Source organism: Dasypus novemcinctus, chromosome 2 (genome assembly GCF_030445035.2).
Source record: "Dasypus novemcinctus isolate mDasNov1 chromosome 2, mDasNov1.1.hap2, whole genome shotgun sequence".
Lineage (NCBI taxonomy): Eukaryota > Metazoa > Chordata > Mammalia > Cingulata > Dasypodidae > Dasypus > Dasypus novemcinctus.
In genome coordinates, this window is record NC_080674.1 from 3,526,034 (window position 1) to 3,814,391 (window position 288,358).

Genomic DNA, 288,358 nt, shown 5'->3' on the forward strand with positions numbered 1-288,358 from the left:
TTCCATCTGAGAACTTTTGCTTCTTTGATTTTGAGAGGGAAAGGGGGATGGGGAAAAATACAACAGTTATGGAGATTGTCTATCCTAGAACTTTTGCTAAGCACTTTACTTTTACTTTTTATTGAACTTTCATTCTTTATCAAATGTCTACTTGATATTCAAAATTGCTTGACCTTGAGTGATGACAACCTGCTGTCATAGGGGAAACTAGTTTAACTGTCATTGTTCCAAGCCAAGGATCAGCACAATTGTTCTCAAATGACCAGATGGTAAATATTTTAGGTTCTGTAGGTTACCCAGTCTCCACTGCAACTACTCAGTTCTGCCAGCAGGAAAACAGCTAGACACAATCTGTAAAGAAATAGGTTTCGTTCCAGTAAAACCTGATTTACAAAAATAGGCAGCTGGCCAGATGTGATCAAGGGGTCTAGTTTTCTGACCTCTGCTCTGAACAAACAATAAAGTTACTTTCCTAAATTTTGAGCCCAAAGTTTAGAGTGCTAAGTTTTGGACAGGCGACAAATTGAAAGGACCCTCAGGATGGCTGTTTGTTTTGGCCCTTGCAAATTTGTCCTCAGGGTAATTTTGGTGAGACACTTTAAAATCGAGAGGCTTCCCATACAGACTTGGAGTTCCATCTTCCATTAGAAAATAGGGAGACCTGGGGCCCCGTTACTACAGGGGCCCTGGCTGGCACTGAGTAGCAGCCCTCTCTTTTAGGGGGACCCCAGTCCTCTCCCCTCCCTGAGATGGAGAAGCAGCTGTGAGGGATGCCCAGGTGCTCTGCAGCCTTTCTTACTCCCAGCTCAGCAGTTACGTTCATCACAGCCGCTGGCCCCGCAGGTGTGGAGTCGGCCTTCCCCCTGGGTTAAGTGGAAACATTCACGTTCCAGGATGACTGTGTAACCTTGTGCACAGTTTAAAGACCTGAAAAGCACTTATCACTGTAAAGGACATTGTTTCTTTCTCCACAATGGAAAGAGACGCATTATGCAGTGTTTGGGTTTTACTCTCTAAACAGAAGAGTGAATATTTGACTATCAGTTATTCCCTCACTTCATCTGTTGTACTTACAAAAAGAGAGCCCTGGGGTATCTTCATGTGATCCTAGTTAGGACGTGAAGTCTGGTGCCCTTTCTTTTTACACTGCACAGGATTAGAGATAATTAGAGCTCCCCGTTTATCATGCATGCATTGTCCTGTCTGCAGAGTAAAGTCAAAATTGGCTTCTTTTCCAAGACCTTCACGTGCTGCCTAAAATCCATTCCTAGGTGAGCACGAGTTCCCTGATGCTCACTGAGCAGGTGCTCCTCCGGAATTTGGGGGGAGGAGGACAGAGGTCAGATGTTTTGGCCATCCCCAAACCCAGGCTTTCACTCGATTTCACTCTATTCTTGTTTGCCTTTATTTAAAACTATTTGCACTTTTGAAAAGTGTTTTCAAATTAGCGGAAATAAGGACCCAAAAGAGAGAAGCACCTGAAGCCGGTGTCACTCATGCACAGCCAGGTGGCCCTGGGGTCGCTGCCCAGGATGCCTGGTGCTTTAGGTTGGCCAAAGGGACCTGCCCTGAGCTCCTCGTCCAGGGACACCTACAGATTCGCAGCTGCCTGTGCAAAGGAGACCAGAGGCCACTGCCCTCTCCCTCCTCCAACTCCCTCCACAAAATGGGCAGAACAGGAAAACCCAGCTAACCTGCAGAAGAGGGGCAGGAACCCCAGAAGCAGGAGGGCAGGCACCAGGACTTGCAGGAGTTAGGTGGGGAGGGGGAGAGCAGCCATCGGGGGCGGGGGAGGGAGGCGCCTGCGTGCACTCACGCGCACACACTAACGCGCACGCATGCACAAGTACAAGCGCACATCGCTGCAGGTGAGCGCGTGCACGCACACGTAGGCATCCACACTTACACGAGCGCAGGCTGGCGCACAAGAGCGCGCGCACAAGCACACAGTCGAGTGCACCATCTGGCCGCACACGCTCACGCTCTCGTTCTCACACAAACCATCCAGGATGCAGAGCCCGGCGGGGCCTGTCGCCCCGCGCGTGGCCGCACTCCTGCAGAGCCCTGGCTCCCGCGAAGGAGAGCCCGAGGTCCCAGGGGTGCGGGGCGAAGCCAGCCGGGGCCCGCGAGTTGTGTGCAGGCGACGAGTGACGCGGAAGCGGCTTCCCTCGGCCAGGTGTCCCATCACTTCACAGGCCCTGGAGCGACGCACAGTCCTCCAGGCTCAGCCCCGCGTATCCGGGTCGTCTCAGGACCCTTCCTCCGCCCGCGTCTCCCCCAGGGGGCGGAAACTGTAGGCGCGATCGGTGGCCGGCCCGCCCGCGGCAGGTGCCTGGGCGCCTTGGGCTGCGCAAGTCCCGGCATCGGGGAGCGCGGGGGAGCCTCGTTCCGAGTCCACAGCGGGACAGCAGGACCCCGGGCGCCCCCGCGGGCGGCCCAAGCGGCCCACCGCCCCCGGAGCCACCTTCTCCCCTGGCGGGCCCGCGGGAGGCCGGCCAGCAGGACCCAGGGCGGGCGTGCGCCCTGCTCCGTCCCCGCCCTCGCCCCCCTCTGGCACCCCTCCGGTCGCCTCTTTCTTCGGCCTCCTTTCCCCTCCCCCTTCTCTCTTCCTCCTGCCCCCGCCTTTCTCCCCTGCTCCCCAACTTCCCCCTAACCCCCTGCTGTCCTCCCCATCGGCCCTCTCCTCCCCTCCTTCCCGCTTTTCCTCTCCTGCCCCCTCTCCTCCCTCCTGCCCTCGCCCCTCTCCTCCTCCCTCCTGCCCTCCCTTCCTGGGCCCTCCGCACTCCCACGGCTCGGGCGGGTGCTCCGCCGCGCCCCCGCAGCCGCCACCCCGCCCCCGACGCGCGGAGCCGCTGTAATAACGCGGGCGCGGGCGCGCGTCAGCACGGGGACTTGTCCTTCTCCCTGGCCGGGGCCGGTCGTCCCGGCCGTCCTGCACCCTGTCCGGCTGGGGACGGTCGCGTGGTCCCGCGCCGCGGCCTCCGAGCGCCCCTGGATGCAGTCCCGCGCGCCCCCCGCGGGGACGCGGCGCGGGCGCCCGGCGCGAGGCGCGGGGGCTGCGCGGGGCGGCTGGGCCATGCGCGCCCGGGGCTGCGCGGCGCTCTGGGTGCTGCTCCTCGCCCAGGTGGGTGTGCGGGTGGGCCCGTGCGCGCCTCCGCCGGAGTCCCCGCCGTCTCAACCGGGTGTCGCTGCTGTTTCCGCAGGCACCTGCGAGCGCCGCGGGACCCGCCGCGGGAGCGCCTGCGAGCCGGAGCGCCCCGGACCCTCGTCCTCCCCCGGGGCCGCCGGGCTGGGCGGACTCTGGAGGTAGGTCCGCGACGGGGCGGGGGTGCGCGAGTCCTTGCGTTGTATCAGCTGCTAAGCCCCCCCAAGGCTGGTTCGTCAGGTGGGAATGTCCAGAGCTCCTCGGGCTCCCTTTTAAGAAGCTGCTGTGCCTTCTCCATATTCACACCTCTTGACAGGGTGAGCCAGAAAGACGCAAGGAAGTACATTTAAAAAGAAAACTGAGTTTAGCAGTAATATAGAGGATGTTTGAATGCACCCATCAAAGCAGTTAGAAAGAGGTTCTCCCGCCCCTGCTGAGAATAGACGGTCCCCCCTTGACTCTCAGAGCAGGAGACCACAGGTCATCTTTACCTGAGGCTTTCTATTTTGTCATCCAAGTTGATGCTGTGGAAGAATCGCAGAGTAATTGAAACCTAAGAGGGCGTAAAATGGACAATTAGGTATGACGACATTATAAGCAGTACGTATGTCCTGTGCTGTGATTTGGCATGAAAACAAATCTCACGTTCGGGTTTTGCCGTGTGTGGTTTTGCTTCCACTGCTCAAGAGGCGTTTGTACATGTGGCATTTCAGTGGAATGGGTCTGTGCCTCCTGCTACCACACTGGGGTAGGTGCAAAAGGAGTGGTCTAAAATTGGGTGCTCAGTGGTTTTGATCTAAACCTAATTGTTTGATGATTACTAAATATTAGCAACTGCACCATTTCCAAGGATACACTGGGGTCGCAAGTGTTAATGGTGGCTTTTAGTCAAGAATTAGTTATCCCAACATACTTTCAAAAATTCTAGAAAATTAAAGTTAATAATTTTTAAAACTCCCAAACATAGCTTCTTCATAGTCATTAAATAGCTTAAAGACAGTAATTTCATATATGCTTTAAATATTGACATTCTCCCCAGTGGAATATATGTATGTTCAATAGGCTTTAATAAAATAAGTAGTAGGTTAGCACTCAAACATGGGATCTTTTTGGGGACCACCAGGGGGCGCTAGTCGTAAGTCGTATGCAATGTTAAAAATTCACTTTTCACTGTGTGTTTGCAAGAGGAAATTAATCTTTTATTTAAAGTTCACTTTTTTGCGTGGTTGCCCTTTTCTCCGTTAAAGTTTATCTTACAATATAATCTACGATGCTTCAATCTTATCCACATTTGGTGTTTCAATTCACTTTTTTTAAATTAGAAATGTTATAGATTTATAGAAAAACATGCAAGAAGTAGAGTTCCCATATATCCCCCAACAGTTTTCCTTATTTTTAACATTTTGCATTAGTGTGGTAATATTAGTTGATAAAATAATATTATAGTGTTAACTTTTGTACACACCGTGTTGTACAGTTCTACAGTTTGTAAAAAAAATTTTATTCTGGTAGCATATATACAACCTAAAATTTCCCATTTTAACCACTTTCAGTGATACAATTCAGTAGTGGTAATTATATTTACAGTGTTGAGCTTCCATTACCATCATCAGTCACCGAAACTCTTCACATCACCCCAAACAGAAACTCTGTACCAACCTTTTACTTAAAAAAAAATTTTTTTAAGTAAAAAAAAATTATTTATTTTTGGATAAAAACTCTAGTTCTTTAACATCAGGAAATTTCTAGAGAGACTCAGAATTTTCAGCCTACGTTACTGATTTATAAAGTCTTATTTAAAGTTGGAAAGTTATAGACAGAGAACCACCTCCAGAAGAGGAGTCGAGCCTTCCTGCCAGGGCGGGGCTGTCCCCCAGGGAGGAGGGACTCCCCCGGCTCGCTGAGGGCAGCCTGCTGGCGCCGGCTGGCAGGGAGCCTCGCCTGAGACCTGGCAGCGTCAGGCTGCTGGGCACACTCTGAAATCACTGGGCACCTCGTGGCCATCTCAGGGACACCGTTTCCAGGACAACCTGGCTTGGTCGGAAGCTGGAGAGGAAGGCATGAGCCCATTGTCTCTGGAGATCTCTGGCTTAGTGCGCACTATTACCTTTCTGTGCTTTTATGCCTTAAAAATAAAAAGCTAAATCAAGAGGGTATCACAGAAAGGAGTTTTTGCTCAGCAGTGTCACCTGTTTTGACTGAAAATAGTAGCGCTTGACTATCCTTTGTGTGACACTAGTGTCAGCTTATTTTGAAGGTCTGGGATCCATTATTAAAGTTGGCTTTGGAATAAATATTCTAGCCTTAAGTTCTGTTTAAAGTAACACATAATTCAAGCTTTTAGTACAAACTTTGATGAGTGATATAATTACACAACAGGAAAGAAAACTCTATATATTCTTTGAGGCAATAATGAACAACTAAACTGAGAGGAATTCTATTTTCCTGTGTTGATTCCCTATCCCCTAATAGGAGAATTGAACACTTTGTCCTACAAATCTAAAAATCGTGGCTCCTGTTCAGTGCAGATACATCACAGATTAGTTAACTTTCAATTCCAGAGTAAATTAGCTCATAGGGCAAGATCTTTAGGACTGTGTTTCACTGGGCACGAGAGACATGGTGTTTGTGTGTCTCAAGTTCGTATTGATTCACATTCAAACATTTGCTCAACAGGAGACGGGGCTGCCCCCCTCCCAGATGGGCAGATGCGTGTTTGCGAATGTTTAACGACGGCCCTTGGGGTGGATTGGGAGGGCTGTGGGGCTGATTTGTAATATTTGCCAATTCCGTGGTGCATATACCCCCACTATGCCCCATTTCAAACTACCAACCTGACCACACAGAATGCAGAATTAGGAAGCAATATGCAAAATCAGCTCTCTGAAGCTGGGGCACACTGGCTCCAGCATATTCCTGAGTGGGTCTACACCCCATGCAATCTCTTTTTTGGAGGGGGGAGGCAACGGGGCTCGAACCTGCGGCCTTGTACATGTGAAGCAAGCGCTCAACCACTGAGCGACACCCACTCCTCCATACAGTTATTTTGAATCCAGAATCTTCCTCTCCTTGAGATCAAATAGTTCAGGGTACCCACTTGCGCAGCTGTGTGGGAATGTTTCCCCTTTAAAAAAAATCTATAAAGGACCAAGGTCTTATCTGAGGATTCACCAAAATCTTTTTGAAGCTACAAACCAAAACATTTGGGGATTATAATCTTAAAACAGCAACTCAAAAGTCAGTTTAAAATTGTGAATTTATTACAAGTACACACTGAGTTCTCTTCAAATAGTAATAAATGTGTGATGAGATGCAATACTTATTTTGTTCATTCTTTGACGCTTTGCCTGTTGACTTTCCACAATCATGTATGTGTAACTGAGAATTCATATTTCATACGAAGGACTACTTTTTGACCTCAGAACTACTGACCTTTTGTGGCGGGGGCCGTCGTGTGCGTTAGAGAAGGCTTAGCAGAGTCCACCCCCACTCCCATCCCCCCTTCCGCACGCATACACCACTTGCCATGACCGAAAGTGTCCCCAGGCACTGCCGAGTGTCACTCAGGGAAGTCACCGCTGTCTGAGGACCCCTTGAAAGGTGCTACTTCTTCCGTGGCAGGTTCTCAGGCCAGGGTAGCGTGAGAGCCCTGTGATGGCTGCGCGGGGTGCTCTCGAGAGCTGGTTGTGAAAACATGTTTAATTAAAATAGGTAGACTCACAATAAAATGTATCCTATTAATAACAGTGCTAAAAGCACCCCAAACTCAATCTTCATATTTACTTACCATTATCGATGCTCTGTGGCTATATGTGTCCATGTGCCCGAATAGCAGAAAGACTGCGGTGCGTCTCCCTCCAGCCCCGAGTTCAGGGACCCGCCTTGGCCCTTCCCATCAGCCACAGTGGGGGCACTTCCACCCCGGAAGTGGGCAGATGCTGTCAGCCAGGCCCTTTTCTATTTTCCTCCAGAGAGATGGTGGTTAAACGTTTATCAGCGCAGCCCTGTGGTATGTGTGCGTGTGTGTATAAAAGAGACGTATCAGTGATGATTTGTGTAAGGTAAGTATTTTACATCCCCCAAAATAAAGGATAAATTTTATATGCTCCCCAAATAAAGGCCATAGATGGCTTATAGCCTCTGGGAGCAACCCTAACTTTTAACACTGTAATTGCCTTTTAATGCGCGCTCCCTTGCTCCCTCACCGCTGTTTGGAACAATCCCTGGTGCATGTCCGGGCTCCTCACTGCTGCTGGGAAGCTGCCGGCCACGTGAGGGCAGCGCTGCCGCTTCCCCAGGCCCCTCAGACCAGGCCTTGCCGTCGAGGTGAGGTGGTCCAGGGGTGCGGCCCACACAGCACGCACCGCCCGGTTTTGTCTTGGGAGCAGCCGCGGCTCCACTCACACAGTGCAGTCCTGCCCGGTCCTGATTTACTTTCTGCTCTGCCGTCAGTACGTACGGTCGTTCGACGTTCTCATCTCTGAGTGAAACAGCTGCTCGGTGTATCTTGCCCTGGCCGCCACGACGCACCTGCTCGGACGAGCCTTTCGGCGGTGATGCCGTGCAGCTGTCTGCACAACCTGCAGCCTCTCTAATCCGCACGGCTCACCTCAGCCAGTTGTCCCCGGCCATCCCCATGCCACCCTGACAAATCACCCCAAACTGTGTGCATTCGAGCAACAGAATCACAGCCCTTCACTGCCCTGGAGGCCCACGGCCAAAGTCAAGGGCCGAGCTCCACCCAGTACCTCCGGGGGAGCCCACCCGGCCTCGTCCAGCTTCTGGGGTGGCCAGAGTTCCTGGGCCTGTGGCCGCAGCTCACGCGGCCTTCTCCCCTCTGTCCCTCTGTCCTCAGGCTCGGCTTGGCTCTGGGGTGAGAAGAGGACACCTCCAAGCTCCTGAGATGAGGGAGAGGGAGACTCGGGGTGCTAAGGCCACCCCCCCTTACTCTGCCTGCTCCTCCCTGCCCCCAGTTAAACTTCCGACCCCGCCATGTGGGGCGGCCACCTGCCTGGCCTGGCACCCTCGCCCTGAGCAAACACAGGGTGCTCTCGGGGCAGCATCTCGTGGCCTCTGCCACCTTTGATGCTCTGAACCCCAACTCAGGCCTTTCCAGAATGACTCTGATGCAGTGTAACCATGAAATTACCTTCCAGGACAGGGTGATAAAGTGCAGACAGCACCTGTTCTGAAAGGCTTGGGGTGGTGAAGCAACACTTCTTTTTCCAGAAAATATAGTTACTCAAGTTCTGTTCTCTTATGGTCAAATGCCATTTCTGTGCAATGCTGTTTCATTTTCTCTTCCGGCCTAAGTCTTTAGGCCGGAAGAGAAAATGATCCCGGCTTTAGGCATCCCACAGAACGCTCTCCCCTGCGTTCAGCAGTAATGAAAGGGGAAGAGAAACACATCCTAAGAATATTAGAATCAGGATGGGAGCGCTTGAACCAGGGGGTGTGCGGATTACTTTTATTACTGGGAAGATCTTGGGGGAAGCTGCCTTTTGAATCTTAGAGGACCGTCGCCCCAGTGTAGGGCCAGGACTCGTGAGCCTTTGGCGGTGACATCTGACGTCCAATCAGAGGGAACCTGGAGAAGGGCCTGATGCCGAGCTGGGGTCGCGGCGGTGCGGCAAGTGCTGACCCCGAGCGTGCTGGACACGGCCCCGCTTCTGTCCAAGTTCCATCTGCCCGGGCCGGAGGCGTCTCTGGTCAGGCGTTAGTGGAATACCGCTGAGAAGCCACCTGTGCCAGCACTGAGGGTGGGACACCCAGAGAAGGCGTTTCAGCAGGGGCCGTGAGTGAACGGAGCCTGGTGGAGACAGGGAGAAGTCAATGCTCCTTTTTAGGAGTGAAGCCACCGCTCTGGAGAACATAATCACCATATTTAAAGGCAGCTGAGGACCCAGCCCAGGGTTGTTGTTTTCTCAGGAGGTACTGGGATTGAACCCAGGACCTCGTACGTGGGAAGCAGGCACCCAACCACTGAGCTACATCCATTCCCCGGTGAGAGCTCGTTTTTTCATTTGCTTCCTAGTTGTGTTTTTTAGGAAGTACCAGGGATCAAACCCAGGACCTTGTATATAGGAAGCAGGCACTCAACCAGTGGAGCTACATCCGCTCCCCCCAGGATTTTTTTCTCTTTTTTGTCTCCATCATTGGTTTCCTTGTTGTCTGCCCGTCATTCTGCTCGTTGTCTGTATGTTTTTTTCTTTAGGAGGCACTGGGAACCGAACCTGGGACCTCCTGTGTGGGTACCCCATCTGCTCCCCCCGACCCAGGATTTTGATTGAACCAGAAAGTTTCTCTCTACACCTTTGACAAAGAGGGAATAATTCAACTGTACAAAAAATGCACTACTTGCTCTCACCTTTCCTTCCATGATATGCCCATAACCTGTGCCCGTAATCACCACATGCTCTCTGATGATATCCTCTTCACGGGCCCACCTGACCTTGAGATGGTTGTAGGATCCACCCGAAGGTGAACCCCGTGGTCCTGCATGGGTACCCCGAAATCTGAGAGCATCTTGGGGTTTTCTTGTTTGGAAGGAGTACCTAGTTGAGTACATTTTAAGGAACATACTATAAGTAACAACAAAGAGAGGACAGCCTAGGGCTCTGAAAGGCCCTAGGTGCCATCTAATCAAGTCCCAAGAATCCAGCCCAATGCAAGGGTCAGCAATGGCCAGGCCTGGGAGGAAATACATGCCATGGGCTCTCCAGAGGTTAACAGCTGGGCCGCCTGGAACGTGCATGCAGGCTGCCTTTTCTTCTGCATGTTTGAGACATGAATGATTATTTTTAAAAATTAAGTGGCAAAGAATGCCTACTGTATGTTTTTGTATTTATAACTGTTTTCTGAAAAAAATTATCTTAAGCTAAAATTTCTTATCCAGCGCAATGAAGATGCTTGTCAAAAGCAGAACATGATTGAAGGAATGTTTAGAACTATAAAAAGTATTAACATTAAAATGACTAAACCTCTATAAACAAAATTTATGACATAGGACCCTAAACGTCTGTTCTGGTCTTATTTATTCTGTAGTCCATTTTTGTTTTTAGTGTCACAGAATTTGCTGTTGTGGTTAAAACATTATAGGGACAGCAGTGGCGCATCTCAAGACCCCTTTTCAGACTTTCCCTTTGAACTCTGAACTTGTTCCACCGTTGGAGCTGGAGAACAGGGGTAGGCGGAACGTGCCCCCGTCATTTTTCACGGGGTGAGTGCGTCGTCTGGCAGTAAATCCCGTCCTGAGTGCCCCTGATGGTGGCCAGCGTTCTGAAGCGCTCTTTCCCTTTCAGAATACGACCTGGTGTCTGCCTACGAGGTTGACAGCCGCGGGAACTATGTGTCCCACGACATCTCGCACCATCAGCGGCGGCGCCGCGCCCTGGCCGGGCCAGGAGCCGCTTCGCTCCACCTTCGGCTCCGAGGCTTCGGGCAGGACTTCCAGCTGGACCTGACCTCGTCCAGCAGCCTGGTGGCCCCAGGCTTCCTCGTGCACACGCTGGGGAGGGGGGGCACCAAGGCCGTGCAGGCGTTTTCCCCGGAGGACTTCTGCTTCTATCAAGGCTCCTCGCGCTCCCACAAAGACTCCTCGGTGGCTCTCTCCACCTGCCAAGGTTTGGTGAGTACAGCCCCCGCCTCTCCCAGGAAGGCGTGATTTCAGATGCACTGTGAAGGGGAAGGAGAATGTGTGCAAAGGGGTGGGAGAAGCGGAGCTCACCCTCCAGACATTTTTGCGTCTTCTTTATAGCACTATAAGTTTTTGATCTGGAAATTGGGAAGAAAATTGACAAATAATACTTTCTTAATTATATTGTATTGCTTCCTTTGGCCCATTTGGAAATAGTGTGCATGCCTCCTGATACACATATATATCCATGTTTAGTCTAGAATAATCGCAGCAGAGCACTTCAGTTTGAAAATTATACGTAAGAACTAGATCTGAACATATTAACTTCTAGGACACACTTTTCCTCTGACTTACTGGTCCATTATTGCCAGTCTTAGACTAATACCTCGTTGGTACATTTCCCATTGTTAATAGTTGACTTAGACCTTAAACATCACTTAGATGCTTGAGGCGCTGCCCTTTGCAGGGTCCCCACACTGAGAAGCATCTGGCCACGTTGAGAGTTCACATGCATTCCTCAGGCCCAACGTCCACCCAAGCTGTGGTCTCAATGACTTGCTTTGGTTAAAATATTTCTGTATTTTTCGGGGGGGAAATGTGTAGCAGATTCTTAGAGTTTTGGCCAGAATTAATCATGTAGGCACAGATGTACAAACCGTGACCTCAACAGAAGCCTAAGGTAAAAAAAGTGATCTTTAAGTAAATGTTTAAGTAGTATAATGAAAATGTGTGGTCAAATCATTTTAAGGTCTTGAAGATGTTAAAGGTTTGGCAGACAGGTTTTTGAATATGTATTGCATTTATGCTTTAAGCTGGTGTCTCACATCTCTTTCTCTGTTTGGAAAAAGGGAATTCAGATGCTAAATCTCATAAGGTTGTCTCATGTGTGTGAATTGTAGATGCTGAAAGGGCTTTCATAAGCTATATCTTAAAATACTAAATATATGTTGTGATGGTTACGCTTATGTGTCAGCTTGGCTAGGTTCCTGTGTCTAGTTGTTTGGTCAAGGAAGCAGTGACCTGATTATTACTGTGAGGATATTTTGTGGCTTTAAATCATTAGTCAGTTGATGGCATCTTTAGCTGATTAGATCTGCAATCAACAAAGGCGATTGTTTTCAGCAATGAGTGCTGTCTCATCCCATCCGTTTAGAACTTAAAGGGAGAACTGCTCCTTTCAGCAGTCAGAAAGAAGAATTTCTCTCTCTACTTCAGCCAGCCAGCCTCTCCTGGGGAATTCCTTGAAGCCTTCGTTGGAGTTCCCAGCTTGCAGCCTGCCCTATGGAATTCACACTTGCCAATCCTCATGGCTGCCTGAGCCAATTCCTGTAATGAATCTCATAATATTTACATATGTATACTGTGGGCTCTGTTTCCCTGGAGAACGCTGACGAATTCATATGCAAATGCTAGTTCGTACAAAAAATATTTTTAAAAGATTCAATGTGTACCTTCTGTGGGAATTTGATACGGGTTGATCTCACGTCTACTTTTATTTGTAAAAGCGTTTTGGTTTGAGAGGAAACAATGCATTGTCAGGGACAGAGCTAGGGTTACTGGGGGTAGATAAGGTGGCCATTTGCCACATTTATTAGGCATGAAGACGATGTGGCTGATTTCTTTCACACTCTCCCAAGAATAATAGATCCTCCTAAACTAAAGGACTAGAACTCTTCATGTAAGGCACCAACTGAAGTTTCCTCATCCTCAGCTTCCTTCAACAAAGGCTCAAACCAGAAGTGGAGGCCATCTGTGTGGGAGGGAGGTGTGCCCTGCCCTTCAGGGCTTCGTGACCTTGGATTTGCTTGTAGAAAACAGGGGAGGTGCTTCACATTAGGTAGCAGGAGACCAAGGCTGTTGGCATCCACGGGCCTGAGGACCCAGGGCTCTCTCACGGTGGCTGGGCCGTGCCCCTGGAGTCTGTCCCTATGAAGAGATGGTGGTGGCTGCTTCAGATTTCTGGCTTTCCTTGAACTTCATGTGAGTTAACTGCAAAAGCTATAAATAAACAACTACATGAAAGAGAAAGAAGGACAAAGGAAAAAAAGACTCCCATGGGTAATAAACCCTGAATTCTCACATTGTGGTCACTGAGATAGAATTATATATGTCTTCACCATCAATCTCACCAATCCATAAATTCCAGCTTCACTGGTAGTTTGTCTAGAGATGGTCATTACAAATATGAGCTAGACTTACGATTGTGAGGTGGAAGGCCAGTAGTCATAAAATAGGACAAATCAAAGACATTTTAAAAAAGAGAAAGGAGGATAAAAAGCCCTCTGTTTAGCTATGTAATAAGATTGAGCAGGAATGTCCCTCAAGTAGCTGCCAGGTCTGTTATTTCTTCCCTGATTAATGGTGATCCCAATTCCTCGTTTTTCAAATTTGTTGACATATGTGAAAAACCAGCATGCCTTTTACATTAGGTGATGGCTGCTGCTGTTCTAGGTTCTTCCAGATTCCAAATAAAGGCCAAGTTAGAGCTCAGTGAAGCATTATGTAGGGCCCTTAGCAGGATTGGATTGACTCAGCTTTCTATTAGGAGTGAAACTCAGTAGAATTCTCTGTCTGCCACCTTCTCACCCATGCGCCTTTGCAGCGACTAGTGGAGAGCACTTTCGGCAGGCGAGATCTGCTACAGTGGGAAACTCTATTTCCTGTTCTGCCTATTCCATCCACAGCGTGAGAACATTGCTTTTAAGTTTAAAAATCTATTGCTTAAAAATTTTAATATATTTTATCATTCACGTAGAGAAAATGGTTTACGTTTGTGAGGTAATTCCATTTCCAAATTAGTATTTTTTCCCTTGTTCTCAGATTTTTGAGTTCTGTGCCAGTCCTCTAACTCCTGATTGGACAAACACTGAACAGTGAAGAGTTGATAGTGTAGCTCTCCTGTAGCAAATGTTCATGAAGAAAAAAGACAAAATGCAAACAGGTATCCACCTTTGGCCTGGAGTTCACCACTGTCAAGTGAGTGGCGGCCTTCCGAATTGTGCGTCTCCAGGCCTGTGGCACGTGGGGCCAGAGAGTGAACTGGCAGTTCCAGGATGATGGAACACAGGCAGATATGCGTGCTCAGAGAACCCAGAGGAGGACACCTTAACCAACTTTGGAGGGGTAGTATGGGGCATATGAAGGTGGTTTTGGGGGGAACTTTTGTCCAAGCCGAATCCACGTACTAGGGTCAGAATGTAATTCCGATAAAGGGTGGTCCTCGGAAGGACCACCGACCCCCACCAAGTTCATGGAATCCATGGTAACAACGTCTGTGAATGTAAGAGATCAATGTATGTATAGTTAAGTCCAAGCATAGTAAACCAACCAAATCTGTAAACTCTAAACATATTTTAACATTCATATTGGTATTGCCACCAAACATCTTGACTCAAATATTTCTTATTTAATTAAGTGGGTTTTTAATTAAAAAATGTTATCTTTCATACCTAATGTCTTAATAAGTTGATGGCATGGACCTTTTGTGACCACTATCCACAAGCACACTTGCAGCACACAGCAGTGACATTCCATAATGGACAGATGGACAGCAGCTGATGGAGAGGAGTGCTGGGCCAGTTACAGCCCAGGAGGTGGTGATGGCAACGGCCATAGCAAAATAAACAGTAGTAACTTACCGGATACTTTGGCACTTGCCTCATGTTTGTTAGCTCACATAGCCTGATGAAAATTCTAGGAGATCAATTTTTTTTAACTTTATTGAAATATAGTTCACATACAATAGGATTCACCCATTTAAAGTCCACATTTCAAGAGTTGGAAACCATCCCCACAGTCTGACTTAGGCCATTTTTTCATTGCCCGCATAATAAAATCCATTCCCGTTGGCGGTTAGTCCTCATCCCATAGCCCTAGGCAACCACTAATCTACTTTCTGTATAGATTTATATAACATGGCCATTTCATATAAATGGATATATATATATATAATATGTGGTCCTTTTTGGCTGGTTTCTTTCACTTAGTATAATATTTTCAAGTTTCATCCATCTTGTACGTATCATTACTTTATTTCTTGTTATGAATGAATACTATTCCATTGTATGGATATCGTATTTTGCTTATCCATTCATCTCTTGATGAGCATTTGGGTTGTTTCCACTTATCGGCAATTTTGAATCATGCTGCTGTGAACATTTGCATACAAGTTTTTACATGGACATATGTTTTTATTTCTCTTGGGTATATCTAGAAGGGCAATTGCCAGTTATATGGTAAATCTATGTTTAAATCTTGAGGAATTGCCAAACTATTTTCCAAAGTGCCTGCACCATTTTACATTTCCACCAGCAGTGTACAGGGATTCCAATTTCTCCACATCCTTGCCAATGCCTATTATTGCCAATCTTTTTTATTGTAACTATTCTAGTAGTTGTGAAGTGATATCTCATTGTGGTTTTGATTTGCATTTCCCTAATGACTAATTATGTCCAGCATCTTTTCATAGGCTCCTTGGCCAGATGTACATCTTCTTTGGAGAAATGTCAATTCAGATCTTTGCCCATTTTTAAATTGGGTTATTTTTTGAGGTATAAGATTTCTTTATATATTCTGGTTCCAAGTCTCTTATCAGCTGTATGGTTTACAAGTATTTTCTCTCATACAAGTATTTTCTTTCATTCTGTGGGCTGTGTTTTCACTTCCTTGATGGTGTCAATTCCAGCACAGAAGTTTTTTATTTTGATGAAGTCCAGTTTGTCTATATGTATACTTTTATTGCCACTTGTGCTTTTGGCATTGTATATAAGAATACACTGCCCAAAGATGATAAGATTTCCTACTATTCTTCCTTATAAGAGTTCTATTGTTTTTGTGCTTACTTTAGGTCGGTGATCCATTTGAATTTCTTTTTAAAATATATGGTTTGAGAAAGAGTCCAACATCATTCTCTGCCTGTGGACATCGAGTTGTCTCAACACCATTTGCTGAAAAGACTGTTCCTTTCCCATTGAATTATTTTGGCACTCTCATTGAAAATTGACCATAATGGTGAGAGTTTATTTCTAGACTCTCAATTATATTGTATTGACCTGTATTTCTATACTTATGCAAATACTGCACAGTTTTGAAAATTTTAACTGTCCTGTTTCTTTGCATATCTCTTAATTTTTTGTTAAACGTGGACATTATAGATAATATATTGTAGCAATTCTAGATGATGATCCTTCCCCAGTCCAGAATTGTTGTGTAATTGTTTGCTTTTTTGGCTTCCTTTATTTGTTTGTTGACTTGGCTGGACCAATTCACTGAAGTATGTTCTCCCCTCTCCTGGACTGTGCAGCATCTGATGCCCCTTCTCAGAGGGTGCAGCCTGGAGCATGCGCTAGTATTTTCTGAGAGCCTGTGCCAATCTGCCTCTATCGGTATCACACCCAGCTATTCACCTACACTTATGGCTAGCTGATTGTTCTATTGTTTTTGGCAATAAGCCCTGGAACATAAATTGTTCCACAGCCTGAGTCAATTAAAATAAGGCTGCTTTGTTGAGGCAGGGCATTGCATGTCTTTGAGGTTGCTCCAGTCCCCAAAAGGATCCTCATGGCTGTCCTTCCTCCAGGTGCCCTCTGCTAAGCTTATAGCCTGTCTATAGTGTTTGTTTGTTGTTTTGAGTGTCATGGGGATACCAGCCTCCTCTTGCTGCTCACAGTAGAACTTTCCATTATTTTCAACAATGCCATTAGGCTTGGAACTTCTCCACAATCACTTACAAATAAAGTCAGGCCTTTTAGTCTCATCTGTGGAGCTCCTTATTCTTACAGCCTTCTCACGTCCTGGGAAAAATAGCTCTGTGACACTGTACTGGAGCTTGGGACTGGGACAGGGACCTGCTCAGTGAACCCCCTGCTCTTTGAGTGGGGTTCTAAATGGCGACAAGAGCACCTGGTCTTCTCTGCTTGTACTTCCAGTCTTAAAATCATCACCAACCAGCCAGCTGCAGTAGAAACATTCAGGGCTCCAGTACTCTCTACCCACTGTGCCTGAAGGAGAGCGTCCACCTGGTATGAAGGGGCTGGTTAGGGGAAGGGATTCCCATCTTATTACCAGCAACTTCCTAGAATAGATCTTCTGCAAAACTGAATGAGGGGATAAGAGATGCTAGTAGCCTTCCCTTCCATGGTGAAACCATAGCCTTAGACTGGGAGCTGGGAGAGAGGGAGTCCCGATCCTCCTGGCTGCATGTACATGGCGTGTTGCCCGCCATCACTATCAGCCTTGGGGGGAGGGGCTGTGAGGGGATGGTGGCTGAAATGCTTAGGAATTTTGCCTTTCTTACTGTGATTTAGTAAGTTTTAATCTAAACTAATTCTGGTAGTTGTGAATTAGTTCCTTATGCTTCCTTATGCTTTTGGGCAATTTCCTTATGCTTTTGGGCAATTCCCAGAGACTTTAAATTTTGGATTTCTGAAAATAATTTTCAACAGTTAAACAGTTGTTTCATTGGGGAAGAGGGTACACCTTTCCCCTTATATCCTTTTGAAAATCAATCTCTAAAGTATACTGTCATTAACCATTTACAGATCATTGTTCAAGATAATCTGTTATCCCTGTTTTATAAATGATTCCTTGTCTAATTCTTAAAATGCTGGGATTTGGACCTAAGTAGTCTGACTACAAAACCAGTGTTTAAAGCCATAATGCCATTTGGCATCCTTTGGTCATATGGCCATCCCTGCAGTATAGGGACCTGTAATATCATTTATGAATTTCCATTGCATCATCCTTGAGCATTTTATAAATTGTAATGACTTTCTCATTTGGTCCCTCAGGGCATCCAGCTCTCTCTGTGCTTAGTGGCCACATTCATAGAATTATCAGGGATCTCTGTGCAAATATGTATGGCTTCATTCTATAATTATTTGTTTGTAATGTTTTTTAAAAATTCCAGACTCTGAGCTCTTCAAGGGCTGTGCTTCACTCATCTTTGTAGCCTCAAGTTCTGTTACTTACTAACTATAATTCTGTTTTTTCTTTCATTGAATGATTGTATTTCAAAATTGCAAACAAAAATATTGTATCTTTGTAACTTTCTACTTTAAGATATGAATAAATAACTCTGTTTATAATTCATTTCATCTGATATCTTTCAATATTATCTATCACCTTTAATTTTCTTTTGAAGCAAAGAACTTACATGAAATGGTTGATTTAATCAATAAAGTGTATGGAAGACTATTTTTTAAAACATTCATTAGTTAGTGCTTTTAAACCAGGTTTGTTTGGAAATATTTTCTTTTGCATATGACGGGATCAGATTTTCTTAAACTATTTCATTTAAATTCTGTACTTGGATTGGTTCTTTAGAAAAAATTAGTATTATGTCCATCAACTGTCTTTGGCAAAAATTCTCTATAAACTTTAGCTTCTCTTCAGTAAAGTGTGATGTTTATTGAGGCCTTGGTGCACAGGACTTTTGTTGCTTCTCCTCAAATCTCATTACTCACTTTTTTGCTGCAGTGCTGGGGAACTTGTAAATCCTTTAGTAACTTGGTTCTATTTAAGAATTCCCTTCCTTGGTTGGAGATGTACTCAGGGCCCGGTTTGAATTGTACTGGGTTTTATTTCCAACCACAAACTCCAGGGATTCTCTGGAAACTCTAGTCATTGAGAGATTTTTCTAAAGCACCCAATAAATCTAAGAAGCTGTCTGAAATACTGCCAAACTCAACTGACTTTGAAAAATGTGTTTGAGCCAGGAAAATGAAACAGGAGTAAGAAGGAAGAATCAACATGGAGAAATGGTTGGAAGAGACAATAACAGTTTTAAAAGAAAGATGTCACTATCTGAAGAAACCAGAAGAGGCATTGCCAGATGAAAATGTGGCAGCCTTGGGAGGCATGTGGGACAATTATACTGCAATAAGGTTTGTGAAGAATGTGAGCCCAACCTGTTGGTGATTAGGGAACTTAAAAGGCGGGTGTGAGAACAACTGAAAAGTAGTGTACATTTGCACAGAAGTCTCCTAATTTACATAAAAACTAATGGTAAAATTTTGAAACTGACAAATAAGTGCATTTAATCCAGAGAAGTAGTTCAAAATAACATTTTTAAGATAATCTTTTGTACTTGAAGTGACCAAAAATTTTTATGTTAGTTTACCATAAGTTGCAAACAACATTGAGTTGATAGATAAATTTAATTAGAAAATTTGTTCCACTTTCCTCATTTTTCAGGTGTTAAACCTGAGAATCAAAAGGGTGGAGTGACTTGACCCAAAGCCAGGTAGAGTTTACACAGATCTAGAATGCAAGTCAGTCTAGTGATATTGTCCCAGCAACACATTGGCTGCCATTTCTTTTTCATTATATAGAGGAACTAATTGAAGTGTTTAAATGTTGTATTATTCACCAGAGCTTTAAAAAATATATATGTTTTTAGGCTACAGGTATCCCCTTTCCTGATTCATATTCTATTTAACATTTATCAGTATTTTTATCAATCAGAGCCCAATCAGGAGACAGAAACCACACAAGTTATTTAAACAGAATGAGTTAATAGAAAGCATTGTTAAGTACTATTAGTGAACAATTTTAAGAGGAGACTAAGGCATCTGGAGGTCGCAAATGCAGGAAGTAGGCCCCAAACCTAGGGCTGAGAGAACTGAGGGGAACTGTAGGAAGAGTTTGGGATTATTGAAATGTAGAAGATTCTAACTGGGACTCAGACTCCTGAATGGTTGTTGTTAGGATTCTGAGGGGAATTGGTGAGGCTGGGTCTTTAAGTAAACTGTACAAGGAGAATAGCTGCTGCTACTGGAACAAACTACCACTGCGAGGGTGAAGCAAGGCTGACCATTAAAGAAAGCAGACAGGAAAACCAGGGTGGCAGACAGGAAGCAGGGAGACAGACAGGAAGTCCAGGGTGGTAGACAGGAAGTAGAGAGACAGACAGGAAGTCAAGGGTGGTGGACAGGAAGTGGGGAGACAGGAAGTCCAGGGTGCTGAACAGGAAGAGAGGGAACAAATAGTTAGTCCATGGGGCAGATAGGAATACCACAAAGGGCAGACAGGAAGAACTCAGGGAGCATACAGGAAGTTCACAAGGGGTAGACAGGATGTCCAGTGGGGCATACAGGAAGTCCTCAGGGGGGCAGAAAGGAAGTCCAGGGGGGCAGCCAGGAAGGAGAAGTTCCTCCCACTCTCCTCAGTTCATCCAATAACCTATTGTATGGGCTATGACAGAGCTGAACAGGAAGGAGTTGTCAAAATAGAAATGGGATTTGTAGAGTTCCAGGCTTGGCATCATAGAGCAGAATTTAAAGGGGGGAGTTTGGGGCTGAAGGATGATTTCTTAATCATAGGCAATCTATGTACCATGTCAAATATTGAAGGTAGAGAAGGGATTTTTGTCTAACTTTTTGTACTGCTCTATCCTCAGAACTTTCAGCAGTGCATGGCATATAGTAAAGCTCTCAGTACAACTTTTTTCCTGGTGGAGAAATAAGAATTCTGTTGCTTCACAAAAATCATTGGCACAACTAATGGTTTAAAAGGAAAATAAGGGGGAAGGGAAAAACTAAACATAGCGGGACCATCTCAGCCCTTCCCATGAGATGGGATGCCCATCTCAAGGACTTGGCCTCACTGAGCCTGGAGACAGGCTTATTGCAATGTGGAGATGGGGCTGGTGGGCCCCATTTGCCCAGACATTCCCCCCGCCCCAGTTGAGCTGCCCAGTGCCCTCTTTCACCGCCCTGACTGAAATGAAGCCTCTTGGGCAACTTGTCTGGAAGGAGAAGAAGCACGCTGTTCCCTCCGTAGGCTTTCTTGACTTATTGTTTGGGATGAATTGGCACTGAGGGATTGCATGTGTGTGTTTTCAGCATCTGTTAGTTTGGTTTCTCTTATTTAAGGACCATGGAAGGAGAAATTGGGTATCTATATCTGCAAGCCAGAGAATAGACTCTGGATCCCAGCAGATTTACGCAGTGAGTAGAGCTCTGTACTACCTTGTGGTGGACAATAGCTGGTGTCAGGAACCCCACTGCACCTCTCAGGTGCTCAGAGCTTCAAAGCTGAACCCTCAACCTCTAGTTGCATTGGCTCTTATGTTGGTAGTTCAGTCCCCTGTTATTTCAGGTATACATCTTTTTCAGTGATTTCGATTGTTTCATATAGTGACAGTATCTATCCTTTGTCATTTAATGCATGTATTTTTCACTGCCCAGGCATTTTTTTTACTTTGCAATTTTTAAATAAATAACAGCACATGCTTTAAAGGCATTGTATAGAGTGCATGATAGCATTTTAAATTATCAAAATAGGAGCTAATTTTATATTCTGTTTTCTATAATTTTTTTAAAAATATAGAAAGACTAAATAAAAATACAGTTGAAAAAATTGCAATCAAAAGAAATGTAGGCAGAATTCCTAGAAGTTTTCCTGTATGATTAATTGACATTAAATGGCTGTTAAAATGCCTGGTTGCCTTATATTTTAACTTATTATCAAAATAATAGAAAGCTTCAATAGACAATGATAGGATATGTCTGATTATTTCAGTTTTCTATTTTTGAATAATTCTATCTCCATCCCTTAAAACATATCCATTTAGAACAAAAAGTAAAATGAAATATAGTTTTAGCAGCTGGCGCACTCTTTCAGTATGCCAAGTGTCTGTGAAAATATGTTCTCCGCATAGTTTAGATTGAACCTCTTGAATCATGAGCAGGAGTGGGACAGAGGGCCTTGAAGTCTGCCATGTGAAAGCAAGGACAGCCTGCCCGCTTCCTGTCCTTCTCCTCCTTGCCTCCCAAGTGTAGCATCAGGGATATAGAGTGGCAGTTTTGGTCCCATCACTCCCCTACTCAATAGGCTCCCGCTGCACTCTGGGTAAGGCCAACCTGCTCAATATGGCTGAAAATTCTTGAAGATTCTGCTCTTGCTTGTATCTCTGTTCTTACTTGCTGTAAGTTTCAATATAGGGCTGAGCTCCTCCCCGCCTTAGGACCTTAGGAAAGGCTGTTGCTTCTGCTTGAAGCACAGTCCCCATCGCTCGTCCTCTGGTTACCTATTACTTATTCTTTTGGACTTAGTTGGAAAGTCATCTCCTTATGCAATATTTCTCTGATGCTCTAAGCCACAGTATGTCCTCTTCTGTACATTCATGCCACGCCTTATTTTCTTCTTCAAAGGTGTTGTCATAATTTGATGAATTCCTTAGTGTGACTTCTAAATGAGTATTTGACCCTCCTTCCCAGAAGACAGTGAGGCCTCTCAGTGTGGCCACATGCTAGTTTACCATCCCTAAGTGTTCCAGCACCCTAGCACTCTGGGGAAGGAACTGGACAGATGGGTGAGGGCAAGGGTGGGTGGATAGAACGGAGGAAGAGAGGGAGGGAGGGAGGCACTAGTTTCAGATGATTTATACTGCAGAGAGTCCCTGTATCCACAGGAGGGCTCAGGGACTGCAGAACACTGTCTAGAAGTGGACCTGCCTGAACAGGGCTTGGAAAGCAAGCATTCTCTAGACCGTCATCACACAGGTGCAAGGCTACCTGTTGAAGCCCTGGGAGCGTATTTCCAAAGCAAGGAAGAGAGCAGGGCATGTGCTGTTCATATTCAGATGATGGTGGGAAAGGTCGTTTGAAAGTGAGCACTTTTTCAGTCCTGTCTTCAAGAGTGAGGTTTTTAAAGACAGACAGAGAAAACTTCTAACCTGATTCTAAAAACAAATGCTGTAATACACTTTGCACAAGGTGATATAATTTATATAAAGAACAATGGAAGAAATTCCAGTGGCATTTGTTCAACTCTTAGCTTCCTATTTATTATGTCAACACAAAGAAATTATTATTCCTGTGCCCCAGGTTCTTAGACATACGCCTTCTTTAATTACTGAGCCGTTGAGAGGGTGGATTGGCTATTTTGTATTAAGATTTCTGCAAAGGGATATTCTTACCACCCTGATCCTCTACAAAAAGTGATGCAGCGTATTTGTTCTATACTAACACTCAGGATGACAACCTGGAACTTATTGTAAAATAAGAAAATTTTTCCATATTCACATTGATCACTTAATAAGGATAAAGTCATATAGTGAGTAACTGTTCTGTCAAAACGCAGAACCAAAAGAGTCACCTCGCAGTTTTGAGCATTTAAGAACTGTAGTTGTTGTCTTGGGAAATAAATGGACTGAAAATGATGAGCTCTCTGCATGGAAAGAAAGAAATCTATGTAGGGAGACAGTCAAATAAGAAACAGGGAGGTCAATAGCTCCTTAGGTAAGCAAATGGGCAGCTTAAGGAAGAGTGTCTTGGAGCGAGGCAGGGATTGCTCAGCTCTCACTTCTGTCACTTACTAGTCAAGTGGCTTGCTGGGCATCTATCTGCGCTTCAGATTCCTTAGTTTGCCGTGACACTGGCCTCGTGGGGTTGTGAGGATTAAATAAGACAGTGTACAGGAAGCACTTAGCAGAGGGTTTGGCACATAGTAGGAGCTGAGCAAATATTCTTTTTCCTCATCATTCCCCATTACTAAATTATGTAATGCAGTTAAAAACACAGTTAGGAAATAAGTACAAACACTTTTCTGCTGGCAAGTTCAAACCGAGTTAAAGGACCAAGAGAGGAAAGCACATCCACCTTCAGAGAAAAGCTGCATGTGGGATGGGAGTAGACCTAGAACATATTTTATTCTCCCTAAAGCCTTTTGTGTGATTTATTGAAAACAATTAGGATGATAGAAAGACATATTATTTCAGCAGGCAATTTAAAGTGTAGGAGTGTTGTTTATGCAATTTTGAGCACCATTGCTGACGCGCACACTTTAGATAGAAATGTGTCCTTTCCTGACACCTGGGAGATCGCTTTACGCTTAGCAAGGTATCATAAACCAGGAAAGTGTGTGGAATAGCTAACATTTTGATTTTGTATTCCCCCTGCACCCGCCAGAGGAGCCATAAACAATGTTTTTATTTGCAGAGATTATATAACTGAAGCTGGGGGATTGTGACTATTCCCTTTGCAGGTCATCATTAGGTAATAAAATGAAGGTGATGGATTGCAGAATGATAGGCCAAAATAGAAGCTAGGCTATTTTATAATACATTTCCATTTCTAGTTGAAATGTACAAGTGTGTGCAGAAGCCTTGTGAGCATGAGTAGTAAATATTTATATATGTAAGAGCTGTGCCACATGAGTTTGTCATGGGTAGAAACAAAAATCAATTTTTACTTAAGAAGCTCAATAGAAAAGTATTTGCCAGGATCCCTTAATCTTAATTATTAGGTTGAATCACATGAAATTACTAGTGTTCATCAATTTATGATAAAAATAGGGCATTTTCACATGTTTCAACCCAGTACAGGATTGGATGTAAATTAAAGTAAAAAGCTGATATATAAACCAATATATAATATTTTGCTCAGAGTAAACAAAAAATAGTTTTTAAACTTGCTAATTTTTATAGCATATATGTTATAGTATCTATTGCATAATATACTCTTTATGAAAAACTCAGATGTCTCAAAAAGTTTAGATGTATTCTGCTCATCATGTTCATATTCTACATGTCAATATATAGTAATTCACACTTATTATTGAGTTAAACATAACCTTCTTTCTTATTTCTCTAATAATATTTAGTAATAAAATGAGCTACTTAAATGAACTTTCAACTTTAATTTAGCTAATTGAAATTTAAATACTAAGATTAATTATTCATATTAGAATACCTACCTAACTAGGAATCTATTGGTGCCAGTTTAGAGTTCCTAAAAATCAAATAATACCTAATTGGGATACTTGAAATTTTTTTTCCTTTTTTTCATGGTTCAGTATCATTATTCTGATTTGTACTGTTGTTTGATAGTCTACATAATTAAATATTTGCTACTTAAAAATATTTTTGAAGCTAATACCAATCCCTATCTCTGCCTCCTGTAGTCCAATATATTGTCCCCTGGGAAATTATATACTCCTGGTAAAGAACAGTGCAGTTTAAATGTGAAAACATAAGGTCCATAAGGTACAAAAGATTGTACCTTAAAAATTTCATTGTTAAATGGCAACCCTCAGTTATGCACATACTAGTTTATTACATACCTTATTGTCCATGCACGCTATTATATATACTCTAATAAAATCAAGGCTAACATCCATTCCAAATTCTGAAGGTCAAGCATATTAACGGCATTTTGAAGTTGTATCGCATGCCATTGTATAGTTTGCAAATGAATCCTCTCATTTGGCAATTATTCACAGTTTAGATTTCATCTCTATCTCATGTACTCTAAAATGGATTAGATTTGGACACTTCCAAGAGATCATTTTTTCATTTGATCTTCCTTTCAAAGTCAGCCAGGACCAACTTCCCCTTTCTCTGGTTTCAGCCCTTTCATCTACCCTCTTCTCAAGGGTGTACACTACTCCAGGTTCTGTCATGGGATGGAGTGTTCCTGATGCAGCTGCAGTGGGTGTGATGCACATGTAGGTGAAGTAGGAGAGTTCATAAACTTAATAGTTCATTCTTATACTTGGCAAAATAGAGAGACATATATACATCTGAAGATTCTGGGTGGTGTTGCCATCCTGCATATGGTTATATAATTCTTTTATAATGAACTAAATTTTCAGAGTCCCATAATGTCCTTAACTCACCTATAGATTCATATATTGTTTCCATTATTCATTTTTTTCAGGTTAATAATGTTCTTGAAGCCCAAATTTATATTCTTTGACAAAAGTGTGGTGTAGTGCAATAAATAACATATTTATCTTTGGAAAAAGCAAAGACAACTTCTTAGACTATGGTCTGCTTTGGTTAATGGTGATTCTTTAGAAATGGTAGTTCTTAAACTTCTCAATTTAACCAGATAATGAGATGAACTGTGATGGTTTCTTGCCAAAGATCATTAATCTCAATTTCCTTCTCTTTTTTAACTCACCCATCCATTTTCTCCAATTTCCAGAGCTTTGGGAAAAAATCTGAACCTGCAAATTTTCTAATGCTCAGTGTAACGTAGAATCACTGTATCATCATTTTCGTAGAATCTAATACCCATGTTCACTTGTTATGGAGCATACATCATGAATTCTGCTTCATTGCTTCAGAGCATGTTTGGTAGAATAATTTGAATGGTTTCAAGTAAAATCTGAAAATGCACCTATTGTAAATAGGGTAGAGGATTGATATTTACGTGAGCACTGACAATATGCCAGGCATTTTTGCTAGGCAAATTCATTACATGGATTATCACTGCATATAATTATATTAATATTGTAAGAAAAGTTTCTATTCCTGCTTTATGTAAGGGGAAACTGAGGTTCAAAAATGTCATGTTACCTGCCAAAAGCCAACATCTAATAGGGGAGAGAGCCCAGATTCTGAGCCAGGTTCTGTCTGATTGCAGAACCTGTGATGAGCTTTCTACCCAGTAACCCTGTCTCCTGCCAGGAGGATTTTGTGCCAGTTTCCTTGCAGTCTCGCTGATTGGATGGGGAGCACTGGGTCCTGTCAGCCCAAGAACTTAGACGTACAAAATCTGTGCATTGAGTCACAGCATGATAATTACTTGAGAGAATTCCTGAGGCTGTGTGTGTCTTTTATAGCTCTAGTATATTGTGTAATTATGTGATTTAGTGACAAAGTGCACAGTGGGAGATGGACAAAAGTAAGAGAGAAGGGAGGGAGAGAGAGGGAGAGAAAGGGGAAGAGAGAGAGAGGGACAGGGAGAGGGAGGGGAGGGGAGAGGGAGGGGGAAGAGGAGGGGGAAGGGGAGAGAGGGAAAGGGAGAGAGACAGAGACAGAGAGAAAAGAAGGAAAAATGCTTGCTTTTAAAGCATTTTTTAAAGGGTATACATTTTTTTTAATACAAATTTTACTATAGAAGTTGTGATCTTTCAAAGCAATCATGAACATGTGTGGAATTCCCATACACCACTCCTTCACCAATGCACTACACCATTGTGGAAATTTGTTACGGATTATGAGATAATATCAGACTATTAACACTAACTATGGACCATAATGTACATTTGGCATATTTTTCCATAACCCCCTATTATCAACACAGTACATCATTGGCATTGATGCAGCAATATTACAGTATTGCTGTTAACTATAGTTCATAAGTTACATTAATTGTATTTTTCCCATGCTTCTCCTCATTCCTACCACCCTTCAGTAATGACGTACATCTGTTCTAGTTCACAGAAGGACATTCTTCCATTTGTACTATTAACCACAATTCTCATTCACATCTGGGCTCTGTTTCTTTCAATTGACATTTACATCCCTAGGCTATCTTTTTCAGCCACAATCCCATTTATAAACAAGCTGCTACCCACTATAATGTGCTACCATCAACTCTATCCATTTCCACACTTTAATAGTCAAGTTAATTAAAACTTCTACATATATTAAGCAACAGTACTCTCTGCAGCCCTTCTCTTATGTTTAATAACCTATACTCTACAATTTAACTCCTTCAGTTTATTCTTTGTATTTAATTCATATTAGTGAGACCATGTAATATTTTCCTTTTGTGTCTGGCTTATTTCACTTAGCATAATGTCTTCAATATTCATCCATGCTATATATGTATCCCAATTTCATGTCTTCTCACTGAAGCAGAGTATTCCATCATATGTATATACCACATTTTGTTTATCTATTCATTGATTGATGGACACTTGTGTTGTTTCCATCTTGTAGCAATTGTGAGTAGCTCTGCTATGAACATCTGTGTGCAGGTATCTGTGAGTGTCACAGTTTTCAGTTCTTCTGGATATATTCCTAGTACAGTAATTGTTGGATCATAGGTAGTTCTATATTTAGTTTTCTGAGGAACTGCCAAATTGTCTTCCACAGAGGATGCACCATTTCACAATCCCGCTGAAAGTGAAGGAATGTTCCTATTTCTCCATATCCTCTTCAGCACTTATTGTTTTCTTTTTTAAAAATAATGGCCATTCTTTCTGGTATGAGATGATATCTCATTGTCTTTTTGAGTTACATTTCCTTGATAGCTAGTGACATTGAACATTTTTTCATGTACTTTTTGTCCATTTGTATTTCCTCTTTGGAGAAATATCTATTTAAGTCTTTTGCCCATTTTTTAATTAGATCGCTTGATCTGTTATTGTTGAGTTGTACGATCTCTTTATATAGAATGGAAATCAAATTCTGATCGGGTATGTGGTTTCCAAATATTTTCTCCCATTGAGTGGGCTGCCTTTTCACCTTCTTGATGAAGTCCTTTGAATCATAAAAGTGTTTAAGTCTAAGGAGGTCCCATTTATCCATGTTTTCTTTTGTGGTTCATGCTTTTGGTGTAAGGTTTAAGAATGCACCACCTACCACCAGATCTTGAAGGTGTTTTCCTTCATTTTCTTCTAGGAGCTTTATGGTTCTTCCTTTTATATTTAGGTGTTTGATCCATTTTGAGTTAATGTTTGTATAAGGAGTGAGAAAGTACCCCTCTTTCTTGCTTTTGGATATGGATATCCAATTCTCAAAGCACTGTTGAATAGACTGTTCTCTCCCAGGCGGGTGAGTTTGACAGGCTTGTCAAAAATCACTTGAGGGGAAGCAGACTTGGCCCAGTGGTTAGGGCATCTGTCTACCACATGGGAGGTCCGTGGTTCAAACCCTGGGCCTCCTTGACCCGTGTGGAGCTGGCCCATGCGCAGTGCTGATGCGCGCAAGGAATGCTGTGCCACGCAGGGGTGTCCCCCATGTAGGGGAGCCGCCTAGTGCGAAAGAAAGTTCAGCCTGCCCAGGAATGGGGCTGCACACAAGGAGAGCTGACACAACAAGATGACAAAACCAAAAGAAACACAGATTCCTGTTCCGCTGACAACAGAAGCAGACAAAGAAGAAGATGCAGCAAATAGACACAGAGAACAGACAACCGGGGTGGGCAGGCGGAGGTGGGGGGGGAGGGAGAGAAATAAATAAAGATAAATAGATAAATAAATAAATAAATAAATAAATAAATAAATAAATCTTTAAAAAAAAGAACACTTGACCATGGATGTGAGGGCCTGTTTCGAAACCATCAATTCAGTTCCATTGATCTATGTGCCTATTTTTAAGCCAGTACCATGCTGGGTTTTTTTGTTTGTTTGTTTATTTTTTAACCACTCTAGTTAGATAATATGATTTAAAGTCTGGAAGTGAGAGTCCTCCAACTTTGCTTTTCCTTTTTAAAATATTTCTGTCTACTCAGGGCTATTTACACTTCCCAATATATTTGATAATTGTGTTTTCCATTTGAATGCTAGTGGAATTTTTGGGAGGAGTACATTGAATCTGTATAACAATTTGGGTAGAATTGACATCTTAATGATATTTAGTCTTCCAATCCATGACCATGGAATGTTCTTCTAATTATTTAGGTCTTTTTTGATATTTTTTTAATCAATGCATTGTAGTTTTCTTAATACAAGTGCTTTACAACCTTGGTTAAGTTTATTCCTAAATATTTGATTTTTTTGGTTGCCATTTTAAATGGGATGTTTTTCCTCAGATTGTACATTACTAGTATACAGAAACACTACTGATTTTTACATATTGATCTTGTATCCTGGCACTCTACAGAAATCGTTTATTAGCTCTAGCAGCTATGTTGTAGATTCATAAGGACTTTCTAGGTATAGGATCATATCTGCAAATATTGAAAGTTTTACTTCTTCCTTTCCAATTTGGATGCCTTTTATTTCTTTTTCTTACCTGATTGCATTAGCTAGAACTTCTAGCACTGTATTGGACAAGAGTGGTGTCAGTGGGCATCCTTGTCTTGCTCCTGATCTCAATGGGAAAGCTTTCAGTCTTTCACCATTGAATACAGTGTTAGCTGTGGATTTTTCACATATGGCTTTTATCATGTTGAAAAAGTTTCTTCAGTTCCTATATTTTGTAGTATTTTTTATCAAGAAAGCATGATCTATTTTGTCAAATGTCTTTTCTGCTTCAATCGGTAGAATCATGTGATTTTTCTTTTTTGATTTATTAATGTGGTATATTATACTGATTGATTTTTTTGTGTTAAACCACCCTTGCATGCCTGGTATAAAATCCACTTGATCATGATGAATAATTCTTTTAATGTATTATTGGATTCAAGTAGCAAGTATTTTGCTGATGATTTTTGCATCTGTATTCATTAGGGAAATATGTCTGTAATTTTCTATTTTTGTAATATCCTTATCTGGCTCTGATATTAGGATGATATTGGCCTCATAGAATGAGTTTGTTAGCATTCCTTCTTGTTCAATTATTTGGAAGAGCTTGAGTAAGATTTGTATTAAATCTTCTTTGAATGCTTGATAAAACTCACCCATGAAACCATCTGGTCCTGGGCTTTTTATTTTGGGGAGTTGTTTGTTGATGGTTTCAAACTCTTTATTTTGGATTCATTTGTTGAGGTCTTCTAATTCTTCTGGAGTTAGTGTAGGTTGTTTGTACATTCCTAGAAATTTTTCCATTTTGTCTACACTGTGTAGTTTGCTGGTATACAGTTGTTCATACTATCCTCCTATGATCTCTTTTATTTCTGAGGAGTCAGTAATAATGTCCCCATTTTCCATTTTTATTTTATTTGTTTTCATCTTCTCTCTTTTTTTTTTCTTTGTCAGCCGAAGAGTTTTTTAATCTTGTTAATCTTCTTGAGGAACCAACTTTTGGTCTTGTTAATTCACTCTATTGTTTCTTGTTCTCAATTTCAGTTATTGCTGCTCTGATCTTTGTTATTTCATTCCTTCTACTTGCTTTGGGATTAGTTTGCTGTTACTCTAGTTCCTAAACTGTGTAGTTAGGCCATTGATTTTAGCTCTTTTTTCTTTTTTAGCATAAGCATTGAGAGCTATAAATTTCCCTCCCAACATTGCCTTTGCTCTATCCCATAGGTTCTGATATCTTGTTTCTTATTGTTATTTGTTTTTAGATATTTATTGAGTTCTCTTGCAATTTCTTCTTTGACCCACTGATTTTTAGGAGTGTGTTGTTTAATCTCCATATATTTGTGAATGTTCCCTCTTTCAGCCTTTTGTTGACTTCTAATTTTATTCCATTATGATGGGAGAAAGTTGAATCTTGTTGAATTTATTGAGGTCTGCTTTGTGACCCAGCATATGGTCTATCCTGGAGAAAGATCTATGAGCACTTGAGAAGAATGTATATCCTGCTGTTTTGGGGTGCAATGTTCTGTATATGTCTATTAGGTTTAGTCCATTTGTCATATTATTCTATCTCTCTGTTTCTTTATTGACCCTCTGCCCAGATGTTCTATCTAATCCTGAGAGTGGTCTATTGCAGTCTCCAACTATTATTATACAGACATCTATTTCACCCTTCAGTTTTTGCCTCATGTAATTTGGGGCATCCTGGTTAGGTGCATATGTATTTATGATTGTTATTTCTTCTTAGTGAATTGTCTTTTTTGACCTTTTCTCTCTCTAATAGCATTTTGGCTTTTAAGGTCTATTTCATCCAAAATGCATATAGCTACACCAGTGTTTTTGTTTTGTTTTTTGGGTGTTTTTGTTTGTTTGGTTGGTTGGTTGGTTGGTTGGTTGGTTCTGCATGCATGGAGTATCTTTTTCCAGCCTTTCATTTTCAATCTGTTGGTATCCTTGGGTCTAAGGTGAGTCTTGTACAGACAGCATATAAATGACTATTATTTTCTTATCTGTTCTGGCACTCTGTGTCTTTTGATTGGGAAGTTTAATCTATTGACATTCAATGTTTTACTGTAAAGATAGTTCTTTTTTCATCCATTTTGACCTTCGGGTTTTATCTGTCATATTTTATTTTCACCACTCTTTTTATACTTTTATTTCCCTTTTTGATATAATCTTCATTTCTAGACTCTCTTTCAAGCCTCTCTCTCCTGTCTTTTCTTTTCAGGCTGTAGCACTTCCTTTAGTATTTCTTGCAAAGCTGGTCCCTTGGTTACAGACTCCCTCACTTGTTTCTCTGTGAATATTCTAAACTAGCTCTCATTTTGAAAGCCAGATAATTCTTCACTTGCAATTTTTCTTTTGCAGTATCTTAAATATATCACACCACTGTCTTCTTGCCTCCAGGGTTTCTGATGAAAAATTGGCACTTAGTCTTAATGGGTATCCCTTATATATTATGCATCACTTTTCTGTTGCTGTTCTCAGAATTCTTTGTCTTTGAATTTGATATTCTGATTAGTATGTGTCTCAGAGTTGGTCTGTTTGTGTTTATTTGGATGGGAGTACATTGTGCTTCTTAGATATGGTATCTATGTCCTTCAATAGGGTTGGGAAATTTTCTACCATTATTTCTTCAAATATTCCTTCTGCCCCTTTTCCCTTCTCTTCTCCTTCTGGGACACCCATGACATGTATGTTTATTTATCTCTTGCCATAATTTATTTCTCTGAGAACTTGTTCAGTTTTTTCCATTGTTTTCTTCATCTTTTCTTTTGTATGTTCATTTTCCAAGGACATGTCTTCACACTCGCCAGTCCTTGCTTATGCCTCCTTAAGTCTTCTGTTATATTGTTATATGCATCCATTGTATTTTTTATTTCATTTATTGTACCTTTAATTCTCACAAGATCTGCTATTGTTCTATGTATGCTTTCAATTCTTTGTGGTCACCCAGTGTCTTCTTAATATCCTTACTCTCATTACCATCTCATTGAATTTACTAAGGACATTTGTTTGAACATTTTTGATTAGTTGTCTCAACTCCTTTATGTCATCTGGAGGCTTCTCTTGTTTCTTTAACTGGGCCATATCTTCCTGTGTCTTGGTATGGATTGTAATTTTTTGTTGGTGTTTTGGCATCTGGCTTACTAGATGTTATTTATTCTGGGCAGAGTTTCTCTCTTTAGGGCTTTCTTGCCCTTTCTCTCTTGCTGGTTGTATAGTAGGAACTGAGGATGTATTTGGCTCCATAAGCTATGGATGCTGAAGCCACACACATTGCCCCAGGAACTGATGAATCTTCTCTGAAATGTATCCTCTGCCAGGGAGAGGGACAGAACCACAGCCCATGTGTAACAATCCAAGTCATCCTGTCCAAGACCATCTGTAGTTGCCTGGAGAGACCAATGAAGCTTCTTTCCCCTTCCTCCTCTGCCTGGGGTAGGGATGGAGCTGCATGTTTGGGCAGCAGTCTATTGCATGTGGGTTCAAAATGACCACAGTTGTCCAGGTAGACTGACGTAACACCTGCCAAGTGTATGCATGGAACCTCTAGAGTGCCCAACAATCTAATCCAGGTGGGTCGAATGTACCTACACTTTTCCCTGAGAGGCTGAGGGAGTACTGTCCTTTCTGCCTTTATGGGGTGGGGATGGAACCACAAGCACCCAGCAGTTCAGTCTACGTAGGCTGAAAGTGCCTGCTGTTGCCCAGAGAGGCTAAGGAAACACTAGCCCCCTTCTATCCTATTGGGGATTGAGTGTGGATCCACTGGTACCAACAGTCCAGGTCAAACAGGCCGAAAGTGACTTCCATTGCTTGAAATGGCTGAGGAAACACAGCTCCCCTCTTATCCTACTTGTGGGCAGAGATGGAGCTACAGGTGTCCAACTGTTCAGTCTGTGTGGGCCAGAAGTGCCTGCAGTTACCAGATAGGCTGGGGAAACACAGCTCCCCTCCTGTCCTATGGAGGGGTGGGGATGGATCTACAGGTAACCAAGTATCCAGTCTGTGTGGGTTGAAAGCACCTGTAGTTGCCCAGAGAGGCTGAAGAAACACTATCTGCTCTTATCCCATGGAGGTGGAGGGGTGGAGATGGAATTGAAGGCCCTCAACAAACCAGTTCATATAGGCCAAAATTGCCTACAGTCGCCCAGAGAGGCCAGGGAAACACAGTTCCTCTTCTATATGATTGGGTTGCAGGGATGGAGCCCCATGTGTCTGACTAGTCAATTGCTGGCTGAAAGTGCCTGCAATTGCCTGGAGATGCTGGTGCAAGTGCCCCCAGCTTCTTCCCTGCCAGAGGTTGGATTGGAGCCTCCAAAGCATTTTTAAATTCAAAACCAATCAAATAAGCCTAGAGGAATTCTACATTAAAGAAAGTGGCTGGTTCCCTTACTTCAGCCCAACTCATAGCTCTCTGGCTCTGTCCATCTCTTATGAACACAGTGACCTTGCTTTCAAATAGCAGTGCTTCCTTCTACTCTGGCACAGCTGGTAATTCACATGGAGAATTGGCAGACAAGCTCCATTGGAGAGCACCATGATAATACCCACCCTGCTGGTCTAAAAAAAAGGAAGGGATTGTCTGGAAATAGCTGAGGTAGAACTGGCCCTGGGATACCCTTTTTTATTTCTTTGGTGAAGGAAAATAAACTTGTAAGGAATCATCCTTGACAATGAAAGACACATACACGTGTATTTTTATATATTGGTTTTAATAAACTCCTGGCAGAAAATTATCATTCTGCTAAATCATTTCCTTGGGAAACTTGAGCATGAATAGCTTTGCTGGCACAGTAGTCACCCTATAAATACCAGGTCTGTGACCTGACCAGGGACATGGAGCTCTCTTATCTATTGATTATCTTATGTGTTTCAAGTTCTTGTGCATATTTTAATCATATTGGAGGGAAAAGAGTCCCTAGACTGGCAGTGGCTGACAGTGGGGGGGGGGGGGGGCTGCTGGGTTAGAAGGAAAGAAAGAAGAGAGGGAAGTTGGGTAGGTGGTGAATGAATGGGGGGTAGATGAGTGGTTGGGTGGGGTGAGGAATGGGGACATGCAAGAGAAGGAAATGGGAATTGTGTGGGGTCTGTGGCCATATCTGCAGTGGCTCAAAGAAAAGACACCCACATCCCCACTGACCATTAGAGAGGAGGGGGCATTAGAGCTGGGGGTGTCTGGTGTGGGTGAGACCCCACAGGAAGATTACCTGGGTAAAGAGGAATCTGTGGATGACAGAGGGTCCGAGGAGGTGCTGGAAAGAATGACCTGGGCAAAGAAGGCAGAGTTAGGGATGGCCCTGGAGCTCGAGTGGGGGACACAAGGAAACCAATCCACTGAAGGGCCCTGGGAGTTGAGGGCTGCAGGAGGGTTTCTGGGGAGGTCTTTGGGAAAGCATGTTCAGTCCAGTATGTTGTGGAGAGGCAGAACCTAGGCTGTAGTGGATAGAAAAATTATAATCATGACCTTAATCTAACTTGTGGAACACTGGGTAGTTGAGAGAGTTGAAATTAGTATAAATAATTGAGGAAGCTAAAGTAGTTACGTGATTCTTAATGGCATTGAGCACAGTTAGGACCAAACACTCAGCTTGCCTTGGCTGGGCCATTTTTCTGTCCATATAATGGGAGAAGGAAGCCATTCCCAACCTTAGAATACAGTAACCTTCTTTCTTTTTATGTTCTTTATTCTTTTGGTTTCCCTAGAAGTCATGGAGCTGCCCAAGTGTTCTAGTAGTGAACTGTGCATGATATAGTTCTGCAATATCCTAACGATGCTGTTTGGATGACCTATAGAGTTAGATCTTCAGTCCTTCTGGACTAACTTTCCATGGTGTTGTCAATGTTTTATTTCTAGAGAAAAAAAGATTTTACTTTCTTAGTAAATTCTTGTTCACAGCTAATTAGGAAGACATTCTAAAACAGACCATGTTGACTATGAGTTGCCACATAGTATAATGATTGTATAATTTGAGCTAACAGCCTGGAAATAGTATGGGCCATAATTTTTATAATCCCCTTGGGATACTGACATCTGTATGAACGTTTATGCAGTCATATATATAACCAAGGCTAGAATTTGTGCATGGTCAGATTGGGTGGCCATAGTAACAGATGTCTAAAATAACTGCCTGGAATGTTACATGTGGAAGACATGGCATATGGAGCATGAACTTTTTGTGCAAATGAACATTTCCGGGCCCCATGTGACAGAAGCCATTAGGCCATGATTCCAGTCTAGTTCAGTGATCTTAAGGAGAAGTCATCATACTTGTTACTGCTTTTGCTGTTCTTCAATTTACTGCCAGAAAATATTGGTATCTAAAGTCTACTTGCTTGAAAATCAGGAAACTTCAGTTATCATAGACTTCACTAAAAGTCAACTTGTATCATAGCAAATCCTACAATATATGGTAAACATCTACCAAAACCAAGCTTCCCCTTCGGGGAGCATCTGCCATGTCCCTGACTGTAGTGCTGGGAAAGTCAAAGACGACGAGGAGAATACAGAGTGCACGCACCTTGGACTTCAAGACCAGTGTTTCTCAGTATCGGTTTTGTGACTCTCACGTGTCAGAGAGTCTCCCATGTGCTTATTAAAAATGAAAGTCATCAAACCCCACCCGGAGTTGTTGGTCAGAATATCGGGGGAGGAGAAGGAGCAGTATGGGCTTTATTTTTATTGCAATTTTAGGTTTATGCTAAACTTGCTCAGAAAGTACAGAGTGCTTATATCCAGAGAGACCCCCCCACTTTCCCCTATAATTGACACCGTCCCTAGCATGGCACATTTAGTACAACTGAGAACCAATATTGATCCATTGTTAGTAGCTAAAGTTTATAGTATACATTAGAACTCGCTTTTTGTGTATAGTTTTGGACAAATGCCATACACTCACATGAGGAATCATGCAGAATCATTTCATTGCCCTAAAAATGCCCTCCAGAGATGCATGGAATTTAATGAACGTCTCAGCTGATTCTCATGAAGTTTTGAGAAACACCGATGGAGACACAGAAGGTAGCAATCTCTAGCAGAGACAGCCTCCACCTCTTGGTCCTTCTTCCATGAAAATAAATTCATATCCTGATGCATGCAGGAAGCTGAGGCCCCGCAGGTTGATCAACACTGTCCTTTTCTTATGGACTGCCCAGTGAGTAGCCATGGAGGACAGGAAAGACCAGAAACATCTGATTTCAGATCTTAATCGTCCTTCCAAGTGACACTGCTGAAAAAGATACCAGGCAGGTTACTTTTCCTCAGTGTGAGCAGATACCACATGGATGCTGGGATAGTTGCAGTCCCCTCAGCTTTATTGCTTGACATCTGCGGTTTGTGCACGAAACCTGGCTCTTGCGTGGCTTTCAAGTCTTTGTGCTGCGTTGGTGATGGGCTGATTGTTTTCCCAGGGGCCCTACTCCAGGCTATTTCAGCACTGCTGGGCTGGGAGCTCAGAAAGTTCCACTCTGTGGAAGAGTCCATACTCCCAGGCCCTTAGTTTGAGTTTCATTTTTAACTACTTTATGGAGGCATAATTTGCATACCACAAACCTCCCCACTTTCGGGTCACAATTCAGTGAATTTTGGTAAACTTACAGAGTTGTGCAACCATCTCCATGATCCAGTGTTTGACCATTTGCCTTATCCCAGAAGGTTTCCTCCTGCCATTAAGCCATCGGGCCCATTCCCTCCCCAGCCCTGGCAGTCACTAATCTGCCTTCTGTCTCTCTAGGTTTATCTTTTCTGCACATTTCATAGAGATAGAATCATATGAAACAGGGTCTTTGGCTCTACCTTCATGCACACTGATTCATCCATATTATAGTGGGGGTCAATATTTCATTAATTTTCTTTGTTGAATGGTGCCTCATTGTCTGCACATACATTTTGTTTATCCATTCACCAGCTGATGGACATTCAGATTGTTTGAGCCTCAGTTTCTTTATCTACAAAAAAATGTAGCTGCTGACCCTACCTGGCAGATGTGTTTGGAGGATTAGTGGTAAGAATATGGTAACTAGGACCTGGGACAGGGGTATTACAGGCTATCACTATTGAAAGCAATCAATATGAATGCAATTAAAATTATGATGCAACCAACTTGGAAAATGGGATATAAAGACGAGTATTGTGAGAACCTAGATATCAACACAAGACCGGTCTGGGAGAGAAATCTTTGGGGTGGCAGAATTAAATACAGAAAACAGCTGATTCATGAGCTAAGTGCAAACTTGATGAGCTCATGAGAGAATGCACCTCAAGCCAGCAGCCTGCGGTGGCCAGAGGCAGGATGGGTGCCATTGGATTGCACACTGTGGGGTGGATTGAGTGTGGATGGAAAAACATGGATGATTTCAGCAAGAGCTTGTAGGTCCTGGTGACAACACCCTCAGGACTCACAGCTCCTAATGAGAAACACGTGTGCTTCCACCTTCCTCCCAGCCCCTGCAAGGCTGCCCCAGCAGCTTCTCTGTCTCAGTGACACTGGAGCACTCAGCCACTGCCCTTGGCCCTCTGGGCTCCTTTTCCAGGCCTCATGGAGTACTGCATGTGCTTGATCTCCTCTCGCTGCGGGTCCCCACGCACCAACTTTACTTGGAATAAACATGGGCTATGAGCTTGAAGGTCATTTCTAAAATCTCATGCTTACCCTCTTTGAAGTGTGTCTGTTTAATCCTCAGTAACCTTGTGTGACAGGTGTAGATTTATCCTCTACTTACAAATAAAGAACCTGGGTCTCAGGGCACACACGCACACCGGGCTTAACCCTGAAGAGAGGCTGAGGAGGGCCTCAGAGGTAGCCCTTGTCATCGCCTTCGCAGCTGCTTGCAACACAAGGCTGGGGGCCCAAGAACAGCTCTGCACTAAGAGCCACAGGCGTCTCCAGGCAGAGAGAGGGGAAAGGTCCAGACTGGTGGAGATCTGGGGAAGGCAGAAGCAGGAGGGTGGGCACGCCTGAGGCCGGACGAGGCGCGGCCACAAGGCAGGAGTGCCGCGAGCACCAGGGGAGCCCAGCAAAGACGGCAGGGCCAGCACAGGCCAGCGGGTCGCGGGGGTCTTGCTCCAAGGCAGCGCGTTAACCTCAGAGGGCCAGGGGATGCAGCTGTCAGGAGGGGAGACACCTGGCTTACGCTTCGTAAAAAGCAGAGGAGAAAGGAAGGCGGGCAAGAGGGAAGCAATGGGGCGGCCTTAGCCAGTGGAGCCCTGGGGGGTGGCGGTGGGGGTGGCACGACTGCAGGGATAACCCACGAAGCTTGAACCGACCCCATCAAACTCAAGGGCAGGAAGAGAATTCTGCGGGGAGTTGCCTGGTTTGACCAAGGTCTGACTATCACCGCAGCGCTGCGGGGCGGCCAGGGAAGGTATCACGTGTTTGTGGCGGAGCCGCCCTCATTGGCTGGGGAGGCATCACATGATTGTGGGTAGCACCACCGTCATTGGCTGGGGAGGTACCACGTGATTGTGGGTAGCCCCACCGTCATTGGTCGGCAAGGCATCACGTGTTCCTGGGTGGCCTTTTGGAAAGGACGCAGGAAGGCCGGGGTTCCCTGCCTCTCCCGGGCCCTCCTCAGCCCTGCCTGGGTCACGGCCGACTCCTCGGGTCAGTTTTAGGCTTTGCTAAAATGCCACCTGCCCGTGAGGACTCCCTGACCACCGTATTTAAAATGGAAACGCCCCGTAACTGTAGTCCTGCCCTCCTTTATCATTGTGAATTGTTTTATTATTCTCTGTAGCACTCCTTACTTTTTAACTTCCTGTGATTTCTCTTTCGTTATGTCTGTTGTTTATCTGTCCTAATCCCCACTGGAATTTCTGCTCCGGGAGGGGTGTGATCGTCCTCTGTCCTGTTCGTGCATCTGTCTGGATTGCCTAGAGAGTGCCTGGCTCAAGTTAGGCTCTAATGAATATTCATCGGAAAAAACATTAATGAATAAATGAATGGATGAGGGTATTAATGCTCCTTGGAGGAGGGCTGTGAATTCCTTCCACAGTGTAGATTAAATTCGTATCGAAATTTGATGACTCTGTAAAACAATCTCTTGCAATATGTTCAGTCCTTGAAACTTTCTTTATGTGGCAATGATACAATCCATGTTTTGAGTAGATGACTGGTTAGGTATTTCTCTTTGTACAGATACAAGGATCTAAGTATGTATAGGAATTTTTAAGTATAAATTCTGTTCTTAATTCAGATCTTAGAATTTAAATTTCAGTTCTGTTTTTAATTCAGAATTCTCTGTGTGGACCAAAAGCAAGCTTACTAAACAGTCTGGGATAACTTGTTATAAAAACTTTAAACAGAGAGTATTTTATTCAGATGCTGGAAGATGTGATTTATAAGATGGTTCCTAAAATATTTGCCTGTGTGATATATATTTTTTATTGTAGAGAAATATTATAGCAAACCCGCACTTACTTAGCAAACTTGTCTCAAGAAAAATCAAGCTCCAAAAGATTTGTTACTTGTTCTAGATGAGCTCTCTCCAATTAAACTTTGTGCCATGAAGGAAATGTTCTTTGTCTGTTCTCTATAGTATAGTATCTACTAGCCACATGTGTCTACTGAGCAATTAAAGACTGAATTTTTTCATTTTATTTTAATTAATATGAATTTGAATAACGACACATTGCTGTTGGACTATTGGGGGACTCAATTTTGGGAATAACCATGTGAATCTGTTTCCCAGCATATTGGACATCTCAAATTTCTTCTAACAGAAACTTCGATCCCTTAATAGGTTGGCCTGAAAGATGACATACATTAAAAAGCACATAGAACAGCAAATTTAGTAATATAAAATAAGAATACACACTGCAATGACACTTCATCTCCAAGAGAAGTTTGATCTCCCATTAGTCATCTGTGGCATACTCTATTACGGTATCTGTTTCATTGATTATTTTCATTAAATTTTCATGAAGTATGCAGCCTTTGACTTCCTATGATTTCTACTCCCTTAAGCCATTTCCATTCAGAAGGCAGAGGGAAACTGATACATCATTGATTTCCAGTCCATCCTCTTCATCTTCAGTCAGAAGCTCCTCTCTTAACTGTGTGTCCAAAACCTGTAGCCACTTTTCTTCTATTTACATGTCTTCTATTTGCACATTTTTACTGGGAAATTGAGAAATCATTTACCAGAAATTCTAACAAATTACTGTATTTCCTAAATGTACAAACTGGAATTTAGGTGGAAAAATTATATGAATAGGTCTGGGGTTTCTTAGTTTCAAAACCATAGGTGGGGCAGACCCGCGGGTGGCGGGGCAGACCCGCGGGTGGCGGGGCAGACCCGCGGGTGGCGGGGCAGACCCGCGGGTGGCGGGGCACACCCAGGTGGCTAGGGTTGGAGCTCCCGTGGTTGTAGGGGCCACCGCCCGGGCCCTGGGCGTGCCCCACTCCACGCTGGGACGGGAAACCTGACAGCCATGGTGTGGCGCTGGCTTCTGCGCAAGAGGTGGGTGCTCAGCCTGGTCTTAGGGCTCTCCTGCAGCTCCTTCCTCACCAGCACCTTCAGGCAGGAGGAGAGCGCAGGGAGAGATTGCAGTCTTCTCCAGGTTTATGTCCATGATCAGCCCACTCCCTGGAAAGTGCAGTTTAATCTGTGCAGTAGCAGTCGACCGGGCCATCAGTGCTGTAACTCCATTCAGGGGAAGCACCTCATCACGGATGAACTAGGATTGTTTGTGAAAGGAAGGATTTGCTGGCGAAAAGCTGCCACGGCCACAGCACTAGCACGAAGCATTACTCCTGCAGTGGCTGCTTGTCCAACGGCTGCTGCAGCACCTGTGAGTATGGTGTCTCCGGGTGCCTGCAGCCCAGCAGCACCTTCTCCTGGAGCGCTTCCTCAGCTCCAGAACCTCTTCGTGGCAGTGGAGGATCACTTTGAATGGTGCCTGGCTAAAGGCAGGACCTCATCCTGGAGTGTGCAGCATGACAACACCTATAGGGATCCCAGAGCCAAGTATTGCTATGGCAAGAGTCCTCCCGAGCTCCTTCCTGCATGGTGGGTGCAGAAGACTTAAAGCAAGGGTGAGAAGATGCCCCCTGCTGAAGAACTACCAGCCTGGAGCCAGACTTCAGCATTCAAACTAGTGCAACGGTCAGAGGACAAAAGCCCCGTGGCAATCTACTTCTCACGTTGTACTCTGGCCTCACTCATTATCAGACCTTACCACTTGGAACTGTTCTGCAAAACAACATGGAAACTCCAGCCATTCACATTTGCAAAAGACAAAACTACAGACCACGCTTTGGGTGGTGTTGACATTCTTGGATGGCACAAACCAGTGTTACCTTGAGGGAGCTGTGACTTGTGTTTCCCAGACCTCAGGGTCAGGTTTTTACTTACTGCTCTGATCTGGGCCCTTCTGCCATAAAATTATTTATTGAATTTCTTTGGAGTAGTGAGAAAGTGATCGGGTTTTGAATTGGAAAATGTGTTGCTTCCCTAGTTAACAGTATTCAAGGAAGTTATTTTTGTTGTTGCCATTGTTCTTGTTTTCTTGTGTTCCTGAGTTTCATGAGTTAAATTATCCTTTTGCCCAAATGAAATGTATTGTCTTTTACAATGCGGATTTTCTCTTTAGGGAGCTATTTTATTTTGTTTTAACGGCATCTTCAGGAGTAGGCCGCAAATACCAAGAAATTAACCATATTCTTACACGTAAAATTACCTGAAAAGTTAAAAACTCTGTTCCATTCTGTGCAAAATTTCTAGCTGTTGCCATCAGGTGCACACAGGTTCTTTTCTAGCAGTACTCAAATATGCTTGTACTCTGTGTGAAGAACGGTCTACCCGGGAATTCTGGCTTACTGTCCTAGAGGACTCTGTTCTCATTTCCTTTGAAATCGCTATATTCTACTCAGCCACAGAACAAAGGGAGTCTCAGGAGAATCATGAGCTGCATTGTCCCCTTGCCTCATCTTGTCCTGTCAAAGAAACCCAGTGCTAAGTTAGTTCTTCAATGGAGATACGGTAGCAGCTTGCTGTATGTATTCATTCTTTATTGCTTTCAGCTTCCACAAATGTAACAGGTGCAAATAATTGGTTTCCCAGTGATTTGCAATTTAAATAGTTCATAGTTTACATTTTAAAAGAAGAAAAGAAAACCCAGTAGTGATGGCAAAGTTCATGTGTCAACTTCGGTAGTTTATGGTGTCCAGTTGTTTGGTCAAGGAAGCACTAGCCAGATTGTTACTGTGAGAGCATTTCATGGATTTGAGTCATCAATAAGTCAATTGCATCTAGGCTGACTACATCTACAATCAACTAAGGAAATTACCTTCACCAGTGGGAGAAGTGTTTCCCTCCAACAAGAGTCATCTTTCATTGTGGCAGGATCACTCTATAGCCAGGGATGCCACTAGAAGCTCACAAATATCTTTTTTTTTTCTCTCTGAGCTCTAATTGTAAGTTTTGTTGCTATTAAGCATAGATTGTAGGGTGGGACAAGAAATATTAGCAGTTTAGTTGATGTTCAAGTGAATTAGATTAGTATTAAATACTGAAACTATAAGAGTTTTTCACATTTTAAAGACAAGGGCTAAAAGGTTGATGCTCACAGTGCCACATTCTTGAAGATATCTAGAAATGAAATTTTAAGACAAAAAGAGCCTCTGCTTCTGACAGTGGATAAGAAATATGGAGTCAGGGATGGTTTTGAATAAATTTGCTCTCAATGCTTATTTGGAATAACTAGGAATAATCTCAGTGCCTTCTTAAATTGTTCTCTGAAATTACAGCCCCATTTCCTCTAGCAGTCCTACCATAAAATTCACCCAAAGCCCCATTGGTTAAAGGCTTGGGTGCTCACACCTGTGTGGGACCCACAGGAGACGGGACCTTCCTGTGTCAGTGTGTGTGGGCATGTAGAGTGTTGACACTTCACCAGAGCTGTACTTGTTCTGTTATGCTGATTATTACACTGACCCAGTTTGGGCAGGTGACAAGATCCAGATAGAACTTATCAAGCAAACATTTATCTAAGTCATGCAAATGGGAAGGGCACATGCCTTTTCTGTGGAGTTGGCCTCCACCTAACTCCTTTGCAGGTCTGCTTCTCTTGCCTTCAGCCCCACCTCAGTTTCCTCCTTCTCCTTCCCAGGCAACTGCAGTGAGTCCTTAGGTGCCACGAATATGTTGTGATGTCACTGTGGTAGGAACTAAAGTGTGGAAGAAACCAGGGCTGTGTCACCTTTTGTGGATTATGATGACATGAAAAATACCATAACTAATAAGATTCAACTTTAACCAGTACCTTACTGAAATATCTAGTGTCAAATTGTGAGCCCCTTCATCTATAGAATTTCAGTTCTACATAAAAGAAGAACATGGCCAGGGACCAGGCTGAGTGAATGCCTGAGTACTGCAGCATGGAGTTACTTGGATTTAAGATGATGGGTGAGCCATGTCACCAGTGCATCAGTTCTTTTGCATTAAAAGATAGGAGGGTTGAGGAAGCCTGGTGACCAAGCAAGGTGTGGGGGGAGAGGAGTAAAGAAAGAATCAGATGCACAAACCCTTCTGTGGCTGGTGGGAGCCCTTTGGTTTGTTTAGCATCCTTGAATTTTGATTGGATTTTGGCTTGCAAAGCATCACCAACAATCTTGTAGCAAGAAGCACTGTGGATTTTAGCATCAGTGGTGAGTGATGGGTTGGCCCTGCATCCAGTTCATGTTTGAGCCTAAGGAAATAAAAAACAGATTTTACATCCATAGAAGCTGAAATTGTCTAGTGTTTCTGAAATATCTCTAAGACCTAAAGTGAGCAGAATATTCCCAAAATAGTCTTACTTGTGGAAAAGATAAAGGAGGAGAGGAAAAATACAGTTAGTTGGGAACTTAAATACATGTTACTCTTATTAAGCTAGATCATCTTCTTCACCTTTGATTAGCAGCTAGCCCTCTTGAAAAGGTCACATGGTTTCCTGGAACTCATTTAGTGGGATCGCTTACACTGCATGAGAAACAGGCTCAAGGGTTGGGCACTTACCATGTCCTCCTAATTTTAATTTGATTTGTTGAATTATGATAGCTTAATGGATGAATCTCCATAGGTACGCATTACTTCTTCTGTAAAAACTTTTTATTGAGAATAAACAAATAAAATGCCTTCTACTTTCAAATTGAACATCTTCTTAACTTACATTGCTCAAAAACAGCATTTTCTCAGAATTGACATAATACATATTCTTTCCTTCCTTCATATGTAATCTGAGTGTTTGATGAGTTTGCCAGTATAAAATAATTTATAGAATGGGCCCCGAGAGAGAGCATCTTTGTGAAAGGACACTGGCTTTTTATAAAGCCTGATTAATCATCTACCCCAGCCGACAGCCCCCCATTACTGTCTTCAATACTGTCGGGTGTGAGTAGGTGTGCACTAGATACTTTATGAGTTCCCAAGTAAATATTCTTGATTCAGTAAAGAAAAACTTTGAGAATAAGGAAACATTTACCTAACTTTTGTAAGTTTGCAGACTAGGAATGCAGCAAGCTAATGGGGTAACATTTTTTTTGCATATTCCACTATCTAGATTATCAAGTGATATCAAAATATGAACTTTTTCAGTTATTTTGTTCCATAGATTTAATGAAATTGTTTGAAGTTCAGTTAAACATAGAATATCATTTCTCATACTAAATTATAAATGAAACAAGTGCAATTCCTTGACAAGTTTGTTAATGAAAGTTCAGTTTTCCACTTGTAAAATGTTAATTCTTGCCCAGGATCAGCTGCTCTCAGGCTTGAACCAAGAGGAAAGCAAGAGACAATTTGAGTCTGGGACAGCTGTCATAGGACTCAACTGTCTTATCTTAGGTGAGGGGGCCCAGAAAGAGAATAAAAAATAAGGCAGTAGGCCAGAAGGCAAGATGTTTGTGGGGACCTCAACTCTGTGTAGACTAAAACTGGGGTTTCTAAGAGAGCTCTTACTGTCCAGTGAATTCCCTCCAGGAACCAACTGAGTTATCAAAAGAGAATCAGGGTGTCTGGGTGGAGTATGACATTTCACATGGTTTGTTTCAATTCAGCAAATCTTTTTAGCATTACTGTAGACCATGTACTTTAAATACATTATTATTCATCATAAACTCATGACAGGTATTATTCTCAAATCTATGCTGTAGAACACAAAGTAGCACAAAGAGGCTGGGTAAATTGTCCAAAGTCACACAGATAATTAGTGTTAGAAATGAGTGGTACAGGTTGAGGTGTCTGATCGACTGGCACTTCATGAATCAGACTTGGATTTGCACAAAAGATGCCGAATAACATCTCCTCTAGGATCTTAGAGAGCTGATGGCCTTGAAATGGACTTCTTGAAAAGCAAGGAATTGTTTGCATATCAGAAAATGTTGGGTTTTTTTTTAAGTTAAAGCATGGATTTTTCTTTTCTAAGTTTAATATTTAAGCTGCCTACCTTCAGTAATGTGGGAAACTTCTGTGGGAAAGTGGGGTGCTATTATACAAGGTTGAACATTCCGGTTATGCCTTACACTATTCTTTGACTAGTTTCGGTGTGAGAAGGATGAAACTCAGGTATTATTCCATTCAACATATGCTATCCCCTGGGGGAAATGTAAGCTTTAAAGCTGTGTCTTTTCCTGGTTTAGCTGGTAGCATTCTAGAAGGCCCAAAAGGTTTCCCAGTCACTGAAGTGAGACCCATGTGAGAAACTGCCTCCGCCCCCATGGGCGGCATGGACTCCAAGTATTTCGCCTCTAGTTGGGTGGAATCTGGCTCCAGGGGGTCTGCCCCCCACCATGGTGCTGATGGCTTCCTTGATAGTTAACCAGGAAATTACTCTGGGTTCCTCTTCTCTCTTCCTGTGGCCAAAGCTCCACCCCCAACCCCACTCCTACTTGATGATAAGCCTGGTCTCCCTTTCTTTTATATCTCCACCCCAACTTTACCTCCCCTGGAGTTGTACTGGCCCTTTTCCAAGATCTAAGAAATGCTTCTCCATACCTGTCACCCCATGGGCACGAATATTCAGACTCCCGTGGGAAAGCCAAGCCCTTGGAGAGCATAGGACTCACTTGTGGGGTGGTGGCTCTCCCCTCCCCCTGGAGAGTCTGATTCAGGCACCCTAAATCAGAGACAAGCAAGGGCACCATGCAGGGGAGCCTTGAAGTACTGTGGGTCCAACCCAGAGGACTCCATGATGAAATGACCTAGAAAACCTTGGCTCACTAGTAAGGCTGGTGGAGAAGATAAAAGAGTGTTCAATGATGCTTTAACAGTTTTACAAGAGAAATTAACCGTGTTCTAAAGTTGTGGTGGGACTTAATAACATTTATAAGAGTTTCTGAAATATGCCCGCAATCCTATGACCTAGTGAGGCCATTGACTTTTTCTAACGTGTGCAAACACATTTAACAAGCCTGAATAGAGCAGAAAGATAAAAATGAAATTGGAAATCTCCCCTTGAAACTTCATATTCTGCATGCTCTTCCTGAAGACAACTACCTTCAACCATTTCTCACCAATCTTTCCAGGTAATGTTTTTCAGTATAGATACACAGCTTTTAAAATGGGCCCATTTGCAGCCATTGTGGAGGACAGTTTGGCAGTTTCTCAGGAAGCTAACTATAGAACTGCCATAGCGGGTATATCCCACTGCTGGGTATATGCCCAGAGGAACTGAAAGCAGGCGTGCAAACAGATACACGCACATCAGTGTTCATAGCGGCATTAACACTATTGCCGAAAGTTGGAAGTAACCCAAATGTCCATTAAAAGATGAATGGATAAGCAAACTGTGGCATATACATACAATGTAATATTACTCAGTGGTAAGAAGGAATACAGTATTAACACATGGGATAACATGGATGAATCTTGAAGAACTTATGTTGAGTGAAGTAAGCCAGGTACTGAAGGACAAATAATGGCTTGACCTCACTGATATAACTTAAGCAAATTGAGCAGACTAACAGAGTTAGCATCTGGAAGATAGGTTATCAGGAGACAGAAAGGGAGGAGAGAGTTCTAAGCCAATGCCCATATGGGCAAAATCTGTGATAAGGTGGAAGGGTGTGGATGGGCAGTGGATGGGCAAGAGATTGGTGCAGTGATGTGACTGGTTTTGGCGGTGCTGGTCTGTAAGGGGGTGTTAGGAGAGGGTTGGGGTTGGACTACCCATGGAACTGGGGGGAGGGTTGGAGGAAGGAGCAGGTGGGGAATTTAAGGTCTGTGGTTAAGACTACAAAGGTGGGAATGTTCTTTTGGCAAATAACGGCAAGGGAGGGTTACTGGTGTAGAGCATGGGTTATGGGGTGGTATGTGGCATAGGACACACCTGAGGCAGGCTTCTATGGAATATGAATGTGTTCATCATGTCATATTGTTTTATATCAGTGTGTGGAGACCCTCACAATAAACAAGAAAATATTAAACTCCCATCCTGCGGAGTCTGGCTATATTCTCAACACTCTCACGAAAACATAGGTAGTGCCTATTCAAAGAAAACAGACCAATACGTCAAACCCTCCATATTGCTGCAAATAACCCTGAATCTTATTCTTCAAAAATTGAAACTTAGTGGTGACCATAGGTTCCGAGGGGAAGGGGGAGGGAAGAATAGAATAGATGGAACATAGGGCAGTTTTAGGGCCTTAGAATGATCTACATGATCTTGCAATAATGGATAAAGGCCATTTTAAATTTCATCAAAACCTATAAAAGTATATAGTGCAAAATGTAAACCATGATATAAACCCATTGACCATGGTTAGTAGCAATGCTTTAATATTTGTATATCAAATGTAACAAATGTACCAGACTCATGTAAAATGTTAATAGGAGAGAGTGGAAAAGGGCAAGGGTGTTGTGTATATGGGAATTACCTATATTTTCTTTGTGACTTTTTTGTAACCTAAAGCTTCTTTGAAGATAAAATGAAAAAAATAAGACACTGGGGGAATATGTGGAAGAAATTGTCACTGTACTTATAAGATAACAGATCTTACCATGAAAGACACAATGTCTAAAAAGTTTTTATCTTCAAATTTTTTTTTTATATTTTACTTGCTGTTTTAAAAACTTATTATTTCACTTTCTTATTAATTTTATTTGGCTATTTTATTGGCTTCATTTTTGGAGAGGTTTTGGATCAGGAAAAGGTCACGGCTGTTGCAGGGGAGGATCACTGGTGTGGGGTGTCAGTGATGGGAGGATGTGTGGGGAGGGGTGCACTTGGGGCATGCCTCTGAGGCACGTGAATGTGTTCAAGTGGTCATGGGGTGTTGTCTCTGTGGGTGGAATCCTACAGAATAACCTAAAAAATATTTAATTCCCATCCTGGGGAGTCCTGCTACATTCCCTAATAGAATGGCAAGAATCCCCTGAGGTCAAGAGTGGCTAGTGAAGGAAGTCAGACCATTACACCAGGCCCTTGAAATTGATGATTTTACTTATGAACCTTTGCTTGTGAAATTGAAACTTAGCTTAAGAGTTCCCTCCTGAAAGCCTCCTTGTTGCTCAAATGTGACCTCTCTCTAAGTCAAACTCAGCATGTAAGTGTACTGCCTCCTCCCCAGTGTAAGATATGATTCCTGGGGATGAGCCTCCCTGGCAGCAAGGGATTATTTCCAAGTTCCAACTAGAGATGCATTTGGTAAAAGGCCTTGGCCAAACTGGGGAAATATTAAATACAAATGAGTTTTTATGGCTAAGAGATTTCACATGAGTCGGGAGGTCATTCCAGTGGTTAAGCTTATGCATATCTCAGCAGAATCTCACTGACTGACACAATAAACAGTGCCTCAAACAGCGGGGCTCCTGAGAGCTCTAGAGATATTTAGACTCTCTAGGCAGGCCAGACAAGCTCAGGAATTCGGCATCCTGTCAGTGGGCCTTACTTTGGAATTTATGCTTCCCAGTGCATCAGAGTTAGATTCATTTATAGTTTCCTCACACATGGCTCTTCTGCCTCTTTTATTTGACCCTATATTTACCACTATCCTTGTTAATTATATGTCCAAGGGCTTAAATCTTTTAGTCCGTTCATGTGCCAGCTGAGCCCTGAATCTCAGCAGAGTTGTAGAACCTCCTCTCCAGTTCATTATACTCATCCAGGACAACTAACAAGGAGATGGTGATGGACAATGGTCATCCCAAGGAAGAGAGAGTGTCTGCAGCTGCAAGCAAGATAGATCCATCCATCTGGCTCTTGAGATCTGTATTAGTAAGCCATCAGCCAAAAGAGGTGTTGATGCAAAGTATTAGAAATCTGTTGGCTCGTATAAAGGATATTTATTTGGGGTAGATGCTTACAGTCACAAGGCTCTAAAGAGTCCAACTCAAGGTACCATAAGAGGTACTTGCTCACCCAAAGTCATTTGCCATGTGTAGAAGTAAGATGGCGGGCATTGTCTCCAAGGGGTCAGCATCCCTCTTCCTTTTAATGCTCTATGGTCCCAGCTTCTTCCATTCTCAATTGTAGGCAGGCATAAGGTTCACCTCTCTTCCCAGGACTAGTTTCTTTCCCAGCTCTGCTGCTCTGTTTTCTTCACAAAGTCAGCAGTAGACTATCACGCTCATCTCTCCTCCTGGGACCTCTGCCATATCTAAGGGAGCCTTCTCTTTCTTCAGGTATCTCCTTCTCTGTGTTTGTCTTCTTGCATGTAAGAGTCTGTTTTATCAGTCCACCAAGTGGGGAGGGGACTCACCTTGCACATCCTAATGACGTGGTTGAATCAAAGCTCTAGTCTTAACATAATTTAAACAAAGACATCTCAGCTGAATCTAATACAGTCAAAGGGTATCATGCCTAGAGGAAGAAACCAGTTTACAAACATAATCAAATATCTTTTCTGGAATTCTTAAATATCAAACTGCCACACCACATCCTCTGAGTTCCAAAAAGATGTTACAGTATTCAAAAATACCTTATTTCAATAACAAGGCTAAGTACAAAATCACATCACAATCAGTTTACAGAAATACTGTTTGTCTTGTGGCAAAGTCCCATGGTCTGGCTGTAGATCTCTGAAACTTAAAAAATCAATTTATCTGCTTCCAATATACAAAGGGGCAGATAAAGGATAAAGGATTGTATTACTATAAGGAGAAATTAGAGGGAAACATGAGTCATGGGTCCCCTACAGTTCTATAAATGTGCAGGGTGTACTTCATTGGACTTCAAAGTCTGAGAGTTATTCTCAAGATGATGATTTCTTCTCCCTCGGGCCTCATAGAGACCCATCCTTTCCACAGGCTTGCCAATAGCCCATTTCTTGGTCCCCCCCTCATCAAGCATCTGGGTGGTAACTAGGCTCCAGATCTTACCCTCCAAGAACATTGGGGTGATGGCCACTCCTTCCCCGATCTCTGGGGTGCGGTCTCAGCCCCTGTAGCATGGTGAGGTGAGAGTTGCATGCTCCCTAATCTCTGGTCTACAAGCCCAATCCTCTCAGAGCAATGAGTTGGTGACTGGCCTTCCCTAATCCATGGGGGCAGGCCCACCCCTCTCAGACCTGTGGGGTGTTGGCCTTACTCTCCCCAACCCTTAGAGAATGTGCTCCACCTTCTCTGTATCCTGGGGTAGCAAAACTCTTCTTGAACAGCACGTTGACTCATCCATCCTCTTCAACTTCTGGAGCAAACTCACCCTCTCTGTGCATTGGTGGGGTTCCTTTCTTGGCCCAAGGAGATGTCTTCATTCCAGATGTCAGCTTTGATGGTAAAGCCATTTCCCTTCCATGCTCCTCTCCATGTCCCTTTTAGCCCAGGCTGGCAGTGGTTTTGTTCATATAGCACTCACAAAAAGCTTGTTGGTTTAGCATACAAGAAGCAGGGGTTCAAGCCATAAGACAGTAAGACTTTTTTTCTGAAGTCTTTCCTAGATAACTGCATTTTAAATTCTTACTTGCAAGTATTAGATTTAGTTAATTCCTCAAAAGGTGCAGTATCATCTTGGGGCTTGATTTCCAGAGGCTTGGAATTTCCAGAATCAGTTTTTGGTTTTATTATGCCCAACAATTCAGTTCTCATCTTCTCTCTCTTACCTAGGATTTTACTGTAAGCTGCAAGGAGAAGCCAAGCCACATTCTCTGCGTTTACTTTGCAAAGTTCTTAGCTAAATGCCTAGGCTTGCCATTTTAAAATTCTGCCTTCCATAAAACAAACTCTGCTCTCTCCACAAGATCAGCTGTAGACTATCAGTCTCGTCTCTCTTCCTAGGTCCTCTGCCATGTTTAATGGAGCCTTCTTCCTTTTCTCACACATCTGGTTCTTTGTGTGTTTCCACTTCCATGCGAGAGTCTGTTTTATCAGCCCACCAAGGGGGTGGGGCCTCAACCCTGCCTGCCCTAATGGTGTGGTCAGATCAAAGCCGTAGTCTTAGCATAATTTAATCAAAGACATTTCAGCTGAATCTAATACAGTCAAAGGGTGTCAATATTAAAAACTGGGCATATTTGGAATCATTACTATATACCATTATATTATATATAATATGATTTTATTATAAATTAATATATAAATTATAATTTATAGTTATCTTATAAATTTTTATTAACTTAATGCCTTTTGGAAACCCTGTATTATGTACTTTAAGCCTACAGATTCTGAACTATTCTGATTTTGTTCAAATCCCTATGTTCTACTTCTCCTGGCCAGGTGACCTTGGAAATGTTGCCTTGCCATACTATATCTCTATATCCCACCTTTAAAATGGGCATAATGATTATGCATATCTCAGAGAATTGCTGTGAATGTTAGATAAGGCTTTATGTAGAAAGTGCCAGGGCCCCTTGCTATGACCATGTGGGATCTAAGCCCCCTCTCGATATAGAGGTAGAGTGGGCATTGCCATCTCAAGGTCCACAGGATGGAGGAATAGAGTATGGATTAGAGTGAACTTATTGGTATTCTACTATGGAACTATTGTGATTAGTAGTGGAAGAAATTGTAGCAATGATGTGGAGACAGTGGCCATGGGAGTTGCTGAAGGCAGGGAGAGGAAAGAAGGGATGTGATGGGAGGGCATTTTCTGGATTTGCAGTTGCCCTAAATCATAATGCAGGGATAGATGCTGGTCATTATATATTCTGCCATAACCCACTGAATGGACTGGGGGAGAGTGTAAACTGCAATGTAAACTATTATCCATGAGGTGCAACAGTGCTCCAAAATGTATTCACCAAATGCAATGAATGTGCCACAATGATGAGAGAAGTTGTTTATGTGGGAGGAGTTGGGGGGGCTATATGGGAACCTCATATCTTTATTTACTTTTTTTTGTCTTTATTTTTTTAATGTTACATTCAAAAAATATGAGGTTCCCATATACCACCCACCCCCATCACCCCACTCCTACCCCCATAACAACAACCTCCTCTATCATCATGAGACATTCATTGAACTTGGTGAATACATCTCTGAGCACCGCTGCATCTCATGGTCAGTGGTCCACACCATAGCCCACACTCTCCCACAGTCCACCCAGTGGGCCATGGGAGGACATACAATGTCTGGTATCTGTCCCTGCAGTACCACCTAGGACAACGCCCCCACATCGCATCTCTTCCTCCCATATTCTGACCCCAGCAGCCACCATGGCCACTTTCTCCACACCAATGCCACATTTTCTTCGATTACTAATCACAATAGTTCATGAATAGATTATCAGTAAGTCCACTCTAATCCACACTCTATTCCTCCATCCTGTGGACCTTGGAATGGTTGTGTCCACTCCACATCTATATCAAGAGGGGGCTTAGATTCCACATGGATGCTGGGTGCAATCCTCCTGCTTTCAGTTGTAGGCACTCTTGGCTCCCTGGTGTGGTGGTTAACCTTTTTCACCTCCGTATTACCTGAATGGGGTAAGTCCAATAAACCAGAGTGTAGGAGTTGCAAGTCTGTTGAGGCTCAAGGGCTGGCTATCATGTGGCCAGTCCAGAGATTCATGTCCCCTGGGTATACACTAAACCCCAGCACCAACTACAGATCCGGTAAAAATAACAGGAGAGGCTTGTGGACAAAAATCACATCTGAGTCCAGCTCCATCACACAGAAACACAAACTCCAAAGTAGGGCCAACTGACATGGCACTGAACTCCATCTGCCATGACCATAGAACCTGTGGGTCTCTGTAACCCTCAAAAGAACCAGTATCTGGGGTTGTATCTACTTTATCTGTCTCTGGGACTCTGCTGAGGTGTGCATAAGGGCAACCCCTCTGAGAACCACCCAGCTCTTTTTGGAGACTCATAGCCATATAAACTCATTTGTCCTTTCCATTTCCCCCTTTTATTCAGGTCAAAAAGCATTTTTAACTCCTGGTATTATATGTAGACTGAGATATTCTGCTGGTCTGAGTTGACCATTTTATTCAAGGTCATTTTCTAGTTTCATCATCAGCTGGTACTTAGTAGTAATCCCTCGGCGCCAGGGAGGCTCATCCCTGGGAGTTATGTCCCACGCTGGGGGGGAAGGCAACACATTTACATGTTGAGTTTGGCTTCAAGACTGGCCACATATGAACAACATGGAGTCTCTCAGGGCACCCTGCCACTCTAGGCCTTGTTCTTATTTCAGGTACACAGGTTCACAAGCATAGTCATTAGTATCAAGGGCTCATTGTTGGACCTTCCTTCTTTTTTTGTCTTTGCCATTGCAGTTGGGTGATTGTTGCTATTCCTTTAGGGACTGTGGTAGAGCTCCCCTGGCTAGGAACTCAGCACTCCCTCAGTTTTTAATTGTAACCACTACAAAAATATCCAAACATTTTTATGTACCCTGGATATATACCTTGGAGAAATCCCTGCCAAACATGTGTCTCCTGTCAATAACATCCCACACCAGTATTCCTCCCCTGCCATTGTTGAACCTCTCTGTGATCCAAAACTTCTTCAAAAGTGAAGCCAAATATATTGCCAGGGCCCATTAATAGTAAAATGGAAAATAGTGATGAGTTTAAAGGTTAGATATAGAATACATATTAATTTAGAAACATTAAGGTAAAAATAAATTGGGGTATCAAAAAATTTAAAAATGCAAAAGTTTTGTTTTTGATGTTTTGCCTTCCATCACTGCAGTAAGTGTTGCCCTGTATGCAAATTAGCAAGGCACCTTCTCCTGTCTTTTCCTCAGTGTCTACGTCCTTTCTTTTTCTTTCTTTTTCCTAATTATTAAGCTTATCTTCACAAGAGTTTTAGATCACAGTAATTCATATATACAATATACAGTACTCCCACATATCCAACATAAAACCCTTTTCCCTTCCACAGCAATAATCTTTTCACATGTTGATACTTTATTTACTGAAACTGATGTACAGATACTGAGACAATAGCTTTCAAACAAGGTGACATTTGGGTTTACATTGTGGTTTATATTTTAGACTATACAATTTTCTAAATTTTTAGTTATCTTATGTTTTACATTATGATTTACATTTTCGCCTATCAGCCCCTATACATTTTTGGTGTAATTTAACTTGTCTTATATCCATCCTTGCATAATCTTGTGGAACACTTCTATTGCCCACACAGTTACATTGATTCCATCTATTCAATACCTCTTTCCCTCTCTCCTCAGGGCCCACAGTGACAGTCAGTCTTCATTGCTTGAAGGGCCATGTTCAGAGATACTTGCAAAGTGTTGAGGGCTTGACATGCTCAACTGCCCTAATGCCCTGGGAGCCACCATTTCTCTCGAGAGATACAATTCCCTCTATTTGAGAACATCAGTCCTCCCCAGGATGTGGGTATACCTTCACTCTCATTATATGAGTCTCTATTTAATGATATAACCCACTATGGCAAAATGAGCACTCACACACTCCCTAGAAGCCTGTCCTGCATCAGATTATCCCCTTTAAGCGTCTTAAACAGGTAACCTTCCTTATTATATTTTTGAAAAAATTTTCTCAGCATTATACTCTCAACCAAATACCTGACAAACTCCTATGTTCGTATGTTCCCCCACCTTCCCCCCAGTTTCTTGGGCAATATTACCCATCCTCATATCTTTAAATGTAACATTTTCTGTGATCTATGTATCTTCAAAAAATACAATTAAAAAAGTAATTAAAAATAAATTTTAAAAAAGAGGTTATGATTATCATCATTACACCATCAATTCCTTTTAATGGCTACATATTCTCCAATCACATGAATATACGTCTTCAAAAAATTACTATGAACTCACTGATATTTACATTTTTCATTGATTTTATTATTTTGGTTAAGCTTTGATACCAATACAAACAATGTTACAATATACATTCTTATATGTTTATCAGTATTGGAGAAGTTCTTATAAGAATTCTGAAAGGGTTAATTCTTAGAAATGAATTGTATGTTTTAATATTGATTGATATGGAGGATCAATATGGCACTTTTTAAAATGATTTTCTTAACATTTATTTTTCTTTCCCTCCCCCTCCCCCGCCCTGCTATTTTTGCTGTCTATGTCCATTTGCTGTATGATCTTCTGTATCTATTTCTCTTTTTGTCCTCTTTTCTTGTCTTTGTCCTCTAGGATTCACCAGGATTTGATCCTGGGGACCTCTGATATGAGCAAAGTTTCCCTGTCAATTGTGCTACCTCAGTTACTGATCTCTGCTGCATTTCACTTTGACTCATCCCTTCGTCTCTCTTTTGTTGAGTCATCATCTTGCCGTGTGAATCATTTGGGCAGGCAGTGACTCACTGTGCAGGCATTTGGCTTGCTGCATGGGCACTCGGCTCACCCGTGGACACTGGCTCAGCACATGGGCATCCACGTGGGCACTCGGCTCACCACATGGATACTGGCTCACTGCACAGATACTGGCTCACTGCGTGGGCACTGGCTCACCACATGGGCATCGCATGGGCACCCGGCTCACTGCATGGATACTGGCTCACTGCACAGATACCGACTCACTGTGTGGGCACTGGCTCACCATATGGGCATCGCATGGGCACCCGGCTCACTGCATGGATACTGGCTCACTGCACAGATACCGACTCACTGCGTGGGCACTGGCTCACCACGTGGGCACTCATGGGAGAATTTGGCTCACCATGCAGGCACTTGAGGGCACTTGGCTCATTGCGCAGGCTCACCGCATGGGCACTTGGTTCACCACATGGGCCCTTGGCTCATTGCATGGGCACTCGGCTCACCACACAGGCATTGCCTCACCACGCAGATGCATTTTCTCTTCTTTTTCACCAGGAGGCCCAGGGAACGAACCCAGATCATCCCGTATGGTAGGTGGAGGCCTTATCACTTGAGGCACATCCGCTTCCCGTAATATGGCATCTTAAAGATTGATTGATGGAGGATCATGTGGCCATTAGATAAAGTGGATACGTAAGGCAGATAGATGTTAAAATAGCTTCCCAAACATGGTACCAGTTTACACTTTCCCAGAGTATGAAATTGCCTCTTTGTTCAAAAATAGCAACAATTGCTATTAAACAGTGTTAAACAATTGCTATTAAGCTTCAAAACTTTTTGTCATTCCAAAAGGCACAATGTAGTCTCACAGCTTTGTCCCCATTAAAATACTTTGTCTTTGTTTATGCTACTTTCGTTGTCTGTTATGCTGTACAGACATTTATGCTGTACAGACATCTTGTTTTTAATCAAGATTTTTTTTTTTCTATTTCTGGTAACGTGCTTAGAAAGACTGTCTGGATTCCGTTAGTAAATTCTCTCTTGCTTTCTTCTGGATTAATTTTGTTAAGTTACATTTTTCTGGACATGTGTCCATTCTATTCAAGTTTAAAATTTAGTTGAACAGAGTTTTGCAGATTCCCCTGCTTACATCTCTTTATCTGAGGTCTCCCCAGTATTAATCTCTAAGTCGGTGTCCATGCGCCTTTTCCTCCAGTGGTTTTGTTTTAGATTAAATGTCTTTAGTATGTTTCTGAGCCCTCTCTTTTGTTCCCAGAATCACAAGTTACAGAACACCTTAACAAATCTCTCTGAAAAGATGCAGCTGTAGATTGTGTGCCTAAAGGCTTTTCCCATTCTTAATTCTTAGCTAAGGTTTCTGAATCCTTTCACCCTCTGGCCGCATGGAATGGAAGAGCATGTTTGTAAAAAAAAATCATTAAAGCATGATTTTTCTTTTACTGTTTGGAGGGCGGATTGTTTCTCCAATCTGAAAGCGTAATTGCGTTTTTATTTCATCGTCTTTATTTTTTCCAGTCAGGCATGATAAGAACACAAGAAGCAGATTACTTCTTGAAGCCACTTCCTTCGCACCTCGCCGGGAACCTCAGCGGCTCCCGCCAGGAGGGCCCTCGCTCCCACGTTCTGTACAAGAGAGCCGCGGAGCGCCGGTCCCCGCCGGGAAACGAGATCCTGGCCATCAAGAGGAGGCAGGAGCCGGAAAATCGCCGCAGCCCCTCCCACGAGAAGCAGCACCTCCACGGTGGCTTTCACCTCAGGCACAGGCAGAAGCAGCATTTCTGTGGAAGACGCAAGAAATGTACGTAAGGGCGAGTGTCTGCGTAGCTACGGGTTCAGACGTGCCTGCAGGCCAGTGCAGGGTTTCCCGTTTTCCTCAAATTGAGTCCGTTGATGGAGGGAAGCTCAGTTACCCTTGTTAAACTCACGCACTCATTCCAAAGAGGGCACGCGATCTGCACTCAGGAGAGAATGCCTCTCCCTGTCTGGACACTCTTAGATGAATTTTTTTAAAGAATTCTGTTGCTTCGAGAGATTGAATGACACATTGCTCAGAAGTGGGGAATTCGCTAGTCTTCAAAAGAACCCTGACGCTTAGATGTATTGAAGCCCACATAGTTTTCCTGCTGAGGTAATTCATATACATATATACTTGACCACATCAGTAGGACAGGTTATGCTTGACATAATGTGCCTTCAGTTTATCACTCGGGTTTTATCGACATTTTTTGTCATGGACTTTCAGGTGGTGCTGTATTATTTATGTGTTGTGTAGAACTCAGAGCTGTAATTTCCTTTAGATCTCCTCTCAAGTATCCCCTTTTTAGACCCTCCCCAGGGAGCCTCTGGAAGAGCCAGCTCTTCCCCACCCCATTATTCTCTGCTTCGTTGTTTCATCGACCATGGAACCCCACATCCCCATCCAGAGGTGGGCAGGTCGCAGGTGCTCGGGAGATCCCCCTGAGTAAAGGGGAAGAACGATAGCCAGGTGGCCCCTGCAGCGAAAGAGCAAGCAAGTTACTCTCCACCTTGGCGTCCCTGGACCCCAGGTGGGCCTGTGCATAAGTCATGTGCCACATGCAGATGTACTTGGAAACCCAGACTCATCTGCTGTGGGCTGGCTTGAGTCCCCAAAGGACATGGTCAGTTCCTCAGCAAAAGGCTCATGGCTATAGCCTTATTTAGAAAAAGGGCCTCAGCAGATGTTGGTTAAAATGAGGCCACACTGCACTGGGGTGGGCCCTAGGCCAGCAGGACTGGGGTTCTTTAAGAAGGGAACAACTGGACACAGACACAGCGGAGAAGGCCTTGTGGCGCCTGGGATGGACACCCAGGATTGCGCACAGTCCCCCCGGAGCCAGGACGGCAACAGCCTCCAGGTCTCAGACTTCTGGCCTCTGGAACCACAGGTCAGTGCCTTTCTCCTGCTTCAGGCCTCCCGGCATGGGGGACTTTGTTAGGGCAGCCCCCCGAGACTGAGACTCATCAGCTGTGTCCATCTAGCCCACGTGCTTGGTCTTGCCGAGGCAGCAGAAGAACCAGGGGGAGAACAAGTCGAAGTGGACAGGAGTTGGAAAGTCAAGGAAAGCTGAGGCTGAGTGAGGTTCAGAGCAGGCGTCCCTATCAGCAACCTCCGCCTGCGGACACGGTGGTAGGGGAAGCAGAGAAGGAGAGGAGGGGCCAGGCAGGGCTGGAGCGGGGGTGAGTCGCGCAGGACATGGGCTCATGCTAGGGACGGCACGCAGCCTCAAGCACCTAGCTCTGCTGGGGAGGAGCCGTGCAGTCCAAGCCTCATAGACCGCACCAAGGTCAGGAGCAAGTGTCGCGTGAGCCCTGAGACAACGAGGCTGACGGTTGTGAGGTGCACGCGCCATCGTACCTGAAGGTGGTACAGACACCCCGACAGGGAACACAGCCAGCTGGGAATACGTGGAAGATTCCAGAGAAATGCTGCTCAGTGTGGGGTGGGCAGGGGTGCGTGGATGTGCATGTCCGGGTGTGTGTATGTGTGTGTGTGTGTGTAAGCATAGGGGTGTGTTGTGTCGAGAGATTCCAGAATCTCAGTACCGGTTGGTGGGAGGTAATTATTAGAAAAGACTATGAAGCTGTATGAAATGTTTTATATTTGGATGATGCAAAAAGTAGCCATGTTTTCCCAACAGAAATAGAAAAGCAAGGCTCAGCAAAGCCCCTCTAGCCAGGTGAGAAGACACAGTAGTCGACAGGACACTGTTTGTGCTGGCCCCTCGCGGCTGGCGCGTGGCAGTTCTGTCCCCCTGGCCCCTGGGGTCGGGAGGGCCAGGTGACCGGGCACGGCAGAGGACCGTGAGCCTCGCCTCCAGGCTGGAGCATTTCATTCTCTGGACCTCTTATTTTCTGTCTCTGGATGTTTCAACATTGTGCACGAGGGTTTTGGGGTTTTTCCAGAAGAAGTCCTCATTTCTTTTGGCTCAGAGGGATCCACACATAAAAGGGTTCTGCCCTCGAGAGCCTCTGATTCAGAAAACGAGAGCCTTTCCGCGTGTTTACTGCAGTGTGCATCCGTCAGAGGGTCCAAGGCAGGCCCATTGGCTGAAAGGCACCCACGCGGCCATCCCTCCCACCCAGGACTCTGCAGGCTGCTTCAGGTGTCCCCCGAGGGTGTGTTCGTAGCTGGGACCCAGGCATTTGGAGGGCAACGTGGGAAGCACTACGTTTAGAGGCACAAAGCGTGCCCCAGGGAGCCTAACAGCAGCCTGGCCGGTGCGGCCACCACCCCGTGGCCTGTGCCTCTGCCTCCGCAGCCAGTACCGAGGGCTCCCCACCTTCTCCTGCACGTCTGGGCTAGTTCCTTCCACTCCTCATCCTCAGCGGCCACCACCCAGGCTGTGGTCGAGACTAAAGAGGTGCCACGTAGAGTGTCAGCACCGGGACGGGATGCCAGGGCATCGGAGCCCCAGAGTCAGCTGTCTTATTCTAAATCTGGGCAAAATTACATCACGGCAAATAAAGCCATGACTGCTGTGATGCCTCGTCCATACCAAATTCCTTTAGGAATAGTTGTTCTCCTTCTGTGCACATTTTGTACCACAGGGTATTAAAGGTCATATGACTTTTACCGCGGGTATTAGTTTTTAAGACCAAAGGTCACATATAATGAGTTCTACCAGTTGATTTTGTGCAGTGACCTTTGCTTTTAATTTGTCCTCTGTGTGTCCTTCCACAGACATGCCCAAGCCTCCCAGTGAAGACATTTTCATCTTACCTGATGAGTATAAGCCTTCCTTCCGGCACAAGCGCTCTCTTCTGAAATCCCACAGAAACAAAGAACTGAACGTGGAGACGTTGGTGGTAGTTGACAGAAAGATGATGCAAAACCACGGCCACGAAAACATCACCACTTACGTCTTGACAATACTCAATATGGTAGGACGGTCTCTGCTGAGGCCCCTGTGTGCTGACACCTGCTGGGATATGTGTGTGTGTGTGTGTATGTACACACCGTTGGTAGTTGGTGTTCTACAGTCTGTTTTGCTTGTAGGTTTATATATTGTATATAAAAAATATTTTATTGGTGTCAACTCCTTCAGTTTTTCTATGCCCCAATCAAAAGAACCATTTCTAGAACCTCAGAGAATATTATAAAGAGGAGAAATAATTTGGGCATCTGCGTATAAGCCTGTTTCATGTTTGCTGTATCTTCATTTTTGCCAGAAATCTGTAAAGAGGTGGCCGAGACTTGTTAGCAGATGGTGGAGAATCGGTTGGTCGGCATTATATGTGTGATCTTAGATGGCTGTATGGAAATACCCATCTTTTTAGAAATATTAGTACTTAAATATTGAATATAAATTATTTTATCTACACAAACAGAAAACACAACCTTTTAGATAATCATGTCACATAAAATATGCCTCTCTTAAATTGACAGCTGTGATAATTATTGAAGAAGGATGAGAGGCATGTTAAGTCCATTTTGTAAGTGAAATTTTATATTACAGGAGGGAAAACCCTGGACCAACAAAGTGTGTATTTTTTTTTAAGGAGATACCAGGGATTGAACCTGGAACTTTGTATATGCAAAGAGGGCACTCAACCACTGAGCTCCAGCCACTCCCCAAAGTCCGTTTTTTAATAGTTGTAATGACGGTATTTTAAAGCTGTGTTCTATGTCTTCTTGCTCAGTAGACAGAGCACCCTATGAGTGCTTCATCTTCCCTTGATCTGTGCTTGGTGCTGATGGCATCATTTTGGCCAGCTGGACCAGTGGCTAGTGGTGTCCCAGAAAACTGAGGGAGGGCGGTGCGTCCTTGCCGTGCCGGTGTGGCTGAGGACCGCAAGGCAGGCTGCTGCGATGTGGGGACACGTTTGTGGCTCCTCCGCAGAGCTTTTCCCGTGATCCACCACCTGGGAGCCAAACTGGCCCCTTGCTGCCTCCCTGCGGCTGTCCACCGTCCTTTACTCTGTGCCATATCTACGCGTTCATGTCCACCTCTGCACTGGGCACCTTAACCATTGGGTCTCCTGCCCTCCATCTTCCTTCCATACTGTTTCCTTCTCTTTCTCGTCTCTACTTGGTCCTTCCTCGAGCATTTCTCCTATGCCCCTGAATTCCTTGCTGGGAGAGCTTGGGGGGCACTTGGCTTGAGTAGTCGTCACGATGTGTGAAAAGGCCTTTCTTCCAACAAGGACACCGACCAATGTGGAGACCAATTTCTTGGTGTTTGAACAATAGACTGTCCCCTCACCAAATTTCATTTCTTTAGTTGCAGGCACCAGTGATAAAGTGGTTACACGTGTCCATACCCAACTGTCCACCACTGTAAGAAATACCATTTTCTTAGGAATATGAGGAGGACGGAGAGGGCCCTCAGCTGCAGGACACCAGACCGGCTGGTGGGCTGGGGGAAAGGCCGCCATGCGGGACTGATGATAGTTTCCTGTCTCTTCAGGTGTCTGCCTTATTCAAAGATGGAACAATAGGAGGAAACATCAACATTGCCATCGTTGGGCTGATCCTTCTAGAGGAAGAACAGGTATTGTACCTTGAAACCAGCAGCTCTTCTAGGAGAAAAAAATAAATGGAAACTTCCTTACTATACTTCTTCCATGAATTCTTTGCTTCTCTTTTTCTTGGGGCCAGTAAGTTTTTGATATTTTGTGTCTAGTGGAATGAGTTTCTTTTTTATCAGTTCCTTGAATGTTGTTTTTTTTTTGCTCTTTCACTTTATGAGAAAATGGGATGAAGAGCTGCCTGTGCTGTCTTCAGTTTTGGAAGGGAAGCACAGTGCAAAGTGTGTCTTAAGCCACCTGGAGACTTCAGGACACTTAGAGTCCTAGGGCTGCTGGACAAAGTGACCGCAAGCCTGGGCCCAGTTCAGAGGCCAGCAGTGTGACATCCAGGGTCACGGGCCATGCTGGCTCTGAGGCCCGGGGGGCAACTTGCCCCTTGCTCCTCCCAGCATCTGGTGTCTCGAGGTCACCCTTCCTTGTCTTCTAGCTGCGTCCTCCAATCTCTGCTCCGTCCCCCATGGCCCTCTGGCTTGTGTCCGAATCACCCTCTCCTTTCTCTATAAAGAGGCCAGCCTTGGACTTGGGGCCCTCCTTCATCTAGAATGGCCTCATTTTGCTGATTCCATCTGCAAAGACCCTATTTCCAGTTTCACAGGCACGGGGTTCAGGACTTGAACAAATCTTTTGTGGGGACACAATTCAACCCTCTCTAGATTCCAGCTGGAATTGACCATTTCTTCTTTTGCCAGAAGACTAAAATGTTTCCGTAGCCTGGAAGCTAAGTGTGGCATCCCGCAGTGTTTTTCTGTACTACTTCCCAGCTCCTAAGTTTGATTGCACCCTCACCACCTTCAGTCTTGGACTTTATTTTCCTAGAGGTTCTGGAATGCTGAGTGCATCTCTCTCCTTGGAAAAGCCTCTCCCTTGCTTTCTGTTTCAGAAGCCCTGTGTGACTGCAGAGAGCTGTGCTCCAGTGTGTAATGAAGAAGGCCCTGAGATTTTCCTGGTGTCTTTGTCATCAAAGTTTCTCACTTCAATTTTTCTCCAGCCAAGAGAGTGAGCAATGACCCCGAGTCAGGCACCCTGCACTCAAGTCCCCCCTTGCTGGTTTCTTGGCAGGGTCTCCTCTAAGCTACTGTTTTCTTGTTCATAAAATAAATACACAATTTTATCGATGAGCTCCAAGATCCCTTCAGACTTTATAGTTGTGGGATGCTGCCCTTTATCCATGGAGGGCTATACCTGGCCTAATGGGTCAGAAAAGATACAGCTTCATTGTCTCGTGAGTGAGTGTGTGTGTGTGTGTGTGTGTGGTTGCTGAAGCAGCAGGGCTTCTCAGGCGACAGGTTAATTATTCCTGTTATTAAAACGTTTTCATCTTGGAATGCATCCAAACTGCCAAGAATAGGCGAGGTTATCGTTTGATCATACACCTGTGTTGACTTAATGACCGCAGCGTTCCTGGAAATCGCCAGCTGAAGAATGCAAGGCACGTTGCAGTGTTGAGGGAGCGCATTTAGCTTAGGTATATTTGATTCTCTGGAGAGACGCATTCCACATGTCAGGAAGAAAAACAAATTCAGTGACCGAGAGACACGCGTCAGCACATCACTCTGGTCTTGAAAGCTTTAAAGGAACTGGTGTCTTGACATCGAGGTGTTTGCCCTGGTTTTCTCTGGCCATCCATAGAAAATGAGAGCACACCTGTAAGTCAGGCTCAGAGAAGGCCACCTGCTCCCGTGTCCTCCTGCTGTTCCTCCACACCTGGGGGCTCTGGCCCTCCTTGCTGATCCGCTGTGCTCTGTTTCAACTGGGCACACCTGATGGGGTCACGGCTCCTCTACAGTTTTCTTTCCATTCCAATCTATTCTCAACCCCTGATGTTTTGCTAATTGACCTGTCTCTTCTCAGGATCGTGTTGCCTCTGTGGGAAAATCATTTAATTTAATTCTCTGTAATAAATATTAAAACATTTATAAATTCATAACTCATAAACTTGGTTATGAAACAAACACAACAGGGTCTAGGTGGGCTTATGTGTAAGCATGTAAGTGATCCTGTCGTCTTATGTAATTTTGAAAGTACTTTTCCTCTGACAAATGTCTTAACTTTTCAGAGATTGTGAATGCAAAAAAAAAAAAAGCACAAATGTCATCTTTCTTGGGTCATTAAAAATGCATTCCAATATTTGCTGTGTTTCAGGAATGCAAAAGTATCCGGCTATGTTTCAGCCAGATAATTCCCAGTTGTTTTTGTACAGAGGTATAGACGTGACCTTAACATTAAATGTCTGTGTGGAATCTGTGGGTTTTATAATATACTCCCCTTTGGAGTTTAATATATGAATTGATATGTTGGCTTACTGGCCATTCAGAGCCATGGATGTGTGTGGAATTCAGGTTCGTGATGGCTTGCTTGGATGACGACGTGAATGCCAGTTGCTTTACAACCTGTTGTCTTTCCATTCTCGTGGCGGTTTGGGGCTCTGTCGCATAGCCGGGGCTCGTGATCAATCACCACGCAGACCACACCTTAAGCAGCTTCTGCCAGTGGCAGTCTGGACTGATGGGCAAGGACGGGACTCGCCACGACCACGCCATCTTACTCACCGGTCTGGATATATGCTCCTGGAAGAACGAGCCCTGTGACACACTGGGTAAGACCTCCCAGGAAAGGAGAGCGCGGAGGAGCGGTGTGTTCTGCGCCCTTCGCTGGAGGAGGGTCCAGGGCAGGGGCTCTTCACCTTTCTAGTTCCACGGACCCCTTTGCCAGGCAGGTGAAGAACACGGACCCCTGACTAAGTCCACACTATCCTGTGTATTATTTAATAAGTATATAAACCCGCACCAACACGTCCCCACAAGAATAATGGTTTTTTTTCAGTTTAAATTCAGGTTCACAGACCCCTTGTTAAGATCCCCTGGTCTAGAGTATTTTTACCCTCATTCCATACTCATAAGCAGGAGCCACTGCTGAATTCCGTTATAAAGAATGGACTCTTTTCACTGTATACACATTTGCCAAACATGAAAATATACATTTATTCATCACAAGTGCTCAATTAACAAGGAAAAACCCATACCGATTCAAGAGTTCCCATCTCTCCTAACTTGAGAAAATGCCTTCCATTTCTTCTTCCGTTTGGAGAATGGGGTCTGTAGATTCAAGGATGTATCATCGTGTTGTGGACATGGTACATTAATGAGTATTTGTAGAGCTGTTATGGCAATGTTGCACCCATTTTCCATTTCCCTAGAGATACCGCAATCTTAGTAGCATTTTAGATGTTTATAAGGCCAGGTATATCTTGGAGGCAGAACTCTGACATTTTTCTTCAAGATCAGCGTGCTACTGCACACTTTTTCCCACTCTCCATCGATTCCCAGGGCCTCAGTGTATGTTACATAAACTTTCAGATGGGGCCCAGTTGAACAGCGAAGAGTCCCGTTCTCTGCTGTATTTTTTACTTGACTTTTGACAACGCAGATGGCTATAGAAACTCCGTCTCTGTCTGCAGGAAACCCCTCCATTCTGTTTTGCCCCAGTTATAGCCCGTGAGAGTCCTGTGGGCTCCTGGGAATAGACCCCGTCTCTCAAATTACTATGGGTCCCATGTCACTGCTCACGGTTTCCTGTGGCCTCTTTCCCCAAATGAAGATGGGAGCGCAGTTTCTCTAAGGGGCTGGGGAATGATTCTGCCACACTCTCATCTTATTCCAACAACACTGCTCTCCGTCTTCTTGCTCTCGATGCCCCTCAGGGTTTGCGCCCATCAGCGGAATGTGCAGTAAATACCGCAGCTGCACGGTCAACGAAGACACAGGTCTCGGGCTGGCCTTCACCATCGCCCACGAGTCTGGACATAAGTAAGTGCATCTCCGAGGGGGGGTGGTTTCCTCCCTGCAGGACTGCACGGAGATATCGACTCCATCAAGTGTAAGAGGAATGCACATTGTTGTGGGGTTTTTTGCCTTAAAAAATGTATTTTATTTATTTTTATTTAATTGCCTTTTTAAAAAAGATACATAAATCACAAAAAATATTACCTTAGAAACATATAAGAGGTTCCCATATAGCCCACACCCCCCCACACACACCCCTCCCACATCAACCACTTCTTTCATTATTGTGGCACATTCATTGTATTTGGTGAATACATTTTGGAGCACTGCTGCACCACATGGATTAGAGTTTACATTGTCGTTTACACTCTCCACCAGTCCATTCAGTGGGTTATGGCAGGATATATAATGTCCAGCATCTGTCCCTGCAATATCATTTAGGACAACTTGGTTTTTAGGAATTTATTGAACAGCTGGCAGCATGTGACCCCTTCAGTCCTGCAGGCTCCGTGGTTTCGGCGTTCGTGCCTGTTGGTGCACATTTTAAAGCAGCAGAGATGCACGTGCCCTGCTTCTTCCACTCTTCTCTTGCTCACAGTCCTGCTCACACACGTGCAGAAGACGAGGGGAGCTGCCTGTGTCTGTCCCTCCGTCCAGTGTGGTCCAGGCACTGGCCTGTCCCCTGGTCAGCGCTGTCACTGGGCTCCAGTAGCTGAGGCTGGGCACAGTGAGCCCTCCCTCTTGACAGTGCTGCCCCTCTCGAGTGCGCGGGCACTGCAGGAGGTTGGGGCCTGTTTGTTTCCCAGCTTCACTTGCCTGTCTGGGCTCCAGGGTCGCTGGTTTTGAGACGGAGGCACCATCCCAGGACGAGCGGGCCTGGGGCTCGCAGAGATTGGCCCCGGTGCTGACCAGAAGGCCCAGATGACGAGCCCTTGGCGTCCTGCAGGTGGAAAGCTTGTGCTTCTTCCTGTAGCACGAGCACTTCCTAGCAGCGGTTCAGAGGCGCCGGAACTCTTAGGTAGCTTTCCTCACCCACCCTTCTGTAAACTCCTTCACTTTGAGGCACCTTTGATTGAACAAAAGAGGGACCTGCTGGCCAACAAGGCCACTGACCTGTCACTGCCCTGATTGGAGCGAGGGCTTCCACGGCTAGCCCAGCGGTGTTCCAGCTAAACTGCAGCTGGACTTGAAATTTCTCCTAGAAAACACACAACCAGGAAGTATAATATTGCTATTATTTTTAACTTCCAGTCCTGTTTACACTGGCAAAGGGAATCAAAGAAACCATTAGTGATTTCTGCTTTTTGGTAGAGTTGGGCCTCCCCACCCCTACTAGAAAATGGACTGAAGCCACAGTCTCGTGTCAGCCAGGCATGTTCAAAGTGTGTGTGCATAGGCGTGTGTGCCTGTGCATACATGTGCTTGTGTGTGCGTGAGTGTGTTTGTGCCTCTGTGTGTGCCTCTGGGCATGGGTGCTTGTATGTGAATGGGCGTGAGCTTGTGTTTATGCATGTGTGTGTTTGTGAGTGCGCCTGTGTGTGTATGCATGTGTGTGTGCATGAGTGTGGATGTACCCGTGTGTGTGAGCACGTGCATGTGTGTATTGGAATCCATCAGAGCCCCTGCAGGCCTTGTCTGTGTGTGAGTCGGTGACCTGAAAAGGAAAGCTTTCTCCCCCATTACAGGTAATGATTGACTGCCTGTGTCAGTGTCTAGAAAATTGTGCCGCCACTTTATGCGGCTTTCATTTACATCATAATTGTATTTTTAATAGTCTGCTAGAGTTAAAACTTCAAAAACATCCATTATTTTAACTGCACTGGGCTCTTGCTGTCCTATGAACCATACCTGAATTTAATTAAAGAATCGAGGTAAAGAATATTTAAATCACTGAAGCTGAGAAAATCAATGTTAGATAAGCATTTGAGATACAGGCATTGGCAAGCACTACCCAGTGCAGGTGGTAAATTTAACTAAAGTTAAACCTGCTACATCCAAAACCAGTCTCACAATTAATCTTCAATGTTAATAAATACCAGTGTTTGCTTTTATTTTTTCTTAGAAATATTTCCTTCCTTGACTTGGGCTGGGCCTAGATAGAAAAATAAGCTCTTCCAAACAAGAAAAAAAAAGTGCTTTTACATCCAAGTGGGAATCTCGAAGGGAATGAAGAAAGGAGCTTGAGAGGTAGCAGGAGGCAAGTCCCATTCCTAATAGAATTAACTTCCGTAAAGTTCTCAAATCCTCCTTGAGTGCGTAATGTAGAGGACATGGTGTAGGAGATACAGAAATTACCACCTGAGAGCTGTGAAGAGGCAATGTTTCCAACAAAATAGCTTCTGATCAAGTTGAGGAAATAGGAAATGCATGTACGAGCTGTGCAGCTCGAGAGCATGTGCTAACTGCCAGCAGAGCAGGGACAGTGACAACAGCAGTTTACCTGGGCAGCAGTTATGATAAGAGATGCAGGGAAACCACACCTGCATCTCAAAGCAGATAAGATAAACGGCTGGAGACAGTCACTTCTATTATTGCCTCTACTAGCTGAGGACGCAATAATGTGTATGAATAGACATCGCCATCCCAGGGTCCCCAGGATGGAGGAATAAAATATGGATTAGAGTGGACTTACTGGTTTTCTACTGTAGAACTATTGTGACTCTAGCGATGGAAGAAACTGTAGCATTGATGTGGAGACAGTGGCCACAGGAATTGCTGAGGGCAGGGAGAGGGAAGAAGAGGTGTGATGTGGGGACATTTTTGGAACTTGGAGTTGTCCTGAATGATATTGCAGGGACAGATGCAGGACATTATACATCCTGCCATAACCCACTGAATGGACTGGGAGAGAGTGTAAACTACAATGTAAACTATAACTGTGTAGCAGTGCTCCAAGATATATTCATCAAACACGATGAATGTACCACACTAATGAAAGAAGTTGTCCATGTGGGAGCAGTGGGGGGTGTGAGGAGTGGGCTATATGGGAACCTCTTATATTTCCTTATCCCCCCCTTTGTGGATTGCTTGCTGTCTGCTCTCTGTGTCCACTCTCTGCACGCTCTTTAGTGTTTTTACTTGTCTCCCCCTTTTTTTTTTTTTGTTTCACCTTGCTGAGCCAGCTCTCCATGGAGCTTGCCGGCCGGGCAGCAGTCCGCAGTGTGCAGGCGAGCCTGCCTTCACAACGAGGCCCCGGGACGTGAACCCAGGGCCTCACACGTGGTAGATGGGAGCCCAACTGATTGAACCACAGCCGCTTCTCCTCTTATATTTTTTAATGTAGCATATTATGTGATCTATGTATCTTAAAAAAATAATAACACTGAAAAAGGATTATAAGTGAAAAAAAAGAAATACAGAAAAAATACTCTCTATATAAAAGGAACTTTACGTTTATTGGGCCTTTTCTTAAGAGACTTGTACAGCCTTCTTCTGTCTCAAAGGTGAACTGAGGTCAGCTTTGTTAACCTTCAGAGGACATTCTTTGCGGTGAAGGAGTGTTTCTCCATGCCCTTCAGCCGTGGGTTTTCTAACGTTTAACTCAGAGACTCAGTAAATGTCCTCCCAGTATCTCCCACTAAGTTCAGTTATTTTCCTCTCAAAACCTCTTGCAGTTTAGGCTGGAAATGTAATCTAAAATTAGAACTGGTGTTGGGGTCTGTGTTGGGAAAGGGAGAAGAGCGGCAGGAACCGGCAGCACGCTGTGCCTCTTCCTGGAGGAGGAGGCAAGTTGGGACCCCGCTTCTGAGCAGGTGGCGTGGGGAGCGGCTCCCGGCTCTGCTCCACCACTCGACACACGTGTGATCGGCTCAGTGCAGGTGTTGGAGAATTGGCACAGCCTTGCTGAGGACTGAAGCACACGTTTTGGAGAATATGTCCATCTGGGCATGAATCCAATTGAGAAATTAACCAGTTGCTAAGGGAAGTCACGGTTTGATGGTCAGGCTCCGGGGACTAGGACTCCAGGTGTTCTGTGGCCCTCCACAGCCTGACAGTGCCAGGCAGTTCCACCTGCCGTACCTACATCTCCTGTCTGCAAAACCCAGGCATGCCTGTGCAGGTGTTCCCTAAATTGTATTATTTCAACCCCAAACTCCTATTATATAAAACATGCTTAAAGAGCAAGCTGCAAAATCGTTTCCGATGACTAATGTACTATTAAAACATATTTACTGTGCTCAGAATTGTTGGTGAGCCATCATTCTCTCTTCTGTCTTTTCCCACATAGTTGCACACATTCAATGGGCACAATTTGTATTCTCCCAGCAAGGCACTGTGTAGGGTCTGGTAAAATGGGGAAAGAGAAAATGAACATGGCACACGTGGCATCCCATCTGGGGGGATCAGGAAAGAAGCAGAACTGGCTTCCCTGCCACTTAGCTTGCTAGTGCCATCTGGCTCAGCTCCTCCACTGGCGATGTCAGCTGCCCATCCGGGTATCTGATGGTGACCTGTGTGCCTTCCAGTTGGTGGCTGTGCTCTGTGGTCCACCCGGGCACCTCCGGCTGGGCCAGGGAGGCACAGGGTGGTTTCAGAGCAAGCCAGCCCCTTGGAAATCATCTCATCTGGTAATGACCACACCGCCTCTGCGGACTCCAGGAGTTCAGAAGGTCTATTTGTATGCATTTTATTTATTGTCATTCCTTGTGAGACTTTTTTGTTTCTGTGTCCAAAAGTATTTGAAATTCCTTGACCTCTGTCCGAATCCCTGTGAACGTGGATATGCACACACAGGCACACACATGCACGCGTGCACACACGCTCGTGCACATACATCATCTGCGTATGGATGACATCTCGAGGTATTTAGATGTCATGTTATTGGCCAAGATCACATCTGACTTAGGGAAAGGGACGCAAGTTTTGACATTATCCCTTCTGCCGTGCACTGTGTCGGGAAATCTGCACAGCTTGTGAAGAAGGTTTTGTTATCCCCATTTTACAGGTGAGGAAGCTAAAGCTTGGGGGGATAAGTAATTTGCCCAATATCAGCCCTCCTGAGGGGCAGAGTCACGCCCTGGCCAACCTGCCCCCACAGCCCTGGGGTCTTCTGACCTCAGGTCCCCTGGTGACGTGTGAGTGCTGTCCCCACCAGATCCCCAGCCCAAGGGCGCTCCATCCTTCTCCAGAAGCTTCCATCAGGGCTCCCGACAGCTGGGTCTCCCCTGGGGTCACCATTACCACACCAAGGGTGTGATTTCCCGTCAGGTGTCACTGGCCCGGCTCACTGGGGGAGCTTCGTTCCTTGGCTGCAGCTGCCTAGCCAGCCTGAAACAATTGATAACAGCCCCTAGAAGCACCGGGCTGTTCGTCATTCTGGATGTATAATTAGTAATGAAGGAATTCCTTCTGATGCCCACGAATCACATAAGAAAGCACTGCGACGGCAATCAAAGTGTCAGACATCGAATGTAATTTTCAAATCCAGTTTAATCTGCAATTATATTTATATGCAGGTATTTGGGTCTGTGTTATACTTATTCATTCCACAAACATGGATGGAGAACTGTTATGGGCCGGTGAGTCTACCTGCTCCTGAGCTCAACGGAGGCCTAAGAACAATCTCTGTCCTTTAGAAGCTAAGGGGTAAACCAGAGAGTAAACGCATTAATTTTTTCATCATTTGGGGTGATAACCACTTTGAATAAAGTGTCTTGGTGCTTAGAAGCAGAACAAATATGAATGTGGAATATGTATATTGAATAGTAATTATAAAGTCGTATTTCTTAGCCGCCAAATCACAACCTTATCTTAAAAGTGTATTCTAGCCGTTCTCCCATGACTCTGTGATGCTAACCTCAGATGCAGTCCCTGCGCGGCACGGGCACCCTGACGTCCCGGCACCCGTTGCCCTACAAAATGCAGGCATGGCGCCAGGTGGATTTTCATGGGCATCAGACTCACCGGGGGAGCTTGAGCATGGGTGCCCGAGCCGGGTCCTGGGCCCATCCTGCTCGCTCAGAACCACCCAGGGGGGCTCTTGCTAGTCGCACACACCACGTCCTCCCCTACAGCAGCGTTTGCAAGTCAGAGCTGAAAAGAAAACCTGAAAATAACATGGATGAAGACGTTTCAAGATACACTGAATGGGCAGTGGACTTGGCCCAGTGGTGAGGGCGTCCGTCTACCACATGGGAGGTCCACGGTTCAAACCCCGGGCCTCCTTGACCCGTGTGGAGCTGGCCCACGCGCAGTGCTGATGCGCACAAGGAGTGCCCTGCCACGCAGGGGTGTCCCCGCATAGGGGAGCCCCACGCACAAGTAGTGCGCCCCGTAAGGAGAGCCGCCCAGCGGGAAAGAAAGTGCAGCCTGCCCAGGAATGGTGCCGCACACACAGAGAGGTGACACAAGACGACGCAACAAAGAGAAACACAGATTCCCATGCTGCTGACAACAACAGAAGCAAAGAAGACGCAGCAAAGGGATACAGAGAACAGACAACTGGGGTGGGGGGGAAGGGGAGAGAAATAAATCTTAAAAAAAAACAAAAAGATACACTGACCCATCAAGTTCACAGACATAGGCGCTGACTGTGAATTCCTCAGAGATGTGGGCGCTAGTGGCAGCAAACGTACCTCAGGCCAGGTGGGACCCAGTGTGTCTTGTTCCTGCTCAGGGCGCGGGCCAGCCAGGGGAGGGTCCCAGGGGAGGTCCTCTTGACCACTCTCCCCCAGGCAGCCTCCCAGACATCCTTTCAGCCTGAACCCTGCCACAGCATGACACACTTCCCTGCCATCTGGTAGCCCAGCCTTGATGAATTGCTTTTAATAGAACTGCTGAGAATGGGTGGAGGCTGAAATGACTAACTCCACGTCACCCTTGGTACTGATCAGGAATTTTGCAGAGATCGGTCCATGTTTGCATGCCACATTTCCTTGGATACACCCTCCAGGCTTTTCCTGGGTTCGTCCTGGGCTCTGGGGTCCCTGTCAGCTTCCATGCTGGCTCCGTGACCCTGGACCGGTGTCCTCCCTAATCCTCAGCCTCTTCTTCGTTGTATTAGACCGAGTTTGTAGGGTTTGCCTTAGCTTGCCACAGCTGCTGGAGCAACACCCCTGGATGAGTCGGCTTACATGAACAGAAAGGGATTGTCTCAGAGCCGTGGAGGCTGGAAGCCTGAAATCAAGGTGGTGGCAGGGCCGTGCTTCCTCTTCAATGGGAGAGAATGTTCCCTGCTTCTCCCCTGGCTCCTGGTGGGGGCCGGCAGTCGAGAATGTTCCTTGGCTTGTGGCAACTCAGGCTCTGCCTCCGTCCCATGGATGTGCCCCCGCCCCCTCCCTGTGTACAGAGTTCCTCTGCTTATAAAACTCCAGTCCTATTTGGTCCACAGCCCACCTCATCCACCTTGGCTTCATCCTGACTAATCACATCTTCAAAAAATTCCTTTTTACCAAGGTTCGCATTCATAGCACTGGTGGTGAGGGCTTGAGCATCTATTTGGGGGAGATACAATTCAGTCCCCAACAGGGTTGTAGTGAAGATTAAGTTAGAAAATATGGTAACATGCCGAATGGCATGTCTGTAAAGTAGCGAGTACACATAAATGTTAGTTCCTATGTTAATGATATTATTAACCCTAAGAAGATGAGCTAATTGGAAAAGGTGCCTTCAGCCTCAGCAGCAGATACCGGCTCCCCAGGCCCTTTGGCAGCCCACTCCCCCTGGTGGTGTCTTCCCTGTGCCCACGTCCCTCCTTCCACACACCCCTCGTGGGATTCTTCGCTGCAACATGGCCCCTGCAGTAACCACCTTATCCCACTTTGCCTTCTCATCTTTCCCTCTATGTCCCACCCACTGGACATCCTGCATCCAGGGAAGCCATGTCACTGGATGCCAGGCATGAATGGCCAATAGGAGCTTGGGTTGGTGGCAACACATTTACTTTTTAAGGGTGGTCTTCAGTGTCCAAGAAGGCTCCCAAGTTGCCCATATGTTCCTCCCAAGGCTGTGCGTTCTGCTCCTCTGGGATAGTAGAAGATGGCCATGCATTGTTCTCCTAATGGCTGAAGCTTTAGGAAGTTGAGGGGAAGAAGTGGACTTGGTGGAGGCAGGTGAGGTCAATGTGATTCACAACTCAGGTCCGTGTGGTCCTCATAGACGCAAGGCTAAAGATGTCCCCAAGTGTCAGTAGGGGGAGCTGGTGGACACTGGAACTGCTGTAAAGGAATCCAACTCCGAGTTGCTGTGGTCACTGTAACTTGAGATATCCCAGGTTCTAAGCCAGGGTGGGAGCTCTGAAGTGGGCTGGTTTTCATTCAAGACAAGCAGGTGCAATCTTCAAACAATGCCCAGAGGCAAAAACACCCATAACCATACAACTGGGAGGTCTGTGGAGCTATGTCCCCTGCCCCCGCAATGGGACTTAGGGCACGGGGTCAAGCACTGGGTCTCTGCCTCCAGCAGTGTAGACCTCGAGTGAGAAGGAGCACACCAGGGTGTGCGGGCACCGAATGTCAGCACCCCATGAGTTTCTGCCCAAGCAGCAGTGGTCAGTCACTCTCACAGTGTGGTGCGTGTCAACCTCAACTGGCGGGGCCTCTTAAAAGCTCAGATACCTATGTCTCTTTTTTCTGGGTCAGCAATCCCTCGCTTGGAGCCCGACATCCATATTTCTAATAAACATCCCTGGGAATTCTGACAATCCCTGGTGAACAGAAATGAATATGGAAAGAAGGAAGCAATTTAAAGGAGTATAAGCTTTATCAAGAAGATCACAAGTGAACTGCCCCTCTCCACCTACTGGAAATGCTTTTCTCAGACTAAAACGTCTACCCTAGCAGACACCTGGATATTGTCTGTGCTTTGATAGGCTTGTGCACTGTCAAGCACCTCACTGGTGAACACCCAGTGATTGTCCACATTTTGGCTGTTAACACATTTTTATTTCTACCCAGCTAACAATCTTGACATATGTTTGTTAGAGAGCATGAGATCTTTTAAGCTGGCCTCCAGTTTGAAAGAACCGTTTCTCTCTCTTTTAGCTTTGGCATGGTCCACGATGGAGAAGGAAATGTGTGCAAGAAGTCTGAGGGCAGCATAATGTCTCCTACGCTGGCAGGGCGCAATGGGGTCTTCTCTTGGTCACCGTGCAGTCGCCAGTACCTGCACAGATTCCTAAGGTATGGCCTCCTCGACCCGCCCTGTGCGCTCTCTGTGCCTTTGCAATCTCACTGCCTGGTCGTCCTGGCAGTCCAAGCAGCCGTAGGCCTGATGTGGCTTCCCAGAGGTGATTCCCATGTGATGGTGTCTGCCAGACACATTCTAAGAACATGGAGGCCTGCTGGCTTGCTCTGACATTGTTGGACTCTCTGACTCCATAGAAGCTGACAAAATTGAAATAGTTGGCACTAACACTTGATGTTTTTAAATTTTTCACTTCTACAATTAGACTTCAGTGAATAGAAAGATCTAACATACATGTTAGATCTATGTGTATGATGATAAGGCATGACTGTCATTTCAGTTATTTACAAAATACATTTTTATTAGTAGAAAAACTTGAGTATAAACTGTATATTTTTTAAGATTTATTTATTTATTTATTTCTCTCCCCTTCCTCTCTGCCCCAGTTGTCTGTTCTCTGTGTCCATTTGCTGTGTCGTCTTCTTTGTCCGCTTCTGTTGTTGTCAACAGCACGGGAATCTGTGTTTCTTTTTTGTTGTTGCGTCATCTTGTTGTGTCAGCTCTCCATGTGTGCAGCACCATTCCTGGGCAGGCTGCACTTTCTTTCGCACTGGGCGGCTCTCCTTATGGGGCACATTCCTTGCACGTGGGGCTCCCCTACATGGGGGACACCCCTGTGTTGCAAGGCACTCCTTGCGTGCATCAGCACTGTGCATGGGCCAGCTCCACATGGGTCGAGGAGGCCCAGGGTTTGAACTGTGGACCTCCCATGTGGTAGACGGATGCCCTAACCACTGGGCCAAGTCTGCTTCTAAGTGTAAACTTTAATGTGAGTGTAATATCCTATAATTTTAAGCATTATTTTTGGAAAGTTTTATTTTAAGAATAATTTGGGTGTATGGGAGTCCCCCATTTTGTATATGTGACTTTACTGTGATCTAAAACATTTTTGAAATCCTTCTTGTGTGTAGAGGCTATAGACACTGAGGAAGGAATGGAGGAGATTACCTTGCCACCATACATGCAGGGCAACACCTGTTACTGTGATGAAAGGCAAAACGCCTAAAACAAAGTTTTATGATTTTTTTCATTTTTTAATATCCCAGTTTATTTTTTACTTTTTATTTTAGTTTTTCTAAATTATTATGTATTCTTCTAATTTTAAATCTGTCAATAAAATCTATTTTAAAAAGAATAATTTATCTAGCGTCTAGCACATTGGAGAGGTGAGATTTGACCCCTCAGGAAGAGATAGTAGATTTCTTAATGTTTTGAGAAACAAGGGATTTGACAAAACACCCTCATAGGTGCTGGTCAGTTAGACTGTCGCCCAAATTTCAATGGCTTAAAGCTTAGCATTTGCTTCGAGCCTTAAACCAAAACTTCGTTTTGACACACATCACACTCAAGCGTGGAACTGTGGGAAACTCTGCTCCAGGCAGTCATTCAGAGACCCAGGTTCCTTGCATCCTCTGTCTCTTCCCTCACTAGGAGATCGTTCTCCTCTGTGGCCAGTTGTGGATGTTGAACAAGGGACCGCTGCAAGTGTGCAGGGCAGGGGGGGGCATTTCTGGAAGTGAGTGCTCAGTCGATGGCCCCCTAACATGCAAGGGGCTGACAAATGTTCTCTGTGTTTGCTCTGGAAGAAGAGGTCCCAAGAGTTGGTAAAGAGAGCCTTCATGGTAACCTCAAATCATAGCACAGCTGAAGGCACTGAAGCCTGGGAGGGCTGGCTCCAGGGGGACGCATGGAGAGTCAGACCCGGGCGACTCCAGACCCGGCCTCTGCCCACTGGTCCAGAGGGCGATGGAAACCAGCGGAGGAAAAGCAGTCCTGTGGCAAGCATAGCCATTGTTTTTACTTTTATCTGTGAACCCTGAACAAAAATACTTAGGTCACATACTAAAAAGACAGTCCTTATCTGTTTAAAGAGCAGCCTTTAACCTCTTTAAAGATGTCCAATCTGTGAGAATCGCCACAGACGCGGTCCACACATGCGCCCATGTGTGTGGGCACAAGGGCAGGCACAGTATCCTGGGCCCACTTGAACCCTTCCAATCAGATCACAATCTTCTGGGACCAAATGGAAGCACCTGGCCAACTGCACTCACAGAAGACACACCAGTGTCCACCTTTGCCATTTAGGGAACATTGTTTCTTTGGACCCAGGTGGGAAATCTGCTCTCACAGAGGTGAGGGACACATTTATTTATTGGACAAAAGGTATTTTGACAAGGCGGATGGGAGAATTGTGCTTTCCCTTTAACAAACATCCTCCCAATAATGGGTGGATTCATGAAGATTCAGAGAATGTGCTTTCTCACCTACAAAATCCACAAAGGCTAGCAGGACATAAAGGAGAGTGAGCTACTGTGATTAGTTCTCAATTCAATTCACTCAACATTTTTTCAAAAGCCCCCATTTCTGAGATTATCACATTCATCAAAGGAAGCATGGGAATTATTAATTCTATTTTAATTATATATTATTGGAAAATATTAGCAGGCAAAAACCATCTTATTTTCCGAATTTGGACCAGTTTGTCACAGAATATGCAAAACAATTAGAAATAAATAAAAGTTTGCTCAAGATGAAAAGCAAATCAATTTTAAAATATGAAGAACAGAGAAAGGACAATATTTACAGCACTTTATGAACTATTGATCCTGATACCGAAGCTTGAAACTTGGCTAGGAACTTTCTAAATACCAAAGCAAGAAAAGATAAAATTTGTTCATGTTAACTGAACATAGGACAGATACTGGTATTTCAAGGAAAGCAAAGCTTTTAGTAGCACGGAATTCTTTAGAAACAATAATATTGTATTTGTGTGTGTACAGAAATACAAAAATGTATTTTTATAAAAAATGTATGTATTTTATGCATTTCTTTACATTGACATAATTCTATAGATATATATTTGCTATATAAATACATATTTACATGCTGGATCCTCCTTTTCTTATTGTTTATAACAAAATAAACTGCATATTATGTCATGTAGAGAAGGTTTATAAACATTAACACAAAATTAAAAAAAGAAGATGATAGAAAGTACCACGGTATGTCCATGTGGGTGTATGATAACACGCATGTGCCCTCCCACTTCTGTCCCTGCAACTGCCTCTCTTTGGACCCAGAGCATCCTGGGGTGGTCCTACAGGCCCCAGGAGCCCTTGTTGCTTCTGCCATTGTGCGATGGTGGCAGGACCACGTGGAGACGCGGCTGTATACAGCGCATGGCAGACTCCGCGCGCCCAGCTTAGCAGGCCCAAGAGCTGCCTGCCACGTCTGGGCAGTTCTTATTCTATCATGGGGATCTGGCCAGAAGAGCGAGCCGGGTTATTAACAACAGTAAGAAGTAACAATGAGGTATTTCCTTCATCCCTCTTTGTCCTGAGATGCCCCTCGGTGCTAACTGACTTCTCTGGATTGGCCCACCGGGCTCTGCCTTATTTATTTTCTTTTATTGTTCAGCATAGATCCTCCCCTCCACCCCTTTGCACACATTAAGTTGTCTTGTTTCTAGAACACTCCTTGAGCGGGATCATGCTCGTATTTTTGTTGGGTTGCCTCCGTTTATCATTTGATATTTGGGCTCCCCCTTCCATGGTTAGCCGTGGCTGGTTTGCATTCCTTGCTGCCCCTTCCTAGAGTTCCCCAGAACATCCTGTAGCAGCTCCAGGGAGCCGGCATCTTCTCCACCGGCCTTGGGGGGCTCCACGCCTCTAGCTGTGGTCCTCCCTCATATTCTTGTGCTGGGGTATGATAACGCCGTCAAGTTACTTGACCACCTAGAGGAGGGCGGCCGTTTGCACAAGGCAGGCCTCTCCGGTTTTGTGGACATCTGTGTCCTGTATTCTAGGAATGCACGTTGGATTTGTCCTCATCATTTTTGTTACATACAAAGGCAACGCTAGTATTTTACGCCTCTCTGCGGCACAGTGGAGTACAGATACCATTTGCCATGCCCATGGGGGAGCCCCATAATGTCACAAGGGGGGGGTTGTTAGCATTGTTTTTAGCTGTTTCTTGCAGCTGTTGAAATCATTCACACGGGCAGAGGAATTCTGTTTTCTATATTAAAGAAGAGCATTCTCTTTAGGCTCACTGTACTCTTATTTATTTTAACAGGAAAAATTGGGAGTTTTCTATATACCAAATCTTTTTTAAAGTAATATTTTAGATTCTTTTTCAACTTGTATCTGGGTCTGATAATACAATAAACATTTTAATTGTTTGAAATATGCTCTCATTGGAAGATGACAGGATGCAAAGTTGAGTGTGGTGTGAGAATCAAGAAAGAGTACAAAAAATTTTTTTGAAACTGCCAAGAAATATAAGAAAATCCATGGAGAGAGATATTCAGAGAAGAGTCTATATTGAAGACATCGACTATGAACTGTCCTCTGCAAATCACAATATGGTCTTAAAACGATTCAGAGTATGAAATGAACACTCATTTTTCTTCTATGATACCTAACAGCCAAACTGTATACTGAGTCCTGCTCATTTTTATCAGAGAAATTGTGGATTTACAAAACAGTCATGCATAAATTACAAGATTCCCATATAACCTGTTATTAGCACCTTACACTGGTGTGGTACTGTTACAATTGTTGAAAGCACGTTTTAATAATTGTATTGTTAACTGTAGTCCATAGTTAAACTTAGGGTTTACTGTTTGTATAGTCAGGTTGACGTGCTTCTAAAATTTTTATTCCTTTACCATATATATAACCTAACATTTCCCTTTTATCCACATTGAGAAATAGAATTCAGTGCTATTAATTGCATTCATCCTGTCGTGCTACCATCACCACTGTCCTTAACCCAAAAATCCCCACCCTTCCAAACAGGAACTCTGTACATGTTAAGCCTTTAGGTTTCTCTACTAATCACTAAACCTTTCTGTAGCAATTCTGTAATAAAACTTCTTTAAAGATTTTACTCATGTTTGAGACCACATGGTAATAAATAAGGTTTCACATAGTCACAAGTTGGTTTCTTGGAAGAATAAATTCCCCACTAAAGTCTTTCACTGTCAAATTCTCTATCAAGATTTATTTTACTTGAGGTGACCAGTTGCAAATTGGACACTTCTACAAATAGTATGTTAATACTTATTTTTCCATGACTTAACGAACCCAAGTCTGTGTTCTTTGACATGTTTGCTGGATTTTCCTGATCTCTAAGTAATCAAAATACTGTTATATTCTCCACCAGCTAGGTGGCTATTTGGCTATGATCCCAACAATGAGTAAGGATAAATGGCCAACTTTTACAGATGAATCTGCCCTCCTTAATTAGCAAGCTGGCATTTGATTGCTACATGAGGGAAGAAAAGTTTAAGAAGCAAACTCAACTGGCCTGCAGCTGTCGGCACAACTTGTCTCCATTCTTCCTAGAGTCGTGAATGGCCAGTCTGTGGAGGATAAATTCCTCAACCTCGTCAATGAAATAATACATCATTTCCTATTAATAGGCTTAGACCTCATCATAATTACTCATGTCTGCATCTGAGAGGCCTATGATTTGGGGAAGTTTCAGCTCATGACTTTAAATTCAACGACAGCATGGGCTCATCTTCCATTTAACTTTCCAATATTTGCTTCATGGACTTCTGCTCGGTGAATATGTCCACATCGATGCCTGAGCGATGGGATCATCACAGGGAAATGGATGATTGCAAGCTGCCCAGATCCCCGCCGTAGCCCACACCACCTGTTATTATCCATGAGAAAAGTCGGATTGGACCTGAGAGGCCATTAAGCATCATTGTGTGGGTAATGGAAATGATACTTCTCCATTCAAACCTTGCTCTGCTGCATAACATTCATCTTAAGAAAGAAAGGAGTCCCAGCTGGCGTAGTTTCTGCATGGCCTGGATTGTATGTACAGCTGTAAGCCTCAGGATGGGCCTGCCGTGTGGTGGGAAGGAGCAGAGCACGTTGCACCTGCTGGGCTGGCGCGTCCTTACCACTCCCATGGCCGGAGACCTGGACCTTCCCAAGTGCTATAACCTTCCCCAAGGGCCCTGGTTTTCTTACTTAGAAAATGGATGGTACACATTAAAAAAGTCTCAGTACTTTAACATGTAACAGCCCATTAGAACAGAAGGGGGACTTTGAAATGAGCGTGGTCTACCATTTGTGCCAAGAAGTATAAAGAAAGAGTACCCCTTGGTGAATTTTCACATGGTGAACTTAGCCATGCACCTTGCACCTATATCAAGATGTCCACACAGTAAATATCCAGAAATGCCCTTCATCCCCACTTCTTCCTCCCTCTTACCCAAAGGCAGCCACTCTAGACCGCAAACGCCTAGTTCCTTGCTTTGGAACCACCTGCGAATGGTATCGCGTCTTATGTACTCACTGGGTCTGGTGTCTGCGGCTCAATATTGTGATTGTAAGATTGATTCTTGTTGCTGCAGGTGAATACAACAAAGTTTACTTATCTCCTTGCTGTCTAGTATTGTACCGCATGAATAAATCATTCTGTTAATGATAGACATTTGTGTTTCCAACTTTGGGATCTTATGAGGAAGGTTTCTTTGAATATTCTTTTGATGTATATCATGCATATGTCTGAGTATACCTAGGAGTGGACCCTCAGGGTCATAAATGTATATGGACAGCATCAGCAGACACTGCCGAAGAACTTTACAAAGAGGTCGTTCAAAGTTTCCCTCCACCGAGCCAATGTGGATATTCAGATGGTTCCAGGTCCTTGTCAACGCTTGGTCTTTCTCTCTTTTCCATTTTAGCCATTTGAAGGGCATGTAGTGGGATCTCATTTTGGTGACTAATGAGGGATTGAATACCTTTTTATATGCTTAATAGCCATTTGAATAACCCCTTTATTTGTGTGAATCTCTTAAAATTTGGTTTAATGTCTTTTTCTGAACTCTTCTTGGGTGTACTTTAAGGATTCTTAGTATAAGCACTTTGTCCGTGATGGCAAATGAGTGGCACGAATATCTTCTCTCATTCTGTGACTGGCTATTTACTCTTTTAATGGTGTCTTCTGACAAACAGATGTTTTCATTGTCAATGGAGTCCAAATTACATATATTTTTCCTTAGGATTGGCACTTTTTGTGCCCTGTTGAAAAAAAAGTTCTGCCTGTCCCAAAGTCATAACTGTATTCTCCCCCATCATCCCCTACAAGCTCGATTTTTATCTGTCGCATATAGACCACCTGATTTTTGTGTATGGTGTGCAACAGGTGAAGACTGGTTTTATCTGTATAGACATTTTGTAGTCTGTTTGCAGAGAGACCACAGGCATTTCCTTCTTGCACGCACACCCCTGGCCACGCCACCCACGCTGGTAGCAGCCGTGGCCAAACCGAGGCTCAGGTGCACACGGCGCTGCAGGCTGCCCTTTCCTGCTGTCCTCTGGGATCCTGAGGCTGCCATGGAGGAAGCCCGCACTTTGCTCATGGACAGCCTGAGACCGTGAGGAGCAAAGCTGAGCAGCCGAGCCGAGGGTCACGCCAGCCAGCCTGCCGGGCCCAGGCACCACCACCAGCCCCTGCCAAGCCGGCCCAAACCTGGAAAACCACCGCCCGCCCCAAAATCGTGAAAGTGATTTCTTCTTGTTTGGAACACAGAACGGAAAACAATATCCGTAGAGCCAACACCATTTATTGAAAACACTGTCCTTTCCTCGTTCTGAAGTCCTACCTTTGCCATAAGCCAAGTTGGTTGTGATCAGCCAAGTGACCCGAAATGAGGGGGCTGTTTCCAGGCGCTCTGATTCTCCCCTGGGTTTAGTTGTCTAAGCTTGTGTCAGTCATTCAGTGTTTATTATTGTCCTCTTTATAATAATGATTGATAGCGGGTGATCTAGTCTACCCACCTCCTCCTTCAAGATTTCCTTGGCTATTCTTGCCCCTTTGCATTTTCCTATACATTTTAGAGTTAATCTCTCAATTTCCTCCATCCCTTCCCCACCTAAAAAAAAAAAAAAAAGCCACCACTTCTGGGATTTTGTTTGGGATTTCCTTGAAGCCGTAGATGAATTTGGGGAGAACTGACATTTAAATATCGACTTTGTTAATCTATGTGTGCAGTATACCCATTCCTCCATTTGTTTACTTCTGTACTAGCTTCTCTCAATAAGTTCTCATACACTTTAACATAGAAAAAAATACTGTACATCTTTAAGTTTATTTTTGGGTATTTGGGTCTTGTTGATGCTGTTTCAAATGCTATTTTTTTAAATTTCATTTTCTATTTTTTTGATGCTGGTATCTGGAAATGCAATTGCTCTTATATGTTGAACTTGTATCCGACAACCTTGTTAAAATTATTTATTACTTTTAATAGTTTATAGCTTTAACTTATTCTGTATTTAATGCACAAAAATTTACATGCATATAATGACAATTCTCTTTCTTCCTTCAAATCCGCATTCCTTTTATTTCTTTTTTTTCTAACGTGCCAAGACTTCCAGCACTCTCTTGAAGAGACGCAGGGGTGGAGGCGCCTTTGTCGCACCTCCCTTCTCAGCGTGGGCACACTCGGCTTCTTCCCTAGCTTGTGAATTTGCTCTAGGTATACGGATACTTCAACAGGTTCAGATGTCCTCTTTTAGTTCTAGTTTGCTAAATGATTTCACTAGGAATAGCTGGTAATCTTTATAAAACGTGTTTTTATATATCTGTTAAAGTAATTTTGTGACTTTTTATCATTTATTCTAAGATCAGAAATTAATTTCTCTAATAAATACATTCTAGTCATGATGTATTATTCTTATATGTTACTGAATTTTATTTGCTAATTGTTTTAGTTTCAGAAATTATTTCAAACATTTACACTTTTCACTTTAAATTCAAACTTGTTGGTAAAAAGGAAAAAAAAACATTGAAAAACGTATTGTACTGACCCCATTGCCCCATATACAGACATCAGCCTTTGGTATTTCAGTAACTAAAAAACAACAACAACAAAACCAACAACAAAACCACAATAACAAAAACACAAAATCTTAAAACTATTATTTCTCTTCAAAAAAAAACCAATGTAGAGTTGAGATATTCCATTTAACAGATATGTGATTTCCATCCAAATAAGGTCTCTATATTAATTAACAGGCTTGCTGCATGCTGTTCCATTCCTGTCCTTCTAAAGTCGATCTTAGCTTGGGCATAAGTTTGTAAAACTGACAGTGTTTCTTAATAATCGTTAAGGTTGCCATAGAAACCCCTGGCCTTGGCACCCGGCCACCCAGGGACATGACATGGGACGGACATTTCAGGAGCATGTGTCAGAGAACTTGAGCCAGCTGGCCTGCCCTTCCAGCTGCTGACCGCTACATGGGAAAGGAGGCTGGGCATGGTGCCCGAGCTCCAGAGGACGTGGGCTGCCCTGCCCCTCCAGATTAAATGCCTTGTCACCTCTCCCTGGGAGCCGGGTTCCAGAGTCCTCCCTCACTGGGTCAGAGCTAAGGTCTGCGATGTGCCAATACAGCCCAGTTTATTCGGTAATGTTTAGTTTAGAATATTTGCATTCTGTGTTTATGGGATTGTCCTATAATTTTCATTTCTTGAAATGTCCTCATTAAATTTTAGTTTTAAGGCTATGCAGACCTGATAAAATGAAATGGAAAGTGGATTCTTTTCATTTGTCCTTTGTGTTCTGTTAATCTTGCTTTACATATTTTGAAGGTATGTCACTCTATGCATACTATTGTAATATAGCCATTTTTTTTATTTTCCCCTTTAGACCTTATGAAATATCCCTTATCTTCAGTTATACTTCTTGGCTTCAAACAAACTTTGGCATCATCATGGTGCTGCCAGATTTATTCATGCATATCTTTTTATTTTCAAATGATATATCCTTATATTTAACAAGGGTCTTTTATACACATGCTTATTTTTGTCTTTTATTTTGTTTTTTGTTCATTTTTATACTTTTTACCCTTTAGTTAGGATACTTAGTCTGTTTACATTTTAGGTAATTATTAATATATTTTGATTTAGATCTAACATTTTCTTAATTGTTTTATATTTGTCCTACCAGTTCCATGTTCCTTTCCCCTCATTTCTATCAATTTTTGAAATGACAAGTATCTTTATTATTCTACTTTCTCTTTATTAATTTGTTAGATAGGCATTTTAATGATCCTTTGATTACCCTACAAAAGTACAACTTGCCTCTTTTATTTATTAAACTTTAAAATAAATGAGTGGTTCCTTCTTGCTTTAAACTGTATCAGTCAAGATTTTTATATATTTTTATATATGGGTTTACTACAAGGAATTGACTTATGCTGCTGTAGGGACTGGCCAGCCAAGTGTGAAGACAAAGAGGCTCCCAGAGGGCTGGCCCCTCGTGGTCAGGGCTCAAGCTGACTGATGAAGGGGGAGGGGAGATAAGGGCAGAGCCAGTTACTGCCCAATTTGGAAAGCTCTCAGCTGTTTAAGTCAGGCCCACCCAGCATAATCTCCCTTTTCATTACCTTCAAGTCAGCTATTAGGGACTTCAGTTGCGTCTGCAGAATCTGTTCACAGCAGTGTGGAGGATAGCATTTGACTCATGAACCGGTGTGCATTTGCTACAGAAATGCCCTCACGAGAGACAGTCCTTGTAGCCCACTTTATCCAGAAGCACCCTGGAAAGAGGATCCTGGAGAACATAGTTCAGCCGAGTCAAGCTGACACAGTGTGAAGCCGTCACACTGTCAGAACTTGACAGTATTAAATCCTCTTACCATTCAACTCTTCCTGCCGTTTGTGGGCTGTGGTGGCGTGTCCTTCCCTTCTGTATATTTTTTAAATGTCCGAAGACATCATCGTTGTAGGTGACCCACATACTTGCCCTTTACATTGCTCTTTGCTCCCTTTCGTATTTCCTCTCTTAGGTCTGAAATCATCGTTTTCTGTAGGTCTGAATTACATCAAAGTTTTGGTGAGTTGTTCTGGGTTTCTGTTTTAGTGGGGCCTCCTGGGTACAGGCTCTGTTTTTATCCATCTAAAATGTCTTCCTTACTTTCTTCATGAAGGGTGTTTCTGTTTGGCAGGGAATTCTAGTTGCTGGGGGTCCCCTCTCTCAGTCCCTCGCCTTCTGCCTTCTGTCATTTTCTGACAAGCTTCTGTCCATTTTATTGTTGTTGTATGTCTCTTTCCTCAGATTGTTTTTATTTTTTTTTCTTTGATTTTAGGTTTCTACAGACTTACCCTGACATATCATGGTGTGTTTTCTGCATATTGTTCCTGCTGGAGGTTTTAGAGTTTCTTAAATCTGTGACTTGTTGTCCTACAATTTTGAAAATTCTCAGCCATTTTATTGATGAATCCTGAATCTGCCACATCTCTCTCTTTTCTCATTCTTGGACACCAATTCCAAAATTACGTTAGAACTTCTCACAATATCTCATGTGTGCGTCGATCAAAATCCCTTGATATTTACCAGAGGCTCTCCTTTAGAACAGGCCCTAAATTCTAATTTCTATCTCCCAAGCCCCACGAGATTGTCAAAAATCTGCTAAGTTGCTCAGGCTCTTAAGTACAGCTTTCAACTCTACCATGCAGCTTCTTGGCACCTGCTTGTGATTCATCAAATTCCTTGAGAATAAAAATACTTCCAAATGTTGAGCTCACTGCTGTGCTCCCCTTCTCCCTGGAAGTCTTAGTCCCTTGAGCCCTATCTGCTTCGATAGGTCGCTGCTGCCAGCTGGCCCACTGTCATTAGAAGTGGAAGTCCCCTCGGCATCGAGTTCGCAGGCTACATCATAAGCAGATTAATTTACACAATCTGGAGAAAATCCTGAACCTCTCAACCTTCTTCTACCTTTAATCCCTTGCTTAGGCCAATCAATTTGACTGACTCTTCCTAGTTTTCTGCCCATGGAATGGGAATGACATTGCCAGCCCTGCCTTAATCTTGGCGAGATGGTGGAGCACGATGATCTGGGGTCTAGAAATCATTTGCTATCAGAGGTACTGTGGACAACCAAAGTTGTCAGATCATCCTGGGGGACAACGAAGGTTCTTGTCTTCGAATGTCAGTGATGTATTAATTTGTATGTCTTTACTTATCAATGTAGCCTTGAGTCATGACCGTCGTAGCTATGCAGAGACACATCATTCATGGAACACCCACCACTGCGAGTCAGGCACTGCCCTTAGCCCTTACCAAACAGTTTGATTTAATCTAGGCTTCTTAAAGGGCGTCTGCCTCCCTTGCATGCGGGGTCAGTGTTTCATCTGCATTTCTGCCGCCCACAGGGAGGGGTGCCAGCCTCCTGCTTCGTGTATGTGGTCCTCGATTGGGTGCGTACCTCAGAATTACCTGTGGCAGAATTTTCACTCCTTGTTGTTTGTTGCTGTTTAAAGTTCAGACTTCTGGGCTCCAAAGATCTACATGAGCAGATTTCTCATTGATCGCTTTTCTATGATTACAATCTTTCTGGCTTACTAGAATTTCTATCTGCAAATATAAACATTATAAAATACTTCACCCAAAAAAAGCAAAAAAAAAAACAAACCACTTCCTGGTAAAACCCCTGGTAGGAAAGGGAACCCTCTATTTTGGGGGGGAGGGGACCATTAGCTGCTCTTTAACCATCTACCACTAAACTTCACAGGGTTATTCTACTTCTCCCCCTGTGGGTCGAAGCAGAAATTAGCCTGAGTATTGCATATTGCTGGTAGAAATGGTTATACTCTTCTGTGAAGAACTTCTAGAGTTGTAAGCTGTTGAGCAGGTGTCTCCCAACCCAGAAACAATAAAGAAAATTCCAGTCTTTGAGATAGTCTGGTTGTGTTTTGACTTTTAAAATGCCCATTTCCATCTTTCTATTGTTCCGGGCAGGGAGGGTGCATAAAAGGTATCAATCTGTAACTGGAGCTTCTCTCATCAAACATCTGGTGGTAATTATTCAATTTCACTTTTCCTCTGGATAAGTTTGAGATCACTAATGAAGAACAAATTGCTTTCCTGGAAAAGGTGAACTGTATTATGAATGATTTCAGAGAATGTGGCCTCTATATCTCAATGTAATTAAGATAAATGTTATATTGGACCCCAGGAGAAAATTTTTCCCTCTACTCTATACCGGATATATTGTAAAATTGCATGAGAATACGAAAGCATGATTGAATGGCCATCCTTCACTAAGTCTTGGCAATCACTAGAAGCCCATCTTCCCTTTGTTTCAGCACTGCTCAGGCGATATGCCTTGCTGATCAGCCAAAGCCAGGGAAGGAATACAAGTATCCCGAGAAGCTGCCGGGAGAGCTATACGACGCTAATACGCAGTGCAAGTGGCAATTCGGAGAGAAAGCCAAGCTCTGCATGCTGGACTTAAAAAAGGCAAGTGATTGTTGGCAAGCCCTCAATACAATATGATTCATAAAACTTTTATTCCCTAGAAGTGACATTGATGCATCTTCATTTATTGGGTTCCTACCAAATGTCAAATCCTGTGTGTTAGGGCTGGTCCTATATAACAGGAAACACATGTTTTACTGGCAGAGAAGCCCATAGATACTGCTATGGGTATCAGTTTTCTTTTGAGAACTGATTTGGCCTATTAGGTCAGATCACTTCTTTCTGATTTATTATGCAGGAGCCCAGCAATAACTTTTAGTTGGTGTGAGTTGGCAAATTAATGCTCTCAGTTTTTTCAAAGGGTTTTAAGAAAGCAGTGTATTCCCCTTTTTTATTTCCAATGTAAGTATAATTTACTATAAGGCAGCAGCCTATGTAGGTGTCTTCTAATTATTAAATTACCAATTAAAGTCTTAATAGAATAGTTTCTCATAGAAGGCAGTATCTTTTCCATTGACCCCTGGGATGTCACCAGAATGATTTCCTAATATAAATTCCTCATATAACCCAGAGACATAGATTCTTGCCAGATAGAGAATATCGTGAATTAGGAACCTGCTCTACTGAACCACAGAGGAATGCTACCCATAAATTAAATGAAAGTAACTATTTTTGAGGTTTCATTTATACTCGTTTATAATGAATCAAGAGAAAAGCAGGAAAAAAATATGTAGTCCTCTAGAAACCACACAATATTTCAGAATGCCCTGGGAGTACTCTCAATTTAAATTTAACATGATAATCTTCTTTCTTCTAAACTCAATTCAAGTTTCCCCAAAGATCCCTCACAGCCATGTGCCAGAACTGGACTCTTACCTTTTCAGCTGGAAACACGGAAAACACATCAGGCGGCATCAGCACATAGTCCCCATGTTGCCTGTTCTGTGACAGACCGTGGGAATTCCCAAAGATTTTCTCGAGTGCTACTCTTCTGTTTGTAAAGGGAAAGGAGCAGAAAACAGTTTTCTCTTTATTTCCAAATATGAGATTTTCTGGATACTACTTTTGGTTTCCACATTATTTTGCTTTGTGACCATGCACATTTATGATACACCAGCGCCATTTGGAAATGGCAGGCACTAACAAATGATCGTACAGCTTGTTTTATTATTATTATTACTGGGGAAATATTTACATGCAGTGAAAAGCCTTTGTCTTGGTAGACAACTTTAACTTTAACCTTGTATTCAACCATGTTATCCGCATCCCAGGCAAGGTATGGGTTATTTCTACAAAGCCAGAAAGTTCCCCGTTGCCGTCTTCCATTCAGTGTCTTCTCCACACCAATGGGCCACTACTGTCCTGTCTCTAGAGCTCTGGATTGTCTGCTCTTGAACTTCTCATCTGCCTACTTCCATATGATATGGGGACAGTGTTTAACATGTCCACATTACGTGTGATTTTCGCTGTTAGGTTTTACATAGATATCCTATGTAAGGGCGAGGAAGTTCCTTTTTACTCCTAATTTATTGAGAGATTTTTAATCCAGAAGTGTGTAGAATTCTTCAAATTTTTTCTGCATCTATTGATAGGGTTATATGCTTTTTTTCCTTTATTCTGTTAATGCATTGAGTAATATTGATTTGTTTTTAATTTTTTCATTGATTTTGAATTTTAACCCAACCTTCATCCCACTTTTGATATTAGGTGCTAATATTCTTTCTCATATTTAGATGATTATTTGTAAATATTCTGTTCAGGATCTTTGCCTCACTATTTTTGAGCAATTTTATTTAAGTGTTTCTAATTTCTTCTCAAGAATTGGTATGAGAGTTATTGTATAAAATAAGTTGAGAAGTGATCCCAACTCCTTTCTTTTCTTAAAGGATTTAAGACTGGTGTTGTTTTTCTCCTTAAATGTCTCTCATAATTCACCAGTAAAGCCTTCTGAGCCTGGATTTTGTCTGGAAAAGCTTTTGGTAATTAAAAATTAAGTTGTGTAAACAAATTTGGGCTATTGAGAATTTGTTTTTTTTCTTGTTTACATTTTGATAAGTTCTTTACTTTTTCCAGTGAATTTGTTCATTTTAGTTATGTTGATGAATTTATTACAAAAAATTGTTTATAATGTTCCTTTTTATCCTTTTAATGATTGTAAGATCTATCATGATATTTCCCATTTCATTTCTGATCATCATAATTTGTGTGTATGTTTCTCTTCTTCAATCTAGCTAGTTTATCAGTATAATTAGCCTTTTTTTTTTAAACCAACTTTTTGCTTTGTTCATTTTCCTTATGGTTTGTTGTATTCTTTTCTATTTCATTACTTTCTGCTTTGTCTTTATTATTTCCTGGGGCTTAATATACCCTTCTTTTTCTAGCTTTCATAAGGTAGAAACTTAGATCACTGGTTTTAAAACTTTCTTCTTTTTCTAATAAAATTATTTAAAGATTTTCAAAGCTATTAATTTCATTCTCTACACCATATTAGTGGAATCCTGTAAATTTCAATATGTGTTTGTAATATTCAGTATGAAATATTTTCTATTTTCCTTAATGATTTTCTCTTTAACCTATGCACTGTTTAGAAGTGTTACTTAATTTCCAAATTATTGGAGAATTCTATATAGCTTATTGATTTTGATTTCTAATTAAGCTCAGTTTTGTTCAGAAAATACATACAATTTCAGTCTTTTGAAATTTATTGAAACTTTATAGCCTAGTATATGGTCTGTCTTATTAAATTTTCCATGGGCACTTGAAATGAATGTGAATTCTGCAGTTGTTGGATGTAAAGTTCTAGAAATATCAATTTTGTTCATTGTTTCATAATCTTGTTTATATCTTCTATACCATCACTGCCATATGTAACTTATTCTATGAATTTCAGAGAGATGACTATTAAAATCTCTAACAGTGATGATGGATTTACTGATTTCTCTCCTTAGATTTATTATTTTTTGTTGTATGTATTTTGATGCTCTGTTATTAGTGCATAAACATTTAGATTGTTATGTCTTTCTGGATCTTTAATCATTATAAAATATCCTTTATTTTTGGTAATCTTATTTTTCTTGAATTCTTATTTGTCTGATATTAATATAATAATAACATTTTACTTAAGATATACTTTTCAAGATTTTTTTCATCTTTTTATTTTCAATTTATTTGTATCTTTACATATATATATATAATAAATATATATATATAAATATAATGCTTGTATTGTAAACATCCTATAATTTGTTATTGCTTTTCTTTCCAGTTGAAAAATCTCTGACTTTTTCATTGGAATGTTTAATCCATTTATATTTAGTTTAATTATTCGTACAGTAGACCTAAGTCTACCATTTTATTATTAGTTTTCTATTAGTTTCATGTCTTTTGTTTTACTCTTTCTTATTTTTCTGTCTTCTTTTGGATTAAACCAATTTTAATAACCTATATTTGCCTTCTTTTGTTATTTAGATATATTCCTACATATTTTTAGTGGTTGCTTTAAAGATTATAATACGCATTCTTTACTAATAGTCTACACAAAATAATATTATGCCACTTTAAGTAAAATCTAAGATCCTTACAACAAGTAAATCCTTGTGTCCATCTCCCATCCTTTGTTTGGATGCATTGTGTTTTACTTGTATATGTGTTGTAAGCCAAATGATACATTATGTATTTTTTGTTTTAGTCATTTGCTTTTAAATAAAAGAGGCAGGAAATAAGACCGTCATTTTTTATTTACCCACATATTATCATTTACACTTCTCTTCACTCTTTCCTATAGATATGCATTTCAAAATGGTATCATTTTCTCAGAGCCCAATGAACTTCTTTTAGCATTTCTTGTAGCACAGGTCTTCTTCCCACAAAGTAGGTCAGGTTCTGTTTATCTGAAAATGTCATTAATCCTTCCTCATTTGTAAAGGATATCTTTGCTGGATATCAAGTTCTGAAGTCACAGGATTTTTATTTTATTTTGTTTTTTCCTTTAGACACTTTAAAGATGTAATTTTAGTCTTTTCTAGACTCATTTGTTTCTGATAAAAAGTTATTATTTGTAACATTGTATATAAAATGTGTTTATTGTTTGTTTCCTTTTAATATTTCCTCTTTATTTTTGGTTTTCAGTAGTGTAATTCTGATAAAACTAGGTGTGAGCTTCTTTTTAATTGACCTGCTTTGGGTTCACTGAATTTTGTCGATCTCTAAGTCAGTGTATTTCTTTTAACAAATTTGGGTCATTATAGCCATTATTTATTCAATGTAATTTACAAGCATTCATCTTTCTCTCTCCTTTCCTATTTCCAGTTGCACATTTGTTGTAGTACTTGATGTTCTTTCATCAGGGCATGGATACTCACTTAGGTTTTTATCAATCTTTTCTTTAGATTGGATATCTCTATTGATCTTCAAGTTCATCAGCCCCTTCTACCATTTCTACTCTTCTGTTTAGAAATAATTTTGTTACCATATTTTTCAGTTCTAAAAGTGTCATTTGGTGTTTTTCTTTTAAAGTTTATATTACCTTCTGAAATCTACCTGCTGTGTGTTCGCCGTGCCCACTTTGACTTTTATGTCCTTGGATATATTGATAATAGCATTGTTAGAGTATCTGCTGTGTCTAATATCTAGGTCATCGTGAGGTCTCCTTATAGAGTTTATTTTATGGGCCACATGTTCCGGCTTATTTGCATTTCTAGTAATTTTTTAATCACAAGCAGCTAAAACACCGGGGTGTCCTTTTGATTCTCAGGCTTTGTTCCTCTTTGCTGGGGGTCATCCATCTCAGTTGAGCCTAGGGCTGAGCCTGTACTCTAGCATGGGTCCTGGCAGCCAGAGCTCCTGGCCCTCCTCAGCTTTCAGCCTGCAGCCACAGCCCTCTGCTGGTCTGCACTGCGTCCCGGTCCTCAGGCAGGCACCTGGGGTCCCTACTCAGTGCAGACGTTCCTTTCCGCTACTCTCTAGCTACCTCAGCAGCCTCACTGCCCATCTCTGCTCGTCCACCCAGTGCGACCGCCATCCTCTGGCTGGACAACCTCCCTCTCCAGGGCCTGGGAAGCGCTTCCTCGTGGAGGCTGGGGCAGCTGTGGCGCTCATCTCATGAGCGTCCTCCTCCCGGAGATCACAGGCTTGAGTGACCTGGTGGCAGAGGTCTGAGACAGTGGTCTCGTGTGATTTTTCCATTTAGTAGTTCTGATTTCCATAAAAGTTACTTCATCTTGGACATTAGAAGAAATAATCTGTTGAAATGTAAAAACATATCTATTAAAATAAGATAATGCCTGATCACTCCCTTCCACACAAATAAAAGCTATGTATTTTCTTTTTTAAGTTAAATTCTATTTGTGGGGCCATAATCTCTAATATACTGAATCTCAAAATTAGATAGGATACAGCAATTTTCCATGTAGATTGAAGCATCTGAGGTTATTTTCAACTTAAAAATTAATTTTGTTATGAATCTTACGGAAATTTTATGAAAAACTATTAGCATGAAATGTAAGGGTCAGGAACTTTTTGATGTGATAATGTGAAAGAATAAATAAATAATAAGCACATTCACCAGTGCCTTAACCAGCAATTGGTACTTAAGAGTCATTGAGTAAACATTTGCTAAGCAGAGAGATGGCTGGATAATATTTTTTAAAAGAATGGACTTCTTTAAAATTCCTTATGCTACTTAGTTTGAAAAGTTAGTAGATAATACAAATGCGTATACATCAATGCATATACATATATGTATTTGCTGTGTACATATATGTGTTCACATTCTTGTGTTTGCATTCACACACATATATGACAACAGATTTCTAAGCCCCCTGATGATTTATATAATGATAATAGGAATTAGTTAGTAAAAGGTAGACTCACTGCTTGCAAAGAAGTAACTACATTATATTATATTCCCATTACAATGACTTAATTTAAATTTCATTCCTAGTTGGTGTTTTTGGATGCAGAAGGGTTGAGGAAAATGAATCTTGTTGTAAACAATTCACAACACTGGAATGCTACTAATGCATTTCTAACCCAGTCATTTGAAAGTATTTATTTTTTATTTGAGGTTTTATGTTGTGATGTTAAACTTAACCAAGTCAGTATTACTGAAATGGGTCTGAAATTATGGGTTAGGATGGGGAATTTTAATTGACTCTTAACAACTGAGAGCCTTCATTAAATTTTATTGTAATATCTAACTGTCTAGAGGTACTAGGATTTTTTGTTTGTCCAGAGAACAGTGTCACATTTTTATTACATGGCAGATAGTTACACCACTGGATGGATCTTATGATATTTCAAGGTTCTTCTAACTCTATGGTTAATTCCTGCCTGTAAGAATGGATTGAGATTATGGAGCGAGGCCAAGACACATGGAAGGCTGGGTTAGGGAGCCGTGGGTTTTTGTGCTGAGCTGTCCATTGCCAGCATCTGTATCTGAAAGCCTTTTAGAGGTTGAAGACTACTGCCTTCAATGGTATCTTCTATCATATTTCTTTATTCTCCAAAAGGCTCCAAAAAGCTAAACAGTAAGAACATTTTGAAAATACTCTGAATGGTAGAGCTTGAATCTTGCATTCCCATGACATAGGGTGGGCCACTTTGGTCGTCTTGGACGTTTTATGATCATAATTCACTTTCATCTTACACTAAAAATATTCTTGCTCTTGTTACTGGCTTCCACAAGGACACACTGTCTGATGCTCCACCCACTGAGAAGCATTTGTTGAGAGCCATTAGGTCCCAATGACAGAGAACAATGACTAATATATTAAAATAATCTCACATTTTAAAACATCACTTACCTCCCATCATCTTGTGTGATCTTTGAATTAACCCTGTTACTGAGTCCCACCGGCTCCCCAAGGTCACAGTGACAACAGCCTGAGCCCAGGCTGTGATCTGGAACCTCCCCACGGCCCTTGACGTGAAGACAGACTCACAGGGGTTAGGTGCCGTTGGACGGCAGGTCCTGGGAGCAGCTCGAGACCTTCCCAGCTCCATGCCGTGCCCAGGCTGAGTCCACCATGAGGGTGTGGGCATGCTTCTCTGCCCAGCCCTGCCTGCCCACACCACACCTTCCTCCCCTGGATGCTCACACTCTCCACCCGAGCAGTGGTCGTGTCCCAGCGTCCCCAGCCACACAGGCAGCTGCCTCTGCATCCACGTGCTCTTTGCTCTTTCTTCCAGACCCCGCCCTGGGGTCTCTCCCGTAGGACCCTGAGGCTGGGTGCACAGAGGGCTTGTTTATACCTCGGTGTTCTGTCAAGTGCCATCCCTGGAAGCCACGGGAGCGCTACGACTGCATCCTCAGAGTGCTGCGCGCACTCAGGCCCCTGCTCTTAAGTCAGCTCCCTGAGGTTCGGATTCCTGGGCTTGATGCTAAATGCCATCCTGGTCCCCCAGTGCAACATGCCGATTAGCGTAGGGAAGGCCTTTCTGAAGGAAGGCAAGCCCCGGAGGAGAAGCACAAGCATCATGCTTGTTACACAGACAAAAACTCAAGCCAGGCAAAATGCTAGTCATCAGCATGCTGACCCATGTGCACAGCGTGTTTACCTTAATACTGCTTCACGGCCCTGGGAAACTGAGAAAAGTGAAATACAGTGACATAATTGGATGGTTAGTAGATGGATGGATGGATGGGTGGATGGATGGATGGTTAAAACAGGCAAGTTTCATGTTTAAAAACGAGGAATTAGAGTTGAAATCGGTAGTGAAAGGTAGAGTCAAGAAGAATAAATCTGAAATGTCAAGGTTTTCAGTTTTTTTAAATCCTTTGTGCTTTTCTGCAATTTCTAGATGAAGGATATTTCACTTTGTAATTTAGAAAATCTAATTTTGATAGAATCATGAGGAATAAATACAAATAAAGAAATTTTCAGGGATGGAATTATGTTAAGCCAAGTCTAGAACATGGGTCTCTGTCTCCCTACTAGACAGCAGACAACAGCTTTTAAATATGTATCATTTCTTTTTCCATTGAAATGTTCAGTGGTATTTTATCATGGACATGTGGGCCATTTGTGATACTAATGACTCCTTTGTCCTTTAGGACATCTGTAAAGCATTGTGGTGCCATCGAATTGGAAGGAAATGTGAGACTAAATTTATGCCAGCAGCAGAAGGCACTGTTTGTGGGCATGACATGGTAAGAAGCTAATCCTAGGCACCTGCATCATATTAAGATATTAAAGTTTTTCCATCCATGTATTTTTCCTCATCTTGCATTGGTACTTTAATAAACCCACCTCTCTTGTGTATTTGTGCATACCCATGCCCATGCCAAACTGTTGTATTCATTTTCTATTGATACTCTGAAGAAGATTCTTCGTTTTGTCACTTATCTGATTATATAATTGCTAGTGGAAATGAATAGACAAGGATGTCAGGTAGTATAGGTGATGACTCAGAATCTTTTCAACAAGGGAAAATATTAAGCCATTGACTACCAATTCACCATTGAGGTTGCTAGCATTAAATATGATGGTTGAAGCTTCAGAACATCGATCCACAGACTGGGGAGTAGACCATTTCATCATGGTCTGGAACTTGGCAGAGGGGAGGCAGGGCTGACTTAGACTGAATTCAGACAGCCAAGAAATTGAGTGAGGGATCTGGACCAGAAAGGGTGATGAATGTCCCAGAAGATGTGATGGATGGGCAAGACACGTCAAAGATGGTGCCAGGATACTTTAGCATGCTTTGGCTCTGTCGTTCCCACTTTGAATACCTAAACGGCATCAAAAAACAGCAAAAATGGTAGTCCTCTAGCTGGGACCAAAGGCAGTCTGTGTTTAAACTCAAGTAACAGTACTGAGCCAAAGTTTATTTTCTTCATAGCAGGGTGGCTCAAGCTCATGGAACTGCACGAAGATCCCATATTGAAATATTCCACAGTATTGTTGGAAGCTGAGTTCTAGGTGACTCATAATAACTGTCCTGCTGCTAGGCAAGTTTCTCCTTGATGGGAACATAAACTACATTCAGCACTCGTATTCTTACAGATAAGTTGGATTTCCCTTCTAAAACTATTATATATATTAGGATAAGGGAAATAGTGACTATGTTTATGTTGCTAAGAACCAAGATTTTTAGCATAAGAGAATAGAGATACAAATATAAAATAAAAGAAGCTAGGTCATATTTGTAATCCTGAATTTGATTTGGATGAACTGATGAGGTGATTTTTAAATCAAAACAAAAATAGTTTCCTAACATCATTCATTGACGGACTCAGTAGGAAATGAGTACTCTTTGAACAAATTGTTCCCTTCAATGCAATGTGCCCAGTACAAGGAGCCAGATTTCCTTGTCTAAAAAGAGGATTCTAGATCTAGAACAAGAAAGATACAAGATGGGCTTGGAATGCCTTGTTAAGTCAGAAAGCTAGCCTATCGAAGATTCCTGGGTCCTGCAAAAGGACCATGAGGCCAACTTTTCCAGGGGAAACATACAGCGTATTGCATGTATTTCTTTAACATATAAATAAAATATCAAGCATGTGTCCTGATTTTCCCATATGAACTCAAACTCAAGGTACCCAAACATTTGAAGAGGGATAGTTTCTCTTTAAAAAAGTATTCTAGCTAGTAATGAAAACAAAACAAAACAATAAGTCAAAAAGAAGTATCATCATATTTGCAATACCCAAAGACATAAAGCATTCAGGAAATCATTGTTAACGGTTGCTAAATCCTTAGGTAAGAAGCTGGTGGGGAACTTCACAGTCAGTGAATCAGGCCAGCGACTCCTGAACCACTAGTAAATCTTAGCATCACAATCCCGCCAGACACAGCAGGCACTATGTGTGCACATACACAAAGCCCTGCATGGTGCAGCCTGGCCAAACAGTCAACTCTGAACCTGCCGAGCTTCACGTAACTAACTGATGGCAGCCAACACAGAAACAAAGGGACATGGAGATGCAGCCAGCAAAAGCCACAATGTGGGAGTGTCTTCCAGACTCCTTCAATAAACCTTCCTTCAATAATGCCTTCCTTCAATAAACAAATGACTCAAAAGGGAAAAGAGTAGAGAGCAAAAGAACTTACACATTGAAGGCTTGCGAGGCACATCAATCAAATGTAAATGCAATAGGTGGACCTTATTTGGATTGTGATTCTAACAAATTCACTGTAAAAAATGTTGAGACAAATTGACGTTTTGAACACTGACTAGATATTTGATGATATTAAGGAATTATTGTAAGTTTCTAAGTGTAATAATGATATTGTGATTGTATTTTTTAAAGTTCTTAATTTTAGGGACATACAAGTGAAATGTTTTTAGAAGAAATGGTATAATTCTCAGAGTTCAGTGTTGAGGAGAGAAGTGGTTGGTATACAGGTAAAAGAAGATTGATATAGGTTGACACCTGTTGAATCTGGATGCTGATTTCAAGAGTTTCTATACTGTTTACTCTACTTTTATGTATTTTTGAAATTTTCCATTAAATAAAAAGGGAGAGGGAAAGCTATGAAACCATCACTACCCTTTCTAGATCTGTGAATCTATGGAACTGTCATGGTTAACTTCAAGTTTACTGACTGGTTCTTGGTAAAATGATTGGTTCATGTATAAATCCATATCCTTGCTTTCAAAGCTAGTCTCCTGGTATCAGTTTCTCATCTGCCTTCATTCTGGAGCCTCAGCTTCTTTTCATTTTCAAACCAAGACAGAGTTGGGCGAAAAATGTTTTCTGGATTGTTCAATTTGGTGATACTTGCTTTTCTGTCTACTAGCTCCTGTATTAGAATGCTCTCACCAGCTGATTTTAAAAACTAAGCAAAACATGGGAAGCAGATTTGGCCCAATGGATAGGGCACCCGCCTACCACATGCAAGGTCCAAGGGCCAAACCCCGTGTGGTGCTGGCCCATGGGCAGTGCTGATGCGCGCAAGGAGTGCCTTGCCATGCAGGGTTGTCCCCCGTATAGGGGAGTCCCATGCGCAAGGAGTGCGCCCTGTAAGGAGAGCCGCCTCACGCATAAAAAGCACAGCCTGCCCAGGAATGGTGCCGCACACACGGAGAGCTGACACAGCAAGATGACGCAACAAAAACGAGACACAGATTGCGGGTGCCGCTGACAAGAATACAAGTGGACACAGAAGAACACAAAGCGAATGGACACAGAGAACAGACAACAGGTGGATGGGGGGGAGGGGGAGAGAAATAAATAAATAATAAATCTTAAAAAAAACATCTGTGCAAAACAAACGGCTCCAGGTGCAGCTGTGGCAGCGACACAGGCGCCGACCTCCCCTCCTCGGTCCCTGTGCTCGCCTGCACCTGGAGAGACCTGGCCTGGCCGCTTCTCTGGGCCACGTGTCCTCTTTGCCCTGCGGGGCCGTCAGGCTTCAGGCCCCCATTCCCAGGTGCCAGGCCCGTGCAGGCTGAGCGGGAATGTGGGGCTTCGCTTTGTCATTTGGGGTGAGGACAGGGAGTAATGGAAGAGAGAGATGTTTTTTGCTTCTAGGGAAGAATTAAAGAAATGAATGAATGAGGCTTTAGTCTGCAAAATTACTTAGTTTTTAAATTCAGTTTCTCTTTGTTAAATGACGCTAAAATGAATCATTTGGGATTGCCATTTTGGAGGGTCCACACTGCTCAAATAGGCTTTATATGCTTTAACCTAATAAATACATCAGGCGATATTTGAAGTATTTTTATTTCCCTCTGATGAAAGAAAACTAGTGGCTCTAATCTTGGAACTAGAAAACTTGGCTCACTAGCCCCCACACAGCCCAGTGCAACCCCCGGGTTCTGCCGGCTCCAAGCAGGTCAGTGACCAGGGGCAAGCCCCCTCCTTCCCTCCTCTAAGCCAAGGACTGGGTCTTTAAGCTCCTCCAAGTCTGCCCCAGAGTTCAGGCAGAAAGTGTAGCACTATAAGGCATGGCATGGGGTAAGAGCCAGGGCTTCCTTCTTGTGTGATGCCTGAACACAGACACTGGATTTCACCGTGAACTAAATTTTTAAGCACTTCTCCAGAGAAAAACGGCCGTGGATGACATCTCCAGCCCTTTTGGGAACCGATGGGATTCCAGATAGATTGTTTCATCTCCTTGAAAAGCTGTGCCATCCTTGAGGGCCTTCGACACAGTGCACCTGGATGCTTTGGGATGAAAGCGTAGGGCATGGATGAGCAACGAGAAGATGTGGATGCACAGGGAACCTGCCGCTGGAGCCTCCTACCAAAGCCTCATCCCTTTCTGAAAGCAAAGTCTGAAATCACTTTATGTCCAGGAGCAGTCAGAGAGAGCTGAACCATCAGACAGTGTTGGTGGAGCACTACTTGATGAGACGGGTTCAACTCCAGTAGTTCAGACGTTGGAAATCAGTTTTCCTATTGATCTTAGCTTTATTTCGAATCAGGAGTTACAGAATGGTGCCAGGTTTGGGGAGAAGCAGCAGCAACATTAAGTTTACCTTTAGGATATCCTACTTGAGGACTATATAGTTTACAAAACTCCACGAGTCATGTTACCTTTTTTTTTTCCAGTGGTGCCGTGGAGGACAGTGTGTGAAATATGGGGACAGAGGCCCCCAGCCGACCCATGGCCATTGGTCCGCCTGGTCGCCCTGGTCCCCTTGCTCCAGGACCTGTGGAGGAGGAGTCTCTCACAGAGACCGTCTCTGCACAAACCCCAAGTACGTCCTGACCCTTTCCTCACGGACGAGCCATTTCTAAGCTGTGAGCCTGCCCCCCAGAGGCCCGTCCTAGGCTTGGTAATATGCATTCCGTGCTCCATGTGCTACTGCAAGAAATGCCAAGTAGGAAAGGTATTTTGCTCCAGCATTTATTAAATTATAGGTTTCTGATATAATTTAGGACGTTTATAACTACCTGTCCACAGCAAATAGATAAATAATGAGTGAATGAATGAATGAGTGAATGAACGATGAATGAATGAATGACAACTTGATGGTGATACTCAGGAACTGGAATTTGACCTAACCTGCCTGCTAAGGGCCTGCCTAAAGCAGGGTTCTTAACCAGAGGGCCACAGATCCGCACGGGGTCCATGGAAAGATTTCAGGGCTTCCATGAATTGAAAATTCAAAAAACCTCATTCTTGTGGGGACGTGTGGGTACGGGTATGTCATAAAACTGTCTGTCAGTATATTCTGAGAAGGGTTCCGTGGTTTTCACCTGACTGGCAAAGGGCTCGATGGAACAAAAATGGTTAAGAACCCCTGGCCTGGTAGAAGAATAAATCATGAGAAAGAGGAAGTAGAACAAAAATGAAAAAATCAGTAAGAGCAATCCTTTCACACACTAAAAATGCAAAATTTCGATGTCCATCAAGTTTATTTACCTTTAAAACGTGTTTGATTGGGGCCTTCTGTCAAAAAACAAGCACGTTCAAAGCAGTCGCCGGTGGGGTCGAGTGGAGGGGTTTTCCAGTCATCCTTCCCCACTAGAGTTCATGTCACCTGTTATGTTAGACCTGTCTCTAAAGTGCAAGGATGTTCCCGGGGGGTCAGCCCTGCCCCTCGCCTCATTTCAGGGCCTCCTTGGTCCCGGGTGTCATGTCAGTCCCCTTGGAGGCATTGAAGTGCTGTCTGACCTCAGCGCCAGCCAGGCAAAGGGGCCTGGTTCTCGGGCTCGGTCCTGGGGTTCTGGCCCTGTGGGCAAGGAGGCTGGCAGCGGGCGACTTCAGCCTCAGCTGTGCTTTCCTCTTAGTGGACGCCCCCTGTGAACTGTGGAGAGCGCGCTCCCATGGCCTCCGTGAGGAGTGCTGGTAGCAGCCATGGAGAAGGACCTGCCAACCCACTTTCCACACCCTGACTGATACACTCAATGGAAATAGAAGACATTACCCTAGCAGTGCTTCCTAACAGGGAAGTATCGGTGACTTCCTAGAAATGCACTTTAATGTGGCCACTCTAAGTGATCTCACGTTATCAACTCCCTTACTCTAGTAACTCTAAAATCTAAGGGTCCTAACTGCTAAAATTTCATTCCAGACCATCCCATGGAGGAAAGTTTTGTGAGGGCCCTACTCGCACTCTGAAGCTCTGCAATAATCAAAAGTGTCCTCGAAATAGTGTTGATTTCCGCTCCCTCCAGTGTGCAGAGTACAACAGTAAGCAGTTCAGAGGGTGGCACTACAAATGGAAGCCTTACACACATGTAGAAGGTAAATCTCAGATCCCACTTTCTACTAATAACTGTGTACCTCATTCGTTTTACCTTTCAAGGAATTGTGTTGATTGTGTGGTTTTAAAATATACTAAACATAATTCTAGAAAGTCAAAGTCACAAATTCTGTTCTGGGGTTAATTTGACTCTACCTGCCCCACCCATTGGCTTCTTATCTGCACTTGGTCATTTCTGTGGTGAGAAAATGGAAAGAATATACATGATACAATGCAGATTCATCAGGGAAATTATAAACAATTCAAAGAGGATAGTGTATTGATAATGGATCAATAGTTTTATGAAGAAAAGTAACAGTAGTTGATGATGATGTAGCTCTAAGTATGTCACCTCTTGAACACTGAAAGTTTTCAAAGGAAAGAAAAATTTTAGTAAATTTTGAAAAATCAGAAAGTTCTCAGAGATACCATATTTGGAAATTCTTGTTTGACAGCTATAAAATAAGAAATTATTTTGTAGCATATGTAAGATTTCACTCCCCGGTGAAAGAGAAATACATATTATGATGATGAGTAAAATAACTTGAACTAAGGATAAATTCAAAGAACACCTAATAATCTCATTTCCTGAAGATGGGAATACTCACCAAGAAGATTTTTTAACGCGAGAACATTTTTTAACACAAAAACGTAAGAAGTGTTTTTAGTTGTGCTTTTCCTCCTTCACCCAGTTAAAGTTAAGCCTGTGAGAAATAGAACATTAGGCATGAGATGAAAAGGGATTTGAATATGCAGTAAGAGAATGTGTGTGTGCTACTCCTTTCTTTGTTAGTCTTTGGTAAATAAATTCATTAATCATAGAAGAATATGCCAAATTTGACTCTTAGAATTATTTATTTGTGTCTCTTATTTGTACAATATGGAAAACATCTGTAGGTGAGTCTTGGGTCTATGATTCTGTGCTCTAAGGCAGCACAGAATTTTCATCACCAGCTGTTCCCTTCTTTACCAAGAAGAGAACAGCAGGAAAAAGTTTCATGCAAAAGTTCATATTAACTATATAAATATCATAAATCCTTGGGATGAATTATCACAGAGGAAGTGAAGTTGGCCTTCAGTCTTGAAAATATTATGATATCTATGTTCTCTATGTATCAGTATTTTTAAACAAACCATTGTATTTATAGAAAACATCATTCCCTGGGGATATTGTCTGAAACATTATTCCCTTTTTCAGTTTAAAATATTATGTATTTTATCAAATGCATTAGCTATTAAGAAATTCACTGATTATTTTCCTTCTTTTTTTACTTATAAAAATCTTGTAGTGTTACAAAATGGTAGTGACATTTTTTGCATCTCCACAAGAGAGTAGTTAATTTTAGTAGTAAAAGAGTAAGCCATCAATGTTATAGTGCAAGTCAACAAATATTTATTGAATGCCTACTATGTGCCAACCGTTTTTAATGAATAAGGTATAGTAAAGGACAGATTTGAGTGAAAATTAATAATGAAGATTTTAAAAATAGGAAAATAAGATAGATTAAAAGGAAAAACAGAACACCTACTGAGGTGACCATTAAAACTGTCTTTGCAATGCATTATTGTGTGGGACTTATTTTCTGGGTCTGGGCAAAAAAAAAGAGAAAAGAAATTAAAATAAGTATCTAAAATTCAGAGCAAAAATGATCAGAGCTTAAGTATTTTTCTTATTTGTGTTTGTGTGTGTATTTCTTTTTAAGATCAGGACTTATGCAAACTCTACTGTATCGCAGAAGGATTTGATTTCTTCTTTTCTTTGTCAAATAAAGTCAAAGATGGGACTCCATGCTCGGAGGATAGCCGTAATGTTTGTATAGATGGGATATGTGAGGTAATAACGATTGCTCATTCATTCGACAAACCCTTCCAGACAGTCTGCTTTGGGCAGGGCACTCCTCCAGGTCACACAGCACAGTGGGGAGAAAGCCACAGGAATGCACACTGAGACGCACAGTGGTCAGTTTCACTGGAGATATTTATTGAGGATGAGAAGGGAAATAGCTGATGTTCTTCAATGGGCTCCAGGGAGAAGGGAGCATCCCATTTAGTTCTGATGGTTGAGTAGAGGATTGTGGGAAAACACAGAGGGTTGTGGGAGAATGCAGAGGTTTATGGGAGAAGAACGCAGAGGGTCGTGGGAGAATGCAGAGGGTTGTGGGAGAAGAACACAGAGGGTTGTGGGAGAACATGAGGGCGGGACCACAGTGGGGCTAGAAAGCCTAGGTTGGGAGCAGCTGCTTCCATCGCCAGAGGAACCGGAAGACAGGCCAGGGCCAGGGGGTGGTTCAGGTGAGGGGAAAGAGGCAAGCAGGGCCTGGTGCTCAAAGGGCCATTCAAGCCAGGAGGAGGAGTTGGGCTTTTTGTCCTCTTGCCCATGTAGAAAAGGCACTGGGGTTGGGGATGGCAGAGGTGTAGGATCAGCTAGCGGTTGTGGGGCAGTAGCATGGAGAAGGGATGAAAGCAGGAGAGCTGCAAGCCCAGAAGCTGGCCGGCAGCTCTTGCAGTGCTGTCCAGGAGAAGCAGTAGTCTAAACCTCTGTGGGGACAGCTAGACGGGGAGGGACATAGGAGACGGGCTGGACAAGATGTGGTGGCTCAGTGAGCAAAAATGAGGCTGCCACCATGTACCGAGGGCAGGGGTCCAGAGAATTCTATGAGGAGCTCAGCTCAGACATCAGCTTATCAAATACATCACATGCACACAGGGGATTGAGATGAGGCGGTCACTCAGCTTATTGCTTACCGCATGGAGCCAGGAAGCCTCAGTTCTAGCTCTAAGCTTTTGTCTAATTATAGTTGATTTGTTAAATATTTCATTATTTGATATGCATTCTGGATATAGTGTCACAATCCCTTATTTGTAGCTCTCAAATCCAGAAAGCTCTGAAACAGAAAGTGTTTTGGAAACTCATTTGGCCACAAAATACAAACTGACCCAAATTTATTTGGCAAAAAGCCTGCCCTGAACTGATGGGAGACTTTTATTTATCCAGCTTGTGTGAATATGCATACATTTGCTATAGAAACATTAATGCATTTCATTACAGGACTGGGCCCCAGGCCTTGCTGGGACCCTCACATTGTATGCATTGTATGTGCAATGTGTACCACCTTTCTAAAATCCAAAATTACTCTGCATGGCATCTCACCCTAAGAATTTCAAACAAGGGACGTAATATGAAGTTATTTTATCACTGGATGGAATTTTTACATTTTATAGACTGTACTCTTTGTTAGGAAATGTATAAGATGCAAGCATCCTAGAAATTGCAAAAAGCTCCTAAAATTCTAAGACATTCAACAAATTGCCATTTCCCATTACCCACTTTCCTACTGGGAATGATTTCCGTGTGCCATTTTCTCCTTCTCTGTTCAAAAGCACAATGGCATATTTCTCATGGAACCTCATGTGGACACATTCCTTATCATTGGACTAAGCTCATTATTTCCCTCCAACATTTCCCCATGTCTCCAACATGCCAACCTGAGAGATTTAATCTAGGGCTCAAGACACTGCTACTGTGAAGCCATGCTAAGGAAGAAAGGCTCTGGTTCACTTTCAGAGGTTTCCTACTTTGGATCTGAAGAGTAGAAGTATAGTTTCACTGTGCACATACTGGGTATCCAATAAATATTTGTTAACTAATCAGTGAAATTTTCACTTAGAGTGGGGAGGAGGTTTCTTGCTTAAAGCTGGTGCCCTTACTGCTTGTGTTGTCTATTTTTTTATGAATGACACGTGACCTCGCCGTATCCTGCAGAGGGTTGGGTGTGACAACATCCTTGGATCGGATGCTGTGGAAGACTTGTGTGGTGTGTGTGGAGGAAATAATTCAGACTGTACAATCCACAGGGGGCTCTACACCAAGCAGCACCCCACAAACCGTGAGTACAGCGCATCTGCACACAAGATCGCAGCCAAGAGGGGTGACCTGGGGACCTTCCTTGTGGGGGTAACTGAGGAGACAGTGAATACAGCAGGTGCTCAGAGGGCCCAGCAGTCTTATGCCATTTCATTTCCTGTAGGTAGCGCTTTGCTGCTGAAGCGTTTTGCTTGATGAAAGTGGTTGAGTTAAAGTGGCTCTTAGATATTGTGAAAATTATGATAGCTATGCTCCAATTTAAAATATGTATGGTTTACAGGACTCCCATAATCGATGGCCAAAACAGATCTCCCTGTTGCACATGTGGACCCTGAAGTCTTAGTTGTGGAGGATTCATGTTGCTTTGGGCTTTGGCCTTGGCACTGATCGGCTTTTTCCTGTCCCCTTCCATCAAGAGTATTATCAGATGGTCACCATTCCTCCTGGAGCGCGAAGTATTCGTATCCATGAACTGAACTCATCTGCCTCCTACATCTCTGTGCGCAACTCCCTCAGAAGATACCACCTGAACGGGCACTGGACCGTGGACTGGCCGGGCCGGTACACGTTTTCTGGTGCTGCCTTTGACTACAAGCGATCCTACAACCAGCCGGAGAGTTTGACCTCCACGGGGCCCACCAATGAGACTCTGATTGTGGAGGTAGAGTCCAACTTTTTGGTTTCAGGACTTGGATTTGGGGAGTCTTCAGGCATAGGTTCTTGACTATTAGCAACCATTTTAAGTCCACAGAAGAATGTTTATAATTAGATCATGTATCACTGACAAGCACTAAACCTCAAACAAATATTTGCACATCAGTGTTCATAGCAGCCTTAGTCCCAGCAGCCTAATTCAGACCTAGGGTCCTTCAGCAGATAAATGGATAAATCAAACCTAGTCTAGCCATACAGTGGAATATAACTCAGCCATATAAAGAAATAATGTTCAGATACCTGAAACAACATGCATGAACCTTAAAGACATCACATAGAGTGAAATAAATCAGACATGAAAGGGTCAATAGTATGTGATTCCAATTACATGAAATAGCTAGAATGTGTGCATACATAAAAACAGAAAGTGGAATTATTCCTTAACAGAAACAGACTTTTGTTTGGGGCGATGGAAACGTTTGATGATGGATGGTGGACATGGTAGCACAACATTGTGAATGTGATTGATATCACTGGATGGTGTACTTGAAAATGGTAAAAATGGGAAACTTATTACTGTATATGTTTCCACAGTTACAAGTTTAAAAACAAGCAAAGTCAAGCACTAAGCCATCCATCTTGCAAGGGGCAATACACTCTTATTTGCATCATCTTTCATTTTTTGGTACATAACTAGGTTTTTATTTATGCACCTACTCATTAGGCAGTTCCATGCTTTGGGATCAGTAGCAGTCAGTTTCCACAGACATCCCCTTCTTCCCCACAATCCAGTGTCTGTGAGAGCCGCCATTCCCAGGGGTGCAGGCTGAGCCTCAGCTTTCAGTGGGATCAGGATTCCTCCACGTGCTGTGGAGACGGAGGCAAGGGGAGGACCCAGGTGGGTCCTGAATTCGTTCCTTGATGAATTTTCTCCTGCCATGTAAGATTTGAGGCTTTATTTTATATATAGATATAGATATAGCTCTCTCTATATATAATATAGATATAGATATGTAATTAAATTGTCTTTTTTTATGATTCTTAAATCACAAAAAAATGTTACATTAAAAAATATAAGAGGTTCCCACATACCCCATACCCTACCCTCCACTCCTCCCACATCGACAACCTCTTTCATCATTGTGGTACATTCATTGCATTTGGTGAATACATTTTGGAGCACTGCTGCACTGCATGGATAATAGTTTACATTGTAGTTTACACTCTCCCCCAGTACATTCAGTGGGCCATGGCAGGATATATAATGTCCAGCATCTGTCCCTGCAGTATCATTTAGGACAACTCCAAGTCCCGAAAATGCCCCCACATCTCATCTCTACTTGGGGCTTTAATAACCACGGAGAAAGATCTGTCAGGGTAGAAAATGAACGGGGCTTGTTAGGAAAATGTTCCTAATGGAAGAACGGCAAAGTATCGGGGTGTCAGGGCTGCAGTCCAGCTCCATCCAGTGTTGTGCCTGTCCCACCGCATCTTCACCCATGAAGGCTTGAGCTGCTTTATCAGGAAGGGCAGGAAGGTGCTGCGTTGGTCAAGGGAGGTAGAGTAAACATCTTTATTCATGGGAAAATCAGACCTGCTACCAGCACACTCCAAGACATGGAGACAGGATTTCTATCCATAAGTTAATGGGTAGGTTCCACAAAAGCCTCCTCTTTGAGATCGTGAGTCTGTGTTCCATACTCAGGGGAGAGGGTAACTTCTCCATGCGATCGTGTTGCCAGCGGGGCAGCGTAGGGTCCAGGCCCATGCCCAGCACTAAGCCACGGCTCTCAGGTATGCTCGGTGCAGGTGAGTGGTCAGCTTCCTTAAAGGACTCTCTTTTCCCCTGGCTTTAAAGGGCTTTAAAGGCAGCACGGCCCAGCTGCTCATCGCAGCAGAGGGGCTCTGCCTTAACCTACACCAGGGTGCAGGTGACACCTGCTTATGAATTCTGCGTTACCTGCAACTCACTAGAAGTCTTGGTGCTTTTAAGTTATGGCTCTCTGATTCACTCAGGTATGGGGGATTTGCAGGAGAGCCCAGAAAAACACAGAAGGAGGTACCCAAATGCTTTCATTACATTGCAGTCGCAATAATCTTTATTTAAAGGAAGAAAGTAAATTTAAGACAAGAGGGGGAGAATGGCTACACATTCTTCTAGATGTACTTAAGTCTAGGTGAGCACATTATTCCTGTTTGAAAACTTCATGCAAATTGTGGATGGTAAGGATTTTATCCTAATAACCAAATTTTTGTTATTAAGTTTAAAACAAATTAATTCATATTTAGTGATTTCGCTTTAATCATTTTCCCTTTCCCCTTTCTTATTTTGTAGCTTCTGCTTCAGGGAAGGAACCCCGGTGTTGCCTGGCAGTACTCCGTGCCTCGGGCGGCGAAGAAGCCCAGTCCCCAGCCCAGCTACACATGGGCCGTCATCCGCTCGGCCTGCTCCGTCTCCTGCGGAGGGGGTAGGTCCTGCCTCGCGTCTCCCTGGGAGGTGGGTGGCCAGATCACGCTTGGGGCACTCTTGGGTCCTAGCAAGTAGCCCACAGCCTCTCCCTAAGGTGGCAGGGGTCTTCCCAGGGCCAGAGAAGGGAGCAGTGGCCTTGCATCTAGCCTGAAAGCCGGAGCTACGTTCTCTTTTCTCCACATCAGTGTGTGGCTTGAGGGAAGTTGGCTTCTGCTTTCCATCTAACATACGATTTTTTCCAGAATAATTTTTTTTTAATTATTCAAATAAAACCACTTTATTATATGTGTTGGTGGAGAGACAGTGACAGAGTGACTGTCTTATCCAAAAACTTTACAGGAAATAAATTTTCATGAACTAGGAGTCTCAAATTCAACAGAAAATAAAATAATTTTGTGGAGGTTGCAGGGAAAATGCCAAGAAAGAACATGTCAAAAGGAAGGATTTTACATGACAGTAGATGACTATCATTTTAATACCACATTTAAAGTTATGTTTAAATTAATAGAGCTTTGTGTTTTTGAGGTTTTAATAATTAAGAAATTAATTTTGACATTAGACATCACAAGAGAAAATGATACACAAGTGAAAACTCATATAAAATTTCTAATATTAAATAAAGAAAAATTAAGAGTGAAGGCATACATTCTTAGTAGTTTTTCCACATAAATGAAATGAAGAAAATAAAGGAAAACTCAAAGATCAAGAGAAGGACATAGGAGTCTGAAAAGTTACACTATATGCATGAGATACTTTCGTTCTTCCTCATTATGAACTACAAAAAAAGGATAGAATAGTTAAATCATGGGTGCTAGCCAAACTAATGTTTCTGGCATTAAATGCTTTTTAAGGAAAATGTGACTCTTCTCCACATAGGAGATTGCAAGCAAAGGACTCAAATGGCAAATAGAATAGTGGAGATGTGTCCCAACTGAGCTGCCATTAAGGTCATTCACAAAGCAGTGGACTAAAACTATATTGTGTGGCCATCACTGTGTGTGAAATGGGAAAACAATAATTTCTACTCTTACTTGTTTTATTTTCCTGTCCGTTCTCCCATTCAAGCTGATCTTATAACCATCTTTCATGCATCAATGGATTATAATGGATGCAGTTGATTTTACCCACCCCTATTTGGGGTCATCGATCAATAGTGTTTAATCCAAATAATTGAATCATAAAGCCTTTTACTTGTCTAAGGCCATTATGACTTTTCAAACTCGTTTTCACATGTCTTCATTTGGTGAAAAATGTGTAATGAATTATACAGAAACATCTGTGGGAGATGGCCAGTTAAAGATTCTATTTCATTATAATAATTTCATTCCTGTCGTCCCTTCCAGTATCAAGAATTTAGAGGGATATTCAATATTCTCAGCAGTTAATAAATTATTTGTCTCAGAATGAACAGAATAGTACTTAACTGCATGATTGTTTACTTGCCAATTGCCTAATTATACCGCAGGTATAATTCTCACATTGAGCATTTCCTGGAGGAAATCAATCCATTTGCCTAAACCTTAATCATTCGCCTAAAGAATTACATTATGAAGTTAGAGAATTTGTTGTTTTCAATTCAGATTGAAAATCAAGGCTACTAAATTCAACAACTAGCTGGAGTGCTGGATGCCTGTACTTTTGTTTGTTTTTTCCATGATGGGTATAGGGGATACTGGGACTTGATATCTAGAGATCAAAGGTGCTACATGTCCTTCAAAGCACAGAATTGCCGCACACAGTGATAACTTGCCCTTCCCAAAAAGCTGATATTGCCTCTTACTCGTTTAACATGTTAAGAGACTCAGGTCCAGAGAGCTGAGATGCATCCTTACTTTTAGATCTTCTCTTGTCTTAAAATTGTATTAAGAATTTGTGTTGCTGTTTGGGGTCACAGTGGAGGCAGTGTTGGTTGTTCAGTCCGACCTTTGTCACCTCCCAATCATGGATCTGCCATTGCTACAGCTCTGGTCAATGAGATGTAAGCAGAACTCATGGAGGGGGACTTCTGGGAAAGCTTTTTCCAAAGTGCAGGTGAGGTTGACAAGTGTCTACCCCCTTTGCTCTGATCCCTTCTTCCTGCTTGGAACTTGGTTCAGCAGCCATCTTATAACCATGAACACAAAAGTCACATGTTCTCCATGGGCAACAGGTGGATAGAAAAGACCCTTTGTCCTTGACAACTTCCTAAGAGTGCCCCAGCCCTAAACTGCCTGCCTCCGGAGGTATCAAGTGAGAAAAGTAAACTGTTTGTTTATGCTCCTGTCAATTGGATGTTTCATTTATTGCAGCTGAATGCATTCCTACCTGGCCGAGTTATGGGGCCAGTTAGTAACACAGCTGTGGCTAAAACCCAGACTGTCTCTCACAGTCTAATGCCATTTCTCTGCAGCACTGGGTCTCAAGGAGCATCAGTATCACCTGAGAACTTTTTTAAAATGCAGCATTTCAGTCCCCACCCCAGACTCTCTAAATCAGGAACCCTGATTATTAGAGAATTTATATTCAGGCATAAAATACAGAGTTCCTACATAATCACTTGCCTCAAGAATTGCATTATGAAGTCAGTGAATGTGTTGTTTGTTTTCAATTTGAATGGAAAATCAAGGCTTAAAAATTCAGCCACAAATGGAGTGCAGGATGCCCGTACTTTTTCACCTCTGGAAATTGCAGCTCCTCTCTCATATCTTCCCCATGGAAATATGACCTGCTTTCGAGGTCCAAAGAGCTCTTCATCAAAGAACCAACTCACATGGAATCAATATCAACTTCAAGGAGATTGTCGAGGGTCAAGAAGACCGCAGTGTCTGGCTTTACACAAGGGCCATGAAAGGGCCATGTGTGAGTGATCAGGAAGGGACACAATTAAAGTGGGAATCTCACAGGACTGGGAGGACGCTAGGACCATCATCTGTATTCTTAGACACATAAAAGTGCAACTTCACTCTCACTCTCCTCGGATTTCTCTTACTCTCTCAGCATGCCCCAGGATTATCTTGTCTACAAAAAAATGTTAAAGATAAACACATAATTGCTGTTTCTTGAGCACCTACCTTTTTCCCACATATGCTATTTGCTTAAACCCCCCACAGGGTTTAGCAGTGGAGAGGTGGAACCAGCCAGGTTAGGTTCACATTTTGGCTTCCATAGGACACGTTCCACGAAATTCTTGAAACAGCCTTCCATGGCTGTGAATTTTAAAGATTCTATGGAAGTCAGTGCCTGGAAGTGATCAGCATTGAAGTCTAGGCAGTCTCAGTACTATCATCCCATTCTGTAGAAACCAGAGGCTCGAAAGTTTGGGTAACTGCCCAGGATATCCCAGCAGGGAACCTGGATTCAAACACGTCTACTGACTTCCATGTGATTTTCTTCCCACCACCGCAGAACTCCAGCTAACCACATGGGCTGGTGTCTGCTCACATCCTTTAACAAAGATCATTCTACTGGGAAATGCAATGTGTCCTTTAACTTGCTGTCTTCCTTTCATGATTAATGGGAACTGCTCTTCCTTGAATCTAAACCTGAACTGTCAGCAGCCTCACAGAGCAGGCAATGCTAAGTTCATGACCATCTAAAGGTACAGGCTGATCTTGTTCAATTTTAGAGTTTGATCTTTCTTGGTTCTACTTTTGATGGACTTGTGAAATCTCCCAGAAATCTTAAATTATGTATTGCTTGCTGTGTATTAACCCTGTGACTTCCCTTGTGACCAGCATTTTCCTTTCCTTAGCTTGAACCCCTTTGTAAGTGGTTATCTTGATTATATGGACTATCAGGACCCATTGTTGATATATTTCTGAACCTTGGACTTTCAGAATTTGCTGGTATCTGATGACACAAATCTTTTTTTTTATTGTATTTTTTGGAAGCTATATAGATCACAAAAAATGTTATGTTAAAAAAATGCAAGAGGTTCCCACATACCCCTCCACCCCCACCCCCGCATTCCTCCCATATCAACAACCTCTTTGATAACACTTCTTTAGGAATGAAAATCCTTAGTTTCTTCACGTTTATAAAGTACTCCATTAGTTCTATCCTATTGGAATCTTCCAAATTCTAAAAGCTTTGTCAGATTACTTAAACTCTTTACCTTAAAAATAGTGTATTTGACTGCGGGAATTATTTTAACATTCAGATGAAAATTAGTTGAAATTCCAAAATCTCAAATTATTTCAAAATATTATAGATAAAAATTAAACTTAGATAAATATTTCATTTTCTCAAATATGTAACAATATATCTAACTTCTGTAGTGAATCTACTAGCAATAGCGCTTGAGGACTCCTCATTTTTTAGTGACTTAGGTCAGTGTGTCATCTATTCTTTACATGATTCTAAAAAACAAGGAAATGCAGAGACACTCATTTTATTTTACCTTCATATTTATATATACTGGATTTGGCACTTTTCAAATATACTTTTTTTGGTATCCTTGTGAATCTGACATCTACAAGGGGCTTTTAAAGGAATGTGCTAGAGAATCGATGACTAGGAAAAGATACTTGGAAAAAACTCCCCCCCCATTCCTTGCTTTCTTTGACAAACATTATTTGGCACAGTAGTACAGGGATAATTTCTTCTTTAGTTAAAGACCTCATTGCTTTATTTGTTACAATGGCCCCATCTCTTTGCAGAAAATAAGTTTTTGGACAGATACAAGGTGTTTTCTTTTCTGACACACTTCTTCCATTCCTTTTTCTTTTTTCTCACACTGTTATGATAAAACTACATTTTTTATTTCAATATCTCTTCTTAATTATTCCCTCACTGGACTCTCAGTCAGTATCTAGGTTGTTGGAAAGGGCTTAAAAAGAAAGAAACACAAAATCAAGTCTATTATCAGAACAGACTTGGCTGAGGATGTCTGGCCCTAAGGTAAGATTCGGGGACTTTTTGTTAGGATGTAAATCATTAGTCATTTCTCAAAATTACATGTACTGTAATTTTTAAAAATCTTTGGCTCTCTTGGTTCAGTGAGTTTGAAATAACTAATCTTAAACCTGAATATGTTTATTAAGATTTGACTTACTGAGATGTTTTAAACTCTCCACTATGCATTGTACAATATCTAGCAATAATCCTTTTCTTTCCAATGAAAATAGTCACCTAATTCACAAAGTTCCTCACACACATCTTAAAACTAGTTTGTAAACCAGCCTCCCTTAGGCTTTTCCAATAATATTCTCTTCACCATCTACAAGTATTTTTAGGGCTTCACCATTAATTAGTGACTAACTTTGGGGAAAGGAATGAAACCATTAGCAACCTTGCCATTGTTTTGTTGATACCAGACCATTCATTCACTGATTGACTTGCTCATTGAGCAAATGGTGTGTGTGTGCATCTGAATCTTAACCTTCCTACAAGTACGTGGGGGACACGCAAGGGAGCTGTGCTGTCTTCTGTCCTGTCTCTGAATTGAATGATGAAATATCAGTGTTGCTGCTTTACATGAAAAGAATTAGGCGATGTTTTAACGCGAAAGCCAATTGAGGCATCCCTATATCTCCACATCCTCTCCAGCACTTGGAGCTACTTACCCTTCCAAATAAATTCGTTTTTTCTTTTGTTATGTTTTTAATAATGGCCATTCTGTAATTTATGAAATAATATTTATTTGTACTTTTGATCTGCATTTCCCTAATAGTGTTGTTGAACATCTTTTCATATGCTCTTTGCTCATTCTATCTCATTTTTGGAAAGGTATCTGTTCTGATCTTTTGCCCATTTTTTGATCGGGTTCCTTGTCTCTTTATCATTACATTGTATGATCTCTTTATATAACATGGAAAACAAATGCCCATTGGATATGTGTTCCAGATATTTTCTCCCATTGAGTGGACTGCCTTTTCATCTTCTTGACAAAGTCATTTAAAGCACAAAAGTGTTTAATTTTGGGGCACTCTCATTTATCTGTTTTTTCTTTTGTTGCTTGTGCTTTGGGTGTAAGGTTTAAGAAACCATCACCTATCATAGGATCTTGATGTTTCCCTACATTTTCTTTTAGGGGTTTTATGGTTCTAGCATTTACATTAAGGTCTTTGATACATTTTGAGTTAATTTTGTATAAGGTGTGAGGTAGGGATCTTTTTCTTTCTTTTGGCTATGAATACCCAGTTCTCCTAGCCTGTTGTGACACAGATGAGTGGGTTTGAAAGCCTTGTCAATAATCACTTGACCATAGATGTGAAAGTCTATTTCTGAACTCTTAATCTGATTCCTTTGGTCAATCTTTATACCAATATCATGGTGTTTTTACCTCTGTAGGTACATAATATGCTTTAAAGTCAGGAAGTGAAAGCCCTCCAAATTCGTTCTTCTTTTTAAAGATACTTTTGGCTATTTGGGGCTCCTTACCATTCTAAATAAATTTGAAAATTCACTTTTTCCATTTCTGAAAAAGAAAAAGACTGTTGGAAGTTTTATTGGGATTGTGTTGAAACTGTAAATCAATTTCTGTAGAATTGACATCTTAATGATATTTGGTCTTCCAATCCATGAACACAGACTGTCCTTCCATTTATTTAGATCTTCTTTGATTTCTTTTAGCACTGTTTGTAGTTTTTATGATACAGGTCCTTTATGTCTATGGTTAAGTGTTTTTCCTAAATATTTTACTCTTTTAGTCAATATTGGAAATGGAATTTTTTTTCCTGTCTTCCTCCTCAGGTAACTCATCAGTAGTATATAGAAATGCTACTGATTTTTGCATATTAATCTTGTATCTTGCCATTTTGCTGGACTCATGTATTAGTTATACTAACTTTGTTGTGGATTTTTTCAGAATTTTCTAGTAGAGGGTCATGTAAACAGCAAATAGCGAAGGTTTTACTCCTTCCTTTCTAATTTGGATGTCTTTTATTTCTTTTTCTTGCCCCAAATTGCTCTAGCTATAATGTCTAACAAAATATTGAATAACAGTGGTGACAGTGGACAGCTTTGTCTTGTTCCCAATCTCAGTGCGAAAGCTTTCAGTCTTTCACTGTTGAATGCAATGCTAGCTGTAGATTTTTCATACATGTACTTTACTGAGAAAGCTTCCTTCTATTTCTATCTTTTGGAGTGTTTTTATCAAGAAAGGAAACTATATTTTGTCAAGAGCCTTTTCTGCCTCAATTGAGATGATCATGTGATTTTTTCTTCTTTGATTTATTGATGTGGTGTATTACATGGCTTGATTTCTTGTGTTGAGCCACCCTTGCATACCTGGGATAGAACCCACTTGATCATGATGTATGATTATTTTTAATGTTCTTTTAGATTCGATTGGCAAGTATTTTGTTGAGGATTTTTATGTCTGTATTCATTGGAGAAATTGGTCTGTAATTTTATGTTTTCATTGTATCATTATCTGGCTTTAGTATTAAGGTGATGTTGGCTTCATAATATGGGTTTGGTATTGTTCCCTCCCATTCAAATTTTTGGAAAAGTTTGAGCAAGATGGGTATTAGATCTTCTTTGAATGATTGGTGGAATTCACCTGTGAAGCTATATGGTCCTGGGCTTTTCATTTTGGAGAGGTTTTTGATGACTCCTTCAATCTACTTGTCATTGGTTTTTGGGATCTTCTGTTTCTTCTAGGGCCAGTGTAGATAATTTGTCTATTTCATCTATGGCAGGTGTTCTTAATCTTTTTTGTTCCAGGGACCTCTTTGCCAGTCAGATGAAAAACATGGGCCCCTTACTAAATCTACACTATACAGTGTATTATTTAATAAATATATTTACCTGCACCAACAGGTTCACACAAGAATAATGGTTTATTTTAACTGATTTTCAATTCAAGATCACAGATCCCTTGTTAAGAACCCCTGATCTATGATATCCAGTTTTTTGGTGTACAGTGTTCATAGTATTTCTTTTATCTCTATGGGGTCAGTAGTAATATCCCCCTTCTTGTTCCTGATTTTGTTTCTTTTCATTTTCTCTCTTTTTTCTTTGTCAGTCTGTTTGTTTATTTTGTTGATCTTCTTGTTTTGTTGATTTTCTCTTTTTTTTTTTTTTTTTGGTTCTCAATTTCATTCATTTCTGCTCTGATCTTGTTATTTCTTTACTTTGCCTTGGTATGGTATTAGTTTGCTTTTCTTTTTCTAGTTCCTCTAGGTGTACAGTTAGGTCTTTGATTTTAGCTCTTTCTTTTTTAATGTACACATTGAGGGCTACTAATTTCCCTTTCAGGACAGCCTTCACTGCATCCCACAGGTTTGATATATTGTGTTCTTACTTTCATTTGTCTTGAGGTATTTACTGATTTCTCTTGCAATTTCTTCTTTGACCCAGTGATTATTTAATAGTGTGTCATTTAATCTCCATATATTTGTGAATTTTCCTCTTTTTTGCCTATAATTGATTTCCAGTTTCATCATTATCAGAGAAGGTGATTTGTATAATTTCAATCTTTCTAAATTTATTGAGACTTGTTGTATGATCCAACATATGGTCTATCCTAGAGAATTATCCTTGAGCACTTGAGAGTAATGTACATCCTGCTGTTTTGGCAATGCTCTAGATATGTCTGTTAGTTCCTAATTCATTTACCATATTACTCAAGTTCTCTGTTTCCTTGTTAATTTTCTATCTGGTTATTCTATTTAAGGATGATGGTGTATTAAAGTATCCACCTATTGTGATAGAGATGTCTCTCTCTCCCTTCAGTTTTATGAGTTTACCTCTTATATTTTGGGACACCTGGGTTAGGTATATAGACATTTATCATTGTTATTTCTTCTTGGTATACTGTGACTTTTATTATAATAATATAGAATGACCTTCTTTGTCCCTTATAACAGTTTTGCATATAAGACTATTTTGTCCATTATTAGTGTAGGTACTCCAGTACTTTTTTGGTTACTAATTATGTAGAATATCTTTTTCTGAACTTACTCTTACAGTTTATTAGTGTCCTTATTTCTAAGATGATTCTCTTATAGACAACATATAGATGGCTCATATTTTTTATCCATTCTGCTAGTCTGTGTCTTTTGATTGGGCAATTCATTAACATTCAGTGTTCTTACTATATAGGCATTACTTACTTCATCCATTTTGTCCTTTGGTTTTCCATTGTCATAATCTTACTATTGTCGGTCTTTTTACCCTTTTAGTTACTCTGACTAATAATCTTCATTTATGAACTCTTCTCTAAGCCTTTCTCTCCCTTTAGAATTTCTTGTAAATTAGTCACTTGGAGACAAACTCTCTCAGTTTCTCTTTATCTGTGAAGACTTTAAACTCACTCATTTTTGAAGGACACTTTTGCCAGATATTCCATGTTGGCAGTTTTTTTTCTCTCAGTGTCTTAACTATATCATAGTTTCTGAAGAGAAATTTGCACTTAGTATTATTGAGCTTCCTTTACATATGATGAATTACTTTTCTATTACCACTTTCAGAATTCTCTTTTATCTCTGGCATTTGACATTTTGGATAATAGATGCCTCAAAGGATGTCTATTTGGATTCATTCTGTTTAGAGTCCATTGTCCTTCTTGACTATTGACATTTATGTTTTTCATAAGAGTTGGAAAATTTTTGACCATTATTTCCTCAAATAATCTTTCTACCCCTTTTCTGTTCGCTTCTCTTTCTGGGACACCCATAATGCATATGTTTGTGTGTTTTGTGCAATCATTCAATCCCTGAGATTCTGTTCAGTTTTTTCCATTCTTTTCCGTTATATGCATCTAATGTATTTTTAAACTCATCCACTGTGTTGTTCATTCCCATAAGATCTGTTACTTTTCTTTACAAGCTTTCATATTTTTCCTTATGCTCATTCATTGTCTTCTTAATTTCCTTTATCTCTTTAGCCATATTTTCATTCAACTCCTTGAAGTGATTTAGTAGATTTGTGTGAACATCATTGATTAGTTGTTTTAAATCCTGAGTTTCATCAGAATTTTTAATTTGTTTCCTTAACTGGGCCATATCCTCCTGTTTTTTAGTATGGCTAGTAACTTTTTGCTGATGTCTAGGTATATTGTAATGCTGGCAAATTTACTATATTGCTCAATTTCTCTCTTGCCTAGTGGTTTTGTTTCATGGTTCTTCTTTGACTTTTGGTTCAGATTATTCTACATCTTAAGTTATCAAAACAGCCAGGGACCCATTAATGGTGCACAAACCAGAATCAAGGGGGCTTGGGGATAAGGACGTGAGAACTACAGAAAGCCTTTTTTTTCCATTTCCTGGCCTGCTGGCATATGGTGCACTTTTGCAAACCTTCCTCGGCAGTGGCTCATTCAACCTCTACTGGCTTGTGTTTCTGGGCCTGTTAGAGCTGGAATGCAGAGGGAGCCTCTGGTGACCAAACTCACTGAAAAGAAACCACACTCAGCTCTCCGCCACATCCTCCCTCTTCCAGGGAGGAAGCCGTCTGTCCCCCCGCATTTGGCTGCCATCGCTGAGGATTTTACCAAAGCTGTTCACCTTGGGGGTGGGTGGTGGGCACCATTCCGGCCATGGGAGCAAGTAGCTTATGGTTTGATTCGGCCTCTTCACATCTCTGTCTCTCTGACCCTCCATTGTTTTCGTAGGATGGTTGAGCCCTGCCAACCTGCTCCAGTGCCGTCTTCCTGGAGTCAATCTCCTAACTGCTTTAATGCCAGGTAAAGCACAGTGAGTGATGTCCCCTGGCTAAATCCCTGGCATGATTGCTGGTCTTAAAGACTGTAATTCAATTGGAGATGCAGAGCCAGGGAGTTTCCCAGTGTCCTCTTTGTGAAAGGCAGAACAACTCACAGCTTGGTCAGGGTGCTGGAACACCTACACCTCTTTAATGCCTGAGGGGCCCACCCTGGGATGGCAGCGGCTCCCCTGTGCTTCCAGAATTGCTGAATGGATGCCAAAGGTTCATGCAGGTAAAAAGGTGCCATTTCAGCTTATATGGTTTTGGATATGAGCATCACTGGTCCATCCATAGAGGACCTGGCATGTAATAATTTATTCATCTGTGTATGGGGGCCTAGCCTTGTGCGACCTAAGAAAAACTGGTCTGAGGGCTCACAGCATTTAGCTAGTTAGTATGCTGGGCCCATGCCCGCCTCTCACCCTAGCTTTGCTCTGCTCTTTTAATTCATAATCTGAAGTAATCCTCTGTAATCCCCATCAGATTGCAGTATTGGGGTACAGCTACCTTTTTGAAAATGAAGAAACAGAGGTAAATGGTTATTATATCATTGGAGAGGTATTTTTATCTGCATTCCCAAGTAAATCCACACAAAATGCCCAGGATCTGGGAACTTTCATCACATAAAAACGAAAAGGGAGCCCATGGATAAAAGAATTTGTGTTTTCCATCATTACATCTCATCATTTCACCAGCCTACTGTGCTTAGCATCTGCCTTGATTTTATGTTTCTTTTACTTTGATTCTTCTCTGAATTGGTTTCATATTTGTAAGCTTTCCTACTCTTTTTAATTCCTTCCTGTGTCTGGGGAAGGGGCTTTTGTAGTCTGGTGTTGTCTGTATCTTTACCTTGTCTCTGTTTGCTCGACTCACCAGTTCTGGACTCTAGGAAGCCCTCATCCCACAGGCTGCCCCTTGCCACTCTTGAACAGTGCCGCTCTTGCCCCACATATTTGTCTTCGCAGCACTTAAGGCACCTGACGTAAGCAGTAACTATGCTTGTTATTTGCTTGTACCTTGTGCTCTGTGCCAGCAGCCTCTCAGTCTTGTGTGGTGGCGGGGTGGTGATTCCTCTTGGTGCTGATCTGCGGTACCGGAGACCTAGCACAGTGCTCGGCATGGGCCACGCACCAAGCCTGCCCTGGTGAAATCAACTCATGCATGAGCTCAGCCACTTTCCTTATTTGTAAACGTGAAAATGGCGATGTTTGACAATGGTGACCTAGAGTCCACCTCCAGAGAGGTCCTTCCCTGAGGAGTCTGCCCCTTGCCTCTCCACTCTGAGGGAATGGCCCCATAGATTGAGTCCCGCTTCTTCTACTCATAGACTGAAATGCAGTCGAAGAAATTGTTCTCCAGTGTATGAAGCGTTCTGAAATAGAAAATGGTATAAATCTCTCTGCCGCTAATAGCCCTGCCTCTGACACACTTCTGACCTTGATGAGTCACTCAAGCCTTTTATTCCTTAAAACGTCCATCTGTAATATGATGGCAATAATGATCTCAGCTGTATAGGATGCCTTTAAATGCTAAGTTAGAGAGTGCTTCTGAAGCTCTTAGCACTTTGTCTCGCCAAATAAATGTCAGATTCTTCTGTTCTGGGTTAATGTTGTAGCTTTCCCTAAGAAATATGGATGGTTTGGATTGCTAAGCTTTTGAAGCAAGTAGAAATTGCAGATTGATCTGAAGATTCATCTGGCCCAAAGGCAGGGATGAAAGGGGTATATGTGTGTGTGCCTGTGTGTGAGTGTGCAGCCTTGTAGCTGGGTGTTCAAAGCAAGCAGGGCTCACCATGTTCTTACTGAAACATGGCCAGGGCCAATGGACAGGGCTCCAGACAGCCTAGGAGCGCTGGTGCTGGAGGGGGCAGGAGTGATGACGTGGAAGCTGCAGTTTGAAGCAAACTGTTTATTTGATGCTGCATGTTAATATGACAGAGAGAAGCCGTCCTGTAGAATATCTTAACTTTCTCAACTTCCATGGAGCTTGCCTTTCTCCTGCTGACTCAAGGTGATCATAAGGAATTCAAATATGGCAGCTCTTAATCCTGATGACACTGGCCATCCAGGCCTGTCGACATTGCAGAGCTATTTGTCTCCCTGCTCAACAGCCTTGGACGATCATTCTATTTGGCATTCCTAAACATGTATTTATGTAGATATAGATATAGATATAAATAAATAAATATAGATATGTATTCCTGTCTTCTCACAGGCTGACACCCTGCATTTGTCCTTGTTGATACGCCTGCTTTTAACACCTGCTCTTACTCGATAACTTGACACTTAAGGGTTAGGTAGACACAGGCAAGACTTGGGTATGCAAGTTGCACACATATTGTGAGCCAAGGCCTCTGATGAGAATGCAAGAATGACCACTAAAAAGCGCATGGACATTGTGTAAGAAGATGAGTCTGGTTTCTCTTACTTGAATTTTATACTTGCTCTTTCTTCTAAAAGGGAGGTTAATGGATGGTTGAAATATGGGTAAGTGCAGTATTATGAGTAGAAAACAGAAAAGCAGGCATTTGAGAGAGGGTTCAGAGGGAAATCCTAAGGGAGAATTCATCTGATAAGAGCTGCACAGGAATTACGGGCCACGTCTAGGGATGTGGAAGAAGCAAGTGGAGAAACTTGGCCCAGCCTGCGAGTGTTTCCAGGCCCTTGCACAAAGGCCAGACCTTCTGATGGCAAATGATTCTCCATAGCCTGGACCCCACTTCAGAAAGGGTTTCCTAAAGCACAGCTCCTGGCAGCCTGACCAGGTGACTATTGATGTCACCAGGTATGATGGTCGGGGCACAAGCACTCCATAGACCCACATAGCAGAACGGCGAGGTGGCAGGGAAGGCGCCATTTGGGAGTCTGAGGCCATCTCCCCCTGCCTTCTGCTGACATTGTTTAAACAGTTCCACAACCTTTCTGGTTCGTCACCGTGCAGACTATGTGAGTGAGTGTGTGCACACGTGTACAGGCACACAGATATGAATGCTGAGAGGGGGGCCCTGAGGTTCTTTCCAGTTCATTAATCTGTGGTTCTGTGGCACTCAACAATATATAAGAGAGAGAAAAAGGGAAACAAGAATGTCAGCTCTCCCCTTGCCTTCTGGCCCCTCCCTCCTTTCTTTTGTCCCTTTAGGGTTTGGATGCCCAGCATTTGGGGAGGGGGATGCAGGAGCAGGAAGGGAAAGGAGATGCCGGAGATGGATGGAATAGCCCACTGGCAAGCAGGGTGATGGGGGAAGGCTGCCTGGGAAGCCGCAGCTGCTCCCGCTCCCACCCCTCACTGCAGAGGCCACTGCCCACCAGCATGCCAGCGAGGCAGGTTATCTCTTCCCACGAAGGCCACGTTTATAAAAGCTGGGCTTGCTTCCCATTACGAAAGGAAGAATCAAATAGAAAATAGGAACTACGTCTCCAAAGCACCCTGCCCCACACAAAGGCACTGTAAGCATTTTAGCGTGTTCCATCCCACCTCTTCCCCACGTAGAGTTTCGCATGTGTGTGTCTTTTAGAATTATCCTCAGTAATCAGCTTTTCCATGTGAGGACATAATTTCCAGCATTTATTTGTGAACAGACCCCCCTTGTGTACTGTGTGAATAGCCCATTTTTATGTGTCCGTTTGTGTTCTTGAGCAGTTATACTGGAGCATTATTCACACTACCAAGGAACTGTAAACAATGCCTTCTTGTGTACATTTTCCTTCAAAATTACAGATTTGGGCTCCCTTTGTGTTTGGTGGGTTTCAAAGGGGCTGTTCCTTAGATTTTCAGCCCCTTTCTCTTGGGAAAACCCTGCCTACAACTATGTGTAGACACACGTTCACATGCACACGTACACACAGGCACACTCTCACGTACGAGGTCTGGGATACAGAGTTGTAACCTTTAGACTCTGATTTCACTTTCCTAAACCTCAGTCTCTCTGAGTTAAAGAGTACTTGATGCAAACTACTGCATTTGAGATTCCACTGGAATCCGACTGCTGGGACCAGCACCACCTGGGAGCTCCTGAGGAAAGCTGATTCTTGGGCCCCATCCCAGATTTGCTGAGTCAGAAACCTTGGGAGTGGATCCAACAGCCTGTGTTCCACGGAGCCCTCTTGGTTAAAGTTTGAGAACTACTGGTCTAGAGGGTCGCTTTCAAATGTGCTTTGCCACAGGGACTTCTCGTCAACACGTTGTCAGGCAGAGTTGCTTGCTGCATCTATCAAGTTACTGGGGGATGGCTAGGCCCCTGCTCTGTGCCCCAGCATCCCTCAGAGAGATTTCTGGAATCTTTGGTGTTCAAGACTTGCAATACGAAAACCACTGCCCTGGGAAAAACTGGTTATAAGAGAATAACAGTAAGTTCACTGAATGTAGCACATGATTTTAAAATTATAATAAGAAGATTGCCCCCCAGGGGTTGTGATACAGGAAGGCAAGACTCTTACATGAGTTGTGATGGTGGATGGGTAAAGAATTAAACACAAGATCTTCCTTGAGAAACACCCAGGAGGCAACTCGTGGGACTATGAGTATACCCACACTTGTGATTTTAATCATAATTATTTTGTAAAAGGAGGAAAGCAATTCCTGTTAAGAGAATCACAAATCCTCCTGATCTTTATGCACTATTGTATTAGGGTTGTCTAGGGAAACAGAATCAACAGGATATATGTAAATCATGAGATTTCCAAAAATTCTCTTACGCACTGTAGGGATGTGCAAGTTTCAAATTCTGCAGGGCAGGCTGCAAACCAGGGGCTCCAATGAAGTTCTTTGATGAGTTCCCAGGAGATGTTGACTGTCGAAGTGGAGCTGGGAATTCTCTCTGAATGCTGAAATGACTTCCCCCTTTTAAAGCCTTGAACTGATTGGCTAAGATATCACTCATTGTGAACGACAGTCTCCTTCGTTGATTATAAATGTAACCAGTCATCTACGCGATCAACTTACTGATGATTAAAGTCCATGGAATGTCCTTGTATTACAATTAGCCCAGTGCTTGCTTGACCAAACAACTGGACACCATTACCTGGCCAAGTTGACACATTAGCCTGACCATCAGAACTGTAGATTAAAGTCAATGCTTTCACTGCACTCAGAAGCAAATTGGAAGCCAGACCCATTATGGTGTTTGGCTACAATTGTTCCCACATGTTTTCCTTTACAGCAGCCAAAGTTTCTGTGAGTTCTCTAGGCAGCTTGCCTCCCTTGAGACAGGGGGCTTATGCTGAAGGGAAACATCACAAACCAACCAGCAGCCATGGAAACATCCTCTAGTCCCTCATCCTCTACTGGGTCTCCCTGCCTCATAGATGTTTCTCTTCTTTACTGAGTCGAAAACTCCCGGCACTCTTGATCCTCTTACCCCAGTTTCTTGCCACCACATGTACCCTTTCTGTCTCTCAGTGGCATTCACTCACCACCCCTTTATTTTGGCCCTAATGATTACTGATGTCTTCCAGCCTCCACAATCTTGAAGTGAACTCATCCTTCACTCCCCACTTTCTCCCTTTTCTCTTGCTTTTCATTGTGAAATTTTTCCTGAGAGTCACATCCACTTCCTGTTTCATTCCCAACTACAACCCACCTACTTAGCCATATGGCCTCACAGCTTAATTTCCATTCTCCTCATCTTTGAAAACTCTTCCACTCAAGACCATCTCCCAGCCACCAAACCCAAAGGCCCTCTCTCTGACCCCATTCTCCTCAGCTTCCCTGCAGAACTCCATATGTGATCACCCATTCACCCGTTCTTGAAATATTTTCTTCCTTTGATTTCCAAGATCATATTGCCCGTTTTGCCCCCTTTCTCTATAAGCACGTTGTTTCCTCTGGTCACAGCTCTGTGCTTACTTAAATGCAGGTGAAGAACAGAACCTGCAGCCCTTCTTCCCCATGTGCTGCTTCAGGCACTGTTTCACTCGTGCCTTTCAGCTTTATCACCACCCGTGAACGCTGTGGCCCACGTCTTTGGATACAGTCTCTGCCCCTCTCACTGTCCTTCTGTCAGTCCCACACCTGTAAGAGCCTGCAGAACACTTTCACATGGATTGCTCTTGTCATAGCAAATCCAGACCACCTCAGCCACAGGCAGCAGTTTCCCCAGAGCCAGCTTTGCTTTCCCCTTTGCCTCCAAGGCCTCTCTGGTCTTTCTCAATTCTTGTTGAGACCCATTGTATTACTCAGGGTTCTCTAGGGAAACCGAATCAACAAGAGACGTCTGCCAATAGTATACGATTCTATAAGAGTCTCTCAGGTGACCGTGGTGGTGCACAAGTCCAGGCTCCGCAGGCAGGTGCAGCCAGGGGCTGCAAGGAAAGTCCAATGAAGGTTCTTCACAAGTTTTGGGAGACGTTGGCTGTCCAAAGATGAACTGGGAAATTCTCACTCAGTGTTGGAATCACTTCCTCTTTTAAGGCATTCCACTGATTGGATAAAGCATCACTCATTGCTGATGGCAGTCTCCCTGATTGATGAATTGTAACCAGCTATGATTTACCACTGCAGTAAAGTCAATTGTGACTGAAGTCCATGAATGCCTTTGTATTACAGTTAGCCCAGTGCTTGCTTGACCAAACAACTGGGCACCATTACCTGGCCGAGTTGACACAATAGCTTAACCATCACACCCATGTGTTTTTTCTAGTTACCTAAGAATCTGTAATTATCTTGGCTGTGTGTGTTCTAGCCCTATCGTCTCCCCATTTCCAACAGTTAGTTCACAGATCCATCTTAATATCCATTCACTTGAGTGTTCTAGATATTAATCATACCATGTGAAATTCTCTCTCTTGTAATTTTCATATCCCTTCTTTTTTATCTTATCCAATTATATCCTCTTGGATCTCCAAAATAATTTTAACTAATGTGGTAATAATTTAAATCCTTTCCTTTTCCTGGCCTTAATGAGATGTTTCTATCATGCTCTGTCTGAGTTTAAATAAATATCTACCTATATAACTAGACAAAAAGGTATTAGTATACATGCATATACCACAAACCCACATAAACTCAGGCAAATATAAAAATATATTGATATGGGTAAATTGTCATTCACTATTTATTAAAATGGAGGCTGAATTTGTCACATTCTTAGCTTTATTACATTTATACAGTTGTTTGAGCCATTAAAAGTAACAGATTTTCATAGTATTGAACCTTACTTATGATCCTGATATGAATCAATATCTTGTGACATATTTTTTCAATGTGTTACTTGATTCTGCTTTCTCTTAATTTGTTTAGTATATTTGCATTAATATTCCTAAGTATCATCAAGCTGTAGTTTTCTTTCGTGTGGTGCAAAATACTGTATTTATTGTTAAAAGTTGGAATTGTATCTTATTTTTTAATGCTCTCGAATAATGTAAATAGCATCATTGTTCCCTGTTCCTTAGCAGCTGGTAAAATTTATTTGATGTACCTGAAACTTATGCTTTTTATGAGTTGGGTATTTGATATGTTTTTCTATTCTATAAAGCAATTAGATAACTAAGATTGTTTATCCCAGCTAGATTAGTTTTGTTAATTAAGAAAATCATCTTTTCTATAGGATTTTAAATTTTATTTTTATGTATTTGAACAAAGTACTGCCTTTAGGTTATTTTAGTTTCTTCTGCATGTGGACATTTTCTTGTTCACATTTCTTATCTTGTATATTTATGTTTTTCTCTTCTTTTCTTCATTAAGTTAGTCACACTTTGCTCGAGAAAGCAGATACTACTCTAGTTATTTCAAGCAGGAAGATATTTAATGGAGGAAATTGGTCACTTAAAAAATGATCAGAAGGCTGAAGGAGTAGAGGTCATAGAATGACATGTGTAGCTCTCAGAGTCACTCTGGCTTTTAAAGAACAAGGAAATTGTGGCAAATGCCAAAAATATCAGGGCTGTTTAGAACCAAGACAGCAATGCAGCAGGTGATTTCCAGGAAAATGCTTGGAGATTGCCAAAGCTATGCTTATGCCCACTGTTCCCAGACTAACTCTCATGCTGCTAACTCTCATCTGCCTTCCAAATCTTGTGCTGATGCCTCTCTTTGATGGGATGTAACTGAAAACCTCAGATGAGGTTTAGGAAATGCAGTGCCCAGACTCCTAGACCCTGTGCTGCAGGGGAGAGCAAGAAAGAGGATATGCTGGGTTGCATTTTACTGTTTGAGGACTCCCCAAAGAAAAATCAGCTCTTAGATTTGGTTCTCTTTTACCATTATCTCTTTTCTAACATACTGACTTCTGCTTCAAACTGTTGTCTCTTTCCTAATGTTTTGACTTCTGTTTCATTATCTAAAATATTGATTTCTGCTTTAATCTTTATCAATTCCTTCCTTTTGCTTCCTTGTACTACCCTATTTTCTGATGTCCTAATTAGATGTTTGGTTCACTTATTTTCATTCTTACATATTTATCAGTATAAATATTTAAGACATGAATTGTCCTCTAGATATTGCTTTAACTGCATCTCACAGATTCTGGTGATTTTCATAATTGTTATTTTCTTAAGGGAATTTTGTTTTGAACCTGCCAAGTCCCCTCCTTTCTGCTCTTTTCTTTAATTACTAAAATAAAAAAAAATCAAGGGAATACTTTATATTCCCCCTTTCTTTTACTCCTCACATACTTTTTTCCTTATCTGCTGATGTTCTATCAGTGTTTCTCAACCAAAAATTGTCCTGTACCCTGCAAGAGGCATTTGGAATGTGTGGAGGCATTTCAGTTGTTGCAATGATTGGGGGTGGGGAATGCTCTCAGCATTTAGTGGATAGGATCCAGGGATGCCAAAATCCTGCGATATGTGAACTGTGCTATTCATCACAGAAGGTTGTTGCTCTAAATATCAAGTGTCCCCACTAAGAAAGATGATAGCTCTCCAAAGTCACATGGCCAATAGTTGGCAGAGTCAGAATTTGCACAATCCCATATTTGTCTGTATTTAAACCACATTTTTATTAATCTGTGAAATGGTTTACAAAATTTGGACTTCTCTCTGAAGAAATTAGCAGGTGAAAATTTGGGGACTTGTATGTGGGATTTGATTGACCTTGAGGCAGCTCAAAAGTGGAGCTACATAAATATCTCCAATGCAAAAGAAAAATAAGCATGTTAATAATTCTGATATTCTGTCTAACCAAAAGGATTTATTTGCTTAATTGAGAGACTGTGCCTTCCTCAGAATCATCAGTGATCATTAAAGCATGATTCGTTGTGACAACGTCAGCAGAAAGTTTGATAATCACATCTTTAATTTCAAAATAGGGAACCAAACTGAAGGCATTATATATAGTGTAATACCTCCTAAAAAGCCAGAAGAGTTTGATTAGGGATTTTTTCTTCTTAATGAACTTTTTTTTTTGCAAAGCCAGATTAGATTTAATACAATCAATTATAATAATAGATAACACAGCAACAAACATTTATAAATGTAAATAATAATTCTAATATAATAGTAGTTAATTATAGCATAATTCTAATTTTTATATTACAGTTCTAACTATTGGACATAATAATCTCTAATAATGAAATAAATTATTGGCTTAGTTATTTAATTTCCATTTAGGCCATAATTCTTTCTTGATCATCTATTTGGGAATTATTCACATCTTATTGGAATGAATTACAGCACATACCAATTAGGCAGCTCATGATTTTATGGGGCAGAAAAACTCAACATCCTGTTCAACAGTAGGCATGCTAAATCATTATTTTTCCAGATAGATTATTTTAATTAAAGAGTATGAATAAGAAATGGTTAAAGAAAAATGAAGTATTCAAAAATATCTCTTCTCCATTTCTCCTCAATTAAAACCAAATGTTTCTTTTGTATGAAAAAAATTTCAGACTACTGATTACAGGAACAATTTGCCAGTTACACTGAGTAATTACTGTTCATATGCTATAGTATTATTATTTTGCATTTATCTGGTCTACTCCAGCTTATTTGGTCACTATTTGCATGAAATACCTTTTTCCAACCTTTCCCTTTTAGCCTGGTTGTGTCCTTATGTCTGAAGGGGGTCTCTTGTAGACAACATATAGATGGCCCATATTTTTATCCACTCTATCAGTCAATGTCTTTGATTGGGGAGTTCAATCCATTAACATTCAGTTACTATGGCATGGGAGGAACGCTGGTGTGGGGTGTTACTGATGGGGGCACATAGTTGGGAAGGAGTTCTTCAGGGCATGTATATAGAGTATATAAAAATGTTTGTATATTCGCTGGGTATTTTCATAGTAGTTACAGTTACAAACAACAACTGAGGGAGTGCTGAGTTCCTAGCCAGGGGAGCTCTGTCACATTCCCAAATGGAACAACGACAACCCCCCAAGTGCAAGGGCAAAGACCAGTGAAGAAGGATGTTCCAATGATGAGCCCTCAATATTAATGATTCTGCTTTTGAGACTGTGTGCCTGAAATTTGAACTAGGCCTACAACTGCAGGGTGCCTATGATTTACCTCATGAGAGCCTCAGTGTTGCTCAAATGCATCCACCCTCTAAGCCAAAGTCAGCATGTAAATGCATTACCTTCCACCCAGCATGGGACATGACTTCCAGGATGAGCCCCCCTGGCGCCGAGGGATTACTACCAATCACTAACTGGAGGTACAACTAGAAAAAGACCTTGAATGAAAGGGGGAAATGGTAAAGACAAATGAATTTATATGGCTAAAGATCTTCAAAAAAGACTCGGGAGGTCATCAGAGGGGTAGCACTTACACATACCTCAGCAGGATCCCAAAGACAGCCAAAGTAGATATAACACCAGGTACTGGTATGCCTGAGGGCTATATGGAAACACCCAGGTTCTACAGTCATGACAGATGACTCTGGAGTTCAGTGCCTTGTCAGAATTTGTGTTCCTGAGTGAGATGGGGTTGGACTCAGATGTGACCTTTCTACACATGCCTCTTCTATCACCTTTACTGAACCTGTGATTGGTGTTGGGGTTGGTGTATACCCAGTGTACTTGCATCTCTGGATTGGCCATGTGCCAGCTGGGCCCTGAGCCTCAGCAGAGTTACAACTCCTACTTTTTGGTTCATTGGACTTACCCAGGTCAGCTAATAGGGAGGTGAAGATGGTTAACCACCACACCAGAGAACCGATAGTGCCTACAACTCCAAGGAGGAGAATCACATCCATCAACCATGTGGGTCTAAGCCCCTTCACAATATAGAGGTGGAGTTGACATACTATCCCAGGGTTCACAGGATGGAGGAATAAAATATGAATTAGAGTGGACTTATTTTTATTCTACTATAGAACTATTGTGACTAATGGAAGAAACTAGCACTGATCTGGAGAAAGTGGCCATGGTAGTTGCTGAGGGCAGGGAGAGGGAAGAAGAGATGTGATGTGGGGGCATTTTTGGGACTTGGAGTTGTCCTAAATCATATTGCTGGGACAGATGCTGAACATTATATATCCTGCTATAACCCACTGAATGTATGGGGGAGAGTATAAACTATCATGTAAACTATAATCCATGAGGTGCAGCAGTGCTCTAAAATGTTTTCACCAAATGCAATGAAAGTGCCACAATGATGAAACAGGTTGATGTGGGAGGAGTGAGGGGAGTGGGGTGTGGGGTATGTGGGAACCTTTTATATTTTTTAATGTAACATTTTTTGTAATCTATGTATCTTCAAAAAAATACGATAAAATTTTTAAAAATTTAAAAATTTAAAAAAAGAAAATGCACCAGAATTGTTTTGTTTAAGGGGTAACTAAAGCAGGTGTTAGCTGTATATGTTATACTTGAATTATTAATTAATATTTGAATTATTATATAATAATTTGTAAATAAATGCTATTATTATTCAATATTTTTAAAAACATTTGGTGTTACTGTAAAGGCATTATTTACTTCATCCATTTTGTCCTTTAGTTCTCTGTTGTCTTATCATTCTATTGTCTCTTATTCCTTGTTAGTAAGTGATCCATAAAACATTGATTCAAATTTCATATCATCACTGATACTCAGGTGAGGTTTCCAAAGCATGCCCCAGTTCATTCTAAATCATAACTAAAGAAAAGAATATAGCACTGCTTTGCTGATTTTTAAACTAAGAGTTCGATAACCCACTAATAGCTTGCCTGAGCTTAGAAGTTACTGAATGTACAAAGTTGACTAATCGCTCAAAAAACACTGAGTGAGAGAACAAACCAATCCACACAAGGTCCTGAGATTACAGAAAAGGAGTAACGTGTTCGCTGCCCTCTAGAACCTCTTCATTAGGGTCACCACGTGCAGAGTGGCCCAAGCTGGCAGGCTGTTCAGAATGAAAGTGGTCACTCTGAATGGATTTGTTGGACAACGAGCATAACCTGGAGCTGTCTTGGCCAAACTGAGGCAGAAAGGCCGGAGCCTCTACTGCTGCCTGGAGCAGTGGTTCTCAAAGTGAGGTCCCTGGACCAGCAGCAGCAGCACCTGGGCATTTATACGAAATGGGGGGCCCACACCAGGCCCCACTCCGACCTGTGGAAACAGAAACTTCCAGGATGGGCCAGCAGTCTGTGTGTTAACAAGACTTCCTGCCAATTCTGATGCTCTCTACAGTTTGAGAACATTGACCAAAGTCCTTCAAAGAAGATATTTGGGTCTGATTTTAGAGGAATGAGCAGACATTTGCTAGGAAACCTGGGGGTGGACGGTGGAGGGCAGCATCCCAGGCAGAGGCAGCAGCGTGGGACCGGCCCGGGGCATCCGAGGCCAGGGAGAAGGTCAAGGCGACCAGTCATGGCATCAGGGAGGCAGGAGGTGCTACTGGAAGGGCATGATGTGGAGTTCAGCATTTAAAGAAAGAAAATAGGCTTGGAATCTAGGAGTGGTGTGAACGTGCGTGTCTCTGTGTGTTTTAAGAGGAGATGTCCTTGGAAGCAGTTAGGAAATCGGTGTGAACTGTTAGAAATCCTACCTCAGAGCAGGGCAGGATGGGCGAAGCCCGGCGTGGGGACCTGTCACACAGCCAGGTCTGTGTGTCCTGGAGGCCACGCGCAGGTTCTAGGGGGAGCACAGAGCGGGCGTTGGGGCAGGGGAGAACAGAGCCTGGCTTTTCCCTCACTGAGGAAATGAACCGCCGCTGCTGCCTGACGGTGAGGTGTGTGGGCTGCTGCAGTGCCCCTCAGCGTGTGGCTGTGTCGGGGCTGCCTGTCTGGTCCGTGGCACTCTCAGGGATACTGAAGGTGACTGACTTCTCGGCCTGTGCTCCCTGCCTTGGTGAAGTCAGGTGTGGGGCTTCATTGGATCCTCGTGCACCACACCTGTAGGTCCCACTGCATCTCTAGGTCCCACCGGGCTTGCATGTGCCCCTGCCCTCTGAGCCTCATTGAGAATGCACTAGAGGCAATCCTGGGACCCCTGGGGTCTGCACATTCGCCTTCTCTATGTCATCCACAGCGGGGACAGCCAAGTCCCTTGGTTTGGGACCCAGGGCTTCTGAGCTGTAATCCTCTACCCAGAGGTCACCTGTTGGACAATCCCTCCCAACAGAGCAGTCTTCTCCCCACTTCCACCATCCTGCAGAGCAAGAAGTCAGGCCTCCAAGGCCAGTCAGCAAACCCACCCTTGATTTTCCTACTTTTATATGTTGGAATGGACTTGCCAGAGTGATTGAAACACCCATTCTTGTTACCATTTGGTGCCTCCTGGGATTCATTTTCAGTGGATGCCAACTTGACCTTCCTAACATTAGTCTTTAGGGGCTTTATAATATATAGCGTTCAAATCTTATACTTACAAGGGCATATCATCCATTTAGGGACTCTATAAGACGTGGGGTTCAAAACTTATACTTACATGGACATATCATCTTAAGGGTTTTATAATACGTGGGATTTAAATCTTATACTTACACAGGCACATCATCTTTCAAGAGGCTCAAGATGCTTAAATAAATCCCCTTACATTTCTATGGACACATTTCATGACCTTTATCAAAGTCATTCTTAATAAGCCATTCCTGACCAAGGATTATTAAAAATGGAAAGAAATAATTGCAAAAATTTCCAGTAGGGAAGTGCCAAATAAAAACCACATAACTTGGTAAAAAGTATGATTTCTTGATGTTAGCAGACAGCTGAATAATTCTACAAACTGCAAGGCTTCTCTGTAAACTCTTCTCCTTCACCAATGGCCAAACTGCTCAAGCCCTCACATGGTCGGTTCAGGCGGAGACCCATCAACTTCCACCGTGCTTCCCTGCTTCCATCCTGGGGAGAGCGCTTGTCACCTTGCCCCTGTGGAAAACCTGCTCTCTAGTAGAATGTACCTTTCCCCATTGAATTTCCTTACTCCTTTTGACAAAGCAAAGCCAAAACGCAAACATCTTTCCAGTGTGTACTTTAGAGATGTCTAAATTAGTTTTCTTTAGATAAAGAAGTCTTTAACTTACTGTAGAACCTAGCAGTAGAGACGTTCGTGCCTGATGTCTACCTCCTGCTGTACTTCTCATCTGGAATCATCTCTTTCATCTGGACCCTTATGAGCCAATTCTGATGGTCCGTCTCAAGTTGGGAGGCTGGTGGGGTGGGAGCATTGCACGAAATCTGGCCTGTGCCTAGCTCAGGCTCAGGGCCCACATTCGGCATCATTTTTCCCAAGTATGGTGATGAAATTGTCTTTAGATCTTAATAGATTTTAATTGTGTACATTTCAAAACAACACTAATTTCATTCTTTGTATTTTCCTCTCTACTGAATGATCTCTTCAATAGCATCCTGCAAAATGGATACCTGGTGATACTCTTTTTGGGTAAAATTAATTGACATAATTAGCAAATTTAGGGATGTCTCACTAAGTCTTAAACCTCACTTGGGATGTAGATAGAGGCAGAGAATCAAACCAACTTTCATTTCCATTGGCCTCATTCAATGATACATGAGTCATTATTGCAGAAAGTTAGCTTACAGACTTGTGATGAAAGTGGGGCAGTAGTGCTCTGATTTCTCTCGTCATAAACTATTATCTTTGTGGTTTTATGTTTCTTTCTGGTGTATTCCAAATCTTCTTCTTCTGCATTTCTAGCTAGGAAGCCTGTCACCTCTCAAATGAAAATGTGGGCCTGCTATCTTCATTTCGTGTGGGTGTTTCTTTGGGAGATGGCTGGTGTTCCCAGCTATGAAAACAGTGGAAGAGAACTCGTGTGTGTCATCAGATGTGTGATAGCATTTATTTCCAGGTACATCCTGATTTAAAAGATGTAAAAATGTAGAGGAAACTATGTGCATCTTAGAAATGAGGAAATTCATGACGAGGAATTATGAAGATAGTGAGAAAGTAGAGCGTCAGTGGCAGGGCTTTGGTCAGTACCCAAGGACATGAGATGTGGGCACCATTTTTAAAAAGGTCCTTCATGAGCTGTCCACGTGCCCTTTACAACAGGGCATGCTGGTGAGTCTCCATTATCCATTTCCCCCCTCCCTGCAGGGCAGATGACCACAAGGGAAGGCTGCTACAGAGACCTGAGGTTTCCAGTGGACACTTCCTTCTGCAACCCCAGGACGCGGCCGGTCACGGGGGTGGTGGCTTGCCAGCTCGCCGCCTGCCCTCCCAGGTAAGAAGCACCGTGTCCCTCTCAGCGGGCCTCCCAGTGCTGCTGAGATGCTTGGCGGGTCCTTGGGCTCCTGAGCCCAGACACTGAGCAGTGCTAACTGCAGACATGCAGTTCACCAGCACAGAGGCAAAAGCGGCAATAACTTCCTGAAAAAGTAGCCTAAAAAAGTGTGCTGGGGTGAGTAGTAGCTTGGAAATTCTTATGGCTGCAAGTGGAAGTGCTTGTCATAGCATCCTCCTTGTTTTATTTTCACTTGAACCCATTACAGGCTGGTAGGAGTGATTAATAGACTATAGTGATAGCAACACTTTATCCAATAGACATTTGTCCCTTTCACTGTGGTTTACATTTCTTACTGAATGCATCCACATTAAAGAACCCAATTGCACCACCTGACAGAGCTGTGGGAGGGATCACGGGTTGCTGCGGCACCTACAGCTGTGCACGTGTGTGATGGAGCCAAGCCAGCAAGAGCCGTGGCCGTCCCCACTCTGTGGCCAGAGCGTCTGCCCTTAGCTGTTTCTAATTAAAAGCTCTCCGTGGTGAGAAGCACCTGGCCAGGGGCTTGGAAGGGCCGGAGGAGGTGCTGTGTCTGCTCTGACTGCATCAGCCATCACGTCCAGGGCACGGCCTCAGCCCGTGCTGACGTGGGGACACGTCTCTGAGGTTTGTGAAAGCCAGCTGAGGCGCCCTGTTGATGAGCCAAGTCCTGGCATGCTTGAGACACCCCGCGGCACTTAACACCTTCATTCCAGGTACCCCAGTGCGTCTTACCGATTTGAAAGGTCCATTGTATCTGGCAAATTGATCCCACATCAGCTCAACTGTGCCTCTGAAGCCCACGGCTGGGGACTTTGCGGAGACAGTCAAGTGCAGCCAGACTGGAGGTGCCGTTTCTCTCTGCCTGGCTTGTTTCTGGCCGCTGGTCTTGGGGCAGAGCTGGTGGCCCCTGGGCGCTCAGTCCCTTGGCAGCAGGGGAGAGCCCGCGACCTTCCCGCCCACCACAGCGCGGGGAGGGCTCGCCCTGAAGACCCTTTCTGCCCAGGACACCTGTCGCCTCGGGCTGGGAACCGGCTGTCCTATAAGGGCCCCTGGCCCCCTCTCAGCTAAGGCCCTTTAAACCCGCACCTCTCACCACCTGCGCAAAGGAGAGATGCTGGTGAAAACCTAGCGAGGATTTGGGCCGACAGCCCAGCACCCAGGGGTTGGATGCTCCTGAGGATTCTCCCTGGGAGCAGCTGAGGCTCTTAGATTAGCGCACGCCCTCCATCTCCATCAGCGAGCCCGCAGCCAGCCCTGTGCTCCCCGAGGGTCCCGGAGACCCCCGCTCCCGGCCCTGCGCCTCCCTGCCCTGCCCCCCACCATCCCCCAGAGCCAGTGACAGGAGCGTGGTGCCCCGTGGGCTCCTTCCCCCTGGAGCACTGAGGCGGGCAGCCCAGGCGGCCCAGGCGATGCACACATCCGCGGCTGCCTGCCAGAGCGAGCGGCAGGAATCCGGGGTCACCAGCCTCCCTCAGGGTGTCACCCCAGCTCAGCCCTGCTCCCTGGGCGCCTGCCCTGCCCGCGCCCCTGCTGGCAGGCCTCAGGATGGCCTCGGGGCCTCGCTGCCCTGCTGACATGGCTGCGGACGCTCCGGCCACTGCCCTTCTCTCGACACTGCGCTTAGAACGGGCTTCCCTCAGGCAGAACCTACCGCCCCTGGTACATCAAGGCGCCTGGTTAACCTTGTTGTAAAGTGGAAAAGCCTCCCTGGTTTAGAGTGCGGGGGACCGTGGCTGTGTCTGCGTGGGGGTGTGTGTCACTCAGGAGGAACCAGACCCCTCGTGAAGTGTGAGCCTCATCCAGGGAACGCTAAGAGAGGTGCTGCTGGCATGGGTGGCTCCCGCCAAACCTGGGCTGTGCCTCGCGGCCCCGGCGGCCCGGCCTGCTCTGGTCACGGGAGCCCGGGCAGGTGCACCCAGGCCACGCTGAGCCTGCAGCCCCATAGAACGTGGGCAGCAGGAGAGGCTGCAGCCCCAACAGAGCAGAGAGACGCAAGAGCGGCCACAGGATGGGGCAGCCGGGCGCTTCCCACCCTGCAGGGAGGGCTGGCAGCTGGACCGTGCCCTCGAGAAGAGAGCAAGTCATTCATCAGCACTGCAGTCCAGTTCTTTCTCCGCCACCCCAGCGTCTCAGAGAAGTCAACAAGGTCTATCGCGCGAGACCCGATGCTGGGAGTCGTCCTGGCAAGGGCTCTCCTCCTCCCCGGGCTGCCCCTTTGTGATGCTCCCCCGACCCTCTTCTCTCCCCAGCCTCAGGCAGAACATGCTCCAGAGAACACTGTGTCACTGCCTGTCCAGGGTTAGGTTTTATGGCTTCTACACTGTCTGCTCCCATTTTAAATACATCGAAATATCCTTTCCAACATGAAACGGTTCAGCTTCAATAACAGAAATCTAATCGCCCTCCATGGTCAGGCATCCTCATCAACCGTCATTGCATCTGGTGTCCATTCACAGCAAGCCTCCGTTCTGGTCATTGTAACGCATAGGACCTGGGAGGACCTCTGCAGGTCAGCGCTTTGTTGTGTCCACCGATAATATCCCAGGGAGCAGGGCTGTGCCTGCCTGGAGGCAATCACCGAATGCTTCTAGAACCAATGCATGAACCATTTGTCCCCACTGTGCCACATGCACAAGACTCCTAACTGAAGGTTTCTTCAGCTATAAAATGATAGAAAATATATGCAGTCACACGCCAGAAACGCTAGCATCCTGCTCTCTCGGGGAGGTTTTGTAGGTAAGCCTGAGAAATTCTGTTTGGTGAGACCATCTAGAAATAAGTCGCTACTCAGATATCATGAATTCTGCTGTATTAGCCGTTCCTTCTATTGCAACCCCGTTTGTATTTTTTCCACGTATCTCCCACATGAAGTGTCTGACTTAAACCACCTTTCTTCAGCAGCCCGCCCTGGAGGTCCACGGGGCACATGTGGCTGTGCCTACTGATCGTCCTATTTCTGTAGGCAACTCTCATCAGATGCCGGTCACCCCTGTGGCCCCTGCCCTGGCTAGTTGACACCCGTCTCCACAGGGGCATCCGCTGACCGGCCAGCCCGCCGTCCCTGGAGTCTCTCAGCAGCCCCCTCTGTGCCCTGCTCCTGCGTGCGCAGGGGATCAGTGTCCATTCTCATCATCTTCTCTTGGTTACGATAACCACCCCACCCACAGCCCAAGCCCACAGCCTCGTGGGTGCCGCTGGGGCTTGAATCTCGCCCATCACAAAAGGCATGTTCCGCTCCCAAGCCCTGGTCCTCTGGGGTGAGCCATTTGTAAATACATGAGATGTCATCAGGTAGGAAGGCGCCCAGGCCGAGGGAGGGGGCCTGCGCCACGGTGGACGAAGGCCTGACGAGCAGCGGAAATCGGACACAGGCTGCTGGCAGAAGCCGGAGTCAACGGACAAAGGAGAAGGTGCCCTGTGTGCAGTCATGTGACGGAGAAGCCAGGAGCCCTGAAGACTGCCAGCCAGCCAGAAGACCCCGACCCGGGGAGCCCGGCCAGACAGAAGACCCCGACCCGGGGAGGCCAGCCAGCCAGAAGACCCCGACCTGGGGAGGCCAGACAGAAGACCCCAACCCGGGGAGGCCAGCCAGACAGAAGACCCCGACCCGGGGAGGCCAGACAGAAGACCCCGACCCGGGGAGGCCGGCCAGCCAGAAGACCCCGACCCGGGGAGGCCGGCCAGCCAGAAGACCCCGACCCGGGGAGGCCGGCCAGCCAGAAGACCCCGACCCGGGGAGGCCGGCCAGCCAGAAGACCCCAACCCGGGGAGCCCGGCCAAACAGAAGACCCTGACCCGGGGAGCCCGGCCAGACAGAAGACCCCAACCTGGGGAGGCCGGCCAGCCAGAAGACCCCGACCTGGGGAGGCCAGACAGAAGACCCCAACCCGGGGAGGCCAGCCAGACAGAAGACCCCGACCCAGGGAGGCCAGACAGAAGACCCCGACCTGGGGAGGCCGGCCAGCCAGAAGACCCCGACCCGGGGAGGCCGGCCAGCCAGAAGACACCGACCCGGGGAGCCCGGCCAGACAGAAGACCCCAACCCGGGGAGGCCAGACAGAAGACCCCGACCCGGGGAGCCCGGCCAGACAGAAGACCCCAACCTGGGGAGGCCGGCCAGCCAGAAGACCCCGACCTGGGGAGGCCAGACAGAAGACCCCAACCCGGGGAGGCCAGCCAGACAGAAGACCCCAACCCGGGGAGGCCAGCCAGACAGAAGACCCCGACCCGGGGAGGCCAGACAGAAGACCCCGACCCGGGGAGGCCGGCCAGCCAGAAGACCCCGACCCGGGGAGGCCGGCCAGCCAGAAGACCCCGACCCGGGGAGCCCGGCCAGACAGAAGACCCCGACCCGGGGAGCCCGGCCAGACAGAAGACCCCGACCCAGGGAGGCCAGACAGAAGACCCCGACCTGGGGAGACCGGCCTTCCAGCCTTCCAGCCTCTGAACCCGAGGGCCAGGGGATTCCTGTTGTCAGGCCTCCCAATGTACAGCCCTTGCTGACGCCAGGAAACAGCGGCAGTGCCCAGCACAGCACCGCGGCCCCTCCCAGCCCGGCATCATGGCCAGCGAGACGCAGGAAGAAGGGCTGTGAAAAGCTGCTTGCTGCCTCCGCTTCTGCTGCCCCCTGCATGGCCGAGGCCTGCGGGCACAAAGCCCAGACCCTGGGGATGTGGAAGTACAAGCCAGAGGGCTCAGAGCCCCGGGCGACAGCTCAGGCTTTCCTGGGGGAGTGACACGGGCCTTCCTTGTCCAGGCCACTCCGCAGCCCCCCTCGCCTGGGACAGCCCTGTCCCCGGCACCCAACTCTGCCTTTCAGGCCCAGGATAGTGGTTTTTCACCCCTCCCTGTCCTGGACCCCTCGTCCAGGACAGCCCTGTAACCCTGCTCTCGCCAGCCCCGGAGCCACTCGTCCACTCCCACCTCCATTACACTGTCCCCCAGAAAACCCAGCTTATGCCCACCCCTCCACCCGCTCTACGCCTGGGCCTGAGCGGAGGGTGAAAACGTGTTTCTCTCTGCTAAGACCATGTCTCCCTGTGAGATCAGAGTTTTCTCCAAGCTTTAGATGTCCTGCTGTTTTGTTCCAAGCAGCCTCAGCTTCACAAAGTTGAAGCGATTGCACCCAGTGAAGACAAAGTGCTCTTCCTCCCTCATCGCTGCTGCCCTAGCTAATTGTAAATGGCGTGAAGAAGTAGGGGGCAATTTGGTGTTTCGTGTTCCACTTGTCAGATGGTCCCAAAAGGACTGGGGAGTGGAATCTTTAAAACATCTTAATCCACAGCCTTCTCACGTTCAACTTCGGTGGACTAGACAGTCGCGCACCCCTCCGCGGGGCCTGAGGTCTGGAGGCATGCACGGGCAGGGTCGGAGGCTCCCACCATTGGACGACCATCACAGCATGGGCCGTGGGCCAGGTGGCGTGCCACGGGACGCGTCCCGGACCTCAGGAGCCCCTCACTGGAGGAAGACGGTGATCAAGTGTCAGCGAGGCCCGGGCAGCAGCAGCACCCTGGCGGCAGGACAGGGCGTCAGCAGGCGCGGGCCGCCCCCCGGCTGGACAGAAGCCAGCCAGCAGCCCTGGGGTCCCCCCTCCCCTCCTGGGGCTCTGCTCCACCCAGCCTGGGAACAGAGAGGCAGCGAGCAGCCTTCCCGGCCCACCCCACATCCTTCTTCATTTTAGCACGAACCGGGCATTTTTATCACTTGCTTTCGAAACATAGACTGTAAATCACACGAATATTCGTTCCCTTTGTGTTCTCAGTTCTTGTAAATGGAGTGGCTCTTGGTGTAATTCATCCTGTCTCCTTTTCTAAACATAAGCACTAATAACGTATCTGCCCCAGTGATGTATTGAAGCTATCACAGAGGAAATGCCTTCCAGATGTTAAATGGATACTTTTCCTCTCTTTCTGATGCTCTTATGGAATTAAAAATGCTGGGATCAGATGCTTTGCTTTTCCCCTTCTAGAAATCCATGCAGATGTGGCCACTCTCTGCGATCCTCCCCCTTTTGTCTGGATGGCCATGGTATTTGCGTGTGTTCCTTGGTGATTGCTCACAGATCCATTAGCTGACCTTCTTTTAAAAACAAGATACAGGGGTCAATGATAGTGCTCATTTAGACAAATGCTGTAGAAACTAAAGAGAAGATTCAGCAGGATAATTTTATCACTAATGATATCCGGTAGCAATACTTCGACGGAGAGGAAGGGGGTCATTTTTTTTTGCCTCTTCTCTTTCAGATATAAGTCATTAAAATATCAACCACCCAGTAGCATAGACGCTACCAAGGGAATGAGAATTAGGTGGTGCCCGTGTGTGAAGAGCTTACTTCCCAGGAATGACGAGGGGCGCGTTTAATGGGCCTTCAATGAGGTCACTTCCTTACCTGCTGAACCGAGAATGGACTACAAGTAGGGAAGGCTCCGAGGCTGCGGGCCCTGTGCTGCGGGGACCCCGGCCGGGTCATACTCGGCTGGAGCCACCTTGAAATTCTTAACAAGGAACCCACCGTTTCGTTTTGCGCTGGGCCCCACAGGTTACCCAGCCTGTCCTCCCCAGCAGCCCCCACCTCAATTTCAACGTTGTTTTCTGGAATACTTGGGAATTATATTAGAATAATTATCGTTTCAGCAAATACATTCTGCGTGACACTTGAGTCCGGGACGCTTTCCTGCGGTGACATCAGGTCGTGGATTTGCCACGACACTGCAGCTGTGGTTGTGACAAACGCAGGGTGGTGGGAGGCCCTTCATGCCCCTGGTGCTCTTTGCTGAGGGAGGAGTGCGGCTTGTCTGAACTTTAGAAGCCTTGCCGGCGACGGAGGCTTCCGTGTTGGCTAAGATTTGTTCCGCGGCTTCTGGTGCTTTCAGAGGGAGCCCGCTGCGGAGCCCCAGAGCCTGTCACCCCGAGAGAAGCTGCCCCCGAGGCAGCGCTGCTTTCTCCAGGGCCAGGTCTCCACCCTTGTCTCCCGTGGAACGAGGCGCCGCCCTTCTCTGTGTAATCGGGAGGTTCTGAAGTGCCGGCTGTGTCTCTGGAAGTGACATTTGCTTTAGAGACGCGCAGCCAAGGCCCGACTCAGGCCCTCACCACCACGTGGTGGCCAAGGCACGACAGTCACAGCTCTGGCGGAAAGTCTACGGATGACCCCTTGCTGTGTGTCCCCAGGAAACAGGACGCTTGCCCCAAAGCAAGGGATTTAAAATACGTTCAAGCAGGAACAGATGTTTGTCTACGCAGATTTCTAGTGAAAGTCAAGTCACAGATATGGACAGACAAAATTTGCCATAAACCTAACCTGACTGACTTCCTAAGTCGCTGGAATATTCACCTAGAAACCATTGTGGGAGGAGTGGAAATGTAAAAATACATGCACGACTGTGTGGCTTAGCTCTAGATCTGAACCCAGGATTCCAGGCCCCACGCCTGACGTCGCTAGTTCTCTGAAGCGTTTTACACTTGCAGGGCTTTCCATTCCTTCGGTTTTGGCTTGTTTAGTTGGGGTTTGGTTTCAATGTGTGTGTGTTGTTTTACTTTATTTTTTTATTATTTTGAGGTACCAGGGCCTGGAATTGACCCTGGACCTCGTTTGTGGGAAGCCATTGCTCAACCATTGAGCCCCTTCGGCTTCCCTGAGCTGGTTCTATCATTGTTTTGCTCATTACTTGTTTTTGTTTTTTCAGGAGGCACTGGGAACTGAACCCGGGGGCCTCCCGCCTGGGAGGCAGGTGCTCAACTGCTTGAGCCACATCCACGCCCTGTTTTATTTTTGATGACTTTTTCATCTGCATACACTATCTTAATTTGTCAGGGATGGTGCACACTGGTTGGTCTATTGGCTTGCAGTTTAGAGGCTAGAAGTCCAAAGTCAAGCCGTGGGCAGGGCCGTGCTTTCTTCCGGAGTCCCCAGCGTTTGGGTGTTGAGTGGTCGCGGTCCTGGGGCTCCTCGGCTCTCTGCCCCGTCTCATGGGACGTGGGCGTCTCCCTCTCCTCGTGTCTTCCTCCTGCGTGTGGCCTTCTCCGAGTGCGTGCAGGTTTCAGAAGGTCCTTGTGCCCAAGGGTTCCCGCCCCCAGGCAGGTGCAGAGACGGGAGCATGTCTCCCGCGGGGTGGGACTCCATCCCAGCCCGAGCCAAGGCCGAAGGGGCCCCAGGAAGGCGCTGAGTCCTCAAGAACCTCCGCGGAGAGGTGGAACGTGACAGCTGCGCCTCTCAAGGCCTCGAGGCCGCAGCGCGAGCCGACTCAAAAACTCTTCCACCAAATCATCCCTTGCCTCCGTGTGGCCATCTCCTAGTAATTCCTACCACAGCAGACACTTGAGATATTTTGGAATAATTATACTAAAACATGCACATACATAATAAAATGCCATGTATCACTCTGTGTCTCTATCCACATCGATAGCCATTTATTCACGTCTATTAATAAGTACTTCTGGAAATGAGTGTTGAAAACTGAAAGCTTCACTGAAAATCACAGCTTCTTTGGAGGGAAACAATATCTTGTTTTTATGTACAGTTAGACCCCATTGCTTTATTCTCTGATCCATGAATTATATAGAATTGTGAATTTTCGTTTCCAAATTTATGGAAACTTGGGGGTAATTTTTTGTTATTTCAAATATTACATGGAAATAAAAGATAATTAGATCATTTTTGCATTTGTGAGCCCTCCATTATGGCTTAGAAATGGGTGTTCCTATAAATATTTCCTGTGGGAATCAAGGAATGCGTGTTCTGTACTGGTATCAGGTTATTTATGTGCCAGTTAGAACCAGCTTCTAAATTGTTTATTCAAATCTGTTAGGTCCTGATTTCTTTTTTTTTAATTCTTTTTGTCTACATTAGATATCGGTTTCTGAGAGAAGTGCATTGAAATCTTTATGAATGTTTATTATTCAATTTCCTCCTGTCAAATTTTACTTTATAATTGACTCTCAATTTTCATTTGATATTTTTAGATGTGATTAAGTTTCTTCATGAATTTTTCATTTTAGTATCAATTTAATAACCATCCTTATCTCTGTGATTCCTTTTCGACTTAAGATCTATTTCTTTCTGCTACTATCATTGCATCATCAGCTTTCGTTTCTTCTTTTTGGCTTAACTTACATTTGTTCATTCTCTTTATTTTACAAGTTTTCTGCACCTTCAGTGAATAATGCTTTGCTGGATTTTTACTTTATCTAGTCAAGAATGTCTTTTGCACAGCAACTTAATGTATTCACATTTATTGTGGTATTGCTGCTATATTTGGATTTTGGTCTACTAATTTATTGTGTTTTTTATTGACCATACCTTTTCTGCCTCTTAACATTTTATGTCTCTCCTAGCTTCTAATGAATTTTTCCTTTTATTCCCACTGCTCTTTGGAAGTCACATATCCTCCTTTGACATGGCTGCTTTCTGATGAAAAGTAAAAAAAAAAAATAGGCAGCATTACAAATTAATGTAAATTTTTAAATATGTAGCACTACTCACACATGATTATCACCTAGCTCTTAGAAATAAGTAATTCATGCAGTAAGCTAAATGAGTGCTGACAGAGCTTAAAGTAGAGTACATCTTCTTAGGAATCAGTTATTCAAGATCCCTCGGTTCTTAGGAACACATGCCTTGGGAAGCGCTGGGAAGCGTTGGGTCAGGAGTCAGACATTAGGCAGAAGAGACGCCACAGGAGAGGAGCTCCAGGCAGCTCTGCGCCATGGCCGGGGAGCCCCCGGGCAGCTCTTCGCCCACAGCAGGGGAGCTCCCGGGCAGCTCTTCGCCCACAGCAGGGGAGCTCCCGGGCAGCTTTCTGGCTCTCAGCCTTTGGGTCGAGGCCAGCTCCCCCGCGAGCCTCGGACAGGACCTGACCGCAGGCCCGGCCTGTGGAGGAGAGTGCTTCCACGCGTGACCAAGGCCGCTCATCTAAGTGTGCTGATGTCCTTCCCAAGGAAGAACAACACCGCTTCTTAACCCTGGGCTCGTGGGGTGCCCTGTCGGGGTTAGTGTCGCCTGTTTTTAGAGATACTCGTGTAGGCCTCATTTCAAAGAGCACTGAGCTCGGCCGAGGCGCGCACGGCGGCGTTCTGCAGGTGACGCTCTCAGCCCGAGAGCCCTGCGCCCGTGGCCATCGTGGGTGCGGCCTGCTGTCTGCCCAGTGCCCACGCTCGCTGCAGATGGCAAGGGCTTACGCGGGGAAGCCTCGACGGTCACTGCGCGGTGGCTTTCTAGGGCAGAGCCCTGTGCTGAAATCTGCCCTTGTTCCATCTCCAAATATGAGCCTTACTGGCTTAATAAACTACAGAAATCGAGGTCCACAGAAGGGTAAATACAGAACCTGCACCGCAGGGAAAGCCTCTCTTCCCGGGCGCTAGTGCAGCTTTTAGTTGAGAGACCGCACGCTGCGTTCGTTCAGTCACTCAGCAGCGCCTGTACAGGGCAACTGTACTGGACGGTGCAGGCAGTCCCCTACGGGTGGGGGACAAGGGGCAGACAACCAGTGGACAGACGGGCACAGTGTCATTCAAGGTGGCAGACCCAGGAGGTGGCAGGGTGGTTCCCTGCGCAGTTAGAGGGGGCGCCACCGGGAAATCGCGGCGCGCAAAGGTCACCATGGGGCAGGAGCCATGCGTGTGGAGGACAGCGACCCGGTCCTTGTGGCCGCGCCGGGGGCCCTGGACGGCAGGATGGGGGGCCTGGATGAGGGGGCCCTGGACGGCAGGATGGCGGGTGGGGGGGCCTGGATGGCTGGATGGGGGGGAGCCCTGGGCAGGGGGCAGCCCTGGATGGGAGGGAGCCCTGTACAGGGGGAAGCCTTGAACGGGGGAGAGGGGGAGCCCTGGACTGCAGGAGAGGGGGGAGTCCTGGATGGGGGAGGGAGCCCTGGATGGCAGCAGGGATGGGAGCCGGGTCAGGGGCCAGGTGCCAGGGTCCGAGCGCGCAGCCGCCACCGGGAGGGCGCCTGTCCCCCGCGTGTGGACACAGCCTGGGGCGTGCTGAGCAGGCCTGCTGCGCCGTGTCCCTGGGGACAAAGGCACTCAAGCGAGAAGGGAGCGGCGGGTGTGGCCCAGCGTGGCCCTCAGGAGTCTGCTGGAAAGGAGCGGGCGTGTGGCGCCCTGACTGTAGAGTGCGTGCGAGCACACTGTGCCTGCGGGGCCCTGGGCTCCCCCGCGGCAGGCTGAAGGCAGAGAGCAGGAGAGGTGCAGGGTTTCCCTGACGTGAAATCAGAGGCCTGCGCGGTGCCCTTAGTGTAAGGTGGGGCGTGTCAGGCCTGCGCCCTGCGCGGCTTGTGCGGGGACATCCTGCACTGTGGGGCAGACAGGGCCCGGGTCGGAAGGTATAGCCAGAGGGTGCAGGCGGGCGGGGGCAGGACTGGGGAGCGCTTTGTGTCCCCTTGTATCCCTCTTAACACCGCGTGTCTTTCTTAGCAGAGACTTGGTCTCCCTCCATCCAGCGCACATGATTGTATGGCGTCAGTATTCGTTGTTCCCATCATTCCTTGCTGTGCTAAGTAGAATACTCCGATTGAGTTTCTTTTTATATGTGAGATCTTGTTTTTCTAAAGTTAAGCTTGGCCTGACTTCGGGGTGCTTGCCTGTATTCACGTAGACTCCGAAGGAGCCTTCACATGCACGCGCGCATCTGCCACATAAACCCTGAGTACCAGCCACGGGCCAGGCGCTGCTGAGCCCTTGGGCAGGTGTCAGAGTCAGCACCTGGAGGGACGCTGGGCCAGGAGGAGGCCACGTGCACCTCCTTCCTCCGGCCAGCGCACCTCCTTCCAGCTCCCTCCACCTCTCCTTTCAACCTGGGCCTCAGCCTGGGCTACAGCGCTGAAAATGCTGTTTCTTGGCTGTCGCTCTTTCTTGGTTCATACCATCATATTTGGGAAGCACAGCTGTTTTACGCAGCTTGAGAAATTTTCAAGGGAGTTGAAATTCTCTGAGGCTACACTAGTGATGGATAGTTGGAGAATTGAATTCTGGAGTAGAATTCACTCTCCCTTGGGGTTTTATGAGCATGACATCATTATTTTCCATCTTCTCATGTAGCTGCTGATTGTTTCTGCAATTTTTCCCTTTTCTGGAAGCTTTTGGCATTTTATTCCTTCCTGAGTTTCAAGTGGTTAAGTGGATATTTATTTTCATTCATTGTGCTGAGTCCGTAATGGGCTCTTTCAATCTAGAGACACGTGTCTGTCAATTTTTCATGTTCTAGCTTTCTGAACTTTATTACATTACACTAATTCTTTAATGTTCTTAGCTTCCTTTTTAAATGCCCATGTCTTTCTCTTTTTGTTCTCAGAGATTCCTTTGATTCTTCTAGGTTTTCTGGTGCTTTTGTGTTATTTCTTTGATTTTTAATATCTGACTAGCCTCCTTTATATTTCAAAATCCTCTTCCTTTTCTTTTATGACCTTTGTTCTGTGACCTTTGTTCCCATTTTTATAGCAGTCTGCTCTGGTTGTTTTTTTGTTTGTTTTTTCCTTTGAAGATTCTGTAGTTGTTTCTTTGTTTCTTCTTCTACCCATAGCTGCTGGTCCTTCCATCTTCCTTGTTTTTTCATTTGTGCTTGGATTGTGGGTTTTGCTCTTGGTCTTTCGTGTTGATATTTTCTGGAACTTTCTAGTGATCCTGAATTGTCCAGGCATATCGGGACAGAGGCACAGAGAAGTCCAGCTGGGGAGCTTCCCTGTGGGACGGCGAGGCGGGGGCAGCTGAGATGGTTTTCCTCCCTGCTGTCAGAGGGGGAGGTCAGGGGAGGTCAGCAGCCCAAGTGCCCAGCACTCTGGGAGCACGGCAGGGAAGCCGCTGGGGGGCAGGAGGCCCCCTCCCAGGCTGCTGCCTCCTTCCTGTCCTTCAGCCAGGTAGGAGAAGGTAATGGGCACAAATGCACACGTCAGCCCACTTCTTTGTAAAAACCTCTGTTCATTTTACCTGTAGCAACAACTGAATAGCCATGAGATGCTGGAAATGTGGGCATTGCCAGGACATTCCTTGCAATAATTAGCAGTAAAAAAGAAAATAAATTGCCTTCGGGGTGATCAGTTTGTCCTAATTTTAAAACTGGATGTCTACGTCAAGGAAAACCCTTATTTCCAGGCAAACCAGAGCTGCTGAACTACCTACCCCCTTTCTCCAAGGAAAACACTGATTTTGTGGGATTTTCTCTCTCTCTCTTTCTCTTGTGCCCAGTGATACTTACATCAGATCCTAAAAAGGGCAGTAGAAACTGTCTGAGGGGTATCTGCATATGTGAGAGCTGTCATGTTAATAATTTGAAGGAGATTTACAGGAAGCCAGCGAGACTGAAGCTTGAAGGCTCCTTTAATTCAGAATTTGTAGTTTCAGTTTTACTTTTCTCAAAGGGCTTTGCCCTGAATTAGGGAGAGTTGACCAAACAAAACCTGGCTCCATCCCTAATGATGGTGATGATGAAATGAGAGCAGTCAGTATTAATCTAATCCTCGCCAAAATTAGAGGTTAACTTATTTAATACAATTAACCGCATTAAGTAGATCCTACTATTATCTCCATTGCCTAGATGAGGAAACTGAAGCAGATGGATACTGGAGATCATATAGTGAATTTTGAAAGTATTAATATTTAAGGAAATGCTTAAACCACCATATTAGACAGTTGTTTTGGGTGTAAATGGAATGAAAGCATATTTCACAGCTCCTTATTTTTGCTTATTTTTTCATATGTGCATATATATATTAGGAATATGTACATACATATGTATATATATCCTTATACATGTACACATACAAAAAACACACACAAGTATATAATAAAAATGAACAATATATGTTAACTGAAATGTGTTCATATGTGTATGTGTCTGTCTCTGTGTAAATAGAGGAAAAAATGAAAGCTCCTAATCTGATTAATCATATATCTTGACTTGCTCAGAACAGTTCCAGTTTAATAATACCTGTTATAGTAATTGTTACTAGTTCTCTAACCCCTGCCAAAAAGTGTCTGAGTTTAGATTTAAACTATTAATATTTGGTTACTCAACTCATAGCTCTTCCTTACTGAATAATCATTCATATATGTTTGCTGTAGCATCTTATCAGGTACATTTTTTATTGTCATATAATATTTTTAAATTATGTTTATTTATATTTTCCTTTCATGATTCTTGTTTTTTATGACATGCTTAAAAAGTTTTTACCCCCTGATATGAGACATTCACTTGTAGTCTCTTCAACATTTTGATTATTTAAAATATGTGACTTTGGACATATTTATATATTTTTTAATTATTTATTTTTAATTGTGGTAAAAGATACAGAGCAGAAAAAGTCATCCTAACTATTTTAGGACAATTCCTGGACATTAAGAGAATAAAGTGTAGGGTCCACCCACTTTGCTTCCTGTGCCAAGCAAGCTGTCCCTTGTTTATTGAAAAGTTCACCCTCTCCCTCCTGATTTGAAATGCCATGCTCATCATAGTTTCAATCCCAATTTGCAAACACTGAACTGTCCCTCGGCTCTGCTCAGTCGCACTGATGTATCCTCCCAAGCCACTGCCCCCCAGTTTTATTACAGGAGAACTTTGCAAAGTTTTCAGACTGGCAAACATTAAAATAGCGCATGTGTATGATGGAAATGAACGCTATATGTTTATATATGTTAACTGAAATATGTTTATGTGTGTGTTTAGATAGAAAAAAAAATCAAAGCCCTTAATTGAAAAAATCATAATCCTGGCTTGCTCAGAATAGTTCCTGTTTCTTTATACCTGTTATGTCATAGTAGTTGTTACTACCAAAGAGGGAAAGCCCTCCTTTTGCCATTCATCTTTCTTAGAATTTACCTGGCTCTTGAATGCTTTTTGCAGCTAAATGTTATGTTCATGTTGTAATGTTTTTTTTTTTAAAAAAAAAGAGTACTTTTAAAATTTTGTTTGGGATTTCATTACATTTTTTAAATTAATTTTAGCAAAATAGAAATTTTTAAAATATGGAAGTTACCTATCAGAAATGATTTTTTTCCTTCATTATGCCATTTGACTGCTGTGTTTATCAGGAACAATTTATAGATTTACTCATGTAAGTACTGTAAGATTCTGTTTATATTTTTCCCTGAATATTCCATAATTTTGTTACTATGAACAAAATCCTTATACCATTAAATTTAATTAAATGATATTTTTGTAGAGTAAAACTATCTATTTTAAAGTTTTAATTTTACCAATATTTTATATTTTTCAGTATCTTTTTTAATGTTATAAAAGAATAATGATCATTTTGGCTTCTTTTCCAATGTTAGTATCTCTTGTCACCCCCATACTTCCCTGCCTACCCACAAGTTTAACTACAATGGTTTAAACTTCTAGAACAATACTAAATTGTATCCTCCCTTGTTCGCAATCCCAATTGGAATGCTTCTACATTATCACAGTTAGTCAAGATACTGGCTTCATGTGATATGTAATGTCCATTATATTTTGGTTTTATGTAATTACAGAAACATGCACTTATTTCTGTTTTCTCAAGAGTTACTGAATTTTAGCTAATGCATTTTCTTCCTGACATAACCATTTTAGGACAAAGGTGGAGAAATTTTTTTTTTTTAAAGGAAGCTGATAAATCCGTTAAAGGAATTTTGTGAGATTCTACACATAGCACAGGGTAGAGAAAGCCAGGTACCCCACCGCACACCCCACACATAGAAGGCCCACTGTTTTCCTAAAGTACCTAAAGGTAAAGAACTGGGAATATGGTCCTTTGATCAAGAACGTCAGTCTTCTCTAGACTACTCTACTTTATAGAACACTGGACTATACAGGCAAAAGATACAAACTAATGGAACCCAAGGAGAAAGCTCGGTTCATGTCTGGTATTGAGCCATGTTCTGAGCATTTATGTAAGGGAGGTTATGGTAGGCCCCAAATTACTGGAGAACACTTGAATCAGGACATATTTCTATCATTCAAGCATGTAGGTACTCATGACATTGACTTTTATGAAGAAAAGCACATCCTTATTCTACACTTTTAGATGATGGAAACCTGGAATGCATGTTAAATCACACCATCCTTGTATTCTTGTTATGAACCCAATTGATGTTTATTTTTTCATTAATGTTCTATTGCCTTTAATTTGGTACTATTTTCCTTATTATGTTGCATAGATTTCCATAAGACTGAAGTTTGACTTGATTGGTTTATGCACTGTTTTTCAATAATTAACTCATACTAATTCTTTCATCTAAGCTTGCTTCCTAATTGTTTGCTTGTTTCTCTACCATTACTTTTATAACTTTTGCCTTGTGGCCTTCTTTTTTTATTCACTATGGTTATTCAGAAAACACACAGAATATATTTCTAATTCTATTGTAGTTACCTCTACAATTTAAAATAATATGTTTAAGCTACTATTTCTTGATTTACCAATTTCACAAATTAAACTGAATCTATAAAGGTACTCTTAGGCAAAATAAAGCAATTAGCACATTTCTACTTACCTCATTCTCTACTCTTCCCAATCTTGGTTATATTTCCTCACAGCTTCTCATTTCTCTTTATTTTCATACTGTATATCTCTACCACTCAATAATTTTAACATATTAACTCTGATGTATAATGTGGACTTTGTGTATTTCAATGGATCCAGTGATCCTGACAGTCCTCTCACACTATGACTTTCCTGCTCTTGAGTCCTGTGGTTAAAGTCATTTCTTAGTCAGCTGGAGCTTGTCACAAGAAGATGTCTCAAGGAGAATAATTAAAAGTCATGGATTTCCTAACTTCTTGCATTTCTAAGAGTGACCTTGTGTTACTTCTCTTCTAGCTCATTTTGATCTCATTCTGTCTTCTTATTTCTTTCTTAATATCTTCTTTCATGGAATCCTTACTCCCTTTTAAATTTCCTCATAGTATAATCCAATAATTTTGTCAAAGTTCTTCCAGAATATTTTTTCTTAACTTTTTTAACGTGATTTATCTCTTTTGTATGCGTGCTTTGTAGGGATGGATTCTGCTATATAATTTCCACACACATTCCATGTAAGGTTCCTTTTTCCCTACTCATTTCTGACCAGGAGCATTTCCATATGAGTCTTTTACAGACCAAAAATGGAGTTGATCACCTTTCTGCTGGCCTTGTTCCTTGGGTGTACTTTTCCTAAGGTGCTTTCCAGAGCAAATTTTGTTAGTTTCTATTTTGAGTAGATTTTTTTGGTTCTTTTTTTGTGTTTTCACACCGCTTAGTAATTTCTTTGGCTTTTGGGAAAAGGACTCTCTGTAATGGCTCATTTGCACCATCTTTCCCAAAATCCGTATCATGATTTTTAAGTTTAAAAAAAAATTAAAAAGAGGTTCATTTTCTTTATAGGGATATCAGCAAGAGCTCTACATCTAGCAACTAGCTCTGTGGTTGCTTTAGACTACCAAAGATATTAAGGCACAGTCTGGTTTGTTGTTGAACAGCAGCATTATTTATCTGTGAAAACAATATCCTCTCCATGCTGCAGTGAAGGATGCTTCTGAATGTGTTCCCCAGAATTGGCTGTTGGCCACACAATGTGCCTCCACTCAGCCTCTGCAAGGAGGTCCCCCTATGGTCTCGAGTTCAAGTGCTGGCATCACAGCAGCACATGCTCCTCACGTGCTCCCCACACAACCTTGAGCATGTCAGTTGGTATTTCTGCACCTCAGTGCCCCATCTCTGAAACGGGTTTAATCATTGTATCTACCATGTAAATTTGACATGAGCATTGAAGAGTTAATACAGATAAAGTACCTCATTAAATATTAGCTGTCATTACTAGTATTATTTGGGTTCAATAAGCTAGAGAAAGTTTGGCATTGGAATCATCAGCGTGACTCATCTGATGGTCTCGTTTAAAGACATGGAATATATATTGGTTTCTTTAGGACAATGAGATTTTTCATACCCAATTGATATCATTTAATACCTACTAAGCCATAAAACACAGTGAGCCATCCTATAGACCTCTGCGTTTGGCCCTCTACTACTTTTAGCGTTTTCAGACACCTTCATGTCTTCTTCAGAAGAACCCTCTATATGGTTCAAAGAATTGAATTTCCCACAAGTTTCCTTCCCATGCTGTGAAGGCTAATACATTTCTCTCTCTCATGGCCACTCGTGCATATGTAGACCTTACATCATCTGGGCAGATAAAGAAAGACATTATAGAACTGTCTAAACTACCCAGACAGCATTTCTATGTTCCACACATGAGATTGTAGAGTGAATTACCATAAATGCTTTACTAGTTGGCTACTGTCCCAATTTGCATCATTTAAGCCAGCCCATCCAGAGCCTCAGGGCTTCCCTCTATCCCAACTTGTTGTAAGAATATCGAGCATGTGTGAAATCATTTAAATCTAAAATAGCATATTTTCTTATATCTATATACCTAATGCAAATACCATTTACATAGTTCTTCTGCAACACAGACTAAGCAATTATAGCAATATGGTAAATATCATAATGGGACGCCGATACAGTATGTTCTTTGTCATTCTCATAGTCTCCTTGCATTGATGATGTTAAGAACAGATCAGATAAATACGACATTTACAACCTGACTCCTCTGGTAAGTTTTGTGGTATAATTACTGAAGCATTACATTAGAAAGTAATGTAATGTAACAGTAAATATTTCAGATGTTGCTCATTACCCTTCAATATCTACTAATATATACACCCCACCAGATGGCAACAATTCAGCCCAAAGAAAATAAGATATAACTAATCTGCAGGTGTCTTAAAGAAGAATGAATACATTTGAAAAGGTAGTTTCCCAGGGACTAGAGCCAGAAGGTTACATAAATATTGTTCTACGTGCTCTGCATTCATTTCCTGCATCAGATTCCTCTCCTCAGTGTGCCACAGTGAGAACGTCTTCCTGCAGAGAATGGAACTGTTCCAGCATTATCAAGAAAGACATTCCTTCATCAAATGTTAACCGTCTATTCTCAGCAGGCTCCCAGCTTAGTGTGCCAGAAAAGTCGTCTATAGGACGCGGTGCCTTAACACCTGCACCTAAAAGACGAAGCAGATGGAACCTTGGAAATCATTGTAAAAATCAAACCCCACTGTTCTTTTGTGGAAACTCTGCCACCTAGTCACCATTCTCCCATCTTTTCTTTTAAAAGTGCTTTACATTTACATTCTCTACCTAGCCCCACCTCTTTGGTTTTCTACCCCATATACTTCATCATTCAGCTGCCACAGACTCCTTTCACAACTTAAAAAAAAAAAAAGCAGGGGAATGAGGTAACCAATTTTGTTTTGGTTTTAGCCTGCTAACCACTCAGAAGGCAGAGTGGCGAGCCCCGGGACCCTGGTGCCATCTGCTTGATTACCTGACAGTGACGGGTGTGACTACGGCTGCGCAGAATTTTAGCAATGATTTCATCCACGGGGTCAGTGTGCCTGCACCGGGTCTGTGTAAACTGTGGACTCAGCCTGCTGCTTCAGTCTCTCCGAAAGCCCGCTGGATTTATGCCGTTCCTGGCGAGCCTCTCACCACTGCTCTGTGACACCTGGCGTCGATGGCCCTCCCTCTGCAATCCCCTTCCTCCTCGGCCGACCCTGCGGCCCCGCTGGTCCAGCCCATCAGCCTCAGGAACCACCTGGCTGCAGGCAGGCCAAGTGCCGCCAGACAGCGACACCTGGAAAGCATTGAGTCTGGAGAAGATGGTTTCAAAGTGCTTGTCTTGGCCTGGACGCCCGGGAAACCTTGAAGAGAAGAGGCCAGCAAGAGCGATGCCGCCATTTCAACAGTTACCACAAGAGGAGGGTTCCAGCGTCTGGGAACAGTTACCACAAGAGGAGGGTTCCAATGTCCGACATCCCCCAAAAATGAAGAGACAAAGGGGTGAGACGTGGGTGCGGTTGGGATGCATCCCCCGTGATTGAGGCATGAATTAAACCATTTTCGGGGGGAGGACACTCCTTTTAAAAGAAAGAAAGAGAGCCTGAGCCCACCGTGAAATGTCTGCCTTCAGGTCCAACCCTGGGACCATCCCCAGAAGTGCTGCGTAACACGCTGTCTTGAGAGGCAGGAGAAGCATCCAGAAATTATAGAAGATCTGGAAGTTTGTGATGAGGGGGAAGCCGTCTGGAAAGAGCAGGGTCCTAACTAAGTATTTTGACATCAATTAAACTCTCAATCATCAAGGAACTTCCGGAACACTGCTGGGCATGGTAATCAGCCACTAAGCAGAAATAGACAACTTCTACTACAGTGATGAATCCCACACTTATGAGTGCATAAAATAGATGTGCGTAACAAAATTTACGGCCACCTAATTAATATATTTAATGTTCCACCATTCGTTAATATGTGCCTTTTTCCAAGGACATTTTAGAGCTCTGGAGCACTAAATTGCTAACTTACAATTAGATATTTCTCCAGCTGAGAAGCCAGGCTTTTGGTCTTACTTGCTGAGAGGAGGGAGCAGAGAGGCAAGAACGCACTGGTTGCCTCCCGGCCCCGAGCCTACCAGCCGCGGGGGCTCTACCATCAGGAGCCCGAGCGGCCGCCGCCAAGGCTCTCACTGGCTCTGGACCTCAGTTGCCTCAACTGTGAAATGGGGTGCTAACAGCCCACGGCTCCCCCCCCCCCCCGGGATGTGAGGGGCCCAGAGCCGGTGCCAAAGGGAAGGCAGCTGGAGGTTCAAGCCCCACCCACCCGCTCACCCAACCTCTCAGTGCTTCCATTTTTCTCCTCTGTGAAACGGGGTAAATAATAGCGCCTGCCCTAATGGTTTGTGGGGGGAGTTAGGAGAGGTGAAGATCTTGGGCCCCACCTGTTCGGAGGCAGCTGCCAGGACTGGCCCTTCCCCCACCCCCATTCCCTTCAGTCCACAGCCTGCGCCGGGGCCGCTGGTGTCCTCCTCACCGCGGTGTGTGAGGCGGCCGCCTTAGGCCCCATTTGGTCCCTTTAAGACTCGCGGGCCCTTCCCTGGAGCATCAGGGCTGGGCACACAGGCTTCGCTGAGTGCGCTGTCCACTGTCCCCGTGTCCCGCACAGGGCGGGAGTCTGTCCTGTTCCGCCCAATGCGCTGCTTGCGCTACACTCCTGGTAGCTACAGAACTCCAGCGCCCCCGTCGTGTTCACTCTAAAGAAAGGGGAGGGAAACTTAGGACCAAGTTCTGAAAATGAGGGGAGAGGAATTGAAGAGTACGGAAGGCCGTGCCCCCCAAAAGGTCGCCTGATGCATTTCCTGGAAGCAGAAGAAACAGTGGCCTGACAGCTGTGCAGGAAGTACCGATGGCCTCCGGGCTTCTGCAGGAGGTTTGTCCTTTATCTGTGGATGGAGTTGGTGAGACCAGGGGTCAGCAAACCATGCCAGGGCCAAGTCCAGCCCTCCGCCTGACGTTGTAAGTAAAGTTTTATTGACACCCAGCCCTGACAATTCATTTACATATCTTCTGTGGCTGCTTTGGCAATCCTGGGCCAGTCCCATTAGCTGGGACAGAAACCTGTGACCCACAAAGCCTAAAACACTGTCTGGCCCTTTAATAAAATGTCACCAACTCCAGGTGAGTGGAAGCATTTTCCCAGCAAAATGGGTGCTTTGATCCAAAGCATTGTCTCTATTATCTATCACCTTTTCTCCAGGCAAAATATCTATGTTGTGTTCTTGCAGCAGTAGCAGGTTCAGGAACCCTGGATCTAGTTCAAGTCAACTCTTTTAGAGTGGTTTAGATGATGTCTTAGTTAATTTATCTTTTCAGCAGTTTGGGCACCATGTGTAATTATCTTTCTTCAATAGGTTAGACTGGGAGTCATCAGCCTCTGTAACATACAAGCGCACGTGCACACTGTTGGTCTGTCCTTGAACTGCGCAGGTCAGGCACTTCCTCGCCAGTTCCTGGCGGCAGTCTCACGGTCTGTTCTCTGACGGAGAACCCTAGGATGAGATGTGGGCCCAAAGCAGCTCGAGAGGCTCTACGATTTCCACACTCGCACGACTTGATGAGCTTCTGACGCTTCTTTCAGGAGTTAATAATTCAATATTTACTCTTTCTCTTTGAAAGGAAGGATTTCTAAGACCACTAGCGGTGGTTCTCCTTCTGTAACCTGACACCCCCACTCTTCTGCGGGCACCCCTGGCTGTTGCTCTGCCTTAGGTGCGATGGGAGCACCTGGCCAGGGCACCTCTGGCATCTCGGGTTGGGTTTAGTGTCACTGAGAGGGTGTCCACTTTCCTTTCTATACACTGAGGTGAATGCATCAGCTCATCTTTTCTTGGGGTTGTTATTTTCCATATTCTTTCATTCTTCACCCCCCACACACACACACCTGCATTTTTAGAAACTCGTTCTAAATTTTCTCAATATTCTCTTCAGACTGAACATCCTAAAACTGCACACCTTCAATGTAATGACCCCTTTATAACATTTTTACCCCAGTCAAAGAATCCCTAAGAGGTAATAATACAATGATACAAAGGGCCATGTCTCTGAAATTTTTAGCCTTTTAAAAATTCATCATATTACTCACCCTTGACTATTCAGGAGTGGAAGTGAGTTCCTCTGGGCTGAGCGCCTCTGTTTTCTCCACAAGGTCAGCTGTAGACTATCAGGCAAACGGCTCCGTCTCTCTCCCTGGGGTCCAGTTTAAGACTCCAGCATCAAAATTCCAACACTGAAAGCCCCCAACTCTGTCCTGTGCTATGCCTTTTACCTGTGACTCCCCACCCACCAAGGGGTGGGACTCAATGTCCTAATGACGTGGCCCAGTCCAAGCCCTAATCATAACTTAATCATGCCCAAGTGCAGACCAGATTAGAAACACTGTCCAGTATCTATTTATGGAATTCATAACCATATCAAACTGCTAGTCAATTATAAAGTTTTTAAAAAATCATTTAAAACACACACACCCTGAGCATTTATTTTACTTAAAATACATAAATGTGCTTTCACTTACTAAGTCTTTTAATTACGGCCAGAGCCTTTTCTTTGGTGTATGGATTTACTTATTGATGGTCTAAGTGGTTTATTTGCATGAAACATGCCCGCATTTTCCAGTTTGAGTTTCTTTAAAGAAGGACGAAACCAGTCCCACTCCTCTGAGTGTAAAATCATTTTACATTTTAATTTTTTCTCAAGATTTTTCTGTTCTCAGCCACACCTCATTTGACAGCGATTTTGTTTCATGACTGTTCTCTACTGAGTCTTTCCAAAGCATTCAGCTTAGTTTTCATTGAAACAACCTTCTTTTTTCATGCTTATATTCATCAAGTGGCTCCAAATTTAATTATATAATTCCAGTAGCAGCTCAGCTGGCATAAGCAGGTTTGAGCACAAAGCAACTGGGTCTGTGTGAGCCTGTGTGTCACTGGGTGGCAGCAGGAGGATGTTGACACCAAGGGCAAGGCTGGCACATCCCCGCAGATGCTCAGCATGGCGTGGGCGCAGCCAAGGTGTTTGCAAAGGCAATAGAGCAGCTCAAGGAGCCTAGCACGTTGGTTCAGAGTGAGTGAAGAAGAGGGCTTCAGACAAGGCTGGAGATGAGCCAGCGGGCAGGGATGAGCCCACCCAGGCTGAGTGTGTGGTGTCCAGAGAAGAGCTGGCTGTGGATGGCGTTAGGGGGGAACCAGGACAGCAACGGTCTGGAAAATAGTCCACTGCTGTGTCCCTGTTAGAGTAGAAAAGGGAGGCATCTTCCCTCGGCTGTGACAGAGGGAAACCAGTTGTCTGCTTGTGTCTGCTCTGCACTCAGGGTGGCCCCGTTAGGACACAACCATTACCACAACCTTCCCTGACCAAACAAAATGGAGGTTTGTGGAAGCCTTGCACCACAGACCCATCCTCCAGGCCTCAAGGTGGATCGTTTGGGAGGCTTGGAAGATGACGGGAGAGTGCATGTTGTGTAAATATTGGACAGGTGTACCTTGATTTCCCAGATAGCTCCATGCCAATATGGGAAGGGTCAGGGCACAAGGAAGCAGCTCTGGCCCTTTGCACCTCTTAAGCCATCTTGATTCTGAAACGGTCTTTCTTTGGGAAGGAACTTAAGCTAAAATGATCTTGCATTCCTAGAAATTAAATTGCTGAATCTGGGACTGGGAGCCTGCTGCAGAGAACAGCCTTTATGACCAAGAGGGCAGCACAGAGGTAGAGCAGCTGGTTCATCTGCTGATGGCAGGGAGTGTGGCTGGCTGGCTTCCTCTGGAAGAAGAGCCTTGTCACCGCATTAATCAAAAAGTAAAATAGGTGCAGCTGGGATGCAAGGGATTGAAGCCCAAAAGGAGGTTGGATCTCAAAACACAGACCCAGCCTGAAGAGTGAGTTGGGTGTTGGTTTTCAGAGGAGCCCCCCAAACCTATAGCCCTGAGAAAAGGGGACACTCTGTAAAATTCCAGGCTCCTGGCCCCCAGCCCTCGAAAGCCAGGGCCTTGGATCTCTGGCCCATGAGGCCTGGAGTGAAGACCGTGGGTGAGAAGGTCGTTGGGCACCCGTACCACCCAGCTGTGGTCTGGGAAACACGGTCTTAGCCCCAGGTCAGGTCACAGGCTAGTAAAGGGCCAGGCCCTCTCAGCTCCTGCGTGTCAGAATTGGGGTGTTTCACCTGGGAAAGTAGAGGGAGGGTACCTCCTGAGCAGTCAGTACTCACTCTCAGTTCCCTACTGGTATAGTTTGCTCTTTCCCTGCCTGTCTGTAGTTTCTACCCCGGTAGTTCTACTCATAGTAGCACTACTACTACACCGTAGCAAAGATGGTAACATAAGCAGTTGGCTCAACATTAGCGTTTGCCAGGGCTGCTATGACAAATACATACAGTGGGCTGGCTTAAACAAAGCCAATTTATTTTCTCTTGGGTTTGGAAGCTGGGGGTCCAAAATCAGTATGTCAGCCAGGCCGTGCTTCCTCCCACATGGGTAGCCTCCATCACCTGGCCATCTCTCTCTTTGCATCTCCTTCTGGTGTCCACTGGCTTCTGGTCTCTTCTGGTGACTTTCTCCAACTGCCTGTGTCTGAAGGTCCTCTTTTCCTAAGGCCTCCAGGCATGGAGAAGGCCCCCCCTCATCCCACGGGGCCACACCTTAGCTGACCATGACATCCTCAGGGCCCTACTTTCGATCTGGTTTGAAGGTATCCCTGTAGAGGGGACACATTGCTATCCCCAGCAGATGGGTATTGAAAGGACACTGGAGAGGGGCAAGAGGCAGCTGGCCAAGGTTGAAGCCCAGAAGCGGAGAAGGCCCTGCTCTCTCCACTGGAGCAGGATGCATTGCGAGGACACCGTGGTGTAGGGGGTGGGCTCCAAGAGTTCTGGCACCTCCTTTTTGAATCTTGAGCTCACTTGGTGACAGTCCTTGCTGTCTGGGGCCCAGGGTCCCCTAGTCAAGGCTGGTGAAATATTTATAGATTGTCTGAAGTCCTGCTCAGCTCTAATGCCCAGGGTTCTCTTTTCCAGTTTTCCTTGGAAACTGGGTGGAGGGGCAAACTCACAAAAAAATAGAGTTTAATCTTCTTTTTGGATCTAAGGCTCTCTTACATTTATGGGCTGAAGGTTTTCATTTTAGGTAATGGGAGCAAACACCTTCAGTGTTCTGTGGAGAGAAAACCCTCGAATGAAGGCCTTTTGCTGAAACGGAATTGTTAAGGCCATTTGCAGAACACTGAGGTCAGTTTCTTTCCTCTCTGTGCCTCTCATAATTCCATTTTCCCTGTCTTCCCTGTGCAAATAAAAGCTTGATGGCTCTCACTGATTCTTTGTCAGATAAGCTCTGATGACAGGAGAGAGACAGACAAACCTGGTAAAAATAGCTCGTTGGCCCCTGAACAGTAGAAAGTCACATACCTTTGCCTTCTCACAGTTCATAAAATTAACACCCACAGTGCCTCATTTTGGGTGAGCTTTGATGTGCTCCAGCTTGGCTTTGTGTGCCTCAGCAAAGAAAACCAGCATTTAAAGATGAAAACAATCAGGGCCTCTGTCTGGCTCCTTATAAATCTCTCCTTCAGTTTCCCAAGTCCAACAAAGTGGTCTGACTCGTGAGGCTGAACAAAATGAAGTAACTGTCGAGTTGCAGACCCCGGAGTGCTGACGGCAAGGGCCTGGCCTCCTGACCCCGCTCTCCTGGTTTCTGCCTGGCCCCTGTTTCTGGCCAACCAGTTGTCAATAAAGGCCTCTGAGCTCTGCGGTGAGCAGTCACCTCGGTCCCGCCGCTGGCCCCTAGGACAGGCCCCAGCCAGTGCTGGCCGCGTGAGAACATCTGTGCCTGTGGCGGTCAGAGAGGAGAGGAGGGTGAGTGTGAGACAGATTGCTCTCGATTTCCCACTACCACGGGGCTTCAGAAGGCTTTGGAAACTTCTTCTTAAATGCATTGCTCCAGATTTGTGAGCAGAGAGCAGTCTTGTCTAAAACCTCTTGTTATGGCTGCCACATTCACTTAACGTAGTTGATGACTAAAATTATTTGGTCTTTAGGAGCTGCGCTTCTGCCTTGTAACTTGCTTGGTATCTACCTGGCAGCATTTGGTGCTGATGAAAAGTCCTTTGACGTAGGTCACAGTTCCTTCCCGTGTCAGCTGTCCTACAGCTGGCTGGGGACGTCGTCCTCCCCTCGCTGTCCCCCGAGACCTGCTGCCCTCTCGTGCCACACTCGGCTGATGGGCTGCCCACATCCTAAGTCGCCTTGTTCATTTTATTCCCATGTGGAAAAGGCAAAATTTTTCAAACTGGTACCTGTTTGTTGTTGGTTGTACACTCTTACCTTTCAGTCATCTCATTTAAGAGCCAAGTGTGGTAGATTTCAAATGGTTTGCAGCTTCATATCGAGTCCAAGTCCTTCCGACGCTGCCGCTACCCGTCCCATCTGGCTGCAGTGGGGGCCATCTGAGCCCCTGGGCCGCTGAGAACCAAGTGTGAGCGCGCTCATGGTTGAGAGACTGTGAAAGACCATTTAAGAACGCGATAGAGGTGATTTCATCAGCAGTGGCGCATCCGAAAGTTCTGACTAAAGATGAGCCTGCAACGTCGAGGAAGCACCTGGTAAGCGCAGATGTCTCTAAGCGCAGCCTTCGCTGCCTGGCGCTCACTTCTCTTGGACGAAACCCGACTGAGAACCGCTCGTCGGCCGTGGCCTTCTTCTCCGCCCGGTCATCATTCCACATGTTTATTGAGTCTAAAGATACTTCATGGAAGGCAAGAGTTGGTTATTCCTGCAAGTGGAACAGCAGATTGCTTAGTCTTGCAGCGCCAAGAAGAATAATCAGAAAAAAAGAAAACATGCAAAATCATGAAACAGAGCTAGCGGTTATATGCTGAGATACTTGCCGCTCCCCAGTTACCAAGCCCTTCGTGGCTCCCTGCTGAGCCCAGCCCGAGCTGAGGGCCCAGACCATACCTGCCGGCCCCCGGGCCTCAGCTGCAGTTCTGGCCTAGTGACTCTTGTGGGGCTCACGATAAAGTGTTTCACTAGAGCCAGCTACCCTTGCGGGACTGCACATGGCTACCACCAAAAGGTTATTTTTATTTTTAAAAAATGACCCCCAAAGGCCATTGTATTGACACCCAACCAGTGGCTGTTGGCAGTTTGGATATTAAAGATGGAACACACAGATGCCAGGAGCTCCTACCTAAACTGTGGCGTGAAAACCCTAAATCCCAAACGCCGGCCCCAGCAGCCCTGAGAGCGGCCAAGACGTGCCTCCTGCAGCAGCGCTGGGCGGACGGTCCTGCCGCCGCGGCTGAGCCCTGTGCGCCCCCTCGGGAGCGGACTGCGGGTTGTGCCCAGGGAAGCCCACGGAGCTGGGCGAGGTGTGGCGGGTCAGCCGCAGATCACACCCAGCGTCTGACCCCCGCGCCCTCGGCGCCACCGCAGAGGCTTGTCTGGATGTGCCTCTCCTGAGCTCGAGTTCCCCCGAGTTCTGCTCCTGAAACAAAACAGACTCTTGGCATTCCCAGAAGCGGCCTGAAGGCTCTTTGTTCAGGAGGATTTCTTCTTGACAGGCCCTGGAGAGAAGGACAGTGAAAGGACCGCGCATTTGGAAAGGCCTGAGACGGTGGAGACAGAAGGCCTTAAGGAGATGGTGTGAAAAGCCTGCAGGCAGCCAACATGCCTTTTGCAACCCCAATGTGGACTCTCCAATTATATTTTATAAGGTGCAGGATTGAGCCAGCAGTGCAAGAAGTGGGAGGAAATAGAAAAACAAAACAAAAGCACACGGAGCTGGCGGAAGCGCACTGGAGGCTCGCCAAATGCAGATGGAAACCCAGCTTGCAGAAGTAGGACGGCAAATTAGGAAGCGTAGCATGTCATATAAAGAAACACACTCACCTTTTTTTACTGAAAACCTGAAGTATTCCCACAGTTGATACTGGACAATTGCTACAAACCTGAAATCTTTTCTTTCTTAGGTGTACAAAAGTTTGCATTATAGACTTTCTATAATTTTTTTAGAAATATTATGGCATCTGTTCAGGAAAAACACATGGTATAAAATAATTCAAGGCTACTTCAAAGAAAAGTAAGTACAAATGGGGTACAACTTGGTCTAAAGACACTGAGCGATGAAGTGGGGCCCCCAGCAGCCCGGGGAGGGCAGAGGCTGCGCCCCGTTCACCTCAGGGTGCCCCAGGGATCCCTCTCCTTCCTCCACCTCCTGCTCTATCCCCAGGACTTTCACTTTTCCAAAAATCAGCTCGAAAAGCACTGAGGTCGTGGATCCTTTGAGAATTTGAGAAAAGCTCCTGATGATTTTGTTCAGAAATGGTGACACGCATTCCCAACACAGAGCTGGCACAGTTAGCGGGTGCTCATGGATCTCTGGAATTTGGGAGCCCCTGGGCCGTGGGGGGTCTGGAGAAGTTTTGTCCGAGTGGCCAGCTGCCTGCTGCCCACAACCATGACTCTGGAATGACATTTGCCTAAGACTTCAGTAGTGAAAGTCTTTGCTTCCTATAGCAGTTTGATATGGTTATGAATTCCAAAAATAGATACTGGATTATGTTTGTAACCTGGTCTGTACCTGGGCGTGTTTGAGTTATGATTAGGGCTTTGATTGGGCCACATCATTAGGGCATTGAGTTCCTCCCCCTCGGTGGGGACTCACAGATAAAAGGCATGGCACAGGACAGAGTTGAGGGTTCTTAATGTTGGGTTTTTGATGTTGGAGTTTGATGCTGAAGCCTTAAGCTGGAGCCGGGAGGAGAACACAGAGGAATAGAGACGGCTCCTTAGAGACAGCAGAAACCCCAGGGAGAGAGACGGAGCCGTTTGCCTGAGAGTCTACAGCGGACCTTGTGGAGAAAACAGAGGAGCTGAGCCCAGAGAGAAGCAAAACCCTGGAAGGGAGGAACCCAGAAGCCTGAACCCTGGCAGACATCGGCAGCCATCTTGCTCCAACACGTGGAAATAGACTTTGGTGAGGGAAGTAACTTATGCTTTATGGCCTGGTAATTGTAAGCTCCTACCCCAAATAAATACCCTTTATAAAAACCAACCAGTTTCTGGTATTTTGTTTCAGCACCCCTTTGGCTAATACACTTCCCAATCCTTTTTGCCTTTATTTCCTTATTTAGATATCAATCCACCTTGACCCATATTGTGACATATTGGATACACGGAAAATATATTTACAAAGGCTTTGCTGTGTGAGAAAAGAAAAATGCTTGTTTGAAACACTGAGTTTTTAAAATGCTGAATAAAAAGTCATATATACCACCTACCTTCAACCATGTCAAATGATTATATACACAGAGAGAGAGAGCACTAGAAGAAAATATAATGTGCTATTTCCAGTAGTATCACTGGAAGAAGAGAGCATGGGTAACTTTCACCTTCTTTCTGTTTCTCCTTATCACTCGGATTCTGTAGTGGGGTGAACAGTGGCCCCCAAATTCATGCCCATCTAGAACCTGGCTGTGCCCTTGTGGAGTAAGGGTCTCTGCAGACGTGATCGGTTCAAGACCGCAATTTGAAATCATCCTGGACTTGGGGTGGGCCCCAAATCCAATGGCAGGTGTCCTTGTAAGAGGACCAAGAGGGAGCTCTGGACCCAGATGCCCAGGGCAGGAGGCCACAGGCGAGGGAGGTGGCACTTCGGTGGCGCAGCTGCGAACCACTGCCCGAGGCTGCAGGGGTCCAGGAAGGATCCTTCCCTGCAGGTTCCGCGGGAGCGCTGCTGACACCTCGATTTGGGGTTTCCAGTCTCCATAGCTAAGAGAGAATAAATTTGTTGTTCTACGCCCCAGTTTGGGCTGTGTTGTCACAGCTTTCCCAGGACACTGATGAGGTTCACCAGCATCGGGCCGCTAAGGGGCCTCTTGCAGGTCTCTGCGTGCCTCCGAGCTGCCTCCTGACCTGGAACAGGCTCCCTCGGCCCGAGCCACGGCTCTCCAGCCCAAGAGGGAATTTGAGGTGCTGGGGTTGGGTGCTCCACCACCCATCACCTGCTCATGTTCATGTTTGCAGGGAATACTTTTACAACCAGAAATTAAAGGTGTTACTTAAAGCATTACTGATCACCAACAGCTGCTAACAAATGGAATGAAAGATGCCCAGACGTGATGAAACTCCTATTGGAAGAGTACATCATCAAGTTAGGATGTGCTTATACAGAGGACAAAAGAAAAGAAGTTGAACCCAATTCAGAAAAAGCCTCTGATCCAACACTAGCTTAGGGGCAGGACAGAGGACAGGAACATGTTAAGTGACACCAGGCAGATGTAATTTTCACAATTCCGTCATCAGCAGAAAAACACTAACACTTGGCAAAGCTCATTTCTAGGAGAAATTGATTAGAAAACCAAATGAGATGAAGAAAGAACCTGTAGACGAAAGGACAAGAAAGACTTAGCCACCAATTGACAAGTGTGGACTATGTTTGGACACTGATACAAACAAGCAGATGAATTAAGTTATGATATTTATGAGAAAACTGGGAATTGGAACACTGCCAACATTCGGTGATGTTGAAGTGGTGATATTTGGTGGTTATTTTTAAAAATAATACTTAATATTTTTCAGTGATACATATTGAAATGTTGACCTGTCTGGAATTTGTTTCAAAATGATAGGGGGAGTAGGGGGCACCCACTGAGAGCTGTGGAGGTTGGAAGGGTAGGGAAAGGGGGCTGTGCTAATTTCATGTGTATGTTTGAAGTTTTCCACTTGAAATGGGCTAGAGAGGGGAGACATGTTCTGTCGAGGTGGGTTATTTCCCAAAAGCCAGTGAAGGGGCAAAGAGTGTCCCTTGTCAAGGAAGTGAGAGGCAGCAGGGACAAGGGAGGGACTTGGAGGGTGGAACCATGCCTCTGCAAAGATGGGCTGAAAATAACCCCAGGCCTGCGGACCGTGCCTGGGAAATCACGCTGGCCACTGCACGGCCGAGGCCCTCGGCCTCTCTCAGAGAGGTGCCCGCCCTTACCTCGGGTCTCTTTGTCCCCTCGCAGCTGGTCCGTGGGCAACTGGAGTGCCTGCAGCCGGACCTGTGGCGGGGGAGCGCAGAGCCGGCCTGTCCAGTGCGTGCAGCGGGCCCGCCACCGATCGGAGGTGGTCTCGGGCAGCCTGTGTCCACAGCCCGAGCCCCCCGGCCGCCAGACCTGTGGCTCCCAGAGCTGTCCACCCGCCTGGAGCACAGGGCCCTGGGCAGAGGTAAGCGGGGCAGGGGTGAGGCGTGGGGCGGCAGCTGGGCCCCTGCTGGGGACCCAAGAGCCAGCTGGCTGGGCGCGGTTCCTCCTGGAGCTGACCCCTCTGTCCCCGCACAGTGCTCCCGAACCTGCGGGAAAGGCTGGAGGAAGCGGCCGGTGGCCTGTAAGAACACCACGCCCTCAGCCCGGGCCCTGCTGCTCCCCGACGCTGTCTGCACCGCAGACCCCAAACCCAAGACCCAGGAAGCGTGCTTACTCCGACGCTGCCCCAAGCCCAAGAAGCTGCTCTGGCTCGTGTCCGCCTGGTCTGAGGTAGGTGCCTGGGCTGGACGTGACCGCCCGGACCAGCCTCTCCTCCCAGGGCCGCCTCTCATTCTCAGAGAGGAGCTCTTCTCACTCTCTCCCCCACCCCTTCTTCCTCTGCTCTGCAGAAGTTTCTGGTGCGGCTAGCTTCTGTCCACGCTTCCAGGCCTAAATCAACCTGTATCAGTCAGGGCTTCCCAGAGAAACAGAACCAATAGAATTGATGTAAAGGATATTTTATGGAATTGACTCATCTGACTGTAGGCCTGGGAAAACTGAGATTCAAAGTGCCGGTGGTTAGGCTGGGAGTTCTGGAAAGAATGATGTTGAAACTCGAGCCCAGAATCTGGCAGGCTGTAAACTCAGGCAGGCGCTGATGCTGCGTTCTCAAGCGGAACTTCTGGAAGCCTTACTTCTTGCTCTCAAGGCTCCAACTGACTGGGCGAGGCCCCCTCATAGATCGAAGGTCCATCCCTTCACTTGAAGTCCACTGACTGCAGATTCTAATGCCATCGACACAACACCAGCACAACAACCAGGCCAGTGTTGGACCAAACAGCCAGACTCCATAGCCTGCCGAGCCACCCCACTCCTCCATGTCCCCTGCAGCTTTTGGATCATGTCCTTCAGGCACCACCCCAGCGGCCTCCACGTCACCATCGCACGGCCAGCGCTGAGCAGAAGGATGAATGGGCCCATGGGACCAGGACGGCGGCTGCACATCCATTCCTCCAAGCCGGCTGGCTGCAGGGTGGGGGGAGTCACACTCCAGAAGAGCCACCGCCATTTTTCCCAGGAAAGTCTGATCTCTTGTAGAGCAGGAAGAAGCTGAATTAGTTTGGAAAGAACCAGAGTGCCCATCTCCCGAGACAGAAAGAGGCAGGCAGGTCTGACATCTGCAGAAGGAAGCTCGTGTGTGGGTTCTGCCAGCGCTGCTGCCTGGTGCTGCTGAGGCTGGAAAGATCTTCCAGGGCCTCCGCAGTGCTGTGCAAGGACGTGCTCTCGTGTGTGCCTGCTGGCCTCCACGTCTCGTGCTTGACTCTGGGGAGGACCGGGGGCCTGGGATTCCCCTCCCTGCTCTCTCTGAGAACCAGCGCCATGCCTGCCATCAGTGGTATGACTAGAAGAGCTGTGGAGCTCACATATGTCCTCACATATTAAATGTCAGCGAGCAGAGCAGCTGCAGCTCAGTGGCTGAGTGCCTGCTTTGCATGTACGAGTTCCCAGGTTCAATTCCCGGTACCTCCTAGGAAAAAAAAAGAAATGCCAGTGCATTCTGATAGAAATTTAGAGCCTCGCCTTTATACCTGATAAGGCTGGCCACTGTGACCTCAAGATCTTTTTTTTAAGCTAGGTATACACTGCATCTTGAAAATTCCGAGGCCCGGAAAACCTTACTAAACATCTACACTTACATAAATGCTAAAGCTGATATAATGGTGGAACGTTTTGACCCGCAGATTTTGCAGAAGCAACCACCACAGAGGAAATGCTTTTCACTCTCCTGTTTTGATTTCTCCTCTTATTTTAGTGCTCTGCTACCTGTGGAAGAGGAATACAGAGAAGATTCTTCAAGTGTGCAGAAAAGTATATTTCTGGGAAGTACCGAGAGCTGGCCTCCAAGAAGTGCCTGCACTTGCCGAGGCCCAGCCTGGAGCGGGAACGCGCCTGTGCCCTGTCCCCGTGTCCCAAGCCCACCATGTACAAGGCTGTGGGCCCCCCGCGGAGCAGCTGGCTGTCCTCGCCCTGGTCTCAGGTAGGGGCTCCGTGCTCTCGGCAGGTGCGCAGGGCTTCCTGCTCGCAAAGCTGCTCGGCCAGGCGCTTTCTGCCACGGTGTCTCCCCCAAAGGCCACCGGGCTGCTGGACTGCGCAGGGGCCTGTGCTGCTGGGGGCGGCTGTGACGCGGGGGCGCTCGTCTAATGAGCCGTTCTACCCCAAGCCGTCTGACGTTTCTATCTAGTAGGATCCGCTATGTCCCATGACTGGAACTTTCAGGGGCAGTGGCACAAAGGGCCATGTCTGCCACATGCCCGTGCCCCGGACGCTGCCCTCAGGACTGCGGTGCCTCGGCAGGAGGCAGTGAGGGTGGCGCCTGCCCCTGGGCGCTGGCTGGCTGACCCGTGGCGGTGGACAGAGCGCCCTCCCTCTGGCTCCGGCCCGGTGCCCGCTGGCTGCCACGCTCTGCTCCTCGGCACCTGCAGGGGCCCAGCTGGGGCCGCCCTTGCCGCTGGCCCATGGGCCTGGTGCTGGTGTCATGTGGACATGGCCAGAGCGCGGCAGAAGCGCACACCGGGGCCCGACAGCCTCTCCGTGACACAGACGGGCACAGAGCCCGGGGGGCAGCAGGCCCTGCACGGCGAGGAGCACGCCCCGGTCCCCACTGCCACGAGGGCCGCAGCTGTGCACAGACAACATGTTCTCACACGCACCTGCTCACACTCAGGCACACTCCTGCACACCCGTTCTGTCATACGCACACGTGCATTCTCTCTCACCCTCCTCCGTGCTCGTGAACAGTCACATACACTCACACTTCTTCAGTCATGCACACTCTGTCACACACACACTCCCTCACGCCCACACGTGCACATTCTCACACTTCTTCACTCAGGCACAGTCACATTCACACACACACTCGTGCACACTGTCACACTCACACTTTACACCCAGGCACAAACTGTCACACACACACTCCTTCACAGTCACACACACACACGCACATGCGTGGACATTCACACTCATTCTCACACTCCCTCACGCTCATGCACACACTGCCACATACACTTACACTCCTACACACTCAAGCACACACCCACACATTCTCACACTTCTCCACACTCAGGCACAGACTGTCACATATACACACTCGCTCTCACACTCCCTCACACCCATGCACACTCACATGCATGCACACTCATGCATTCTCATACTCCCTCACGCTCATGCACACCCTGTCACACACACATGCATTCTCGCTTGCATGCACACACACTCACACACACGCAGAAAGTGCAGGGACTGCCGTGGACTGCCTGCGGTGCACCCGAGTCAAGGGGCCTGCCTCTCTCAGTTTGCAGATTCATCTGCCCTCACCATGTCCCAGATGGTGGGGGGTGCCCAGGAGAGCAGGAAGTGGCTGGCTGACCTGGACGGGGAGGCCACATCTGTGCGTCCAGAGTCTGAGGGGCTCGCATTTGGAATTGACTGAGTCCACACCCACATCCAGGACAACGAGAGGCCCATCCTGTCCTGGGCGTGTGAGTGGGGGTGGGGGTCCCGCCGGGTGGGAAGAGGGAAGGCCTGAGGTCACAGGCAGGCGGGGATCGAGAGGGGTCTCCGGTAGAAAAGTGGAGCCTGAAACCTCGGCCCTCAGGAATTAAAGGGCACTTGCTGCTTCTATCCCCACTCTTGAAAGGCAAGCCTTGCTGATTTTGAGGGTTCCTTTGAGCGTGGCAGGTGACATTTTACTTTTGACTAAAGCCAATCAAAACATTCCTTGGTACTGAGAGCCCTGCAGCCAAGACCTTCCACGAGCATTTTCCCATGGAGGCCAGTCAAGTTGGAAAAAAGAGCAATCACTTTCACTCAAACTAGCTTAGAGGCAAACGTTATTTCCAGTGAAGTTGGGTCCTTCACAAATGACTAGTAATTATCCCTTTTCCCACCCATCTCTTCTGCGTTTCCATTGGTCCGTGAGCCTCTGATCTTTCGAACACGTGAGATGCTGCCAATGCAGGAGCAGGCAGAGGCAGAGGGGACAGGGCTGTCGGCATTTCAGTCGTGGGGGACCTCGTGCCAGTGTCCCGCGTGGGACCCGCCGCCAGGGCCAGGGCTAGTGCGTTGTGCGCGCTTGCGGCGCGGCGGCTCGGAGCACGCCCTCCTCTGCCAAGGGTCTGCAGAGGCAAAGCAGCGCTCGCTGCAGCCCGGGCAGCCCCCTGAGCCCCGTGGACAGCCACCCCCCATGCCTGCGGCTGGACGGAGGCCAGGGAAGGGCCTCAGACTCTCTTGGGCAGCATGAAGCCCAAGAGACCGGGGCAAGCCAGAGACTTTCCCGCGGGCCAGAGAGGGCGCGGGGGCGCAGGCGCCCGCGGGCCCTGCAGCTCCCACCCCAGCAGGAGGCAGGTGGGAAGAGGGACAGGCACACAGGTACCCTGCAGCTGCTGACCGCACCAGAGGGACTAGAGGAGGGTCCCGGGGGCACTGGGAGGCAGAACGGGGACACTTCACTACAGGGGAGCTGCAGTGAGGAAGGCGGGCTCAGTGCCCCGCCCGGGGCTGGCAGGGTGGGCAAAGCGCCCTCCTTAGGGGGGCCAGCGGGCCACGCATCGGCTTCCTTAGCGGGTGCCACACGTTGGCTCCGCTTCTAAAGATGGAGATTTGACTAAAGTCAGGTCTGAAAAATGTGTTTAAAACAAAGGGAAAGGGCGTGTGCCCCGGTTGGGGCAGAGGGTCTCCTGGCGGGGCCGGCAGGCAGCACTGGGTCCTGGTGGGAAATGCAGGTTCCCAGGCCCCACCCTGAGCTGAACGGGGCGGGGCGGCAGTCTGCATCCTGGAAGGTCCTCGGCGTGGTTCAGGCACAGGCAGGTTCAGGAGCCACTCTGAGGGCAGAGCCGGAGGCGAGGGGCTGGGGCGGCTCGAGCGCCCGCTTCCCATGTAGGCGAGGCGGCTTCTGTGGACGGCTCCGACAGCGGCCTTCTGGGTAGACGGGGCGAGCCGGCTCACGTCGCGGTCACCTTGGGGTGCAGCCTGCTGGCCTCTCTGTGCCTTCGGGAGGCATGGGACCTGCCCACATGCAACAGTCAGACCCCGCGGAGCTGGAGGAGGCGGGCGGCGGCTCTGCGTGGGGCCCCACGACCCGCCCCCACCTGCGGGACTGCCACCCTGCAGCCCCCTAGACCCCAGCCGGCGCGCACCTGCGGGGTCAGCACACCTGCCGGGGGCTGCCGGTGCCTCTTGGGATCCAGCTGTTGGAAATCAAGGCCTTCGTGGGAAGGTTGGAGTAGGAATCCCAACTGTGCTGAATTTTAAGTCACGATGTGTGTCATGTCGATGAACAACTTGCAGCTTTCCCCGTCCCGGAAGGTCTGGGGCCCCTCGTTTCCCTCCCACCTCTCGGTTCCGCAGTCACCCTCAATCCAGCGGGCGCTGGATCCCACTGGCCCGCTCAGTCCTTTCATTCACAAGAAGGATGCAGACTTGAGAAACCTGAGAGTGTTTCTCCCAAAAGCTGTTTTTTTCCCTGCAGAACTTTAAAAATTCTCTAGACCAGCTCTTCTCAGACCTCACGTGCGGGTGAATCGTTGGGGGATTGAGCAGACTGTGATTCAGGGTGTCCTGGGGTGTGGCGGAGGGGCCAGGGGCCTGAGCTCCTGCCCGTCCGACCAGCTCCTGGCTGATGCCCAAGGACCACACGAGAAGGGGTCCTGCACGTGCCCTGAGGACTGACGGGGCCAGGGCTCCCCTCAGCTGCCCGCGCCTGGCACAGTGCCTGGTGCTGCCGACTGAGAGAATCAAGGTAGAGCTGACTCAAGCCACATCCTTCCTCTGGGAAGGCTTCAGGGGTGGAGAATGAAGGAGAGACCTCGGGGCTTCTCATCAAGGCATGCTATCCTTAGCAAGAATGAGATCTTGCCCCACCTGCTGCTTATGAAAGAATTTGAACTCAGGACGCCAGAGACATGGAAATCCGTGGCTGCGGATGTGCACGCAGTGGCCCTGGTGTCCTGGCTCAGCGAGCCCGTGCCCTGAGGCCCTCGTACCCGCTGTGAACCAAGAGGGGGACTGAGGCTCAGTGCGGAGAGCAAAGGCCGGAAACGCAGCGCTGTGGGAATGTTCAGGAAGAAGTAATGTGCGATGAGAAACATCTGGCCCTACCACGTAGGACCCCGATAACTCAGAAATCAGATATGACTCTGCTGGCGGCATTATATTTTTCTGGTTGCTTTAGTCATGTCTTGCAATGGAATTATTGATGACTTCTGCTGAAATGGATTTCGAAGAGAAGGAGTGAACCTCACAGAAATGTTCCAGATACACCTCCTTATCAGCTGAATCCCTGCATTTTCATTTCCTGGGCCCCAGCCATGCTGTAGCCTAAAGAGAAAAAAAAAAATGGAAAAAATCCCAGTGTGCCATTTTGCAGGGTTCTTCTCTCCTCACAAGGGGCAGATGAAGACGCTTTGCCTGCCCATCACCCGAGTCCCCATCCCAGGTGATTCAAAGGTGCTTCACGAAGCTCTGGTGCAGCAGGTTCCGGGAAAGAAGCAAGAAAAGCTGTGCTTTCTGCTTGTTCCTGAGTCTGGTCTGGGCCCTGCAGTAAGTTGACCAAGCAGAGCTGCAGCCCCAGTTTCTGCCTGGCGCTGGCCTCGGTGACGAACCCCAGGTTAGCCCAGGAGCGCTGGCCTCGGTGACGAACCCCAGGTTAGCCCAGGCGCGTTGGCCTCGGTGACGAACCCCAGGTTAGCCCAGGTGCGTTGGCCTCGGTGCAGAACCCCAGGTTAGCCCAGGCGTGCTGGCCTCGGTGACGAACCCCAGGTTAGCCCAGGAGCGCTGGCCTCGGTGACGAACCCCAGGTTAGCCCAGGCGCGTTGGCCTCGGTGACGAACCCCAGGTTAGCCCAGGTGCGTTGGCCTCGGTGCAGAACCCCAGGTTAGCCCAGGCGTGCTGGCCTCGGTGACGAACCCCAGGTTAGCCCAGGAGCGCTGGCCTCGGTGACGAACCCCAGGTTAGCCCAGGCGTGTTGGCCTCGGTGCAGAACCCCAGGTTAGCCCAGGCGCGCTGGCCTCTGTGACGAACCCCAGGTTAGCCCAGGTGCGCTGGCCTCGGTACAGAACCCCAGGTTAGCCCAGGCGTGTTGGCCTCTGTGACGAACCCCAGGTTAGCCCAGGTGCGCTGGCCTCGGTACAGAACCCCAGGTTAGCCCAGGCGTGTTGGCCTCGGTACAGAACCCCAGGTTAGCCCAGGCGTGTTGGCCTCGGTGCAGAACCCCAGGTTAGCCCAGGCGTGTTGGCCTCGGTACAGAACCCCAGGTTAGCCCAGGCGTGTTGGCCTCAGTGACGAACCCCAGGTTAGCCCAGGCGTGTTGGCCTCTGTGACGAACCCCAGGTTAGCCCAGGCGTGTTGGCCTCTGTGACGAACCCCAGGTTAGCCCAGGCGTGTTGGCCTCGGTGACGAACCCCAGGTTAGCCCAGGCGCGTTGGCCTCGGTGACGAACCCCAGGTTAGCCCAGGCGCGTTGGCCTCGGTGACGAACCCCAGGTTAGCCCAGGCGCGCTGGCCTCTGTGACGAACCCCAGGTTAGCCCAGGTGCGCTGGCCTCGGTACAGAACCCCAGGTTAGCCCAGGAGCGCTGGCCTCTGTGACGAACCCCAGGTTAGCCCAGGCGTGTTGGCCTCGGTGACGAACCCCAGGTTAGCCCAGGAGCGCTGGCCTCGGTGACGAACCCCAGGTTAGCCCAGGCGCGTTGGCCTCGGTGACGAACCCCAGGTTAGCCCAGGCGTGTTGGCCTCGGTGACGAACCCCAGGTTAGCCCAGGAGTGCTGGCCTCAGTACAGAACCCCAGGTTAGCCCAGGAGCGCTGGCCTCGGTACAGAACCCCAGGTTAGCCCAGGCGTGTTGGCCTCCGTGACGAACCCCAGGTTAGCCCAGGCGCGTTGGCCTCGGTGACGAACCCCAGGTTAGCCCAGGCGTGTTGGCCTCAGTACAGAACCCCAGGTTAGCCCAGGTGCGCTGGCCTCAGTACAGAACCCCAGGTTAGCCCAGGCGCGCTGGCCTCGGTACAGAACCCCAGGTTAGCCCAGGCGTGCTGGCCTCGGTACAGAACCCCAGGTTAGCCCAGGCGTGTTGGCCTCAGTACAGAACCCCAGGTTAGCCCAGGCGCGCTGGCCTCGGTACAGAACCCCAGGTTAGCCCAGGCGTGTTGGCCTCAGTACAGAACCCCAGGTTAGCCCAGGCGTGTTGGCCTCAGTACAGAACCCCAGGTTAGCCCAGGCGTGTTGGCCTCGGTGACGAACCCCAGGTTAGCCCAGGCGTGTTGGCCTCGGTGACGAACCCCAGGTTAGCCCAGGCGCGCTGGCCTCTGTGACGAACCCCAGGTTAGCCCAGGTGCGCTGGCCTCGGTACAGAACCCCAGGTTAGCCCAGGAGCGCTGGCCTCTGTGACGAACCCCAGGTTAGCCCAGGCGTGTTGGCCTCGGTACAGAACCCCAGGTTAGCCCAGGTGTGTTGGCCTCGGTGCAGAACCCCAGGTTAGCCCAGGCGTGTTGGCCTCGGTGACGAACCCCAGGTTAGCCCAGGAGCGCTGGCCTCTGTGACGAACCCCAGGTTAGCCCAGGCATGTTGGCCTCGGTACAGAACCCCAGGTTAGCCCAGGCGTGTTGGCCTCGGTGCAGAACCCCAGGTTAGCCCAGGCGTGTTGGCCTCGGTGACGAACCCCAGGTTAGCCCAGGCGCGTTGGCCTCGGTGACGAACCCCAGGTTAGCCCAGGTGCGTTGGCCTCGGTGCAGAACCCCAGGTTAGCCCAGGTGCGTTGGCCTCGGTGCAGAACCCCAGGTTAGCCCAGGTGCGTTGGCCTCTGTGACGAACCCCAGGTTAGCCCAGGCGTGTTGGCCTCGGTGCAGAACCCCAGGTTAGCCCAGGCGTGTTGGCCTCTGTGACGAACCCCAGGTTAGCCCAGGTGCGTTGGCCTCGGTGCAGAACCCCAGGTTAGCCCAGGCGCGCTGGCCTCGGTGCAGAACCCCAGGTTAGCCCAGGCACGTTGGCCTCTGTGACGAACCCCAGGTTAGCCCAGGCGCGTTGGCCTCGGTGACGAACCCCAGGTTAGCCCAGGCGTGTTGGCCTCGGTGACGAACCCCAGGTTAGCCCAGGTGCGTTGGCCTCGGTGCAGAACCCCAGGTTAGCCCAGGCGCGCTGGCCTCGGTGCAGAACCCCAGGTTAGCCCAGGCGTGTTGGCCTCGGTGACGAACCCCAGGTTAGCCCAGGTGCGTTGGCCTCGGTACAGAACCCCAGGTTAGGCCAGGCGTGTTGGCCTCGGTGACGAACCCCAGGTTAGCCCAGGCGTGTTGGCCTCGGTGACGAACCCCAGGTTAGCCCAGGCGCGTTGGCCTCGGTGCAGAACCCCAGGTTAGCCCAGGCGCGCTGGCCTCGGTGACGAACCCCAGGTTAGCCCAGGCGCGTTGGCCTCTGTGACGAACCCCAGGTTAGCCCAGGTGCGCTGGCCTCGGTACAGAACCCCAGGTTAGCCCAGGCGTGTTGGCCTCGGTGACGAACCCCAGGTTAGCCCAGGTGCGCTGGCCTCGGTACAGAACCCCAGGTTAGCCCAGGTGCGCTGGCCTCGGTACAGAACCCCAGGTTAGCCCAGGTGCGTTGGCCTCGGTGCAGAACCCCAGGTTAGCCCAGGCGTGTTGGCCTCGGTGCAGAACCCCAGGTTAGCCCAGGCGTGTTGGCCTCGGTGACGAACCCCAGGTTAGCCCAGGCGTGTTGGCCTCTGTGACGAACCCCAGGTTAGCCCAGGCGTGTTGGCCTCTGTGACGAACCCCAGGTTAGCCCAGGTGCGCTGGCCTCGGTACAGAACCCCAGGTTAGCCCAGGCGTGTTGGCCTCGGTGACGAACCCCAGGTTAGCCCAGGTGCGCTGGCCTCGGTGACGAACCCCAGGTTAGCCCAGGCGTGTTGGCCTCGGTGACGAACCCCAGGTTAGCCCAGGCGTGTTGGCCTCGGTGACGAACCCCAGGTTAGCCCAGGCGTGTTGGCCTCGGTGACGAACCCCAGGTTAGCCCAGGAGCGCTGGCCTCGGTACAGAACCCCAGGTTAGCCCAGGCGTGTTGGCCTCGGTACAGAACCCCAGGTTAGCCCAGGCGCGCTGGCCTCGGTGCAGAACCCCAGGTTAGCCCAGGCGTGTTGGCCTCGGTGACGAACCCCAGGTTAGCCCAGGAGTGTTGGCCTCAGTGACAAACCCCAGGTTAGCCCAGGCGTGTTGGCCTCGGTGACGAACCCCAGGTTAGCCCAGGCGCGCTGGCCTCAGTACAGAACCCCAGGTTAGCCCAGGCGCGCTGGCCTCAGTACAGAACCCCAGGTTAGCCCAGGCGCGTTGGCCTCGGTGACGAACCCCAGGTTAGCCCAGGCGCGCTGGCCTCTGTGACGAACCCCAGGTTAGCCCAGGTGCGCTGGCCTCGGTACAGAACCCCAGGTTAGCCCAGGCGTGTTGGCCTCGGTGACGAACCCCAGGTTAGCCCAGGAGCGCTGGCCTCGGTACAGAACCCCAGGTTAGCCCAGGAGCGCTGGCCTCGGTACAGAACCCCAGGTTAGCCCAGGAGCGCTGGCCTCGGTGACGAGCCCCAGGTTAGCCCAGGCGTGTTGGCCTCGGTGACGAACCCCAGGTTAGCCCAGGTGCGCTGGCCTCGGTGACGAACCCCAGGTTAGCCCAGGCGTGTTGGCCTCGGTGCAGAACCCCAGGTTAGCCCAGGAGCGCTGGCCTCGGTGACGAACCCCAGGTTAGCCCAGGCGCGTTGGCCTCGGTGCAGAACCCCAGGTTAGCCCAGGCGTGTTGGCCTCGGTGACGAACCCCAGGTTAGCCCAGGAGCGCTGGCCTCGGTGACGAACCCCAGGTTAGCCCAGGCGTGTTGGCCTCGGTGCAGAACCCCAGGTTAGCCCAGGAGCGCTGGCCTCGGTACAGAACCCCAGGTTAGCCCAGGCGTGTTGGCCTCGGTGACGAACCCCAGGTTAGCCCAGGCGTGTTGGCCTCGGTGACGAACCCCAGGTTAGCCCAGGAGCGCTGGCCTCGGTGACGAACCCCAGGTTAGCCCAGGTGCGTTGGCCTCGGTGCAGAACCCCAGGTTAGCCCAGGAGCGCTGGCCTCGGTACAGAACCCCAGGTTAGCCCAGGCGTGTTGGCCTCTGTGACGAACCCCAGGTTAGCCCAGGCGTGTTGGCCTCAGTGACGAACCCCAGGTTAGCCCAGGAGCGCTGGCCTCGGTGACGAACCCCAGGTTAGCCCAGGTGCGTTGGCCTCGGTGACGAACCCCAGGTTAGCCCAGGCATGTTGGCCTCGGTACAGAACCCCAGGTTAGCCCAGGCGTGTTGGCCTCGGTGCAGAACCCCAGGTTAGCCCAGGCGTGTTGGCCTCGGTGACGAACCCCAGGTTAGCCCAGGAGCGCTGGCCTCGGTACAGAACCCCAGGTTAGCCCAGGTGCGCTGGCCTCGGTACAGAACCCCAGGTTAGCCCAGGCGTGTTGGCCTCGGTGCAGAACCCCAGGTTAGCCCAGGCGTGTTGGCCTCGGTGACGAACCCCAGGTTAGCCCAGGAGCGCTGGCCTCGGTACAGAACCCCAGGTTAGCCCAGGCGTGTTGGCCTCGGTGCAGAACCCCAGGTTAGCCCAGGCGTGTTGGCCTCGGTGCAGAACCCCAGGTTAGCCCAGGAGCGCTGGCCTCGGTGACGAACCCCAGGTTAGCCCAGGAGCGCTGGCCTCGGTACAGAACCCCAGGTTAGCCCAGGCGCCTGCACCCCCATAGGGCTGTCCTAGGCCCTCTTCCTGCATGTTCTGAGCCCGTCACCTCTTGAGGCCCTTTCCCTCGTTTGGTCTAGAGCGCCCGCAGGCGTCCCCTGCAGGGGCAGGGCTGTGGGCTGCGCCCCCTCTGGTGGCTGTCCTGGATCCCTCTCCCCCAGCTGATGTGGAGCGGTCCGCTCACAGGGCGTTCAGCGCGTGCGCCCTGCCAGGTGGCTGACGCTGCGAGGACGGTGCTCACGCCCTGCGGCCTCTCCTCCTCCCTGCGCCGAGGCTCCTAGAGGACAGAAAACAGCCAATGCCTTCACGAAACCGCCTGCCACCGCGGCGCCACCTCCCCCAGGCATCAGGATGGGTGAATTTGGGTCTGGCAGGGGCTTAGTTTTTGTGGCCCTGGTGGACTTGGCTGGTCCGGGCTCTGCAGCCAGCCCCTGGGCCGTGGCTGGGCTTTGTAAGTGTTGAGTTGATGAATGGATGAGCGAGTGAATGAATGAATGAATGAATGAATGAATGAATCTCAGCCTCCAGTGATCTTAAATCCACGAGGAACGTTGGGCCTGAGGAGGGTGCCTGGGCTTGTGGTGCGGCGTCACTGTGCCTCAGTGTCCCCATGCCCCGGGGCCTGGCCGCCAGGGCACTGGGAAACCCGGGCCATGGCGCTTGAACCACGCGCTCTGGGTGCAGGCCACACGGCCCGCCCCACACGGCAGCCCTGCCCTTTTCTACTTGGTTCTTGGTCTCGGGCCCTTTCAAAGGTGCTCCCGGAAGCTGGATACAATTCTCCCATGGGCGATGTCCCTTCCTGGTGCTGTGGGAGAGCCTGGACCCATTGTCCCCAAGCCTCGGAGCAGCCCAGAGCCACGGCCCCCCTTGCGCAGGCAGGGAGGCCAATGCTCAGAGGAACCCCAGGGTTGCCCTGTGCCTGGCCGTGGCTGGGCTGGCGCTCACAGGCTCCCCTGGGAGACACTCGTGTCCCACGGGCACGGCGCAGGGCCGCCCTCTGGGAAGAGACGCTGGGAGACGGGGGTGCTTGGGAGGAGGCGGAGAGGGACCGAGGGGCCCGGCGAGGGCCCGGGTGCAGGAGCAAGGGGGAGCCCAGCCATCCTCGGGGCCCTGCGTGGTGCCAGCCCCTCCCCTGCTGCTCTCAGATATTTCCAAAGAAATCAAAATTGGACGAATTCTTTTTAATTCTTTTTAATCAAAAGGGTAATGTTTACGTAACATTTTTTCCAGGAGGAGGGAGTAAAGCATCTAATTTTTTCTCTCTCTACTACTGCCTAAAGTTTGAGGAGATAACATGCCAATCCACAATTGTTTATTTTTTATTGATATGTTTATTTTTTTCAAATTGGACCCTGGCCCCAGAGAGCCCAATCCCAAGAGCCCACAGTTCATAGGGTCCAAGGTCAGATCCTAGGGGATCTCGCCCCAGCCTGAGCAGCTCTGGGCCGTTTCCTCTGAACTCAAGGAACGAGAACAGTAGCCACTTCGCGTGGATGTTTTAGAATGTTCCGGGGAGGTGGTGCTGGCCTGGCCTGAGCCCAGTGATGTGCGCGGGCTGTCGAGGCACCAGGCGTTGCCTTGATCTGCGCGAGCGAGCAGGACCACTCCTGCAGCACCTCCTTGCCCGGGGCCCTCCCCGGCGTTCTGCACCGCGCTCCGGCCTGGGTGACGGCGCTGTGTCTGCTCCCGCAGTGCTCGGCCAGCTGCGGGGGAGGCGTGCGCTTGCGGTCTGTGCAGTGCCTGGCGGGGGGCCGGCCAGCCGGTGGCTGCCCACTGCTCCAGAAGCCCATGGCCTCGCTGGCCTGCAACACTCACTTCTGCCCCATCGCAGAGAAGAAGGGTGAGTGCCCGGGGCCCTGGCATGTCGGTGGGGGGTCAGGGCTCGGACCGGCTCCTGGAGGGCCTGCGGAAGCGGGGTGCCCTGATGGCCAGGAGCCCCGAGTCCTACCTCGTCTCGGCTGCACCTGTGCCCACAGTCCATCCCCTTCCTCTTCTGAGGTGAGATGGCCGCGTGCAGGCCCCTCATCTCCCAGGAGAGGAGAGGCGCACGGCCTTCCTTAGGTGTGCATACCCCGAAATGCCTCAAGCACGTGGGCAGCAGGTGGGAACATTCTCTGGGAGGAACTGTAGCTGGAGAAGAGAGAGTTTGGCCAGATCTGAGAATTCACAATGGAAATTGAGTCCACAGAGCATCCACTGTCTTGAGTCCATGAACAGATGGGTGGATGGGTTTGGGGATGTGTTAGTTAGCCAAAGTAGTGCTGATGCAAAATACCAGAAATTGGTTGGTTTTTATGAAGAGTATTTGTTTGGGGTAGGAGCTCTCAGACACCAGGCCATCAAGCCTAAGTTTACTTCCCTCACCAAAGTCTATTTCCGCATGTTGGAGCAAGATGGCAGCTGTCGTCTGCCAGGGTTCAGGCTTCCTGGGTTCCTCTCTTCCAGGTTCTTGCTTCTCTCTGGGCTCAGCACCTCTGTTTTCTCCACAAGGTCAGCTGTAGATATCAGGTGAACGGCTCTGTCTCTCTCCCTGGGGTTTCTGCCATGTCTAAGGAGCCATCTCTACTCCTCTATGTTCTCCTGGCTCAGGTCCTCTCTTCCTGGGCCCTGTTTCTCGTTCCTCTGTGAGCTTACTTCCTAGGGCTCCAGCTTAGGGCTTCAGCATCAAACTCCAACATCAAAACTCCAACATCAGAAACCCTCAACTCTGTCCTTTGCCATGCCTTTTAGCTGTGAGTCTCCAGCTACCAAGGGGTGGGGACTCAACACCCTAATGATGTGGCCCAATCAAAGCCCTAATCATAAATTATTCACACCCAGGTACAGACCAGATTACAAATATAATCCAATATCTCTTTTTGGAATTCATAACCATATCAAACTGCTGTGGAGGGGAAAAGAAGAAAATCCTAGTGTGGCAGGAAACTTCCAAGAAGGGTCTTCTGAAAATAGCAAATTCTGCCTGGCCCCTTCTAGTTGTCTGGCAGCCCCCTCCTTTTTTCCACTCCTCTCTGAGTCCTCAACAATCAGTCCAGCTAGTAGAGAAGGAGATTTAGCCCCTTGCCAGCACCTAAGGCACGCAGTGCTGTGGCCCTGCCCGGCCTGGAAGGGCTCCTGGGACACAGCAGACCCGATCTGTGGGTCAGAAGCCGAGCCAGCCTTAGGCTGTGTCCCTCTCTCCCCGCTTGCCTGGGATGGTGGGCCCCTGGAGCCCCCTTTGTCTGTCGCCACAGGCCTGAGAATTCTCAATGTCTTTAGTGGGGGCAGGGTCCTGGCAGCAGCAGCCGCCGGGCTTCAACTCTCAGTTGTCTCATGATTCTCCTCTTTGGCCCTCTCTCCCCTGGGCAGTGTCCTACACCTGGTGTCCTAACCCTAGAAGATCTTTTCCCAGGCTGCTTCAGGCTGTCCTCTAGCTACTTTTCTGGAGGAGAAGAAAGTCCCGTGCTTTTCTAGTCTGCCATCTTCCCAGAAGTCCTTTGCTAAGTTTTAACTGTTGCATTCAAAAAGTTCTTGAAGGCAGTGACAAAATTGCCTTCGTTTGCCAAAAAGAGAGGCGGTGCCTGAGGCCAGCTTGCCAGCCCTGACTAATGCGCATCTGCTCCCCTGCAGAGGCCTCCTGCAAGGACCTCGTGAGCTGGTGCTCCCTGGTGCCCCAGCACGGAATGTGCGCCCACACAGTCTACGGGCGGCAGTGCTGCCGGGCCTGTTCCAGGTCCAACCTCTAGGGCGGCCCCGGCTGCCCCACGAGAGAGAGGACCTGATTTCTGCACCAAACAAGCTGCCCAGACTCCCTGGGAGCGTGGCTGGGACGACGGAACCGCAAGGAAGCCGCGCTCGGCTCCTGGACGCAGCCTGTGCGCGGGCACGTGGGTGTGTGTGAGCCTGCACAGCTGCACACATGCGTCCATGCGCGTTAGGGGGTCCCACGGCCCAAGCAAGGATGGGGCACCCTCTCTCCCCAACAAGAGCTGGGTTCTCACAGCTGAGGAGAGCCCCGGGAGCCCCCGGCCGCTGTGTTGATTTGGGACTTTGCATACGGCAAGTGGAAAAATGAAACCCCTGCAGAGGGGCTTCCGCCCCCTTCGGACTCGTGCTGGAGGAGGCTATTTTAATATTCTGTTTCATCTTTCTCAGTTATTTCGAGTGAGTGCTCCTATTTAAAACCATTTCTTAGCGTTTTTCTTGTTTAAATGAGTGATCAGAATTAGAGACGATACCAAAACTAGAGGATGACAGGTATGCCGAAACCCTGCGCCGCCAAGCCGCCAGCTCTACTGCCTGCGTTTTGCTTGCATCTTGTGATTTTCCTTTCTTGGGACGCCATTCAGAATGCAGGCCTTGGGCTTATGAGTGGACCGCGGCCCGCCTGCCCCGCCGGCCCCCCAGTTCTGGTGCTTCTGATCCTCCCAGCCTGTGGGGCACCTGCCTCCTGAATGGGCTCCCAGATATTTATATTTGCTGAAGTTTTACAATAAAGTTTATATTGTCCAGTGGGCTCCTGAACCGCTTCATGAGTCTTCACAAGGTTTTGCATCTGAGCGCTGAGGTTTACACAAAGGCAGTGGGACGCTGACCTCCAAGGGGAGAAGCCTACCGTGTGGTAGACCAGTTGACCTGCTGGGAAGGGCCTGGGAAGGAGAGGGAAAAGGGCTGAGGGGTGCGGCACAGGCCAGTGACCTCTGAGCAGGCGCCCAGCACAGCGGCTTGGGGGTCCGGTGGGCCATGAAGGTGGAGGTGCTGCGCCCCTGGGCTGTGCACCCTGAATTAAAATGAGGTGCCCCCAGCTCTGGGATCCCCGCTTCTCTTCTGACTGGATTAAGCCAGCCCTGACCAGATCCCAAAGAAGAGCCACTGTGGCTGTGAGCGAGGTGACCCCTCCCTCCTGGACAGGTGCAGCCTCTGGGGTGGTGGGCGCTCAGGCAGTGACACCCACCCCCCACACCCCCCGGGCGCACAGGCCCACCCTCAAGGACGTGCTCCCGGTCCCATCTCAGCCGAGGCGGTTGGCACAGAAAGTCCCCTAAGCCGTTCCGAGGGTCAGAAGCCAGGGGGGCCTGCGCTGGGACTCTGTGTTACGGGGTTCCCAAGCCCTGGCCACGGGCACCCGTCTCGGCACGCAGGACCACGGGACTGGGCCCCTGGGCACAGGTGCCTGCCTGACAGCAAGCCCGCCTGGCCTCTGGCCGCTCCTGGCCCCCATGAGCTTCCACTCACCCCAGCCTCCCCAGCTTCCCCGGGAGCCCTCTCCAGCCCTCACCCAGCCCCCGGCTGCCCGCACCCGCGCAGTTCCCCGGGCGTTTCAGGGCTCCCTGCCACGCTACGGGCTCCTGGGAGGCACCGTGGCTTGTGCCCGCCCGGAATCGCCCCGGCCCGCGCCCTTCTCCACCTCGAGGGCTCCAGAACCCCCCGCGGTGGAGACCCTCCTGCCTGGATGTGGGATTTCCCCCCACCTTGCTTGGTTTCTTCCCAAAAGCTTCCTCTCCAGGAGTCCCAGGACACTGGGCTGGAAAGCAAGCTCTAAGAACCAGGCTCATGGCCCAGGGCACGTGTGGAAGGCAGCACCCCGCGCCCCGCGCCCCGTGCCCTGTGCCCCGCACCCCACGCCCCGCGCCCCGCTCTCGTATGGCGTGGCTGGGGTTCTGCGGGCACTGCCAGTCCCTTGAAGGGTGGGACCGGTGACTGCCAGGAAGCAAGAGGGTCTGCATGGGCAGGACCCACGGACAGGCCTCTAAACACCGCCCAGAACCTGCAGGCTGGGCCGGGGTCCACACCACACAAGGCTGCGGTGGAGAGGCCCCCGCGTCCGGGGTCCTGTCCTCTGAGCCGCGTCCACGCCAGGCCCAGCCCAGGCCCCGTTCTGTGCCAGGCGGGAAGATCCCTCCGGCTGGGACCGGGCCTCGTCTGCTGCCCGGCCAGCAGGGCCCTCGCCATTCACCCCCGCCTCCCTTGAGGTCAGCCCTCACCGCTGGCCTGGCCCCTCACCCACTCGCGCGGGACCCTGCAGACGCCGCCCTCTCGTCCTTGTCCCCGACGGGAGCAGCTCAGAATTGACCGTGTCCCCTTTCGCGTTGCCTCACCAGGACAGGGATGACCGAGGCGGCCCTGTGGGGCCTGGGTCCCCAGGCCTGGCCGTGTAGAGCTCAGCCTCGGCAGGGAGGTGGGACCCCGGTGCTCCTGGCCATCGCCGCTGCCAGGCCCGGGCAGTGGCTGCCAGCATGACCGGCTCCCTGGAGGGCCTGGGCCAGGCAGCCCCCACTCGCTCTCCACGGGAGGGGCAGCTCCCTTCACGCATGGTGGGCTTTGCCCTGGTGTCTGGACACGCCGAGGCAGAGGCCAGCGGGAGGGAGGCCAGCCTTCGCCACGGGCCCCTCACCTCGGCCCCACGGCCGGTTAGGGCAAGGACACGGGGCCACAGCGGTCCTGCTGAGGGGCAGGCCACGGGGCCCAGCACCCTGCCGCCGGCTGCGCCCGTCTACAGCTCAGAGGCCGAGCGCGGGGAGCCTGCGCCTTGCGTGGCCGTCACATGTGCTGGGGAGCAGGGAGCACGGCAGCCACAATGGCCAGCCGGGGCCCTGGGGGCTGGCTGCATCCTAGAGGGGCGACGCCACGCTCCTGCCGTGTGGCCCTGCAGGGCCCGGGCTCCTCCTGAGCTCCCAGAGGAAACCTCTCAGCGACGCACCAGCAGCCAAACCGCCTGCTCAGCGGCCACCACGGCGCTGTCCCCTCCCTCGGCCTCGCCGGGGCATGGCCTCCGCGGCCTCTGCAGGATTGTAGGAGCTCCTGGCGTGTGCCTCGGGCGCTCACTGCCCACCTCTCCACCCTCCCGGCGCTTCCCTCGTCTCCCAGGACATGGGGTTGCGCCTCCCCGAGGTCCTCGACCGGTCTCCTGTCATCGTCATCGTTGGACGACTGCTGCGCCACCACAGCGCCATCGACGGCCCTCGAGTCACCCTGCTCCCTCCTCAAGAGCGTTCCGTGCCGCTCTCCCCAGGAGTGTCGCAGCAGTCCCTGAAATGGCCTACAGGAAGTCTTCTTTCCAGCTAGTCTCCAAGCCGAAGGCAGAAAGCCCGTGTCAGCCCCCGCGCAGTGGCAGGGGCTCCCGGTTTCCCAGGTAGAGCTCGTCCTCCGCGGCAGGGCGCCCGCTGCCAGTCACTGCTGAGCCCCCCACCTAACTCAGAAGCAGGGCCGAGCCAGGGAGCGCACCGCAGCCCTGGGCCAGGAGCGCCCTCTCCCTCCTTCCGCAGCTGGAGAAGCCCAGCTCAGCCCGGCAGGCGGCCCCTCAACCCTGCCGCCGGGGAGGCCGCCCCAGCTCCCCGCGCTGGAGGCCCTCGCCGTGCCCGCCTCGGCGCGGGGGTTGCGTGCCTGGCTCCCCACCCCGGCTGGTGACGTCCTCCGGGTATGGACTCAGCTTTTAGCAACCATGCATTTCCCGGGATTAGTAAGTGTCTGGCACCGAGTAGACCTCAGGAAATACTCATTCCATCGAGGTTAGAGAAGACAGCATAGGAAGAAAGGAGTGTGCACAATATTTTCTGAACGTAACATTTAAAAAAAAAATAAAGACAAAAAAAAAGTCAAAGAAATGGGGAAGGGATGCAAGAGTGTTCATAGGGACTGAGAAAGAGGGGGAAAGCCAGGACCTGGACAAAGGTCCTGGCGGGGAATCTGGGGCCAGGCTAAGGTCTGCCCATGCTGGAAACTCTGGAAAACAGCTCAGAGTTGTCTGCCTCACACGAGACGGGGAACAGGCTGTCAGGGCTGCGGCGTCGCCAAGACACCAAGGGAGCCAGCCTTCAGCCGCGGTCTCCCACGCTCGGGAAGCCGGGCTCAGCACCCAGCTCCAGGCCTTGCCATGCGCGTCACAGACGCTGATGACATGAGGCACTCGCCCCAGTCACTCAAGGCCAGCAAGCTGCAATGCCCCGGTCCTCCAGAAGCAGGCGCCCTTGAGCCCGCCCGTGTCTGTCCCCGCCCTGGAGATGACAACCGCAGTAAGAACAGCGACGGCACGTGTGCCCTGACCCACACACCGCATCCGGTCCTGACCACGACCCGCTGAGGGAGGCCGTCTCGCGGTCCCTCCACTGCCACTGAGGGCTCTCAGGTCCAGGCAGGCGAGGCCATTGGCTCAGGCCCCACAGTGTGGCAGAGCCGGTGGACTCCAGTGCCCGGGCTTGCGACCACAGCGGTGTCCTGCTTCTCTCTGACGGAAGGGGTCGAGTGCCGGGGGCGGGGGCTTCAGACAGGAAAGACCCACTGGGACCCCAAAGACCAGCCTGCCTGCCCTCCTCTTGAGGCCTCTCTGAGCCTGACAGGGGCTGAGCAGCTTCTGTTGGTGGGTCCCTTGGCATCGGTCACCCCGCGGTCAGCTCATCCTGGGATGGGCCATTCCTGGTCCCATCTGCAGCCGCACTTGGGAAAACAAGCGCCCAGGCCAGAGGCACTGAGAGGGAGCTGGGGACACCGCTCCCCCATGTCTGGTCCCTGTGATTGTGTCTTGTCACCATGTCACCAGGTCTCCACAACCGCTGGGGGAGTGTCCAGACGCCTTCACTTGTTTTTGAGACAAGAAGACAGAAACGCAGAGAGAGGGCGGGACTGGCTCACTCGGCGGGCAACTCCGTGCAAAACTGCGGGGAAAGAGGGGGCCACTCTTTTAGACTTCTCTAGGTTGTCCATTTTTTCCTCAGTGCGCACATATCACTCTTTAAAAATACTCAAGCAAGGAGAGCAGAAAACATGTTTTGAATCCAATCAAACTGCAGTCCTGTATTTTGCTGTTTTTCCTACCTACTGATAGAATTAACCGAGTCAGGTCACAAATAGCTTGGGGTCTACACGGGGCAAAGCACATACTCCCTCGGGCCTGGTGGCTTTGTCCCTGAAAGGAAGGGCAGTCCTAGCTGCCCGGACCACCGCTCCCCATGCCGCCCTGAGTGATTCAAGCATGGCCGCCAGCTCACCTGCTTCTCAGGAAACGTGGCGCCGGGCGGGCCCAGGGGCTGGGGCTGGAAGTGAGCAGCTGGTTTAGCGTCAGTCGGAAGGTTGGGGGAGCGGGGCGGGGACCCAGCAGGGCCAGCTTCTTGGACTGGCCAGTGACACGAGGCTGCTGGGCAGAGGGCGGAGCCCCCTGCTCTCGCCCTCAGGACGAAGCCAGAGGCTGAAGAAGTTGCACCCCATCAAACAGGCCAAGAAAGGAACCAGGCGTGGCCCCGCGATGGCAGCAGCCCCGGGCAGGTGCAGGAGGCCCTGCCCCCAACTGCGTGCGCCCACACCGTTCTGCCCTCTTAGGCAGGGACGCGAGCCTTCCGCCAGGACCGTCTCCAGGGACAAATCAGAGCACGCTGCAGGGCGCGGGTTACCGCGACCCGGAGACCCAGTCACATGAGCCAGAGCGCGGTCCCAGCTACCGCACCTCCAGCAGCCGCCTGACAACCAGCTCGTGTTGCCCTCACTTTTCCCATGACAACTTCAAACCTCAGAGAGAAAAGCAGCGACCAAGTAGGGAAAAAACAAAAAGTGCCTCTTTCCGCAGTGTTGCATAAAATCTTCTGGAAAAAGATGTAGCAAAAGACTGAGATCAAAGGCTAGGTTCACAAGCACTCTGTCCTTGGGTATTTTATGCAGATGCCATTCTGTGATTGCTGGAAGGAGGTGGGTCCTTTACCGTGTGAGCTGCTCGGAGCTCCCTGTGTGATGAGACCCAATTCCAGCCAGAGGCCAGCTGGTCATCGCAGCCACATTTTTCTGCTATTAGATTATCACTGATTTCAGCTTCAACATCACTGTGGAAAATTGAGAAACAAGTCGTCTGTCCTTTGCATCATATTTTTGTATTTGTAAGAACTTAAAGATGATTAGGCTCTAATTAGATAATCAGCTTTGATTTTCTCTGCCAGATACCAAATCCAATTATCACCTCCTGGCGAGTCCAGGGCCACAGCCAAATCCACGCTCCTCCCCTTTCCCTGTAGAAAATCCGCGCTCTGGGAAAGGGCGTTTTCATGAAGACATGGAGGAGTCTGGGGCGCCCTTTCAGCAGAGCAGTGGGTTCAGACATTTAGAATTGGTTTCCTTGGGCAGGGGCCGCCGGGGTCCTTTCAGGGCAGCCCTCCTGCTGTGAGCAGAAGGATGGGTCAGCACAGGCAGGGCGGCCGGCCCTACAAGGCCAGTGTCCAGTCAGCTCCGTCAGCTCTGGCCCAGCCACCCCGTGTGCCGGCGTTCCGGGTCGCAGCACCTGATGGAGAGCTCTGTGCAAAGCCTGCGGGCTGCGGGGCGGGCTGCGGGCCAAAGCCTCCGTGACCCCCCAGCTTGAAGCTCCCCTAAACTGAGCAGGTTCTCAGCGTCCAAGGGAGGCGATCACGGGGATGACTGTTGGCTCCAGACAAAACCCAACTCTGCTGGTCCATTCCTGGAGCTGAGACGAGGGAGTCAAAACACACGCCTGTGGTTCAGAGGCCTCTTTTTTTCTACACATAAAATCACATGTGATATTTAAGTGATAATCATGTACTTAAAATGAGAATTTCTCGTACCAATTAATTTTTTTAATTAGGGAAATTGTGAGTTTACAAAGCAATCCTGCACACCATACGGTGTCCCCATCCATCACCCTCCCACCGGCACCTGACAATGTTGTTAGAGATTCATTACAAATGATGATGGAATGTCATCTTAACGTTACTGCTAGCCATAGTCCATAGCTTATACTTGGGTATTTTATCCACAAACCATCCTAGACTACGCTTTTCAGCCACATTCACATTTATAAATTGGCAATACTAATTATATTCAGTATAATGTGTTACCATCAACTTCATTTCCCCATATTTACAATCGGCCTTATTAAACATTCGGCATATATTTGGCATCAGCTCCTCCTTCTCCACCCACATTCTATCTTCTAGTAACCTATACTGTATAGTTTAACTCTTAGAGTTTCCTCATCGTATTTAAAAAGTTCATATTAGTGAGATCATACAATATGTGTCCTTTTGCGTCTGGCTTATTTCACTCAACATAATGTCCTCAAGGTTCATCCATGTTGTCATATGTATCCCAATTAACTTTCATTTTTTTCAACTCAAAGTCATAAGACATTTTGTTTACACTTCAGCAAGTCCTCACTGCTAATTTCCAGGAGAGCTAGTTTTGTGTTTGGGGTCAGGCCATCTTTAGAGTAGTCATAAATTTATCTTCTAAATTGGGATCACTTCTGAGGGCAAGAGAGGGCACAATTAATATGTCAGCAAATTAGGGCAAAACAGGTCAGGTGAGTCTCACTTATGCACACAACACACGTCACCAAAATGACTTCTAACTGAGAAAATGACTCTACTCATCATAGTTAGCAGAATGTCTCAAGTCTGCCGAAAGCAACAGTACCACGGGAAGATGCCTCAGGTGTGAAACCTGAGGCTGGCCGTCCACCCCAGCTGTGGAAAGCACGAGACACAGGCAGCGTCACCAAGTGAGCTCTGCGCACACCTCGAGATACATTCCCAAGAACATGCGGTTGTCTTGCACCCTTCGTCCATGCAGGAGTCTCCTGGGTTAGCTCTGTTTATTACACCCTTAGCCTGTAAATGTAGTGGTCCAAAGTGGAGACAACACCACTGTCTACAGGGCCCTGAAAGCAGAGACTTTATCCCTGGTTGTTTTCCTGCTATTGATTTAGCTAGTCACTGAACACCTACTTGGTCTACCAGTCGGCTTGCCAGCTGTAGCGACAACCTCAGGACTTTGTAATAATTGTTTTATTTTTTTTTATAGCACTACATGTTATTTACACCTGTAGGACTACCCTGTGCATTTTCCTCCATCCCAAATCCAGGCCAAAGAAGAGCCCCCACCCAGGACACACTGTACCTATGGCAGAGAGGAAAGCTAAGGGCTTCCTGGAGATGCCAGCTGCCTCTCTGTGCCTCTGCCCCTGCGAGGCACACTGCCACTTGCACTCACCCCCCACTGACCAGAGCTGAGCATGTGGCCAAGCCCAATGCCAGTGGGGCAGGGACGTGACCTCCTCCTCCAGGGGCCGCCTGCATGGCAAATGAGGAAAGAAGGTGAGTAATCGGGCGCAGGCCGCCACCCAGCACACCTACCATGTGCCAGGCAGGGTGTCTGCATGCATGCTCTAAACAAATGAGGCAGACTCCACCCTTAGGGCCCGACAGCTTAACGGGAATAAAATTACCTACCCATGGGGTCTTGGCAAGTTATTTCACCTCTCAGGCTGTTGGATTTTTATCTATAAAACAAAGTAATTAGATTCCTCAGGTTCTTCAAAAATGCTAAGCTGCTAGCCTTCCCGTTCCTCACTAGATTTGGTAAGCCGATCTTTCACCAAAAGTCCTGACTCCCCCCTGAAAACAATCTCCACCGAGGACTATCGGTAGGTGGAGAGAAGGTCCCCTCTGCTTTAGAAGTCAGCGGAGGCCGTGGGCATGTGTAGGTGCTGCCTGTTGACGTCTTTACACCAACACCCACGGGCTTCAGGCTGTGGGCCGAGCAGAAACCCCCTGTAATTCTCCAAGCAGCCAGGTGAGGCGAGCCCCAGCACGGGTGTCCAGAGCTCCCTGCCCCCTGGCGGGGGTGCTGAGTCTTCTCCTGCCAAGTCCTCAACAGGCGCTCACCCAGCCCCATGCTGCCAGGCCTGCCCTGACAACCACCTGGCTCCTGCCGGTCTCCAGGGGCCTGATGGGGGCAGCCCAGCAGGTGGGCCAGGACCACAGCGATGGCGATTTCTTGTTGCACCTCTGAGCATTTGCTGGCTGATCCAGGTGGCTGACTTCCAGCTGGGGGTTGGAAACCCCCAAGTGTCTATCATGCATTTGCAAATCAGAAGGACTTTGATCTAAGTCTGGACAGAGACTCAGCAAGGCCCACATGCCCTGGGGTACAAGCGGCATAACCGCCGGGCATGTGGGCGCTCAGGCCCCAGAACATCCTGCCAGGCGCAGCCCAGAGCATGCGGGGAGCAGGGATGCAGGACTCCCCTGCTTTGATGGCACGGCAGTGCCCTCCTTCCAGGGGCCGAGGAAGGCCTGCTGGTCTCCCCAGGACAGCCAGATCAGTGTGCAGGGCGCATGTGTCCCAGGTTTCCCCAGGAGCTTCATTTTGCCCCCATGGCCTTGTGCTTTGATGTGCCATAGCACCCACTTCCCACTCGAGCTGATAACCAGGCCCTCCCGCAGGGGACTGGGCGGTCACTAACCGTCCTCCCTTGCAGATGCAGAGGGACCCTAGGTGGATCTGTGTTCTGGAGCGAGGAGGGCACAGGTAAACATCCATCTCATGCTCTGGGTCCAGCGCCTGAAGGGAAATGGAGCCATTCCTTGTGCAGCTTTGCCTCCATCCGCTCCTGTTTCAGTGAGCACTGCTGTTCTGAAAGGCGCCTTAACACATCCCATTTCAGTACCCTCCACACTTACTCACGGGCACTCTTCCTCCAGCACACTGCACAATCCATCAATCTCTCCTTCATACACACATAACACTCAGAAACACACATTCACACACCTATGCCCAGGAGTGGGAGGGAAGTGGGCAATGCATGATTTGAAAAAAAAAAAAAATCAAATTGTTTTCTCCCCTCTCTTTACTTGATCTCAAAATGAATGGAAAGTATGTTCTTTTTTTTTTTTTTTTTTTTTAAATGAGGGCCACATATTTGCCTTTGAACCAAATCAGCCCTTGGTAGATTTAAAGGAAAAGAGAAGGTGAAGAAGGAAGAAGGAAAGAAGAGAAGTTGTTCCATTGTCTGTGGCCGTCAGGCATGTCGTGAGGCAGAGTCATGCCATGTGGGGTTAGAGCAACCGGGGCATGGCCTTTGGAAGAAGACTGGTCATCACAGAGCGACCTGCATAACTAACTGGAAAGCACACACATGCAATTGCTGTATTTCATGAGTATTTTAACTTAGGGTACACATGGGAAGGCTGCATAGGACAAACCCTGGCATTCTTTTCAATTTTGAGAAAAATAAAACCACGATAAATAGATGAAGAGGCCATCTCAGCATTACCCCATCCCTGGTACCTCTTGAGAGTGAGGACAGAATCTGAAAGCTTGTGGACAGGTATTTTATACATTAACCACTTTCTTCTGTCCATACATCTCATACTTTTTTCTGTGCAAACACCAAAGCTCAGACCCTGGCAGCTCCTCTGGGACTGAATAGAGCACCCACTGCATCTCCCATTCGCCTTTATTCCGAACCAACAATTAAAGACATTAGAGACCAGGAGTGTTCTGTGTTGCAAAACAACTTTCACGGCCACCATTTCTCTTCTCCTGCAGAATGTTCTTATGTTTTAGTCTGCTAAAGTTTGCCATGCAAAAGACGAGAAATGGGTTGACTCTTACAATGGGGATTTATTAGGTTAAAATCATGCAATTCTAAGGCTGCGAAAATCTCCAAATCAAGGCATCATCGGAGTTGCTTTCTCACCAGGTTTGGCTGCTGGGGATCCTGGGCTTCCGCCACGGGGCAAGGCAAGATGGTGGCCGGCCTCTGCCACCTCCGCCAGGTGCACGTTCCCTCTGGGCTCAGCTGTGGGGGATCAGGCACGTGGATCATCTCCCCCCCTCCTCCAGGATTTGTCTCTTCGGCTCAGGCTGCTCCACTGTGTCCAGCCTCCAGCCTCTCAGTCTCTTGGGGTGACTCTTTCTGTGGTTTCAGGCGACCCTGGAGTCCTCTCTCCCATGGCAGGGTAAAATGACAGCTCTTCCTCTCCTGTCTCCTCCATTTATATAGGACTCCAGTAAAGGATTAAGTCCCCCATGGGTCACGCAATATACTCAAAGGCCTTTAACTGAAGCAATCTAATCATGAGACTCCAGGTACAATAGTTTTAAATGTACAAGAATGGCTTAGCTTAAGAACTTAAATTTCTGGGGTCCACAAGAGACTCAAATCAGTGCTTAGGGAAGACTGAAAAATACTGTGGATATCACTATTCACTCACTCCCATGCGTAGCAATAGTATATTCCAGATTTTCTGTGCAAGCTCCTTTCTGGGAGCTACAAAAGGCAAATACCCACACCACTGGTGGTTGTCAAGGTCTTTGTAGAGGACCAGGTACCTTTTTAGATAATGCAATAGAGGAATGATGTCCCTATACTGTCCCCTAAATAATGTTTCAGCCTGCTTCCAAGTTTTCTCTTAGAAACTAAACTTGCCTTGCTAGGTTTGCTTGCTTTAGACTCAACTGAATCAAAGATGTAGAAAAACGAAACTCCCTTCTGGGTCAGGGGGCCCCTGCCCAGTGGTCCCAGCTGCCTCCCAGGCTGGGCGGCAGGGTCCTTGCTATGCCTTTCTCTCTGCCCTTCCCTGGCTGACTTCAGGTTCCCACCAGGCTCTGCCTGCACGTGGTCACTGCTTGGTCTTCAGCCTCAGGCACTTTCTCACTCTAGGCTCTTCTCTTTGATCCACCTCCGAAGCAGGTTCCCTGAGTGACCAGCTCATCCTGCCCCAGCACCAGCCCCTCACCTCCTCCCAGGTCCTGGCCAGCTCCCTCCTTCTCTTGGCACCACTGCTGTCACCCATCCATCCTGCCTGCCATCATTCTACAGTCATCCGAGGGGGCCCCACGCACATGCCCTCCTCTCCATTCACACAAGCACAAGCCAGCTTCGACCTTCAGTCCACAGAGCCTTTGACCTAGCTGAATTTACCTTCGAGATCTCAGCATACGCTCACCGCACAGGACAAGAGGTCTTGATGAGGATGGGCCCCCTGACATCATGAGAATATCCAGTCCCAAGAAAATGAGGCCAGTGGCACAAGGATGAAGGAATCGGGCTGTGGAAGTGTCTGGTTTTTTAGGATTGGGGGAGAACTGTGATACATTTTTGCTCTAGGACTTATTAAGCCTGGCTGCTTAGGCTTTCCCTCAGTTTCCTGGAAAGAGAGAGAGGAAGCTAGATGCTTAACCCAGAAGATCTGGACAGAAAATAACAAGACCTCAGGGAAGAGGCAGACAGTGTCAGCTTGCATACTGAACATTCCAGGCAATTCGTTAGCTGAAAATGAAAGGACAAGAAACCTCTGTACACTTTCCATGAACACCAAAAATGCACAGATTTGTACAGAGTGGAAGAACAAAGATTATCTTCTAAATGGATCTGAGTTTTCTTGCAAATTGCAAAGTTGGCTGGGGAAGAGATGGGGGATTATCAAGGAGAAAGAAAGCATGTATGTTTGAATCATTTTTCCTTGTCAAGGAAATATCAAGTGTGAAAATGACTAGCAATTACTAAATATTAATAAAGATTGGTTGAAAATAAATGGAATAATTCAAGTTATGTCTATTTTAGACACAAAATCATGGTGGGATAGAAGTGTTCTCGGCAAAGGAAGCTGGCAGCTGGGATCTGACTTCCCCTTAACAACATGAAGAAAAGTAAATATGTAAAAGGCTCAAAAACGCTTTGAAAAGTTGAAGCACTATAAAATGTAAGATACTGTGACAGCGTCATCTGTGACTCATCGTGATTAACCACCGTTTTGAAAAGTCATTTTTAGACACGTATCTGAGAGCTCCCTCAGTCACTCTTTGGCTGCTATTCTCTGACAAAGGAAAACATGACTAACCATTGAAGACACCTTCTCTTTTCTCTTCCTCAACAGTAACGTTTGACAAACCAGGGTTAACCGAGCAGTGAGTATGACAAGAAGGCACTGAGTGAGCATTCTTCTTTAAAAAACGCCTCTCCCTGGCACTTGCTTTAGGCTGCTGTGTGCCTGGAGCCCCGTCCCCAAGTCCTCTGTGGCTGCTCTCGGCCGGCTTGCGCAGTCCCCCGCGGCCACATGCACACTTCCCTGGGGCTCGGCACTTCTGTCCTGGCCCTCAGGCCCCCCAAGCCTGCGGCTTCTAGGGTCAAAGCCCCCAGGAACCTCTTTATTCCATGTAGGGTGGCACCGTGTGGGAGCGCGGCGACAGCAAGGGTCGGCTCGTCTCCAGGCGCCGGTGTGAGTCGGACCCGGGTGGCGGGAACGGGCATTAAGGCCCTCCGCTTGGGGTTCGGGCGTGCTGCCCGCCCCTCTGCCCAGCAGCACCCGCTTCCCCCTCGGTGGCCTAACCCCGCCTCTCCCCGGAGGGCCACCGCCGCGCCATGACAGCCCCGCCTCGCTGCCGCCGAGAACCCTGGCTACCCCGTCTTCTGCCCGCAACCAGTGATGCACCCCTGCACGAACCTATCAGCCGTCTGCTGCCCCCGGCCACGCCCCCTGCCCCTCCCCCGTCTGCGCCCTATATTAACGGCTGTACTTCCTGAATAAATCAGACTTGCGCACAGATCCTGGTCTCCTCGGTAGTCTTCTTCCTACCGTGCATCCTCCGCACCTTGCCTGCCCCGGAGCGCCTTCTCGGAAGGCCCCTCCGTGTGTTGCAGCCCTCCGCCCGAGCCCACACCGCCCCTGCAGCGGCCCTCCGGGTGAGCCCACACTGCGACAATTCCAGAAACCTCTCCAGGTGTCTCCTCCATTTCCTTGTCTTCGTTTTCTCCCTTTTGCTGCGTCTCTACACACCCGAAGTCATTTGAGCCACTAGAGCTTTCAAATGTTGACTTCAACAACACGGGGTTAAAGTCATCCCGCAAATTATAAAGGCTAAAAACAGAAGTGTGTAGTGGGCTTTAAGGAGATTCGTTCACTCCAATTCATCGGTAAGGTAATCTGAGCGCCTCTGTGGGTGCAGGTGGTGCCACATCGTGGGAGGACTCAGAGGTTTGGGGTCCAGCCGGTCCTCAGCCAGCTTTCTAACTGCACTGTGGAAACAAGCTTCCTACATGGACCAATGAGCAGCTACCAGAAGAGCACACACAACTCAACCCTCAAGGAACGTTCAAGGTCAGCTCTGCGGTACAGGCACTGGGTTTAGGGTGAGCGTGGGGTGAAGAGCCATACCTCTGATGAGGTAGGGGCACCGCCCAGGCCTGGAGGAAAAGGGGGAAAGCTTTTCAGGCTGATGCCACATGTGGCAAAAGAATCAAAATACCAAACCTAGGATGGAAGGCATAGAGGGGATGAGGGAAAAAGGGGACCTTCCCCCAAAAGTCCCGGAAGGCAGGGGGGACCTACTCCCGAGAAGAAGCTGAGATGCTGGCAGCCATTGGATTGGTGGAGCATTCAGGAAGCGGCGCCGAGGGCCCTGGGGAGCACAGGAGGAGGCCAGGGACCGTCTGCAGGGACGTGGCAAAAGACCAAACCAGGAACAGTCCAGCAGGTTGAGAAACAAGGAATAAAGAACTGGAGGTAGAGCATGAGCACAAGGTGAGCTGCCGACCCATTCTCCGAGGAGCTGGGGAAAGGGAAGGGGCAGTTCCCACGGCAGGACTCGGCCCTCCCCTGTCCATCCTAGAGGACAGAGGGCTCTGCTGTCTGACCAGGCACCTGCCGCTGGCTGGTGTGGACACCTGATTCACCTGCCTGATGATACAGCTGATGGTTTCTCGTGAACAATGAAGGAAACCCTGGGGATTTTTCTTTAGGCTGTTAAGTATACCCTTAGACTGCGTTGGGGGCAGGATGATTCTTCACTGCTCAAGATTGTGCCACTGCTGGGGGAGGCTTAGATTCTGTGCCCCCCCACTCCAAAAGGATGTTCAGAGTGCCCCCCATCCCTCACCAGGACTCCCCCACCCCACCCACATGCCTTCCCAAGTGGCGCTGAGGGCTGAGGGGGAGTCACCCTGGGAAAGCTGCTACCAGGGCCGTCTGCAAAGGGAGTAAGCACCCAGTGCTGGCACGAGCTTGGCCTAAGCCACCTGATGGCTCCATTTCCATCTGTCCAGGGGAAAGGGGAGAGGGCAGCAGGGGTGTGAGGAACTACTGCACTGCGGCAGCAGAGGCATTCTCAGGGAGGAGTGTGCAAAAGCCTGACAGGGCCACGGAGGAGACCCAGACTGCCCGCCCCTAGGGCAGGGAGGCCACGCTTGAGTCCCAACTGGCCAGGACACGCCAGGCCATTTCACAAGCAGGGCAGACGCGCAGTGGCATAGGGTCACTGTCAAGTACGTACTTCCTTACAGAAGACTCACCTGCAAATATTTTAAACATGCAGTGTTGTCTCTAATTTCAGGTCCTTTTGAACATGGTCATTAAAACCAACAAAAATGCCGGGAGACACTGTCTAGTGAGAGCTACCAGAAATGACTCTAAGAGGATTCTGAAATTAGGAGAAAAGTCAGATAGTAGATTCCAAATGTTTATGTTCTATAAAACTTTATGAAGCAGGATTCCTCTCACAAAGAACTGGTGGGATAGAAAATGGCAGGACCACTGCAGAAAATAGTTGTGCAGGTTCATATAAAGGGAAGCATGACCCTGACCACACGACCCAGAAATAAAAGTATACATCTAGAATTCCAGGAAAATGGTGTCAATAAAGGTAGGCACTGCCCAGCTCTTTTGCAAAAAATGGAAGGGGCAAAATTCTACCTGAGTGAGCTGTTTTGGGAATCCACAGAGCAGGAGGCTTCAGGGTATCCATCTGGAGGAAGCTGGACAAAAAGATAAAGAGCCCAAGGGAAAACCCGTGATTTGCTTGCCCCTGTGGCTGGTAACTGCAGGTGACTAAGCCCACCCTCTAGGCAAATAGGCTCCGAGGACGCCCCGGCTCTCACCAGCCAGGTGAGTGGGAGGGAGCATTCCCTGGGAGGAAGATGGGTCTGGCAGAGGGTGGAAAAAGGTTTCCTTTTCATGGGTTTGGACAACTGAGCCCCCTTTGACTTTTGGGGAGGACACCAGCACCGAGGTGGCCCTGAGGAGAGAGGAGGAAGGAATCTGCTCGGGCAGATGGCACACCCGGCCACCCTGGGAGGGAGGAGCCTGGTCAGGGAGGGGCAGAGACAGGCACCCAACTTAACCCCTGAAAACTGTTAGAAGTCAATTCACCTAAGGAAAACGGGGGCAGGAAGAGCCAGATACGCTAAAAAAGCCTATGTGTGCTATAGAGCTGCTTAGTGCAGCTGGGGAATTCCTGCCTATATGTAAAAGGTGGGCAGTTTGAGGTTGCTGAGTCAAGGTCACTGGTCCGAGGTCACTGATTCCAGTCCCCAGGGAGAGAGAAGGCACACAGCTAGCAAATTAAGATAGGAAAATTATAGACTGAGTTACTACCATTTTGTTTTACATTTTTTTGCATTTCTTCTTTCTTTTTCCTCTATTGTATTCATTAAACCTGGACACATCACCCGTGGAGGGCAGGCTGCACGGAGATTAACTGATGAGCAGCCTGGGAAGGCCCCCAGGGGCCTACGAGGGAAGGCTGTTTTTCAGCGTTGTTTCTCCATTGCTGTGCTGTTTCTTATTTGGTGTTTTCCCTTTCTATGTTTCATTTTTTTCTTTTACTTATTTTTTCAAAGTACTTTATTTATCTTCTTTCCTTCATTTTTCTGTATTCTGACTTCTACTACTTATCTTCCATTCCATCACTTCTTATTTGGTCTTCATTTTTCCTTTTCTCTCTCTCCTTTTTTTTCTTTCCTTCTATTCTATACTCATCTGTCTGGCCTATTAATTCATTCTATTTTTTCCCTCTCTGTTTTCTTTCTTGTTTCATTTTCTCTATTCCACATCTCTTTGTTCTTATTCCTTTGTGTTTTTATGATTCTTTAGACATATTACTTAGTTTTCTAGCTCTGGCACAGTTCCTCTTCTACATTTTTGTATTATTATTGCTATTATTCTTTTTATCTTTGTATCTCTTTCCTTTTCTCCTGTCCTAATATTTTTTCCAAAGGAACACCGATAACTTCAGGATATAAAATAAAAGGAACCAAAGTATCAAAAATTAACCTTATGATGTAAAAGAACAACAGCTGAGTTCTGCTTCCGGTAGAGACCAACGTCTAGGCTGAGGGCCACACTGAGCTTCAAGCGACTTCAGGGTCACCTTAGCAGTCAGCACCATGGGAGAAGACATCAAGGCCAAAAGCAGACACTACCGAACTGTCCCCACTGACAGCCGCCTGCCCAACCAGAAGCAAACCAGGAACTGTTGGCAGGACTACCTGGACTTCCACCATTGTGAGAAGACAATGACTGCTAAAGGAGGTGATGTCGCCGTGTGTGCATGGTACTGGCATGTGTGTAAGTCCCACTGCCCTTTATCTTGGGTGTCAGCCTGGGACAATAGCAGGACAGAAGGCACATTTCCTGGGAAGATCTGAACTATCCATTGCACTTTTTCCCTGTCCTTCATCCTTCTCCCAGGGTGGAGAAGGGGGACCTAGGTACATGGTGACCCTCCCCCTGGGATCCTGATCATGACATAGCTAATAATAAAACCTTACTGGAAAAGAAAACAAAAAAAACAAAAATCAAAAAACAAAAAAACAAAATAAAACCTTGAAGCATAAAGAGAAGCTAACCAACCAAATAAACACATCAAGATAAACAGATGCCCAGACACAAACAGAAAATTACAAGCCATACTAAGAAGCAGGAAGACACGGCCCAGTCTAACAAACAAACTAAAACACAGGAGGAGACACAGCAGATTGTGGAACAACTAATCAAGGATGTCCAAAAACATATCATAAATCAACTTAATGAAGTGAAGGAAGAGATAAAGGATATTAAGAAGACAATGGGGGGACATACTGAAGAAATTGTAAACATATGTAAAAAGATAACAGACCTGATAGTGATGAATGGAAAAATGCAAGAAATCAAAAAATAAACTGGAAGCACATAACAGCATTTGAAAAGGCAGAGGAAAGAATCACTGATGTGGAAGACAGTACAGTTGAAATAAGACAGACAGATAGAAAGATAGGAAAATCCAGCAGGGACTTAGAGACTTGAATGACAACATGAAACAACAAACATACACATTATAGGCATTGCAGAGGGAGAAGAGAAAGGAAAGGGGGCAGGAGGAGTATTGAGGAAATAATGGGGTAAAATTTCCCAACTCTATTGAGGGCCATGGAATACATGTCCAGGAAGTGCAGCAGACCCCAAACAGCATAAATCCTAACCAGTCTACCCCAAGACATATACTTGTCAAATTGTACAATGGTCAAGACAAAGAGAGACTACTGAAAGTAGCAAGAGAAAAGAGACCCATTACATATAAGGGATGTACAATAAGATTAAGTGCTGATTTCTCATCTGAAACCATGGAGGCAAGAAGGGAGCGGTATGATATAGTTAAGGTACTAAAAAAAAAAAAAACAATTTGCAGCCAAGAATCCTCTGTCCATCAAAGGTGACATTCAAAAATGAGAGCAAGTTCAAAATATTCACCAATAAACAGAAATTAGGAGGGTATGTTGATAAGAAACCTGCCCTTCAAGAAATACTAAAGGGAGTTCTGCAAGTTGAAAGGATAAAAAAGGAGAGAGTTGGAGGAGAGTGTAAGAATAAAAAAAATCAAAATAGAGATAAAACAATATATGGCATACATAAAACTAAAGAAAATGTGGTTAATGTAAGTAATTCCTTGACAGTAATAACATTGACTATTAATGGATTCAACTCTCCAATAAAAAGTAACAGATTGGCAAAATGGAAAAGGAAATATGACCCATCTATATGCTGTCTATAAAAAACACACATAGACCAGGGACACAAAGAAGCTGAAAGTGAATGGTTGGAAAACAATTTTAGATGTAAACAATAATCAGGAAAGTGCAGGAATAGCTATACTAATATCAGATAAAGTAGACTTTAAATGAAAAACTATTATAAGAGACAAAGAAGGACATTACATATTAATAAAAGGGTAATATATTAAGAAGAAAGAACAATCAAAAATATATATGCACCTAATCAGGGCACCTCAAAATACATGAGGCAAATGCTGGAAAAACTAAGTGGAGAAATAGGTGCCTCTACAATTATACTGGGTGAGTTTAATACACCATTATCACCATTAGACAGAACATCTCAACAGAGAATCAATCAATAAAGAAACAGAGACCTTGAATAATGCATTAGAGGATCTGGACCTAATAGACATATACAGAATAATACACCCAAATACAGTAGGATATATATTCTTCTTAAGCACACATGGACCATACTACAGGATAGACCACATGCTAGGACACAGAACAACTTTCAGTAAATTCAGAAGGATTGAAATTATATAAAGGAATTTCTCTGACCACAATGGAATGAAGCTAGAAATAAGTAAGGGATAGAGAAGCAGATTAGGCACCAAGATATGGAAGTTAAACAACACACTTTTAGATAATCAATGGGTCAGGGAAGAAATTGCAAAAGAAATCAACTACCATGAAACAAATGAAAATGACATCACAACCTATCAAAACCTATGGGATGCAGCAAAATCTGTACTAAGAGGAAAATTCATAGCCATAAATGACTATATTAAAAAAGAAGAAAAAGCTAAAAACAAAGACCCAGCTGCACACCTGGAGGATTTAGAAAAAGAACAACAAACTAAGCCCAAAAGAGGTAGAAAGGAGGAAATAATAGATTAGAGCAGAGCTAAATAAAATTGAAAAAAAGAACAAGAGAAAAAGAACAAATCAAAAGCTGGTTCTTTGAGAATATTAATAAATTGACAAATCTTAGCTAGACTAAGAAAGAAAAAAAAGAGAAGATGCAATAAATAAATACATAAATAAGAAATGAGGAAGTATCATAGGAGGATACTTAGAAAAACTGTATGCCAACAGGAAGTATGCCAAGAGGAGGGATAACTTAGAGGAAATGGACAAATTCCTAGAAACATACAAGCTGCCTATATTGATGAAAGAAGAAATTGAGGAACTCAACAGACTGATCACAAGTGACGAGGTAGAAAAAGTCATCAGAAACCTTCCAACTAAGAAAAGCCCAGGACCAGATGGCTCAACAAATGAATTCTACCAAACATTCTAGAAAGAACTAACACCAACCCTGCTTGAACTCTTCTTCCAAAAAATAGAAGTGGAGGGAGCATTGCCTAACTCATCCTATGATGCCAAAATCACCCTAATACCACAACCACACAAAGAGGCTACAAGAAAGGAAAACTATAGACCAATCTTTTTAATGAGCCTAGATGTTAAAATCCTCAACAAAATACTTGCTAATCATATTGAACAACACATCAAAAGAATTACACACCACGAACAAGTGGGCTTCACCCCTGGTGTGCAAGGATGGTTCCACATAAGAAAGTCAATCAGTGTAACACACCACAAAAACAGATCAAAAGAAAAGGAACACATGGTCATCTCTGTAGATGCAAAAAAAGCAACCAACAAAATAGAGCACCCTTTCCTGATAAAAACACTTCCAAAAATAGGAAGAGAAGAAACTTCCTCAACATGATAAAGGGTTTATATGAAAAACCCACAGCTAACATCATATTTAATGGTGGAATTCTAAAACTTTCCCTGTAAAATCTGGAATAATCCTAGGACACCCACTTTCACTGCTCTTATTTAACATAATGTTAGAAGTACTTGCTCAAGCAAGTATTTAGGAAAGAAAAAGATAAAAGGCATCCAAATTGGAAAGGAAAAAGTAAAAATGCCACTACTTGTAGATGGCATGATCCTATACATAAAAAGCCCTGAGAAATCCACAACAAAGCTTCTAGAGCTTATAAATGAGTTCAGTAAAGTGGCAGATTATAAAATCAATGTGCAAAAATCAGTAGCATTTCTGACACCAATAATGAGCAATATGAGCAGGAAATCAAGAAAAAGTACCATTTACAATAGCAACTAAAAGAATCAAATACCTAGGAATATATTTAACTGAAGATGTAAATGATTTTTATGCAGAAAACTAAACAACACTGTCCAAGGAAATCAAAAAAGACCTACATAAATGGAAGAATATTCCCTATTCATGGATAGGAAGACTAAACATCAAGATGTCTATCCTACCCAAACTTATCTACAGATTTAATGCAATCCCAATAAAAATTACTACAGCATTTTTTCCTGAACTGGAAAAGCTAACTATGAAATTTATTTGCAAGGGCAAGAAGCCCTGAATAGCCAAAGTCATACTGAAAAAGAAAAATGAAATCAGAGGAATCACATTACCTGACTTTAAAACATCCTACAAAGCTACAGTGGTCAAAACTGCATGGTATTGGCACAAGGATATTCTGGCCAATGGAACCAGATTGAGAGTTCTGATATAGATCCTCACATATACAATCAAAAGATATTTTGACAAGGCTACCAAGTCCATTCAACTGGGAGAAAATGGCCTCTTCGACAAATGTTGCTTGGAGAACTGGATATATATTTCATATATTCAAAAGAATAAGAGAGGAACACCATCTCACACCATATATAAAAATTATCTCAAGAAGGATCAAAGATCTAAATATAAGAGATAAGACATAAAGATCTTGGAAGATAGTGAAGGGAAGCATCTACAGAATCTAGTATTAGGAAGTGGTTTCATGAACTTTATACCCAAAGCACAAGCAGTGAAAGAAAAAAGAGATAAATGGGACCTCCTCAAATTAAAAACTTTTACACCTCAAAGGACTTAGTCAAGAAAGTAAAAAGGCAGCTACTCAATAGTAGAAAATATTTGGTACCATATATCTGATAGGAGCCTAATAACGACCATTTATAAAGAAATTCTGCACTTCGAAAATAAAAAGACAACCCATTTTAAAACGGGCAAGTGCTTTGAATAGATACTTCTCCAAAGAAGAAACACAAGTGGCTAAAAAGCACATTAAAAGATGCTCAACATCACTAGTTATTAGGGAAATGTAAATCAAAACTACAATGAGATACCATCTTGCACCCATTGAACTGGTGGCCATTAAAAAAACAGAGGACTACAAATGTTGGAGAGGATGTAGAGGAATACGAATCCTCATCCACTGCTGGTGGGAATGTAGAATAGTACAACCACTGTGGAGGACAGTTTGGTGGTTCCTCAGGAATCTAACTATAGAACTGACATACGATACAGCATTCCCACTGCTGGGTATATACCCAGAAGAAATGAAAGCAGGGGCATGAATAGATATATGTACATCAATGTTCTAGCAGCATTATTCACTATTGCCAAATTTGGGAACAATCTAAATGTCCATCAACAGATGAATGTATAAACAAATTGTGGTATATACATACAATGGAATATTATTGAGCTGTTAGAAGGAATGCATATTAACATATGGGATAACATGAATGAATCTTGAAGACCTTATGTTGAGTGAAGCAAGTCAGGCACTGAAAGACAAATATTACATGACCTCTCTGATATGAATTAAGCAAATTGAGGAGACTCATAGAGCTAGACTGGAAGATAGGTTTACAGGAGACAGAAAGGGAGAAGAAGGTTGTGAGCCAATGCCCATATGGGCAAAATCTATGATAAGGTAGAAGCGCTGTTTCTCAATTGGTGGGCATGACAGTGGTGCTATTGGGTTGGGCAGTGTTGGTTTGTGAGGGGGGTAGAGTATGGAGGGTGGGTTGGACCTGTCCATGGAACTGGGTGGAGGGTTGGGGGAGGGAGCAAATGAACTCTGTGGATTTGCAGGTATGTGGTTGAAACTACAATGTTAGGAAAGTTCTTTTGGAAAATAGCACAGGGCAGGGCAGGCGGGACAAGTGGGACAGGGAATACCTGGGGCAGGCCACTAGGGATTGTGTGACTGTTCCTCTTGTCATAGTGGGTTGTATCAGTGGGTGGAGACCCACATAATAAGAGGGAAGATGTTGGACTCCCATCCTGGGGAATACTGTTACATTCTCAAATATAGAGGCGTGGGAGTCTCTTGAGAGCATAGGCAATGCCTAATAGGGGAGGACAGGCCAGTATGTCAAGCCTCAACATTTTTGCAAGTAACTATGCATCCTGTTCTTCAAGGAGTGAAGCTTGGTGTTTGCTGTGTGTCCCAAGGGGATGAGGGAGGGAGAAATAGAATAGATAAAACACGGGGCATTTTGGGGGTGATAGAATTGTCCCACATGATCTTGCAAGTTAAATTTCGTCAAAATTTATAAAAGTGTATGATCCAAAATGTAAACCATACTGTAAATCATTGACCATGGTTAGTAGCAATGTTTCAACATTTGTACCTCAATTGTGACAAATGTACCATCCACATGTAAAAAATTTTTAATAGGGGAAAGGGGAAGAGGAAGGATGTTGGGTATATGGGCATCCCCTATATTCTGTAAGTCTCTTTTCTATAACGTAAAGCTTCTTTGAAGACAAAACAAAAAAAAATAAGACCCTGGGGGAATAAACTGAAGAAAATGTCACTATACATAAAAGTCAACAGATCTTACAGTGATAAAAGACATAACATCAAAAATTTTTTTAAATATTTTTCTCATAATTTTTTATTTCAATTTTTAAAATGTTTTTGTTTCATTTCTTAATTTTAAAACTATTATTTCATTTTCTTATTACTTATATTTGGTTATTTTGTTGGCTTCATTTTTGAAGAAGTTTGGGATCACAGAAGGGTTACAACTGTGATGGGAGAATCCTTGGTGGAGTGTCAGTGATGGGGGATACATGGGGGAAAGTTCACCAAGGGAATGCTTATAAGGCACATAAATGTGTTCAAGTGTTTGTGGGGCATTGTCACAGTGGGTGGAGAGTCACACAGTAACAGAAAGAATATCAAATTCCCATCTTGGGGAGCTCTGCTACATTCACAAGTACAGGGGCATAATTAGTGAAGGAGAATGGTCCATTGACAGGCCCTTGATATTGATGACTGTACTTATGAACCTTTACTTTTAAAATTGAAACTTAGCCTAGTATTATAGTATGCCTAGGCATCACATCCTGAGAGCCTGCTTGTTGCTCAAATATGGTCTCTCTCTAAGCCAAACTCAGCATATAAATGCAATACCTTATCCCCAGTGTGGGACATGACTTCTGGGGATAAGCCTCCGTAGCACTGAGAGCTTACTTTCTTCCAAGCACCAACTAGCATTGCAACTGGAAAAAGACCTTGATCAAAAAGGGGGAAAAGGTAAAGACAAATGATTTATATGGCTGAGGTCATTCCAGAGGTTATGCTTATACACATCTCAGCAGGATCTCATTGACTGCAAAAGTACATATTGCCTCAAATAGTGGGGCTCCTAAGGGCTCTGGAGACATTCAGACACTATAGGCAGAGCAGACAGCTCAGGAGTTTGGTGCCCTGCCAGTGGGTCCTACTTTGGAATTTATGCTCCATTGTGACAGAGTTGGCCTCAGTTGTGGTTTCCCTACACATGACTCTTCTGCCCCTTCTATTTGAACCTATAGTTCATACTAGAATTGGTAGGAATACATCCAAGAGACTTAAATCTTTGGGTTGTCCATGTGCCAGCTGGCCCTGAATCTCAATAGTTGCAACACCTACTCTTCAGTTCATTAGACTCACCCAGGACAACTAACAAGGAGATGATGATGAACAACAACTATCCCAAGAAGCAGAGAGAGTGTACAACTAAAAACAAAATAGTCCAATCTATCTGCCCCATGGGATCTAAGCCCCCCCCCCCTCAATTAGAGGTAGAGTGGGCATCACCATCCCAGAATCCCCAGGATTAGAGAATGAATGAAGGACTAGAATAGACTCACTGGTGTTCTACTATAGACTTATTGTGATTCTAGCAATGGGAGAACGTATATCACTGATGGGGAGACAGTGATCACTGGAGGTTCTGAAGGCATGGAGAGGTAAAAAGAGGTAATATGGGGGCATTCTCAGGACTTGGCAATTGTCCTGAATGACAATGCAATGACAGGTATAACCCATTATATATCTTGCCTTAATTTACAAAATTGTGTGGGAGAAAGTGCAAACTACAATGTAAACTCTAATCCATGCTTAGTGGCAATGCTCCAAAATGTGTTCATCAATTGTAACAAATGTATCATACTAATGATGTTGTTAATGTGGGAAAATGTGGGAGGAGAAGGGAGCAGAGCATAGGGGAATCCCCTATATTTTTTATGTAACATTTTTGTAATCTACGTATCTTTAAAAAATTTTTTTAAGTGTATTAAAAAAAATGTATATAGCTACACAGATATTTGTAGATGAATGCTTACAGCAGCTTTATCTGTAAATCCCCACACTGGAAACAACCCAAAGTCTGTCAGCTGATAATAAACACATTGCAGTATAGCCATACAGTGGAATACTCCTACACAATAGAAAGGAATAAGCTTCTGCTACACCCCAAAACATGAATGAACCTCAAAAATATGCTGAGCAAAAGAGCGTACGTATTATTTCACTGATACAAAAATGTACATGTGCCAATTCTTATCTATCAAATCAGTGGTCGGCAGTGGGTTGAGCAGTTAAGTTTGATAGGAAATGAACACAAGGGAACTTTCTGGGGGTGTGGGTGATATTGTATGTCCTGATTTGAGTGATGGTTACATGGGTGAATACATTTGTCAAAACTGATCATATTGATCACATTTAAAATGAGCACATTTTATTGTAAGTAAATTACATGTCAATAAAGTTGAATTGTTTAAGAGCAAGAAAGAAAGAAAGCTAAAGAAACTAGACAAATTCCCTCCCACCAGCATGCCTCCTCTTTCCCACTTTCCTTCCACAACCAGATAAGCTGTTTGTTTACCACCATTATGCCCATGCCTACAACTTATTTGCAAGTGTTCCCTGGTTCTTTCAAGTGTAATCCCCTTCTCTGAAGAATACCTTCCTTTGAGAAAGGTGATTTGTGAATCACAAGGAGAGGAGTCTTTCAGCCCAGACTTGAATGCTAAGTCTTCTCCTTTTGGAGAAATCTATCAAAAGACTAATGATCCCGAGAATGTCTATCAAGGAAGGATCAATTTCCAACAGAGAAATCCCATGGCACCAGGGCTGCAGCCCAGAACTGCCAGCTGCCTCCCCCTCCGGGTCATGCTCACGGGTGCTGGACCAGCCACGGGGGTGTCTGCTCGTGGTCTGAGCAGCTGCTCGTGCCCCTGGACTTACAGCAGCCAGGGCTCATGCTGGCACCGGGTTTCCAAAGCAGGACCAGCCTTTACATGGCCCAAGGGTAACTGTGTACCCACCTTCCCCGCTGGATTTGGCAAACTCAGGACCTGGAAGAGAGCGGTCCACATGTCCATTTCACTCTCCCTGGGATATTTAAGACAGGCACATCCCAGGGTGGAGGTTAGAGCTTGAAGGCAAACCTACTGCTGTACGGTTTCCCTTTCTTTTCAAAGTTATTAAACCATTCCTAGGGCAGTGCCTTTTTTTGTCTCAATGGTTGTGTTTCATGATTAATCCCAAATTGTCCTCATTAATCCTCTAAACACTGCAAATTTATGGATCAACTTACATTTTGCCTCTTCGATTTCTATTAACACCACTTGTGGGAAAGCTGGCCAGGCTTGGCAGCTCCCTCTTGCAACCTCCCTCTCCCCTAGTAAGATCTGGGGCCAGAAGAACCTCGCATGGGACTCGAGAGAGCCACATCCTTGGCAGTAGGACAGAGTCTCAAAGGCAAACCACCGTGGGAAGCAATTAATCCACCAATCCACTTGGGCAAAATTCATCATGACGAGGCACTGCATGGAGATTATGACCAGTGATGAGGGAGTTCCGGGAAGACCACCCCAAACCTTAGCCTCTGGCCCCATCCCCCCTCACCCCACAACCTCCTCGCCTGGATCTGCACAAGCCTCTGTACATTTGTTTCCTCTCGGCATTACTCATCTCACCATGACTCAACCTCCACACGGCATGGCGTCCCCAGACGCCTAACAGGTCGTCACTTCCTTTCTTATTTTCCCAATGGGTTCTGATTGATTTATCTGGAGTATCTGAAAATCAGCTGCTTTCGGATGGAACTTGGCGGCCCTGCGCCTCTGCCCCTGGGACTGCACACTGCCCAGACGGCCAGAAGTGGCCCAGGGCTGTGCTCCTGGAGACGGCGTCCTCTGGCTGTTGCCCTCACTCACAACCTCCGACCTTCGCACAGAGGGGGAGCCGGCTGGGCAGGAGGCTGGGCTCTGAGCAGAGCTGAAAGCTGGCCTGGACATCTCCGAGCAGCATTATGACCCCATAAACCAGGCTGGCATCCTGCCACTCTCAGACTCTTTGCAGTGAGGAATGGCAGCGCCGTGGAGACACCTTCAATATCGTCTTTAAATTGGAGGGGCCAACCCCACTACACAGACCTGCTGGTGGAATGCTCTTCTAATAGGAGAGGGGTTGGGGGGAGGATGCTCCCCTTCCTTCTGAGGCTTCCCTGTTTGCTCCTTGATTGGTTGACGCTGCAACTGAGGAGTGGGAGGCACCCCCCCCCCCGAGGCTCGGCCTGGAGGGCACAGCTGTGGAAGGCTCCCCTGCACTTGGGCCCTGGCTTCACTGAATCCTCATCAAGTGATCCACTGGAGAGCACTGAAATAGTTCGGTGAGTCATATACATGCCCATCACCAGCAATACCCCCTAAAATATACACTTTTTTGGCCAAAATATTTGATTAGAGATCCACAGCTTTTGTCTTTAAATAATACTCCCCCCGTCTTCTTTACAAACAGCTTGTGCATGCACGGTGTCTTCTTTCCCTATTGTTTTTTTAAAAATGAAGTATAATTCCCCTACCATGAAGTCACCATTTTTTAAAAAAAAAAAAATTTTTTTTACTTAATTGCCTTTTTTTAAAAAGATACATAGACCAGAGAAAAATGTTACATTAAAAAATATAAGAGGTTCCGATAGACCCCTTTTTAAACTGTATAATTCAACTTTTGGCATATTGACAAAGTTGTGTAACTATCACCACTATCTAAATCCAAGCATTTCGTCATCCCAAGAAAAGAATCTCTATACCACAAGCAAGCAGCCTGTTGGTCCCTGCCAACCACAAAGTTACTTCCTGTCTCTATGGATTTGCCTATTCAGGATGTTTCACATGATGGAGTCAGAGGATATGTGACCTTCTGTGTCTGGCTTCTTTCATTTAGCAAGATGCTTTCAAGGTCCACCCATGTTGTAGCACGTATCGTCTTCAATCCTGTTTATTACAGAGAAATAGTTCATTGTACAGATATACCACATTTTATTTAGCCATTCCTCAGTTCACGGACTTCTAAGTTATTTTCTCTTTTTGGCTATTACAAGTAATGCTGCTATGAACACCTGAGCACGTTTCTGTGTGGATGTATGTTTTCAGGTCTCTTGTGTTTAAACCGAGGAGTAGCATTGCTGGGTCATGTGGTGTTTGAGTTTGCCAGAAGGTGCCAAAAGTAGGATGCCAGAAATGGGCTGACCTGTACAATGGGGATTTATTAATTTATAAATCTTACAGTTCCAAAGCTGAGAAAAGTGTCTAAATGAAGGCATCAGGCAAAGGTGTCTTTCCAAAGACACAGCTGCTGGCAATCCTGGACTCCTGTCACAGCGCAGGGCATGATGGCAGATCCATTGGCTCTCCCATCTCCTCTGGCTCCACTGCTTGCAGCTTCTGGCTTCCCCTGGCTCCTTCTGCTCCTGTGGCTTTCTCACCTGGGTTCTGGTGATTTCTGCTCCTTGCCCTCATGGCTTTTTCTCTCTCGGGTTCTGGAGGTTTCTCTCTGTCTGTGCAGTCCCCTCTCTCTACATTCACCCCATTCATGAAGGACTCCAGTAAAAGGATTAAGATCCACCCTGGGTCATGCCTTACTGAAGTGATCTAATCAAAGGTCCTTTACTGAAATGATTTAATCAAAAGTTCCCACCTACAATAGATTCATACCCATAGCAATGAATTAATTTAATGACATCATTTTCTAGAGCCCACAAAAACCTCAAACTACTACATATGGTAACTCTACTTGAAATATTTTATGGAACTATCAAACGGTTTTCCAAAGGGGCTGCCCAATTTTACATTCCCACTGGCAAATGCACAAGGGTTCCAATGTCTCCACATCCTTGCTGATACTTGTTGCTATCCATCTTTTTTATTACAGCCATCCTAATTGGTGTTAGGTGGTATCTCACTGTATCTTCAATTTGTATTTCCCTAATGGCTAATGATCTTGAGCACCTTTTTATTTGCCACTAGGCCATTTGCATATTTTATTTGCATAAATGTCTACCTAAGTCCTTTGCCAATTTTTGATTGGGTTACTTGTCTTTTTACTGAATGCTAAGAGTTCTTTATATATTATGGATACAAGTCCCTTATTAGATATATGACTTGCAAATATTTTCTCTCATCCTGAGAGCTATCTTTTCATTTTCTTGATAGTGTCCTTCAAAGCATAATTTATTTTAATGAAGTTAAATTTATCATTTTTTTTCCTTTATTGCTTGTGTTTTTGGTGTCATGTCTAAATACAATTGCCTAATCCAAGGTCATGGAAGTTTACTTGCACTTTCTTCAAAGTGCAAGTAAATGTACATTTCCTCCTTTACCTCTGATGATTTGTACAGTTAAAGAAATATAAGAAAAGGAGGGAAACGTTTACAGAAAGCATTAGTCATTTTGTTTGATCTTTTCCAATAACCCTAAGAGACTGATGCCTGCCCGGTAGGATAGAGAAGAGCAATATTTACTGCTTACAGGAAATAGTTTAATTGCCTATTTGGGGGAGACTCCTGACCCTGCTTTCAGTGGTCCTGATATTCTTAGGACTTGCAATTTCTGGGCCGAATTTAACTGAGTGTGATTCTTGGCAGGGGTGAAGGAGACTCCAGATTCCTCAATGCCTTTGGTTGCCTATTGGCAATCATTCTTCTGTGGTTGAACTTCTTCCTTCTCCTCTCTTCTCCAGCAACTCTATCTGCCACTAGTGTCAACTGTCACATGCCCCACATGGCCAGTGCCTTTCAAAAGTGTGCAACCACTTTGTGATCTAGAGGATGAGACCTTCTCGGACTCAGACCAAACCAAAGATGGCCATCACAGTGCACCCTGTTCACCAGTGGATGTGAAGCGTTTAAGACTGGTCAGTCTTTTCAAGGCCCTTCTTAAATCACTCCACAGCCGCACTCAGCTCATCAAGGCTTTCTCTTCCTTGCTGCACTGATGTGAAATCCTCTCTAAGTCCTGTCACCCAGCAGCCAAGGTGCTGGCTGCAGATGGAAAGTGCACTCCAGGTACCTAAGCGTGCAGCTCCCCGAGCCTTAGCTGGGGCCAGGCGTCCTTGCCTCGCTCCTGGACACCGAGCCCAGATGGGCCTCTCACTGCACAAGTGCCCAAGTGGGTCAGTAAGTGACTGCAGCTCCACCCCCACCACAAGCCCCTGGGGCCACAACTGTTACCTACATATTCAGGAAGTAGAGGAAAAATAAAATAAAATGCCATTCAGCCCACACATCCTGCCCTGGAAAAATCCAAGCATTGTTCTTCCCTCTGCAGCCTCTTTAAAGGCCTGGGTTTTCAAAGATCGTATCGCTTCTGTGCCTGGAGTGCAGAGGTCATCATTAAGACACAGGGATTCCTGGACTGTGTTTGGTTTGGAGTTCTGTGGCCAAGCCTGGGGCGTGGCAGTTAAAGCCAAGTCCTGCAATTCAATCATGTTTTGAGTTTTACCCACCCATCCTCCTCTAGTTCTTTTTACCAATGAACTAATTGTTGATGGCAAAAAGAAGAAACCAATTTCAAATATACACATACACACCCCACAGTGGTGACTGTCTCAAATTCATTCAGCCATCAGCTGAGAAATCACAATCAAAATGCATATTAATTTGCTGGAGCTGCATTTTGCAATTCGCTCATTGAATGTCAGAAGATGAGCCATTCCTCTTTTTTCCAGCAGCCCCAGCTCCTCCATGCTCTACCTTTATGCTTCTCTCTTGCCAATACTCCACACAGATTTGAGATAGCACAAATTATAACCACTTCTGGATGCTAGTGTGCTTCCAGATTCAACACACTTGGTCAAAATTATAACCAATATTAGTCAAATTATTTAAAAGTAAAATATACTAGGTGACCTTTGTGCAAAGTAAATAAAAATTCAAGCCTATAGACAGAACTCAACAACATGTGGTTGTTATAATATAATAACATAGGCTAGACTAGTTTCAAGAGGAGAATTTGAGCCATTTCTCACTGGATAGGCGCCCTTGAACCAAATTCTCACTACCTTCTCAGGGAAAAGAGATTTTGGTCATTCCAGTGAACCAACAAGTCCCAGGATCCATTCCACAATATTCATTGAACCCACATACCTGGAAATTCTTCACAAAGACCCTTAACCACCTAACAGTCTGGGAATTTGGAGGGCTCTAGAGTCCAACTGACAGGAGTAGAGGACAGGAAGGTAGAGCTCAGGATGTATACCAAACACAGAGGCTACGTGGGGACTTTCACATGGATTCTACACGACTTGAATAAGGAAAAACACAGACACAGAAAAAAAAAACCACAATGTGTGGGAAGAAAATGGCAATAGTCTCCAAAATATCTGAAGAATTTTCCCAGTCCCTTCAGGAAATAACTAAGAGAATTTATCACACAAAAAATTTTGGACAATAATCTTACAGTTGTTTTGAAATTTAGGACATAAAAGGAATATTAAATGTAATAATAAGGTTGGCTATTAATACATCTTCAACTATGAGCCAGGCAAAGTGCTAAATATTTACAAAAAAAGAATCTAAAATGTACCAAATAGCAATAGCATCTTAATTAATAGGAGAGTAAAATAAAATTAAAAAAAAAAAAAAAGTACAAGAACCTGACCCTTTGTCGCAGGGCTAATTAAGTGGGAGAACATGGACAGAACCAGGCTGGCTTGACAAAAAAAGCCAAGTTCTGGGTGTCCAGGTCAGGTGGCATTTGGACAGCATGGTGACTAGCGGGCTAAGGCCCCGCTTGGAGCTAAACTTGTGAACAAGCCAAAGAAAAACATATATAATAGGATATAATTTGTATTTAAAAGAAAAGTGTGTATGTTCATGTGAGTATAGGTGTGACCGTGCGTATGTACATACATATGTGGGTGTTGTGTGTGAGCGTGCATGTGTGTTGTGTGTGTGTGTGAGCTATGGGTATACTTTGTGTATTTGTGTCCACGTATGTTGTGTGTCTGTGGTGCGTGCCAGAAGAGTAATTCTGGGAAACAAATGGGAACAATGGAGAGGAATATGTGTATTTTGATCTGTTATTTCTGCATAGTTTAAATCGTCTTTTTCAGTAAGAAAAAAGGGTCTATTTTGAAACAAATGAAAAGAAATGTAAAAATGAGTGCCCACAGCCCTGGAACTCAGGGTTTCCCAGGGCTGATTTCAGAGAAGAGAACCCGGACGCTGAGCAGGGAGGCCCGGCTCAGAGGCTCCAGACCGCGGCACTGCCATCTCCACCCTGGCCAGTGGCTCTGGGTCTGGTTTCTCCCGTGGAGCCTTTTATTTGGGTCCACAGCCTTGTCAGGGGTCTCAGCTTTCCCAGCTAGATCTTAAACCTAGCCAGGGCTGGCCTAATTGACCCTGCAAGTAACCAGCAAACTGGAGGAGCTACACTGCCCGTGCAGGTCAAGGGGGACTTGGAGCTCTCAGCACACCGGGCCTCTTCCAAGCTGGGTGCATGGTCCTCCACCCTGGGGACCCTCTGCCCTCGGGACCCTCGTGGGTCCATAGGATCAGCGGCGCCAAGGGAAGGGGCTTCCCTGCACTTCTTCTACCCTCTGAGAGCAGCCGGGATCGCCCGCACCGGCCTGACCCACAGCTTCACACTGAGGCTTTAGGGCACGGGCAGGTGAACCCAGGGTGCTCACCCCACGCCCTTCCCAAGCCAAGCCCACACAGTGGCTCTCCACGGAGACCCACGGCAGGCATTTCCTCGTCCTTCAACCGCAGCAACGCCCGTGTTCTTTCTGAATGTCTGACGGGTGTTTTATCTCCTGGTATTATAACTACTAAATAGTCATGCTTCGGCTTCTGCTCATTTTTCTACAAAGCTACAATAAGGAGCCTCTGACTAGCGGACGGCTGCATAATGTGCCTTTCCTAGCTCTGGTTTCATTGCTTGTCTACCCTCCATGCCCTCTGCCCCAGATGCCCTTGGCTGTTAATTTTGTCATGTGTATTTACACACGCAAAAGCTTTCGTGAGTCTTGCCTGATCTCAATAAGCTTCCGTAAACAGCTCTTACTTTAGAAATTATTTTAGAAAATAAAAGATTATAGACTTTCCAGGCTTCTTAAAGAATGGTATGCCTTCTGCAGGTACCCTCGGACCTTTCAGGTGGTAATGGACAATTTTTGCCTTTCAAAACTTACATATTTAGTTTCATACACTTTAAGTCACATACACATTTGTATTTATTTCATTAAACCTGTGACCTAATTGATACAATTATTTAGGACAAGGTCTCTAGGTAACACCTGTTGAAATTTTATTTCAAGTTGAGTCAATTCAAAGAAATATATAAAATACATACTGTTAAGGAGACTTCAGAATAGGCAAAATCATGAAAGACTTACTTGAATAACTCAAGTTTATAAAACATGAAAACCAGAGTAAGAAAAAAATAGTTCTACAGCTAACCCAAGGCTGTCAGAGATCATTTTTAACATACAGAATTTGGCTATATGCTCTTGGCTATATTACACATGACATACCTAAAATATATAGCTGCAGAAAAGTTGCAAGTGGGCAAACACAAAAAGCTATAACGGAAAAATCCTAGTGAAACTACAACTGGGGTGGTTATGTTGACATCAGATAAAATCGATTCTAAGGCCCAAAGCATTTGGGATAAGGCTGTTCCTACATAATAATACATGGGACAATTTAATAGGAAGATAGATTATAAGTCTTTATATACCTAATAACAAAATGGAGCCTGGGGACGTCGGGGCATGATGGATTCCTCTAGGTTCTTGGCTATGTTACTGTTGGAGAAAATATGGCGCTTACTGGGACACAGAGACTGAAATGACTATAGACAAATAAAGATTTATTGAGAAGCTTTCCCGACGGAGGGGGCCTGAAGAACAGGCTTCAGCCCCCCATTGGAAGGGGGGCACTTTCCCAGGTGGGGAAACGATAGTTGGTGGAAGGGGATTGAGGGTCCGCGTGAGGGGCAGGGGCCAACAGGAAGCCCTAGAGGCGGACACTTCCCTGACAGTGACTAGAAGATGGTGGGTTAGGGAGCTATTTTCTTGGCATGCTGCAGGAGCAGGTGTTTCTTTGCTCTGTAGGAATTTCCCCCCTCTGATACGCAGGTAGGGAAGGTTTCCATTTCCCTTTACTCCCCTCTCTATGTGGTTTCTTTGTTTAACCTGTGGGGAAGCGCCATGCCCTTGGACACGTAGGCTTAGGGGGATGGGGTTAGCCTCTCCCCAGTGCATATCAGGGGAAACTGAGGCACAGCTTGTTAATTATAGCAAACCTCTAACAGTTACTTAAAAGAATTCAAGAACATGCTGGTTCAGTTGGGCCAGTAGTTTACAGAGAAACAGGATTACGCACCTGAACCTGCAGGGGTGGGCTCCTCGGACAGTGATCTGGCTTGTAGGGTCCCCTTTCGAGCTGTTAGTTGTTCCTGCCCTTGCTAATATTTGGGGGAGGGTCCCAGCTGTTCGCTGTTCTGATTGGTTATCCCACCTGTCAGTTCTCCAGGGGGCCCAATGGTGAGGCCCCTGGAGGGTACGGGGCTTCCGCTTGACCCGGAAGGAGATCTCGCTCCAAATGCGGTTCTCGCGGGGCCCTTCGGGCAGCCTCCTCTGCAGCGTCGTTCCCCGGTAGGTTCCAGGAGGGCGTCAGGGCCTCTTGTTTCAAGCACTGATTTTCCGCCGGGTCTTAGACTCGCCTTCCCTCTCCCTAAAGTACCTTGCCTCAAAAACATATGAAGCAAAAGTCGCCCAGCTGACAGGACTCTCCCCAGCCGCGGCCGGAGCTGCGCAGAGGGAGCGGGGGGCACGGCGGCACCGCCGGCGGGCAGCGTGTGCCGGGCGCCCCGGCGCTGCAGGGCCGGTGGCGGGAAGTTGCAGCTGCTGCAGCCGGGCGCCGACGGCCCCTTGATCAGGGCGGTGGCGGGTGGTACCTGATGCCACCAAGGGCTTGGAGGGCACGGGCGGCAGCTCGAACTTCCTCCCCGCGGCCTGAGGACCCACTGGGCTGCTCAGACCGGGGGCTTTTCTGGAAAGATCAGGCTCGCACGTGGTTGGTAAACGCCCGACTGCCTGAAGCCTGCAAGCAGCAAAGGAGCCGGCCGCCCCCGGGGCCCTCGTGGCGGAGTCGGCGGTGAAACAGAGTGGGGGCTGACACAGGCGCTGTGCTCCCTGAGCCCGAGGCCCTCTGCTAGATCGGGCTGGCCCTCCGGGGCTTAGGGCACCCGGTCACCTGCCTTCACTGCACAGCCACCCTCTCTCCACTTATTTCTTCCTGGATGTCTCTCTTTCAGTCGTATTGGGGAGATGCAGTGCAGACCAATCATGGTTCCCCAAAGACGCCAGGTCCTGCAAGTGTGTTACCATCTATGGCGGGAGGGACCTTGCAGTTGCAATTCAGGATGTCAAGGAGAGAATGACCCTGGCTTATCTGAGGGTCCTAAACTGCATCACAAGTGTCCTTAGAAGAGGGAGGCAGAGAGAGATGGGACCACGAAGGACAGAGCAGGGAGGCTGGAAGGGGCCGTGAAGATCACAGTGAAGCAGCTTCAAGCCAAGGAATGCGGGCAGCCCCCAGAGGCTGGACAAGCCAGGGGCCAGGGCCCCGCCAGGACCCGGAGGGAACGCAGCCCTGCCACTGCCTGGATTTCTGCCCTCAAACCTCCAGCCTTTAAAACTCAGGGTAAATGCCCGTTGTTTTCAGCGGCCAGGTTTGTAGTGCCTTGAAGAGCAGCTGCAGGAAACAGGACAGGAGAAATTAGCCCGGAGAGATGGGCAAGCAAAAGACCCACCCCACGCCACGAGCTGCGGATCGCCGGCCTGACTAGGTGCAGCGGGGACACATCAGTGACCAGCACTCCCTGCCGAGTGCCCTCGGCCCGCAGCAGGGGCCTGGAATTCTTAGAGGCTCCATCTGTGCGGGTCATTAAGTAGCGATACCCCAGAGGTAACGGAGGCAAGCAGACACGGGCAAGTGGGAGAAATCATGGTAAATACTTGGTGCTGGAAAAAATGTTTCCATTTCTGTAACTTCATTCTTCTCCGGGGTCTCGTCCCACGTGCCCCTCGCCTTGCAGAAAGAGGAGAAGGGTTTTCATTAGCTTCTCTGGTGGTCTCTTGCAGGATGCTCCATTAGCTCATGCATTTCTGGACCCCCTGGGTGAAGCCACCTGTGTGAGGAAACAGGAATGGCTGGATTAGCTCAAGCAGCCACCAGGCGTCTTCCTCTTCAGAGCTGGTGCACCTCCAATGTCAGGTCCACGAGAGCTGGGGACACTTAATAGTGGGAGCCCAGAGCCACCCACATGCTGCCAGAGTCCAGGGCGAGCAACACATGAACTTTCAAGGAAATCTACCCAAACAGCTGCGGGGTCTGTGCCGGCCACACTGAAGGAAGTGGCCCCAATTCTCTTTCCAATATAACATCGTGAGCCATGAGCAGAAGACTTCACTTCAGTGTGTTAAACCAAAAAGAAGAGAGAAGTCTCCTTTCCTTGCTTAGCTCAGATGACCTGCCTCTAAGGGGGGGCACTGCTTGCCACCGAGTCACCTGTCTATTCCTTCCTTAGTGTCCTCAGGCAATAAATGAGTGGGGACTTTGCCTCAGCATCCAAGAGCTCACAGATGTCTGGCCTCAGGGCCAGATCTCACAGAGAATTTTTGTTCCACACAGTCTGTAATTTTTAAAACTGTTTTTGAATGCCTTTTGGTAATCCGTATGTAGTAGACATTGAGAGAGGTTCAGTATGGAAAGGCCAGGACTCTAATAATTTTGGGAAGGAAAAGAGAATTTATTGATGACTAGCTGGGCTCGGGGCCTTTCTATTCAAAACCTGAGCCCCAAATAAGATTTTCGTTCTTTTTATACAGAGAAAGAGTTAAATGGTCCTTTGTTTCAGTACTCAATAAGTCTGAATTAACACATATCCCCTACATTCTAGGTAAACTTTTAGCATGAACTTCATACATTCCATGTAAGCTTTTAACACATTTGATTTGCATCTTTCCTGAATATTTAAAGTATATAAAGTTTACATTGCTTAATGGTACTGGAGTTGTTACCATGGTTACCAAGGGCAGGGCTGTAGCTCTCACATAGCTCGGGTTATTTGTGAAGAGATGAACAGCCCCAACCCATAGCCTATATCACATATGCTCATTGATTTGCCTCGTTCTCTCCAGCTGTGCCCAGTACATTGATTTATTATCTTAGCTGGATCCAGAGTTGAGTCAGAAACATCCTAATGATCATTTCTCTGTGAAAAAAAAAAAAAATGTGGGAGCAGGAATAAATTCAGTTACCATATTTAAACTGTCTTTAAAGAACTGTCAATTGTGGGAAAGACCAGAATTAGCTGGTCTCTGATAATCATTAGATGGTTTTGGACTTGATGTGAGATAGCTAAGTTTAAAGATGTATCTAGGTTCATTTTTGTTTTGTATCGTTTGACTTTGAAATTTATTTGTGCTTACTTAGAAAACTGTCTCAAGATGTCTGAAAGATTCTCTGTCCAGCAATATCTGTTTGTGGAATAACCTGAAATGAAGAATCAACTTGACTAAATCCAGTCACTGAAGGTTAAGATTTTGATAGCTGGTAGAGATTTGAGAGAGCATCTGGGCTCCCTAGTTTTTCTTCTGAAAGATTGGAGAGCTGGAAGAGGAATTTGAGTACAACTGGAATGACTGACTTCTGAGCTTTTTCTTTTATAATATTTCCCTTTGAACGTCTGTGAGAAGCAAGACTCTCCCTTCCAGAACTTTCTGTCCCCATCCTGCATGGCTGAGAGGGTATTTCTAGGAAGGCAGGGCTTTGGCCTGATGGGATGCGCCTGTTTTGTTTGCAAACAGTGTATTTGTAGTCACTTGTGATTGGAGGCACTGGCTTTGTGTTCAGTGAAGCATGCACCCTGATTTGTGATTGGAGGTGCCTACATTGTATGCAAATGAAGCAGGTGCCCTTGTTTGTGAAGGGATGTGCCCGCATTGTAGGCAAATGATGCATGCAAGTGCAGTCAGTGGTGAAGACAGATGCTAAAGGATGATGCCATGAGGCTCCAGCTCACAGCTGGGTGAATGAGAAGAGGCGGGAAAATAGGAATGCCAAGAGGGGTGCAGTGAGAGTTCGGGGTTTTGCCAGCAAAGCTCAGGGAGTCACCAGAGACCCCACAGCGACCACCCTGTTTCTGTGACTATAAGATGGTCTCAATTGTGAAATACACTATCAGCTTAACACCAGCTTTGGGGGTTTTAGGGGAGTTACTGCAGTCAAGGTATTAGGTGGAAGGAAGTAAAATATAGCCTTTAATAATAATTTAAAACCAAAATTAGCATTCATTTGGCATCTTTCTTTAGTGTCACAAAGTCTCTAAGTCTTCATATGACGTTCAGAGATTCTTCTGGATTTCCTTTTTTGCGTTAACAGTCATCCTGCATAAATGGCCAGATGACAGTGGTATGACCCCTTTACACCTTTGGACTCATGCCCTTTCTCCATCATCTCAGTTCTGTTCTAGGGGCTGAAGGTAGACAGCAGTGAACCAAACAGTTAAATTCCCTTCCTTCCTGGAGCTGACATTCTGGGTTGGGGAGAGGGAGCGACTACAAACCTGCACGCACATGCACACACACAAGTACATGCGTACATACAATATACCAAAAAGTTTAAAGTTCCATGGAGGAAAATGACAGGAAGTGCAGAGGAGCATGGAGGCCGAGGGACATCATTTCCTTGAATGAAGACGTCACCGTTTAGGGACATTTGAGCCTAGAGCTGAAGGAAGGGGCAGGGGAGGGAGCCAGGCACACATAGGGTAAAGGGCACAGCAGTCTACCGGCCAGGAAAGTCCCAGAAGCAGGATCCTTGGGAGACATCTGGGGAGGCAAGTGGGGCGGGGGTGCTGGGCCCTGGGCCAGGCCAGGGGCGCCATGTGTGGCCAACCCTCGGGTGACTGTGCTGTATCTCCCAGTGAGCTGGGGGTGGTGAGTCAGAGAAGCTGTGATCTGTGAGGCTCCCTCTGGCTGCTCAGAGGGGAAGAGATGAGCAGGAAAGAAGGCAGAGGCCCCTTAGGAGGCAACTCTAAGAATCCCGAGGGGAGTGGGGGCTCCGGGCTGGCTGAGGTAGAGGCAGTGGGACTCTGCGGGTCTGATGCGGTCTGCAGGTGGAGCAGAGGAGGTGTGCTGACGGGGACACGCGTGCGGGGAAAGAGCCACCGGGATCAACCGCTAGGCTTGCGGCCACCCCGCTGGAGGGGGCCTGGCTTCCTGTGGTGAAGGAATGGGACGAAGAGCAGAACAGGACAGGACCGTGGGCGCCAGGGCCCTGGGGCAGCTGGACAACATCAGTTTCGAGGTGTTCGGGGCCCGCAGAGGTTTCTTCTGTAGTTCCTATTTGGTCAGACGTTTCCCGCTTAAATTGGTATTGCTGGACTGGACGTTAAATTGCTCCTCTTCAAAGCAGGGAGACGTTGACAAATGGACCGGAGCCTCCAGCAGGCTCTCCAGTTCCTGAATCTCTATCGTCCGTTCCAGGAGACTGAAGGTTGTTACTTGCATTGAATTGAGTGTCACTTGACGGGCCATCATCTGGGAGCAGAGAAACGTTTCTTTTCAAAGCTGCCTCTTAGGCAGTCTTTTCTCCGACAGCTTAAGCAACAATCAGGCATCCAAGCGCTGAGTTAAAATCCAGCTGCACGAGGCCGTGCCAGCTCTGCTGGATGACTGCGCAGCCCCCAGAAGTGCACACACGCACACACGGAGCACACCAAGAACAGAGGCCATCAGAGTCCCGTCTGTTTGGCGTAAGCCAGTTGAATTTAAGTATAATTTACTCTTTTAAAGTTGAAGCAGAGCTGGAGGATTGTGTTTAGGAAGAACCAGCATTCTGGGAAAGGATCTTAAAAAGGAACATCTAGAGAACCGTTCGTTTATAGGCCAGACAACCGAGGGTCTAAGAGATTAAGTGACTCACCCAAGGTCCCGCACTAGGGAAGTGACAGAGCAGGCCTGGGGCCCACGTGCTGTCTGTGTCCCTGCTCTGGAGGGACCCGGGGCTTCCTCACCATATGCTCTGCCCGTCCGTTTGTAAAACTTGCAGGGATTCCAGATCCCTTGCTGTCAAAACCATCTTGACCTATCCAAGCATCCCAATTTGGAGCACAAGACTGGGCCATCAACAGAGCCCGGCATGCACCTCCCCCAGGGGCTGGCTCCCCTGCCTTCCAGGTCCCTGTCCCCCTGTGCTCCACGGTCAAATCCCAATGGTCTCCCAGGCATCAGCACGTGGAGGGGCAGCCGGAGACGCTGAGGAGGGAAAAAATGTCTTTAGATCTCTCTGCAGGAGCTCTGAAGAGAGAAAACATCAGAAGGACACAGAGATGTGGCGCCTTTGCTGGTTACAGAGCTCCCTAAGCCGTGAACCCCAGAGTCTGGGGATGAGGGAGAGACAGGAGCAGGCAGATGGGTTAGAGAAGCGAAACGCTGGGGTGCCAGGAGACTCGAGCCCATCTTTGAGGTTTCCTGGAAGCTCAGAAATATTTCCTTTTCCCAAGCTCTACTTGGTTGCCTTTAGAGCTTCCAGGGGAAATCTGGACACATCCCGTGCCAGGGCAGCTCACAATTGTCATTCTGGTAGTGTATATATATGTATTTTTCTATTTATGCCCATGCTTGGGCTCCCAGCTCTTGTAAACTTTCTCAGACACTGTGTTCTGAGATCCTAGTGACAAGCTGTGGCGATTGTCAAGACAAGTGACAAATGGCCTTGCCAGGCTGACATGATATTTATAAATCAGCACTAAATAGCCCCGACAAGGCTATAAAGGTCTCAGGTCTCTTTCATCCTGCGGAATAATGTCAATAGTCTGTGTGCTTGCTTGACCTCTTCTCAGGGATTCCAGACTGGCAAGTCCCGCCTGGGGGCGGTCCGTCCGGGCGGTGGAATGCGGTGGCGTCCATTCCTCTCCCCTGCCCACCGCGGGCCTTCCGTTGGTCCCAGGGGCATACATCTGTCTGGGGCCCCCTGGAGAGCTTTCTCCCCGGGCAGCGAGCTCCAGGGGGGCATACCACCCGACAGACAGTCCTGGGAAGGCTCGCTCTGCAGGATTCCCCAAAGGCGATGCCAGAACGAGGCAGCCGGCCTCACTTGGCTTGAGCTCCTGGCATGTGGAACTTCCGGCTTTGGTGCCCAAAGTGGACTTGCACTCGTGCCTCTGAAAGGCTGTCTTTGCAAAAACAAAGGGATAGCGAGTCTCTCCTCAGAAGTCACCAGGATTCTTCCTCTCTTCTGGAAATTTTAACACATCCAAAAGGCATGTGCAAAGGAAGTACAGCCCAGTGCTGTGCAGACTGTCGGGCTCGCTCTGTTGTTTCGTCCCCCTCTTCGGGCAGCTCCCTGAGCCCTCCCAGTTCCCCCAGGCGCCTGGGCCTGGACCTGTGGCATGCCCATCCAGGCCGGCTCCTGAAGCTGGTCCCCGGGCACCAGTGTTCTCTGCTCCCCTCGTTTATTCCCCTCCATCTCATTTTTTAAAATGTTTTCTTTGTGAAATATTTCAAAAACACAGAAAATAGTTTAACAGGCACCCCCACACTGGTGCCATGCGTTGGAGACACCCCTGGGGAACAAGGCATCTGCCCATCCAAGGCCAGCATGTTCTCTTATTGCACCAGAGCACCCCAAAGACCACAGGTCAGCTAGGAGAGCCCAAGCCCTGAGGCAGCCAGCCGCCAGCCTCTGCAGCAGCGAGCGGCAAACGGCCGTTAGGCCACCCCTTGTCTGGGATGCGTTTTAGCAGCTGGGAAACTGAGGCACCAGGTGAAGGCTATTTGGGTTGTTTCCAGGTTTGGGTGATTATGAATAGAGCCATAAAGCAGCAATAAACTTTCTTATTACAGATTTGAGTGTGAACATCAGTTTTCATTTTGCTTGGGGAAATACCTGGGAATGGGATCACTGGGTCATATGAGGAGTGTATGTTTAACTGTACAAGAAACTTCCAAGCTGCTTTCCAAAGTCGCTGTCCCATTTTTCATTCCCACCTGCTGGGCGCGAGAGTGCTGGTTTCGCCTCATCCTCACCAGCGCAGGTGTTCAGGTTACTTTTGTTTTGTTCTGCCCATTCAAGTAGGAGCATATTGGTTTCTCCTCATTGTTTTAATTGACATGGTATTATTTAATGATACTGATGCTGAACTCTTGTCTGTCTTCTTATTTGCCAGGCATATATCTTTGGCGAAGTGTCTTTTCAAATCTTTTGCCCATTTTTATCAAGTGGTTTGTTTTCTTATTCTTGAGTTTTGATTGTTCTGGATATAAGTCCTTCATCAGACTGGGTTTTGCAAATACTTTCTCCCAATCTATGGTTCATCTTTTGATTCCCTTAGCAAAGCAGAACTCTAATTTTCATGAAGCCCAGTTTATTAATTTTTCGTTTCATGAATTCTCTTGTGGTTGTCACATCTAAGAGATCTTTGCCTAGCCCAAAGTCACCAGTATTTCACCTATATTTTCTTTGAAAAGCTTCAAGTTTCATCATTCTAGGTTTTACATTTAGGTCTACGTTCCAGTGGTTCCAGTTTTACTACTTTTTTGTGCAAGATGAGAGGTTCATTGTTTGCATGTGAATGTGTGATTGTTTTATCGTCATTTGTTGAAACAACTATCATTTCTCATATTCCATGTCACAGCTACACAGCTCTGGGCAAGGTGTTTCATGTGCATTGTCACATTTCCTCTTCAGAGCAGTCCTGGAGGTAGAGCAGTGGGGTTATCGTCTCCGTCAGTGAAGCACGTGGAAACCCAGGCAGAGAGCAGGGGCTTCCCTGCCCAGGGTCACCCATGGTCCAGGGCAGAGCTGAGGCCTGAGTGGCCCTGAGGACCCTGAATTGCAGGACTCCTGAGCATTGTGTTCTCCATTTTGGGGCTGGGAGGACCTGGGATGGGCAGCCTCAGACTCTCCCCAGCTATGGGCAAGAGCCCAGCCAGTTTCCTCTAGGATGTTGGCGTGCTGGGAAGAGGCGGCCAGGCAAGTCTCGTGGCCATCTCAATAGAAGGCTAAAGTTGCCCCAGTTGTAACATATATTCAACTACTACCCCACCATCACCAAGACCGACAGAGCATGTCGCGCCTTTCCTCCATCCAGACCCCCCACTCAGGCGGAGTGCGAGGATGGAGAGCGAGGGGCTAGAAGTCTCAGGCTCCCCTGGGGACCAACAAACATTTACATGAAGAAAAGGGATTGCCTCGGAGCAAAAAGATCTGGCCTCCCAAATGCCAGGGCTGGACTTTCAAAAGCAAGGAAATGTAATCCCACTTAGGATAAACATCTTAATGAAAAGCCCAGGGACTTGTGTTCCTTTGCATTTTTGTGCTTCCTTTATCCTATTCTAAACATTGATTTTGGACGGCATGATAAAGCCCCACTCCTATTTGATCTTATCCTTTGTAAAATCGAGACCATCCCAGTGGTTTCTGACCTTCCTTTAAGTTTTCAGTAAATAATCACACAGTGACATGGTTGCCCCCATTGAGGTGACACACCTATGTGCTAAAACTGTCCTGTCATCACAGGGTGTGAAACACCAAAGCTTTTAAAAACGTCCTTGTAATTCTATATGTTCCCAATATTTCTTCATTTAAGAAAAAATCATGATCTCAGCTATTTAAAATTATTTTTCATCTCAGATTACTCTAGAAAAATACTTGCCCAGTGAAGCCTAGAAATATGTGAGCCCTTTAACTCCAGATCCTTGTTTCATTGGAAGGAACTACAACCTAACATTAGCCAGTAATAGTATTCTGTGCAGGATAGCTGTGGGGTTTCACCATAGACTTAGCCATAGACTGACTTGTCCTTCCCTTTTGGACTGATTGGTACACCTTGGTTCCTAAGTCCGTGGCACAAATGCTATCAATAAGTTCATTTGTTACACCATGGATCTCCATTAGGACTCCAACCGAGATGACAGTGCTTGGGTACGCGTAGATTTCTCGTAAGGTCCCAGCCAACCTGGAGGATTGGCTCCTCAGTGGCAAATCCAACATGGCAGAAGTCACTCTTCCTGACCTGCCTCAAGCCCACATGACTGGGTCGTGGTCCTCAACCCCCAGGGTGGAGTGAGAAACTGCTGGTGGTTTCACCTGCGTTCTGACCCCCAGCGTCAGGGAAACTGCGAAGAGGTGGCAATTGATCACGACCCACTCAAATGCCCTCAGAGTCCCCCGTTTCCACCCTAGTCCCAAGGCATGGTGGCGGTTCCAGGTGCTTTTCCACGTCTCCTTCCATTCCTCAAATTCTATGTTGCTCTCAATTCTTCAGAGTGAATTCATTTTGACCAGAGAGAAGGAACAAAGGTGATATGTAAGAAATAGTGATATTCCATAATTCTCTGCATTGTATCCCACTGTGGAAGGAGAACCCAACTTACTCAAGTTAGAAAATATATAGATGAATGAATGAATGTACGAATGCATAAATGCATGGTTACATCCACAAGATTTAATATTGCCAGTAAATCTGTTTTATTTTGTTTAATATGGCCAAAATGTTTGGAAGCTAAGGTCGCAGAAGTTTAAATGGACCGATCATCAGAAATTTGAGGCCAAGAATTATTTTTTACTCTTCTGTGAAAATCATTTTTTACCAAATTTCACAGTCACGCCTGTAATGATGTATTAGTGGGTCCAGTTCTACTCAGTCTGGAGAGTGTGCCGGTACTTACACAGGAGTTTAAGATCATCTGTAAAGGCTCTGGATTAGATGTGAAATTTTTAGTTTAAAAAGAAACAAATAACCTGATTGTTCAACAGTGAAGTAGGAATCATAGTTTGAATATACTTAAGTAGACCTTTCTACATATGTCTGTTTCTATAGCCCTCTCACAAATAAGTTAAGATTGTGATGTTCTATGTAAATCTTTGTAGAATATAAATATAATCACTCCTCACGTACTCCGGTCTCACATACTGAGACATTTACTTTCAGAAAGATGCCATTTTTGCGGCTACTTTAAGTTCAGTCACCTACTGGGAATTCCTACCAAAATAAAGCTTTGGACTTTTCTCAAGCTGGAGACCGTAAAATTTATAGAGGACAAAGAGCGTGGCATTTTTGAGAAACTGGAGTGAACTGTGTTTGCTAGAATTCTTTAAAATGTAAACAGCCTACGAACATGAAACAAAGATTCACTTTTGGATGAGAACATTCCCACACCCAAAAGCAAAATAAACCAATCCAAAACACACAAACATAAGGCACAGCGTCACCAAGGAGGCACCAAGAGATTTCTTATCCTGCTGCAGATCAGAAAAGAAATAGACCAGTGACCAGCCTTATCTACAGCCAGGGCAGCGGGAGGAGGGCTGAGCCGTGGGAAGACAGTGGGAACCTCCCGTTCACGTGAAGGAAGTGTCAGTGCAGAGACCCGAGCTCGCTACCAGGACCAACTAGTTTCATTATGCTGGCTAAGGAGACGATTTCTTTCAATTCACATCAAGGCGACATGTCCACTTTCTTGGACATTCCAAGGAGGAAAATAAAATGAAGGGCGTGATCTGGAATGAGTATTTCAGATATTTGAATGTTCTGAGCTGCCTTTTAAAGCTTTCGATTTGATCTTCAAGTCAGTCGTAGCAGTTGAATCTCTGTGCGATTAGATGCAGGCTGGACTAAGGTCCTCTTACTGATGCCAAATTTGAAAAGGGACAAAATAACATGTCTCTGCTGGGACTCTTCACTAGCAAAACCTGGCTGGTTTGAGGATGACCAAAGGTCAAAATCTGTGACATAAATAGACTTGCTTGTCAACTTGCTCGCTTTACAGAAAGCAGCATCTCGAGCGCAAAGACCGTTTCATGGGGAATGTGACCGTTTTATGTTTTTAAGCCTGAGCTTGATAGAAATTTGGGCCAGGTGACTCCAACCCTCCTTGTGGGCACCTGGAAGGGATTCATAGATTCTAGACCCTGGTGCTGCTTGAAATTCAATTAAGAGCCAGAACTGCAGGAAGGGACTTTCAGGAAGACAGAGAGTGACTCTAAGAAATGGGGGGATTCAAAGAACCAGCACGGCCTGAAAGCTGTTACTCTCAGCCCCCAGAAGCATTTCTGATGCTTTGTCCAACGAGACTTCAAAAGAGAGTAACCAGTATCACCAATGTTCTCCAGGGATTTGTTGAAATTTCTTTTCTCATTCTAAGGAAATACCCACTTTCTTATCTAATTTTGCATTCTTTTCTTTACCAAGGGCCTGTGGTAAAGGAGACATCACAAAACCTGGATCTTGCCCAAAGGGCCCCCAAGTTATGACCATACCAAGGATTTGTTCAGATTATTTTGTGCAGCTCAGGTCCTAAAGCAGTGGGGTAGGTCAGTGGGAGGGTCCATGCTTCTGAGGACACATTCTAGCCCGTGCCAGGGGCTTTCTTCAATGGGCAGCACAAGGAAATACATGTTCAGAAAAGGGTGGGCAGAGAAAACAAAAGGAGAGGAACCAGAAAGCAAGGGAAGGCACAAACAGACCTCCACTCACAGGTAAGTCCACCCGCCCTCCCCCAGGTGACTTCAACGATGGGAGGCGGGGATGAAGAAGGGGAGCTGGGGGAGGCGGACTTGGCGCAGTGGTTAGGGCGTCCGCCTACCAAATGGGAGGTCCGCGGTTCAAACCCCGGGCCTCCTTGACCCGTGTGGAGCTGGCCCATGCGCAGTGCTGATGCGCGCAAGGAGTGCCCTGCCACGCAGGGGTGTCCCTGCATAGGGGAGCCCCATGTGCAAGGAGTGCGCCCCATAAGGAGAGCTGCCCAGGGTGAAAGAAAGTGCAGCCTGCCCAGGAATGGTGCCGCACACACAGAGAGTTAACATAGCAGATGATGCAACCAAAAGAAACACAGATTCCTATGCCGCTGACAACAACAGAAGTGGACAAAGAAGACACAGCAAATGGACACAGAGAACAGACAAAAGCAGGAGGGGCAGATAAGTAAATAAATAAATAAATAAATCTTTAGGAAAAAAAAGAAGGGGAGCTGGGTTCTTTTAGTGGCAAATAGAAGGAGAAGTGGACACAGCAGGGGTAGCTCAGCATGGAAATGTTCTAAGGATACAGATTTTGTTCTAGGCAACAAAAACAGTCTGCTTTGCTAAGATTTGGTATTTTAGAATTGACTGATATCATGACACTTAGAATTTTAAATCTTTAAATTTCACATATTCTTGCCTGCTGAATCTTTCATGAGCATGCTTTCGTTGGAAGCATGCCTTGCACAAGGGCTGTCCCACATTCTGAAAAATACGAAGAGAAAAGGGAGTGGGGTGAGTACGTAGAAAAGGGGCTTCCCTTCTGTGTGCAACTGCTATGAACTTTTAAGAGTCTGGCTTAGGACCATTTGTCTTTTTTCTTTTTCTTTTTCTTTTGAAATAACTTCAAACTTACAGTATAGATGCAAAAATAAAACAAATTTCATATGACAAACTCCGAATACCCCTCCCCAGAGGCCCAGCTCCACCAACTTCAACATTTTGCCACCTTCGCTGTATCGTTCTACCTACCTATATATCTACTTATTTTCTAAACATTTGATAGCAGACTGCACACATCCTACTCCTTAAACACACCATACTCCCATGTACATTTCTTATGAACAAGGATACTCATTTATAGAATCAAGCTCAAGAAATTCATGTTTTTCACTTGTCATTTTCTCTTTTTTTTTTTAATTTTGGAAGCATATATATAGCAAAATATTCCCATCTCATCCCCTCACAAGAATAAAATTCAGTGGGCTTAATCACATTAGAACATGCAGGACCCTTACCACTGTCCATTACTAGAACACCCCTTCACCCTACATGTAAACCCTGTGCTCATTTTGCATTAATTCCCCACTGTCCCTGTGCCCCATCCCTGGGAAAATGAATGCTACATTCCATCCCTAAGAGTTTGCATATTCTCTGATATTTTCTTTGTGGTTACCATGGGGCTTATATTTAACATCCTACATCTGTAATAATCTTGTTTGCTTTGATAATAAGGTAACTTCAATATCATTCATAAACTATGTTTTATACCTCTTCATCCCCCACCTTTATATAGTACTTGTCCCAAATTACATATTTATACATTATGAGCCCAAAACCACAGATTTGGCATTATGTTTTATGCATATGCCTTTTAGATCCCATAGGAAGTAAAAAATGAAGTTACAAGTCATAAATACAATAGGACTGGTATTTATATTTCCCTATATCATTATCTTTACTGGAGATCCTTAGTTTTTCATATGGCTTCAGTCAGTTGTCTAGTGCCCTTTCCTTTCAGCCTGCAGATCTCCCAGTAATATTTCTTATAAGGTTAGTCTAGTAGTTGCAAAGTCGTTCTATATTTGCTTTTCTGTGAATGTCTTAATTCCTCCCTAAATTTTGAAAGACAGTTTTCCTAGATACAGAATTCTTGGTTGGCAACATTTTGTTTCAACACTTTAAATATGTCTTACAATGCCTTCTTTAAAAATCAGTACATACTCTTACTGAGTCTCTCCTGTGTGTGACTTGTTGCTTCTCTCTTGGCTCTCAGAATTGCCCACTTACCTTTGGCATTCAACAGTTTCATTATACCATGGCATGGTGTAGGTTTATTGGGGTTTAATCTGTTTGGAGTTCATTGTACATCTTGGATGTGTACATCTGTGGTTTTCATTCAATTTGGGAGGCTTTTGGACATAATATATTTGAATATTCTCTCTTTCTTCTACTTCTGGGGCTCACATAATGTGTATATTGATATGTTCAGTGGTGCCCCACAGATTCCTCAGGCTCTGTTCAGTTTTTTCATTCTTTCCTCCTTCTGCTCCTCAGATTGTATAATTTCAATAGTCTTCTCTTCAAGATCACTGATTCTTTCTTCTTCCAACTCCAAGTTGCTGTTTCTTGAGTTTCTGCCCTTTCCAATCTGCAATTGCTGGCAGTTTTGGAAGGAAAGGAGAAGCTGAAACATAATTCCATTGAGAACATTGTATAAGTCCCTGCCTGTTTCAGCCCTTGTCACTTGGCACAGGAAAAGAGGTAAATCAGAAGGCAACCCTGTCTCGAAGAGCTCCCAGCTGGGAGGATGGGAGAGCAGAAAATTCTCGTGGGCAGACCTGACCAGCACCATCTCTAGAGCAGGGAGCTCCCCTTGAGCTGGAGAAAACTCCTTGGAGTGACTGCAGGGTATCGCTCCCCTTTATCATGAGCCACCCCAAATTGGCATATAGGCCTCTGAGGGGACAGCTGGGCAACAGACTATGCTGGTTGTTAATCTCAAGAGGCAGACATTTGCTGCAAATCCAGCCCATAAAAAAATGATCCAGTGCTACCTGTTCTCTACAAGAGTTCAAAGACGTGCCTTCAAGGAGACCCAGGCAGCTGCAAAAGGCTGGAAGACAGAGGCGGTGATGGGACTTTGGGTCACCCAAGACCACAGCATTAGGGCCCCCGGCTTCTGCATTCTTTTTGAAGCATACTGTTTAAGAAGCATTGGCACAGATTCTTGGGTTGGGCAGGTCTTAGGGAGCTGAGCATGAAGAAAAGAATGCTCCAGATGAGTAAATGATTGGAAAGCTGATTGAGGTGGAAATTGGTGTGTAGAACCCAGAGAATACTCTGTAGACTGGTGCTGGCTTGAAGGGACCATTCCTGCTGGGGGAGAAGGGATGATAACTTGGAAAATTAGGCAGGAGCTTGCAGGAAATGTTCTAAACAAACTCCAAGGAGCTGAGACTTTATCTTCTAAGCAGTGAAAGCCCTTGGTGGGTTTTCAACAGAAGTCTACTACTTCATCTGTATTTAATTTCATATCCCAACACCCTCCTCTAAATTATATAATAATTTATGGTTGTATTTTTAAATCAAGTATTTGGATCTAGAAATAAGCACAGGACTCAACATTAAACCCAGATCATAAAGGACATGAAAGAAAGTGCAAATTCCACATGTGTATGCTTAGAATTTGCTCTCTGCAGGGGGTCTTTGGAATGAACAATTTTTCACATCGATTACAGATATATATGGATATATGTATGGGTATATAAAATGTAAATATATTATGTGTGCGATCATATATTAGTCACACCCGCCTCAACTGATCAAGAAATGGGCTCCGAGAGATGAATCATGTCCCTGGGTAGCAGCAAGGAGAAGTGGACTCAGTCCCTCTGAATTGGAGGTGTCTCAAGTCTCTGTGCCTACAGAGTACAGAAAGATTTTCCTCTTCCCCAATGATCTGTTAACCAGTCCCTACAACAGCAGAGTGGGACACAGCACAGAAGAGAGGGCACTCAGGGGTCTGGAGGCAAATGCTGTGCCTGGCTCTGCCCTGGAAGCCTGCCCAGCCCTGGGCCATGTGTCTTCTCAGCTGGCCAGCCCCCTCCGCCACCACCACCCCAGGGACCAGGTCAGCCCACCCTCTTTCTGCTCTCTGCCCCTTCCTTCCTCTCTCCCTCCTTTCCTTCCCACTCGCCAGGGACCACTGGGACTCTGTTGAATGACTGAGACTTCCAAGGATGGGATGCACACACATATAACACACAGACACACACAACACACACAGACACACATGCACACACAAGACACACAGAGAGACATATGCACACGTTCATACACACAGGTACACACACAGAGGCATGCACACCATACACACAGACACATAGACACACATACACAGACACACACATAGACACATATATACACACATGCACACAGGCACATGTACACACACAGAGACACACGTAAACACATAGCACACAGACTCATATATACAGACATACATGCACACACAAAGAAACACATGCTCACACAGAGTCACACTTATACAAAGAGACCCTCGTACACACATGCACGCACACACACAGACACAGCCAAGCCAAGGCCCTCCAAATGCTTGTATTCCAGAACTGGCTTCCAGCCCTGCTTATCAGAAAACCACATCACGTCCGAGGATCTTTTCCCCTTAGCCCCATGATCCATTTCCCTGCTGTCTCTTCTTTTATGAATAGATTTTTCCATCCGTAAAACATTTAGTAATGAGAAGTGAAAGAGCCAGAGGCTTCCTTCAGGTAGGAAAAAAACATTGACTTCTTCTTGTACCTCTCCAGAGCTTCATTTGAAGATTATCAGACAACTTATCCTGGTAAGAGAAGTCCTGACTTTTTATGTCTTCTTGGAAATATGGTTTCCATGGGAAGAGGATTCTAACCCACACCCAACGTGCTTGCTTCTCCAGAATTGCCTTTGTCCTTGGCCATTCTTCTGCCGGAGATCCTTCTCTCTCAGGTCACTCCCGCTCAGAGGCTGTGGAAAGAGGCACCGCATAAATTTAGGACGGGAAGAAATAAATGCTGGTAACAAAGGAACATAGCAAAACAGCCCTTCCTGAGGGGAGACTGCTCTTTCACTTCACACCAGTTTGCATGATCCTCTGTAAATCCTCAGCACTCTAATTCTTGACCTTGACTTTCATTCTTGCTACTGGGAACTTACCAAGCCTTTCCCAGGTCATGCCTCGACTTGGCCAAGGTCCCCGTTTTCTGGTGATGGACGCGGCAGTGTCCCGAGGGCCTAGTGCAGGGGTGCCTGAGGGAACACCTCCGTCACCCCCCTCCCTCACGCCCCTCGTCGTCTCCTCTGCTGCTGGCTTCAGCTTGGGGAGGGAGCAGGAGTTCCCAGAGAGGCAGGAGCTATGAAGAATGCCCGCGGAGACGTTTCTGGGGTGCACTTTCAGTTCCAGCTTCATGTCAACACCAGAGGGGCTTTTCCTGTGGAAGCACCAGGTGGCACACAGCCCACGGCCTTGCTCCTCCACGTGCGCTGTTGATGCGCTATGGCGTGCCTCCTCTGTGCCAGGTACCGGGGCACCGTGCCCGGGAGCTCACACCCAGGAAGAGGGAGACGGGAGGAGGGCGGAAGGGTGCTGGTCAGCAGAGCCGGATAAACCCCACTCCCGACGGCGTTAAGCCCTAACCAACAGGACCGGGGGCCGTGGTCCCGGCTCAGACGAAATGGGTAATGAACGAAAACCGGTGCGGATCCAGGAAAGACGTCCCCCACCAGGGAAAAGGCCCCGGGGGGCAGCGAGGGTCTCGGGGTTCAGATGTCATTTGTGGGTCACAACTCTGGGGGGTGCCACCCGCTGGGCCGCACAGCCGATCAGCCGTCAGCCAGCTCTCCTCTGCGCCAGCGCAGGCCTGGTGCCGGGGTGTGAGGAGGGGCTGGGGCAGCCGGGCCGCAGCAGGGCCTGCGGGGGCCTCGCGTGCAAGCCTGGGCCCCCCGGCCTAAGCCCAGGACTCAGGGCGCTTTCCGCCGTGGGGGACAGGGACACCCCAGGAGGCTCTTCCAGCAACGTCCCTGCACCTGAGGCCCTGCCCTCTTGGCTTAGGTAGCCCTTCCCGTGCCCTCCACCATCTGACACGGGCATCAGCTGGGGAGGTGAGAGAACTGAGGGTCAGGGTGGGGAGAGCTCTCGGGCCCCTGCCCTCCCTCGTCCCCTCTGGGCCGCAGCGGGCTCTGCCAGGCCGTGGTGGGCGCCCACGGCCCCGGGCTCCCCAGGACAGACGGGGCCCAGACTCGAGGCCTGAGGGCTGCGATGCCTCTGCTGGGCCCCAGAGGTGCCCGGTACGGAGGGAGGCGCGTCCCTGTGCGACTCGGCAGCGCCCGAGGTGCAGCAGGGCCGTGCTGCCCACCCCGCGGCTCCGGCCCCCTCGGCCCGGCCGGCTTCCCACCCTGCGGGCTGCTGCGCCATGGCCAGCCAGGCCCCTCCCCGCGAGCACGGCCCATGTCCAACCTGGGGTGGCGAAGGCGCCCCGCTTTGGCCAGCACGGTCCCCCGTGCCCTCCAGGGAGGCCAACGCGCTCGGCGACTCCTGGTTCAACTCGTGGAGGACGAGTCCTTCCCGTTGGCAGCAGGGCCGAGAAGCCACCAAACCGCCCAAGCCCGGGTCAGCGGCACCGCGAGGAAACAAAACACCCAAAGCAATGGGAGAGGAGAAGTCTTCAACCAATCCCCCCAATTTACTAGTAACACCGACAAGTTTCTCTCATTTCCCCGAGGCCTCAGTGAGTGGCAGAGCTGGAGGTAAACCTCCTCCCTCGGCATCCCTGAGCCGGGCGATGGAAAGGTGGGTGCTGGAGGGTGATGGGAGCGCAACCCTGCGCAGATAACCAACCCACTGAACTCCACACTGCCAAGCGGTTACAAGGCAGTTCTGAATTGCATATAAGCTACCACAAGAAAAAGTAAAAACACAGGCACACCTTGGTCCTTGAGCAATTGACCTTCCACTGGAATTACGAGCTGGAAAATGGCCCATGGTCCAATAGTCTTCCAACCTCTGTGTCCCCTGGAATCGCCTGAAGAGCCTGTTAAACGCTGAGAATCACACCCTGAGCTCTGACCCACAGGTCTGGGTGGGGCCCTGTAATTTGCACCTCTCCTGAGCTCCCAGGTGATGCTGATGCTACCAGCCCAGGGACCCCACTTTGAGAACCGCTGATGTCTGCCCTTTAGCCTGGCCAGGTAGCAACTGCACAGCCCTCCAAGCTGCAGATGCCACGAAGACTACATGGCAGAATGTGCGCAAAATCTCGAGAGGCTCCAGGCTTTTTAATAGAAGCTGATCCTATCGTCGTTCTCTGAAAAATGAGGAGTGTTTAAGTCTTGGGGTCTAAGGCAATGGATTTTTTTTTTAATGTATACATTATTTTTCTTCTTAAATTAGTCCCTAGCTGTCATCTTAAAATTCTTTCCTCCCATTTGATGTTACTGAAATTGGCAGCGTGACACCCTCTAGACCACCTTTTAAGAGCCCCACGGTATTTAAAATATCTTTTGTTTTCAACACCCTGGGATCTTTGAGGAAGTCTTCTCCAGATCAAATAAAACCACCGGGTTTCTGCCTATCGATGGTTTGGCTGAGGTGGCAGGAGAGCTGGGTCTGCTCGTTGCCCGGCTGTGCCCCTTCACTCCATTACCTACAGGATGACAGAAACAAAGCGCCTGGACCGGGGACGGCCCGACGCGCCGAGGACAGCCAGGCAGCACCTGACGCGCCTGCCCGCCACGGGGAAAACCAGGCCCGGGACGTGAAGGCGCCCACCCGGTCAGACTCCCTGTTCCAGGTTTATTTTTGAGAAAACAGAGCCCTGCTTCTGTGGTTGTTGTTCTTTAACATTTTATTTGGAAATTATTTCGAAATTAAAGAAAAAGTTGCAATAATAGTACGAAGAATATGTATATATCTTTTTTCTTTATTTTTATGTATATATCTTTTATTCAGCATCAACTCTTAACTTTGTGCCAACCTGCTTTTTCATTTGTTTCTCTCTCTATATATATGTATATGTAATATATACACACACACCTATGCACATGGTCTTTGCAATATAATGCATGCATATATCTACATAACACACACATACATAACTCCGTGTATATATACATACATATAAATAGATATATAATATTTTCTGAACCTTTGGAGAACAATTTGCATACATCATGGTTTTTTCACTCCTAAAAAAGGATATTCTTCGACATAACTGTAGTCCCATTATCAAATTCAATTTAACATTTTTTAAAAGATTTATCTTTTTTATTTATTTCTCCCCCCCCCGCCCCCATTGTTGGCACTCACTGTCTGCTCTCTGTGTCCATTTGCTGTGTGCTCTCTACGTCTGCTCATCTTCTCATCTGGAGGCACCAGGAACAAAATCTGGGGCCTCCCATGTGAAAGAGAGGCACTGAATCACTTGACTTTGCTCAGCAACCTGCTTTGTTGTTCTCTCATTGTGTTTCCTCTTTGTGTCTCTTCTTGCATCATTTTGTTGGGTCAGCTCACTGTGCCAGCCTGTCATGTCAGATCACTGTCTTGCTCCTTTTCTGTAAGAGGCACCAGGAACTGAACCCAGGACCTCCCACGTGGTAGGCAGGAGCCCAATTGCTTGAGCCGCAACCACTTCCCCAAATTAACATTGATACAACACTTTTATCTCACCCACCAACCACATTCTGATTTTTCCAATCGACCTAATGATGTCCTTTGTAGCATGTCTTCCTCTTTCCTAGGATCCAGTCTAGGATCACATACTGCATCCAATTATCTTATATTTTCGGTCTCCTTTAATCGGAAACAATTCCTTGGCTTCATCTTTTGTAATTCTGACATTTTGGAAGTGCACCACCCCTCCCCCTTTCTTTAATACAGAACGTGCTTCTAGAATGTCCCGTGCTTCCTCTTAGGTAGACTGGGGTTCTGCTGTCCATGGGGGTTTTGTTGCTCAGAGGCCCAGGGCGTCTGTCTGTCTGCCCCGTGACTTCAATCACCCAGCCAAGGAGGTGTCCAGTTTCTCCACTCTGTCCTTACTATTTTCCCCTTACTTCTAATAAGAACTCTGCAGGAAAGTCTTTAAGACAAGCTAACCTCCTGCTCCTGGTCAGAGTACGCCCCGACAGATTGAACAACCATTCGCAGTTCTCGCCTGAACCCTTCTGCACTGTCTTGGCTGCAGAACGAGGCCTTTTGAGCCCAGAGCTCTCCCCTCTCTCCAGCTGGATGTGGCGTTTGCCTTCGGCAGGAACCCCCCACTGTATCTCCTGATTACCCACGCAGACCTGGACTTCCATTTTTCCAATGATTGCTATTAGTCCTTCCTTACTTTCTGGCATACTAAGATAGTCTAAGCTCATCGTGTACCTCCTCGCTCTATCCCTGGAATCTGCCTTTCACCTGAGGAGCCCTGCATTCTTTTTAATAGAGAATGACACTTTAGAAATCAAGATCAGGGCACTGGGTGAGCACCTCGCTACCAGGGTGCATCTGCTTCCAGCAACTTAGCAGACAGAGCAAGGAAATAGACATAACACACATGCACACACGTGAAGGCATGAGTCCATAACTGCAGGCCTACGCATGTGCACCCATGTATGTTAGAAAGCGGAAATCTATACTGACACCTCCAATGCCCCACAGTCTCCACAGGGTTACTCCTTGCATTTGCTCATTCCATAACTTTATGGTTCTTCTTCCACCATGAGAATGCTGACTTCCCACAGCGTCAACATATTTACTCCTCAGCCCAGTCCTATAAAACACACAGCATGGTTTCAGAATTCTTTCACCCACATCGCTACAAAAATAAATACATTAATAACTAAATAGATAACTAGCAAGTTGACAGAGTAGCTAGATGATACATTAGATAATATGTAGCTGTCGGTGTCAGTATAGACATGGACATAGCTAGAGACACGGGACACAGGGAAACAGAGCTAGAGCTATAGAAGATACAGGCAAAACAACTACACTAGGGTTTGTAGGACGTTCTCTCCCATCTCATGTTGGCCAGTACTGGTGGTATATAGTGAACTACTCTGTTTCTAAATTATGTGGATCAGTTTTTTTCTTCCCCTTCAAGGTAGTTACTAGTCATTTGAAATACAGTCAAGGTACCTGTTTTAATGTTATAAATAAAAGCAGGGCATGTGTGAACTAAAAATTGCCAATCTGTGCAACAAGTGAGGAAAACTAGCAAAAGTACAAATTATGTTTCTGTTTATGAGGAAAATTAGCTTAACTATGAATTATGTTTCTATTTATGAGATTATGCACAGATTCATGGCCTGAGCAAAGCGTGGTATAGGTCTTGAGTCCATGAGACTTTGGTTTCAAACCAGGGAGTCAGGCCCAGTAAATCTATGTACATGCAGGTGGTACTGATCCAGAAGCCCTCTTTGAGTTGAATTGTTTGTGTTAAGGATGGAAGTCCCATTGGGAATTTGATGGTTTTCCCCTTGGAGGACAATAACCGTTCTAATGTAGGTTGTTTCAAAGAATGCTATTTACTATTTCTTTACTCACCCAGGCAATAGAACTATGTCCCAGGCCAAATCATTCTCGGGGGAAATGAGGAAGGAAGAGAGATTTGCCTTTGGTGCTTTCCATTTCGGGGATACCTCTGCCTCTCCTAGCGCCACCCATTCACCCAGGATCCTCTTCCCTAAATATTTCCCTTTTAGGAGCTGTAAACAACTCGTGCATCTTAAGAATTCAAAAGGACTTGGTGGCAGGTCCTAAGACCGTGGCCTTGGGCAGCTGGCCTGCCCCCTAGGTCCCAGACGAGCTTGGAAGCCACGCCCCGCTCTCACGTCCCAGCCCGAGTGCCCTGTGCGTCGGTGGAGATGCCTTCTGACAAGCTTGGCTTTGCCTCCACCTGGACCTCAGGCAGCCCGTGACTACTGCTGGCCCCGGATGGCCGGAGAGCCCCGCTGTGGACCAGCCCGTGTCCTCCCTATGGCCTATCTCCTAACTCCCTTCTGGCCCATCTTTGAAATTATTCTGGTTTGGATGCAATCTACTGGTCCTGTTTCACCCATCAATTCCACATGCGTGTGTCATTGCCAAGTGGCCAGCAGGAGGCTGCCGGGCTCCTCCCTGCAGGGGCAGCCGCTGGCCCCAGCTCCCCCAGACTGCGCCACGCCACACAGCCAGCCTGTGTCCACAGACCACAAGCCCACCAGCCAGGCAGGCACGGCAGAGACCCCCCTCCACTGACCAGGAGCACCCGGGGGCCCCAGCTCCAGCAGGGTTAGGGGACCCGCAGAGGGCATTGCACATGGGCGTGGGGGTTCAGTAAGAGTTGGGTGACGCATGTTTTGACTTTATTGTGAGTGTGTCATGTCTCTAAGAGCCTGGGCATGCCTGGAAAGTCGATGTGAGAGCAAACCATTGGGTCCGCCGTGAGGGATGGGATTAGTGGTTCCTGGACCCTGCCAGAACCACAGCTGTATAGACAAACCACAGTGACCGAATCCTTCAAACTATGAGCTGGCCCGACCAGCTGCCAGGGGGAGTTCTAGCTCGAGGGCGTGCAAGGGAGCTGGAGGGGAGGGGAAAAGTATTTGAGGATCTGTGGATATAGGAGGGCAGAGGAAGGAAGAAAGAAATATGCACCATTATTACAGAGTGAACTTGTCAGGGTTCTCCAGAGAAACAAAACCAACAGGAGATAGATAGATAGATAGGTAGGTAGATAGGTAGATAGATAGATAGATAGATAGATAGATGGATAGATAGATAGATAGATAGATAGATGGATAGATAGATAGATAGATAGATAGATGGATAGATAGATAGACAAACAGATAGATGATAGATATTTATTATAATTTTATAATATAAACAATATAAATTTTATTACGGCTTGTGCAACCATGGGGACAGGCACAGATTGGAAATACCAATAAAGGTGATGCTGAAGTCCTTAGTCTGAACACCCCAGGGGAAGCTGCTGGCTGGCAATTCCAGCAAGAGCCAATTCTGAAGTGGAGTCCAATTCCTTTCGGAGTTCTGAAATCCTGAGTTCTGGCTTTTAAGACCTCCAATTGATTGGATGAGGACACTACCCACATTGCTGAGGGCAATCCTTTGTTGATTGTAGATTAAACCAACTGATCGTCGATGCAATCAACTGATAGTGGATAAAATCCGATATATGAAATACCCTCGCATTAACAAGCAAGCCAGTGCCTGACCAAAAAACTGGACCCCATAAGGTAGCCAACTGAGATGTGAAGTGAACCATCACATCAAGAGACGATGTGAGCAGATGGCCAGTAGTATCATACTCAGGAAGAAGAGACAAGGAAGAGGAGATAGGGCTAAACAAAGTTTTTAAAAAATGCCCATGGAAGAAAGAAAAATCAGAGAGAGGGAGAGCTGGACAGCTTTGCCCAGCAGAAAGCAAGCCGTGCTCCCTTTCCATCAAAGAGACTGATGAAAAGGTGGTGCTAAAATAGGTAAGCATTGACGTGTTTGGTTGTTCACCAGCAGGGATCGGGAGCTGCTGAGTCCTCGTCGAGGCTGCCCCGGTGCTCACGGCTGCAGGCCACGTCTCTTCCACCACGCATGGCCTGGAGGCCGGGGAGTGGGCAGCCGCGCGGGCAGTTCTCCGCCCACGTCCGCCATGCCCCTGCTCTGGGCCGAGCTCTGTAGCTCCTGGGGAAGCAAAGGTGGAGGGCGCCTTGCAGCCCAGCCTGGCAGAACGCGGAGAGCAGGGGAAGACGGGGCAGGAGGAAAGCCCTGCACGGAGGACGCGTGCAGGGGGCCCAGTCCTGGGAGCTGTGGGAGCCCAGAGAGGGTGGCCTCGCGGTGGGCGGTGGCGTCAGGAGCGACGCGGGGTCTCTAGGCCCCCCACCTCACTGCCAACATGTACACGAGCTGCTGGCTTTGGGGGCTTGCCGGGGTGGGTCCTCACCGGACAGAGTGGGGGTCAGCACGGCAGTGCGTGCCCTCCCCTCACCTGGGGACTCTTGCCGCAGCCTCTGCCATGAGTTCAACCTTCACCCCATCAAGGAAGAGGGGCCCGCCCTGCGCCAGCCCTGCCCCGCAACCTGGAGAGGGCAGCCCTTCTCCCGCTCTCTTATGGGGGGAAGTCCAGATGATCGATAGATACTCTCGCCTCTCTTTTTTTTTTTTTTAAGATTTATTTATTCATTTAATTCCACCCCCTCCCCTGGTTGTCTGTTCTCTGTGTCTATTTGCTGCGTCTTGTTACTTTGTTCGCTTCTGTTGTCATCAGCGGCACGGGAAGTGTGGGTGGCGCCATTCCTGGGCAGGCTGCACTTTCTTTCGCGCTGGGCGGCTCTCCTTACGGGGCGCACTCCTTGGCGTGGGGCTCCCCTACGCGGGGGACACCCCTGCGTGGCAGGGCACTCCTTGCGCGCATCAGCACTGCGCATGGGCCAGCTCCACACGGGTCAAGGAGGCCCAGGGTTTGAACCGCGGACCTCCCATGTGGTAGATGGACACCCTAACCACTGGGCCAAGTCCGTTTCCCTCTCCTCTCTTCTTTCCCTCTCTCTCCTGGACAGATTGGCAGAGTCAACAGCGACTGGAAGCAAAGAGCTTTCACCAGCTCTTTAGTTCATTTTTTACCTACTTACTCTACTTTTGGACAGTTAGACAATCATGGAGGTATTATAGAAAACATGTTTTTCTCAGTCCTTTGGAACAAAAATTTAAGAACAATATCTCAGGGGAAAATGTAGTGGAAACTTTTAGATAACAAACATTAAATGTTCATATTTTCATGATTCTTCACATCAAAACCAAATGGAGCAAACTAGAAGGATAGAGGATGTGAGTTCCATAACTTGGCTAGCAATTATCATAATAATGAAACATAATTGATTCCATCAAAAGTGGACATTTCAGAAAGACATGGGGGCACATTATGATACTTTCTGAAAGACTCAAAATAATTTTGATTCAGATAGTTCAATATTTAGTTCAAAAATTGGAAATAAGCTCTTGGAGAATTGCCCTATTTTGTGCAAGTGAATAATTTCAGTAAGCAATGAGAGGTGCAGGTTCCCCTGCAGAATTCCATCTCCCCTGATGTGGCTGCCAGTGCTGCATCAAAACCGTTGCTGAGCTAGGCACGGAAAAGACACAGTGCCTTGGAGGGGCTGGGTCCCTCCACGCCTGGCCCTTCTTTCTGCGTTCCCCTCCAGGACAACAGGCTGAGAAGGCACAGGGAGCCCGGCCCGAGTGGTTGTAGAATTGGCTCTAAATTGGGAGTCAAGTCCATCTGTGCCATTTTTCTGAGGACTCCAATCCTAATGGAACACCAGATCAAATCCCAGAACAGAAATCAAAGCCCGGCGGGAGCAGTTGTAGCTCAGTGGCTGAGGGCCTGCTTCCCACGTGCGAGGTCCTGGGTTCACTCCCCTGTGCCTCAATGAAAAATAAAAAAGATAAAAATCAAAGCCCAGGAAGACTGATCCAAGAGTGACACATGGTCCAGAACTGCTAAGTCAATTATACATTTTAAGGACATCTATGCATTCAGAAAACTGAAGTGAGTTTTTTCTCTGAGTGTTACAATGTTCCAACGCTCCAGTCGCAATACAAAGAAATCAATCCGAACTCCCGAAACTGATTCTAATTCGCTTTCCATTGTTTGGATCAGAACCGTATTAATTTCCACAATTGTCCCACGTGCCAGGGTTTTGAACAGTTTATGTTATAACCTCCAAAACTCACTTAATTCTCATTTCACACTCCAATGTGATGGAACCTGTATTTCCATCGTAAAAGACTAAGCCTTAATGAAAATTTCCCTATGAGTACTGAAAAGGGAAAGCTCTATCAATTAAGTAAAAATTGAGTGATTTTGGATTCTGTTACAAGTTGTGATTAACACACATGCTCGACCAGAATTCATATTGTATTTTATTGTACCCACCAATCTGCTTGCAATAAATAGTATTTTGAAAAGCAAGGACTTTGCAAGTAGCATCACACCGGTACTCTAAGTGCACATGGGAGGCAGGCGCCTGCGCCTCTCGTCTTGGCAGCCACCGTGGAGACCAAGCAAGGGGGGTGTGAGGGCGGGGGGTCCACGCCGGGCTTTGAACCTCAGCAGAGCACAGCGGTCATCTCCTCTCTCCACGTTGCCCTGTCCAGGGAGGCTGTAGCAACTGAGACATCGTCCACACCGGGGTATGGATGGTATCTGAAGGGCAAGGGCAGGAGTCAAACGTATGTGGGTTGTGATAAAGCTACTGAGAAAAAGAATTTATGTGCCTCCTTTTCAGTCAAACTTCTTTCAGCATCTAAACATCGTCTCCCCCTACGGCTTAGTCCCCTTGTAAATTTCGGGCTGATATATATAAAATCTGCTTCCATGGGGACTTGTTGAATTGAGCTTCTGCCTAAAACTTGAATTCCAAGGACGGAACGCAGGGCCAAGGAGCAGGTGTGGCTGGGGAGGTAGCACAGATTGGAGGCTGGATGTCAGAACTGTGAAGCAGTGTCTGCGACCTCTTTGCCAACCTTGGATGAAACAAAAAACAAGTCTTCCCTTCCAGTCTGAAGCTCCTCATTAAGGTAATAAGTGATTTTCCTGATGAATTTGGCAAAAGCCCGGACAACCCGAGACTTGGAATGAACACAAGCGGGGAAAATCAAGAGGGCCAGGTCACACTGCTTGTCTTAGCATCCTAGGGCTGCGTTACAAATTAAAAGTAAAACAATAAAAAGTTGTTCTCTCACAGATCTGGAGGCTGGAAGTGTCGGCAGAGCTGGGCTCCCCAGAACCTGCCCCACGCCTGCGCCCCGGCTTCTGGCAGTGGCCAGCCAAGCGTGGCGTCCCCAGGCTTGGAGCCGCACGCTGCGGGGCCCACCTCCATCGGCACGTGGGTGGCCGGCTGCTCGTGGCCGCCCTCCCCACGGCTCTCCTGGCTCTCTCCACTTCTTATAAGGACGCCTATTGGTGCCATTTTGGATTAGGATCCACCCTCCTCCACGACGACCTCATCTTTACTAATTCCATCTGGGATCCCCCCGTTTCCAAATAAGTCCACATTCTAGGGTGAGGGGTTAGGACATCAACTTATCCTTTGGGAGGACACGTGTTGGAGATTTGGACATCAGGAATGAAAGAAAGAGAAAAGGGGGAAGGAAACAAAGAATGAGCGAGAGAGCTGGGATCAGGGGGTCTGCGAGTAATAACTCCTCAGACAACTTTATTGTTTACAAGAGGCTCTCTATATACCCCAGTCTACGTGACAACAAGCAGGAACACGTAGCCTATGTGACATCAAGCAGCAACATGCAGTTAACTATCAGCATATCAGCATCACCCGTAGTCTAAGGAATTTTTTAAAAATCTCATCTCAAGGTACAAAGTCTAAGTGTTCTATTCACTACAAAAGGTATGTGCTCATCTTTTCTTTCCGCCTTTTAACAGCTTCATCCCATTTGCCGGGAACTCTTTTTTTTTTTTAAGATTTATTTTTATTTATTTAATTCCCCTCCCCTCCCCCGGTTGTCTGTTTTCTGTGTCTTTTTGCTGCGTCTTGTTTCTTTGTCCGCTTCTGTTGTCGTCAGCGGCGCCATTCCTCGGCAGGCTGCTCCCTCTTTCGCGCTGGGGGCTCTCCTTACAGGTGCACTCCTTGCGCGTGGGGCTCCCCTACGCGGGGGACACCCCTGTGTAGCACGACACTCCTTGCGCGCATCAGCACTGCGCATGGGCCAGCTCCACACGGGTCAAGGAGGCCCAGGGCTTGAACTGCGGGCCTCCCATGTGGTAGACGGACGCCCTAACCACTGGGCCAAAGTCCGTTTCCCGTCGGGAACTCTTAATTACTGCTTTCCTTAGGTTGCAAGCGTAGCCATGGAGACAGCACGTCTCTCCTTGTGAGGCCACTGTGCCTCAGTTTCCAACAGACATGGTTCAACCCCTAGCACTGTCAGACATTGAGGTTGCAGGAATTGATCACAAACCCAGCTGGGGACACAGTGACTTCAGCCTGAGCAGTGCTTTCTTCCAAGTAAGAGAGAGAAGTCAGGACAGAGGCTTGCGATCCAGTAAACACACTCAGATTTTCACCTAGATCTACTTGAACCGTTTGCCCCAGGTTTGCTGCCTGATAATGTGCCTTCTAAGTGAACTTTTTACAAAGTGAAAAAGGCAAACTAAGGAAAAGAAAAGATAAAACTGCTGTCCAGAGTAAGATCAGATCTGAAACTGGATTCCATCCAATTGGCATTATTAATCGAAGGAATCTGCTGGAATCTGAGACCAAAATCTCTCAGACGGCCCTGTTTCCACCAGTTTCCCTCCCATACCATGGTTTGGAGTTCTTTGGAACAAGCCAAGTTCAATAAGGACAGACATTTAAGAAGAAAAACTCATTTTATTTAAAACTTCATTTTATTAAACTCAAGCAATTTGTGTCTAGGTTTAAGGAGAGTTGACCTGATGCATCACAGGTTTCAAGCTGCCCTCTCCTGAGGGCTTCTAGATGTCTGGCATCCCCACAGAGGATGCAGCTGATAAAACAGACGGCCGCCTACCCCCAGCTCAGGAGAGACACCCAGTTGATTCAGACGTAATTAAAATGCCCAGTTTTCACTGAGTTATGCACATCATCCTGTTTTTTTCACGAGCTGGGTCTATGACTCTAATGCTGAGAAAGTTGTCTAGCCACCAGTGCGGGCAGGTCTTGTTTCATTGTCTGTGGACAGAAGAAAAATCCACGGTCACAAATGAAAAAAAAATGCATCTCCGGCAGAGAGCAACCCGCAGCGAAAGGTGAAGGCTCCCCTGCCGTGAGGCGGAGGCCCCACGATCCGCCCCGCTCTCCCAACGCCACACACGTGGACTTCAGGCCCGCGGCTCGTCTGACTGCTGTGTGTTTGTAATCACCAGGGGAAATATTTCCACACAACAAACACTGGAAACGGTCATGTCCGTGTTCAACAATTAAGTGCAGATGTGGACTCTTGTAGGAAATGTTTCACAATGGAGGCAATTACTGCAATTCTTTGTCAGCCTTAATCAAACAGAGGCTCCTTGGGGAGGTCTCCACCCCCTTTCAGTCTAGAACGAGCTGGATGACACCTGGCTTGGAGGGGGAGGGTAGAACCTTTGTATAATGGGGTTATCGGCCTTTGCATAATAAGGGAAAGAAAGCAGTTTTCTCCCTAGAAGGACCCCATTGTTTGATATGGGAGTGACTGGAGACTGTTTTATTTGACAGTAAATATATGTTGAGCCCAACACATTTACACACACGTTCGCATAGACACACAATAGAAATACCCATTTCTTTCTTTATTATAATTAATTAGGAGAATGGGCTTGACTCAGAAGAGCTGCGTTGAGACCTTTGTTTGTGGGTGATCATTTTCCTGTCTACGGAGCTGGAAAGCGCCTCATAAATACAGCATTCACCAACGTCTCTATCTGCAGCGCGGAACGTGTTGACACAGATGTTTGGCTAATCATTCAGAGCAAAGAGCTATTCCCATAAAGGCTAAGATTGTCGGGATTGGCACGCATTTCTTTCTTCTGTGGGTCTCACTTGATTATAGATGATGTTTTGTTAGAGTGTATCCATGCAACCTCATAAATGATGTAAAACCCAAGAAAAACAGAGATGCTGAGCCAAAACCGAATTAAATACACATCAGAAAAATGCGAGCGCCATCCGGGTTCAGGTACCATGAAGCTTGCATGGGTCTGTCATTGTTCAAAATCTTCAGGAAAATGACAGAAAAGCAACCCCTACTTAATAGCAGTTCAAAATCAACGTGGCTGCCGACATTTATCCAACACGAAGCTCGGTTGCCTGTGTCATCCCCAGCACAACATATAGCGACAGCCACTGCAGCGTCCAAAAGCTTGAGAAGTGGCCCGTGCAGACTGGGCAAGGACGAGCCTTCTTCTCGGGGAAAACGTCCTGCAACTGTCACCGTTTTCCTGTGTGGCTCAGGGCGTCTGGGCGTGGCTGTGCCCTGCTTCCTCCTTCAATCGCCCACCCCATGGACTGCGTACAAGCCTCTGCCCCTCTTTTCTCCACTGCCACCCCCTCCTCACACCCACCCTGAAGTCCCAGCTGACTCCCGCAGCTGCAGGTCTGGGGCGTCTTGGGAGGTGGAACCCCGCTGCCCTGGGGGGGGGGGCCCAGGACCAGCACAGCAGTCTGTGTTCAACCCGGGAGCCTCATTCCCATTTTTTTTTTAATCCCCCCCTTGCGGCTTTTTGCGTGCTGTCTGTTCTCTGTGTCCATTCCCTGTGCACTCCTGTTTTTTTGTTTGTTTGGTTTTTTTTGCTTGTCTCCCTTTTTGTTGTGTCACGTTGCTGAGTCGGCTCTCCAGGGTGCTGGCAGGCCAGCGGCGCTCCCCAGCGTGCGGGCCAGCCTGCCCTCACAAGGAGGCCCCAGCTTGCGGGGACCCAGGGCCTCCCGTATGGTAGACGGGAGCCCACCCGATTGAGCCACAGCCGCTTCCCCTCCTTCCCGTTTTGCAAGCCTCCTCTTGGCCAGGGCCCGGCCGGGTGACACGGGCTCACGTCGACTTTGCCTGGCAGCTGAGACAGACTCGAGCGCGGCCGTGGCAGGGAAGCAGGCAGGACGGGTATTCTGGGGTGTTAGGGCGAGGCAGGGGGGGCCCTGAGGCCCGGCTGAGTGGGACGGCCGGGAGCAGAGGCTCTGGAAGCTCAGCGCTCGCTGCCCTGCACCCCCAAGCCCCGTCCCTGCAGGCAGCTTGTGGAAGCTGGCCCCCCACGTTGGATGCTGAGAAAGGCCTCGCCCCGCTGAACTTGGCCACCCCTGCTCGGCCGCTCCTGTCTGTCGCCACGAGCAAACCACACTAGCACCACCTAAGCCACCCTTTGAGACAGCGCCAGGTGTGCCAACTCCTTTTTTTTAACCTTCTTTTTCTATTTTCCTTCTTTATTATTTTTTAAATGTTATATTAAAAAAACATGAGGTCCCTGTATACCCCCCACCCCCTCACCCCACTCCTCCCACATCAACAACCTCCTCCATCATCGTGGCACATTCCCTGCACCTGGTGAATACGTATTGGAGCCCTGCTGCACCGCATGGATAATGGTTTACCCTGTAGTTTACACTTCCCCCCGTCCACCCAGTGGGCCATGGCAGGACACACAATGTCCAGCATCTGTCCCTGCAGCACCACCCAGGACAACTCCAAGTCCTGAAAATGCCCCCCCACATTATATCTCTTCTTCCCTTTCCATGCCCTCAGCAGCTACCGTGGCCACTTTCTCCACATCAATGCTACAATTTCTTCCATTACTAATCACTATAGTTCCATAGTAGAATATCAGCAAGTCCACTCTCATCCATACTCTATTCCTCCATCCTGTGGACCCTGGGATGGCGATATCCACTCCCCCTCGCATCCAACTCCTTTTAATTCACCCAAGTGCTCCGAGCCCCCGCGCCCCGCCGAGGGTGAGACCCCAGCTCTTCCCGGGTGTTGGTGCGTTGGTGCCCTGGGTGAGCGGGTCAGACTTAAACCAGCCGCGGGGTGCACCGGCTCTTCCCCTGCCGTCCTGCCTCCGCGCCCGCCCATCACCACAGCAGGACAGGGCTGAGCGCAGTTGCTGCAAGGCTGAGCGTCTACAACCTCCTTACAGCGGCTCCTGCACCCACGTGGGGCCTGGCACAGCCACCTTCCCCGTGTGCGCGCAGAGTAAGGGAGCGCAGGCCTGCGCGGGGGCCTGGAAACGCTGGAAGAGCCCCGCCAGCCCAGGCCAGAGGGACCCAGGCTCGGAACCAAGAGCCTTGCCCAGAAGTCCCCTGGAGCCACCGCCACCCGGCGACGTCCCTCGGGCGCAGGGCCCCCCTGCAAGAGCTCCTGAAACGCCTTCTCGGCCTCCTCCGGGGCTCTGCGCAGAGGGAAACGGCGGGCGAGCAGCCCCTGCGCCCCTGCGCAGCAGCTGGGTCCACGCGCCCCTGGGTCTCTCCTGCGCTGGGCCAGGGCTGCGGGCACTGTCAGACGCTCCCTCTGGGGTTTGAGCCTTGGAGGCTTGAGCGGGGTGAAGGTTTCTCCACCGTGGAGCCCCAGTGCCTGGCACCCATGCAAGGCTGGTAGATGGTTCCAGACTCAGTCTGCACCCAGGGAAATCGCGTGCCGTGAGAACCCTGCCCACCAGGGGCTGTGAGCACTTGGGCCCAGGGGACTCCCATCCCCGCCCAGGCTTGGGGCTCTCTGGCAGCACCAGGTCGTCTGCCAGGTGCGGGGACAGACTCGGCCCGCGTGGACCGGCTCTTCCCAGGCGCTCTGCTACTTTGCGGGGCTGGGGACTGCTTCTGGAAGGGCGCCTTAGCCCCAGAGGCCCCAACGTCTTGCCTGACAAAGCCTCTCCATGTGCGCATCTCGCCTTGAACAGAAGCAGGGGATTCTTTAACTCAGAGAAGCAGAGGGAAGAAGTGGAGGGCGGGCCGCCGTGGCGTGCTGGGGGCCTCCGCGCAGATGCGCAGTTTCAGGAGAGCTGGGAGGGTGGCTGCAGGAGCCGCCTCCCGCCTGGGGGCCCCCACACCCCAGGATCTTGGGCGCGGCGCCGGGTGGAGCCTCAGCCCCTGTGTGTGTGCGCCAGGGCTGATTCAGTGTGTTTGTCCACCTGCCCTGCCCCAGCGTGGGGGCCTGGGGAGGCTACCTGTGCCTCTGGACAGTAGAACGTCCTGCAGCGATGAAACCGTCTACACCGGCCCTGTCCGATGGGGTGACCACCGGTCGCCTGTAGCTATCAAGCCTTGCCACGATGCTGGTATGACTGCAGAACCGAATGATTTAGTCTGCAGTCGTTCTCGCTGAGGTTCAGATGGCCCCTGCGGCCAGTGCCCCGTATCGGGCGGCACCCCTCGGGAGTAGTGTTCTTTCCAGTGTCGGGCTGAGCTGAGCTCGGGAGAGGATCCTACCCCGCTTCTTGGCTCCATGCTGGGACCTTCTGAGGTGACAACTTCCTCACCCACTCATTCGATGAGCAGCCCAGCCCCTCTGCGGTGCTGGCCAGGCGCCCCAGGGCCTTGGGGACCTCCCGGATGAGCCCCCACCCCAGTTCACCTTCTGTGGCCGAGGATGCTTTTCTGGCTCCAGGCAGCAGGACCGGGGATAGAAAGGCCCCCAGAGGGGCAGGCCCCCACCTCTTGGGTGGGCAGAAAGGACAGGTGGTGATGTAGAGGGGACTGGACATCACCCCCAGGGCCCGCAGGATGGAGGAATAGAGTATGGACTAGAGTGGACTTACTGACATTCTACTGTGGAACTATTGTGATTAGTAATAAAGAAATTGTACATCGATGTGGAGAAAGTGACCACAGTAGCTGCTGAGGGCAGGAAGAGGGAAGAAGAGATGTGATGTGGGGGCATTTTCAGGACTTGGAGTTGTCCTGGGTGGTGCTGCAGGGACAGATGCTGGACGTTGTGTGTCCTGCCATGGCCCACTGGGTGGACTGGGGGACAATGTGAACTACAATGTAAATCATTATCCATGTGGTGCAGCAGTGCTCCAAAATGTATTCACCAGGTGCAGTGGATGTGCCGCGATGATGACAGAGGTTGTTGATGTGGGAGGAGTGGGCCGAGGGTGGTGGGGGGTATGTAGGGACTTCATATTTTTTTAATGTAACATATAGAATAAAATAAAAGGGAAAAAAGAAGAAGAAAAAAAAAGTTCAGGTGGGGTCTTGCAGCCGGGCGGGAGGGCAGGCAGGGCGATGCTGGCATCCTTGCCCCTCGCCACAGCTGAATCTTCTTTCAGGTGTAACGGAAGCTGTGGGGGCTGCTGGCAGGTGACGTCTGTGTTCCAAAGTGGGGAGCAAGAGGCTGGGGGGCTCTGCGCTCCCGTGGTCCAGGGAAGAAGTGTGGCCTGCCCATAGCGGGGAGGGGAGGACAGAGGGTGGGGGTGAGCTGAGGACGTGAGGGACCCACAGGACCCTCAGGGACGGAGGCCAGAGGCGCTGGGGGAGCACGGTTCCAGAATGCCGCGGTTGACGCGGGGTAGCCGCGCCCGAGACGCCCGAGAGACCCCTGGGTGGACGGGGCGGGGCCAGAGCGAGTGGCAAAGGCCCCAGCAGTGCCCCCGCAGCTGCTGCCCCTTCTCTGAAACGTCAAGCTCACCAGCACCAGAAGACCTGCGCTGGAGGGGTGGGCAGCGGCTCACTTTCTCCCCCTCTCAGCCAGTGGAGGTGGTTCTACAGGCTCCAGCCAGGTCCGAGCTCACACCTGCCATCGGGCCCAGAGCTGGCGCACTTACTCGTAGGAGAATGCAGAAGCGCCTTCAATCACCCCACACCCTGGTTCCCATGTACAAGCCGCCAAAGCGGTTGAGAAACTGCGGAAACGCCCCCCAGATTCCCTCCAGTTTTACTTCTCACGGGGGACTCTCAGCGATGAGATAAACTCAGATTCCCCGTGAAGCCACACATGGTCACTGAGCAAGGCCGTGGTTTCAAATGCCGCTTCCGTCATCTCGCCTTTCTTCCAACGCGAGCTGCTTCTTTCTCGTCACTCTTGGGTTATTCCCGACCTGTATCCCTTTCTCCTTCTCACAAGACCATCAGAAAACCACCCCCATGCCAATAAACGGTGGAAAGAAGGACGGGCTGAACTCTCCTAAGTAGACAGTTGGGCATTGGTCAAAAATGAAAACCGGCAGTTCCATGATCGTAATGTGGCTCCTCAGAGAAGATGAGCCTCGACGCCATCAGAGCTCAGGGAAGGGCTGGGACCTGGGGAGCCCTTGGGGACCCAAAGCCCCGCAGAGACACCAACACCGCAGGGCCCTGGCTTCTGCCCTCCCAGGGAGCTCAGCTAGTGTCACATTGAAATGGCAAGTCACAGCTGATGGCACCTGCAGAGAGGCCTCCAAGGTGGGGCCACAGCAGGCTGATGGAGAGCTGCAGCCACCCATCACCCAGGGACCCAGCGTGGGGTCCACCTGCTAGGATCTTCACACAGTGAGCCGTGTTTACAGACGTACAAGTCTAGGCCAGCATCAGAGAGTGGGATCGGGTGCAGCCCCAGAAGTGGACGGCTCTGCGCGGGGCTGACATCCTTGCCAAGCTCACGCAGGGATTTGGAATCGGTGGGTTCTTTCTATTGACTATGGTATGAGTCAGGGTTCTCTGCGGAAACGGAATCAACAAAAGACATCTGTCAATAGTATGCGATTCTATAAGAGTCTCTCACGCAGCGGTGGTGGTGCACAAGTCCAGGTTCTGCAGGCAGGTGCAACCAGGGGCTGCAGTGAAAGTCCCATGAAGGTTCTTGACGAGTTCTGGGAGACAATGGCTGTCCAAAGATGAGCTGGGAAATTCTCTCTCAATGCTGGGGTCACGTCCCCTTTTAAGGCACTCAACTGTTTGGGTTAAGCATCACTCACTGCTGATGGCAATCTCCCTGATGTAATTATAACCAGCTATCTATGATTTACCACTGCAGTAAAATCAATGGTGACTAAAGCCCATAAATGCCTTTGTATTACAGTTAGCCCAGTGCTTGCTGGACCAAACAACTGGGCACAATTACCTGACCGAGTTGACACATTAGCCTAATCCTCACAACTACTGAGCACAAACAAGCCGTGAACTATATTCACATCCCAAATAAGAACAAACAACCCCAAGTGTATTGAGAATTCTATAGACCAGAGGCAGCAATGAAGCTTAAGCAGACTTGTAAAATATGTATAATGGTGTTGCTGCCTCCCTTCACCCCTCCTCCTAGCCTTTGTTATCTCCCTTTTCCAGCCGTTGCTATCCTTCCCGCCAGTCCAGTCCACTTAGCCAACTCATAATCTGCCCCCTTTCTTAATCACCGCCTACTTCATAGCTGCCTGCACAGTTCCGCCTATCCACTACCGCCCTGTAGTTTACCCGCCCCAATTCCTACCCCTCCCTTGACCCGACCTTATATAATCAAGTGTATTTCCGCAATAAATTGGACTAGCTCATTCTCACAGGCTGTCTCCGTGGTTTTTACCGCACGTCCCCCACGCCTGGAGAACCTAGGCCTACGCGTTGGCCTAGGGGCTCACCGCCGAGCCGTGGAAGCCCGCCCGGTCCTCGTAGGTTGCTAACTTAGAATAGCAGCCCACAGCAGGGGTTGCTAACTTAGAATAGCAGCCCACAGCAGGGGTTGCTAACTTGGAATAGCAACTCTCAGCAGGGGGCTCGCCCGGGATCCTTTCCTTCCACCGCCCTCCGGCCCCTCTCTGCTGCTGCTGCTGCTGTCTACTGGCGACCATTTCAGCTCTCCAGGTAGGGACCCCATCGCCGTCTTTTCTTCTCCCACTATGGGCACCTCTCTCTCCTCACACCATACCCCTCAGGTTCGGCTTTTAGCCGCCCTGCTTGATACCAATGGAGTCCGCGTTTCCCTAAAACAGCTCCAAAAATATTGGGACCTGCTACTCCCTTTTAATCCATGGCTCGCCACCTGCCAGCTCTGGAGCCCAGACACATACTCTCGACTCATAGATCGAGTCACCTCCGCCATAGAGCCTGTCTCCTTGGTGCACCATCAGAAGCCATCCGAGACAAATCAGTTAAGCAACCCAATGACTATGAGCCCGATGATCCTGGCGACCCAAATTCTCTGTCTGACCAGCTCGCCGCCGCTCTCGAGCGCGAACCTCCCCGCCCGCGCTCCCCACGGCCCGCAGAAGCCGCTTCAGTAGCTCCTCAAAATAGTGGACTTTCTCCTTTTTCTTCCACCTCTGCCCAAAATGGCGCACTTCCGGCTTCTTCTTCACCTATGTCCGAGCCCGCCAGCGGGAACAAAGGCGCCTCCTCTCACCTTTACCCGCCCCTCCCTGTCTCGTCATCTTCCGGCCCTGCCCCGGACATAATGTCGCAGCCATCTTGGCCGGCCCCCGGAAATGACGTGACTTCGCCGCCATCTTGGCCGGCCCCCGGAAATGACGTGACTTCGCCGCCATCTTGGCCGGCGCCCAAAAATGACGTAACTACATCGCCATCTTGGCAGGCGCCTAAAAGTGACATCGCCGCTCCGCCATCTTGTCCAGCGCCCAAAAATATTCCGCCAGGCCAGTTCCTTGAATGGCGTGCTTACTATCAAGTAGCTGTTGATAAGCAAGTGATAGAAAATGTCCAGGCGGGTATCCAAGATCCAGCTGACGCCTACACAGGAATTAACAACTATGCTGACCCTCGTTCTTATATAAACATAGATCCAGGGTTTTGGCACCGAGTAAAAGCTCTTGTCCAGCGATTGTTCTCTTTAGTTTCTACCAAGCAGTCCACCAAATTTACGCAAATGCTTCAAGACTCGCAAGAAACCTTTCCAGCATTTGTCGCACGCGTTTTAGAAGCATGCCAGCGGAAAATTACTAACGAAGATGCTCAGTTTGTGTTAGCAAAAGAACTCATTCTCGATGGGTGCCTTGCACCCTTCCGGGCCGTTATTCTTCCTATCCGTGATAAGCCAATACATGAATGGGTATTGGCTTGTCGAGATATTGACCCACAGACTAAAGCACTTACTGCTGCCTTCGCTTCCGCCATGGCTGTGTCATCTGCCTCCACTTCTGCCTGCTTTCGATGCGGTCAGCCCGGTCATTTTGTCCGCGAGTGCCCTCAACAAGCAGCTCCCCGCCCTGCCGTAGCACTGCACAGACCAAGAGGCCCCCCCACACCATGCTCGCGCTGTGGCAAGGGGTATCACTGGGCCCGCGATTGCTGCTCATCGCAATATATCTCCCAGCCTTTAAACTTCCAGCGGGGCAGGCCTCAGCCCCTCCCCCAAGAGGCCCTCCAGAGAGCTCCAAAACCTTAATGTGGACAATGCCTATCAAACGTCACCAAAAACCTTCCTTAGAGCTTAAAATAAACGGACAATGGCTTGAAGGGCTCTTAGACTCTGGTGCTGAAATCTCTTGTATTCCCTTTGAAATCGCCGCCTTCAATCATTGGCCCCTCGAAACCGGCCCTCAAGTCATCGGCGCCACGGGAGCTGCTACCTCCTGGAAAACCTCCCAGCCTCTGCATTGGAGCGACCGAGAAGGTCACGAAGGCCAGATTCGTCCACTCGTCCTTTCTTCAGTCCAAACCATCCTGTGGGGAAGAGATGTACTCAGCCAGCTAAAAGCTCGAATCACCACAGAAGCCTTCATAGCTGCGCCGCCCCCCCCCCTTATAGGGGCCACTGCTCCCACCTCAAGACCTGACCCTATCCCTCTGGAATGGGACACAGAGGAGCCCATCTGGGTCGAGCAGTGGCCCTTGCCAACTCATAAACTGCAAGCTCTCCCTGCCCTCGTCGAAGAACAGCTACAAGCAGGGCATATTGAGCCGTCTACCAGTCCCTACAATTCGCCAGTCTTCGTCATCAGTAAAAAGAACACGAGCAAGTTCCGCCTCCTTCATGACCTTCGAGAAATTAACAAACATATTAAGCCAATGGGATCACCTCAGCCTGGTTGCCCGCATCCCACTGCAGTCCCTCAGCATTTTTATGCAGCCACCATTGACATCAAAGATTGCTTTTTCTCCATTCCTCTTCACCCGCGAGACTGTCCACGATTTGCGTTTACAGTCCCGTGTACCAACAATCAAGGAGCAGCACTCCGATTCCAATGGCGAGTACTACCACAAGGCATGCGGAACAGTCCAACTATATGTCAGCTCTATGTCAATCATGCCATTGAGCCGCTACGCTCTAAGTTCCATCCAGAGCACACATACATCATCCACTATATGGATGACCTTCTTTTAGCAGCAAGTTCTAAAACACTTCTCAATGATCTACTCTCTGCAGTTACGACAAACCTCTCAAGTCTTGGATTAATAGTGCAACCTGACAAAGTCAACCCCCAGCCACCTTTCCAGTTCTTAGGCTTTCATTTTCATCAATATATTCAGCCCACCAGCCCGCAAATCCATGTTTCTGATCACATGACGCTGACTGAGCTCCAACGGCTTTGCGGACAAATCAATTGGCTTCGATCAGCACTCCCCATCACAACAGCGCAAATGCAACCCCTTTTCGAGCTCCTGCAGACTAAGTGCAGTCCATCCGCTGCAGTCGTTCGCCCCATCACCATCACCCCAGCTGCCAAAGAAGCCATCCAACAAGTAAATGCTGCACTCCAGCAATGCCGCCTAGAGCGATTCTCTCCCGATCTCCCAATCCTTGCCTTAGTTTTGCCAACACCAGTCACCCCAACGGGTCTCCTATGGCAAGATGGTCCTCTTCTTTTTCTACACACATCAAAAAGTAAACTCCCAAAAATCTGCCCATTTACAAGGGCTTGGATCACATTAGCCACTGACTTAGTACTTCTCTCCATACAAACGTACGGCGTCCCGCCACACACCATCGTTTGGCCCTTTGATGCAAAAGAAGTTACCTCTCTCATCATGAATAATGCCCAAATGCAAGGCCTAATAGAATTCTTTCGTGGCTCTTTTGACAATCACTATCCGCATCATCCACTACTACAAGGGGTATCTCAATTAGCATTTTCCAACCCGTTCCATCCGCTGCCCGCAAGAAAGCCAATTCCTTTTGCCATCACTGCTTTCACCGATGCTTCAAAAAAGGCATTCGCTGCTGTCATATATACGCCAAGAGAACCTAAGCCACGACAATTGGTGTTTGCTAATGACTTTTCTGTCCAAACAGGTGAACTTTTAGCTGTCGCCGCAGTCCTCAATCTCTACCCGGACCAGCCTCTTAACATCTTCACAGACAGCTTATACACTTTACAAGTGTGTTGCAGCCTCCCGCTTGCTACTTTCCTACCCAGTGACTTAACTATTGACCAAGCACTCGCTTTTGTACAGCGACTGCTTGAAGAAAGGCAACAACCCTGGTTCATTGCTCATCTCAAAAGTCACTCTGGCCTGCCAGGACCGCTAGCTCAAGGAAATGCCCTCGCCGACGCTTTAGCATCCGGCCGCCATGTATGCCCAGTTGCCATTCAAGAAAACCTCACTGACAAAACAAGACTGGGAGACTTTGTCAACCAAGCTAAGCTCCTACACTCTCAATTCCACTTCTCAGAGCGATCCATTCAAAAGCTCTTCCCAGACCTCCCCATTGAAACATGCAAACATCTTGTGTGCTCCTGCCAAACATGTGCACCTTTGCTGCCTCTTGGACCCTTGCAGCCTCGCGGAGCTAATCCCCGCGGCCTACGGCCTAACTCCCGCTGGCAACTTGACGTCACACACGTTAGCGCCTTTGGACGCCTTAAGTATCTTCATGTTGCAGTTGATACTTTCTCGCACCTGTGCTACGCCGTGCCCCTCACAGGAGAGAGCGCTAAACATTGCATCAAAGCACTCCGACAAGCCATTCTATTCATGGGAATTCCCTGGGATCTCAAAACCGACAATGGACCAGCCTATCGCAGTGCCACCTTTGCCAGCTTCGTACAAATGTACCACATCACACACCATTTTGGCATCCCCTACAATCCACAAGGGCAAGGAATTGTTGAGCGCACTCACCAACAGCTCAAGCTACTCATTCAAAAAGAAAGAGCTTCCTCCCCCCATAAAGCCCCTGCTGACGTCATCACTGCCTGCCTTATTCATCACAATCTCCTGACCTTCGATGACAAGGGACTTTCCCCAACCCACAAACATTGGGGACCCATGTGGCAACCCTCGCAAGTCCCTCTTGTTCACTGGAAAGACCCTGCCACAAATCTTTGGCAGGACCCGGCTCCCTTGCTAGCACAGGGGAGAGGTTTTGCTTGTATCTTCCCAGACTCTGAGCCACAACCACTCTGGGTCCCTGGGCGCTATATCAGGCCTGCCACCGACCCCAAGGTTCCCCTTAATGATAAGTACCCTATGCCCTCCGTGAGAGACAACATTGACAGCAGAAGCCCAGATGTCGCCCCATTCGCTCAAATTCAGCACCAACCAGCCCCTCCCTGAAATGCTTATATTTAAATAAGTGCTCTCTCCGAGTTTCTTTCTGCTGATTGCCCCTCCTCTATGAGGGCTCTCTTCTCCTTCTTTTGTCATTACAGATCTCTCAAAGGACCCAACTCTGCATACTCCACAAGAAAAGCCTTTGCTACCTCCGCAACCCGCCGTTGACAAGTGCCTGACCTTCACCAAAACGTGCTTTATAGTTCATCAGAAAAGAGCTCTCAGTGCAGATGCTCCTCAAGCTCCCCTCGCACCCACTCTTACTCTGCTTCTTTCTTGTAATTTTCATTTTCTTAACAATCTTCTCAGCTGTTTGCCTCGCAGCTACAGCCCCAACAGATTGGAACCTCCGTCAACGCCTCCTCCTCGCTGTCGCCTTTCTACTTTTAATTGGCATTTTCACCTCTCTCGTCGTCCTTCTCCCATGACCACTATACGCCCCCAGGTAAATTCACCCGAGTCTACCTCTCCGACACCGTCGTCCATGGGAACCACACCAGCTCTTTCTCGCCGCGAACGACGTCGACAACGTTTCTTTGCCCGCCGCCTAAGCCGTCTTTCCCTTGAAGATGATGACCCCATCGAACGCCAAGTTCTCCAACTCCTCCGACGAGCCCGCTCTGTTCATACCCCCGCCTCCTGTTCCCCTACCCTCCCCTACCTCATCCATCTCCTCATTCTCATGTTGTCTCTAGCCCCCTCTGCCCAAAGCTCCTCCTCCCATCAGCCATTCAACTGGACCCTGCAGACATTTCCAGAAAAACGTGTTCTCGCTTATAATGTTACTAGTGTCGCTCCCTCCTTTTTCACGCACATCTGCCCTCTTGCTGGAATTTCCTTCCGTCCCGAATGCCAAGTGAGTAACATCAAAAAAGCAAAAGTAGGCTTCCACCATTCCTCATCCTGTCGAGGCGGGAATACAGCATGCCTGCTTTCTCGAAACAATCGTCTCCTTGGCCCTCAATTTAACCCTGTGTCTGGTTTTTACATCTGTCCTGCTAGTGCTCGAGGTTGTCATGACCCATCACACTTCTACTGTCCCTCTTGGGGATGTGTGACCATGGCCCATGGATGGTCCAGCGCCCCCAACAGAGACCCGTATCTCTCTCTCCAAGTAGCCAACAATTCCCGTTGGGACTTCATTTCGCTGACAGTAAAAAACCCAAACGACGATACATGGCTGGCCACTCGCCCCTATGGACTCCGGTTGTATATGAGCAACTATGATCGTGGCGCTTTGTTTGAAATCCAAAAGCGTGTTGTCTCCGCCCCACCCTCTGCTATTGGTCCCAACCACATCCTTAACCCTCCTCCCTCACCCACTGTTCACCTTCTTCCGTCCTCATCTACTCCCCTCAAAATCTCTTCCACCTCGGCCGCTGTCGTCCCTTCTACAAGCCCCACTTCCCCCCCCCGCTTCAGGTATACAACCACATCCTCTCATCCCCTCTAGTCCCTACTTCAAACTCCTAAACGCCTCCTATTCCTCTCTCAATGCCTCCCACCCCAACCTCACTCGCTCTTGCTGGTTGTGTCTTTCCCCCAGCCTCCCCCTCTATGATCCACTTGCTATCCCTTCACCACTCTTTACTTCCTCCACCGACGATTCCCCCTCTTCCTGCAATTGGAATCAATCTACTCATGTCCCACTCACTTTTACGCACATTTCTTCCAAAGGTTTATGCATTCACCCCCGTTCTTCCCACACTCCTAGCCTTACTGCCTGTACCAACTATACCTCCCCAAACATCTCTGCCAAATACTTAGTTCCCCTAAACACCACCCAATGGCTCTGCTCTTCCACCGGACTTACCCCATGCTTATCTGTTGCCACACTTAACAAGACCAAAGAAACGTGTGCTCTCATCCTCCTCACGCCTCGAGTCATCTATCACACTCCTCTACATTTCTTTGAAGCCTTTGACCACACTCAAGAAGCTATTTACCTCCACAAACGCGAACCTATTACTGCTGTACTCACTGTCACTTCCCTCCTAGCTACAGCTGGAGCTGCCACTGGTGTTGCAGCCCTAGCCACACAAGCCTCCGCCCTCCAAAACCTCAGACAAGCAGTAGACTCTGATATCATCTACCTCCAAGATGCAGTCAAATATCTTAGAGACTCCCTCAATTCCCTTTCAGAAGTTGTCCTGCAAAACCGCCGAGGCCTTGACCTCCTCCTCCTCAAAGAAGGTGGCCTATGTGCAGCTCTGGGAGAAGAATGCTGTGTCTATGCCAACTATACCGGTTTAGTAGACTCCAGCTTAAAAGAACTTGAAAAAGGTCTCAACCAACGCCGACTTGAACGAGCCCAAACTGCTGGTTCCTGGGGCTTTCTGCAGCCCCTCCTCCCCTATCTCCTCCCGTTACTAACCCCAGTTCTGCTCATCATCCTAGGTCTCACCGTTGGTCCTTGGGCCATTCGACGAATCATCCGCCTTGCCAAAGATCATGCTGACAGTGTATTTTCCTCATTTGTTCAAATCCATTACCAACGTCTTGCTACCTCTGATTCCATTCCTCAATCTCAACCACGTCCTCACCCCCCTTCCCACCGTACTTCCCGCCTGTGAAGCTGCTTGCTGTGAAGCTCTCTGACTTTAGCCGTCGGCACGGGTTCGCTTCCCTCGGCGTAAAGGGCTTGGGTGCACCCTCCGCCCCCCTTTATTGCTATACGTCTGAGAATTCTTCGCAGTTAAGCTAGCCACAGCGCTATCCACCCCAAAAAAGCGTGCGCAACATCATGTTAGATATTTCGTCTAGCACCGGCACGCACCGACCCTAAGGGCGATGCATACATTCTGGCCAAATGATATGTCATTTGCCCATCGCCAGTCAATCCTGCCCTCTTTTTCTCTCACCCTCCACAGCCCATCCCTCTACTCTCTCACACCTTTTTTTTTATAAAACAAAAGGAGCAATTGTTGCTGCCTCCCTTCACCCCTCCTCCTAGCCTTTGTTATCTCCCTTTTCCAGCCGTTGCTATCCTTCCCGCCAGTCCAGTCCACTTAGCCAACTCATAATCTGCCCCCTTTCTTAATCACCGCCTACTTCATAGCTGCCTGCACAGTTCCGCCTATCCACTACCGCCCTGTAGTTTACCCGCCCCAATTCCTACCCCTCCCTTGACCCGACCTTATATAATCAAGTGTATTTCCGCAATAAATTAGACTAGCTCATTCTCACAGGCTGTCTCCGTGGTTTTTACCGCGCGTCCCCCACGCCTGGAGAACCTAGGCCTACGCGTTGGCCTAGGGGCTCACCGCCGAGCCGTGGAAGCCCGCCCAGTCCTCGTAGGTTGCTAACTTAGAGTAGCAGCCCACAGCAGGGGTTGCTAACTTGGAATAGCAACACTCAGCATAACGGGACAGCACCTAAGCCCTGCAAGCATCTTTCAGGCCCCAGATGAGAAGAGGGGTGGCAGCCCGGGACGTGTGTTCTGCCAGATGGGCAGAGGTCCCCAGGCCTCCTGGGTGCCTCTCCGGGATTCAGATGCATTCTGCTGGCTCCCACTCAGATCCAACCTACTCTGGCCCATTTTTCATCTCCACAATCATGCATGGGCATCTGAGGCATGTAGAACATCTCAAAAGCAAGGGCAATTCTGTGCCACCAATAAATACGGAGTGTGGTAAGCAGAATTCTCAGATGACCCCAAGTTTCCTGCCCCCTGGAAATGCACACCTCCTCCCAGCTCTTCAGTCCAAAATTGGCCTTGGTACTGCTGGGAAGCAATTTAGTGGAGTTAAATTAAATTTTAATTAAAGTCCCAGATAAATTGATCTGAGATAGGGAGATTATCCTGGGTGGGTCTGACTTCATCAGGTGAGCCCTTAAAAGAGGGGAGCCTCTTCCAGGGCAACGCGGTTTGAAACATGAAGGGATCCAACAGGAAGGCCATTCTCTGGTGTGACTTTGAGAATGGAGGGGCCACACGGCAAGGAAGGCAACTGTTGGGAGCGGAATTCTGCCAACCACCTGGAAGGGCTTGCAAGCAGAGTCTTCCCCTGAACCTACAGAAAAGAACGGACTCGGCCAACCCTGTGGTTTCACCACGTGAGACACGGAGCGGAGAGGCCAGCCGTGCGGTGCCGGGACATCTGACCCACAGAACCGTGAGCTAGTTAGGGGCTGCTGGCTGAAGTTGCTGGGTTGGTGGCACTTTGTTACACAACAAAAGTGAGCTAATGTGGCGTGGACTCAACAGTGCAGATCTCTAACGGGGCCCCACCCCCCCATGACTGCTGGCCATCAGCTTCTGCAGCCTCAGTTCCCTCAACCATAGAAGAAGGATTTTGACTGCCGTCCTCCCATCCTCACAGGAGGCGGGGGTCAGGGGGATGGGGAGTGGGGAGGACCACAGAGAGGATGGACGGTGCTTCCTTGGACAAACAACCTTCTACGAGAGACAGAGTCATATTCTCATTGTCAGCCACTACCATTAACTCCAATGGTTTTCCCTTCCACTGTTTAGACACCTCATCTTTGTCACAATTTTTCATGAAAAATAATATCAGAAAAAGGAACTTCCCAAAGCTGCATTGCTTAAAACACTAATGTTCACAGTGATGATTTTCTGGGGGGTAGACGGGTGCCCAAGTCAAATGACCAGTGCCTTCTCAGAGCGTCACAGAGAGCGTTAGGAAAGCCAAGGGCCTGAGGAGTCCTGTTGCGAAGAGACTTCGCTTTGATCCAGAGGTTTTCAACCCTTCTGATCCAAACAGCATTTCATCGAGCCGTTCTGTTAAATCCCATGTGAGGTATCCATGTGTCTAGTTTGGGAAAACTGGTTCAGAGGTAGATTAAATAAATAAGTATCTGCTAATTCTTTGCAAGACATAGGGCCATGCTGCATGATGAGCTCTCCACCCCAAGCCCCCAGGCATGCTCAACCAACTCTTGGATGTTGCTCTAAATCCTTTGGCCTCCACGTTTCCAGGCACTCCAGTCAAAGGAAAAGGAGCACTGGTAGGATATTTAAGACGGGAGGCACTTGCAGTACACAGAGAGAAGTTGCATCCCCACAATATGTTCTAAGACGTCAAAATGAAAGGAAAATGCTTGGCTTGATAAGAGAATAAGAAATCACTGCCCTTTAAAAAAAAGAATACCTTTTTTCTATAAAATTAATATTCCACCCATTTGTAAATAAAAGGTGTGACGTTTAAAACAAGACCTGCTCTGCTAGATAAAGAAGTAGATTGTGAATCAACCAGATTTACCTGATATGGCCTGGGGACAAGACAACGAGCAGAATGGAAGAGACAACCCGGAAGCTGTCTCTGGCATAACAGGAATTCACACAGAAGCACTAGAACTTGACCTCGCCAGCAATCAAATAAATGGAAACAAAATAATGAAATGCTGTCGGATGGGAGATAATAAAAGGAACGACAGTCATCCATGCTCCCTCACAACTGTGGGAGCTGACTCAGTGGAGGAGAGGGTAAATGTTTCAAAATTTCTGCAAGACAATGGAAAGAAAAGAAGAATTCAAAACCTCGATATACACAAAGGATGACTATATATCTTTTCAAGGATGTAACAGTCTCATCTGATTCACTAGGAGTATCTTCTTGGCTTTGACTTATTTCCCGTGGGTGAGGATGCGGGAGCCTGGTAGGGCCAGGGGCAGTTTGTAAAAAAGGGCCGGCAGTGTGCATGACGCTTGTCCACTGAGGCAAGTGAACACAGGCAGGGATTCACGGGGATGAGCCCAGAGCTCCAGGTTCCTTGTCAGTGTGATTTAGCCACCTCCACCCAGTGGCTTCAAACCTTGGTCCCCAGTTCCCCACCTCCTTGAAGGCTAGCTTGGCCATCCTCCTGGTTCCTCACGAAGAGGGATGCCGTTCTTAGGCATGTGCCCACGATGCGTGAGCCATGCTTTTAACTTTGTAAGAATGATACTTGGACAGAAATTCGGATAAGTATATCAAGGTTCTTAAGTGAATGTCTCCTCTCCGCAAAGCTAACTTAGCCTCTTGGAATTTGCCCCCTGGAGCTAGCTGGACAAAGTTGGAATGTCATCTCTGTGTAAGGAAATCCAGACAGCTTTGTCTAGGGATAGTAAAAATACGGACATCGCTGGACATCAACAGCTCTCCACCGTGGTCCACGTTGCCTCCAGGGACCAGGGGACATGTCTGGAGATACTGTGGTTGTCACGACTGGTGGGGGTGGGTGGGGACAGAGGCATGGGGCTGCTAACCCTCACTCCTCAATGCGCAGGACAGTCCCCCACCACAGAGGACTGTCTGGTCCAGATGTCCAGAGGGCCAAGGTTGAGAATCCCTGACCTAAACGTTCAACTGTAGCAGATAGGCAGAATAAATTAATGGGGAATGTTCTGCAGCCATAAAGAAACGACATGGTGGGCATATATCATATTTATGTCTAGGACACAATGTTAAACCGTTAGAGCTCCTCCCTTACAAAGCTTGCAATGATTAAGAGGTCATAAGGCTGTGACTCCAATCCAATGGATTAAGCAAGATGCCTGTGTGCGGAGAACAGCTATTTTCCCCCAAGTTTAAGGCTTATCACAGTGGGAGTGGAGCAGATAAGGACCCACCCCTTCCAGACCCCAGCAAGAATACCCCACCTCCTAGAGCACTACCCCCAAGCCATGCACGAGAAGAACTCACTTTTACAACCCCTTCTTAACCAGCAGCTACACTCAGAGTCCAGCCCCTCCCCTTGCATCAGTGCTTTCATGCCTACTGATGCACTGTATCAGCTCACATCTGCACCTCCCACCAGCGAGCTCAAGTCTCTCTTCAGACCCACCGTGCTGGTGGGGGCGGAAGTCTAATCTTCAGACCCCTCGGCTGGAAAACTCCTGCCGGCCTACAGTCCTCAGTCTCCATGTCTCAGTGAGCACCGTTTTTCCTCTAACATTAAGTGAAAACAACTGATTATAAAATTATTTTTAAACTATTCATATGACAAAATATAAAATTATTAGTAAATCTATGTGTATGAATAGAATGTATCTTTTGTGTTTTAAATAGAAATATATTATTTATGTCTCTTTGAAAGTAGATTATATATCTATATGTGTGTATATATTCATGTGTATATATATAGAAAGAGGGAGAGGCACAGAAGAATAAATGCCAAAATGCTTATAGCAGTTATTTCTGCACAGTGTAGATATGGCTGGTAATTATTCTTTTCATTTAAAAATTTTCATTTTCACGTATTTTCTAATTTGACATTGTAATACTAATGTAAAGAAAATTAAGATTCCTTTAAAATGAAATAAACAGGTAAAACTGCAAACTCCGAGTCTAGTAAAGAAATGGCACACTGAGGAAATAATGTTGGCAGGAGGCAGAGTTCTTTTCCTTCTCAGGGACCCGCAGACAGCCAGTGGTCCCCTCTGAAACTGCTGGGTCTAGACAGCAAGGGCTCCTTTGGCTACCCTTTATGCAAAAATTCATTTCATTTTTTAAATGCTTAGAAAGCAACCTGGGGGCAGCGCTCACAGAGAAGCCAGCTGACCCCAGAACTCCTGGATGTCATCCAATGGCCAGTGCTTTACTGAAGCAGGCTAGAAGGTAGGGAATTAATAGACGGATCTGGAACCTGGCAGCAAGTCCACGTGGACATCGGTAACCCACAGGATGTCTGCTGGAGGACCCCCGCCTCCAGGATTCTGCTCTCCAGAACAGAGACCCCTTCTGGAAGCCAGGAAAAGCCCCGATGTTCCCTCGGGTCCTTATCATTGGGTCCTCACTAGGGGATTGATGGGTGCGGTGACCAATCAAAACAGCGGCAGCTGGAGCCCCTCCCCCGCCATTAGCCAAGGGGTGGAATGATTAACAGTTTATAATAGTTTATAGTTTATAAAGCAGACCGCGCGAGGCCTGTGCGCTCTCACCCCACTCTCTCGCCTCTGGACCCGCCCCTGTCCTCTGTGCACCGCTCTGACCATTTTTCCGCGTGGCCACGCAAGCAATCCTGGGGGTTTATCGTCCATAACGGGGAACTGTGGTCTGTAAACCAGCCCTCTTCATCCCTTTCACCCCCTTCCTCTCTACCTGGAACCCCTGCTCTGTTATTTTCTCCCATTTCCCTTCCCTCCCTATCTGAATAAATTACTGACCTAACTCACCTGGGGTGCTCTTGAAATTCATTTCTGCAGCATAGCCAGGAACCTAGACAGAATCCAGTAACATCACCACCGCGTGGGGGGTGGATTTTTTGCCTGGCAATAGTGACTGAACTGAGAAGTTGTCTGAAGTACTGATGTGGGCTATGGGTGGGAGGCTCTTTGTCTCCTCAGAGATAACCTGCTCTCTGACTTGTGGGTGTGACGGTAAGAGGCTGCAGTCCTGCCCTTGGTAACAATGGCAAGGACTCCAGACCCAGGAAACAGTTTAACAATGCAAGGTCTATAAACTTTAAGTATTTAGGGAAAATGCAAATAAATATGCTAAAAGCTTACCTAGAATGTCTGAAGTCCATGCTAGAAGCTTATCTAAGATGTGGAAGATATATATGCTAACTGAAGCCTATTGAGAACTGAAACAAAGGGACCATTTGGCCTTTCCTCTCTGTATAAAAGGGATTCAAAAATCTTGTTCGGGGCTCGGGATTCAAACAGAAAGCACCTGAGTCCGGCCGCCCGCCGTCAATAAACGATTTTTCCTTCTCAAAATCATTCCTGAGTCCTGGCCTCTCTATACGCAAATAATTGAACCTCTCTCAAATTCTACAACAGTACTGGACCATATCCCAAAGTATCTTTCTTTTATTTATATATATATATATACTTTTTAATTTTTTTCAAAAGATACTTAGCCTACATAAATGTTGCATAAAATACATAGAAAATATAGGGGAGTCCCATATTCCCAGCTCCCCCCCCCTTTCCCACATTAACAACACCCGTCATTAGTGTGGTGTATTTGTTACAACTGATGAGCACATTTTGGAGCATTGCTACTAACCATGGATTATAGTTTGCATTGTAGTTTACACTCTCTCCTGCACAATTTTGTAAGTTATTACAAGGTATATAGTGGCCTGTATCTGTCATTGTAATGTCATTCAGGACAATTTCCAAGTCCCAAAAATGCCCCGTATTACACCTGTTTTCCCCTCTGCCTCCCCTCAGAACCTCCCGTGGCCACTGCCTCCACATCAATGAAAAAAGTCCTTCCATCGCTAGCACCACTGTAAGTCCATAGTAGAGTAACAGTAACTCTACCCTAGACCATCGTTCATTCCCCAGCCCCGCGGCTTCTGGGATGGTGATGCCCACTCCCCTGCCAGTTGAGAGGGGGCTTAGATCCCACAGGGCAGAGTATCCTTCTTCTGACCGGCCCCAAGCCTGAGCATCCCCCCACCATTGAAGATTCCAGGCTCAAAGTGTCTACATGAAGAGCTCGTTAAATCCCTTATCATGCAAATGTCTCTGGAAATCCCCCCTAGCGCTGTCCTGGCAACAGGCCCCCTTGGGGTGGGCTGGTGGGTGGGCCGTGTGCCTGCTGACCAGGCAGCTTTGTGGACCTCACCGGGGGCTGCAGCGCCCCCACCTCCCCACAACCCGACCTGCTGCTCCCCTTGAGGGCTGGGACAGGAGAAGGTGCCCAGAGGGAAGGGGGAGGGACCACGGGGGGCTGTGAATGACCTGGGACCCCCAGTGTCTCCACCGCAGAGCCTGGGCTTTCAGCAGCTCTGCAGGGCCATCAGTTCTGCCCTGAGGAATTCCTCATCGGGCTTCTGCCCCTGCAATCGCACCATCAGGGAGCGCTCTCCCTCTCGGCCCCGGCCTGCTGCACTGGCTTTCATGACTGTCCACCCTCTCCTGTGACTTTCAAAGGATCCCAGGCTCCGGGGAAGCATGTTTAGGTGAACCATTCTCCAAGCTGCTGGGCCCCAAAGGCCAGAGAGACTTGGGGTAGGCCAGCCCTGCTCCCTCCGGAGGCGGTGGGGAACCGGCTCCCCGGTGCCCCTGCAGCCTGCTCTGACCCTCCACGTGAAAACGTAATGTTCCCTTTAGTCCTGCAGGCGCCGTAAATCCCCCTCTTGCTCGCGGGAACGGCAGCAGAGCAGCCTGCTCTGTGAACGCGTGCAAGCCTCTACCCTGATTGGCTCCATGGTAACAACAATCCCAAATCCCGACTCGTGCGGATGCTCTGCAACCACGGCTCACACTTCCCCTCGATGGACTGCACACAGCGAGCTATGACAGAGAGAGGAGCGCCGGGCATGGCAAAGACATGAGGGAAGTGGGTTTGACTCAAAGGATAGAGCATCCACCTACCACATGGGAGGTCCACGGTTCAAACCCCGGGCCTCCTCGACCCGTGTGGAGCTGGCCCATGTGCAGTGCTGATGCGCGCAAGGAGTGCCGTGCCACGCAGGGCTGTCCCCCGCGTAGGGGAGCCCCACGCGCAAGGAGTGTGCCCCGTAAGGAGAGCCGCCCAGCGCGAAAGAAAGTGCAGCCCGCCCAGGAATGGTGCCGTCCACACGGAGAGCTGATGCAGCAAGATGATGCAACAAAAAGAAACCCAGATTCCCAGTGCCACTGATAAGGATAGAAGCGGTCACAGAAGAACACACAGCGAATGGACACAGAGAGCAGACAACTGGAGGGGGGGGTGGATAAGTAAATAAATAAGTCTTAAGAAAAAAAGAAATGACCTGTTTGTTTCCCCTTGGTGGGTGGAGACCCGGTTTCTGGGCCCCGCACTCCTGCAGTCCCCGTTAGAGGCTCCCTGGCCGGGAGGCGCTGCCCTGTGCACTGAGGGATGTTTCCGGCATCTAGGCCTCTGCCCGTGGGCTCCAGCGTCCATCTCCCACCCCGTGCCGCAGCAGCCAAAGTGGAACCTGCCGAGCGGGCAAGACCTCCGGGGCAGGATGGGAAGGGCTCCAGCAGCTTCTCCGTGAAGATGGAGCTCCCTGGGGCCTCCGGGAAGGCAGCTGGGCCCCAGCCACCCTCCTGCAAGGCCTTCCCTGCCACCGAGTGGCCGCAGGGCTGAAGGATCCCGACCGATGCCCTGGGCAGCGGCCTCCTCTGAGGGGAAAGGGATGTGCAGGTTTAACCCGCCTTGTCTTTGTTGGTAGAAGCGAAGTTTCCCGGGGCCTTGCTGTGGGCTCCGTGGAAGCTGAGGAAGTGGAAGCACTCGTCGGGAGGCTGAGCAGACTGGGAGCGAGGCGGCCGACCCCGGGGGGCCCCCACCATCTGTAAAATCCCCGCCAGGCCACAGCAGAGCCGACAGGAGCTCCTTCCGGGGTTGGAAGTCACCTACGACGCTGTCTTCTCGGCTGGAGCCAGGGAGATGGCCCTCGGTGGCTCCGTGGGCTGAGCAGCGGGTGGCCTGGCCACGTGGGCAGCTCCCGGGAGCTGAGAGCGGCCCCTGCTGACCGCCAGCAAAAGAACGGGGCCTCAGTCCTCCATCCGCAGGGAATTAGGTTCTTCCGCCGACGGGGAGAGCTTGGGGAGGCTGTCTGGCCCCAGCCGCGCCCGACAGCAGCCTCAGGAGGTCCTGGGCAGGGTGCCTGGGCAGGGCGCGCCCGCACCTCAGGCCCACGGAAAGCGTGAGATAACGAGCGTGCTGCCGTGGTAAGCTCTTCCGTGTGTGCTCACTTGTTATGCAGCAATGACTAACGCCTGCAGGTGCCTTCCCACTCCTGGGAGAACGCCTGACCCAAATAAGGCCGGCAGGTGCTGCAGGTGACTCCACAGGAAGAGAACGGAGAGCGCCGAATTGTCCAGCGGCCAACAGATCGGGACTTTTACACAGCGAAGGAGCAAAGCAGCCTCTGGGAGCCGGGGCCAGCCTGGCAGGATGTGCTCCTACTGAGCGACTGGGAGCTGGAACCAGCCTGGCACCCATGGCAGGGCAGGGTGTGCTCCTGCTGAGCACGACCGCGTCCACAGAACACCAGCGCCCCCAGGCCACGCTGACTGCGCTGGATCAAGCCAGCAGAAGCGTCTCCATCATGTCTGGACATAATGAAGAACCCCGCCAAAGCCCCCCAGACGGCTGCCCAGCCCCCATCCTGCTGCGATGCTTCACGCCCCAGCTGCAGCCTCGCCCTCTCCTCACCTCCCGCAGGGGAGTCCTCACAGCGTCCAGCCTGCAGCTACCACCGCCAGGCGGCATTCGACCCCGAGCGAAGCCCTGTTTCCTAGAACCACCCCCAAGCCTCTCCACAAGCCCGAATTCTACAGATCTTCTTAACGCCCTCTTCCCGAGATGCCCCACAGGCCCCCGCAAGCCTCCCTCGTAACGAGTCAGCAGGCCCTACTCAGCTCAGCAACCGGTGTGTTCAGGTGATCCGTGTGCAGCATTCAGCCAATAAAAAAACCATCTGAAAATAGCCCATACCAGGGATTTCATAAAATAAAAGCTCTAGGGCATGCTGGTAGCTAGTTCAGACATCCACACTTTTTATTTCTGTCTCCTCAATCCTTCATCCATGTTTGAAGAATTCACAATCTTCAAGATCAAAGACTCATTCGATATATTTTAATTACTCTGTATTATAAGGCAGGCAATTAGACTAGTGCATTCTAGAAAGATTTTGAGCCAAAAAAGGAGGAAGGGGAGATTTCACCATCGTAACTATCATTTGCCCTAACATTTGGGTAAATCAGGCATCTGCCGTATCAAGCTGTGACGGCAGGTGGGTTTTCACTTCAGTTCCACCCATCGGTTCCTACCTAAATTCTCAGAAGTGGTCACGAAACCTGGACTGTACTTACGTCTTGCACAAAAGGCACTCTTAGCTGCTTTGGGTGACCGTGCATTCCAGTGCTGCCGCCACATGCCAGCCTCCCCAGGCCAGCACTTCCCCGGCCAGGGTGGACACGCATCCCACCCTGCCCACTCTTGGCCACCGCTCAGCTGTCAGGCCGCAGCTGCTCGGCTTCCCCTCCTCCTTCCTGCCCCTGCTGCCAGCCAGTGACTCATGCAGCGTCCAGCCTCACCTCTTCCTGTCCCCCAGGCATCAGGACCCAGCGCCCATGCAGTGTGCAGTGCACGGGAGAAAGCCTTGCAACCTCTCAGGGGCAGAAGAGAGCGGGTAGCGGGGAGGAGCTGGTCGTGCCTGGGGCCGACGAGGGCCACAGCTGCAGGGTGTCGGGTGCCCTCACTGGGCGCCTCAGGCATGGGCTCTAAACCAGCGAGGGCTGCTGAGAGCATTAAAGGCAGATGTTCTGAATGCCAGCTCCAAGCCCCAGGTTCATCAGCGATTTAGGCAGTTGTCCCCACAGTGATGTGAAGCTTCTCCTCTACGGTGGAAGGAGATGAGTCGCTTTCAAATACCATGTGCGGATGGAATTCTGGAAATCTGCTTTGGAGAATGGCTTTTCCTTTTTAAAGTTTCTATGTAATCAGGACAAAACTCTCTAACCAGGCATAATTTGGATCATCCATAAAAATGGTCAAAATTCCCCCAAAACTAAGGGAAAAGCTGGAGGATCAAGATCAGGTTTTATAGAAACGGCTCACTAGTAAAGACATGGTAGAGAAAATTTTCTGAAATAAAGTAGAAAATGTTGATAGGAAAAACGTAAGAAAAGCGCCATGATTTCATACATCCTCAGCTATTATTTAAAATGACGAGCCCTTCGGGGCTAACTTGAGAAACTGGGTTTTGTGCAGGAGAGGCCTCAAAGCGCAGGACACCAGAGCTGACCTCTTCGAGCTGGCCCGACAGCCTCGCGGGGGCATCGTCCCCATGCTGGGGCTGGCGACGGCCAAGGCCACCTTGCAGGTAACTTCCTCTAAACATCGGGGGTGGGCAGGAGACCCATCTCGACTTCCAACTGGTTTGGGATCATCAAGCTCCACTCGTGATGTGGCGAGTCCTAAATATCTGAAAATGTAAGTTACATTGTCGGGTGGCAGTCTACAAGCTGTGTGAGGAAACCGCTGCAGCTTGTTTCGAGAACTAGAGCTGGCCTTCCCGAAGCTGTCCCTCTGTCCTAACAGTGAGTCTTCTTGAGGCCTGTCAGCAGATGCACAAATGTAAGGGGCCTCCGGCCATTTCATGACCAAAGGTGGAGCCAGGAGGACTTTCACGGCCCAGTTACCTTCAGCTGAGTGTCCACAGCCGGCTCACTCCCTGCCCCACTCCCTCGGGCCCTTTCCGCTCAGTACAAATTTGGGTGGTTTGTTCTACCTCGGGGATTTTTAATGGGGGAAAATGAGATAGGTAAGTCAAGGCAGAGTGAGGAAGACAAACCTGCTGCCACTAAGTATATATTTCATTTCAGAACCAAATCAAAGTAACTTTGGGACTTTGTGCTGTTTGGGATCATGAGTTCAATCGAGTCCTTTCACTAAAAAAATTTTTTAAGGGCTGAATTTCTGGCGTGGTAGAGAAAGTTATATATCTACTGGCCTGATGGTCAGCAGACAACTATGGAGCCCCTGGCACACCAGGCCCTACGTCCAGCCTTCCCACGGGAGCCGTGCAGGGGGATGAGCTAGCATCATCGATCACCTTGATACCCAGGACTTATCGGTGGCTTGTCTGCCAGACTGATCCAAGGGCTTTACGTCAGCCCACTTGGTCGATCTTTGTAAAATCCCCAGGAAATAGTCATTTCTGTCTGCATTGTAAAGATGAAGAAACTGAGCAAATTCCTTTCTTGTTGCTGTTGTAACTAATTACCACAAGTTTGGTGACTTAAAACACCAATTTACTCCCTTTCTGTGCTGGAGTTCAAAGACCTGCAATAGTTTCACTGGGTTAAGTAAGGCATCAGCAGGGCTTGTTTCTTCTGGACGTTCTCAGGGGACAGTTTCTCGCCTTTTCCAGCTCCTAGAGGCCTTCTCTTTTCCTTGACATGTGTGCTCTTCTCGCCATCTTCCCACCTCTGCTCCTGTCAGTGCATCATCTTGTCTTCCTCGTCACATCTTCCTCTGCCTCCTCCTAGACTTGTGATGACATTTAGAGCTCTCCAGACAAGCCGGCAAAGCTTGCCTCTGCACATCCATGACTGAATCACACCTGCAAGGTCCCTTTGCGGGGACTAGGGCGTGGAAGGACACGATTCAGCAGAGTCTGGGTGCTTGGCCAGGACCACACAGCTGGGGAGGGATGGAGTCTGGCCCCAGGGCCAATGCTGTTGACTGCCATGTCATAGCACCTCTGTCCTCAGAGACTGTGTCCTCAGCCTAAAAAGTACGGAGCGGACACCGAGGGCTGAACGCTGGCTCCATGAAAAGCCCACGCGAGCAGGCTGGTGACGAGCAGAGCCAAGCTGACTCAACAGAGGAAAGGCAAATTCTCCCTCAACAGAGCCCCAGTCATGTCTGGGAAGCAGCGGGGCGGGGGGGCGGATAAAAGTGGGACAGTTCATGTGTTTTCAGTCTTGTTTAAAACAGTCTTTCAGGCAGGGATGGGGCATGTTAGGCTTGGTTAAGGCTCATCATATAGCAGTGGAGGAGAGTTGGATTCAAGAAGATTTGATGACATATAGTCATTTGGTGCTAACTATTATAAACTGAATGGCCTAAAGTCCATTTAAAATAATTTGGGGGAAATACCTGAAATTAGCAATAAAATTAATTGCAATGATTATCCTCCTGGACCAGAGCTTCCTGGAGTAGTGATATCTGGTCAGTTAAGACAATGAAACAGTAAATTGATGATAATGTTGAGGGTAACCCACCAAAAATGTGGGAATATAAATTTTTGGTTCTCAATATTCATCCAACCAATAATTCCTAAATGAATCAAATTAAAGGAGAGCATGCCCCAGGGAGGTACCCACCTCATAGAAAACCCAGAAGTCACCCCCCAAAACTGAGAGTCAGACCAACAGTGGGGACCAGGGGGGTTCCCTCTGGGAATATGTAAGGAAGGCAGCTGGCAGAACAGAACACGCTCTCTGCAGCACTGCCAAAACCCACACCCGAGGGCTTCCAAGGGTGTGGTCAAATGACAGGAATGTGGAAGTGAAGCCTCTGGGGGAGAATTCCTTAAATGATAACTGTCTGTGCTGCAAGCAAACAGCCAGTGGCACCCTGCCCTCCAGCCCACCACGTCAGAAAACATTTCTGCATTTCAGGAGCGGCTGTGCCAGTTGCTTAACACTGGTGAATTCCAAATGCATGCAAAGTATGAACCTTTATTTATTTATTTATTTTTAATGTAGAAAACCAGAACAGTCCACACAAGAAATCTGCATATGAATATTTATGGCAGGTTTATTCATAAAAATTGGAACCCACCAAAATGCCTTTCAATAAGTGAATGAATAAACAAACTGTGGTGTATCCATTCTATACAATATTACTTAGTGATTTAAAAAAAATGACCTCTTGAAGATTTGAGAAAGATGGTATCAGAATAGGGAGGTAGGGCTCAACTCTTTCAGAAAAACAATGGAGAAAGGGCCAAAAAACTGTCAAAGGGACCTGCTTTGGGGGTCAGCAGACCAGGACAGTACTGCTCAACTCCAAGGAGGGCAATAGACAGAAAGACAGAGAAACCAAAACAAAAAACTTGAATTACTAAACCCCTGTGGTGGCTGGGAAGGGCTCCCATCCCCCACCCTCAAGACATTAAGCCTGGATAAAACCCCTGGCTCCTTGCAGCCAACTGAGAGGGAACAGATAACTTCTTCCCTGTCAGCTGTTATGAGGGAAGAGGGAGGGTGAGTCAGAGGGCTTCTCTTCAGAGAATTTGGCCAAGAAAACCTGCTTTGAATCTCAGCCCTGGCCATACCAGAAAAATGGGAAAGTGAAGATTGAAAGAAAACCTCTCTGGATTCACTGATGAGCACCATCTGCTGGCCCATGAGGAAATTGCAAGGAGAAAAACTGCTTTATGACTCTCTTGACCCTACCCCTGGGAGAAAATCTGTGCCCCATTAATGCATCCCTGGCCAGATTTTGATAACTTAAGCCAAGCAATTTTAAAGACTTAGAATAAGTTGAAGCAAAAATCAAAGAACAACTACAAATAAGAAATTGATGATCAGAGAAAATTCACCAACATATTCAGATGCCTAGCCATCAGGAAGAAATTGTAAACCATACTAGAAAAAAGGAAGAAATGGCCCAGCCAAAGGAACAAATCAAATATCCTGATGAGATGCAGGATTTAAGACAACTAATCAATGATTATCACAGAAATCTCCTAAATCAATTCAAAATAATTGAAGGAAAATATGACTAAAGAGATAAAAGATATTAAGAAAACAGTGAGTGAGCATAAAGAACAATTTTAAAAGCCTGCAAAAAAATATATATAACAGAGCTTATGGGAATAAAAGACACAAAGGAGGGGATTAAAATACATTAAAGACACATACACAAATATGAATTGCTCAAAGATAAAATTAGTGATTTTGTGGATAGAACATCTGAACTGGAAAAGACAGGAGAACAGAAAGAAAAAAGAATGGAGAAATAGAACAAGTTCTCAGGGAATTGAAAGACAAGACAAAATGCTCAAACATATGTGTTATTTTTGTCCCAGAAGGGGAAGAGAATGGAAAACGAGCAGAAAGAATATCTGAGGAAATCATGACCAAAATCTTTCCAATCCCCTTGTGAAGGCAGGCTTGCCTGCATGCTGCAGAGTGTCTCCTGGCCTGTAGACACCGCAGAGCACTGCCTGGCCCACAGGCCCCACGGAGCACTGTCTGACCCACAGATGCTGTGGTGAGCTGACTCAGCATAGGTGACACAACAAAAGAAGGGAGACAAGCAGGAAAATAGAAGAACTGACAGCGAATGAACAGAGAGAGCAGACAGCAAGCAAGCTGCAAGGAGAGAGGGGAAAATTTTTAAAAATACAGACACAGAAAAATGTACAACAAAATAGACACAGAGAGCAGACAGCATGCAAAAAGTCACAAGGGGGAGGGATAAAAAAAATCTTCCCAATCCTTATGAACAAAATAAATATCAATATTCAAGAAGGACAATGCACCCTAAACAGAATAAATCAGAATAGACCTAACAGACTTACTCCAAAACACTATACAGAATGAAAATATCAGAGATACAAAGAGGATTTTGAAAGCAGCAAGAGGAAAACAAAGCGTAACAAATAAGGGAACCTCAAAAAGATTAAGTGCTGACCTCTCATTAGAAACAATGGAGATGAGAAGAAAGTTTTATGATTTATTTAAGGTACTGACAGACAAAAACTGCCAGTCATGAATTTTGTATCTGGCAAAACTGTCCTTCAAAAATGAGGGTGATTTAAAGTCTTCATGGGGCGGCGGACTTGGCCCAGTGGTTAGGGTATCTGTCTACCACATGGGAGGTCCGCAGTTCAAACCCCAGGCCTCCTTGACCCATGTGGAGCTGGCCCATGCACAGTACTGATGAGCGCAAGGAGTGTCGTGCCACGCAGGGGTGTACCCCACATAGGGGAGCCCCATGCACAAGGAGTGCGCCCAGTAAGGAGAGCCGCCCAGCACGAAAGGAAGTGCAGCCTGCCCAAGAATGGCACCACACACATGGAGAGCTGACACAATAAGATGACGCAACAAGAAACACAGATTCCCGTGCTGCTGACAACAACAGAAGTGGACAAAGAAGATGCAGCAAATAGACACAGAACAGAAAACCAGGGTGGGGGGGAAGGGGAGAGAAATAAATAAATCTTTAAAAAATAAATAAATAAATAAAGTCTTCACAGACAAGGAAAAATGTAAAGAATATGTTACCAAAAGACCAGAATTACAAGAGATACTAAAGGGAGTGCTACAGCCTGAAAGGCAAAAACAACAATAAGGACTAGAGATTTGGAGAAGAGAGAAATGGAGATTATTAGGGAGGGTAAATTAAAGGGTAAAGAGATAGACAATAGTAAGATATGATAATGGAAAGCCAAAGGAAAAAAATGAATGAAGTAACTCCTCTACAATAATAATACTGAATGTTAATGGCTTGAACTCCAATCAAAAGACATAGACTGATAGAATAGATTTAAAAACTATGAACCAACTATATGCTGTCTATAAGAGACATACCTCAGACTTAAGGGCACAACCAGGTTGAAAGTGAAAGGTTGGATAAAGATAGTCCATGCAAATAGAAACCAAAAAAGAGCTGAAGATAAAAGACAAAATAGACTGTAAGTGCAAAATTGTTCTAAGGGATAAAGAAGATCATTATATATTAATAAAAGGGGAAATTCACAAAGAAGAAATAACTATAATAAATATTTATGCAACTAACCTGGGCGCTCCAAGATACACTGGCAAAACTGAAGGGAGAAATGAATATCTAAAAAATAATAGTTTTTAAACTTCAATACACCACTCTCGGTATTGGATAGAACTTCTGGGCAGAGGATAAATAAAGAAACAGAGAGCGTGAGTAAAATAATAAATGAACTAGACCTAAAAGACATCTATAGAGCATTACCCCCCAAAACAATGGCATGTACATTCTTTTCAATTGCTCATGGGTCTTTCTCAAGGATAGACCATATGTTGGGTCACAAGACAGCTCTCAATAAATTTTAAAAGATTGAACTTATACAAACCACTTTCTCTGATCATAAAGGAATGAAGCTGGAAATCAATAATGGACATAAAAAGGGGAAATTCATAAATAATACATGCTTAAATAATCACAGGTTAAAAGAAGAAGTAATTGCAAGAGAATTCAGTCAATATTTTGAGATGAATGAAAATAGTAACACAACATATCAAAACCTATGGGACACCTCGAAGGCAATACTGAGAGGGAAATTTATACCCTCAAGGCTTACATTAAAAAAGAAGAAAGAACTAAAATTGAAGATATAATTGCATACCTGGAAGAACTAGAAAAAGAACAGCAAACTAATCCTAAACCAATCTGAAGGAAAGAAATAGTAAATATCAGAGTAGATATAAATGAAATTGAGAACAAAAATCAGTAGAGAGAATGAACAAAACCAAAAGTTTGTTCTTTGAGAAGATCCACAAAATCGACAAACCCTTAACTAGACTGAGAAAGAAAATGAGAGAAGTTTCAAATAAATAAAATTAGAAATGAGTGGAGTGACATTATCACTGACCCCACAGAATAAGAGGGATCATAGAGGATGTTATGAACAACTATTATATATGGGAAAAAAAACCTTAGAAAATATAAACAAGATGGGCAAATTCCTAGAAACCCATGAACAACTACACTGAACCTAAAAGAAATAGAAGACCTCAACAAATCAATCACAAGTAAAGAAATTGAAGCAATTATCAAAATCCTCCAAAACCACCACACCAGGAAGCCAAGAGTGCCTACAACTGAAAGCAGGAGAACTGCATCCATCTCCATCTGGAGTCTAAGCCCCATCTCAATATAGAGGTGGAGAGGACGTCACCATCCCAGGGTCCACAGGATGGAGGAATAGAGTATGGATTAGAGTGGACTTACTGATATTCTACAATGGAACTGTTGTGATTAATAATGGAAGAAATTGTAGCATAGATGTGGAGAAAGTGGCCACGGTGGCTGCTGAGGGTAGGGAGAGGGAAGAAGAGATGTGATGTGGGGGCATTTTCAGGACTTGGAGTTGTCCTGGGTGGTGCTGCAGGGACAGATGCTGGACATTGTATGTCCTCCCATGGCCCAATGGGTGGACTGGGGGAGAGTGTAAACTACAATGTAAATCACTATCCATGTGGTGTAGCAGTGCTCTAAAATGTATTCACCAAATGCAATGAATGTGCCACGATGATGAAAGAGGTTGTTGATGTGGGAGGAGTGGGGTAAGGGGGGTGGGGGATATATGGGGGCCTCATATTTTTTTAATGTAATTTTTTTTAAAAATAGAGGAAAAAGAAACAAAAACATACACATGCAAAAACAAAACAAAACAAAACAAAAAAACCCAAAAGATGAAAAGCCCAGAAAGAAATAGCTTTCCAGATGAATTCTACCAATCATTCAAAGAGGTATAATACCAATCTTGCTCAAAATCTTCCAAACCACTGAACAGGAAAGAACACTACCAAACTCATTCTATGAAGCCAGCATTACCCTGATACCAAAACCAGATAGAGATGCTATGAAAAAAGAACTTTACAGACCAATATTTCTAATGAATATAGATGTAAAAATCCTCAGGAAAATACTTGCAAACAGAATGCGAAAGCACATTAAAAGAATTATATACCAGGATGAAGTAGGTTTTACTGGTTGTGCAAGGGTGGTTCAACACAAGAAAATCAATTAGTGTAATAACTACATAGATAAATTGAAGAAGAAAACTCACATGATCTTCTTGACTGATGCAGAAAACGTGTTTGACAAAATACAACATCCTTTCCTGATAAAGCACTCCAAAAGATAGGAATAGAAGAAAGTTTTTCAATATGGTAAAGTACATATAAGAAAAACTAGTGTTGGTGTATACACAGGAGACTTGAATCTCTGGACTCTCCATGTGCCAGCTGGACCCTGAGCCTCAAGAGAGTTGCAACGCCTACTCTCTGGTTCGTTGGACTTAAGCAGATCAGCTAAAAGGGAGGTGAAGATGGTCAGTCACCACACCAGGAACTGAGAATACCTACAACTGCAAGCATCTATGTGGAATCTAAGCCCCTTCTCTATATAGAGGTGGAGTGGACATCACCATCCCAGGGCCCACAGAATGGAAGAATAAAATATGAATTAGAGTTGTCTTACTGGTATTCTACTGTAGAACTATTATGTCTCTAGCAATGAAAGTAAGTAAATCATTGATGTGGAGACAGTGGCAATGGGGGTTGATGAGGGCAGGGAGATGGAAGAAAAGATGTGATGTGGGGACATGTTTGGGGGATTTGAGTTGTCCTAAATGATATTGCAGGGTCAGATGCTGGACTTTATATATCCTGCCATAACCCACTGAATACTGGGGGAGAGTGTGAAATACTATTACCTATGTAGTGCAGCAGTGCCCCAAAATGTGTTCACTGAGTGCAATGAGTGTGCCACAATGATGGGGGAGGTTGTTAGTGTGGGAGGAGTGGGGTGGGGACATGGGGGTGTATGGAAACCTCTTATGTTTTTTATAATGTAAACTTTTTGTGATATATGTATCTTCAAAAAAATAAAATTTACAAAAATGATGGGGGTGGGGGAGTGGGGTATGGGTTATATGGGAACCTCTTATGTTTTTTGAGTGTAATATTCTATGTGATCTATTAACTTTAATTTCAAAGTTTTGTAAAAAAATAAAATAAAAAACAGAAAACAAAACAAAAGAATAGTATCTGATACAGAGCAGCTGTGATGAATGCATAGAACAGATTACTATTAATAAAACAGTGGTGTAATTCCACATTTAAAAAAAGAAAAACTTAGAATTAGCATTGTAGTCAATAGTGGAAAACTGAAAACTTTCCTGGTAAGATCAGGAACAAAGATAAGGATGACCACTGTCACCACTGTTATTCAATATTGTGCTAAAAGTTCTAGCTAGAGCAATTATGCTACACAAAGAAATAAAAGGCACCCAAATAGGAAATAAAGAAGTAAAACTTTCACTATTTACTGATGATGTCTAGAATCTCCTGAAAAATCCACAACAAAGCTACAAGAACAAATAGATGAGTTCAGCAAAGTGCCAGGATACACAATTAATACCCAAAATCAATAGTGTTTCCATACATTACTGATGAGCAATATAGGACAACATCAGAAATAAACCACTTTTAATAGTGACAAAAAGAATCAAATATTTAGGACTAAACTTAACCAAGGACATAAAGATCTGTATTCAGAAAATTACAAATTATTGTTAAAAGAAACCGAAGAGGACTTAAATAAATGAAGGAACATTCTGTGTTCATGGACTGAAAGACTAAATATCATTAAGATGTCACTTCTACCCAAACTGATTTATAGATTCAACACAATTCCAATAAAAATCCCAACAGCCTTTTTTGCAGTAATGGAAAAGCCAATAATCACAATTTTTGATAGGGGAAGGGGTGCTGAAAGGCCAAAGAGATCTGAAAAAGAAGAATGAACCTGGAGGACTCTTACTTTAAAGCACATTACTTAGCTACAGTGGTAAAAACGGCATGGTACTGCCATAAAGATAGACAGGTTAACCAATGAAACAAAATCAAGAACTCAGAAATAGACCCTCATATCGATGGTCAACTGACTTTTCACAAGGGTGTCAAGCCCTCCGAGATGGGCCAGAATAGTCTGTTAAGGAAATGGAGCTGGGAGAATGGTATATCCATATCCAAAAGAAAGAAAGAGTACCCTATCTCACACCTTATAGAAAAATTAACTCAAAATGGATCAAGGACCTAAATATAAAAGCAACAATCACAAAGCTCCTAGAAGAAATTGTAGGAAAACATCATCCAGATCTTTAGCAGGTGCTACTTTCTTAAACCTTACACCCAAAGCATTAGCAACAAAAGAAAAAAATAGATAAATGGGACCTCCTCAAAATCAAACACCTTTGTACCTCAAAGGACTTTGTCAAAAAGGTGAAAAGGCCATCCCCAAATCCTTAACATAGAGTAAAGAACATTGGACTAAAGTAGACTTATTATTATTCTACTATAGACATTATTATTCTAGCAATGAAAGAACTCTTATCATTGACATAAGGGCAGTGGCCACCAGAGGTTCTGAGGGATGAGAGAGAGAACAGGTGTAATATTGGGGCATTTTCAGGACATTGGAGTTGTTCTGCCTGACATTGCAGTAACAGATACAGGCCGTTATACATTTGCCATAACTTACAAAATTGTGTGAGACAAAGTATAAACTATAAGGTAAATGTAATCCATAGTTAGTAGCAGTGCTTCAGTATGTGTTCATCAATTGTAGCCAATATACCACACTAATGAGGGATGTTGTTAATGTGGGAAAGTGAAGGACGAGGAGGGAGTGGAGCCTATGGGAATCCCTTATGTTTTTATGTAAAATTTATGCAATCTCAAGCTTCTTTAAAAATAAAAAAAATTATTTAAAAGGTAAAATTGCAGCCGAATCAATGGGAGAAAATATTTGAAAATCACATATCTGATAAGGGTATAATATCCATGATATATAAAGAGATACTACAACTCAACAATAAAAAGAAAACTACCTGGTTAGGAAATGGGCAAAAGAATTCAAAAGACAATTGTCCAAAGAAGAAATAGAAATGGCAAAAAAAAAAAAAAGTGAAAAAATGTTCAATATCACTATCAATTAAGTCCTCAGGATTGGGAAACAAACTATGGGCTAAAATAAACCTTCTAGTATTCTACTATAGACTTACTGCGATTCTAGTAATGGAAGAAATACCGTTGTTGTGGAGCCAGTGACCCATGGATGTCCTAGGGTTAGGGAGAGGGAAAAACAGGTGTAATGGTGGGCATTTTGGGACTAGGCAATCATCCTGAATGACATTACAATGACAGATACAGGCCATTATATATCCTGCCATAACCTACAGAGTCGAATGTGAGTGAGTGTAAACTCCAATGTAAACTATAATCCACGCTTAGTGGCAATGTTCCAAATGTGTTTTATCAATTGCAATGAATGGACCACACTGATGAAAGATGTTGCTTATGTGGAAAAATGTGGGAGGTGTGGGAAGCGGGGCAGATGGGAATCCCTTCTATATAATAACATGTATGTAATTGGAGTATCTAAAAATAAAAAAGTGAAAAAATTAAAAAAATTTAAAAACTACAATGAGATAACATTTCATACCTATTTGACTGGAAACTAATAAAAAGTCAGAAAACTACACATTTTGAGAGGATGTGGAGAGGTAAGAACGCCTATTCACTGTTGGTGGGAATGTAGAAGGGTACAGCCACTGTGGAGGATTTTTGGCAGTTCCTATGAAGTTGAATAGAGACCTTATATGTGATCTGGCAATATTACTACTAGGTATATACCCAGAAGAGCTGAGAACAGTAACATGAACAGACATCTGCATACCAATGCTCATAATGGTGTTATTCACAGCTGCCAAAAGTTGGAAACAACCCAGGTGTCCATCAACTGATGAATGGATAAACAGATTGTGGTGTATACACATGATGGAATATTATGGAGTGGGAAGAAGAAATGAAGCTGTGAAGCATATGACAACATGGATGAACCTGGAGGACATTATGGTGAGTGAAGCAAGCCAGATGCAAAAGGACAAATACTGTATGATTTGTGCTATTATGAACTAAATATATTGTGTAAACTCGTGGAGTTAATAATTAGAATATAGGTCACCAGAAAATAGAATGAGGTTAGAGAATGGAAGCCTGAGGGTTAATCTGTGCAGAATTGGTTAAACGGTTCTTTATAAATCTTTGGAAATGAAGAGAAATGGTGAAAACACATCATAGTGTTTGTAACTAGCAGAGCTATTATATGGGTACAACAGTGGTTGAAAGGGTAAATCTAGGGTCATGTATATTACTAGAAAGAAAGCTAAAAAATAAAATATGGCATTTTATAACATAGTGAAACCTCATGTAAAATATGCATATGAGTAATATTGCATACATAAGACTATTTTTACAAAATGTAAATACAAATAAACTAGAGAGACAGAAACAAAATAGCAGCTATGGATAGCATGGTAAGATTGAGGGTGATGAGTTCTTACTTGTTTTTTTATTGGGGGGGTGGTTTTAAAGGAGGTTTTGACTACATAAATGTTAAATCAAAAATATAGGGGATTCCAATATAACCCACCCCTCCCCATCCCGCACTTTCCCCCATCAACATCTTTCATTAGTATGGTACATTCATTACAATTGATGAACACATATTGAAGCATTGCAGTAACCATGGACTATAATTTTACATTATAGTTTACACTTTGCACCACACAATTTTATAGGTTTTGAGAAAATGTATAATGGCCTGCATCCATTATTGCAATATTATGTAGGACGATTCCAGTGTCCCCAAAGTACCCCCATGTTATACCTATTCTTCCCTCTCCCACCCCTCAGAACATCTGGTGGCCACTGCCTTTATATTAATGATACGAGTTCTTCCATTGCTAGAATAATAGTCTACTTAAGTCCATAGTTGCATCCCACCTCTCCTTATGTTTGTTCGTTCTTCAAACTTGAGGATTTGGGGATGATGCACATTCTGTTTCTGATTGAAAGGGGCTTGGATCCCATGGGTCAGCTGAATGGAACTGTTTTGCCTGTGGCTGTAGATACTCTCTGTTCTTTGGGATGGTCTTGTCCATCCTTACACTGTTAGTTGTCCTGTGTCCTGGGCGAGTCTAATGAACTGGAGAGTAGGTGTTGCAACTCACCTGGGTCCAACCAGCATAAGAGTAGACCAAAGATTTAAGTCCCTGGGGCTTATATTTAGTGAGTATAGTTCTAGTTCAAATAAAAGGGGCAGGAAAGTCATATAGAGAAATTATAAATGAGTCTAACTCTGCTACACTGGGAAGTATATATTCCACCATCGACTGGGTGCTAAATTCCTGTTTTTTTGTTTATTATTATTATTAGAATAATGAAAATGATCCAATAATGACTGAAGTGATGGATGTACAACTATGTGATTATGTCATATACCATTGATTGTATACTTTGGATGAATTTATGCATTATTAATATGTATAAATGAAAATGATTTGTTTAAAAAAAAAAAGAAATGAGCTATCAAGCCATGAAAACACATGGAGGAATTTTAAATGTGTCTCAATAAGTGGAAGAAGCCAGTGGAAAGGCTGTATACTGTATGAGTCCAATGATATGACATTAAAGGTAAAACTTCAAGAACAGAAAAAGATCAGTGTTTGTCAGGGGTTCAAAGAAAGGAAGGGATGAAGAGGTGGAGTACAGGGAGTTTTTAGGGCAGTGAAACTGCTCTGGATTATACTGTAATTGTGGGTAAATTTGATTTGTCAAAATCCATAGACCTGTAGAGACCAAGAAGTTGAAACTTAGCGTAAATTCTGGACTCTGAACTTTAGTTGATAATGATATATCAATATTGGTTCATCAGAGGTAACAATGTACCACAGGACATTAACACCTTGCATTAGGTGTTATATAATAGAGGATATCAGAGGTACTTGGTGGGGTATCTGGAAAATCTCTGTTAATTCTGCACAATTTTTCTACAAAACTAAAGCTGTTTCTAAAACAAAATAAATTCTATTAAGCAAACAAAACACACAAGGAGAGCATTTTGTTTAAAATGTAGGTCTGCTTTCAATGCATGCTCAGCCTCGGTGTTGAGAGTAGAGAGACGTTAACAAGTACTGGTGTTTTTTAACATGTTGTTTCTTCCTATTTTAGCATCATTTACTGAGAACCTGTTGATGGCCAGGTATGTTATATTTGCACCTAATTTGTCACAAAGCAAAGTCTTGTTGTCCCATTTTACAGGTGTGTAATAAAGACAGTCCCCAGAGGCTACATAAATGGTCAAGGACTGGAGTAGAGTCCCTGGCCTAAGACTCCAAATTTTTTTGCAATACCACACTGCCCCCTAGGATCGCTAGAAAGCAGGTCCCGGAGCTGCTGTTTGGTTTCCCGTGGTGCTCCTCAGAGCTTCACCATCAGTGCACATACAGATACCAGAAGACCAAGTTTCCATTGCACGGAAGAAACCCGTCCCGAGGAGCTTTCTTCCTGGGAGGTCCGTTCCCTAACTCCCCACAGTATATGGTGGTGCTGATGCCCAGATTCATCACCTGGAATTCCAAGATCCCTGCAATCCACATTTTGCTTAATCTTTCCTCACTTCTCCCTCCCCAGCCTACCCTCTCACCTTACGCTATTACTTACCCATGCTTATTAAGCCAACACTTCGATGCCTTGTGTCTTTGCCAGTGCTGCTCACTCCAGGGGAATGCTTGAACCCTAAAACTCTGTTCTTGACAAAAATCCCTCCTTAGCCCCCAGCTCAGCATTTAAGACTAGTCTTCTATGGGAGGGACAAGCCATGCCCCACATCTGCTCTATCATAGGGCTTAGCCCAGGGCTCTCTGACTCACCAAGGTGCTCACCTGGCCAGGATGTGAGCCCCTGGAGACAGGAATGGTATCTCATCCTTCACTACCTCCCCAGAGCCAACTCTGCTGAGGGCAGAGGCTAAGTCCATGCCCAGTTAATGAATAAATTAGGGCAGGGATATGTGGGTTTCTGACTCTTGTGGGAAGATGTTTAGATGAAGAAATCATATGGGCATTTTCTCAAACGCGCAAAGGAAAGGCACTGGGATAAGTGAATTGAAAACAACCTGACAGGAGCAAGGATATTTTTTCATATTATTTGCTAAATTAGTGCCACTTGCTTCAAGGACAATAGATCATGGTTGTCAATTTTAAAATATATTAGGTTCCTTTTGCTTTTCTCAAGTTTTAGATACATGGCTTGAACAAGCTTCATGAAGACAACGACACTGTCCTCTTTGTGTTGCTATTTAACAATGAAAAATAAGGTGCTTTACAAACAGCAACTGCACATCATAGGATTCCTGCTAAGTGGTTCAATGTACTTGCCAACATTTTAAGGGCAGAAAACCCAAAATACAAGAAAGAAACCTCTCCAGGCACACAAGACATGCAGAAGACCACTGATACTAGAGGTAACGTTTCTAACACCATGCTCCAGGGCTGATTGAATGAGCACAGCTTCCTTGTCTGCCTTGTCTGTTCTACCTGCGTGGT

The 288,358-nt window shown here is 46.5% G+C and overlaps 1 protein-coding gene and 1 pseudogene across 1 annotated transcript; both read left to right on the forward strand.

The window, feature by feature from the left end:
- Positions 1-3,050: 3,050 nt before the first annotated feature.
- Positions 3,051-184,033, forward strand: ADAMTS16 (ADAM metallopeptidase with thrombospondin type 1 motif 16). The gene is made up of 23 exons (XM_023588862.2): positions 3,051-3,124; positions 3,204-3,306; positions 10,447-10,772; positions 57,588-57,870; positions 60,775-60,974; positions 62,501-62,584; positions 65,058-65,217; positions 66,322-66,427; positions 75,385-75,522; positions 88,700-88,853; positions 96,865-96,960; positions 101,311-101,459; positions 102,780-102,952; positions 104,654-104,784; positions 106,714-106,837; positions 107,232-107,476; positions 109,805-109,937; positions 135,987-136,113; positions 167,540-167,741; positions 167,855-168,049; positions 169,572-169,796; positions 181,231-181,378; positions 183,148-184,033. Exons 1-23 carry the CDS (start codon positions 3,077-3,079, stop codon positions 183,261-183,263), a joined length of 3,666 nt encoding a protein of 1,221 aa, XP_023444630.2. The 5' UTR covers positions 3,051-3,076; the 3' UTR covers positions 183,264-184,033.
- Positions 18,531-41,454, forward strand: LOC139436255 (SREBP regulating gene protein pseudogene; annotated as a pseudogene).
- Positions 184,034-288,358: the final 104,325 nt, after the last annotated feature.

Coding starts and splice junctions, on each gene's coding strand:
- ADAMTS16 (XM_023588862.2), top strand. CDS start 3,077: ATGCGCGCCCGGGGCTGCGCGGCGCTCTGGGTGCTGCTCCTCGCCCAG. Junction 3,307..10,446: donor GGGCTGGGCGGACTCTGGAG/GTAGGTCCGCGA, acceptor TTTCCCTTTCAG/AATACGACCTGGTGTCTGCC. Junction 60,975..62,500: donor TCTTGACAATACTCAATATG/GTAGGACGGTCT, acceptor CTGTCTCTTCAG/GTGTCTGCCTTATTCAAAGA.